The 288358-nt window shown below is 39.9% G+C and overlaps 2 protein-coding genes across 10 annotated transcripts; both read right to left on the reverse strand.

Annotated features, from left to right (window-relative positions):
* Positions 1–2133: 2133 nt before the first annotated feature.
* LIMS1 (LIM zinc finger domain containing 1) lies at positions 2134–160839 on the reverse strand. 8 transcript variants are annotated; one of them, XM_049857106.1, is made up of 11 exons: positions 160635–160839; positions 52832–53004; positions 31791–31950; positions 16262–16328; positions 14939–15059; positions 14013–14162; positions 11718–11868; positions 10684–10776; positions 9297–9345; positions 7436–7511; positions 2134–4799 (listed from the first exon to the last, which is right to left on the reverse strand). In XM_049857106.1, the coding sequence occupies exons 2-11, from the start codon at positions 52900–52902 to the stop codon at positions 4685–4687; spliced, it is 1053 nt and encodes a 350-aa protein (XP_049713063.1). In that variant the 5' UTR covers positions 52903–53004; positions 160635–160839; the 3' UTR covers positions 2134–4684. The 8 variants fall into 8 exon arrangements, with proteins under 8 accessions (XP_049713063.1, XP_049713062.1, XP_049713064.1 ...); XM_049857105.1 differs by lacking the exon at positions 160635–160839 and adding an exon at positions 95555–97648; XM_049857107.1 differs by lacking the exon at positions 52832–53004.
* Positions 160840–197714: 36875 nt separating this feature from the next.
* Positions 197715–265264, reverse strand: GCC2 (GRIP and coiled-coil domain containing 2). 2 transcript variants are annotated; one of them, XM_049856209.1, is made up of 23 exons: positions 265093–265184; positions 264679–264735; positions 262876–262960; positions 261680–261747; positions 251424–251528; positions 248080–250545; positions 247298–247370; positions 239964–240064; positions 239763–239861; positions 229940–230059; positions 229165–229329; positions 228749–228853; positions 227921–228083; positions 224406–224506; positions 224237–224314; positions 223483–223620; positions 221813–221934; positions 220463–220639; positions 217667–217884; positions 215693–215887; positions 214279–214418; positions 212270–212471; positions 197715–199360 (listed from the first exon to the last, which is right to left on the reverse strand). In XM_049856209.1, exons 1-23 carry the CDS (start codon positions 265096–265098, stop codon positions 199290–199292), a joined length of 5055 nt encoding a protein of 1684 aa, XP_049712166.1. In that variant the 5' UTR covers positions 265099–265184; the 3' UTR covers positions 197715–199289. The 2 variants fall into 2 exon arrangements, 1 of the variants encoding a protein (XP_049712166.1); XR_007513548.1 differs by lacking the exons at positions 197715–199360; positions 212270–212471 and having other exon boundaries at positions 214329–214418; positions 217663–217884; positions 265093–265264.
* Between the last annotated feature and the right edge of the window lie 23094 nt (positions 265265–288358).

A 288358-nucleotide genomic window follows, 5' to 3' on the forward strand; every position in this document is an offset into this window, starting at 1 on the left:
GAGTCAATTCTGATTCATAGCGAACCCACAGGATAGAGTAGAACTGCCTCACAGGGTTTCCTAGGAGTGACTGATGCAATCGAATTGTTGGCTTTTTGGTTAGCAGCAGAACTCTTAAACACTGTGCCACTAGGGCTCTGAAGTGTTTATATGTACATGTAAATACAGATATGTGTGTACAGGCACATATATTCACTGAAGACACGACTACAGATACCCCTAAGATTTAACTGAACACCTTCTGAGATTGGTTTTCTAGGTTTTAAAGCTTAGGACCCTAGTCTCACTGGACAACTCAGACAACTTACATAATACAGTTCACAAAGTCCATGTTCTGCATCCTAGTGAAGTAAGCAGCATCTGGGGTCTTAAAAGCTTGTAGGCGGCTATCTAGATACAACTATTGGTCTCTACTTGTCATTAGCAAAAGAGTAAGAACGTAACAAAAATGCCAGAGAAGAAGCAAGTCTACGAGGCTGATAGCCTACACGAGCCATGGCCTCATTTACTCTGAGACCAGAAGAACTAGATTGTGCCTGGCTACCACACAGACCTTCTGACTGGGGTCACAATAGATGGTTCTGGATAGAATGGGAGAAAAATGTAGAACGAAATGCAAATTCTTAAAAAAGTCCAGACTAACTGGACCAGCTGAGACCAGAAGACTCCCTGACACTATTGCCCTGAAACACTCTTTAAGCTTTGAATCGAGACTATACCCTGAGATCACCTTGTAGTAAAATAGCAGAGTGGCACAGAAAATAAAGGATATTACCTGTACAGTGGCGTTCTACTAAAAATCCATCTTTATGAGATCAAAAGGTCGACATTTATTCTAAAGCAAAGATGACACAATAAGGAAGTAGGGAAACTAGGTACTAGAAGTGGAACAACTAGAACACAATTAAAAGGGAATGCTGACACATTGTGAAAAATATAATGAATACCACTGAACAATTTGTGTGGAAACTCTCAAACGGGAACCTAACTTCCTATGTAAACTTTCACCAAAAACACAATATTAAAAAAAGACACACACACACAAAAAAAAACAGGAGACAGCCTACAGAACAGGAGAAAATATTTGGGAGCCATAGATTTGAAAAGGGTTTAATATCCAGAATATATAAGCAACTCCTACAACTCAAAGACAAAAGGACAAACAACCCAATTAAAAAATAAGCAAAGAAGGTGAACAGAAATCTCACCAAAGAAGATATACAAACGGCCAATACGTGCATGAAAAAATGCTCAGGACTGTTAGTCATTAGGAAAATACAAATCAAAACTACAATAAGATACCACTTCACACCCACTAGGATGGCTATTATCAGAAAAAAGAAAAATAACAAATGTCGGTGAGGATGTGGAGAAATTGGAACCCTTGTGCATTTCTCGTGTGACATAAAGTGGTGCAGTTGCTATGGAAATCAGTTTGGCAGCTCCTCGGAAAGTGAAACAAAGGAGTACTCTGTGACCCAGCAATTCTACTCCTCGGTACATACTCAACATACCTGAAAGCAGGGACTCAAGCTGATACATGTACACCAGTGTTCACTGCAGTGTTATTCGCAATAGTCAAAAGGTGGAAATACAAGTATCCACTAACCGATAAATGGATAAACGAAATGTGGCATATAAAAGCAGTCCCCGACTTGTGATACAGTTCCGCTCCGATGACCGTTATAAGTTAGTTCTGATATAAGTCGAATACCTCATTTTTTAAAAAACTTTTCATTATTATTGCCTTCTATTATCTGTTTCTTCATAAATCTGACCTTAATTTGTCTTTGGGGATTGGAAACATTACATATAAACTTACAGGTATATTTTAACATTGTATGCAGTACATATTACTACTGATAAGCTGTTAAAAAAAAAGTCATAAATACTGTTTGTCGTAACTCGAATACATCGGAAGTTGGGAACTACCTGTACATACGATGGAATATCATTCTGCCATAAAGAGAAATGAAATTCTGATACATGCTACAACACAGATGAACTCTGAAAACATGCTAAGTGAAATGTCAGACATGAAAGGACAAATATTTTATGATTCCATTTATATGAAATATCTAGATTAGGAAAACACACAGAGACAAATAAAACACTGCACAAATTATGGTTAATAATTATGAACATTTATTGAGAACCAAGAGTATACTGCATTCATTGCTATATAAAAACATAATTATTGATATAGTATTCCTGCCATTAAGCTTACAATCTAAAATGAAATACCTCAAAAAACATCCTTAACTTACAAATGGCTATTTTGGCAAATGGTTGAGGCAAGATAACATTATTTCAGGCACAGTGTTAATAAGGCTTTGAGCATGATCCAAAGAATGTCTTAATTGTACCAAGACGTTATTCTCAATTATATTAGGCTTGCTAAGAAAATGAGCTCTTGGAAATTAAGTGTAAAAAAAAAAATTATTTCAAATTGCCATGTAGGACTTCAAATAAGGAGATGCTAATCGGCATGAGTTTTTCTGCAGCCAGGGTGAGCCCTACAAAACACATTACGAATTAGACCAAGTTTGTCTTCTATTCCATTTATAGCTTTTCGACTTCTTTCTTTCCCACAGGTAAGGGTTCTAACGATGTCCTGTGTCTACAGAAACTACCCTAATATATTAGGGACTCAACAAGTCGAACTTCTAAGAAATACCCATTCACATTTTAAGAGAGGATTGAGCAAAGACAGCACCAGGATCTCTGGCTACAGAAGATGCCTGGCTATGTAAGATAGTTAAGCAAAAGAGCAGAGTTCAGTCCATGCATCTCCAAAGTGGTTAAGAATATAGGTAAAGGCTTTTCTGCTTTGCGTTTCTATGTGGGGGTGAATTTACCATCAAGACCCTATACTATCCTATTTTGCCTATACCCATAGTATAATACTTAATAAATACTTTCAAGATTTTCATTGCTGGTCATATATTAGCTGACAAAGGCACACTGTAGGGATTTTGATTCTTGGTGTCAAATGCAAAGATTGTTTTAAACTACTGAGCACACAGTCTTAAAATACATATTATTTTCAATCATTTATGATAATTCTCTGAATTCTAAAGAATACTAAAAAATAATCTGTTTGAAAACAGGAACAGAATTTACTCTGTAAAGTGCACGCACAAACTTAAAAAAAAAAAAAGCATGCATATAAATATTTTAATGGCAGAGTGGTGGCATCCTGAGATTTCTTAGGGCAAAACAATATTTCGGCAATTTCTGGAAAAACCAGCAGTTTTCCTTTTACAAGTCCATCTTGGTACTTTCTTTTTAAATGATAACATAGCAGCAGCAACATTTTAAAAAATGTTCCTAAAGCTTGCTTTGCATAGCAAGCGTATCCAGAAATAACAGTCCTAAAACTTCAGAGTAAAATTTTTATGAAGTGGAATAATCCACTACTTTTGACCTCAAATTCACACTTTTAATATCCCTCTTCCAATTTAAAAGTCATTTACAGCTCTTATTTATACTAAATAAAATCCAATTAATTATGAGATTTGAAATAGAAATCCTAAAACCATTACATATCAGCATTATTCTCCCTAATTAGATGACAGAATTAATTTCAGTGGGTTTCTCCAAAATACTGAGGGAAAAATAAATAAATATAATCAGCATGGTGATAAACGAATTTGTGTTTACAAATCCCAATCGATGCACTTCTTTTTAGTTGGCATTGTACCAAATAGCCAGAATTCCTGATTACGATATGTCTTTTTCTAAGGCAAGGCAAATGTGATTATGCGTAAAGCACAGATATTAGCGTGGGTTATAAAGGCAATACGAACAATACACATACATACACTTTTTTAAGTGATATATCCAAGCTGCAAAAATTTAATTTCATGTCCTACTGTAAGTCTACATCTGACATTAAACTCAGAAGCATATTTGCTGTCATACATTAAAAAATACTTCATTTTGTCCAATATTGTAAAGTATACTGTATTTTCAAATACCAGGTATAAAATTTTTCCACAAAATTTAAAAAGGCATACTATTAATTAGCTATAACTACCGTTAAGTATTCATATGAAGAGGTTCACAAGAGCAAAATATAAAACTAAGCATAATAATTATTACATGTAACAAAAATGTAACAAAATCAAGTACTTCTGAATATACTTGTTTCTTGTTTTAGTAACCTGTATGTCCTCTTTACAGCTATTAACTTGATGAACATGCTAAGTTTGTGTAAGGTTTGTTTTTCTTGGTGGGTTATTTCTTTCTTGTATTTTCTCCCAGCAGCAGATTGAAGTGATTTTCTTTTGAAAACCAAGTAAAAAAAAAAGTTTATATTGTTTTTTATCTGAGTCATGTAAAAGCTGACTCCTTACTTTCATTCTACCATTTAATTTTTTGGACCTTAATTAACATTTAATCACGTGATTTCCGCTATTACGTATAGTGTGTATGTCAATAAACTGATAAGGATTAACAAAGGCAAATTCTAATTTTGGCTATGTTTTAAATATATGACACACAAACTTTTTTTTTTTCTTTTTTATGAGGAAAAAAAGAGAGAGAGATGAAGAAAACCATTCATTCAAGTCTCCTTCAGTCTCAACTGTTTTGAGATAGTTTTAAATAAAGATGGATCAAGTCAAGTCATGTTGGTGGTTTCTTATCTTTGCATAGAAAGAAAAAAGTGAAATAAAGGCAATTACTTCCTCCCTAAGGTCTCAGCTAGTTTCTTAAGTCTTTTCTTCAGCTCCAGTGGAAACTTCTCATAGCACTTCTTACAGACTGGCTTCATGTCAAACTCCACAAACTTATTCCTAAGGATAATAATAAAAAATAAGTGGAAATGTATTTAAGATAGACATACAAATAACGTGAAGTCATTTTACTGAATTAAATGAAGCTACTATATGATGGCATCTCTATTCATGTTAGTAAGGAATTACAATTCTAATTGCAATTCTTGTCATTGGGGTAGATGTCATAAATTCACAATATCAATTGAAAAAATTCTGTCCTTGTAAATTAGTCCTACATATCTGTATAATGGAAAATGCATATTTTACTCAATTCTAAGTATATAGGGAATCTAAACTAAGTAAAGGAAATCACATTTTCAAGTACCACGAGAACACCTTAAGGAATATGTTTACTTAAAGCAAAGAATCATCTTTTTGTAATGTGAAGACTCCTCTCTTTACTGGAGGCAAAATGATCTTAAGAGTTTAAATTAGGTAGTTTTGAGGTTTCATCTTTCCTAGTATAAGATGATCTGCTTTCCACCCCCAGCAAAACAATGTTTTTCTTAAATCATAACGAGTTATTTCGGTTGTCAGATGGAAAAGGTTGGTAGGAAAGATATGAGAAAGTTTTTAATCCAAATCATTCATTGTTACTTTGTACATGGTAGATGTACAGAGAACCTACCTCCCCTTTTTAAAAGCTACAACCACGGCCATTATCAATTTCTTTGCACAACGGTCCTGGAGAAGACACCTTTTCAGATGGCCTATACTCTTCCTACACTTCTGGAATCGAGGGTCTTTAATTCTTAATTCAGTAAACACATAACTTTATAACCTGTTCATTTTCTCTGAAGTTATATTAGTAAACATATGTTGAACAAGTCTAAGAGGTACATTATCATTTATGAAAAAATGAAAAAATCTGTTATAATTTCAATGCCTTTTAAAAGTATATTAAATTAGAAGACTATAGATTTCAAAATAATCTTAATAGAACAATGTCAATAACAAAGTTAACTCCTAATGACATATCTACAGTGAAAATTCTTTTATTTTAAGGCAACACAACGGGAATTACTTGTCAGCTGTTTTTTACAGGGGCCCTAATGCTAGCAGTAATTAAAATGATGTTATATTTCAAACGGTTCAGGGGGTAGCTTGATTTAATAGCAGCATTGATTTAAATATTTCTCCCAAAAGCTCAGATCAAAAGCTATTAAAACTGTCATTTGTTTATTAAAGAAATAAATTAATACTGCTTTCAGAGGGACTGCTTAGCAAGCCTTCCATAGTTTTAATTTTATATCTGAATTTTAGTTCCTCTTTATCAAAGGGAACATGAAAACTGTAACAATAAAAAATTTTAGAGCTCAGAACACAATGGTAATCATGAGGGGGAAATTATGCTATTAATTCAACAGAATTTCAAAGACTGAAATACTTCCTCTAAAAACTATGAGACCTGAAGAACTGGATGGTGCCTGGCTACCGTTACTGAAACATTTTGACTGAAGATTCTATAGAATAATAACGATCAAAAGGGGGAAACTGCAGAACAGAATTTCAAATTATCACAGACTCCAGACTTTCTGGAGCAATGGAGGCTAGATGAACCCTTGAAACTACTGCCTTCAGATAATCTTGTATATTTTCAATGAACAGCCAACAACAAAAAATACAATAAATTATAAAAAAAATCAGAATTAAAACAGAGTTTGAAGACATCAAGGAAATGAATTCATAAACAGTACCATATGGGCATTTTATGAAATACACATACACCAAAGACGTAGGTGTCTTATTACAGGCATCAGATGAACTTTGCTTAGATACGAAACATGCTGAAGAGGATTTGGTTTAATACAGAATGTGGAACATGTGCGTTTTAAAAACACTTGCAATTTATCAATGAAATGATTTTAGGCAAAAAAAAAAAAAAAAAAAGACTAGGATTTTAAAAGCTCCAGTTACCAAATAAAAATAATTTAAAACTTTCCCCATCATCTAGTAACAGATTGGAATCCTTACCCTGAATCCCTTAAAAAAAAAAAAAAAAGGAAAGAAAGAAAGGGATATCTATACCATACAGTGATTGAAAAAGAACAGGAGGGGAACTCTACTGATTAAGGAAAATATGTGAAGCACGAGCTGATATAAATGTGAACCTTATTCATTTATGCTTTATAATTTTAATAATTATGCAAAAAGACCAACTCTACACATAACAAATACTTGTATTTCAATCTCCGTGAGCTACAAACACATGCAAAAGGAAAAAAAAAGAAACAGAACAAAAACATTCCAGAGGACTAACCAAAGAAGAAAGCAGTGAAAATGATGATAGAAGGGATAGAAAAGTTTACAAACAGACTGGCTTTTTCTTTTTCTGCTTGTCCTTATCCTTTGCTTCTCTCTCTCGTTTGGCAAGTCGCCTCTTAAATTCTTCTGGCATTTTCTCATAACAGTGTTTGCAGACTGGTTTTAGATCAATTTCAACAAACTTATCCCTTTGAGCAGGACAAAGAAATAGAGGAAAGAACGGAATAATTAAAGGAAGTACCTTATTTTCAGAAGGCACGAACAGAAAGAAGAAATACGGAATCAAATAATTCTCTTTTAAAAAATGCTTGCTACACATATTAAAAAAAAAATATTACCCCAAAGTGTTTAGTCTCAGGATTCACGCCAGACTAAACTGCAGTACTTACTTCAGCGTTAACTTAGTGTTGCAGGTAGAACAGGCAAAGCAGTTCACGCACCAGGCTTTATTAAGAGCAGATACCACTGGAGAAAAAGGGAAGAGATTTGGTCACTGGCATGGGAGACCGAAGAAAGTGAAAGTTTCAGCTCTAAAACAGAACTAAAGCTTTTTCCACAAAACTTGGAAGAAATCTTCAAGAGGTTTCCTAGCAAAAGAACCACATAAGTAAAAAGTTCAGAGCCATCAATTAATGGATATTTATTGATTTAACTCAATTTTATTAATGATGCTAAGGCTATTTTTTCAATTATTAAAAAACATTCAAGCACAACTCTGAATTTGACTCCCATGAGTAGAAACTTCTATTTAGGGAAAGTTATCATTGCCTTTTTCAACTTCTACTTGTCATTCAAGTTTTTTGCCTTTGACTATCCTGCGAGGAATAGAAATGGTGTGCACCATGTCTTTTCACCGAAGAGTGCATCTTCTCAGTCCTGCCGATGAGGCCGATGCATGTGGAGTATGCATCAGGTCATGCGGATTAGCTTTTCTGGCACAGTGCTTGCCTACCAGCTACTCTCTACTGTACTGATGTTCCTACTGCCACTTGCCCGACAGAGAAACATTAACTAGACAGACAATTTTAACAATTCAGACGTTAACTTGTTGGCACATAGGAATCTTTCCTCCAAAGCTGACAATAAGAAATTACCATCCTTCGACATCTTCTTTCACCTGGCAACTGTCTGTTGCAAGTAGGAGGGAGTTTTATTTTTAATGGCACTAAAATACTGCCTTCCTGAACTAGTTCTTTTGCAAATTGCATTAAGGCACTGTTTCAGAAACTATTTCCTGAGTTAGGTGATGTCTGCTGAGAACTATAAAGCCTGCTGAAAACAGGAATGCTTAACATGTTGCCAGGAAGTTTCTGGCAGAATTGTATTAGCCACTATTTGCAAACACAGCTGCTTCCCCTCTGTTCCAGTCAATCGGCCCTGCCTAATTATCACAGGACAAGGGTGATAAACACTAGAAATTCCTACAGATGACTGCCAGGTTTTAGTATCTACAAGGCTAAACATTCTTCCTAACTATCACAGTAGATGAAAACTGTTCCTAATAAACACTGATCTGTTGTAACTTTCACATTATCTAATTCCAGGGACTAGAAACAAAAACAGGTCGCAGGACACAGTTGGTGGTAACCAAAAAAAAAAAACCAAACCAAGTGCTGTTGAGTCGATTCTGACTCATAGCAACCCTACAGGACACAGTAGAAGTGCCCCTTAGAGTTTCCAAGGAGCACCTGGTAGATTCGAACTGCCGACTCTTTGGTTTGCAGCCGTATCACTTAACCACTACACCACCAGGGTTTCAGCTCCCTCAATTCCCAGCGTAAGAGCCCTGTGGTGCTGGGGAGCAGAGGAGAGTCCACAGCAACACGACAGTCTGGGGCTTCCATGGTGGCGATCCTGACTAGAATTCTTACTGCCAGAGCCTAGTTCCTCTCAAACCCCGTGCCTATGGATCCACGGTAATCACCTGAGAGCAATGCGGTATCATATGTGGAACCCGCGTTTTGAGTCACAGTCTTAGACTGCACTTGAAATGCTCAACATGAACTTAAAGTATTATCATAAATGAAGAATAAGCCCAGCTTTTCAGATATTATAATCTCATTGCTACAGATTACTTGGGAAATACACCAAAGAAAGAGAATTGTCTTCTTTGGCATATTTTAAAACAGAATTCAAGTCACTGATAATGCTCCCACTGCAAAAAATAGCAACCGTCAACCTTTTTCAATTTTCACATTACGCAAGTGTTTTTGTGCCAAAATGTCATATGAAATCCACACAGATACTTACCATCACCTTCAATAACACGGTTACAGTGGAAACAAACATCACCAAATAGCTGAAAAAAGAAAAAAAAAAATGTTCAATTTTAGAACACTGAATATTTAATGTAATTTCAGTTCATTCTCTCACTTAAAAACAAATAGCTGGCTGGAGCTGGCTACTGAAAACCAGTTTAGCAATGGTAAATTAGTAAAGTTCATTGAGTAGATTTTACTTCTTACGGTGAAAATCTACTTTTCCTCACTTAAAAAACAGCTATCTAGAGGACATTTGAGCATCTAAGTAAGTACAGGCATGAATTATTGACTGACTGTTCAAAAATACAAGAACTTGCAAGTTCATATGGTGAAGACATAAACACACAGAATGTTGAGGGTCAACTAAGAGTGGATGGAATGCAAGAGTTGGAAAACGATCATTTTCCAACCCGCAGTGTAAAGACGAGATCAGGCAAGACTCATCAATGGGTGCTAAATCTATGGGGGGATTTTGATGAGGAACAGGGTACCTGCTTGGACTTACAACGACTGCCCACATATTGCTTATTAGTTGCAAGGGAAGGGGAAAACAGCAATTATACAGTGGTGATCAGAGAACACCTTGACTGGGTTATGACCACTCAGGGACAGATGGACAGTGTGCCCCCAGGTGTGATACACTGAGAACACAACCTCACCTATGCAGTAGTGCAGCCTTGAATGCATAACCTCAACCTAATCACGAAGAAACATCAGACAAGCCCCCCAAAGAGAAGCATTCTATTAAAAAGGGGGAGAGGGGAAGGAATCTGGGTTCTTCAAAAATGCCCATGCTGTAAAAAACAAAGAAAGCTCTAGAAGTGTTCCCAGCTGAAGGAGGCTAGAGAGACATGACAGCCCCAGACTGGATCCAGTACTGCAGCAGGCAATAAACACTGTAAGGACATTATTGGGTCAAGTGACAAAAGTGGGATATGAACAACAGATTCAAGTGTTGTATCAATACTGACAACTGTTCTGCGGTTCTGTAACAGAGTACCCATATTCTTGGGAAATACACACTGAAGTAGTTAGGGGTAAAGGCCACGAGGTGTGTAATATGTAACTTACCATCAAATGCCTCAGAAAAAAACATTCTGTGTTTGTATACATGTGCATTTATACGTGTGTGTTTATAGAGAGTGAGCCATACAAACGAGGAAGCAAATGGTGAACCTGAGTAAAAGCTATGTAGGTATTCTTTTTATTTTTATTCTGCAACTTCTCCGTGAGTCTGAAATTATTTCCAAATAAAAACTTAGAAGCAAATCCCGAAAGACCAATGTACATTTTCTAAGAGACTTCCTTGTGGCTAAAATATTGAGAAACTCAAACTCATAAAAGTTTATCTAACATCCAATGAGTCCAATTGATACCTGGTTATAGTGGGTCTCACAATATGCCAGGCCCTTCCTCTCATAATGGCGATGTCCAAGAAATGGCTTTTCACACTTGGCACAAACAAAATGCTGGAAAAAAAAAATTGCTATAGGTCATTTTTGATTTGCCGTATTTTTTTTTACTTATTGAAATAAAACTCCAAAATTAAAATATTCTCAGAGAAACCAAAAACCAAAACCAAACCCATTGCCATCGAGTCGATTCCGACTCATCGCGACCCTATAGGACAGAGTAGAACTGCCCCATAGAGTTTCCAAGGAGCACCTGGCGGATTTGAACTGCCGACCCTTTGGTTAGCAGCCATAGCACTTAACCACCACACCAGCAGGGTTTCCATTCTCAGAGAAGATACATGAAAGTTTGAGGTAGTAATTTCATTTGGCCATAGGTAATCCCTCTAACACTTTTACAGTCTTAACTCAGGTATCTGTGAGTCTCTGATAGGCTACTTTGAGACAAAGCCTACTCAAACAACATAGAATAGAGAAGAGATGACCATCTCAGAAGCATCCAAAAGGCAGGGGCTAGCACTGGATATGGACCATGACACTTTTTACATTAATAACAATTTAAGAACTGAAGCATTAATAACAATTTAAGAACTGAAGTGCACATCACATATCATTACTGAGTCCACAAAAACAGTGTGCCTTCTATATTCTTAATTTTCTACAAAATTAGTTCCCTTAAAATGTCCATATTTAACCTTCAGAATACGCTAATCTTGTCAGTACACCTGAACCATGGAGAGCCAAAACTGAGTGGTTACACCTATACCATGTGTATCCCTGGGTGGTGCAAACGGTGAAGCACTTGACCATTAGCTGAAAGGTTGGTAGTTCAAACCCACCCAGTGGCACCCTGGAATACGAGCCTGGCGATCTGCTTCTACAAGGTCACAGCCTTGAAAACCCTATGGAGCAGTTCTACTCTGCACATATCGGGTCATCATAAGTCAGAATTTTTATGATGGCAACTAACAACAACCCTGACACCATTGAGAACTCACCTCGACGTGCCACTGCTTGCCCATGGCATTTACCACGCGCCCTTCAATGGGCCGTCGACAAGCACCACAGATGGGGACCCCCATTTTATCGTGGCACGGCAAGCAGTACAGTTCCCCTTTCAGCTCCCGGGCATCAGCAGTCAGCTCCTTCCTGTCCCACAAGGAAAATATCCATTTGAATAATACTACCAAGACAGTGCCAAAACAGGCAACCAATTTGGCTACCACAGCTTTTTAGGTTTTTAAAGAAATTAGTACAACAATACCTGATACCTCTTTTTCCCCCCAAAAGAGGTAAGCGGAGTAAACAGAATTAACAGACTTGAATAGGTTTCAGATTGCTAACAAAATATAGCTCTTTCGTTACCACTGGATTGCTGGGGTATCAGCCACTTTTTATGCCTCTGAAGCGCAGAGGTAAGGCGTTTTTCCGATTGTAATGCATGTAGGGTTAAGGTGGGTCCCTTTTGAAACGTGTGAAGCTCAGCAGACTGGAGGTGGAGCCTCACTGTTGTGTAGGCTGAGCATTCTATTGGGTGATGCTTCCTAGTTTTGTAAACTTTTGCCTTTTTTCCCTTTATTTCTGTGAGATAAGGCTTGCAAACAATTATGGCTTTCCTGTGCAAAAGTTAGGGAGCCCTGATGGGTTTGATTTTTCTGTGATACTTGGAGAACTAAAGGTTCCCCATGCAACCTAAGAGAAAAAGGCGCCTGCAATAAATTATTTATACAGCTCTTCCTAATACACTGTCACACCATAAATCGGTGGCACCACAGTGTCACTTGCCTCATTAATGGCTTGTTATCACCAGATCATATTTCTCCAAGTCTCTAATACCAACCAAAAATTTAAACACACTCAATTAGTAAGCACTTATTCCAATGCTGAAAACACGTCATCCAAAAGAAAAAAATGAGAAAAACGCAGTAATATTATATAATACGAAATAATAATATTGTATAATAATAAGATTCGAGAATAAGTCAGATACATAAAATCACACTGGTCATATTTATTTTCTTGTCACATTATCACATTACCTTTTTAGCCATTAATTCTCAGTAAAAAGCTAGAGCAGAATAGTTAGAGTGCTGAGGGTCGACTGAGTGATACTGACTTTCCCAACTAACTGAGCAGTTTGGAAACTAGTTCCATTTACTAACGATTATTTAAATTGTTACAAGCTGTTAGGAACAGTTAGGGTAGGAGAAAATAAACAAATGAAATTCCTCCAATTTTCCTTCTCCAAATGTTTAAGTTAGCTATTATTTTTAGTCTCCTGGATCATCAAACATTTAGAAGAGATGGTCTCATTTAGCCAGACAGACCTGTTTGAATTTCATTTGTTTTGAATAATTCTGAAAGAAACGCTAATGAAAAATGGAAAGAGAAAAATCCCACAGGGGTGAGGAAGGGCAAGAAAACTAGATAAGGGACAAACTTTTCATTCCATCAGAAAGGATGACGTGGCTATACTTCTACCACAAGACTATTTTCTTACATCTTGAGCTTATGTTTTCTCCTGCTTCCCCAATACAATTTAGCATATACATACCTCACATTAACTCCACCTTTTCCCATTAAAGGTTTATACTACATAACAAATTCAGAAAATCATACCCTAAGAATTTATCATGGGTTCTTAAAGACCAAAAAAAATTTTATATCTCTTTAGATACAAATCAAGCAAAACTAAATAAAGGAAATTTAAGATATTTTTAAAATATCACCCTAATTATAACTACAGAAGTCACATATGTACAGAGATAAGAACAAGGTTCTTTTTTTTTTTAATTGGACCCTGTGCTGAAAAAATACAGTGATAAAAGACAGTGTCTGCAGTAACTGGGGGAATTTTAATATGGACTGAATATATAATGACATTACAGAATTAATGGTCATTTTTGTAGCTATGAAAGGGTATTGTGATTCTAGAGAAGAATGCCCGTGTTCTTGGGAGATGCATGCTGAAGGTCAGCCATGGTGTCGGCAACTCGCTTTCGAACTGTTCAACATACAATTTTACAGGTATGTGTGTACGTGTACGCAGACAGAGAGAGAGCACACACACTCCAATGTGGCAAAATATTAACTGGTAAAACTAGGTGAAGGTCATACAGGGTGTTCATTATGCTATTCTCTTGACTTTTCCATAGATTTAAAAGTTTCCACATTAAAAGCTGGAGAAAACAGAAATATCTAAGTGTGGTTTGCTGGAGGACCAGAAATAGAGATAAATGTGGTCTTTTATTTCCAGGGCTTGTGCAGTGAAGGAAGGTAAGAAGCCATCATACCCGCAGTTGGCACAGTTGAAATGATCTGGATGGTAAGGGTCATTCTTAAATATCAGCGGTTGTTCATCAATGATGGCATGACATTTCTGGCAAATGTACTTCCCGAGGCCTCTGGCTTTCTCACGATTATGACACGGGCGACACAGATGTCTAAGAAGAACAAAAACTTGTTTAGAAACTTAAATCTAAAATCTAAGGTTTTTCTTCCTCATAACTAAAAAGAAACATCTTTCCACTTCTCTAGAAAGAAACGAAAGAACTCATTTCTTAAAAAGTTACTGCCACGCTTAACAGGGCAGAACCAAGCTACTACTTTTTACAAAAAACAGTATTTAAACGTCCATCTGAGTTAGGCTGCATTAACCCCAGTATAATAATAACAAAATACTAGAGTGATAATTAAAATTCATCTAAACAAGTTATAAAAAGTCTAAGGATATAAACAGTATTTGCAAAAATAACCTTCTAAGCAATTATTCCGACCCTGATAATCTGACCGGTTTTCAAGCAACTCCATCTTATATACCTATCTCCAATTTGGCAGCCAATGAATGCATCTAGACCCAAAAAAACCAAACCTGTTGCTGTTGAGTCGATTCCAACTCACAGTGACCCTACAGGACAGAGTAGAACTGCCCCACAGGGCTCCCAAGGAGCGACTGATGGATTCAAACTGCTGACCTTTTGTTCAGCAGCCGAGTTCTTAACCAGAGCACCACCAGGCCTCCAACAGTCACGCCCTAGTGTACAAAATTCTAGGCCCTTTCTAGTAGACATAACATAAGGCAACATACTGCTGTTTGTGAGTTCCTAAACCCTAAATTCAGTATCTTAGAGCACTGCCTTACAATGCCAGAGGGAAAAGAGGCATGGCCTCACACAGTCACTCTATCCACCCACATTTGACAAGAATGAAAACCTCCTACCTCCCTGCATTCTTGACAAACCCAATATCTGCCAAAATTTCCTCACAAATGTCACAGCGGAAACACTCGGGATGCCAGCTGTTATTCATAGCTTTAATAACTCGGCCAATGATGAATTCACCTGTGCAGAAAGAGCACATAAAAGATGTCGAGTACGGGGAAAAAAACATTAGGAAAAAAAAAATGTTTACATCTTTTTCCACAAATATGGACTTTTTATGTATGCAACTACCAGAGTAAGTGATACATTTGAAAAAAAAAAAAAAAAGCCTTTTAATTTCATCTAAGCTTTATAACCCCCCCACCCCGCAAAGCCATATTTTTGGGCTATCTTGTAAAATTTCTAAGTCTGGCTTTCCTTTGTAAACCTATGTACTGGGGCTTTTTTTTTTTTTTTTTTTGAGCTTCAAGTGAACGTTTACAAATCAAGTCAGTCTGTCACTTATAAGTTTATATACACCTTATACCATACTCCCACTTGCTCTCCCCCCCAATAAGTCAGCCCTTCCAGTCTCTCGTGACAATTTTGCCAGCTTCCAACTCTCTCTACCTTCCCATCCCGCCTCCAGACAGGAGATGCCAACACAGTCTCAAGTGTCCACCTGATACAAATAGCTCACTCTTCATCAGCATCTCTCTCCTACCCACTGTCCAGTCCCTTCCATGTCTGATGAGTTGTCTTCGGGAATGGTTCCTGTCCTGGGCCAACAGAAGGTTTGGGGACCATGACCACCAGGATTCCTCTGTACTGGGGCTTTTTTTAAATGCCTTTTGGTTCTTTCCAGTCATTGTCAACACAGACAATTGAAATCTATAGTACATTTTCTTGTAACCCATATTTAATTTCTTCTTTCATTAAACCTTTAGAATGTTCTAGTTTCTCTAATCTCTGGCAACCTTCTAGTAGAGCTGTTAGCAACCAGTGAAGGGGCTAAAAGGCAAGCAAGTCAGGCACAGATACCACACACTGCAACCCCAAGCATCTTAAGCACCTCATTGACTGTCCTCCCCTCTCTTTCCTTTGCAAACCCAAAAACAAATAGGTAAGGGTTCCATTAACAGGGGAAAGTTCCAGAAGATCAACTGACAGAGGTCCTAGTTAGTTCCTAAATGCCTTTACACTAGATGTCCTTAAAAAATAAATTTTCTCCAGGTTTTGATACTCTTTCAGTTTGTTGTATATTAACAACAGGGAAGGGGACTGATAAAGTACCTCACAATTATTTTTAATGATCACCAAAAATCATTGTTACCACTGACACTTAATAGTGTTAAATCATTTATTTTGGCATTTATGACTTTACATTCAGTAGTAAAACTTACCACACTGATGGCAGCAAGGAGCAAAAAGCATCTGAAAATCATGTTCACAATACTTCCTTCCTTCAAACTGAAATAAAAAGTACCATCAACTTATAATATGAAATAATCACAGAATGAGTATGATTATTTTCTTGAGACATACAGGAAAGATGTTTTGGGATAAGAACTCTGCCCTAAGAATTTATAACTCTGCTGGGCCTTTGAAAAGCAGGTATACCTTTGTACCTTTCTATGTACCTGCATGTTGTTGCAGGGAAGAGACGCTGAACAAGTTGAGACTGGAACTCATATTATGCTTCCAAACTATTGCGACTTCGCCCCTAACGACACTTGATCGTTTTTTGGTTCACAAACACTCTCTTTAAGACTCTGATGCGGGCTATGGGCCTCTCTCCCCAGAAAATATGCACACACACACACACACAATTTTGCACGCAGTTTTGGAGGGTTCATAAATACACCCTGAAATGCCTCTAGGTTGCCATACTAAGAGTTTCTATTATCTGCATTTAAATCGTTAGATGAAAGATACAGTTAATAACATTCAGCAGGACCCTTCTAAGTGTCTCTCTGTGGAGGTGAGGGAGAGGAGTGGTACAACTGGGAGGGGGTGGGGGGCGGCAGTAGATTAATAGAATCTGAGAGACACTAAAAGGCAAAGAAAGAATGGCATGAGTGGGGAAAGCTACAAATGGTCTTGAAGCGGTACGGGGCTGCAGGTGGAAACGCGCTACTGTAAGACTGCTTCAGCAGCCCAGGCAGGGGATAAGCAGTACTTAAGTGATTCAAAATGCTGAGTAACACATTCCATTTATATAGCATTTTATATTTTGCAAAGTGTTTTCATACAGATTGTCTCATGTGATCCTCCCCAAGCCCTGTAAGGTAAGTAGGCGAGGAAGTATGTCTACAGAGGATAAGCAAGTTGCCCAAGGTCAAAGAGACAGCCAACTGCAAAACTGCATTTTTTCTCCTGATAGTCAGCAAACATTTGTTGCTCACGTACTCCCTTAAGGAACTACAAACATCCTCCCACCATTTTTAGGACAGTATCTAAAATTTTGTCTTCAATTTAAATATGTACAAAAGGTAAGTATTCTAGCATGTTTTAATATTACCATTTTAAAACGAAACCATCAAATCTCTCTTTTAAATGTGAACAATGGAATCATAGTATAGTACCACAGTGATTTGATACAGACCATATTATTCTTTAAAGCTGGAAACTGCACAGCTTTCATTTCTCTCACTGAACCATTTCTACTTCACTTTCCCCACAGCGTTTTATTTTTATACTGAAGGCTTTAACTGATCACCTTACCAGACTTCTCTGCAATTAAAATGCATCTGTAACATGAAACCTTAAAATGTGTTTTACCTTTGGAATCCATAAATCTCTAAAAGTTAAAATTCTTTCTTCTGCATTATCATAACATTTATTATTATTGCACAACTATTCAAAACTTAAATATATTATAAACGTTCCTATCTGAAAAGCATATCTTGATGGCATAAGCAGGCTGCCCTTCTCCCCTACAATTATTTCACATATCCATGAATAAAATATGACTCACTGCTGAAACGAGCTAGGGTTCTGCATTAATTCTAGGTGTATTTTCTATCTGGGGGCTTCCTTTAAAAAAAAAAAAAAAAAACATGTATACGCTAAGACACAAATAAGTCATGGGAATTGTTATAGCAATGTCTTCCCTTGATGATGCTTTGAGGTCCTTACAAGTTATATGGCAAAACCCCCAGAGTCTGATTATCAAAATCCATTTTTAATGATCTATCAGTTGTCAATCCAACTTTGTCAAGTATGGCTGCAGATTTAGCCCACTCGATTTATTGAAACTATCTGCCATAGCTTAATTGGCAAAGCCAGTCCTCACCGTTGAGCCAACTAAATCAGCTTTATTTTCTGCCAGAAGTCTTCATTTTTTAATTCAAAGGAATATGGCCATTTTTAAATAAACAAATGTCAATAAATCAATATGCTGTTACTCAATCCTCGGTTTGTTATAATGCATTGTAATTTGTACTCAAAAGTAAAAGTTATTTATGGAGTGAGATATAGTCCTCCGTTGAATGTATGTTATATATACGTATAGAAATCTGATGTTTAGCTTTAGCAATAATTAAAAAAAAAATCAAGTATAAAAACTCAGAAATAATTTCATTAATTCAGTTAGAAATGATCAACTTTTACTCTGTATTTAATGAAAGAAAAAGATGTATACTGCTCAAAAAACAAAACATTAAATTAAATTAAATTAAATTAAATTAAATTAAATTGGATTGACTGTAATTTCAATAAATCTTTCAAGATATGGTTTTAAATAGGTAGCATACTGTAGGGGGTAAGAACACTGACTATGGATCCAGATTGCCCGAGTTCAAATCCTGACTGAGCCACTGACTGGTTGTGACCTTTGCTAAGTTGCTTACCCTCTCACTGCCACATCAGAACCACAAACCCGTATGCTGTCTATTCTAGCTCATAACACATTCTTACTATGCTCATCACTTCTTACCAAGGCTCTCTTTGCTTTGCTCTCTCAGGATTCTCCTTTAAAGAGTATGAGTTCTTTTGAAAAGAGTAAGGGGGTAAAAGAGGCACAATCCTGAAAGGAAGCTGTGGCGACTCCCAGCAGTCTCCAGCTGTAACGTGTATCTGAATACAGAATATCTAACATAGTTTCTAAAGTCAGGCTTCATCCTTAACAAGGAAATACATGAGGCAGGGAAAGACTAGAAACCTTATGGGTTTAAGGACCCTGATTAATTCCTTTTGCTTGGTATCCCGGAGCAATGCATCATACTAAGATTTAAAGTTCCTTTCTTGTAAAGTGGAAAAAGCAAATATATTATCAGGCAAATTAATTTTAGGAAAGGGATCCAGATATTGAATCCCTAGAAACCAGAATACGAAGATTCAAAATCTGATTTCTTTGAAACTACCCACACTGCAAATTCCTTGCCTATCCTAGGGTACGCTTACAGCATGAAGACTAACGCTGAAACTCCAAGCTGGGGGACTTCTTTTGCTATAATGAGTTGCCTCTTTTCTACAATGTGTAGACGTTACCAAACACAGTCATTTATGGCTCAATTTCTGAGTCTGGGAGAAAGGCCAGAAGATGATCAAAAGTAAAATTTTAAAATAAAGAAATCTGAAAGAATCAAGCTTCCATAAATAATGTCTTTCTAGATAATTACACGTAGCATCCCAAAACTGATTTATAACAAGGAATACAGTACCCGTGCCCGTTGCCATCAAGTCAATTCTGACTCACAGCGACCCTACAGGGCAGAGCAAAACTGGCCCACAGAGTTTCCAAGGAGTGGTTGGTGGACGACAACAGCCAGCCCTTTGGTTAGCAGCTGAGCTCTTAACCACAGTGCCACCAGGGCCCCAATAAGCCTATAAAAATATTAATATTCCAAATCAGTAGTATTTAAACACATTGACTAGGGTCCCACCACCTGCAGGTAGCAGGGCTTGTTCAGCGAGGGAGAAGATGAACTCCAAGCAAGAAGGGCTTTGCTGCCGTTTTAACTTCTGGAGTTCTGTGAAGATTGCCTTTAGAGAAAAAAAAGTTCCGCATTGGAAACTTAGTTGAAAGTCTCATTTTAAACCAAGTAAGTACGAACGTTGAAAATCTTCACTTGGTGATTGTGTTAGGTAAGGGGCAAATCCCCCCTTTGTTGCCAATTGTGTGATAAGGATCAGCATAAACCCCCAAAATGTGGGGACTGATCCAGTGCGTACTTTCTCACTTCTCCATCTACACTGCCAGCTGCCCACATGCTGCACTCTCTCCAACCACAGCCTCCTAAAGCTGGGTCAGAGCTCACAAGTTAGAAGGACATCTTCCTTCAGCCCAGCTGCCTATATAGCGCTTCTTTGACCCTAGCCACCTGGAGCTGGGTTAGAGCTCATAAAATTAAAAGAACACTGCCCTTCAGACTGCCAAAGAGGCAGACACCATCTCCAAGCTCGGGGAGACCACATGTTACCCCAACCTTCTGTCCTGCTGGCCAGAGATTTGAGGCCGGTTTCCCACTACCCTTTCAGGATGCTAGCCACAAGCTCAGGAGTCCATAAGACAGCTTGTTGGCTCCTACTGCCCCTTTGGGTTTGATGATTTGTTGAAATGACTCACAGAATTCACGGACAGTATACTGTACTTAAAGCTAAAGATTATGGTCAAAAAGTATACAAACGAGGAGATGCATAGGGTAAGGTCTGAGTGGGTTCTCAATGCGAAGCTTTGATGTGCCTAGGGGATACTCTACCCTCTCGAGAACAAATGTTCTCACCAACCAGGAAGCTGTCACCAACCAGGAAGCTCTCCAAGCCTCTGTGTTCAGGGGTCTTTGTTGCCCTCACCACATGGTCATCATAGATTAAATCATGCCTCCTGAGGCCAGCTGACATCGGGCTACCAGGTGATTCCTCTTGGTCTGGTCGCCCCCCCCCCACAGTTCATTAGCCTCAGGCGTGGTCTGGCTTAAAAGAACTGAGATCAAAGGGCAAACTGTTCTTTTCAAGGAGATTTCACACCTTGCAGTGATTTATACTGGTTTGTCATAAAGCGCTTTGAAATGCCTGGGTCAGCAGATAAACACCTTATCTGATTGTAACATTTTCCCCCAACTAGTCTTCCATTCTCAGGTTTCAGTCTTCCTGAATAATCAGGATACAGTATTAGAGGAAATGAGTGAAGAGTTCTCTTTGTAAATTATAGCTCCACTAAATCACTCATCATAAATGGGTCTTTCCTGTTATGCATTCTGTGATAGGAAAAAAGGATACATTTGGGAAATTTGAACTAAGGAGGAGAAGGAAATAAATCTGAAGCGTCAACAAAGAACCCAACCCCTAAACATGTACCATCTCAGGTTGAAAATGGCAGCACACCAAGTCCTGAGTCCTTGGCTCAGTCCATCCTCTGATTTGTAAAAAATCTGAAATTATATTATCCTGTAACTTGGTTCCATTTCTATCCTAAAGTGCTTTCTTGGTGCAAAAATTAAGGTACATCTTTTACTGGAAATAATCTTGCATGTCACAAAGGTAGATTTAGGAACCATTATAGCTGGTGTTAAGAGGAGTCCTGGTGGCACGGCGGTTAAGTGCTTGGATGCTGTCTTGGCCATCTAGTTCTGCTATAACAGATATACTGCAAGTTGATGGTTTTAACAAAGAGAAATTTATTCTCTCACAGTCTAGTAGGCTAAAAGTCCAAATTCAGGGCATCAATCAGATCCAAGGGAAGGCTTTCTCTTCTCTGTTAGCTCTGGTGGAAGGTCCTTGTCATCAGTCTTCCCTTGGTCTAGGAGCTTTTTTTAGTGCAGGGACCCCAGGTCCGAACGACACATGCTCTTGGCTCTGCTTTCTTGGTGGTATGAGGTCCCCATGCCTCTCTGCTCGCTTCTCTCTTTTATATCTCAAAAGAGACTGATTTAAGACACAATCTAATCTTGTGGATTGAGTCCTGCTCATTAACATAACTGCTGCCAATCCCATCACATCACATCACATCACAGAGACAAAATTTACAACAAATAGGAGGATCACATCAGATGACAAAATGGTGTACAATTCACACAATACTGGGAATCATGGCCCAGCCAAGTTGACATATATTTTTGGGGGACACAATTCAATTCATGGCAGATGTTAACTGAAAGGATGGCGGTTGGAACCCACCAGCTGCTCCTCAGGAGAAAGCTGTCTGCTTCCGTAAAGATTACAGCCTTGGAAACCCTAAGGGGTAGTTCTACTCTGTCCTATAGGGCTGCTATAAGTCAGAATCAACTCAACAGCAAAAGGAATAGTTGGTGTTAGGGTCTTGCTTTGAATCACTATTTCCCCCTGGAAGTGGCATTTCATCTGCTTTTTCCTGCCACTATTGATTTGGTCATTTTACAAATATTTCTTCATTTTCATTAAAGAAAACGACTGGATGATCTGAGATACTGATAACATAAAAACCAGCATCTATGGAAATAGATTTTTCTTTGAGGATAAATACAATACCAAATTTAAATATCAGTATTCATATACAGGAGCCCTGGTAGCACAGCGGTTAAGAGCTATGGCTGCTAACTAAAAGGCCAGCAGTCCAAATCCACTAGTGGCTCCTTGGAAATCCTATGGAGCAGCTCTACTCTGGCCTGTAAGGTCACTGTCAGGTTGGAATTGGCTCGATGGCAATGGGTTTGGTTTTTCTTTGTTTTTTTAAAAATCATATATAATTCATATACTTGTACAATCTTTCTATAATTTTCTTGGTCTGAAAATGATGAAAAGAACTACAGAAGTTATAAAGTGCTACCCAAATCATTGTAGGTTTTCCATAAATATTTACCAAATGAAGCAATATTGATGGTTATACGGAAGACAGCATCATTTGCCAGAATGATAAAAGTATCATTCCTAAGAAACCATGTAAGTTTCAGTTAGGGGCAGGACATTATAATGGAAGAGAACACAGCCTTTGGAGACAAACACACTTGAGATAAAATCCTGATTTTACTACTTGTCTGCCAGTTAAGATCTCTGAGCCTCATATTAGCCAGATGTAAACTGGGAATAACAGTACCTAACTTGAAGGGTTAGTGTAAGAATTAAAGGAAAGAAGAAGAACAACAAAAAGATTGTACAACACTTTTAGGGCAGTGCCTGGCTCATGCAGGGATTTAATGATATTATTTGAGGGATATTAATATTAATGTGATTTACAAATCTTCTAAAATTGGCAATCATATAACATTTATTCACATGTAAAGTACTATTTCAGGCAAGGTAAAAGAACAGGAATCAACACAAGACATGTGAGACCTAGGCTCAAGAGACTTACATAAAACTGGGGAGGAACATCTCAAGTCTTGGTGGTGGTGGTGGAAAGTGATACCACAGTTGTTGTTTTAACATGTTCGCCACTACCTTCTGATATAGTCTTAAAATTAAAATATGAATAGTGGTTATAATCAGAAATACATGAAAGTTATTTAGAAATAAAATGAAAAAGTAAGAGTACTTTATGAAGTTGTAAATATGTGAATAGGAGAAACTGAATTTCAGTTTGGGAAACCAGTTCTAATTATTACTTGTAACTGTACCTTGCTTTCTGATTAATGAGGGTATTATCTTCATTACAAATACTTGAGTGATGAACCATCCAACGATGGTACACTTATCTTCCCTTGTCCTGAAGAAAAAGTATGCTTTCTTTAGGGTGTTTCTTAAATGAATGATTTCTAGAAATCATTTCTGATTAAATTTATGGCACAAGAATTAAGTCTGGCTGCAGTCAAGTTCTTAAGAGACAGAACTATGAAAAGGTTTTTGCTTCATGTAGAATATTAATATTGCCTCTTCACCTGAACAACCCGAGGAACACACCAATTTAAGGTTAACTTGCTATTACCACAGTGAGGTCCGTAACTGTTTGAAGGGATGCTCTCCTTGCTGGGTGCAGTGGTTCTAACCAAGGGCCCTTTTCCCCCCACCTCAGGGGACATTTGGCAATGTCTGGACACATTTCTGGCTGTCACAACTGAGAAGGGAACTGCTATGGACATCTAGTGGATAAAGACCAGGGATGCTGCTAAGCATCTTATAATGTACAGGACAGTCCCCACGACAAGGAATTATTCAGCTCAAAACGTCAACAGTGCCAAGGATGAGAAACCCTGCTTTAGCATGTGTAAGCATTACTTATCCAAAGTAGAGCCCACGGGGGAAAGGAGGAAGGGAGTAAGTTAATTTACCAGCTGCTTTACATGCTACGTTGGTTCAAATTCATAACCCTATGAGATAGGCTTGTTTATCCCTTTTAGAGAAGACTGAAATTCAGAAAGATTCAATAACTGTGCCAAGGTCAGTAAATGGTAGAGCCAGGCTTCAAACCCAAGGCCCTCTGACCCCAAAGCCTGTGCTTTTTCCTTTGTACTGCTCCCTATCTTTCAGGCAGAGGGATAAAGAAAATGACCTAGGATTCTTAAATTATCTTCAACTTTCCAAACTATTGCTTTTGTGGATTTCTATCAGAATTCAAAAATTGTGGTTGAAAGGTAACACGGAACTATGAATCTAACCAGCTTCACTGTCAACACACAATGTGACCTTTGCTTCAGAATTCCTCATCTGAACACAGATGAATGTATTGATGTGGAGAAATTACATCCCAGTCTTGGGCTGTGGGGTTCCTTTTTGACTACTAATAGTAAAGTGAATCCACCTTCCATCCTCTATTCTGCAAATCTGAGAAAAATACAGAGGTCCTGAAAAGTAGTAACTGTGGACACACACCTCTTAAGACATCTTAGGATGCGCAGCTTCACCAAGCTTCATCCAGTCGTTAACTATTAGTGACCTCTAAGGGTAAGGCACCATGCTAGGAGCAGTGGTGGTTGTTGTCAGTTGCCATCGAGCTGATACTGACTCATGGCGAGCCCAGGTGTGCAGAGAAGAGTTACTCCGTACGTTTTTCAAGGTTGTGACCTTTCAGAAGCAGACTGCCAGGCCTGTCTTCCAAAGCATCGCTGGGTGGGTTCGAACTAATAACCTTGAGGCTAGTAGCCAAACACTTAACAATTTGTACTACCCAGTTAACAGTCTCTAAAACCACATAATAATTATTTTTAAAAATTAGAGAGGGTTATTTACTGATTAGATAGTAGATAAGAACTACTTTAGGTGAAGGGAAGGACAATACTCAATACAAGGAAGGTCAGCACAACTGGACTGGACCAAAAGCAAAGAAGTTTCCTGGATAAACTGAATGCTTCAAAGGTCAGTGGAGCAAGGGCAGGGGTTTGGGGACTATGGCTATAGGGGACATCTAAGTCAACTGGCAAAATAAATTCTATTAAGAAAACATTCTGCATCCCACTTTGAAGTATGGCGTCTGGGGTCTCAAATGCTAACAAGCCGCCATCTAAGATGCATCAATTGGTCTCAACCCACCTGGATCAAAGGAGAATGAAGAACACCAAGGTCACACGACAACTAAGAGCCCAAGAGACAGAAAGGGCCACATGAACTAGAGACTTATATCATCCTGAGACCAGAAGAACTAGATGGTGCCCGGCCACAACCAATGACTGCCCTGATAGGGAGCACAACAGAGAACTCCTGAGGGAGCAGGAGATCAGTGGGATGCAGACCCCAAATTCTCATAAAAAGACCAGACTTAATGGTCTGACTGAGACTAGAAGAATCCCGGTGGTCATGGTCCCCAAACCTTCTGTTGGCCCAGGACAGGAACCATTCCCGAAGACAACTCATCAGACATGGAAGGGACTGGACAATGGGTTGGAAAGAGATGCTGATGAGGGGTGAGCTACTTGTATCAGGTCGACACTTGAGACTGTGTTGGCATCTCCTGTCTGGAGGGGAGATGAGAGGGTAGGGGGGTTAGAAACTGGCAAAATGCTCACTAAAGGAGAGACTGGAAGGAGGAAGTGGGCTGACTCATGGAGAGTAAATGGGAGTATGTAGTCAGGTGTATATAAGTTTATACGTGAGAGACTGACTTGATTTCTAAACTTTCACTTAAAGCACAATAAAAATTATTTTTTAAAAAATAGTATCTTCCATTTATTAAGCTCTTACCAAATGCCAGGCACTGTGCTAAAAGATGTTAAACATTATTTACTTCAGCTTTCAGTAGATTCTGGGAGGCAAAAAAAATCTGTCATCAGGTAGATTTAACTTGTCTTCCCCATTATTGACCAATCCATAATACTGTGAGGTTTTTTCACCTAACTTCCAACAACTTGGTCTATCAGTCTAGCCTAATCCACTGTACGCTGAGTTCCTTAAGGACCAAGTCTTATATTGTTCACCATTCTGCTTCTAGAATATAACACATTGCCTGGCATGCTGTCATTGACTAATTAATACTATAAATATTTGTTGAATGGATGGACAGATCAATAAATGAATAGGTAAATGAATGAATGTCATTTACAAAATCTCACAGAAGAAAATCAGAGAAGGATCATAGGAAGAGGAGATTTAATCCCCCGCGGAACATGGCACAGCTCATAAGCAGACAACAGAGTTATAAATACTGCCCTTAATCTGCCAGAGACCAGATCATGGCAACTGTAGGTCCCTCTTTTCTTCTGGCTGTTTATTTTTTAAAAATCACAGGAGTAAGGGTTCTAGAATATAAATCTGTTATACCTACAACTGGTGGCACAATGGTTAAGTGCTCAGCTGCTAACTAAGGTTTGAACCCACCTAGCTGCTCCGTGGGAGAAAAGACCTGGCCATCTGTTCCCATAAAGATGACACCCTAGAAAATCCTATGGGGCAGTTGTACTCTACCATGTAGAGTCACTATGAGTAAAAATCGACTTGACAGACCTAACAACAATACCCGCAACAAGCTAGAAAACAACTACTGGGAAGTTCTACACATCACTAATACTTAAACATATCTGCTGAGCTGAAACATGATGTTAAGAGAAAATCAATGGTAAAGAGAGAGAAGAGAAGACTGAGGATAAAGCATGTAGGTAAAAAGTCCATTTTTGAAGCAAAAGGCTACGGATTAGAGAAATGATTCTGCAAAGTGTCACATAATTAGTTTAGTCCATGGAACAAGTTTTTACTTTTACATTTAATAAGACTGCTCTGATACAGGAAGCACAGGCACTAAAATAAGTCAGGGAAAAAAACCCCATAACACCGAGCCCATTGCCACCAAGTTGATTTTAACTCATAGTGACCCTAAAGGACAGGGGAGAACTGCCCCACAGGACTTCCAAGGCTGCAAATCTTTATGGAGGCGATTGCCACATCTTTCTCCCGTGGAGCACCTGGTGGGTTCAAACTGCCAATCTTTTGGATAGCAGCCAAGCGCTTAACCACCGTGCCACCAGGGCTCCTTAAATAAGTCAGACCATGTGTTATTTCCTCCCACCTCAACCTACTGTTCCTTGGTTTCCTCCAAGATCTTAAATTGTGCCCACGCTGGCAGAAAGTTCCTGACGTGAATAAATACTCATACGCCGTAAGACCTGATCGATAGAGGCAGGCCAAGATATAATCACGTCAAAAGTTCTTCTCTTTTTTAAAATTTTTTATTTTGAAATAATTTTAGATTTACTAAAGAGTTGCAAAAATAAGTTCCCACTTACCCTTTACCAAACGTCCCCTGACGTTGACATCTTACACGTGAGGAAGGGCAAACTTGTGCTGTAATGTGCTAGATCATATTTTATGTGTTGTGGGTCATATGGTCTCTGTGTCAACTCATCAACTTTGCAGGTTTAGCGAGCAAGCAGCCACAGACAATACGCAAACAAATGAACATCGCTGTGTTCCAATAAAACTTTGTTTACTGACACTGAATTTCATGTAATTTTCGTATGTAATAAAATATTATTATTCTTTTGATTTTCCCTCCAACCATTTAAAAATGAAAAGTCATTCTTAGCTCACTGGTTGTACAAAGACAGGTGGCAGGCTGTATTTAGCCAATGGGCTAGTTTCCCAATTTTCTCTCATACATTTACTAAATCTAATAAATTCACATTGGTGTAATACACTTAACTAAACTACAGACTATTCAACATATACCAAAGTAATTAGGACAGTTCTTGCACCTGACAAAACCAGCTGGATGGGAAGACAAGCATATAAACAAACAGCTATAATAAAATGTGATAAATGATCTCCGTACTGGAAGCAAAAACAAAGTGCTGTATGAACTCAGGAAGAGAAATGAAATTAAGCAGATGGGATCAGGCTGAAAACAGCACTAACGGTGTCTTGCAATGAGAAACACCTTGGGTGAACTAGTCCTTACGGATATTGGAAGCTGCAGAGCACAAGAATGAGTTCTACCTTACATTCTTCAGCAGTAACGCATTACAATCTTGAGTCAAGTCTTAAGTTCACTTTTTAAATCACATAATCTACCGGGGTTCAAGTTCACCTTGAGTAAGGCGTCAATGTTGGAGCACTGGTGGCGCAGCGGTTAAGCGCTTGGCTGCTACTTTGAACCCCCCAACCACTCTGCAGGAGAAAGATGTGGCAGTCTACTTCCATAAAGATTTATGGCTTAGGAAACCCTATGGGGCAGCTCTATTCTGCCCTATAGGGTTGCAGTGAGCTGGAATCGACTCGACAACAATGGGTATGGTGTTTTTGGTTTTAAGGCGTCCATAAGGGTACTTGATCCTGGTTGCTGCTATATCACATTTAAGAGGAACTGCAGATGAGACAGAAATACCTGTGCTCGATCAGCTCATCTCCAGACACATATCTAGAGAGCGGGCAGGAAACAACAGTCGAATTCTAGGTTTGCCTTTGTGGCCAAAGGGGAAGAACGCTGTGGATATCTGACCTAAAAGAGCAGGGAGTTTCATAGTAAAAGTAAATCACATTTTCGAGAGGGAAGTGAACACTGAAAATCCACTTTTAAGATTTCATAGCTAGTCTTCTAGGGAAAAGAGAGTAGGGACTGTGAAAACAAGGGTAGGCTGATGCTGTGACCATAAGAGAAAAGCAAGAACAGAGGTAGAGAGTAGAAAAGATACACATGCTATTATCACCAAGACGGGAAGCACATTCGTCCTGCCTCAAATGGAAAACAAACGAGGTATGTTTTCAAGCTTCCTTTTCTACAAAGCAATCTATTGTTGGATATGACTGAGAATATGGATTATTCCTTGGAAGCACTAGATACCTTTTTCTCTAATATTATTCAATCAAACTGTCCCTTGCAGGTTTACAAATCCCTGGCCTGGAAAAGGAGTTTTAATGGTAAACTTTTGTGGCTAAAATAGCAATCTCCCTCAAGGCCCAAGAGAGCTTAGGCTAGAGCAACAGCTCATTAATAAACTAACTCTGGGTATTCATGGCATCTTCTGGAACACTATCAGACAAACCTAGAAAAGTAAAGGGTAGAGTTAAGGGGGTGGGCAGGAGAACAAGTGTGAGTCATGCTTTATTCTATTCTATTCAAGGCTGTAACAGAGCGTTTCCCTCTGACTAAGCATAAATGGCTTTGCAGATTACAGACCCAAATATGGAACTTTGAGTCTATGTGGTGTCCATGCTCATTAATGGAGGCAGCTTAACAATATTATTAACTCCAAAGTGCCAGAAAAAAGGACAAAGTGGGAGAAAGAAAATGATGATGGTTGGCGCTCCAGGGTGCTCTCAGAGGGAATCGCAGGCAGAGAAACAAGAAATATGTTTGGAAAAACAGGACCTGAGTTCTTCTCTCTTGCTCCTTTAGAAGCTCTCCTGAGAATCTATAATCATTCATTTGCTGTAATTACCCACTTCAATAAAAAATATCTTACATCTGAAAAGGTATGTAAGGGAAAGAATATTGTACCAGACATTAGGAGACAAATCTACATTCTAATCCTATTCACGTCACAAAACAGCTGTTTCATCAAGGACATTTCAACCTTTCTGGGTCTAAAAAAAAACAGGAAGGGTAGGTGTAAGGAGGGTGTTTACATACTCTGAATACCAGTGTCCCCCCCGCCATCCAGAGCCAGGTCTCTATGATTCCTTTAAATGTGCTTTGGAAGTATTATTTCATTCCCTGCCACAGTCCTGGCAGGCCTCCGCCTGTGGCTGATTTTTATAGAGTGTTTCATCTCTACTCAACAGAAGCGGGTCCTTAGATTCTCTGACCCGAAATGAGGAACTGCCCACCGCACCACCAATCCTGCAAGAAATTCTGTCTCTTACTGCTGCCTCAGCCCCTAGGGATTTCCTTTTCTTCGTCATGACTCCAGACCATATCCTCTTCATTAACCACAACCCCAGCCAGGACCTCTAGCCCTGATGCCACCATTCACACCCCCTCTGAAACCCCTTTTCCCATTCTCTTCCCTCCTGCTGGTGGACACTGCACCTCTCCTGCCCCTTCCCACCTTATAACCATCACTTCCCATTCCCATCCCCAAAGCCATGACCTTTGACCAAACAAAATTCCATTGCCCAGGGAGTTAAGAAGAACAGAAAGAAAAGAGAGAAAGAATTCCTGCTCTTTCTGCCAAGGCTTTTGTTGTAGGAAATGTGTGTTTCTGGCACACAGAACTCAAGAATGTGTACTAGTGAATAAAACAGCATTCCCTAACCAAAACTCTTAAAGCCATCTTGCACAGTGACACTATTACATACACAGTAGTTCTGTATTTCATGTACCCGTGAGGGGTTAAACAGCATTTCTGTGGGCTGGCCTGAAGACCTCACTGCCAGGGGCGGCAGTGTTTCTATAGGAAAACGCTGCCTGAGTGCCCAACAAATGACTTACTAATGACCTTTAAAAAACTCCCTTTCCTTCCTCAGAATGGCTTGTAACATTGGGAAATTTAAAAATCTGTTAAACAAAAGAAGAATCAAAGAACAGCTATCTATAGTTACAACATAATTCTATATACATATATGATCATACAGAGAAACACATATTAATAACAAGGACTGAGCTGGCAAAGTAAATTATCTAATTGATCTCTCTGTCACACATACATGCATCATTCTTATTCGTCATTTACAATGTGAGGTCAGTCTCCCCAGACCATTCCCCAAAATACACATTTATTGTAAGAAAAGGGTTTCAGCAACGGTGAAAATAAACACAAAGAAAGTGTAGACGACAAGGCAACACCCGAGGATCAAGAAAAACACGTGTCTGGAAAAGGGAGAAGAATACAAGACACACCGAAACCAAACCTGTTGCCATCGAGTTGGTTCTGACTTATAGTGACAAGATACATAGAAGAGCTAAAAATAGACAGTGTATCACCCCAAAATACTAATGTCCAAACAAGATCTTCTTAAGAAAATAAATGTGTGGAAGCTCCTTCTCGTGGTTACAGAAATCCAGCCACCTCTCTGTGACACTTCTTCTCTGCTCAAGGAACAATCCCTGAGCGCCCGCTCTGTAGAGCCCACTGGGAAAATAAGACACACTCATCCAATCTGAGAATAATTCCAAGGCACCATAAAAGCCATAAAATACAGCATTTGGTGAGGGAATACAGGTTGGTAGGAGGAGGAGAATTAGTCAATAAAAATCATGTACTAGGTAACAGACACTCATTTAGAGAGGATGTTCAACACCACTGTAGAAGCAGGAATCAGCAGGATCTGTGCAGGGGGCAGGTCGTGGAGACCCGAGTAGAGAAGCTAGAAAAATGGCGGCTGAAGTTGATGAAAGGATTTTGTGTGCTGAGCTGGAGTTCTTAGGTCTGACAGGTCAAGTCACAAGGGGATGTGGGTTCTGAAATACTGAACTGAACAAGTATAAATGGAGGGGTCTGTTATGGCATTCGGTCTAGGTATTACCCACATATTTCAAATATATGATATCACTAAACTGACAGATACCAGTAGGGCTCTATCTGCTACTTCAATAAAGTAACCTTTGATACTGAAATTTAAACTGAAGAAAGATGCCTTAAAAAAGGGAGGGGAAAAAAAAGGGAGAGGAAGGGAAGGGGAGATAGCTTTATGCTTCTGTGCAGGTTGACTCACCTCATAGAAAAGTCCTTCTGGGAACTGCTGGAAGCACTGTGCACACACAAAGCACTGCTCATGGTACAGCTCTCCATTACTGTTCACGATCTTCTCAGCAGGCGCGAACCCGCCCTTACAGCGCTCACAGGTAGCACTGGCCAGGGCATTGGCCATGTTGCTGTAACACAAAACAACAGGGAGTCACAAACTGTCAGCCTTTTCTTAGGTTCAAGTTCAAACAGCACAAAGAATTGAGGAGCTAACTCTATCTGATCACGAAAATCCTACTTTATATATAAGGGCCTACTTCACGCTTGTATTAAGTTCTCTAACTCAAATTGTGACAGTTTCTCTACCCTAGCATCTAGGTTCTGAAAGGCCCTCCTGTTTTGACTTCATTTTTCTTTTAACACGTCATTTCTCCCACTATCAAATACGCTATGAGTGAGCACCTACCACGTGCTGGGTGTTAGGGATAAAGATGAGAGACAAGAAGAGCCCTCAAGGGGCTCAGGTTTACAGCTTGATAAACAGCTTAATTAAAATACCCATAAATGACCAAATGGGCAACTAATTTGCTCTGTAAACTTTCACCTAATGCGCGCACACACACACACACACACACACCAATCCCCCAAGTGAACATCTCAGTCTGTTTCTTTCTCTCTGAAAACAGAATCTATACTGCATGTCAACTGAATGCCACATCATACCCGTTACATGGGTTACCTTTTGATTAGATCCTGTCAAAAGCAACTGCTTAAGTAACTCCTACATCCACCCAAGATGCTCTAGTGCTATTGATAATTGCAAAGACAATGAACAATAATATTATTGAACGTACCTTAAATCACAGAATATTACCATATCTTTGCACAAATAACGCACACCTTCTACGTTTGTTTGCCAAACACACCCTTCCCCCTCCCTAAGGTATTTTCCTAAGTATGCTATGCTTTCCTTTTTTTTACAGCAACATGTAAAAAAATTTTTTACATAGCGGGGCTTACAAAAATACTTCGAGGGGGAGAGGGCACAGTAGGCAAACGAATGTAGGAGGTGTGCGTTATTTATGTAAAAATACAGCATATTATAAAGATGACTTTACAGGTGATGAAATGGAGACTTAGGAAAAATAACTAGCCAAAGGTCACAATGCTGGTTAGACAACAGAAGAAAATGTGCTAGAATTCAGGTCCCCCAGCTCACAGAATTACAATAACACATAAGATTTCAGTACCAATTTCTAATACATGAAAGGACACGATAGAGAAGGCACCGTGACTGACAAATCACGAATGTGAAACCAGGGTAGTCAAGTAACATACTAAGGAGGCCAGCCACTTGGGTAATTCCTTCATCAGTAATTCCACTATACCTTAAAACACACAGAAGACATCCAATAAATGGTCCCAAATTCTATCTAACCATTATGCAGCTTGGAAGAAGAAAAGCAAAATGGTTTCGACGGTATACAATTAGATAATTATTCATTCTCTAACAGGCTCCCTGGATTTCACATAAAGAACTGTGTTGTTTCCGAAAGGTCTCAAAGTGGAGGAGGTCTCTTAGCACAGCAGTCCATCGTTGGCCTAACTGTCCTTTGTCCTTTAGCAAGTTTTTTGTAGAACTTTTCAGATTCCCACTTGGAGTGCAAGCTGTACCTGTGCGCCTGGTCCCCTGGTACCACTTCTCACTTGCCAGATATTTAATCAATCCACCTTGTAAAGCTATTACCAACGTTTGTCTGAATCTTCACAAAGACTCTGTGAGGTAAATGACATGGGAAGTCTCCATTTTACAGACAGATTAACTGCCTTGCCCCATATTAGTCTTCAAGTTCTGTTGTTTCCTTAGGGAACTGTAACACACCAAAGCAAAAGTGGTCATAACTACCTTGGTTCACCTCCATTCCCTCCCCCACCCCCATGGAAGGCAACGTTGCCGTTTGCATTCTCTCTCAAAAAAGTTTCAAAGAACAGTGTTCCTACTTTGCAGTCTTGCCATAAGTAACTCCATGCAGAAATACTATGTCCATAACCCATATCAATCAAAAGTCAATTTTTGATTATAGGCTTGCATATAAAATTAAAAGATTTTAAAAAAGAGTGGTGGTGAGGGGAGAGGCAGCCTCACTGCTTTGCAAACCTGGCCAAAGCCTCAGGCAACCTACCTGCTCTACTAAGGGAAGGAAAACCATCACCACCACTTGGTCATTTCAAAATTAGTGTGGGTTGGGGACGAAAATCCGTAAAATACCTTCTTCACCTGGCTCTGTCATAAGGTGGATCAACTGTGGCAGTTTTAGCAAAGGTCTGAGGAGCTTTCCTCTGACCAAAATCCACAGGTATCCCCTGATGAAGAAGTATGGTAAGCCTCCCACCTGCCCTCATAAGTCTTCAGTACTGTTATAAGAATGAAATAAGAAAATGTGTATAATGTATAAAACCACTTTGGAACTTAAATATAAGGCATTATTAATATTCTAAACCCTCTCAAAAGATTCAACACATCATCCATGATCTTAGTAGTAGAAGTCCAAAAGAGCTGGAAAAGGAGAACATTCTGAAATGTCCTGATTCATGACCACTTAATTTAGCAGTTCTCAAAGTGTGGGGTCACCATGACCCCTTCAGGGGTCTGCAAGGTCCTCCTTTTCCAACTACACATCTGTGGGAGGCCATATTTTCTTCACATACTTCATTCAAAACAACATATTGCAATAGGTTGAACACAGAAGCAGATATGAGAATCTGCCTTCTATTAAGACAGATATTAACAACAGCTGTAAAAATGTAAAACAATGCCTTCCTTCTCACTCATTTTTTTTTTCTTTTGGAAGATAGTTATTTTTCATAAAAATATTTATGTTCACATGTAATCAGTTTTCTTACTTTGAAATGAACTAATATTCTAATGTTTTCTCAGTTTTAATTTCTAATACACTAAATATTGATAAACAATAGAGTTCTCAATAATTTTTAGGAGTGAAAAGCAGTCCTAATACCAAAAGGTTTGCTATTCACAGACCTGTTTATATTTCATTATTTTATGTTGTTGTTGTTAGCTGTCATTGAGTCAGCTCTGACACATGGTGACCCCTTGTACAGCAGAACAGGAGCCCACACAGGGGGCCAGTCCTATACCATCTTCACAATCACCGGCTTGCTCGAGTCCATGGTTGTAGCCACTGTGCATTTTGCGTGCCATCCAACCTAGGAGCTCATTTTCCAACACTATATTGGACAAAATTCTTGAGATTTACAAGATTTTCACCGCAAATTTTTGAAAGTAGATGACCAGGCCTTTCTTCCTAGTCTGTCCTAGTCTGGAAGCTCTGCTGAAACCTGTCAGTTTTTGGTACTGTGGTAGCTTGCCTGTTGCTATGATGTGGGAAGCTATGCCACCGGTATTTCATTGTATTATATATTACTTATGATCAAGTTCAAATACTCAAATAATTAGAATTAGAAACTAGGTAGACACATTATAAAAGAACATAGTTACTTCCTATACAGCAAAAATAAACTTGTTTTAGAGAAGAAAGAAAGAAAAGGAGTGAAAAGAAAGGGAATAGAAAACAAGACCATTAGAGGAAACTATCCAGAAAGTAAGAACATGATCTCACCATCTTAAGTGAACTGTTTACCGCTTCCCTCTTCCCTTTCATGTCTTTGGCCCTTCAGCATGATGTATTTTTTTTTTTACAGCTAACTTTATACTTAATACTATATATGAAATCCCTTTTTAAAAGTCATGAATGGTATCATAGAATCAAACATGCAGTTATAGCTGTTACTCAGTCATGATGAATTGCTAATTTTTAGAAAAAGATTTTCACTAAAAAGTCTTGATGACAAAGATATGTATGTATAGGTAGCATACACACAAACACACCTTTAGTACAGAATCCTCATAATTGGCCAATCATAGCGGATTTAATGGACCTATTTCCACAAATCGACCTCACACAGAAAATTTGATACCATCGAGCTTTCTGTTATTCACATGCTTCATTTACTAAGAGTATTCAGGACATATTTTCTGGTCTTAAAATGAACAACGTGCAAATCCAAAAATCATCTTGAGAATTCACCAAGTACTTAAACTGTTGGTTACAGTTTAATGACAATTCCCCAATTAGTCTTAAACAGAGCTAGTCAATGAGCTGTGAAGATAAACGACATCTGCTGTAACATGACAGGATGGACTGATGGAAACAGAGTCGGGTCAGTCACCTTTTCCTGACCTCTTCTTTGACAAATTTGGGATCTGTAATAACTGTAGCTTACAACTTTCAGTCAGGTCAACAATCTTCCCTGAGTTGGTCTAAAGGCTACTCCGCACTATATTTTAAAAAAAATATTTTTTTTTTTGCGCTAAAATTCGTTTAACAAAAACATTCAGACTAACCATTTAGAGTTGTTTAACAGCATTATCTTTACACACACACACACACACGTTACACGTCATCCTTATATATTCATTCAATCTTTTGGAAACAGTACTTTGAAATCCAATTAGCCTAACTTACAAAATTGTATTTCTTTATAAACCATCTTTAATTCAATTCTTAACCGATTTCCCCATTACTGTGACATTTTAGAGTATATATTTTTTCCAGTATAAATCTTCTCAATGAAAACTCTAAACCTCCCTTCCTTGGACTACCTAATGAAAATATCCGTACTATTATTGGGGACCTACTGAAGACAAAGACTTTATTACTCTTACTTTAAAGGTGGCATTTTCTGTCACATCCGCATTTCATCTAGTGGAAGTTTTTTTACATGACAAGGCAATCTAGCTGCCTCGCAGAAAGAAAAACTATCACTGAAAGTAAAGTAAATAAAACAGTATCAGCCATGTCAAAATGGCTAGTGAACTGAGAACCTGGAAGAGCAGTTCTCCCCGAGAGGAGACACTTACAATTTCGCATAAAAGTCACAAAACTCCTTGTAGACTTTTACGTCACTGTGCCTGCGCTGCAGTTTGGACACAGCCCTCTCGTCTTCGTTCCCATTAGCCTCGTGGGCGTTGTTAAGCACAGTCTGGGGGATTTCTTCATTCTCTGGGATAGCACAGGGACGTACTCTGCCCGGGAGCGCCATCCTGGAGGGCTTGAGAGCACTGAGCCCAGGGAAAAGAGCGGCAGGGCACAGAAGCAGGAGAAACAATATCTAGGACTCCCCCACTTCCCAGCCAGGGGTCACTCCCACTATTCCCACGTACGTCAGCCCGCCAGGCTTGCCAGGGTCTCTACTAGAGCTTCAAGTTAAGAGCTCCGGCAGCAAGGCCGTCAGCCAGCATGAAGGTCCTGATTTACTGAGACTTTCTGGAAGCTCAGGAAAACATTCCACAAAGCAGTAACACAGCCTCCGCGGCGGACTGTGCCCGTAAACACTACAGCACAGCAATAGAGGCCTGTTCCATAGGACTTCAAGAGAAAGAAATGTCCACATGTCCTGGGTATTTGTTATCAGGCTTAAACAAGACTAACACTGTGCTTCTCAACTTTGGTGGGCATAAGAATCTGCTGGAGAGCTTGTAAACATTCCCCAGAAATCCTGCATTTCTAATAAGCCCCCCGGTGATGCTCATGGCGCTGGTACACTCTGAAGGGCAGGGGAAACCGAGCTTCTCTGACCATAATTTCAGGGCATACTTGCCACAGGTGCCTTTTTATCGGCTTCCCCCCAACTAGGCAGTGAGTCCCTGAAATTAAGGGCTGTTTTCACTTCTATTTATCCCAGTACTCCTGGTGCACAGTGAGAGCTCAGTAATGTGGCGGAATGAATGGACTCAAGTGGAAACAGAAAAGAGGTGGAATTCAGTTATAACATTTTTTTCTACTGATTTCCAGCTAATACTGTAACTCAGGTGAGCCAAAGTTCTGGGTCTTTATCATAACTAAGGATGTCATTAAGTGTACTATTCATTAAAGAATGTTATGGTGTTTTTGCTATAGTCATTCCACACCACAGGGTTGCTGTGAGTCAGAACCGACTGGACAGCAGTGGTTTGGTTTGGGACATCTTACAGAATTATTAGGATTAGCAGTGATGATGATGATGTGTGTCACGGGCAACAAGTGGGTTCAGAATCTTTCTAAAGCCCTAGTCCCCTCAGCACCAAGGCGCCAACCCAGCAAAATCAAGGTACCAAGGGGAGTCTGTAAAAGAAAATCTAGAGCAACAGGCAACAGGAACAACGATCAGCAGAGCAGGTCACTATAGACACAGGAAAGCCATGAAACCAGCAGCAAACGGGAAAATGCAGCTGAGACTCTCTAGAAATAATTATAAATACTTGGGAGTTAATAAGTGCTCACTGTTCAATAAGCACTCATCATTTAATCTTTACCACACATTCCTTTGAAGGAAGTTTTATTTGCAGATGAGGAAACTGAGGCACCAAAACCCAAAACCAAACCCACTGCTTTCGAATCAATTCTGACTCACAGCAACCCTACAGGACAGAGCAAGACTCCCCCATAAGGTTTCCAAAGCTGGAATCTTTCTCTGGTGGAGTGGCTGGTGGGTTTGAGCGGACCACCAGTCGGTTAGCAGCTGAGCACTTTAACCAGTGTGCCACCAGGGCTCATATCTGAGGCCCGAGGTGTTAAACAACCCCCAGAAAGCCAAGATTAAAGCCAAGGTAGTCTGATTCTGAGTCTATGTTTTTAATCCTCTCGTGGGAAAATCATTAAAAATAATTACTAGGGAGCAAACAGGTTGACTAGAAAAGGTTAGGGAGTGGGACAAAATGTGACTAGAAGCAGAAAATAAGACTAAAGCTACCTACTTTGAACCCTAAAGATCTCAGAGGACTGGTCAGGAACTCAAAGGCTGGGTGCTCAGAGCCTGCCCATGACAAGCCTAAGGATGATGGAGTGAGGGAATCACCATTTTTAAACAGGCTTTTATTTTCTCCTTTCACTTACCTACATTTCCCAATTTTTGTTTTTACAATGACCATGTGGATAAGAGAGAGGAGTCAGGGGAGGAAAGAGAGAGACAGACAGAGACAGATACACAGACAGACACAGATACACACATAAACACCTTGACTCTCAGACCAGAAACATAATGCACAGAACTAGGGGTAACATGGTAGAGGGTGGGGTACTACACGGGTTTTGCCAAGATACTTCCCTTCACAGTTAACCTAATCATCTTCTATTTACATTTCTATTTCACCTAAGATGCTCCTCTCTTCAAAACTCAGAATCAATTTTTATTTCCATTATCTTTGATTATCCATTCTAGCGTGTACTGGGGCCAGTTCCAGGAACATGGGGACTTGTCCTCTCCAGGGAGAAGATTCTAGACAATGATTTAATGGTAAAAAAGGTAAGGCGCCCCACCACCACTGTGCTCTCCACAATAATCTTTCCAACTTTTCAGTTTACAATGAACTTTCATACAGAGTTCATTCATCCTGCATAAAAAATAAGACTCCCATTATCTTCTCAGAGAGGCTAAGTAACGTCCTCAAAGTCACCCAGCTAGTAAGCGGAAGGTTCCAAGTCCGATGTTTTGTTTTGTTTTTTACCTCCTTGTGAAACTCATCCTATGCTGATGCTTCCAGCAACTGATATAGAGGACTACACCTCAGTCCTGAAGCTATTAGGCTGTCTGTTTGTCTTCCTTATAATATTCTACACACTTCCTATTCTATACTAGCTCCAGTGATTCCAAACCCTGTTATCCTACTGTCAGATCCAAAACACTCCATCCACACTGAGCTACTGCTACCTGGAGACATCAGCCTAGAGGTGCAACACTGAAGCAGTCACCGGCTGACTTCTCTTTCCCTGTAGTTCAAACAGAACACCAGGGCAGATGGGGACAAACTCTTTGCCTTCTTTCAGCCTCACTTCACATACCAAAAATGTAAGCTCCATAAGGGCAGGACATTTGTCTTGTTCACGTCTGGATCTATAGCCCCTTGAACAGAGTCTAGCACTTAGCAGGCACTCAGTGGTTGCTGAGTGAGGAAAGTGGGGGTTGCTGCTATTGTGTGCTTGGTGTGGTTTCTGACTCCCAGCAACACTGTATGACAGAGTAGAACTGCCACATAGGGTTTTCCTCGGCTGTAACCTTTACGGGAACAGATCTCCAGGTCTTTCTTGTGCAGAGCCTTTCAGTTAGCAGCTGAGGGCTTAATCACTGCATCACCAGGGCTCCTTAAAGTGGGGGGGTGGGGGGGTGGGGGGGAGTAATAATCCATTTATTTAATCTAGCTAGGGGAAATAATAAAAGAGCAAATTAGCTGTACAAGTCTGCCATGCACTTTGAGTCAGCAGTTCAAAAAAAAAATTATCTTACTTCATAACAAGTAGTCTAATTTTTATGAAACAGAAAGTAAAATTATGAAAAAAGTCAATGGTTCATGAACATATAACTCTTCAATGAAATCCCTCATGTGCCAAGGAACTAAAAATAATGCAAAAGGTCTGCAAATATTTTTAACTTTTTGTTTCAAAATAATTATAGTCATAGGAAGTTGCAAAGATAGCACAGAGAGGTCCCATGTGCTCTTCTCTCAATTTCCCCCAAGGACTACATCTTACGTAATCATGGTACAACATCAAAACCAGGAATCTGACATCAGTACAACGTGTGTGTATAGTTCTAGGTCATTTTATCCCATGTGTACAGTCCTGTAATCACGACCACAACCAAGATACAGAACGATTTATACCTTGATAGTCACATCATGCACACTGCTGTTCCCTCATCCCTAACCTCCGGCAACCACTTATCTGTTTTCCATCTATATGATTTCGTCATTTACAGAATGTTATATAAGTGGAATTACACAACGTGACCTTTTAAGATGGGCTTTTTTTGCTTAGCATGAGCTTCCTTGAGGTGCATCTAAGTTGTGTGTATCAACACTTTGCACCCTTTTTTTTTTTTTTTTTTATTGCTCAGTAGTATTCTACAGTATAGATGTACCATAGTTAGTTAACCATTCACCCATAGAAGGACATTTAGGTACCAGCAGTTTCCAGTTTTGGCTACTGGGCATAAAGCTGCTATGAACATCTTTTGTGTACAAGTTTCTGCATGAATGTGTTTTCATTTTTCTGGGATAAATGCCTGGGAGTGTTTAACTGTTGGGTTGTATGCTAAATTTATATTTAGTTTTTTTAAAAAACTGAACTATCTTCCAGAGTGGCTGTATCATTTTACATTCCCATCAGCAATACTGGAGAGATCTAGTTTCTCCACACAGTCATCAACATTTGGTATTGTCATTATTTTTATTTTAGCTGTTCTAATAGATGTGTGATCCCAATTTTTACTAGGTATGTATGTCTTTTGTGTGCATATACACACACACAAATAAGTACAGATAATCCTTATTGACAGGAAGGGGAAGAAAAGTAACACATGTATTAGGAAGAATTTCAAATATTACAGAGGTGTAAAATGAATGTATGTGTGTGTATTCTACTAATCTTAACTGCCCCTTTGATGAAACTAAAGAGGTTACTAAAATTTTTTTTTCTTTGATTCTTGATCACAAGACATTAAGTTAAAAATAAAGCAAAATTATTTTTAGTTTGTATTTTGTTTTTGTGTTCTGAGTCTGCCAAGCACACGGTTCTTACTAGTTGAAAGCCATCAGAAGAGGACCGTGGCTTGAACAGGAATAAAATCCTAACCCCCATCAGCCACTAAACTGCTCCACATCTTCAACCAAGATAGTTCTATAATGTCCTTCCGCTAAATCACATCAGTGCTGGCAATTTAGTAATAATTCTCTTGCCTCTTCAAGTTATGCTACTTAGAGAACACCATGTGCAAGAGGAAGCAAGCAGGAGACCTCCCTTTTTTTCTGGTTTCCTCTACTTGGAGCTGGGATTATGTTAATGAGAATACATGGCACACAGATACTTTAAATAGAACTCTTCAACAGACGTCACCTTAATATGAATGAGCTTTCTGATCAAAGCTATCATATACTACGAAAACATCTTAAAACTGTTTAATCAGTCAGTTTTATCAACGAGAACAGCATTTATGTGGGTGTAAGACAGATGTGTGGCTCTGTTTCTCAGCTTACAATTTTACCAGATCTTATTCTTTCCTCCTTTCGTTTTCATTTATCATCAAGAGACATGTTAACTGGGAAGCAGGAGTGAGAGGAGAGAATGAGGCTCTGCAGGAAGAAAAGACGGGGCAGAAAAAGCCAGATCTTGTATTATACATCTCCTTCCCATTAACCTCTCCCTAAGAGCAAAGGACCCTAACCCATTTACTGTCAAGGTAGATAAAGCAAGCAGAAAGATTCTCTGTGCCTCACACATACTGCTTACCCTGGAACGACAAAGGAACTAAAATGCGGATCAAGGCAAATCACGAGAGCTCTGTCCGTCCACTGCAGTTGTCTGGCTAAGTAAGCTCTGACATTTTAGCTACCTAATGACAGCACAAATAGGCTGCTGCCCTTTCTTTAGCAGCTCTTCTGGGAACGTCTATAGTTTCTTAAAAAGTCTTTGTTTTTTACATTATCACATTGTTTACTTATTTATATTATGTTACATCATCTCTGAACATATGAAACTCACTATGTGCTTACAACGGACCTAAAGAGGTATACCAGAAGTGTCTAGCCCACCACTGGAGGTATTTGTTAAATGAATAAACGAGTGACTAAAAGTCACAGCCTCTGTGACTGTATATAACCTCTGTGGAAACAGTATACATGGTTTCTTCCAATATGCAAGCATATAATGATACAGATTTTTAATTCCATAACCAGTGCTGAATGAACACGATTCTTTTGTACGCCCCCGGTGTCCTGAGTAAGGATCAGTAACACTGCGGTCACTGAAAGGTTCCAAACCAAAAAAACCAAACCCGTTGCCATTGAGTTGATTCTGACTCACAGCAACACTACAGATGGAGTAGAACTGGCCCACAGGGTTTCCGAGGAGCAGCTGGTGGAATCAAACTGCTGACCTTTTGGTTAGGGGCAGAGCTCTTAACCACTGCGACACCAGGTCTGAAAGGTTAGGGGGCATGTTCTCCCAGAAGCATACTGTAGGCTCAGTCGGCCACGTGTTTTATTTAGCCACCACAGAGCAGAGCTAAGAGAAATGTATGTGTACTCTTTTTCCAAGAGGATAGGCAATAATTTAAGGTCAAAAAAATACCAGTGCTCAGGCTTTAGATTCAGGCGTTTTGTTACTTTTAAACCATTTCTGGCACTTAGTAATGTCACTCTAAGAAATGCAAACAATCCCTCTAGCCTGTAACTGTAACCTTGAGAAAATTATTTATCTGAACTCCCTGGACTGAAACTCCTACTGACACCACAGCGGTGCGTCAGAATAGCAATGGCGGCAGAGTGGGAAGCTCCTGTCAAAAAAGCCAGTTTTGTCTCAACAGTGGGGCCTCTCAGAAGGCTTCTGCAAACACCTAAGTACTTTTCTGGCCTGAAGAACTAGGGTTGCCTTAGGCCCCGGTTTCCCTTCAGGTTCCTCCCACGAGGTTCTATAATCTGATTAGCACTCCTTACCACCATGGCTAATTGGGGGTTTTGGAAGATTTCAGAAGATGGGTCTGAACCTCAAACAGCCCCTCTAACCATTCAAAGCAGACAGATTTATATTTCATAAACTCAACATCTTCTGATCATCTACTGTGTGCCAAGCCCTACCACTTACTGAAGGCTCGATCTACCGGGACAGAGTCTGGCCGTACGCGGTGTATCTGACATTACGTTACTGATCTACCGGGACAGAGTCTGGCCGTACGCGGTGTATCTGACGTTACGTTACTGATCTACTGGGACAGAGTCTGGCCGTACGCGGTGTATCTGACGTTACGTTGGCTCACTCTGATGGTCTGCAAGGAATGCTGCAGTGCTTCAGATTCCATCAGTCTAGCTAACGCCATCATTTCTGCCAAAACAAATTCCATCTTTGATAATAAGTCACAAGTCCAAGATAAGTAACCTACTTAGAGATATCATACCAAAAAAATTGCAGCTATTTCCAGGAGCTCAAATACTTAAAGCCTGGATATAATCATGAGCAGAACTGCCAAAACCAAAAGGCAGCTCTTTAAAAAAAATAGTATTTTTTATTTTTTTAAAAAAAGCAACAATTGAATTATGTGCACCATTGCCAAATATTTCATCTATGGGGTTTTAAAAGAGAAGCTGAACATTTTGACCAACTGCCTCTAAACCACGGGACTCTTATAAATCAAAAGGGCCATGCTACTCATGTTTTACCCCATTCCACAAACAGATTTGCATTAACAGATCACTAAACCAGGTACTTGGCAATAACAACTACTAGAATGACTTCAGTCAAAGCCTTCTGTGTCATACTGGGATATTCAAAGTGTTGAGAGACAGTCTGGTTAAATTACCAAATGAAACATGAATTATTTTCATTGTGATTCTCTAACCCACTCAAATGGAAAATTTAATCTCAATTTCCCCAGACTACCAAAAACAAAACAAGCATGACATGCAAGTAAAGATAATGGAGTTGGAAAGTTCCTTCCCATTTTCCAGGTTCCAGGACAAATGCACTGTGTTTTCCTTCAACAGACAGTGGGGAAACGGACAAAGGTGGCCAGCAAAGGATGTGAGGTTGCAGTTAATATGCCATTTTGTCTTGTCTGTTAAAACTGTATCCTACTTCGATTGCACAAGCAAAAAGAAAACACTCATTAACAAGGGGTAAGAGAGTGAGAGAGAGGAGGCACAGATTTTCTCAAACTAGTTTAAAAGGAAGAAAAGCGCACATTTTTTACATGCCTGTGCTGGTATTGCTCATTGGCACTCTCAGCTAAGTAGGGCAGAGGCATTTTGGCTTTTGCTACTGTATGTTAAAAATAAATGAATAGACCAAGTGAAAAAATTCCTCACTTAACAGGTATTTAAAAAGCAAATTAAATTATTCCTCTATACACTGTGGAGCCCCCAGTCCAGGCCCTCCAAACCATCCCAAATACCCTTACCAATGCCCAGCAATTCCAATGAAGCTGTGAGCAGGAGGCTATTTGCATCTGGTTGTTACATTAAGGGGTTTGTGATGTTCTTGAGGAGATAAGGAACATCTTTACAACACAAAACACATTAAATTTTATTAAAATCTTACCCACTCACCAAGTTGGTGAGTGGGTAAGATTTTAGTAAAATTTAATATTAATTTTTGGTGATGGAGAGAGATTCAAAGCACCCTAAACCTTGTGACATTTTATCAAGTGTATTCACTTCCCTCCTCAGGAAAATGAGTGACGCACAACTCATCAGGTTTAAAATTTTCAGGAAAAAAATGAGCAGGCACTCTTGTATTCCTGAAATCAAGAATGAAAATATAGCGCTTCTAATAAAAGACGGCGAGGCAAAAATTCTTCCTCTTGTATCTGAAGAAAAAATGTCCTACTTTTACTGCATAAGCCCACAGGCAGAAAAGAACGCCCTTTTCAAAAAGCCATCGGGCAGAGGTGCACCGAGGGACAGCGTCACAGCAGGCAGTGCCATCTCTGCACGGCTGCCTCAGCGCACACAAGGACTGCGTAACACAAAACAGCGGCTGAAACTGCCCATACCGGGCACAAGTTATATCAATAACTCAGTTAGTTAATCTTAACCATTTTCACAAGTGCTGACAGCCTACTTATAGGTCTAGTTCTGGTGAAGCACTTCTACAGCCTTCGGTATGGATCATACCTCAACATAAAGAAAACAAAAATCCTCACCACTGGACCAATACGCAACATCATGACAAACAGAGAAAAGACTGAAGTTGTCAAGGATTTCATTTTACCTGGATCCACAATCAATGCCCATGGAAGTAGCTGTCAAGAAATCAAACAATGCATTGCTGCAAAAGACCTTTTTAAAGTGTTAAAAAGCAAAGATGTCACTTTGAGGACTAAGGTGTGCCTGACCCAAACCATGATGTTTTTTTAATCACCTCATATGCACGCAAAAACTGGACAAGAAAAAAGGAAGACTGAAGAACTGCTGCCTTTGAATTATGGTGTTGGTGAAGAATCCTGAATGTATCATGGACTGCTAGAAGAACAAAAAAACCTGTCCTGGAAGACATACAGCTAGAATGCTCCTTAGAGGCAAGGATGGCCAGACTACATCTCACGTACTTGGGACATGTTATCAGGAGGGACCAGTCCCTGGAGAAGGATGTCATGCTTGGTAAAGTAGAAGGTCAGTGAAAAAGAGGAAGGCCCTCAACAAGATGGACTGACACAGTGGCTGCAACAATGGGCTCAAGCATAACAATTATGAGGATGGCGCAGGACCGGGCAGTGTTCAGTTCTGTTGTACAGAGGGTTGCTATGAGTTGGAACTGACTCAACAGCACCTAAGGACAACTACCATCTCTCTCTGGATGATTTGTAGGAAAATTTTCCCACATTACCAAACCAGTGAAATATCCACTCACAGAAGACTTCAGCTTGTGAAGAACACTGAGCCCAGGGAAGATGGAGGAGAGACTGAAACAAAGGTCATCACAGCATGCTTCCCTTTCTCCATGGTCCTCTCTGAGATTGACAGCTTTTTTACCAAAAGACATCCTGAATCATGACGCACAGAAAAATCAGCAGAGTTCAAGACATGTAACACCTGCCCCTCTCCACACAAAGGCAACACAGCTGACTCACTACCTGCAACTAAATTAGGCACACTGTCTCTTCCACAATGAACAAAACTGTCTTCACAGAGCCAATCCATCATATGAAGAAATACACCGAAACGGGACTGGGAAAGCAGCAGAATGTGCAGCAAAAAAGAACCGTTTAAAGCAGAAATAAATTATTTGAAAAATGAAGCATCCTCAGTTTCTGTAACCCCTGTGTATGTGAAAAGATAAGTAAACTCTGAGACAGGATCATTGGACTGTATTTTTTTTAAGTTGAACTTCCCCACCGCCATCAGCCCAGAAGTAATCTAGCTCATTACAGAAAATTTAGAAAAGGCAGAGAAGAATCATGGATATCCCTGCCAGAGACAAGCACTTAACCATTCTGCCCTCCATCTTTTTAGATGCATATGCACGCAGGTGATTTTAAATAGAAACAGGATTGCTGGCAAGGTGATTGTTTCATATTTAACACTGATGATCAACATTTCTAGTATTGGGTGATACGTTTAAAAAACATAAAATCTTTGGATGAATACTATTGTCCACCTTTTCTGAAAGTTCTGTCTATCTGAGACCTGCCCAGTCCTCCAATTCCTCCTCCATGTCTTCTCTAAGAAGCCTTCTTTGCATATTTCAGCCCTAACCGATCTTCTCTTTGGCAGCTACAATCCACACTGCACATCCTATTCAGTGAGTGGGTCAGGCCTCAGTAAAGTGTAATGCTGTGTTTTCGTATTGTAAAGGTGTTCCTTATCTCCTGAAAAACATCACAAACCCTTTAATGTAAAAACTTCTTCCAGAGAGTCTTTATACCCTTCATGGTACCAAGCACTGTTGTAGTACGCAATTATTCAAAATGCATCTCTTAAGAAAAGTCTTTAGACAACAAGATTGAGAAGGACAGAGGAAGGGAGGACTGCAGAGTGCTCTTTAACCAGGGCAAGCAGGGACCAATCCTTCACTCCCAAGCACTCACTGGTGAGGGGCTTCCTTCCCCAGAAACTCCAGGGCAGGTGGAACAGACAACTGACTCCACCTCAGGTACTCCAACCCAAACTTCTCTCCTCAGTGAACTACAATCACTGCATTTTAAAATCTACAAGCTCACAAGTTTTCTCTCACCAGATCCCCATAGTCACCCACATAAGTAAGCAGTGTGTCTGATCCATGTAAAACGTTCATAAAATTCTCTCTCACAGATTAGACCATTTTCCTTGAATTTGCAAAAACCTTTAATGGAAAGCATCTCTGTAGTAGTTCCTCTATTTGTTGAATCCCTTTTATTCCTGCTCTGACCTACTAACATATTCTCACCCTTAAGTGTCTTTTTTTTTTTAAAGATATACTGTGTCCTGAACAATACACTCAAGTTTGAGAAAACCTTCTCTTCTAAACATAGAACAACAGAGCTTGTAGCTAAGAATATTAATTCAGGAGAAGGCCCAGGTTATGAGGGAAACCCTCCCAAGTGGTATCCATGAGCTCCTTTTACCATGTGGTGGCCACCAGCACCAGACTTTCTGTCTCTAAGTTATTCTTATTTTAGTTCTGGCTCAGCCAGGGTAGTTCACCAAACGCTGACCTTCAGCTAAGTCAGCAGAGGAAGTCAGTGGGAGTTTTTATTTTGTGACTAAGCTTAACGTGAGATTTGCCTTCCTCAACGGTAAGGTAAAAGACAACAAATTCTCAAGAGAATTTCAGGAGGCAACATTTCATTCAAGTCAAGTGAAAACAATTAACCCTTTCTAATTTAAATCTACATATTCCTAACTGACACTGTCAGTTATTTTCTTTTTTCACATAAAACAAGCTTTGAGTGTATACCTTACTTCATTAAACAGCATTAGAAAATGTTGGCCAGGCTCCAGCAAAGGAACTAAAAATAATTTTTTTTTTTACCTCCTCTCTGCTCTATTTTTATTACTGTACTTTAGATGAAGGTTTTACAGAACAAGCTAGCTTCTCATTAAACAATTAGTACACATTGTTTTGTGTAAAAATAACTTAAAAAAAATTTTTTTAAGTTCCTTCTCTTTAATTTTAAACAGTGTGAGGTGTACACAGAAAGGCAAGGAACTATTTTAGCTACCATGACAGGTTTTCCCATAAGCATGATTTTAAAAAGATGCACAAAGAAATAATATAAGGTCAGAGGAGACCTGGCTACCATCTGCTAGTGGCATTCTACACAGACACAGACATACAGACACTCAGCGGGGGCTTCAGCTTCCGAGTCCCTTTTGGACGCTCCTCCTTTTCTTCTGTCCCCTGTTCTCCCCCTGCCCCTCTCTCCCTCCACACAGCTCACCATCTCCTGTCACAGAAGGAGCTCTGATTTATGAAAGCAGTTCACTGGGTTAAGTAGGAACCTCTTTGTTCAATTCCTTCAGCTCTTCTCAAGAAGGGGTATTCTATAAATCGGGTAATACATAAAAGAGTGGTAATTATGGCCTCTGATAGAACCACTCGTTTCCTTCACAGAGTATTATTGGGTTATTTTTCATGGTGGGGAGGGGCTGTGTCAGTGAACGATTTACTGCCTACTCCGTGACACACAGAGGTAAACAGTTTTCCTTGCTAGCTGGTACGGGAGCTTTGTCAGTAGAGGGAGCTGGAGAGATAGCAGGAGGAAGAGCTTTGCTTCCAGGCTCCCGTGGCTCCTGCACCAAGCTCCGGCCACGAGCCCGCAGGGAGCGCCGGCAGTGCTCACGCAGCAAGCTCCCACAGTGCAGGGCTTTCTCTCCACCAGGCTCCTGCAGCACTCAGTTCCTTCAGTGTCCCTCCACTACAATGCGCAGCAGCCAGAAGCACCCAGGAGCAGGCAGGTTCCCTGGCACCGGCCCCGTTAGTGGTTTAGTAGCAGGGTGCCTCTGGCGCCCGCAGTGCATGGCAGCGGACAGGAGCCCCCAGCAATGCTCCCCTCCTCCAGCCTCACGCTGTTTTGTAGTGCAGCGCCTCTAGTGAGGCAACTCACCAAGGACAGCTTTCCCGGCACCCTAGAGGGTAGATGTCCTGGGAGTTCAGATTTTCAACAAGTTTCACTGGTGCAGCACCTTAGCAACTCCTCTGTATTCAGTGATTCAGGGCAGTGTGTCCTGGGGATGAGGAAGGGACAAGGGGGAGAGGGGAGCTCCTCCTTGGGGGCTCTATCTCAGCCCTAAGGGTAGGCTGCTCCTTGTATCTGCTGCTCCTACAAGCTTTAGCATTCTCTTCTTACTAAGCTGACCCCTTGTCACTCCAACCCTCTCTTAGAGCCAATACTTCTTTGTATCTTTATATTAAACCTTCCCTGTTCAAATTGCTATGTGATTTTTTTTCTCTCCTGATTCAACCCAGACTGATACAGGAGGGCTAAATTGAGGCTCTTAAGTGATGGTTCTTAGACCTTAAAAAAAACCCACTGCCATGGAGTCAACTCTGACTCATAGCCACCCTACAGGACAGAGTAGAACTGCCCCATAGAGTTTCCAATGAGTGCCTGGTGGATACGAACTGCCGGCCTTTTGGTTAGTAGCCATAGCTCTTAATCACTATGCCACCAGGGTTTCCTTCTTAGACCTTAAGGACCCTTTATCCAAGCACATGGGCCCTTATCACTGTAAGAGGCACGCGTGTCACTTAACAAGCTAGAACAGCTGTGTCTGCATCAGAAACTCGAAGGGTTGGGAGGAGGTAGTTATAAAGGTAGACATACTAAAGCGGTCAGTTATGCAGGAGTCCAAGTCAGTCTGCTGCCTTCTAAGTTTCTCCAAGCCAGAAGCCACAAATGGACTCATTGTTCAACCCAGGGCCAGACAACATGGAAGTCCCCGAGTGCTGACCAGGGTACCCTCTTCCTGATAGCATTCTCTGGTACAAGTAGCACATCTGGAGGCCAGTCAGTGTGGGTTCTTAGAGTATTTCACACTGGGTTATGCCCTCATGAAGAGGCTTGGAAGAATGAAAACAGGGATGATGTTGTTGTTGGTTGCCCTCAAGTTGATTTCAACTCATGGTGACCCCATGTGCTTCAGAGTAGAACTGTGTTCCATATGGTTTTCAAGGCTGGAACCTTTCAGAAGTAGATCACCAGGGCTGTCTTCTGAGGAGCCTCTGGGTGGGTTCAAACAGCCAACCTTTCGGCTAGTAAGCGAGCACTTAACCTCTATTTCAGTCCTCAAGAAAGAGGGCAGTAAAGGAGCCTAAACTTTCACTCCTCTTTCTCCTTGCTCACCTTTCTTGAAGATTATAAGGAGGCTGATGATAAGAACTGCAAGCTAGCAGACACGCTTTGTTGTGGGGTATTTGATACTATCTTACTGTGAGTGTTACATACGTGTTTTCTTAGTCATGGCTATTCCTATGTTTCTCTTCCTGCCATATTACAACTGCAGAAAAACTGAGTGACAACCTGCTTTCTAAATAGTCCCTCAATTTCAGAATATTTGTGGTGAAAATGGCCATGTGTGTCCCTGAACACTTACACAGTGGCATCTCTCCAGAGGCACTGTCACAGCCAGGTGCCGGAGTCAGAAAGCTGTGGAGTAGGTACACTTAGGCACAGCTTCGGGAAGGACCTTGCGAGAACATAAAGACTAAGGGCAATGTTCTATATAAGCTTCCAAATGTTCTCAGGGAATCAGGCAAAATCTAGAATGTAATATAATGATATTCTAAGCTAATTTGTTACGAAATGAGCTTTAAAAAATCCCATACTTACTTATCTCTTCTCTTTCCTCATCAATCATCTACTTCTCTCCTAATCCCCATTGATACAAAAACTGAATTGAAGGGTGGGCATACTGAATCAATGTAAGGGTCACTGAAGAACGGGTGTGATGTGGAAGATGGCAGCTGCCACAAGGGAGAGCAGAAGCTAGCCCCATATTCATCCTTTCCCTTCCCTTTCACAGCCTCCTGGTGGGAGGCCCTAACCTCAAACAGGCCAGGTACTGAACTGGCTGAATAGGGGCTGACTTTGTTCAGCTTGTTTCCTCCCTCGTGACATCACCACCCCCCTCCTCTTCCTCCTGGAGCTTTGCCTCTACTCTGCCACAAAGAGGCCAAACCCAGTGCCCATTTCCCACCTCAAACATCAGCCTTCAAGAAATACTATTTCTAGAGAACAATGTGCAAGACAGGCTCTAGAAAAATGCTTGAGGAGAGGAGAACCATGGAGCTCAGGGTGACCATTTCAGTTACATCTGTAGTTGACACACACACATTTTTTTTAAACATTACATAAATGATGTAAAACAAAACTTAAACCTTCCTGACTGTAGGGCAAGAAAACTCCTTGCTCTCATCTCTTTATAAACAAAACTGACACCTGGGTCTTCAGGACATCAAAAGCACACTTGAATAAACTCCGTGTCTATCCTATCCTTTAATTCGAGCTTTTATCCAAGCATCGTAAAGCATTCAACAGAACGATCTCTTCCATGGCAGTTCGTAAGTAAGGAAGCAAAAATGTGATCAAAGCTAACTCGGCACCAGTCCAGATTATTAAGCTGGGAAAACAGAAAAAAAACCAAAATAACTGGGTTTTCAAACAGCTCAGGATCTAATAAGAAAACAAATCAAACAATGAAATGCTGACGATGGTTCAAATAAACTCATGAACTATGGGGACTGAATATAAGTAAGAGAGACGTCTAACCCTCTAACAACGGTTGTATCAAAAGTCAATGAGCTAAGCCCTATTTCACCAACCAAAACCAGCTGCTGTCAGGTCAACTCCCACTCATGGTGGTCCAGGGACCCACGATCCAGAGTAAAACTGCTCCCCGGGGCTTTCGATGGCCGATTCCTCCGAAGTAGATCACTAGACTTGTGTTGCGGTGCCTCTGGGTGGACTCAAACCTCCAACCTATCGCTTAGCAGCCAAGTGCATTAACCGTTTGCCGTAGTCATTTCTGCTCTTCCATAGCAATAATCTATTAAAGACAAATGACCACCGGACTATTTCAAGAGACAGTTTTATCTGATAAAACTTTATCCTTTCAAATAAAACTGCCCTGAAATAAAGGAAATAATTCTGTGTTAAAAAGCAACACCACATCAACTATTTATTTGCCAAACAACGCAAAAATTCTAGGCTAGGTGGAAAAAACTCACCAAACCAATTACTGAGAGTTAAGATGGTAGCAGAAGTGAAGGGAGGGAACAAGCAGTTCAAAAGGACAAAACCAACATTTTATCATGAGCAAGCATTTAAGAGTCATATGGGTGCATTATGCTTCCTGGAATAGGAGGGAGAATGTATCAAGGGGGAAAATTACCTGGTAGAGTTTAATTAATCTGAGCACAAATACAATAATCAGAAAAAAAAATTGTAATGGTTCATAAGGCAACATCAGTATTTTCTTATTCAGAAATCAATCATACATTTGCTAGGCAGGTATAGATCGCCTCTAATTGCTGGAAGTCAATTTACCTTACATTGTGCTTAATATTTTCATCTAGACAGTCTGAGTCAGTATTCCAGCAGAGCTCACAGGCCACCATCCCAGAGGACGACGCAGGGCTCTGTAGAAGCTGCTAAAGTCACACCATTACGTACACTTGGGTTCTTCAATAACACGAGCACTCCATCTCGTACTTCCAAAGCTGAAGCAGCAGAAAGAGAAGTCAGGAGGCTTTTCTCCACTTCATCTCCCACTGATTTGGCCCTAAACATTGATATTACGGCCTGAAGCCTGGCACTGCCTCAAGCTGTCAAGAACCATCAGAATTCTGACTGCACACATGACCTTGGGTTTTTCCTTCACCATCTCATCATACTTGATGAGAATGTTTGTTGCTAGACTCTGAGGCACCTCACTCCTACATCTTACGTGGCTCTAACACTTTTAACATGGTGTCTTCCAAGGGAGAGAAGACAGCTGAATCCAACAAGTGAAATAATAACACAAGGCACTTAGGAAACAAAGCACAGTTGATTTTCTGCTTTCCAAACAGATGTCGCCTCCCAAATAGGAAAAATGGAAAGCATGTAATCATTTGATATTCAAAATGAAACACAATAAATCCTCCTTGAGCAGCTCTAAATCTGTTACTATCAAAAAACTTTCTCCTTTTATAAATCATATTCAGCTGGCAAATGGAGAAACTTAAGATCCTAACAATAATCAACTTGCAAAGGTCAATTAGTAAGCGGTGATATAAGACTTGGGACCCAGTCTCTGAAGACTCCATCCATACTTTTCACAGCCATCTTCAGCAGCCCACACACTGTGAACCAAGTTCATATTTTTAAAATAAACTTAAATTGTCTTAAAAATGAAACAAATCCCATCTCTGCTCCCTGGAGGTAAAGGCAGTAATTTGAGATGTTCGAGTTTCTTAGTCCAGTCTCTTTCCCCCACATTTTGAGATTACAAAACATTTTTTCTCTTTTGGTATAAAATGCGAAAGGCTAAATAATTACCATAGGTAGACATTAGAGTTTAAGGTAAAGGAGCCTACCTCTTTCCATCCCACCCTCTACCCCACCCCACCTCCAAATTACACACATCAGAGACATAAACAGTGAAATACTGGTTTGGCTTACATGCCAACTGACATGCTGGCTGACGGCACAGGGAACCTGGAGCCACTTTACTATAACTTGACTACTGGTACGTAGGTGTCTGCGTGGGGCACAACCACTGATAAGCCCCAAATAAATGAAAAATTATGTGATAGTTCATAAGAAAATTTAAAATTGTGCTAGTCCCCCCGATAAATATTGCAGAAAATGTAAACCTCTGATTCTGAAGGATTTCAAACACGTATTAGACTAGTGAGAACAGTATAATGAATCGCACCAAACTCCAAGAGTTATCAAACCATGGGCAAATGGCTGTATCTACTCTTCAACCATAAACTATTATGAAGCAAACCCAAGACGCTGTATTATTTGATCCATGAATACTTCGGCATGTAACCACGATATGGTTAACCTTTTGTTTCTTACAAGGGTATAATGCAGGATAGGGAATTTTGGAGGAGGTTCAGTACAGGGATGTTTGAATTCCACCGTTTCAAAATCGCAGACTCTCGAGGACACCCCCTGCTGGTTTTCAGATGATGCTCTCCTGAGAGGAGATGCCCTGGCAGCTGCCACAGACAAGAGGAAGGTGATTAGGAGAAGAATCACGGCTGGCCCCCTCCTTTCTCACACCACTTCCACAAAGCACCTCCACTTTTGTTTTTCCTATTCCATAGCCCCCAGCAAAAATCTGTCTGGAAAAAATGTTTCTTTTAAAAGTTTCTGACCTGACCAATCCTTTCTTTCTACAGAAGGAGGAAACTGAGATTCAGAGAGGCCCAAAGATATAGTAACTACCTACTGCTTTTCTGAGATTCTCAAATGGAAACTTTGTTGCAGAGTTGATATCTGCATTCATTTATTTATTCATTCATGCCCTGACAATCAGGAGCTCTAAAAATGTTGACTGTTTTCCTGAAACAGTCTGATATTTAGCCAACTCGATTCTGAGGGCAGTAATGGCTCAACAGTAGAATTCTCCCCTTCCACGCGGGGGACCTGGGTTTGATTCCTGGTCATCGCACCTCATGCGCAGCCACTATCCATAAGAGTTTTGTTTTGTGATTTCAAATCTTCTGTAAACTTTTATTTTTACTGTACTTTAGATGAAGGTTTACAGAACAAACTAGTTTCTCATTAAACAGTCAGTACACATATCGTTTTATGACACTGGTTAACAACCCCACGACGTGTCAACACTCTCCCTTCTGGACCTTGGGTTCCCTATTACCAACTTTCGGGTCCCCTCCTGCCTTCTAGTCCTTGCCCCAGGGCTGGTGTGCCCCTTTAGTCCCTAAGAGTTGAATTTTGCATGTTGCTATGATGCTTAACAGGTTTCAGCAGAGCTTTCAGGCTATGGTGGACTAGGAAGAAAAGCCTGGTGATCTACTTCTAAAAAAATCAACCAATGAAACACCCCCATGGATCGCAAAGGTCCGATCTGCAACCCATCATGGGGATAGGACGGGACCAGGCAGCCTTTCATTCTGCCGTGTACGGGCTTGCAATGAGTTGGGGGCCAACCCAACAGCAGCTATCAACAACACTGTGAGTGAAAGCTAAGTCACTGGTAGCTGAATATCCTTCTCTCTCTTTACATTAAAGGGAGGAGGGACATCCTAGGCTTATTCATAGAAAAGAATCTTGCCTATAAACAATCCTGTAAGTCTCTCCCTCCTACCCCTGTACCCCCACCAAACATGGCTAAAACATTGCAAACTAGAACCCCACATTTAAGCTTCGGGCCATTTCTAGTTCCATGCATACTCATATTTCTTTCCAAAATAGTGCCAATTTTTTCATTCCCATTATCTCCAAGCAATTAGAAAATCTGACAATATACCATTTCATCCCAATACCATTCAACCATACTTTCCTTTAAATAGTTGTAAAATAATAGCAAATGGTTAACACAGAGATGTACAAAGATGATAGAAATACACTTCTAGAATTGGTTATCGTGGCCACAAAACCTACCAATAATGTTTCGAGCACATATGGTCAAAAAGCATTCTGTTTTTAAAAGAAACTTCATAAAACCTATTACTGTCATATTTTTTAACTTCAAAGATAAATGCACTGAAATTTCTCCCCACATTACAAAATATACAATATGTTGTTGTTCTTGTTAGGTGCTGCAGAGTTGGTTCCGACACACAGTGCCCCGAGGTACAACAGAACAAACATTGCCCTGTCCTGGCCCCTCCTCACAGTCGCTGCTATGCTTGAGCCCACTGTTCCAGTCACTGTGTTAACCCATCCTACTGAGTGTCTTCCGGTATACTCCAATATACTTCTCATATACAATGCACTATCTCAATGAGGTAACGAGATCCCTTTACTTTGGGGAGATTAGAAGAAGGTATATTTGGGATCTTGGTTTTAAAATCCCCATTTATGCTAATTCTATTATCGCCTAATGGATTTAAGGCTTAGCTTAGAAAAACAAATCTAAACACCCTATTTGGATTTCTCTGCCTATTCAATAAATGATTCAATAAACTGCTTTCAATGCTTAATTTCATTCATATACTCATGCACAAATATTAGCTGAGCATCTACTAGTTTAAACTGTGCTAGTCTCTAAATGAGAGTTAGAAATGACTCCACCCTGAATTTGACAGTCACCTTCACACAGATGATACCTGAAGTCATGAATACTGAAGAACTCTGGGAAATCTGAAAAGAAGACAAAGGAGAAAATGAAAAGAAGCAATAACTTACAGGTAACCTAAGAAAAGGCAGTGCTGTGGAGATGAAGGGACGAGAAATTTTTTCCAAAACAAAAGAAAACCCATGGCCGTCGAGTCGATTCCAACTCATAGCGACCCTGCAGGACACAGTTGAGCTGTCCCATAGGGTTTCCAAGGAGTGGCTGGTGGATTCCACTGCTGACCTTTTGGTTAGCAGCCAAGCTCTTAACCACTACGCCCCCACTGCCAACACATTTCAAGAAGTAAAGGGGAAGTAACTAGATCCACGTCCTTGGGTGATGCAAACAGTTTACACTTCACTACCAACCTAAAGGTTATAGTGAGACCTTGGGAGTGGGGGGTGGAGCCTCCTTCCCACTACAGAAGCTGAAGTGGGGCACAAACTCCCGCTTCTACCACCAGGCAGTACAGTGCTGGCACTTGACATAGGCTCTCTGCCAATCCTATACTCTCTCCTGGGACCTTGAATCTTGCGCAAGTGACTCTAAGCTGAGACTATTTAGAAATCGGCACCCAGCAGGGTTACACCAATTGTACACTGGCACCTGTGGTGCTACCTTGCCCAGCCTGTTCCAGCACTGTTGTTGTGGCTGTGGTTCCTGCTGTCTGGCCTCCCTGGGTTCCTGCCCATTCTAAGCTTGGTTCTTCAGCCTTCCCATTTTTGTCAATTCTGTGAGCAACTGGGTATCTTTCCAATAAAATGCTTTTCTGCTTAAATTAGCGAGATCTGTTTCTGTTGCTTCCCACCTAGAACCATGACTGATCAAATGACACCCACACACACACCCACACCAAAGCCGGGGCTGTCAAGTCGATTCTAACTCATAGCAACCTTATAGGACAAAGGAGAACTGCCTCACAGGGTTCCCAAGGAGCAGGTGGTAGATCTGAACCGCTGACCTTTTGGTTAGCAGCCAAATGCTTAACAAATGTGCCACGAGGGCTCCACCAAATGACACAGGATATTGTAAAATGGTGGGGTCAGAAGCTAGGCCGCAGAGGAATAAGAACAGTTATGATTAGAGGAGTGAGAACGAGTGGTTAGGTGACATCCGTGGGTGGTACAAGTGGTTTGTGCTCAACTATTAACCTAAAGGTTGGTGGTTCAAACCCACTCAGCAACTCCACAGAAGAAAGTCTTGGCGATTGATCTGCTTCTGTAAAGATTACAGCCAAAAAACCCCTATGGAGCAGTTCCACTCTGAAACACACGGGGTCACTATGAGTCAGAATTGACTCGACAACGGGTTTGGGATGTTTTTGGTTTTGGGTTAGGTGACAGAGACAAAAGTTACAATGTTTTTGGGACAGCTATTACTGAAGGAGGGAAATAGGATGATTCTATATTTTAAGATAGAAGAAGATTAAAAATGCTAAAGGAAGAGTTAAATATCTGAGCAAAGTCCTTGTAGAGTCAGGACAAGATCTAATCTGGTATGTAAGTGGAGGGGTAAACCTTAAATAGAGATGGAGGGAGGACAAACCAAAAAACAAAACCCACTGCCATTGAGTCAATTCTGACTCACAGCGATCCTATGGGAAAGAGTAGAACTACCCCATAGGGTTTACGAGGACTGGCTGGTGGAGTTGTGCTGCTGGCCTTTTGGTTAGCAGCTGAGCTCTTAACCACTGCACCGCCAAGGCTCCGGAGGGAAGACAGTGGGACCAAAATTAGGAAGTCAAACTGAAAGAGGGACAACTGTACTATCTTTATAACTTATGTGTAAATCTAAAATTATCCGAAAACAAAAAGTTTAAGCAAAAAAGAGAGGAAGGGGAGAACAGAATCAGGTAACATTTATGCTAATTACTGGAGGTGTGAGCAGGTGTGTCTATAAAACCAGTACGTATACTGTGGATTATACTCTTAAACACATGAGGGAAAGCACGACTAACTTTTAAAAGCAACACTAACAAACTGATACCTCCCTGTTTGAAACAGAGCAAGTACATCTTACTAATTGTGCCATGTTTTCACTGTTATGAAGACTAAATGAGCTCTCACTGAGCAATTAAATAAAGAAAACAGACTGTAATGGCAAAGCTGCAGTTTTATGCCCCTAATTGTCTAATGGACTTCGTATTTCTAAAATCAAAATATGAGCACTAGTTTTTCAGCCAAAAATGACCAGCAACCTGAAAAACACAGTCATGCGCCACATAAAGTCTATCTGGGCAACGTCCAACCGCATACACATCCATGCTCCCATAAGGTTACAATAGAGTTCAGAACTCCCAGTCAGACAATGGGACATAGTGGATGTAACTGGGTGTATCAAATGCAACAGCTTCTTGCATACATATGTCCCCTGTATAAAAAGCAACTGCACTGTCAGGTGTACAATGATATGGTACATAATCTATAACACATGCGTCAATAGTCATAATAAATGTCTACGTTACTGGCTTATGTATGTTCCGTACTGCACTTTCTGCCGCTACTTTAATGTGAACCTTCCCTACTTACGAATATGAAGTTCACTGTATAACAGTGTATGCTTCGACTCACAAGCAGCAGCAAACAGTCTTGTGTGCTGCGTGTCTCCTGAGTGTTGTAGCTCATCGGTGAAGTGCACTAGGACTCCCGAACATAGCAAAACCAGTGCTAGCGATGGCAACAGCCAAGAGGCACAGAAATGACGATTTGGAAGTGAAAAAGAAGGTATCCCATATGGCTTTGTTAAGTACGTAATAGGGTGTTTGTGCAGTGTCCAAACCACAAACATCCTGTTTTCAAGGAACACATCATGGATGTTAGGCGACGCATGACAGTGCTACCCAAAGAATCTACAGATTCAATGCACTCCTGATCAAAATTCCAAAAGCATTTTTCACAGAGATGGAAAAACTAATCCTCAACTCTATACAGAAGGGAAAGAGGCCCCAAATAGGCACAGCACTTTTGAAGAAGAACAAAGTAGGTAGGAGGCTTCACACTTCCTGATTTCAAAATGTAAGAATTTCAAAACGTAGGACTTCTAGGAATACATTATGATCTATACAGCTACAGTAATCACAATAGCCCGGTACTGGTTTAACGATACACAGAACAAGGGAGTATTATTGGGAGCCCAGAAATAAATCTATACATCTATGGTCACCTGACTGTCGACAAGGGCGCTAAGTCCCTTCAATGGGGAAGGAATAGTCTCGTCAACAAACGGTGGGAAAATCAAATTTCCACATGCAGAAAAACAAAGCAGGACCCATACTCACATCATACACAAAAACTAATTCAAAATGGATCAAGGACTTAACTGTTGAACCTAAAAGCATAAAGTTCTTAGAAGAAAATAAAGGGGTGAAACTACAGGATCTAGGTTTTTTTTTTTAATGACAGATTATCAAATACAACAACAAATACACAAGCAGCAGAAGACAAAATAGGTAACAGGAACCTTATAAAAATTAAATACTTATGTTCTTCAAAAGACATTATCAAAAGAGTAAAAAGACAACCTAGACCGGGAAAAAATCTTCAGGAATCATATACCAATAAGGGTCTAATATCGAAAATATATAAAACTTCTACAGCTTAACAACAAAAAGACAAATAACCCAACCAAAAAATGGGCAAAGGACATGAACAGACACTTCACCAACGGGACTATTCAAGCAGCCACCAAACACGAAAAGATGCTCATTGCCATTAGCCAAAACCTGTTGTCGATGAGTTGATTCTGACTCACAGGGACCCTATAGGACAGAATAAAACTGCCCCACAGGGTTTCCAAGGAGTGGCTGGTGGATAAGAACAGCTGATCTTTTGTTCAACAGCTGAGCTCTTTAACCACTGCACCACCAGGGCTCTCATCAGCCATTAGAGAGATGCAAATTAGAACAACAGTGGTAACACCTCACCCCCACTAGACTGGCAATGATCACAAAAACAGAAAATAACAAATGTTGGGGAGGATGCGAGAAGACTGGAACCCTTATCCATTGCTGGTGGGAATGTAAAACTGTACAACCATTTGGAAAACGGTATGGCGATTCCTAAAAAAAAATTAGAAATAAAACTACCCTAATTTTTTTTTTTTTTTTAAGGACCCAGCAATTTCACTCCTAGGGGTTTAAAAGTAGCAACACACAGACAGACATATGTAAACCTATGTTCATTACAGCACTAGTCACAATAGCAAAAAGGCAGAAACAACCTAAGTGCTCATCAACAGATGAACGGATACACAAAATGTGGTACATACCATATTTTTACACAAATAACATGCACTTTCTATGTCTGTTTGCCAGCCACCCCCCCCCCCACACACACACTATGCTAATTTTTTTTAACAGCAACATGCAAAAAAATTGGCATAGCGGGCGCTTATAAAAATACCTCTCAGGGGGGCGGGAATGATGCTGGCAAACACACATAGAAGGTGCATATTATTTGCTTAAAAATACAGTACATACAATGACATACTACCCAGCCATGAAGGAAATGACATCCTAATACATGATACAAAATGGACGATCCTCAAAGACATTATGTTGAGAGAAATAAGTCAATCATAAAAAAGGACAAATATTAAATATTGTATGATCTCACTTACATGAAATAACAAGAATAGGTAAATATGGAGAGATCAATGGTTATTAGTGGTTACTGGGGCAGGAGTGGGGAGGGGGGGAGAGGGAATCATTCTCTGGGAAGTAGTAAATTTTTGTCTATGGGGATGGGAAAACTGGCATCAACTAAGGGTTATGGTTAACACAACCAGACTCATATCACTGATATCACTAAGCTGCACACCGGAAAAAGAGCGAGGTGGCAAATGTGGTAGTATATATCACAACAACAGCACCCACCGCCAACAAAAAAAAAAAAAGAGAGAGAGAGAGACAGGTTCCAGCTGCTGATGCTATGAGGTACAACTAAACACCCCATGGGATTAATTTCCTTGGTTCAAAGGTTCAGGGTCACAGTTTCATAGGTCTGTCCAGTCAATTGGCCTAATACTGTTTTTAGAGTTCCCATCTGACCTCCCAGTTTGATGCGTAGTGCCTGGGGTCTTAGGAGCTTGTGAGCCTGCCGCCCCAGATGCAACAATTGGTCTCTATTTACCTGGAGCAGCAGAGGAAAAAGGAGACCTAGGAATCAGAGAAGTAAATGGGCTGCAGATCTGACTGTCTCCATGAACTACTACCTCCTTTGCCATGAGACCAGAACTGGATGGTGTCTGAGTGCAATTGCTGAACGCTTGGATCGAGGACTCAATAGCTGGATCCTGACCAAAAGAAGAAAAAATGTGAAACGGAATTTCAAGTTCTTAGGGAAACCAGACATACTGGGCCCACTGAGACTGGTAGAACTGCTGAATCTATTGTCCTCAGGTAATCTTTAAACCCTGAACTGAAATTATCCCCTGAAGCCATCTTAAAGCTAAATAAGAGTTTAGCTCAATTAGTAAAGAATGCCCGCCTTGAGCACTGTGCTCTTTTTAAAGAAATATCTATATGAGATCAAACTGATAACAGTAACTTTAAAGCATAGATGAGATGTTTAGGGGGCAGTGAGTCTAAGTTAATGGTGGTGAAACAATGAGTACAGATAGGGAGAATGGTGACACAATGTGAAGAATGTAACCAATGCAATGTCACTCACCTGTACAAGCAGAAACTGTTGAACGGCTGTATGTTTTATTGTATATATTTTTCACCAAAAATAAATATTACATATATTCATTCCATCCTAAGCTCATGGGCCACACAAAAACAGGCAGCAGGCCGCATTTGACCAGAAGATCACGGTTTGCCAAGCCCTACATCGGACTCTGTTTTGGACCTGGCCAGCAAATACTTGCATTTTGAGGTGTCCCCAGTTATTTACAGGTCCTTATATTTGAGAGAGAGCAAAAATGACTTCAAGAATTTTTTTTTTTTAATAAATCTTCAAGGATTTTAAAGAGGGGATATTGTTAGGTGAGGAGCCCTGGTGGCACAGTGGTTAAATACTCAGCTGCTAACCAAAAGGCTGGCAGTTCAAACCCACCAGCTACCCTGCAGGAAAAAGATGTGTCAAAGATTACAACCTTAGAAACCTATGGGGCAGTTCTACTCTGTCCTACATGACCCGCTGTGAGTCAGAATCAACACGATGGCAGTGGGTTTGGGTTATCGTTAGGTATGTTTTTCATTCAGGTTTCATCAAAAACATTGGGAAAAAAAGGGCTAATGACCTATGAAGGTGTGACGTTCAGAACAGTTTACAAGCCCACCGGAACAAGAGTGTAAGAGTTACTTTAATGAATTCATTGCTTAAATTAAAAGTTCATGCCAGTTTTATCCACGTTATGAGATGGACATCAAGATCACACCCACACCCACACACAGTCTTTATGTATAAAGAGTCCCTGCATATAAATCAATATAAATGCCACATCTAAATCCTTAACCATTAGGCTTCACAAGAGAAAATAATTTGCAATTATTTCTTAGGCATGCTAGACTTCAGCGAAAATTCAGGACCTGTTATCTAACTCAAGATAAAGGCCCACAAGGACAGCCTGCCAGGCACTTCCCACTAACAGGGCAATTACTACTTAAATAAGATAAAGGAGGATAGCATAACCTTCAAATGCAGCGGTCATTGGTCCATTTTACAAAACACACAAAGAGAGTGAGTTTCAGGTCACACTTAATGCTTTAAAACAGAAATCTAGAAAGTCCAGGGTTTACCATGTTGCTTTTTAGATGCTTCTGTTTTAAAGAATTTCAGGTTTGAGGCCGAAACTGTTTTCACGTCTATTACAGTGAACTTTAAACACTTGTATTTAATGTTTCAGAGCAGAGCTTTCTATTTGAACTTAAGAGAGAAAATGTTTTGGCATTGGGCATGCCTCTTTTCTAGTCACTCACAGTTTCGCTTTGCTAGAAGTCCACAAACATGCCAAGAAAATGAACACGTGAGGAAAAAGGAATTAAAGGAGGAATGGGGGCTTGTGCAACACCTGGGACAGCAGGCAAGACGAACCAAGTTTGACGGTACCCATGTTCAGAGTCAAGTAACTGCTCCTGAAGAGAACACCAGTCGGTATGTTACAAAACCTGTGTTCCTTGAGGGTAGGGACTATTTTTCATTCACCACCACATCTTCGTTTTCTAAATCAAGCACACTGTAGGCTCTCAACAAAAGCTGGCTGGATGATGTGGGAAAGGCATTAATCCTACCTCACTTTTTAGAATAATGCCACCTACCTCATTGGGGTGAGGATTTTACTAGATAATAAGTGATTTTTACTCTCATTTTAAGAAAGAACAAACCAAAGGCTCAAAGAGATGACGTAACTCCTCCAGTAAGTGGAGGACGAAACTCGGCTGAGCCTACTTCAAAGTCCACACGCTCCGTGGTTCCCAGTGCTGCTGTTAGGTGCTGTCGACTGCGACTCATAGCAGCCCAATACGACACAGCAGAACTGCCCCACGGGCTCTCCTGGCTGTAATCTTTATTAAAGTAGATTGTCAGGTCCTTCTCTTGCAGAGCCGCTGGGTGGATTCAAACAACCAACCTTTAGGTTAGCAGCCGAGTGCGTAACTGTTGTGCCACCAGGGCTCCTTCCCTGATTCCTGTTGTTGTTGGTAGGTGCTGTCAAGTCAACTTTCGACTCATAACAACCCCATGTGACATAGCAGAACTGCCACCAAAGGGTTTTCTAGGCTGAATTTTTTTTTTTTTAATCTTTATGGCCAGAGCAGATCGCCAGGTCTTTCTCCCAAGGCCCTCTGGGTGGGTTTGAACCACAAACCTTTCAGTTAGCAGCCCAGCACTTAACCGTTGTGCCACCAGGGCTCCTATCTCTGACTCCTATTAGCTAAGAAAACTAATTTAAAACTAAAAATAGATTTAGACTATCTCGGGAAAAAATCCTACCCCTCCAAACTGCTAAACGGTCCACAGGAAAACAGACAACTGTATACTTTTCCTGGCCAAACACTGTAATCCTAAAATGAGGTAAATGCTCACACTATCTACATCAGAGGACCGAAGTGGTAGCAACCTAAGTCCTTTATATCACCAGAAACTACATCATCAGAATGGGGAGAAAAATATTTCTCCTCAACCCGTTAAAACAATGTTTATTAAGAATTACTTTTCCTCCTGTAATTTAAAATCTAACCAAAGAATCTCATGGCTTCAAAGACCACTGTAACTCCATAAACAGTACTTCTCTGAACATACAGGTAATTTTATTCATAGGTACTTTTATCACTGTGTGGAAATTAGTAAAAGATGGTTAGTCTAGAATGTTTGATATATCTATAAATAAAATTTTTTTTCCTTAGGATCCCAAATCTGAAATTAAAACTGTTTTGGTCACTTTTTACTCTTGGATCTATAAATGTTGATTTCAGAGGTCATTTCCAACAGCCTGCCTGCTTAGCAACAGAGAGCTCAAAACATTTTCACTAACATCACGTTTTATAACAATGCCAACTTTTATCATCTGTCTAATCCAACAATTCCAAAGTTAATATATTAAATGCAGCTAAGAAACACCTGACCTAATAGAGAATAAATTCTAGTAACTTTAAGTATCAGTTAACGGTCATTTAACGATACCGTCCTCCTCAAAAGGGTAAATAAAGGTAGTGAAAGAGTAATTTTCAAATAAATGCTTCTCTTCTAGAGTGAAGTTCCTGTAGTATGCCTAGCTATAAGACAAACACAAATTTAAAGAGTCTTAAAAAGCTTCCTTGTCAAGTTTTCCCTGTCAAACTTAAACGCTGAAAATGAGTTGATAGGAAAAAGAGCAACCGCCATCTAATGGGGATATTTAAACACTTAAATCAGGAGTCCAAACACAAATTAAAGTACTATACAGTAAATGTAACAGAGAAAAGGAAGTCTGTCACTGCAGCCTTTGTCAGCACTAAAACAGGAACACTTTTCATCTCAAAAACAGAGAAAATCTATAAACCCTTCACAATTAACATAGTATTTTAACATATGGACTAACGTTGTAGGGACTTTTCAGAACTGAAAAAAATTTTTTTTCAGTAGTTGTAACAAAAACCTAAAATTGTGTTGTTTTAAGGCAAATTAACTTAAAAACCAAAGCAGAAAAAATCCCTAACTTTTTTAGCTTAAAATGGTCTCCAGATTTCTGATGTCCTTCCTTCCTAGGTTACATTCAGTAGCTCCACTACATTCCTTTGTCACTTCGATTTCAATAACAAAGAATCCCCTGTGAACAGCTCCCAGCCTGGCCCTCCACCACCACCAAAAAAAAAAAAAATCCTCACAGAAACATGTTCTAAACAACTACAACAAACTATTTTTAAACTAAGGGAAAAAAATCAATTGTTTCCAGTTTAAAATATCACTCCGGTGACTATATAACCTATAAAGCCGTAACAACCCTACAGGCTTGGGAGGAGCTAAAGCAACTTAGAGGATTTGTGGAGAAATGGGAAAAGGAGTCCTGGTTTCGCACAGTGCCAATCAAGCACAATTCTGAGGCTGTATTCAATCTTTCAGGACAGACTGCCCTCGGTTTCTAGTGGAATCTTTCTTCTCGGTGTGTACTCCCCATTCCTGGATCATCCACTTGGAGACAGATCCCCATTGCAATTATTAGGTAGGTGCCCCGACCTTCAGCCAACCATTACCTTGCACTCACCTTAGCTTTTCCTCCGGTAACCCATTTAGTCTCAAACTATCAGGACGATCCCGTCTTCTCCTGTAGAGACCTGAGTGGGAAAGTTCTTTAAGCTGTAATGCAGTCATCCTTCTCTCTACACGTCAATTACTGACACTTTACTGCGTTTACGCTGAGCGGTGTGGCTGCCAGGGCTCAGGAAGACAGTGGGACCTCAGCACACCTGACCCAGAGTTAGAAACCTCCACGCAGGCCGTTGAAGCATAGCTTCCTGTTTCTCTGCTGGTACACACCCTCCTCTGCAAGGCATGACTTGCCTTATCTCTGGGCCTTGCACCTTGGAGGGGAGGGGGAGTCAGGAATCCAGAAGACTGACTGTTCATATATTTACTAATAAGCAAAACTCAATAGTTATGAATAATCATACCAACTCCTTTTATAAACGTTTCCAGCATCACTCCGAATTAACATTGGGCTAAAAAGCTCCAGTCATTAATGACTAAAAAGGGTCCTGCCCTGTTTTATTTGCCAGGAAATCCATTAACACTTCACAAGCAGCTGTCAGTTTAAAGAAGTGCCTGGTCATCCTGAGCTCTTTGGGGCGTTTTCCTTAAAAAAAAAAAAAAAGGCTGGATTCTAAAGGGAAGTAGTCCAATCTCTCCCTCTCGCCACTCTAAATCCTCTCTGAAAGGGAAGGAAGTATCTTTAACTTTTTTTTTCTTCCATTAAATATTACTCACAAATACATAACTGAAAGGATGGTAGCTTCTCAACCAGCCTCCACTCAACGATGTTCTCAATATGTAACTCCTCATTCTGAATAAGCCCCCTCCTGCCATGTGTGCCGGCCCAGTTTAATCAGTATTGTCTGCTACGAGTGTCACTGGTAGCCGTGCAGCTCCCATAATGTTTATGTTTGACCTTAGACGGTGACAAAATTAGGAGTGAGGTTTTGGCTTCTGGTGTGTGGGGTGGGAGGGATGCCTGCGAGCAAGATGGAGGGTTATAGATACCAGAGGGCAGATAATATGGGGCAAGTCCTTTATCACGCAGCTCCAAATGATGTTAGCACAACACATGCATGATTCGCCCACCAATATGATTCAATCCCACTCAACACATATACGTGTATATGAACAAAACAAGATCCCTGGCAAGTTCTTAGCTGATAAGAGTTTGATTTCATGGTCCTAGTAACTTCTCTTTGTGCAATTTATACCGGCTTCTTTCTCTTCTAGGGTCCCTTCAAGGAGAGCACAGAGAAATGGGACTGACACTTGTTTTACACCAAGGGTTAGAGGGTTGCTATGTTCCTACAGGGTCGCTATGAGTTGGAATCGACTCGATGGCACTGGGTTGGTTTTTAAGTCCCTCTCTCTAAGAGAATCTGTGTTATCAATACAAAAACTAAGGTGCCTCGGAGGGAAATGAAAGTCTAGGTCTAAATCCTTCTCTCAGGACATACAGGCGCCAGTTCCCCTGAGGGCTAACATTTGCTACCAGGTTTCTAAACTCCGACAGCAAACAGATGGCAGAACAAGCTTCCGCATCTTTTCCAATGACTTTTTATGGTTGTCTTCAAAAGAGAATGTTTATTTTTAAAGAGGCAGAAAAATATTTCCTAATTTTGTCAAAATACTAGGTTTAATTTGTTGAGAGACGTGTAAAAAAACATTCAAATGACAGATGTATCTTTCTCTCAGGAGGATATGCAAAAATTTGGTAATGCTGGCTACCTCCGTGGTACTTGGGGAACAGCAGCAGAAGAAAGCTTTTCCATGAGTACTGCTTTATCCCAACTGTAATTCTGCACTTCGAATATACTGACTATTCAAAAATGGAACCAATTTAGAAGATTTACATATGCCTTTTATATATATATAAAAAAAAAAAGCTCTAGGATTCTGCTGAGACCTAAAATACAGAAAAGTTTAAGGTTTATGGTAACAGAAACATAAAATTAGGATTCCTGAAGTGTCCAATTCTCTCATTTTTGTCAAGGTAGGTGAAAAAAAATTCAGAGGAACAACTACAGGTCTCCTTTAATTGTCTACCCGAGGCTTCATAAAAGAAGAGGCCTGATGGATGAAACGCAAATCAAATTTTACTCCCTGCACAGAAACTCCGCCATTAAATATGACTTATTTCTGTAGAAAAAAACATAAACAAGATTCATTTTTTAAAGAGGTTTTTGAAAGTAGATATAGTGAGCTGTGAGAAGGAAAAAGCCTGGTGACTACTAGAGGTTAACAAGACAGGAAATGCATAACTGTGTAGGATGAATACTGCATTTCATGAGTCTAGGGTTAAAGGATGTTAAAAAAAAAAAAGTTCTCAAGCTATGTAACAAACAAGCTGAAACAACTCTTGCTCTCTGACTTTTAAAATGGGTGAACTGACAAATAGGAATTTCATTAAATCAATGCTTACATTTTAATGAAACTGCCACCATTAAGTACAATTAAATACTAGGCCTCTGAGAAAAGCTCTTTAACCACTGTCTTTTCATTGAAAACACAGGCATTTATGGAAAAAACGGTGCTGCTCTTCCTCCTGTACTGCTTCAGATGCGTACTGAGACTTCACTGCACTGTAAGTAGGACTGAGGAAAGCGTACACAGGCAGGCATCGAGAGTGAGATTCACAAATGCCCCTCACCAATGACCAGCTCAGGCTGCAGCCTGTGAACTCTGGCTCCCAGTAACACAGTGTCCTTGCACAGCAGCACCAGGGGAGGAGGTACATACCCACAGCAGAGAAGCTGGGACAGACAGCGGGGCAGTGATAGGGAGAGGAGGTCTCACGTCTGCATTTTCCCCCATTTAAACATGCTTTCCCATTTGGAGTTTCCAACTGTGCCTGAATTCTCACGTCAGTCCTTTTTCAACTGAGTTTTAAATTTCAAACAACTGTCTCACCACACTGCAGACACTACATAGGGTGGCCTGTATAAGCGCAGGTTGCAAGGGTCTTCACACAGGGAAATTCTTCATTTTAGCACCCTGAAAAATCTTTGAAGGTTAGTCCAGACTTCCAGTCAATAAAGAAATTCCCCACCCTCTTTTCCTACATGACCTCATCCCTATATGATATCCCTAACCTGGGATTCTGCCTCCTCTTGAACATTTCCAGTGATGGGGAGCTTAAAGAAAAAATGGGGAGCTTACTACCTCACAAAACTCCTACGTTCCCCCCCCGCGCCACCACCACATGCCTGACGGTTGTTAAGGAACAGTAGTTTATAAAAAACTGTGAAGGCAAGCACCTTCTGTTCTACTCCCACTACAGTGCAGACGTTCTGTGAGCCTAATTACAAACTTCTATTAACTTCTGTCCATTTTTCCAACATGCTGGGTTCTCTCTGAATCTGCACTTTGACTCCCAACATAGTATCTGTTCCAGCTTAATGTCATGAGCACATCTGACAATAATTCTTCTAAAAGTTTAAGCTCTTAATCAAAACGACTAAGTACAAAACTCTACGGATTAGCACAAAAGGTCTCCTTCCTCCCAGGCTAACATCTAACCCCGCTGTTTTCCATCTTTCGTGGGTCATGGACCCTTTGCGAATCTGATGAAAGTTAATGACTCTCTCCCAGAAAATGAATGTGAGCACAAAATTTTACAACAGTTTCAGAGAAGTGACAGACTCCCTCAGAGGCCCACAGATGGACTCTACCTCAGGAATCACTGCATTAACAGCAGTTGTTGTTAGGTGTCATTGAGTCAGCTCCAAATCATGGCAACTTTATGTATAACAGAACAAAATACTGCCAGGTCCTGCGCCATCTTCACGATCATTGGTATTTCTGCATCCACTGTTGCAGCTATCACATCAAGGCATCTCACTGAGGGTTTCCCTCATTTCCACTGGCCTCCTACTTCACGACGTCCTTTTCTAGTGATTGGTCTTTCCTGGTGACATGTCCAAACTAAGCAAGTGAAAAGTCTTGCCATCCTCGCTTCTAAGGAACATTCTGGTTGTGTTTCTCCCAAGAGTAATTTGTTCGCTCTCCAGCAGTAAACCCTCCAACTCATATTGAGCTCTGTCTACTCTAAAAACTTCCAGTACTACACGGCAGGACTGCTTCGTCTCATTTGTTCATTTAATAAACGTTGACTCTGTGCCCTGCACTTGGCTAGGCACTATTTCAGAAGTGTTCCTCTTCTCTCCTATTTCTCTCAGCCTCCTAACTGATCTTTCTGCTACCAGTCTTACTTTCTTTTAATCTATCCTCCAAATTTCAAAGGGACCTTTTAAACTGTGAATTGATCACTTATTGACCTTGCTTAAAAACTCTCAATGGTTCCCACTACCTCCAGGATACAGTCCAAACAAGGTAAGCAAAGTATTCTGATCTGGTGCTAGCTAACCTTGCTCATTTCTCATCACTCCCCCACCCCTACGACCAACACATTGAACTCCATGTGATTTCCAGGATAGGTTGTGTTTCCTCTTACTTCCTGGCCTTTGAATATGCAGCTTCATAAGACTGGAAGAAGCATCTCTGGCAGGACTAATTCCTAGTTATTCCACTACGACTCAGCTCAAGGATCGTATCTTCTAAGAAGCCTTTCTAGACCCTATGCACTCACAGTTCCCCTTCTCTGTGCTCCCAGTGCTTACTTCTTAATGCAGCTGCTTGTTTACCTGCCTCTCCCCTGCAAATAAACTGTTCTTTGAGGAACCCAACCCAGTGCCTTTCTTTGAGGAACCGAACCCAGTGCCGTCGAGTCGATTCCAACTCATAGCGACCCTACAGGACAGAGTAGAACTGCTGAGGAAAGCGATATATATATATATAACTTAACACTATCTACAGGGCCAAGTTCATGGCAGACATTCACATTTGTTAAATAAATACTTTGTTATTAGTTGTTCCACCTATTGATTTTGAGAGTCTAATCATCTTACGATGCTACTTTTGAAATTAAAGCCCCAAAGCTTGGATTTTTTTTTTTTTTTTTTTTTGGCATTTACCTCAACATTGCCTAATGAGATTTTAAAAGACATATTCATTCCATAGTTTTGGAAAAGTTTACTTTCTTGGTGAGATTTTGAAAACTCAAGTTTTTTATATCTGTAGAACTGAACAGTATCTTTCACAAGTATAAACACTTTTCATTTGAAATAAGAATACAACTATTAGCCTAGATCTTTGCCTAAACTTACTACGCAACCCAGTTTTCACCATCGTGTTCCAAGTAATCCCTCCTTTGGGCACACCAAAAAAAACAAAAGAAAACCAAACCTGTTGCTGTCGAGTAGACTGCAATTCATAACGACCCTATAGGACAGAGTAGAACTGCCCCATAGAGTTTCCAAGGAGCGTCTGGTGGATCTGAACCGCTGACCTTTTGTTTAGTAGCTGTAGCACTTAACCACTATGCCACAGGGTTTCCCCTTTGGGCACAGGAAGGTAAAAAACCTAATTAAGTACTGAGCCCCTAATATGGATGTTACTGAATCCTCATTTCTTTCTCCTACACAGGCATTCCTCAGATTACAAACAAGTTGTTTCTAAGTCGTCTTTAAGTAGAATTTGTACGTAGGTCGAACAGTTAGATATTGCTCATATCCAATGTCACTTAGTCAAATATTTGCCTTAGTATATAGTACACAGTGTACCTTTCTGTGCATAAAAAACATTAAAGAAACACTTCTGAATACACTAATACATCTTTAACATAATACAGTAGTAATAATAATGTTTTGATTCGTGTCACAAAATACTGCACATTTGTTATTACGAACCACTGTACGTACCTCAGATTTTTAACGTAATAGGCTTTCCGGGGGTTGGTTCATTACTACGGGTTGCAAATAAGTCAGACATTTGCATTATTACCATCTTTGACACTTGGTACCAAAGGCCTTAAAGTTGTTGAGCAGCTGTACATTGCCAGGCCGTTAATTTCCTTGTGTGACATACACTTAGGGAAGAATTTTATGTTTTGCAACTAACTCTGAACTAAATGGGAACAAATCGTTTTTTAGTTCAAATTTTATTCCATGAACAGTCATTTATAGGGGAAAGCAAAACTTCTCTACTAAACCAAGAATATCTTTCCTCATCATTCTCAACACACATTCATCTCCTAAACATTTATTTGCCAGCCATGCAATTTTCCTAAATGAGGTCTCTCAAGAGTGTTCTGGGCTATCGATATGAAGGAAGGTCCTAGTGCCGTAGAACTGCCGCAACAGTTCAAACAGTGATGTGCCACTATTAAGTAGGTTCAGGTTCAAATTAACCAAAGAGTATAAGAAGGCAGAATCAACTATCCATAAAAACAGCCTAGAGTGAAAAACAAATCATCAAAAATATGGTCCAATTCACAAGGAGATGATATTGTAGACCGTCCAGAGCTCCTCAGAATTTTTTTCTTCATTAGCTTTTCAGAAACTCTGACACAGGCAAGTGGACAGGCTGAGCTGTCATCAAAATCCCATGTGAACTTGGCTGTGTCATTCTGAGTCAGAAACATACAGAAGCCTCTCTTACAACCAGAAACATGGGATCATCTATAATCTTCCGGTAGACAATTAAGGAAAAGCCACTGACACAATATGCTAATCTTCCTGGCATATGCCCAAAGGATTTAGAATAAAATTTAAAGTGACCTATCCCATCCCACGTTTTTAAGGTGCTAAGGGAGAATACAAGGAGCCCTGGTGGTGTAGTGGTTGAGTGCTCAGCTGCTAACCCAGCAGCCACTGCACAGGAGAAGGATGTGACAGTCTGCTTCTCTAAAGATTAGAGCCTTGGAAGCTCTATGCAGCAGTTCTACTATTGATGGGTAAGACTTAAGTCAGAATCGACTCGACAGCAATGGGTTTAAGGGAGAATACAAGGCAGGCTGGCATAAGGGGTACAAGAGGGAAAGCCAGAAAGAAGACATTCAATGAGAGTTCCACGTCTGGTAACTTACTTGCTGTGATTGATAAATTAGTACACAGGAAGTCACTTAACTACCAAAGTCCTTAATTCTTCCACTTTGAAATAGAAGTGGCCAATTAGATGATTTCAATGATCATGTCCCCGGGTAAAAATCACTTGATTTTAAGAAAGGGCCTGTGCAACAGGACCCATCAATGTGACCAGACTCCCTAACCGGGCATGTTTTACTCCTTAATCATTGCCTTAGTCAGAAATCCCATTCCCGAATAAAACAGGAACAAAATGGCAGAATTTATACATTCATCTCTTCAACAAACATTTCCTGAAGGCCTCAGACATGCCAGGCTCTCAGAATACAGAGGCAGAAGAAGAGGAGAAAGACAGGGCCTAGTCTTTGACCCTCTTCCTGATGTTGTTATTCCCCTTCATTTTCTCTTTGGTCAAAATAGCTGCTCCAAGGATCCAGGACAGAAAACACCACAAAAAGGCTTACTGACCATCTCCCTCCTCAACACGTAACTGCTGTAAAGAGAACAGAGAGTCCTCGTCAACAGAGCACTGAACTCACCAGGAAGGAACAAGGAAATAGACGTCTGCAGAAAGACTACTGTTCTTTCATGGGCTAAGTTATAAGGTACCTCATTTGATGTAGTAAACATGTTTCTGGAAACTACGTATGAAACTAACTTTCATAAATAGAATAAATTTTCATTCCCTAAAGGGACTTTGTTTTAAAAATCATTCTAGTATTCATCTTTTCACCAAAGAACGCTTTTCTGCAACTCCAGGTTTTCACATAATTCAACTTACAACAAGACACATACAGACATGCAATGATAGCACTTTTTATGTAACACTGCTATAATAGATCCAGTTTCTACCTATTTTGCTATCTACCACCTATACACTTTATAGCATATCTGTACCTGATAAAAGAGCCCTGGCAGCACAGTGGTTAAGTGCTTGGCTGCTGACCAAAAGGTCAGTGGCTTGAACCACCAGAAAGATATGGCAGCCTGCTTCCATGAAGATTATAAAATTGGAAACCCTATGGGGCAGTTCTACTCTGTCCTATAGGGTCGCTGTGAGTCGGAATCGACTCAATGGCAATGGGTTTGTTGGGTTATATCTGATGAGCACATTTCTAAACTAAATTCTCATTAAAAAAAAAAAAAAAAGCCCGTAGGCAAAGTACTTGTGTGAAAGAGGAGAAAAGATACAGTTACCTCACACTCCAAGACAGGCATAGTCACAAGCCAACATCCCTGCCTTTCTGAAGACAAGGAAGAACAAACATGGTTCTCCTCTCTGCCCTGAAATTCAAGAAATATTCTAAAAAAAAAAAATTAGATTTCATTATTACAATTAATGCTGTCAAGACAACAACTTTCATTCCAAAACTCTTTTCACCTGGTTATCAAAATAGTCACCAGGTTCTATTTAAAGGCAACAACATTAAAAAAATTAAGTGTTTCACTTCTGAAATCAGTACCATCCCCTCACTTACTGTTATTTTTTTCTCTCTAACTCAAAGTTCGATTCGATGATAAAAAGAGGATTTGAAAGTTTAAGAAAGGATTTCTAGCCCTATCTAAGGGCTCAATAATTTCAATACGGACATCGTTATTTCCAATACCCTTTTATTGTTCCAGGATGACTGATGGTAATTGAAAATGATCACGTAAAGGTGAAAGAAAAAGGTGTTCATGATACACTGTTGAGTGAAAAAAAAATTATAGGACAATATACACTACATAATTCCATTTCACATTAAAGGGCCACACATACTTACATGTAGATACCTGGATGAGCACATACCAAAATATCTCTGGTTAATAGGGTTTAAGGAAATTAAGAATTATTTTTTCTTTTGGATTATCTATATTTTCTAATTTTTCTACAATGGACAAGTATACAATAAGGAAATAAATGTTCAAAAATGTTTAAGATAAATGAAGAGAACAAAAATTAAATAAGGATACACTGTTCCATCTCCCAAAGAATTTGTAATTTAATTAGGAAGAAAGGGCTACCTTACAAAACTCAGGGTATGTAATCAAATACAGGACATACTTCAGGAGGGTTAGATTTGTGCTAAAACTAGAAGAATGAGAAGGACTTGGGTAGACAGAGAGGGAAAGTTGAGGGCACTCCAGATAAAGGAAATCTCAGCGTGACGTGACAGACGACAAACATCATGACATGCTTAGGGATGATGAGACTGGAGAGCAGTGATCTCCCATACCAGGACTACAGAGTTTTGATTTGATGTGGAAAAAACAGGGAGTCATGTACATGGAATCCGTCCGAACCCAAGTGTCAGGTGACGATCCAGTTGAGGTCTAGTAAAGGCAAAGGAAAGGGGACAGATACACGTGATATTACAACAGGACTGATGGGTAAGACTTAGCAAAGGAATACTGAAGAATGTACTGTATACTGCCCCGTTCTGATCATTCACTTCACAACTATTTAGTGAGCATCTAACAAGTGTCAGGCTCTGCTCTAAGTATCAGAGACACAATGGAAAACAAAATGCAGTCTCTATCCTCATGGGGCTTTCAGCCTACCAGGGACACCAGTATTAACCATATAATTACATAAACAAACATATATTTTAAAAGCATAACAGGCGATAGAAAGGTGAGGTGCTACGAAGATGCTTACAGTGGGGAGGGGGAAGGGGTACTAGTGAAAAGCTCCGAGACAGAAATAACTGGATCTGATACCCCAGAAACCTGAAGGATGAGCAGGCACTAAAGATGAAAGAGCCTGGGGTGTGAGGGGCGTTGCTGTGAGCAACCAGCTCAGTGTAATGAAATGAACTCTGACATGTGGCTGAGGGGAAAGGGGGGATATGAAAGGAGATTAGGGAGATATGTGGCGTGTTCAAAGGGCCTTGTGTTTTTGACTCTAAGAACAATGAGAGGCTACAGTTGCAGGCAGGGGACTGACAAGGTCAAATCTGTTTTATGAAGATCCCTTTCACTGCAGCATCAAAGGGGGATGGGTCTTAAGGGGCAAGTGGGGCAAGGATCTGGGCAGACCAGTTAAGAGATTTTACGCGGCAGTGCAAGGAAGACATGACAACTTGAACTAGAGCAGTGACAATGAATACAGAGAGGAGAATCAATTTGAGGGGTAATGTCTTAGTCATCTAGCGCTGCTACAACAGAAATACCACAAGTGGATGGCTTTAACAAACAAGTTTATTCTCTCACAGTCTAAGGGGCTAGAAGTCTAAATTTAGGGTGTCAGCTCCGGGTGAAGGCTTTCTCTCACTGTTGGTTCTGGGTGAATGTCCTTGTCATCAATCTTTCCCTGGTCTAGGAGCTTCTCAGCACAGGGACCTCGGGTCCAACGGATGAGCTCCTCCCCTTCTGGTTCTTCATTCTTGGTGGCATGAGGTCCCGCTGTCTCTCTGCTTACTTCTCTCTTTTATATCTCAAAAGAGATTGACTCAAGATACAATCTAATCTTGTAGCTTCAGTCCTGCCTCATTAACGTAACTGCTTCTAATCCTGCCTCACTAACATCACAGAGGCAGGATCTGTAACACATAGGATAACTACATCAGACGACAAAATGGTAGACGATCACGCAATACTGAGAATTATGGCCTTGCCAACCTGACACAACTCAATCCACGACACGTATTCAGGAAGTAAAACAGACAAGATGGAGTGACAGATTAGAAACAGCCAGGTAAGGGTGAGGAGAGGGCGGTAGTAACCGCTTAAATTGTTAACATTTTTCCCCCACATTCTTTTATTGACACAGCAACAAAAGAGAAGGTGAAGTGCAGCACAAGGTATACTACTGCCTTGATTTTGCCCACAGAAAAGAGAGACATTGTAAACCTTCTTTGAATTTAATAAAAACAGCTTTTAAAGAGTGTCTGTTTACAGGAGAGAAAGCTGAGACACAAAAATGTTCACCTCACGCTATCACGATGAGCCGCACTTCTGGACTATGTAGCTAACATTATTATTACTAATGACAACTGGTGTCTGAGTGCCTACCAAGCATGGTACATGTACTATCTCATTCAATCTTTATCTTAACACTATGAGGTGTGTATCATTATTATCCCCATTTTACAGATGAGGAAACTGAGTCTCAAAGCAGTTAAATGACTTGCCTAAGCAACAGAGTTGCTAAGTGAGAGGGTGTGGATCTAAACCCAGGTCTAGCTGTCTTAAAAGTTCCTGTTTTGGCCATTGAGCTACACCTCTCTTTGGGCACCAAAACACCCTCCCCCACAGACGATCAAAAGGTCATCTCTGAATGAGAAGCAGCCTCCGAACACTGACAAATCTAATCCAGGAAGCTTCTGGGAAACTCAAGAGAGCATGACTGGCACAGGAACTCTGAGGGCAACCCCAGAGACTATAAACACAGACTAGAAAGAAACCCATGTTACCTCAAACCAGCCCATACACCTCCCCTCTCCCAAAAAATGAACCAGAGTTAACCTTACAACCCACTGCTGTCAAGTGGATTCCGACTCACAGCGACCCTGCAGGACAGAGTAGAACTGCCCCACAGGGTTCCCAAAGCTGTAATTTTTACAGAAGCAGGCTGCCCCATCGTTCTCCAGCCTTTCTGTAGGAATACTATGAATAGAAAGTTTGACGGTTTTAGCAGAACCATGGTATGCTCCTATACCATTCCCACCAATACAGGTCTTCTTCTTGGGCTGATTTTCCCCTAAAGGTCCGGAAGCAGAAGCCAGCGAAAGAAAGAAGTCAAACTGATGACCTTCAATTAAACTAAACTCCTGGGTTCTTTGGGGGTTTTTGGGTCCAAATTACCCAGGTTGCCTTACTTCCTCTGAGAGCACAATGTGATTACACAACATTTCCACGAGTCCTGAAAAAAAAAGGGCAAAGAACCTAAGGAAAACAAATTTTCTTTAACAGCAGCTCTGCTGAAGCCAAGGGTATTGTTATATAGCAACAACGGAAGCGGCTCACACAACAGAAGAGACATTATGCACTGACAAGGTGACCAAACCAATTTCAGTTCCTTTGAGAACACTTTATACCACAAAGTTGAGAGTTTAAGCCATGCAAACAGCCACTTGCTAATACAAAGCAAGGCTGGTAAAGAAAATGATTCTGAAACATAACAAATGTGTTATTAATAACTATGGACTTTGTTTCCAAAACCTGTTACCGTCAAGTCAGTTCTGACATGCTGACCCTACAGCACAGAATAGAGCTGCCCCATGGGGTTTCCAAGGCTGTAAATCTGTATGGAAGCTGACTGCCACATCTTCCTCCCGTGGAGTGGCTGATAGGTTTGAACTGCCAACCTCTGGGCTAGCAGCCGAACACATAACCACTGCACCCTCAGGACTCCTTGGACTTTGGATCCTGGTTAAAACAAATTAAATGTAAAAAGATATTCTTGGGACAAATGGGGACATCTGGTCATGGGCTGGGTGTTAGATGACATCAAAGAAAGAGTTTTAGTTTTGTTAGATGTGGTAACACGGGGTTATGTAACAAAATGTCCGTATTTTTTAGAGGCTAATTCTGAAGTGTATTGGGATGAAATGACCTGATGCCTGGGATTTGCTTTTAAATACTTAAGAGAGAGAAAAGGAAACAGGCTATAGGAACTGAATATGGCAATACCATCATTAAACCTGGGTGACTGAGTATACAAGGATTCGTTTCTTTATTTTTGTGTTTGAAAATTTTCAGTATTTTTTCTTTTTTTCATTAGAAAAAAAGTTCAATCGAAGGGTGGATGAAAACAAGCACCACTTCTTGAAGTCAGAATATGACACGTTATAAGCCACCGCATGCAATGACAACACTGTACAAGTGTGAGATTCCTGCGTTTACCAAGCGTTTTCTAATGCGGGATCTCAGGATGTTCCACCTGAGGGATGTTAAACACCTTGCCCAAGGTCACACAACGTATATTAAAGGAGATATTGTATTCTGAATGAGGTGAAAGGAGACCTGAATAATCCAGGTGGAGGGAAAAAAACAGCAAAGGCACAGAAAGGTGGAAAAGCTGACGTAGGGAACAGTAAGTGGCCTGGCTTTGTGGAAACGGTAGGGACAGAGGAATACAGGAGGATGTCATGGCAGTTAGGGCCAAATTTTGGGGATGTATCAATGAGAGGCTAAGGAATTTATATAACAGGTGATAAGTGGCCATAAATCTGTATGGAAGCTGAATTCAGCTTGAATTCAAGGTGAAGGGTTACAAGCCTGGAGAAGACATTCCAGGCAGCAACATGTGCCATGGACAGGAGACGAAAGATGGCAGAATAATGGTGGAACTTTCATTATTTGTCAGATAAACAGGTTGCTGAGGAAAAAACAGAAAGCCAGAAAAGCGCACACAGGCTGAGACAGGAAATTCTTTTGCATGTAACTAGCCAGATCACGCTCCAAACAAGCCACTTCAAACCCTCAGTGCTCTCAAATCAGCTACCCCACCCTCTTTTCCTACCACTCAGGGGATGACCCCTCCTACTATCGAGAAAAGGGAGATGGTCGGAAAGAAGATACCTCAACTGTTTATAAGCCCTAGTTTTCACTACTTTCCGCACTTCTTCCAGGCTGACTTTTAGTTCTTTTGAAACTGAATATATTGCACAATAATTAGTCCTATGTGGATTCTACATTATTATCATCTTCTACTAGTAACAGGGCCCGGGTGGTGCAGCGGTTAAGTGTTCAGCTGCAAACCAAAAGGTCAGCAGTTCGAATCCACCAGACACTCCTTAGAAACCCTATCCGGTTGTTCCACACTATCCTATAGGGTTGCTGTGAATCGGAATCAACTCAACAGCAAAGGGTTTGGTTTGGTTTTTGTACTAGTAATAATCATTAAAGACATAATGCTTTACATAATATTTCATTTAATCATCACGCCACCTCGGTGAAATAAATGCTATCCCTACTTTGGAGAAAGTAAAAACTGAGGTGCAAAGAGACTACGTATCTTGCCTAATATTACACAGCTGGTGGTAGGTGACAGCACCGGGATCTGAACTGGAGCTGTGCGTCTCCAGATGCCCAGCCTACAATCGCTCTGCCGTGCTGTCTCTCCAAATGCAAAACGGTAAGTGTGACCTCTTCAATGAAATAATACACAGCTGTGAAAGAAAAATAATTCACTGAAGTGACATAAATCCACACGAATAAATCAAAAAAAATGTTGAGTACAAAAGGCAATGTCCATAGTAGCACAAACAGTACAAATCAAAACAAAAACCAAACCCGTTGCTTCCAACTCACAGCGAGCTTAGAGCATACACTACATGAAATCTAAACAGGAGACACAACAGCACGCACAGTGAAGGGCACAGAAACAGATAATAAAAGCCTAAAGACATGAACAGGAGTCACAGATACCAAATTCAGTGAAGTGGTTTCTTCCAGAGGGAGAAGTAGAAGGAGAGGAAAATAATTCGAATAGCAAAGTGTACCATGAGGCTCGAACTTTATTTGTGGGTGGTCGTCATTTGGATATTCCTTCTAGTAATTTTTACACCTTCATTTTTTTTTTTTTTAAGGAAAGATGAAGATAGAGTCCTTACCAATTCCAGATATTCTTACTGTGTTTCTAAGTCTATGCAGTTTCAAAGCACTGTTACTGCCATCGTGTGGCTCCTAAAGATATTACATGCAGCTTTCAAAATGTGAAAGTTAAAAGGGGGGCATTGTTAACCCTCGGACTCAGTATCACAGGAATGCAAACTATAGTGAAAGTCTGTGTAGCCACAATGTGATATAGAAACAACATTAAAAACATCTGTTATCCATTTCTAAATTTGTTGTTGTTGTTAGGTGCCATCAAGTCAGTTCTGACTCACTGCAATCCTATGCACAACAGAGGAAAACACTGCCCGGTTGTCCTGCGCCACCCTCACTATCGTTGGCATGTTTGAGACCACTGTTATAGACACCGTGTCAACCCATCTCGCTGAGGGTCTTCCTGGTAACTGATCCGTTCTGGTAACATGTCCAAAGTATGTGAGACAAGTCTCGCCATCCTCCCTTCTAAGGAGAATTCTGGCTGTACTTCTTTCAAGACAGATCTGTTCATCCTGCAGGCAATCCATGGTACATTCAACATTCCTTGCTAACACCGTAATTCAAAGCCATCAATTCTCTTTAGCCTTCCTAATTCATTGCCCAGCTTTTGTATGCATAGGTGGTGACTGAAAATACCATGGCTTGGTCAGGGACACCTTAGTTCTCAAAGTGACATCTTTGCTCTTTAACACTTTAAAGAGGTCTTTTGCAACAGATGTGCCCAAAGTAACACGTCCTTTGCTTTCTTGACCTCTGCACCCATGGGCAGTGATTGTGGATCCAAGGAAATGAAATCCTTGACAACTTCAATCTTTTCCCCATTTATCAACATGCTGCTTATTGGTCCAGTTGTCAGGATTTTGATTTTATGTTCAGGTATAATCCACACAGAAAGCTGCGGTCTATGATCTTCATCAGTAAGTGCTTCAAGTCCTCTTCCCTTTCAGCAAGCAAGGTTGTGAAATCTGCATATCGCAATTTGTTAGTAAGTCTTCCTCCAATCCTGATGCCCTGTTCTTCTTCATATAGTCCAGCTTCTCGGATTATTTGTTCAGGGTACAGTCTGAATAAGTATGGTAAAAAGATACAACCCTGATGCACACCTTTCCTGATTTTAAGTCCTGCAATATTCCCCTGGAAACCCTGATGGCGCAGTGGTTAAGTGCTACGGCTGCTAACCAAAGGGTCGGCAGTTCGAATCCGCCAAGTGCTCCCTGGAAACTCTCTGGGGCAGTTCTACTCTGTCCTATAGGGTCGCTATGAGTCAGAATCAACTCGACGGCACTGCGTATAGGGGTATAACATTCCCTTATACTGTTCTAACGACTGCCTCTTGGTTTTGCACGAGCACAATGAAATGTTCTGGAATTCCCTTTCGTCACAATGTTATCCATAACTTGTTATGATTCACACAGTCAAATGCCTTTACACAGTCAATAAAACACAGGTAAACAAACATCTTTCTGGTATTCTCTGCTTTCAGCCACCATCCATCTGACATCAGCAATGACATCCCTTGTTCCACGTCCTCTTCTAAATCTGGCTTGAATTTCTGGCAGTTCCCTGTCAATATACTGCTGCAACCGTTTTTTGAATTATCTTCAGCATAATTTTACTTGCATGTGATAGACGATAGTGCTCGATAACTTCCACATTCGGTTAGGTCACCTTTCTTTGGAATTTGCATGAATATGGGTCTCTTTCTTCCATTTGGTTGGCCAGGTAGTTGTCTTCCAAATTTCTCGGCATAGAAGAGTGAATGCTTTCAGTATTGCATCCATTTGTTGAAACATTTCAATTGGTATTCTGTCAACTCCTGGATCCTTGTTTTTTTTTTTTTTTTTTGCCAAAGCCTTCAGTGCAGCTTGGACTCTTCCTTCAGTACCATCGGTTCTTGCTCATATGCTACCTCCTGAAATGGTTAAACGTCAACCACTTCTTTTTGGTACCATGACTCTGTGTATTCCCTCCAGCTGCTTTTGATGTTTCATGTGTCATTCAATATTTTGCCCATAGACTCCTTCAACACTGCAACTGGAGGCTTGAATTTCTTCTTCAGTTCTTTCAGTTTCAACAATGCCAAGCATGCTCTTCCCTTTTCGTTTTCTAACTCCAGGTCTTTGCACATTTCATTATAATACTTTACTCTGTCTTCTCAAGTTACCCTTTGAAATCTGTTCAGCTCTTTTACGTCATCATTTCTTCTGTTCGCTTTAGCTATTTTATGTTCAAGAGCAAGTGTCAGAGTCTCTCCTGACATCCATTTTCGTCTTTTCTTTCCTGGACATCATTTTGGTCTTTTCTTTCCTTTCTTGTTAATGATCTTTTGCATTCTTCACGTATGATGTCCTGATGTCATCGCACAAGTTATCTGGTCTCTGGTCATTAGTGTTCAATACATCAAATCTATTCTTGAGATGGTCTTTAAATTCAGGTGGGATATACTCACAGTTTGGCGCTCATGGACTTGTTTTAATTTTCTTCAGCTTCAACTTCAACTCGCATATGAGCAATTGTTGGTCTGTTTCTAGCCTTGTTCTGACAGATGATATTGAGCTTCTCCATCATCTCTTTGCACAAATGTAATGGATTTGATTCCAGTGTATTCCATCTGGCAAGGTCCACATGTATATTGCCCGTTATGTTGTTGAAAAAAGGTATTTACAGTGAAGAAGTCATTGGTCTTGCAAAAGTCTATCTTGTGATCTCTAGAGTCTTTCTATCACCAAGGTCATATCTTCCAACTACTGATCTTCTTGTTTCTAACTTTTGCATTCCAATCACCAGTAATTATCAAATGCATCTTCGCTGCCTCTTTGATCCATTTCAGACTGCCAAAGTTGGTAAAAAATCTTCAGTTTCTTCATCTTTGGCATTATAGCTGGTGCATAAATTTGAATGACAGTCGTATTAACTGGTCTTCCTCGTAGGCATGTGGATATCATCCTACCATTGACAGCGTTGTACTTCAGGAGAGATCTTGAAATGTTCTTTTGACAATGAATGAGACGCCATTCCTCTGCAATCTGTTATTCCCGGCATGGTAGACCACATGATTTCCAATTTAAAATGGCCAATACAAGTCTGTCTCAGCTCACTAACACCTAGGATATCGATGTTTCTGTGTTCCATGTCATTTCTGGTGACTTCAATTTTCCTTGATTCATATTTCGTACATTCCATGTTCCCATTACTAATGGACATCTGCACCTGTTTCTTCTCATTTTAAATCGTGCCACATTAGCAAACGAAGGTCCTAAAAGCTTGACTCCATCCACGTCATTAAGGTCAACCCTACTTTGGGGAGGCAGCTCTTCCTAGTCGTATTCTGGGTGCCTTCTAACCTGAGGGGTTATACTTCCAGCACTATATAAGACAATGTTCCACTGCTTTTCATGTTTTCACTGGCCAGTTTTTTCAGAAGTAGATTGTCAGGTCCTTCCTCCTAGTCTGTCTTAGTCTATAAGTTCCACTGTAATCTGTCCACCATGGGTGACCCTGCTGGCATTGCTTCCAGCATTACAGCAACACACAAGCTGCCACAGTATGACAAGCTGACAGATGAGTGGTGACCATTTCTAAATAATGATTAATAAAACAGAACATGTAATACGTTATGCTAAAAAGCCCACTCAAAAGAAGATGATAATGAGAAAGCTACTGGATATAAACCGTAAGAGAAAAGGATCAGTGTAAGACACATTAGAGATAGTAAGATTAGAGAAGTCACAAGACTAACAAAAACAGATGGGAAGAGCTGGCTTTCAGCCACAATTAACTTGATGGGTAAGTGAGAACCCATTTACAGGATTCAGAACTCCAAAGTCAGTAAGTAGAAAGAATATGCTAAAAAAAAAAAAAAAAAAAAAAAACCCTGTCTATAGTATTAACAGGTTCAGTAGTAGAATTGAGTACTCATAGTAGCAAAATTTACTGGAGAAGTAAACACCTCTTTACTGAATATCCAGGTCAGAAAGAAATAAATTTAAATACTGTATCACAGTGAATCTTATTAAATGTATAAAAACATACCCTTGTGTAAAATCATTTGCATACATGATTGCAAATGAGACATATAACCCATCACAATCTCCTTGTTTGACCTCATTGCCAGACATTTTTCCCTTCTAACAACTAATTTTCTTCCCCAAACTGGGCACACTCTTGTGTCTCCATGATTCTGTCAATCTGCTACCATAATGAACTTCCAGTCCCCTCCTCAAAGTGAGCTCTTCCTGCACCATTCCCATTTTGTGGATCCTTCCAGAGCTCTCCCAGGTAGATGGGGGAAGGTGTCCTCTCTTCCAGACCAATCTATCCTTTTGCCACTGCCATACTGTATGCTGTTCGCATGTTAGTCTATCTCCCTCACTGAAATGTGAGCTCCTCAGAGCCTGGCACCTAGTAGGTACACAAGAAACGTTTGGTGAATGACTGAAGTTTAGAAACTTCATAAAAATATCAAAGAGTATTTGTAAAACTTTTAAAAAGGATCTCACAAATTTGCAACACTTTTTCCTTTCAGTACAAGCATACACTGAAGTTCACCCAAAAAAGCGCTGGGTCCACACTGACAGAGTTTGCTGGAAAAACTAGTTGGCTTTCTCCAAAGAGCTCTTGCTCTGGTGAATTTTTAAAAAATTTAAAGCCTGACCTTCAACTTCTAAAGCTCAGTGTACACGCTGGCAGACTGCCAGAAATACCTAATCTGGTCTGTGCTTGAAAACATCACCCCCTAGTGATCTGAATTTGCTACTATTCAATACCAAGAATTCACAATGTTTTATGCGTTCTATTCAATGAAAAAGAAGTCTTGGTGGCACAGTGATTGAGTGCTCAGGTGCTAATTGAAAAGTTGGCTGTTTGAACCCCCCAGCACGCTCGGCAGGAGAAAGATGGCAGTCAGCTTCTGATAGCTTTGGAAATCCTTTGGGGTAGTTCTACTCTGTACTATATGGTTACTGTGAGTCGGAATCGACTTGATGGCGACAGGTTTGGATTTTTGGTGATTCAATCAAAGGCTTTTTAAAAAACCTTCAGAAATGCCATCATCATTACAATAAATCATGTGTTGTGGAGGAGTTGGGGGGTATGAATCCTCTAATGCTGAAATTTTTTTCTATATAGGTGCCTCAAATAAACTAAAAGAATAACTTTTTAGTTGGGACACAACACCATTTAATATCTCCATCAGGTTTAACTGTGGCACAGGCAAGTTGATGTTCATTTTTGTGTGAAGGTCTACTAGCATTCAGAGTCTCAAAGTAATCTGTAGCCAAAAAAAAGCTGAACTAAGACAGTTTTCCAACACAGAAATTAATCATCAAAGTGCTCTAAGTTCCTATTTTCTCAACATTCTCTCTATGCCCACTTCTATGAGGAATATAAAATGTGAGATCTAACTTAAGCCTGCTCATTTGTTACATAAATAATTTGACATTAACTTAACCTTCTTAAAGAGCTTTCCTATTCCCTCCCGCCTCATCTTTATTTTCACAATGTTGTCATCATATGTATCATTATACTACAGGTAATTTTCCCCTTGAATGCAACTACTTAATCCTACAAAATAAAATTCTTCTCTTCTCAATTGTGCAACGGAAAAAACTGTATACCTTTCCAACTTACTGCTGTAACACCTTAAGGCTCAGGGAGGAGGATGATGAGCCGGGGATGGGGAGACTATCTTGCCTTCCATCAACAGGACCCTTGGCCTCTCCAGAAAGATTGAACTGTAAATTTGCATTGTGGAATATAATCTCGTGAGCTGGATAAAAAAGGGCAAATTTAAGGATGATTTTTGGGCTTATAAATTGAGATTCGGTAAGATTAATAGTCCCAAAAACGCAAAATAGAAAACGGCTAAGGTGAGAGGGCTGTGCCCTAACTACTTGGGTTTGTTAACTTTAATTAAAACGAGTTATTTTTGGTCTCCTGGCAAGAGGGTGCTTAATGATACCGTCATAGTCCCCCAAAGGAATGCAAGTTGTATTGAAAATCCTCATTCCTGTCAAGCAGAATTGCTGGTATAAACAATTATTTCTAAAGCTCTATTTTAAGGAATATATTCAAGACTACCATTTAATAATAAATTATTTTTGTTTCCTTTTCCCCCCATCATACAATACCCTCAACAACTCATTTATGGATGGAAAAACATTCTAAATTATCAAAATAAAAGCACAGACAGATTTTGTTTTTTAAAACCAATCCCCTGACCAAAGAAATGCAAAGGAATTGGTTAAGAATTATTTTTTAAGGGAGAACTATATAATAACTCACCTGCTTTTTATATTAAAAAGAACAACATATAAATTTTTGATTGGTAAGTAGGGCAAATAGAAATTTATCTATACTTCATCTCACATGATAACAGCTGAAAAGAGAGAAGCTGGGAAGGGGAGCCATAAGGAAGGGACAGAGAACAGTCAAAGGCAACAGGGGGGCCATCTGCAAGCCCACAGACTCACTAGCTAGTGGGTAAAAATAAGCTGCTTCCATAAAACGTCCACCATTAGCATGAGTGACCACCTACCCACCCCATGCCACCCCTGCCACTGTTTGCTTTGACATATTTCTGCCTCCAAAGGAAGACTAAACCAGGTACCTGAGGCCTTACTCTGGCTCTTCGGCTGTTCTAGCTGTTACTGACCTCTAACAAGCCTTCTGCAATTCCTTATTTTCTCCTTTGTAAATCAAAGATTGTATATGCTTATTTACCTCACAATATTTTTTAAAATGGGGTGATAATTAACAATGAGCTGGGAAAGATAATAAAGTATTATACAAACATTGGTCACTGCACGGAGTGGCCTCAGGATAATGCTACTGGGTCACAGGGGAAATCAATACTGTATCTACTCTTAGAGTGCCTGCAGCAGAAAGCCCAGGCTCCTGACAGAAGTTCCCTCAGCACGTTTCAAGACACCACTGCAAGAACACACTAGGAGGTTATCCCTTGTTCTCAATCTTCACTACAACGGAAAAATATTCAAGCTCAGGCTTCCACCATCTATGTATACCTCGGATTGCTCCCAAGCCTCCAGCTTTTATCTGACATCTTACTATGGGAAGAAACAACTTCTACTTTGAATTAAATCACTGGGCAAAAATATCAGCCTTGCTTTCAGAGTTCAAAAATGAGGCTCCAGGCTACAAAATGAAGGCCCTGTGGGACTATAGAGGATTCTGATCCTTTTTACTTTTCAGAAGGAATATAATTAAAGGCTGACCGATAAGACAGCCAAGAGCAGAACCCCAGTAGACTGATTCCTTACTACAAAAAAAGAAAAAAAGCAATCATCCTGGGAAAGGCCTGAGGAGAGAGGTTAAAAAAGACAAAGAGAACATAAACAGAATCGCAGGAACAAAGACGATAAAGGGGAAATTTCCAGAGCATTTTTTGTTTAAAGCAAAAAAGCATGGAAGAAGTGACTGAAGACCTTATAAATACAGAATGATCTGTTCTGCTGGACCAGAAGTCTGAAGCTATCATTTGTCATGTTCGGGTAGAGCTGAGGCCTATGGAGATCCCCATATAAGGTAGTTTTTGTTCATGGTTACTTCCTCAAACAGACGTCGCAGTTTCCCCATCTGAAAAAGGCATTAGGCATCTGGGAGAAAAAAAAATTTTGGCAACTATATCCATATATACATTAGAGGCTGTGGTTTCCATTTTAATAGTTAGTGTATTTGCCAAGTCACATCATTTCCCCCCTCAAATATGGCTCAGCATGTACCAGTCAACACCACACCGTTTTCCTGCGGTTGTTACTGGAGGTGGTGATAAGGTCAGTACGATCTTACTGCTCTCCACAAACAGGCCTTTGGTCAGTATCGGCCTTACAAGATACGTTAAGGGGCTTTCCTTTAAAGAGCAGGCCTGTCTTTTCTATGCGGTATCTCTTTCTTCCATACAGTCTCCTACTACATCTAAAGTGAAGCTGCGTTCCTGCCCCACCATAACAAAAACCACACCAAACCCACTGCTGTCAGGTCAATTCTGACTCTCAGCAACCCTACAGAACACAGTAGAACTGCCCCGTTGTGTTTCCAAGGAGCACCTGGTGGATTCAAACCGCGGGCCTTTTGGTCAGCAGCCACGGCACACTTAACCACTACCTCTGCTTTTTTAGGATGAGTCTCACTGCCTTTTTCTATATCCAGGCTGCCCAATGCAGCAGCCATTAGTCGTGAGCCACCTGTTGCAGGTGAACACTTGAACTGTGGCTAGTCCGAATTGAGAAGTGCTGGCGCGGTGGTTAAAAGATAGGCTGCGAACCAAAAGTCGGCAGTTCGAGTCTACCAGCCACTGCTTGGAAACCCTATGGGGCAGTTCTGCTCTGTCCTATAGGGCTGCTGTGAGTTGGGATCGAATCGATGTGAACAGGTTTTTGTTTAAGTGTAAAATAAACACTGAATTTCAAAGACTTAAGTTTAAAAAAAAGGTGAAATATTTCCATTTTTTAAATATTAACATGAAATGATAATTTTGGACATACTGGGTTAAACGCACTATATTATTAAAATTAAGCCCACCTGTTTCTTTTTGTTTTGTTTAACACGGCTAATAAAAAATTTTAAACTACACACGTGGCTTGCATTTTATTTCTAATGGAAAGTACCATTCTATGTAAGTCCTGTTTGCTGAATAAACGAAATGAAACCCTGAAAACATTTTGAGGGGACGGCACCAAAAACTCAGGCAGACCTTGTCCAATCTTAGAAGAAAGGGGACCCCTGAACCCTTTCATTTCTAATCACGCAGCAAGGGGGAGCGGCAGCTGGGATCAGAATTCTGGCTCTGTGTTTTATTAGCAGGGCAGGTTTCTTCACCTGTGGGTCAGACTCCCCATCCGTCACAGGAGCACGGCATAGCTCCCTCCTGGGCAGCTCAGGACGGAACACAAGGAGACCACTTAGCAGACAAAGTGCGTTCTCAGCAAATGTGACTTCCCTTTCTTTTGAGGTTTTGGAAATCCTGGGGATATATCCAACAGCTGATTGAGTCATTCTGGGGTTAGAGTCACAGAAACTCTGAATTTCAGTCTTCTTTTTTCCTTCTTCTCCACTCTAGTCACTGCCACAGAACTCACCCCTCTGGGGCAGGGTGTGCGGGGAGAGCTTTCTGGCCAAAACCTATCTCCTTCCTCACAGCTGCATCGTTTATTTCCATCTTTTCTTTGCCATGTTCTTCCAGCCCCTCCCTGCGGGTCCACGCACAAAGAAAGTATTAAAATCAGTTTCAGGATTCTGGCTGCTGCTTATTTTCTTCTTAAGCCTGTTACCTATAGCTCACTGCTAGCTTTGCTCCCCCAACTATGGCCCCCCAGATGCACTGTTAATCCAAAACTAAAATGATTCCCGAAACCCACTCTTCAGACAAAGATTAGACTGGACTATAAAACATAAAATAATACTCGTGACGAGTGTGCTTCTTTGTCCAAACCAATACACGGGACCAAATGGGCGGCTCCTGTCCGGAGGCAGGATGCGAAGGCAGGAAGGGACAGAAACTGGTTGAATGGACACAAGAAACCTGGGGTGGAAAGGGGGAGGGTGCTGTCACATTGTGGAATTGCAACTAAGGTCACATAACAATATGGGTATACACTTTTTGTAAACTCTCACCTAAAGCACAATTAAAAAAAAAAAAGAAAAAAACTTAAGGGCTTAAAACAAAATTTTTTTTTGCTTTGCTATAATTACAGCTATTTCATGTATATACACTTCATTCTTCAGAGATGCATGGATACTTCCTTAATTTCCCACCAGTGTCTAGTCAGATATTTAACAAATGAAGAGCTTTATAATGGTCTTAGGAATAAGTAAAATAAAACTAAATGTTGATTTCTGATTACTGAGTAGGCCAGTCAGGACTACAGGGATGAAAAGTGCCTTCTCTGACTGAGAAAATCACATCTGACTTTCTAACTTGGCAGTTGGTGGTGGATTTCTGGCTGGAGTGTCTGTAGAAAATTCACATTTATAATTTCCTCCCAGCTGTTGCTAGCAGTGTGCTGGACTGGAAGCCCTGATAATTGAATTCCCCTCTTACGTGATGCTCTTTTCTAATTCTCCATCCAACTTTTTCAAAATACTTGGCATTATTTATTACCAGTACTAATCCTGGGGATTTGGCTTAAAGTTTATTACGAGTCAACGTTATCTGGCGTCTGGATCTCATTCTACCTCTAGGGCTCTTTCCACAAAAAGGAAAGCAACTCCAGGTCTGGGCATGGCTGGGGAACGGGGATGCGGTGCCATGATCACTTTTGTGTGGCCTTTCTGGCCATGGTCTCGTAGCTCCCACCCGAGTGACTGGGTGTGGCCTTTCTGGCCATGGTCTCGTAGCTCCCACCCGAGTGATTGGATGAGGCTGTGCAAATAAGGTAATTGTGGTCCACCAAGGGAACTGGTGAGTTTTGCCATCCTGCTAGGCTTAAAAGAGAGCTAGTTTCAGAGCAGAAAGAGGACCTCGCCACCACCAAGGAAGAAGAGCCAAGGGTGGAGCGTGTTTTTTGGGCCCGGAATCCCTGCGCTGAGAAGCTCCTGGAACCAAGAGACCAAGAGAGAGAGCTGTAATGCTGAAGACAGCGAGAAGTGGTCACAGAGCAACAGCCACAGGAACGACTGGCAAGAGACGGCACAGTGGGCTTCCTGGCCCACAGAGCGAGAAAGCTGAGCACCTCTGGGCAGGAGACTTGCTGGTGAAGTAGGATGTCTCCAGGCGCTTGGTGGAGGCTAGGTTTGCTGACCCACATAGCTACAGCTGAGCACCTTCGTGCCAAGGCTTACTGGTGGAGTGGGGTGTATCTGGGCACTTACTGGCAGAGCTAAAAGACCTTTGGAACATTTGCGCCAGCAGAGCAGAGGCTGAGGGGCCAAAACAACTTTGTAACACTTACCCAAGCGGGGCAGAGGCCAAGGGCCAGAGACAGGCGTGCCTATGGACATAGCTGAGAAGAGGCTGTCGTGATGGAATTATCAGACTCACGGGAGAAGTAGAAAGCACCGTGGAAGAAGCAACTTGTGTCAGAACTGGTAAAGATGGCAGAGAGAGGAGGCTTGTCTGACCTCCGCCTCAGAGGAATCGGCCTCGGGCTGTTGATCTTAATTCTCCTTCCCCCTATTGTAAAGTTAGACAAGGAGGTCAGATGCCTCCCCACGACATTTTTGCAGGGAAGAAGGGCTAACTCCTCTAAAACTTCCTCTGTGACATCCCTTTATAGACGATGGGGGATGATGACGGGAGTAGAGGGCAAAAGAAGCAAGGCCCAGAATTAGTGAGGGGATGAAAAGGTTAAGAGAAGGAGAGAAGATTTAAAAAAGTTAAAAACAAAGGGAAGAGAAGGGCATTCTTTGCAATAGTAGGTAGGAGCTAGGAGACTTGGAAAAGGTTCACATCTGTTTGAAAGTGGAGAAAAACCATGAGATTACCAAATACTGAATACAACTTAGACTCTTCCAACCTTGAGTCCTAGTAATTCTGGATCTTAAAGGAGGCACTCACGAATGGCGCAGAGTAAAATAAAAAAAGCGAATGGAGGGAAAGGGACATTTGTCAACCACCTTGATCCCACCACATATCAAAAAAGGATCCTTTTACATGCAATTAAATTAACCCTGACTACTTACAAACGGGATGGTACTGGCATTTACAGACAAGGAATCTACAACTTTGGGATATTAGATAATTTTTTCAGGACCATACAAATGGCAGAAGCAAGATCTGAACTCAAATCTGGTGGCTCTAAAACTGATGGACTTTCAACTATAGCACAGGCTCACTGAATAAACAAACAAGTGAAAAAAGCAGATTCTTTTTATAGGTCTTAAACTGTCAAACAAGTGACAAGAAAGACTCTGAACGGATGAACCAAACTTCTTTCCAGGACAGTTTTTAAGCCCTATAAATACACTGCTCCTTCTTTCCTGCCCCTCCAAATTTGGCAAAGTGTACTTTTCAGATTTTCATATTCTGCACATCCTACCCTCACTATAATCAGGGACATTAAAAAGTGCCTGTTTTCCTCCCCAAAATATCACTGTACATTTGTAGCAACTGTCAGTGTATAAAATATTTCCCTATACATCGCCTTATTTAATTCAATCCATCTTTCTATATCAGTATGTCCACTCTACAGACTGATGAACTATACACCAGAAGGGAGACACTAACTCAGTGCTGAAAACTATCCTAGAATTGATACCAAACAGAGGCAACGATGGGAGCACTGCTCATATGTACAGGTACTTCTTTTTTTCTGAGAATCAATATATTGCTAAGAACGGGATCTAACTGAAAATCACGGTAAAGCTTCTTCATTAAAAAAATAAAACTTTTAAGAGTTCCCTTAAAGGCTTCCTCTTTTCTCTGGAGACTCTCGCAGGTGTTGCTATCAAGAAACTGCACGTGAAACAAACGTCGCGCCCCTCTGACGATGCTCTGGTCCAGGCCCCCCACACTCTCAGCACTTTGTTCAGACCTCCACCGCAGAATGTTCACACATCTCGGAATCATTTCTCAATCTTCTTTGTATTCCCAGAACCTAGCACAACGCATAGCAAGGATTAAACACTCAAGTATCAACTGAATGAAGGAACCACTGGAACAATCACTCATACGGCCTTCCTATCTCCATTCTTTGGTCCCTCTACGCCATCAGCCACACTGCAATATCATCACTTCTTCGCTGTAGAATCTCAGATGCTGTCCTAAAGTCGTAAAGCTTCATATTGCATTCAATATAATGTCCAGCCTCATTCCTTGTCATTTATAACCCTCCAATACATCTTACATTCAAATTCAAGCACACTGGACCACTTTCAAATCTCTTTCATTCACTCAACACTTATTTAATGAGAACTTATTGCTCTAGGCACTGGGAACACAGGGGTGAACAAAGGACACAAAGCCCCTGCTCTCATGGATTTTGCAATCTAGTGGGAAAGGGTAGTCAAGAGATGAGGTAAAAAAAGGTAGAGACCTGGGGGCAGGGCACAAGTCCTTGCAGACTATAATAAGGAGTCTGGATTTTATTCTAGGTGAGATGGAAAGACAACGGGGGATCCTGAACAGAGAAGTAACGCCGACTTAAGCTGTCGCCAACTCAGCCTACAACACCACCCTTTCCCATCATTTTTCAAATAATGCTGACATCTACTTCAAAGCCCAACACAAAAATCGCCACGTCAGTGATGCCACTCTGGACTGAGAATTAAGGTTACTCCTCCTTTTGCTTATCCCCAAAACTGAAAACACTTACAATAGTCTAATTAAGTTTGGTTTTTCGTGTGCATTTTTTAATCCCACCAAGTGTGTGTGCTCATCCAGAATATCTTGTTCATTTCTTATTCTACCAGCTGTGCACAGTACAGTGTCGTTTGTAAATTAAAGCACCAGTACGTGTTTTTTCTAAATAAGTTGGAAGATGAAATCGAAGTGACCGTCCTCTTTTTAGCTTTTCCTTTACTATCCCTGAAAAAAAAGTTCTGTTCTGATCACTATAAAACCCACTGCTGCAGAGCCAATTCTGACTCATAGTGACCTTAAGAGGACAGAGGAGAACTGCTCCATAGGGTCTTCCAAGGCGGTAAATCTTCACGGAAGCAGACTGCCACACCCTTCTCCCAAAGAGCGAACCACCAGCCTTTCGGTTAGCAGGCAAGTGCTTTAATCACCACACCACCAGGGCTCCTGATCACTGTATTACCTATTTTCTGTATGCATGTGTATATATACACATCTCTGAGTATTTATGTTATACATATATAACATAAATGTAAATCTCTAAGGAAATTCACTGAGTAAGGCAAATCATGTAATAAAGCACACGGTCCTTTTGGGGTGAATAAATGCCTCTTAATAAATGTTTCACGAATGTAGACTTTGCACTAAGTTTCCTTTAAGCCTGGAGGTATTTTTAAACAGACTTACACAGGACATTGGAAACGCTGGTGGCGTAGTGGTTAAGAGCTATGACTGCTAACCAAAAGGTCCACAGTTCGTATCCACCAGGCACTCACTTCTTGGCAGCTCTATGGGGCCGTTCTACTCTGTCCTATAAGGTCACTACGAGTTGGAATCGACTCGATGGCAATGGGTTTTTTGGGATACAGGTTGATGAATAACTTTTCAACTAGTTATAGCTGCTTTTTCCCAACCATTTCAGGATAATCATTCATTAGCCACAGTATTAAAATAGTACAATTTTCTTTCTGTTTTCAATAGACCCTAGGCAGAATTTGGTTAGATAAAAAAAGCTAATGAAATAGGATGCCAAAATAAATAAAATAGGATGCAAAAATTCCAAACAGAAAGTATCAGCAAGGTCTTTTGAAGTATAAGACTCTACAGGACCATAACCTGTATGGCATTAAACCTTATCAAGGTTGTTAATTTGTTCTTTGCAAACGTTAAGAGTATAGCACTACTCCCTTCCCAGCCTACCTGTAACTTTGAAACCAATAAAACAAAGCTGCTTTTACATGTATTTGGTAACTGAATATATACTCACAGAAATTAAGAACTGCAATCATTGCCCTTTACAACATGGAGGAGAAAGGTTTTCATTAGCGTGGCTACAGGTTACTGCAGCTTACGGAAGACTCCTTCTGTTTCTATATATGCGAGTTTAGAAAATTTCATTTAGATTTATTTTTAAATAACGAACATAGGTCATAAGGAAAACAAAAAAATTTCAAAATACCAACATTACCCTCTGTTGGATGGTCTAGCTCATCACGTTCATTTCTTCTGTCAAACCTCCACCCCTCTGTCCTAGCCACCTTAAACATACACTCCCACCTTTGCAAAAGCCAACCCACATCCGAAGGATTTTACCTGACGTGCGTCCACGGTCCCTTTCTCCTAATTCAAGAATAAAGAATCTTCTCTGGTACTTCTACTCATTTACCAGGATTGAACAAGCCAGTTTCACACTACAGTGAATTATCTTTAAAAGCTTCTATTTCCTATACTCCACAGTACTTCCTCATCTTCACTTCGTATCTGTTGTCCTGAACTATATTTAAGCCAACGAAACCAAGCTGAGTTTTTTTCCTGCACTGTCAAATCATGTGACATGGTGTGTTACAAGATGACCCCACAGTTCTGAAGAAAGAGGACAACACCCCCTAAATGTCATAACTCATATCCTGTTGTTACATAAATATGAGCTACTTTATCAAGTTAAGAAATGCATCCACAAACTTACTGAAAATATTTGTAATACACAGAAAAATACTTAGAAAAATAAACAGTAACTGATTAGTATACAAAGAGGTGCACTTTCAAAAAGACAGCCTCCATCCCCTTGGATCTTAATAATACCTACGTCTTTTAAGCCTGCTCTGAATGCTTCAACATTTTGGTGTCAAGCAGCTAGTCTTTATTATATTTTCCCAGTGAAATGGCCCAAGTTAGTTCAGAGACACAGGGCTTCGGCAGTTCAGTGACAGAATTCTCACCTTGCATGTGGAAGACCCCGGTTCAATTCCTGGCCAGTGCATCTCATGTGCACCTACCGCCTGTTTGTCAGTGGAGGCTTGCTTGTTGCTATGATGCTGAACAGGTTTCGGTGGAGCTTCTAGACTAAGACAGACTGGGAAGAAAGGCCTGATGATCTACTTCCAAAAATCAGCCACTGAAAACCCTATGGGTCACAATGGTCTGATTCGCAACAGATCACGGGGGCAGTGCAGGACCAGACAGTGTTTACATCTCATTGTGCATGGGGTCGGCATGAGGCAGGGGCCCATTCCACGGCAGCTAACAACAGCTTAGAGACCGGCATACCCCACTCCAGCTGGCTGACTAATGGGAACAGTGTTCCTTCTGTCCCAGATTTCCCTGACACAGTGCAAAGGAGAAGCAAGGCCATCGCTGCTAAAGCCCTCACACAGCCAGTTTCGTGAGCCTCCTGGGACAAGTCTGTGCCAAGTTTCCATTAAAGAATAAAGGGATATTTGGGTGAGGCTGAGGAAGAACTAGGAGCATTTAATGCAGCCTTCATCTTCATGAATGAAGGCTTCCTTGCCCTGATTCACTGAGAATACTATTTAAAAAAAAAAAAGCTTTCTCACTCAATTTCTTTATTATAGAGTTTCTTTATTATTATTTTCAGAATGATCGATCACAGCATTCCTAGGTGCTAGGACCTGAAGTTAAGGAGCCCTCGTGGTGCAGTGGTTAAACACTCGACTTGCTAATAACTGAAAGGACAGCCTAGGAAACCCTATGGGGCACTTCTACTCTGTCCTGTAGGGTCCTTATGAGTCAGAATGGGCTTGATGGCACAGAACAAGAACAGGGCCTGAAGTTATCTTTAAAAACAAGAAAGCAATTTGCCACCTTTGTTTGCTATACCAATACCAACACTGGGTATTGATAATTTACAGCTAGTGGCAGAGTGAAAGGTACTTTGAAAGCCATCTGTTGTATTCACAGGGAAGGAATTTACTGCCTGAACAAGTGAAAAAGCTTATTCAAGACAAGTTAAAGGCGGAGTGAGTTCTAAAACCCAGCGCTCTTTCCAGCACTCCCGGGGGGCATGCCTCACCTGCTGTAATATAAACCTTCAAGTTGTCATCTTAAATCCAACCAATCAGAGCTGGTTTTAGATTTCTCACACAATAGTCAATCCGGTAAAATTCCAGAATATTTTTCTGGCTTTCATTTACTTTCTTTTGGAAGGTGGGAGTGGAAGGCAGAAGGAAGATGGAAGTGAAAAGGACATTCGTGGTTGAGAAGCAGTTCTCTGACCCCATTCCCCCCGCCCCACCTCCTGTTCCCACCAGGGTCAGTCCTATACCACAGAGATAAAGCGTGGAAAGCAGCCAAGCTATCTCTCTTGGGATAAGGAAAATACAACAGGAAGTCTTTTGAGCTGGAGTCCCAGGATACAGAATTCTAAGAAAGATGTTTTACTGTTGGATATGTAATCCAACAGATGAAAAAAAATTCATACATACATATATATACATACACATACACACACACACACACATAGACAAGCACACATATTTTGTCTCCCAGTTCTTTACTGGTCATCATGCACTGTGAAGGAAATAAACAGGGTGTTGTAATAGACAAAATGGGGGAGCACCTGCTCAGGCAGGGTGATCAGAAGTCTAAGGAGTGAACATGTAAGCGAGACTTGAAAAATAAAAAGCCAGAACACCAAAGGGTAAGAACTGAGGGAAGAAAGTTCTAGGCAGAGGAAACAGAAGCTTATTCTTTTTTAAAGTTCAAGCCATCTGAGTATACCACTCTAGCTATCACCTCCCCTCATTCCCTAGACATGTTGTCACCTGGGTCATCACCTTCCTCTCCACCACACCCATACGGGCAACCCAGCCAACAGCTGCAGCTTTAAAAAGTCTTCCCCTCCACATCTCTACTCCACTCTACCTAACTCAAATCTTTTCATCCGCGCTGTCACCTCAGAAATCTTCCACTTCCATACTTGATTGACACCAACTTCCTATTCTTCCTGCTGTACTTCTTACCTCACTTCCACTATACCTGCTCTTCCCATGTGAACAGTTTCAGTCCCTGGGTCACACTCATTTTCTTTCTCGCTTCAGGCCTACACCTTTCTTTCCTCCTCAGCCTAGACTCCACTACTAAGCATCTAAACTGCAAGTATCTAATACTATACACCAAGTGCAATAATCTATTGCCTTGGAGCCATGTCTCTTAGTCATCTAGTGCTGCTATAACAGAGATACCACAAGTGGATGGATGTAACAAAGAGAAATTTATTTTCTCAAGGTTTAGGAGGTTAGAAGTTCAAATTCAGGGCATCAGCTCCAGGGAAAGGCTTTCTCTCTCTGTCAGCTCTGCAGGAAGGTCTTTTCATCAATCCCCCAGACTAGGAGCTTCACCACACAGGAACCCCGAGTCCAAAGGACACACTTTGCTCTCAGCGCTGCTTTCTTGGTGGTATGAGGTCCCCAGTCAGCTTGCTTACCTTTCCTTTTTAAGATAAAAGGTTGTGCAGGCCACACCCCAGGTAAGCTCCCTTGTTGGGTCAAGGGTGTGACCTTAGTAAGGGTGTTACAATCCCATCCTAATTCTCTCTAACATAAAATTACAATCACAAAATGGAGGACAACCACACAATTCTGGGAATCATGGCCTAACCAAGTTGACACGTATTTTGGGGGGACACGATTCAATCCATGACATCGCGCTACTTCCAAGTTCTCAATTTCTTACCTGGCTAGTGCTAAGCAGTTGACCAGACTAGACAGACTGGCATTGCTATTAACTTCTCTATCCTTAGTTAGGTCCTTGGTGTTACCTGTCAATCCTCGTCTTAAACCCATGCCCCATTCCCCTTAAGGACTATTTCACCATTATTTTGAGGATCTTCCCTGTAATCACCTCCTCCATTCCTTCTCCTCATTGATATCTGTTCATGAAGAAAACAGATCTTCCAGAGGAGGTTCTCTTGCAGCTACCTCCTCCCACCACATCCTGTACCCCTAACAACTTACTCTTATACCCTATCTTTCAGTCGCAGAAAAGGCCTGTTCAATGTCAATCCACACACCTGCATGCATTCACCTTCCTTCTCTGCTAGCTCTTTCCCACCACAAGTTTGTAAACATGCTCAAGTTTCTGCTACCTTAAAAAGAGCCAATTTTAAATTCCACTCTAGCTACTAACCTACTTCCCTCTTGCTCTTTTCAAACAAACCTTTTAAAGAGTAGTCTAACTACCCTTTTACTCCTCAACCCACTGCAGTCTGGAAACACCTCTTAGGAAGATCACATTCAGTTCTTAAAAGCCAAATCCAGAAGACATTTTTCAGGCTTCATCTTAAATTTGACATTTTAAAATGATGCTCTCCTTGAATTTTTCTGTTCCCCTGGCTTCCAGACCATCATACTTGTATCTCTCTAGCCATCTCATCACTGCCCCTCTGCAGGAGCCTCTTCCTCTGCCTGTTTTTTTAGGTATGGCTACTCCCCGAATCCTCACCTTGGCCCCCTGGTCTTCTTATTGTGCACATTCTCCTTGGTGACTCCATCATTTCTCATGGCTCCACTACTTCCTACATATTAAAAACTAGTGAAAAAATTTTTATTAGCAGCTCCCAAATCTCTTTATCTAGCAGGACTGTTCTCTTGAATCTCATAGTCACTTACCATTATCTGCTGGATGCCTCCACCAAGAAGTCCCAACAGACAACTCAAACCTAAGATGCTAAAAAAAGCCCCTCACCCCCTTTGCCCCATGCCTAAAATCTAAGCCATTTCATATGCCCTCTCTGTTATAGAAATATGATCCACCCAGTTACCCAAGCTAGAAATCTCTCAGTCACCCTTGACTTCTCCCTCACTTCTTATCTTCAAGTCACCTACTTTTGCTAAATTTAACTCCCAAATAGCTCTTCAGTGTGTTCCTCTGCCCAACCTCATTCCCACATTTTACTCCTGCCACAATTCCAGTCCTCATCATTACTCACTTGGTCTGCTTCCGCAGCCACCAAACTGAAAAAAGATTCCCTGTCTCCAGCCTTGTCCCCTTCAATCAAATCCAACAGACTCAGCCAGCAAGTGATCTAAGGAACCTGATATCACTCTCCTGGTTACTGTCCAATGGCTCTCCGCTGCACTGAGAACAGTCAAAACCCTGTAAGGTAGGATACAAACCCCTACATTACCTAGTCCCACCTATTTCCTCATGTCTGGACAATCCTTGCAATTCCTGGCCGCTCCTCACTTTATGTAGCACGCTCCTCACTTTATGTAGCACAGCAGCAATGCACACGTCACACAGCCCCTCACTTTGATGCTGTTGCTTATACTGACCTCTGTGCCTAAAAGGCCCTTCCCCCACCTTCCCCTTGGTAACTTTTTTTTTTAATTGTGCTTTAAGTGAAAGTTTACAGTTCAAGTTAGTTTCTCATATAAAAATTTATACACACATTGTTATGTGACCCTCGTTGCTCTCTCTATAATGTGACAACACACTCCTTCTTTCCACTCTGGATTTCCTGTGTCCATTCAACCAGCTCCTGTCCCTTTCTGCCTTCTCACCTTGCCTCTGGACAGGAGCTGCCCATTTGGTCTTACATATCTACTTAAACTAAGAAACACACTCTTCACAAGTATCATTTTATGTCTTGCAGTTCAGTCTGACTTTGAAGAGGTGACTTCAGGAATGGTTTTAGTTCTGAGTTAACAGAGGGTCCGGGGGCCATGTCTTCCAGGGTTCCTCTAGTCTCATTCATTAAGTCTGGTCTTTTTACTAGAATTTGAGTTCTGCACTCCACTTTACTCCTGCTCCATCAGGGACTCTCTGTTGTGTTCCCTGTCAGGGCGGTCATTGGTGGTAGCCGGGCACCATCTAGTTCTTCTCGTCTCAGGCTGATGGGAGTCTCCGGTTTATGTGGCCCTTTCTGTCTCTTGGGCTAGTATTTTCCTTGACTCTTTGGTGTTCTTCATTCTCCTTTGCTTCACATGGGTTGAGACCAATCAATACAACTGAGGTGGCCACTCACTGGCTTTTAAGATCACTTTCTTAATAAACTTTGTTCTGCCAATTGACCTGGATGTCCCCTAAAACCGTGGTCCCCAGACAACCACCCCTGCTACTCTGTCCCTCGAAGTGTTTGGTTGTATTCAGAAAACTTCTTAGCTTTTGGTTTAGTCCAGTTGTGCTGACTTCCCTTGTGTTGTGTGTTGAACTTCCTTTCACCTAAGGTAATTCTTGTCTACTGCCTAGTGAACGAATACCCCTCTCCCTCCTCACCCTCGTAACCACCAAAGAAATTTTTCTTCTGTGTTTAAATCTTTTCTTGAGTTCTTATAATAGTGTTCTTAATACGATTTGTCCTTTCGTGACTCACTAATTTCACTCAGCATAATGCCTTCCAGATTCATTCATGCTATGAGATGTTTCGTGGATTCATCGTTGTTCTTTATCATTGCGTAGTATTCCATGGTGTGAATATACCATAATTTGTTGATCCATCTGTCCATAGATGGACACTTAGGTTGTTTCCATCTTTTTCTGCTATTGTGAACAGTGCTGCAATGAACATGGATGTGCATATATCTAATTCGTGTGGCGGCTCTTATTTCTCTAGGATATATTCCAAGCAGTGGGAATGCTGGATCATATCATACTTCTATTTCTAGCTTTTTAGGGAAGCACCAAATCGATTTCCAAAGTGGTTGTACCATTTTACATTCCCACCCCTTGGTAACTCTTAACATCTTATATAAGTGAGACGAGGCAAGAGGTTTTCAGAAAACCTACCCTAACCCTTCTTCCAGCTCCACTCTCCAGTCTGCGCTTTCTCAGTGCTTTTGCATTGCCTTGTCACTTATATTTCAAGGGTCCTTTTATCAGCTTCTTTTTCTAAACTCGAGCACAGGAACCAGATTCTCATTCCTCTTTACGCCCCTGTGCCTATGCCTAGCATACACATTAGGCTTCTAATAAAGTTCAACTGAACTGAGCCTTTGGGGAACACTCATTCTTACATTACGGATGAGGAAAATGAAGCTCAGGGAGAGGGTATATGACTCTTTAAGTCATCCAAAGAAAGGTCTAGGTAGGGAAATTAAAATGCAGAAGGACACTAGCAAGATTAAAGGTTTCTTTTCTTTTTTTTTAAATTATGATTTAGGTGAAAGTTTACAGAGCAAATTAGTTTCTCATTAAACAATTAATATGCAAATTGTTTTGTGACATTGGCTGCCAACCAAAAGTTTTGTTTTTGTTTTTTTTTCTTGAAAGCAGAAAGTCTCTCAGAGCTAAGCGCTGTGAGTAGGGATATGGGATGTGTCTAAGTTTTTATTATGCTACCCTAGAGACTAACAAAGTGCTACCCAGCACATACCAGTAACAGCAGTTGCCATCAAATTACCCAAATCATGGTGACCCCACATATGTCACAGTACAACTGTGCTCCACAGGGTTCTCAAGGGCTGATTTTTCTTAAGTAGATCACCAGGCCTTTCTTTCAAGGTGCCTCTAGGTGGTCTGAAACTGCCAACTTTTCAGTTAATAGTCAAATGTGTAAAACATTTGCACTACTTAGCACATGGTAAGTACTTAATAAATGTTGACTGACTTCTTACAATTAGAGAGAAGGTTCCTTTCATTAATAGACTGTAGGTACAAGGGTGGGTTTGATTCTGTCCAGCAGATGGAGCTAGAGTTCTGTATCATCTCCAGCAATGGGCTGGGTGCCCTGGTCGAAGAACCAATCTTTTGCACCCATCCGCTGCCATGCTTGTCTTTCCTTTAATAGCCCCACAGTGATACAAATAAAATCAGGATAAGTGTTTTCCACAGGCTATGCCCATAGTCTGAATGGATAAAAAAAAAAAAAAAGATAACTTGTTCAATGTCCAATATACTTGCCTATCTTTTCTTGTCTGACCTTTAAAAAAAAATCTGGAGTGATTTTACACAACTTGAAATGACTATCAAGTAATGGGCACCAATGGTTAACGGGCCTGGCTACACACCGGGGCCACGCAGATGCTCCTTTCGAAAAATCAGCCACCGGAACCCCTCTGGAGCCCCGTCCTCCTCTGACACACGTGGGGTGGCCACAAGTCAGAATGGACTTGACAGCAACTGTTCGCTGATTTACCCAGCCTATCAAGCGCTACTCAGTTTCTGAACCCTTCTTCTTGGGTCCTTATTATGAAACACATTCATGTGCCAAGTTCATCATTCATACCTGTACAAAGGCTTTGCCTGGGGTTTCTGTCCTATTTCACTTAATAAAACATTTAAAAAACAAAGCAAACAAAAAAAATTTCAGATATTCTAACCATTGTTTTAAGCATTTGAGATTCTAAATAGGACTTTAAAGAAAAAAGAACAATTAAGGTTAAAATAAAAAACAAATTTAAAAAAACAAAACAAAACAAATTAATTACCACCTAAGAGGGTTAAGCTTGAAGTACTATACTTCATTCTTCACTGAATTTACAAACTCCCGTGGCATTCTCAGAAAACTCTGTGTGTATTAAAACTGTACAAAAGTCCTTCATGTTTACATCTACAACAGAGTCAGGCTCTACGCTCAGATAATTATACAGAGGCTCCGCCCCTCCTCTTTTCTTTACCTACACAGAAGTCCTGTGGATCGCAGCACATGACACCCAGCACAGCATCTCTGGCCCTAGTCTACTTACGGCCTATGGTGCCCCTTGCCTGAAACAACCAAAATACCTAAAATTGCCCTCACAAATTCCCAACTGCTCCTTAGGGACCTGTGCCAGCCCCAGTGAGAACTAATGACCTAGAGGGTTTCTCAGGCCAGTTCCAGCTTTAAACTTGATACCAAAAACACTGATTAAAGTATCTGAAGGAACCACTTGTCAGAGTTTGACCTGACCAATTTAATAATATACAGCACTGCACACAATATTGAAATTAAAACACTGAAAAAATACCCAACTATAACTTTGACTTTTTAATCAAGGAACTCCTCAATTTACAAATATTTTTGAACTCAGGCTAAATTATATCGTGAACACAGTGTCATGAAACAGCAAGTCTCTTTTAACCATAACAACACATAAAACCCGTGGCTGCTGAGTAGCTTCTGACTCATAGCTACCCTGCAGGACAGAGCAGAACTGCCCCACAGGGTTTCCAAAGCTGTTACATAATCTTTATGGAAGCAGACTACCACATCTTCCTGCCACAAAGCACAGATCTTTCACTTAACCACTGTGCCACCAGGGCTCCCTGTAACAGCACACAAAAGCCCTAAATAGCAGCACTTGGGCCTAAATGTTCTTAGCTCTGGAGGTTTTCAGAACCTGAGCAAGCTATAATTCCAAATACCACTCAAACCGGAACCCGTCCAAAGTCTAGGAGGAGATGGGGAAGCAGCTTGCCAATTCCCATGGCAATATTGTTGGAACACACTGGAAGACCAGAGACATAAGAAGAATAACGCCAGCATATGCCACTAGGCCTGAGTGAGAGGGCTCTGAGGGCAGAGTCTGAAATCCAGAAGGTATTCTCTGGTTAACAGCTGTTCACAACCAAGTATTCTTCAATTAAATGTAGTCCGTTTAGGCAGCCAATTCAGCTCTCCAAAACTGAATGAAAACCTCCTTTTCCCCTGAACCAGCTCTTTTCCACAAAGGGACCATCATTCACCCAGTGTCCTAACCAAGCCAGACACACGAGAATCATCCTCAACTCCTTCATCTTCCTCACAGGCCTCCCAATATACAACTGGGAGGTCCTATCTTTTCTTCCTCTTTATGTATTCACTTCTTTTCATCCCTATGAACAGCGCTTACTTCTTGCACCCTCATCTCACTTAGATTAATACAACAGCCTTCCAGGTGGCCTCTGAGCTTCCACTCTTTTCTGACCCCTGCCCCCAACCCAGCCCTTCTCCAGGCCATCCCAACATTGCCTTCAGTTTCCAGTAACAGATCTCTCTCTCCTGACCACAAAACTGGCACCTACTCGGACTAGATGGGTGCTTGTTACTATCCCCGGACCACAATGGTCAGTCCTGGTTTGGGCACCGTACCCAAACGAAGCTTAATCAGATTCTATTGTCTCGAAAACTAGAAATCTGAGTGGAGACTTGCACTCTGCTGCTGGGGCTAATCAGCTAATGGCATTACCCTATAGAGAAATTCCATAAGCTGTCTGGCTGAAATGCCAGGAGTTACCTAGTTCTTTGACCTCAGAGACTTGGATGTTCTGCCTTCGATTCTGTGAGCTACCCCGCTATCTTCCCAGTAAAATCCTTTTTAGTTTGTCTGTCAGAGCAGATTCCTGTTGTCTGCAACCAAAGAAACTTAAGCAACAGTAAAACTGTTCTAGCCTGACAAAGACCCTTTGTGATCTGGGTACCCGTGGTCCCAAAGAGAAACTCCCTGCTCCACTCCCTGCTTCACACTCTGCAAGCCAACCACGCCGGTTAATCTGCGGCATCATAACGTCTCGCTTTCTCTTCCTTGGCCTGTACACCTACTGCTTCTCCTCCCTAGAACGCCCTCTATCCATCACACAGGACTCAGTTTAGATGTCACTTCTTCTAGGAAGTTTTCCCTGACCTCCGCAGTTCAAACATTCATGCTCCCCTAATAAACCAGTTGCTGTCAAGTCGATTTTGACTCATGGCAATGTCACGTGTTTGGAAGTAGAACTGTGCTCCATGGGGTTTTAAATGGCTGATTTTTCACATGTAAATCACCAGGCCTTTCTTCTGAGGTGCCTCTGGGTAAGCCTGAACCACCAGCCTTCTGGTTAGCAGCCAAGAACGTTAACTGCGTGCACCACTGAGGTAATGCTTGTATCAAAAACAAAAAAACCCACTGCCACTGAGTCAATTCCAACTAACAGCAACCCTATAGGACAGAGGTGAACTGCCCTATAGGGTTTCCAAGGATGTAAATCTTTGTGGAAGCAGACTATCACATCTTTCTCCTGTAGAGTGGTGGTGGGTTTGAACTGCCAACTTTGTGGTTAGCAGTCAAGCACCTAAACCACTGCACCACCAGGGCGCCTTGCCTCTATTTAAAAATAAATAAATAAATAAAGCTTGGCACCCCGAGTTGTACTTGCCTTATCCCTCATTAGTCTAACCCCACATGGAAGTTTACTGAAAGTGGTGATCCCTAGTTACCTTTGTATCCCCCAGGCCTAAGCACATGCCTGGCACAGACTAGGCTCTCTATAAATAAATCTCAAACAAATGAGCAAAGGAGGAAATCAGAAACCCACTTAAACAATTCAAATCAGTATGCAGGAAACTGTAACAAGTTTAAAAATAAATGTATTTCCTTAGAATCAAGAGGCTCTGGACATTCATTGCTAAATTCATTTTAATATTGATTCATATTCTAAAGCATTTAACCGTGTGTTCAATTTGTGAAAATTCATCAAGCTGTACACTTAAGATCTGTGCACTCTTCTATACGTATTAAATACATCAATAAAAATTTTAATACATGTTTAACATAGCTTAAAGCCACAGTTACAACAACTGTGTGCTGGTATTTCAACACGCATGGAAATACCACACGACAGAAGAAGGTTCACTGACTACGAGTAAAATTCCCTAGGTTATATTCTTAATACCCCTTATTAGCAGTGTCACCTTGCTTTAGTCAAAATCATTAATATTCAGCTTTAACATCTATAAAATGGGTAATAACCATTCTGTCTGTATCTCGGGGCTATGGGAAAAATGAAATAACAATGGTGGAAATTCAAACATAAGGCATCACTGCTACAAAATTGAGTCACCCCAAAATGAGTGCTAGGTGAATTATATAAATGAGATTTTAGAAAATACAACACTTCTGCATGAAACCGATTGCCTACAAAATCCCATGAATGTATACCGAAGAGTGATATAGGATAATGAATCCAGGGTGCTAAGGTAAAATTTATATATATACTTGAGGGAAAAAGAAAAGATATTCCTACATTATTATTTTTCTTGTGAATTAGATTAGAAGGACCATGTTGGGTAAAACAGAGCGTCAGCGAAAAAGAGGAAGACCTTCAACGAGGGAGACTGACACAGTGGCTGCAACAAGGGGCTCAAACACAGAAACAATTGTGAGGATGGCACAGGACTGGGCAGTGTTTCACTCTGTCATACATAGGGTTGCTACGAGTCGGAACCAACTTGACAGCACCTAAAAAGAAGATTGAAAAATCATTTACCTTTTACAAACTAAAACAAAAATTTCTCATACTTAGGATAGCCAAAATGCTTTTTAGAGCTTTGCTAAGGCAATAACCTTTTGGTTAAACGAATCTCTAAAGATGGGGGTGGAAGAAAACATAGAAAGCATACTCCATAGGGCCAAGATCTTGTGGCACTACAAATTATATCGTTAAGTTTAACGTTTGAAAACCATTTCAGAACCAAAGTATTGCCTTTAAAAAGTACCACAAAATAGGACTAGATATATGAATTACAAGCAAATGAAATAAGTTTTTACATATTCAAAATCAAACAATGAGTTCTTTAAAAATAATTTAATTGAAGAAGGATGAAATGAATCATAATTATAAATCACTGAAGACTAACTGGTGATTATATACGTCACTACAGTATCAAAACGTAAAACTTCCTAAGAGTATTCAACAGTCACTTGGTAAGGCGGAAGAAAAGATGGGCAAGAATTTTACTTCCTAGAAAAAAAAACAGATTTCCAGTTTTTAATTGCTGAGCCAAAATACTTTATAAACTCCTAGAGATGCTAAACAGTATTTTAAAAATAGCTGAAGCACCTTTTTTTTTCCTCCCTTACTTAAAACAAAGTACTACAACATACAGAAATTAGTATTTACTAAGAATACAAATGGATAGAAACACTTAGTAATAATTAACTTTGAGCCAATGCAATTGTTAACCTATGGCCTCTTTAAAATCTTGAAAAGCAAAGATGTCACTTTGATGACTAAGGTGTGCCAGACCCAAGCTATGGTGTTTTCAATCGCCTGATATGCATGCGAAAGCAGGACAATGAATAAGGAAGACTGAAGAAGAACTGACACTTTTAAATTATGGTGTTCGCGAGGAATAATGAATATACCATGGACTGCCAGAAGAATGGACAAATTAGTCTCAGAAGAAGTACAGCCAGAATGCTCCTTAGAAGCGACGATGGTGAGATGTTCTGCTTACTTTGGACATGTCATCAGGAAAGACCAATCCCTAAAGAAAGGACATCATGTTTGGTAGAAAGGGTCAGCGAAAAAGAGAGAAACCCCTCATCAATGAGGTGGGCTGACACAGTAGCTGCAACAAAGGGCTCGAACACACCCGAGATTGTGAGGATGGCACAGGACCAGGGAGTGTTTTGTTCTGTTATACGTAAGGTCATAAGGTCACTATGATCGGGCCCCTACTTGATGGCAATTATCACCACCACCACTGAAACAGAGGAATGAACGGGAAACAAATACATGTAAATTGAAAAATTCCTGTCATTTTCGTCTCAGCAAATATTCATCCAATGACTACCAGGTAACTGAAACTGTTCTAGATACAGGGCATACAGAAGGAGAAAGGGACGGCTCCTGCCCTTGAGAACTCGCCGAACTTTGATACACACAGAACATGCTGCAAAATTCTGGGAAGTAACAGAGGCAGTATTTGCCAACTGCCATAGAATAGAGAAGAAGCAGGAAACGTTTAAAGAGTGACTGACCTGAGTCTGCACCAGCTATGGTTCACAATGTGGAAATTCTCAGGGAAGACTAACTTGAAAGAGCACCAGATTGCTATTACATCTCAGGCACTGTGCTAGAACTCAGGGTACAGTGATAAGACATAGTTTAACTGCTTTCAATGAGCTTAGAGCTCAGTGGCGGATAAGCAAAGGTCACCGACCATACAACATGTTGAGGGCACTGACAGCTCTGAGAGGCCATCTTGCGTGCAGGGAGTTTCAAGCCCAAATTCAAGGAATCTGAGCATATGGGTAAAAACCCAACAACTGTGTCAGGAAATGTGAAGCTGTAACAGAAATGAATATGAGTGTTGGGAATGGACCCCTTTTAAAGAGGGAACTTTTTCTCCTACCTGAGGAGAGCTCTCTTGTCCTTTGTCCCTTATCTTTTTAACCACTGTACTACAGGGTACAAAGATTCAACTATAAAAGTTAGTTTAAAAAGACTTGTCAAGCTGATCTAATAACTAGTACTGACTCATTATTAAAAGTTCTATTCCACACCCCCTTGCAAGAATGAATAAAACCTGGTACCTAATTAATAGAGCCCTGATGGCACAGTGGTTAAGAACTTGGCTGCTAACCAAAAGGTCCGCAGTTCAAATCCACCAGCCACTCCTTAGAAACCCTATGGGGCAGTTCTACTCTGTCCTATAGGGTCACTATGAGTTGGAATAGACAGCAATGGGTCTGGTTTCTTGCTTTTGGTACCTAGTTAATAGCTGTTGTTTAGTCAAGACGATGCTCTTTATGGTTAAAAAAATTTTTTTCACATACATGAATCCATAAACCTTACCAGTAACAGAACTAAAATGATCAGAGAAAACAAATGATTCATAATAAGGCTCTGTCATTGCTGTAAGACTGACATTAACGTCAAGACCAGGCATTCCTTCCACTCCAGAACACTCTGCTCATAGTATGCCTCATCACCAAGTGTAGAAAAACTTCAAATCCTGGCCTCAGTTGTCTTTGTTTTCTGATCCAGCTATACAGCACATGTACCTATTAGTATTATCTTGCTATTTTTTCTGTCCTTTTGGCAACCTATTTGGGGTTGGTTTTGGCTACAGAATCAAGACTGTTGTATTAAATGCTATCCAGATATCCAAAATTAATAGTACCAAACAGAAACACATAAAAATATGAACACACACACATACACACAAACACGAAAAAGGAGAAAGACTAAACAATCCTGATGACTCATAACTTCTGGACAGTCATCAAAATTCCAAACATAAAATTCTTTAAAGAATAAAATTAAACACTGCCTAAGCTTTTTTTTTTTAAGAAGATGGAGAGAAGAGGAAGGTTGTACCTCTAAGAGTCAGCATTTAATTCAGACCTACTCAGTCCAACAGCCTGGTTACAACAAAATGGTGACAAATGTAGCAATTTGAAGTAAGAAAAAAGATGAACTACACCTTCCTCTCACATATCAATATGGTTAGGTTCCAAAACCAGGTTATTATGCAAAATTGGTGTTAAGTGAAAATGGAAGATGACCACATCACATCACAAAGTGGAGGATGACTACATCATTATATAACTGCCAGATGACATCAATACATAACTGCCAAACCACTGAACATCATGGCCCAGTCAAGCTGACACATAATCGTCAGAGCCAGCGACACTCTATCCTGGCACCTCGGCGTTAGTTACTGCCAGGTATATGTCATTAATGCACGAATTAGTCAGATAACAGATTTTTTACTATTGTTGTAAACGTGAAACATCGGATAAAAGAGACAGATGATAAGTGAGGAGAAGCTGTACAGAAGTGCATCAGAGCAAAAGAGCCCCCAGACAAATTTCAAAGAGAACCTTTAGAAAGAGAAAGAAAAAAACACAAAAGCATCTGGATGGCTAACACAACTTTAAGCAAAGAAGTAACTGTCAGTGCCTGCTAGGTTAGGGCTGTTTGTGAGCCCTAAGGGCAACGAATCTATTTACTGTTTTTAATTAACTATGGGATGATTCAGGTTTTACCACACAGTCAATGAATGAATGCCAAGCTCACTGATTTCTGTTTTTCACTGCTTTAAGAGTGGTTAGTTCACATTCTAAAAACCATTTCCTGTGTTTTGCAAAAGTATCAAAAAATACACTACCCCATGTTAAAAAAAACCCATCCCCATGACAAATGATAAAATAGTGGGAGAAAAAAAAAGTGTGAGAAGTTATTTACAGGATTGATTACCCCAAGGCTGTGAAGGCTTGTTACCAAAAGAATGTTACCTACAGCAAGAGCTGGCAGGTAATACATATTCCAAAAGTAATAAGGGTTTCTTACCAATTTCAAAGCATATTATTAAATTTTAACATGAAAAATAGCAAGGCACTATAAAAAGAGACATTCAACTAGTCCCCAACTCAACCATCAAACACTCGAAGCTGAATCTATATAAAGTTTACAACTCTGGGACACATTTCCATAGGAGTGCTATAATAAAATCATGATGAACCCACAAAAGCTTGCTGAAAAAGCGGATGAGGCAGTAACAATCAGGGGACATAGAAACCAAGAGCTTTGGTTCAAGTCTCTACAATGGCTTACCGGGGGATGATAACCTTGGGTAAATTATTTACTATCTCTAAGCTCCAAAGAAACCCTGGTGGCGTAGTGGTTAAGTGCTACAGCTGTTAACCAAAGGGTAGGCAGTTTGAATCTGCCAGGCGCTCCTTGGAAACTCTATAGGGCAGTTCTACTCTGTCCTATAGGGTCGCTATAAGTCGGAATCGACTCAACAGCACTGGGTTTTTTGGTTTTAAGCTCCAAATTTCTATTTTGTAAAATAGGTATTAAAAATATTTACCTTGCCAGTTTCGTGTGACTGTACAAGCTCAGATAAGGCTAAAACCTCCCTCAAAACCAAACCTGTTGATGTTAAAAAAAAAAACCTGTTGCCGTCAAGTCGATTCCAACTCACGGCAACCCTATAGGACAGAGCAGAACTGCGCCATAGGGTTTCCCAGCCAGGTGGATCTGAACAGCCAACCTTTTGGTTAACAGCTGTAGCTCTTAACCACTACACCATCAGGGTTGATTCCAAATCATAGTGACCACGCCGGACAGAGTAGAACTACCCCACAGGCTTTCCAAGGCTATAAATCTTTACGGATGCAGACTGCCACACCTTTCCCCTGCGGAGTGGCTAGTGGGTTCAAACTGCCAACCCTTCAGGTAGCAGCCAAGCGCTTAACCACTGTGGCACCAAATGCAAATGAGACTAGTATACCTAATAATGATAAATAGCAACATCACCACTTCTTCTCTCAACTGGATGTAGGGGTGGGAGGTGACGGGGTGGAGAGGCAGGCCAAGGTTCAGCAGCTATGACCACAGGCAAAGGGCTTGGTTTAGAGATACTGGCATTTGCAGAAGGGAAATCTTGGGCAGTGGAGAGCAGCCAGAGGGGAAGAGAGTCCTAGCAAAGCCTCCCTTCCTAAGTAGGGAATGGCTTACATAGTCCTTAGCTTCAAAGTACTTAACAAAAGCAATGCCTTCCTTCCAAAGCTTTAATCATCTGTTCTTTGAAAATTCTTTCCTTGATTTTGTCTAGCTTCCTATTTTCCCTAGAGAAATTTCATCTACTTAAAATTGGAAACTCCAACTATCAAACTCATATATTCTGTATCCTTAGAAAAAAGATACTTGAAGCCTTGGAAAATATCCAGACCTAATCAAAACCAAAACTCACATAAAGGGTAGACTTTCAATCTGACTCAACATACTTAAATTGTACCTTCCCAACCCCAAAGCAATCTCTCCTAAATTTAGATTCAGGCATCTTTTAAACCAGGGGCAAGGACAGTTAATGAAGACTACAAAGAGTAAGAGAAAAAAGCCAAATATGATTTTTAACCCAGATCAGTCACTTACTAGCTGGGTGACATAATTGTGACACATGACAGTGAGTTCCTTAAGAAACTCCAGGACCTTCACAACTGCCGTTTGCTTAGTGTGTTGCTCTCCCCTCACACCTCCATTTAGATCTCTGTTCAAATGTCACCTTAGTGAGAACTTCTCTGACCACCTATTTTTATTTGCAATTCGCACCTCCTATACCCTACGTCGTTGTTGTTGGCTGCATGGTCCCCATGCACAAGAGGATCTGTTGTGGCCCACTGATTTTTGGAAGTAGGTTGCCAGGCCTTTCTTCCTAGACCCTCTTAGTTTGGAAGCTCCACCGAAGCCTATTTAGCATCATAGCAACACACAAGCCTCCTGACAGACAAGTGGTGGCTGCACTTGAGGTGCGCTGTCTCTATTTTTCTCCACATCATTTATCACTATCTAATATACTGTATGTTTTTTATTTATTATGTGTCCATCCAACAAAAATGTAAGTTCCACAAGGACATGGTTTTTTTTTTTTTGTTTTGGTAAAGTACATATAACAAAACATTTGCCATTTTAACCATTTTTACATTTAAAATTCAGTGACATTACATTCACCATGTTGTACAACCATCACCACTAGCCATTTTCAAATGTTTTTCATTCCCCAAAAAGAAACTCAGCACCCTCAGTAATTCCCACCTGTCCCCATACCCCAAGGCCCTGGTAACCACTGATAAACCTTTTCTCTATGCATCTGTCTATTCTCAGTATTTTATGTAAGTGAGGTCATACAGTATTTGGAAGACAAGGATTTTTATCTGCTATGTTTCCTGCTGCATCCCCAGAGCCCAGAATATACCGGGTCCATAGCAGGCGCTCACAAAATTTGTTGGATGAATACCTAAATATGAGTGAGGCAGTTTATCCTTATAGTGGGGCTAAGCCAATACCGTCTACTTTGCAGGGCTGTTTTGAGAATTACTGAAAAACAAAAACTAAAAATGTTTTGCACACTGGATGCATATAGTAGGTGCTCAATAACTGCTACAAAAAAAAAAAAAAAAACTTGCTGCCATCAAAAGTAAAAAAAACCCTGAGCTCTTAACTAGTGCACCATTGGTGCTACCTACAACTGTAACCAAACCTACTGCTCTCGAGTAGATTCTGACTCATAGTGTGCCCCATAGGGTTTCCAAGGCTGCTGACTGCCACATCTTTTTCCTGTGGAGCAGCTGGTGGGTTCAAATCACTGACCTTTTGGTTAGCAGCTGAGTGCTTAACCACTGCACCACCAAGGTTCATTTTCAACTACTGTTAGTTTCCTTTTATATCTTGATTCAAAATAGTTGGCCAAAATTCGCAGAACACTCCAAGGGGGAAACTATAAAAGCCCGGCCAGAAGATCACTGTACCCAGTGAAGGAAAAAAGAAAAAAAAGACACAAAAAAGGGAATAAGCAGGACTGCCTAGCCTGGTGCTGCTCAAATTGTGGCCATGAGTGGAAGTGGGGCCAAGATAGAGGAGCAGTCAGACACTTTCTGTGGTCCCTCTTACAAAAAAGACCTGAAAAAACAGGTGAATTGATTATACATGACAATCTAGAAGCCCTGAACATCAAAGACAAAGTTGAGGAGTTGGACTGAGCAGCAGAGAGAGGGAGAAACAGTTCAGAAGCAGGAAGGACTTGCCAGACCTGAGATGGCCAGCACCCTACAGGCTGGATCGGCAGGCATGCAGCTGAGGCAAGCACTATGTGGGCCCATTTCAACAGCATAGGCCCTCATTGGCATAGTACAACGGAGTGTATACCTGAAGCCTATTTTCAACTGCAACAGCCGGGGGGAGTCACAGATCTGTGACATTTGACATCACCTTACCCATTAAGCAGGGTCCATACCTACCCACATCAGGGGCCTGAGGACTGCTGGCTCCACCCACTCCACCTTGCCACCCATGACAGGGGTCTGAGAATAAGTGGTGCCTCCCAGTCCTTACAGTCAACAGCACTGGGTGCCCAAAGTCTGGCTGCAAAATCCACCCACCTATGCTCTCTAGGGTACAGGGACACGCCTTCCACCCAGGCACTCAGGGGCAGCCATCAGGCCCCCACCTTGCTCAACACACAGCCCCCTACTATAGTCAGATACCTGTGCCTGTTCCAATCACCTCTACGTAGCCCCGTCTGTCTAGGACTATAGGTGACAGCCTGCACCACACACTTAGTGACCGACGACCAGGACACCTGAGCTGAATTCATATAAGAAAAGTAAATGGACTCCTGGGCTCACATACCTTAAAGCAGCTCTAATTACCTGGTGACAGGACGTGAAAGCTTCAAAGATGCCAATAATCAAACTGGCTCACACGACCAGCCTATTAGGGCATATTAAAACAAAACAAAACATAAAGCTAGAACAGAGTAATATAAAATAAATAAATATAATAACTTATTGATGGCCCAGAGACAACAGTCAATATCCAATCACACAGAGGCAGACCATGATGGCTTCAGCAAGCAACCAAAACAAAGAACCAGGAAACCTCCTAGAGAAAGAGGAGGTCTTAGAATTACCAGAGGTATAATTCAAAAGATTAATATGCAGAGTTCTTCAAAAGATCAGGAAGGAGATCAGGCAAAACTCGGACCAAGCCAAGGAACACCAAGACAAACCAACAGGGGAATTTAGGACAAATTTAACATGCTGCAGGAATCCATACAGAGACACCAAATAGAAATCCAAAAGATTAACAATAAAATTTCAGAATTAGAGAACTCAATAGAAAGTCATAGGAGGAGAACTGAGGCAATGGAAGTCAGAATTAAAGATAAAGCACTTGACACCTATTTATGTAAGGAAAAACCAGATGAAAGCATCAAACTGTGGTCCATGAATCATGAACTTTCTGTGGCCAATCCGCAATCAGTAAGTATAAAAACTGAGAGTGTGTATTTAGAAACTGAGCAATTAGATATGTAAATTTTATATCTGTTGACTTTCAAGATAAAAAATTGAAGCTTCTGCTTGTATGGCTTTCCCCCCCTCCCCATTTTATTTTTCTAGTTACTCATTTTTATTGTCTTCTACAGAAATACCAGACCACAATGGATTGGAAATTATTAAACAGAACAAAAGAAGACAAAAACCTTCATTCTTCAACAGATATAATTTGGGAGGCACTGGCAGGCATACACTCAGTCAGATGTGGCCTTAGGGAGCTGCAGACCACCACCAAAGCTAACGTGCACAAGGTCAGAACTGCAATTCATGCTGTGTTCTAGGCCAAATGAAGTATGGACGAGAGGTGGGTGGGGAGGCATTTCAAAGGCCAGGAGTTACCTCAGGGATCTAAGCCAGTTCTAACATTTAAGAGAACTCTCTAGACAGCGGTTCTCAGAATTTTTCTCCTACACACTCTGAAAGAGTTCCAAAGCCCCGGGGAGAGAGGGATTACCAAGGGGTACAAAGAAACTTAGAGATGATAGATACGTTCATCATCTTGATTGTAGTATAAAATTCAAATATGAGCAACTTATTGTTTATCAAGTCTACCTCAATAAATTTGTGGAGCGTAAAGGAGAATAGTAACACACAAAGGGTGTGGATACAAACTCAGTGTTAGGATTATAAGCCCCATGAAGTAAAAAAGCTACCCGCCTGTTGCCACTGAGTGGATTCCGACTCATAGCGACCCTACAGGATAGACTAGAGCTGCCCCAAAGAGTTTCCAAGGAGCGCGTCGTGGATTCGAACTGCCGACTTTTTGGTTAGCAGCTGTAACACTTAACCACTATGCTATCAGGGTTCCCCCCCGCCCAAAAAAAGGCAACACGACCTCAAATTCTCCTTCAAAATAACTTTTTAGTGGCTTTGTAACAGGCCGTTCATAATACAGTGAATATTCAGAAAAAAGCTCCCTATGTATTTACTGTGATTTTTTCTTATACTTTTGCAATTGCTGTACTAAATCCAGACGCTCCAACAGAACGTCACCCTTTACCCACCCTTTTTAAAACTCAGAGTCAATGGTTCTTGGCTTGGAGACAAGCTATTAGTCCACTGTGGCAGAGCTTCAGAAGAACAGATGATGCTGAATGACACATTCGCCCTTGGCAAATTTCCAGGCAGTCCTTCAGCTGTGCCCCCCAATATATTCAACAGCTTTCTTAAATAATACCTTAGAGCCCATGTCCCTCTGTCTGTATCTTCTTGTCACACTGGGTTATGGGCTAAACAGTGAGAAGCTAAAAAGTAAATCTTCAAAGAAAGAAAACGTTAAATGTTTAAGATTCACTGTCTAAAAAATTATTCCTACTTCGTTCGTTGCATTAATAAGCGTTTACACTATTCAAATAATTTTATGTGAAACTACTTTGTTCACTATGAAATATTATCCAAAGTAAGATACTACAGTAAAACCTTTGAAAGCTGCAACCTGTTTAAGGTTTGTCAGAGAAGCAAAAATCAAATATTTTACACTAATAAAGAGCAATAGAAAAGCGGTAAGACTGCATCCTGTCAAAAGCAGAAAACTTCCGAGACTCGGAAAAACAAGGCAGTCCCATCAAGTTCCGGCTCTCACAGCTTTTACTGTACAACATTCTTGTAAGACTATTGTCCAGTTAACTTGAATAACGTGGATAATGGGCAACTGTGTATTCCATGTTTATCTTTAAAAAGGTATAGTCCTTATTTGCAAACAGCTAAAGGAAAATGTCTAGCACAGAACACTAGCAGCATGTGGGCTCAAAACATTCCACAACTACTATCTACACTAACACAACCTGAAGAATCACTTCTATGGAGCCTCGGGACATTTCCATATAAGATGCAATGTGCTCTAGAATCCAGACCACTAAGTTTATATAACTCAGTTTCCTCATTCTTAAAAATCTTTTTCTCCCCTCTGAATTTCCAGAGCATTTTATCTGTTTCTGATAAAAACTTTTGTCTTGTCATTACCTGTATTTATAAACGTTTTGCCTTCTCTACTGTACTAGAGTTTCCTGTGGGAAGGATGAATATCATTTGTATTCTGCACAGTAAACAATATACATAGATACTTAACAGTATTTGCTGCAGAAACAAGAGGAACAAGAGAGACAAATGAGAGCACTATTTGTAGCCTGGAGGTTTTTAACAACAAATGAGACATTTGAAACGTTTTGAGTAAAGTTATCACATTACTCAAAAAACTGCATGATTATATATATAAATAAATTTAACTATTCAGAGCTCCTATGGAATGAGTTTCTCTGGAGAGTCAATTTTTCTAGCTCATTAAGGGTTAACATCTCTGGTGAAGGAAGAGCCCTTGGCTCTTGGTCTCCTCTCACCACCTCTGCCCCTCTATGCCCACAGAGCTGTGGTACCTTCAGCCCTGGGTGGCTCTTCCTCAAGGTCCACTGCTCACGCCCTCAGGTCTGGATCCCTCTGCCACAGCACAGCTGACCTCCGCTGCCCTCTCAGGCTCTCCAATTTCTTTCTTGCTAACTTTTCCTGATCTTCTCCACCGCCTCCTGGGAATGGCTGCAGTTCCCTCTGGAACGCTGCTGCTCCCACCGTGAATCAAACCATCAGAGTATACAGAATATAACCTCTCTGAGTCATTGGCTTGTCTCTTCTGTCGGTTTGCTGCCGAGACTTCAGGGCTGATTAGTTTCCCATTAAAAAGGTTCCCTCCCCCATCCTCAACCTGCCAGCAACTTCTGGATTCCAGAAACCCAGCTGGTTTCCTCATAGCCAAAAAGAATATTGTATTACTGTAATGCCTTGATTTGGTTTTCCCCACACAAACAAATATAAATAATAGCTCAACCTCCCCTAGAGTCTAGAAAACAAGTTCTTCGTAATTTTCGTAAACATACTGTTCCACAAAGATTCGTGTACACCTTTCTCCATTTATGCATCAGCAAAAATGCTACACAATACTTTAGCATCCTTTTGTTCTCAAAAGAAAATCTGTTCCATCTCTTATCACTCTCTTTCTACTCTTAAAAAATAAAAGTATGGGATTGAGTCTTACAGTCCCAAGTTTGAAACCTGGTCAGCTCTGCCACTTAGTATACGGCCTTGAGCAAGGTACCCTTTGAGAATCAGTTTCTCCATCTATATAAATGATTGCAATGAACAACATATATCTTAAAAAGCTGGTGGCGCAGTGGTGAAGAGCTCAGCTACTAACCAAAAGGTCAGCAGTTTGAATCCACCAGCAGCTCCTTGGAAACCCTATGAGGCCGTTCTACTCTGACCTATAGGGTGGCTATGGGTCGGAATCGACTCAACGGCAATGGGTGTGGTTTTTTGGGTTTTTTTTTTTTTTTGGTATCTTAAAAGACTGATTTGAAGATTACATAGATTCCTTAATTCTTTCCCCAAGGCTGCTTCAAGACATCACCATCATCAAAGTGCTGTTGTTGTGTGCCATCGGGTCCAACTCACAGCAGCTCTACATGACAGAGTAAAACTGCCATATGGGGTTTCCTAGGCTGTAAATTCTTACAGGAGCAGATCGCCATGTCTGTTCTCCCACGGAGCTGCCCGCGGAGCTGCTGGTGGGTTCGAACCACCAACCTTTCAGTTAGCAGCTGAGGGTTTAACCAATGAGCCAGCAGGCTCCTAATCAGCAAAATCTGTCTGCTGCGTGCCGTTAAGTCAATTCTGACTCATTGTGACCCCATGTGACAGGGTAGAACTGTCCCATAGAGTTTTCTAGGCTGTAATTTTTACAGCACCAAATCAAAAGATTTTTTTTCCCCACAGAGTATCTGGTGGGTTCGAACGGCCAACTTTTCAGTTAGCAACCAAGCACTTAACCACTGCGCCACCAGGGCTCCTTATCATCAAAGTACCCATTGCCGTCAAGCTGCTGACTCACAGCGACCCTACAGGACAGAGCAGAACTGTCCCATAGGATTTCCAAGGAGCAACTAGTGGATTCAAACTGCCAACCTTTTGGTTAGCAGTTGAGCTCTTAACCACTGTACCACCAGGGCTCCATTACCATCAAAGTAGTTAACATCAGTTAAAGGTTTACTAAGTTTTGTGCTGTTCCAGGTGATTTTCCAGGAATCCTCTTTTAAACCTCTCAACAACCCTACGGATGTAAACAGTATTGTAACCCCCACTTTTTTTTTTACTGATGAGGAAAGGAAACCAGAGAAGTACCTTAATTTGCCCAGGCCCCAGAACAAGTGATGGAGCCCAAATTCAAGCCTAAACACAAGCCCCAAGCCAAGAATATAGTAGAAAAACAACATTCAAGAGGGGACATAGCATACAAAACAGACATTAGAGATACTGCCCCGAAAGTCAACTAAATTAAGAGAGAATTAAGAAAAACAGCTTTACAATTTACATTTCCAAAGGTCATTTAAAAGGCCGTCTAATCCTCCTGTCTACCTATTAAACAATTCATTCCCGCCCTAAACATTCATTTTAATATTCAGCTATCTTTCAGGACAGAATTTTAACTCTAATTCATGATACAGATTAACTCAATTTCCTTCTTATTTCTTCCAATTAAGACAGAAAAGAGCTGGTTAACACCCTCTATAATTACTAAATGACTAAATTACGTGCCAACCATATTTTATCAGAGGCCTTTGTTTCTACCAAATTTTAAAGTATCCACTTTACTAATCTTCCTAGATATAATATCACCTTGGCGTTAGCACTGACAATGACAACGTACCTGTAGCTAACTTCTGCATATTCTACTTTATCCACCCTTGTGGGATGTAGACATGGTACCCAAGCCAGAAAATGTGTTATCTTCTGGATTTTAACGGTACCCACAATGAACGTGGCTGAGCTGAAAGAACAACATATTCCAGAGGCCAAGTCACTTATGGGGCAGTTTTGGGTCTAGTCAGAAATGGAGTTAGATAAAGCTCAGAGATCTCATCCAGCAAACATACTTCCTGAAGCTATAAAATTCTCTTAAAGGGCAGGAGCAGAGCTTCTGGGCCTTTCCCTTCCCATATCCCTGGGGTAGAGTGATTGCAAAAGTTCTCATTTTAGATATTGCAACAAACAGACGGGTTCCTTCAGGGTACATTGTGTTATCCACACCCTTATTTCTTTTATGGTATAGTCATCCCTCCCAGCTTTTCGGCAACCCCAATTTCAGTTCTGCCCTAACATGACCACAGAGCTGTAGCAACCTTAAATACATTCCACTTCAACCACCCTTGTGTTAAATCTTAGTATGTGCAAAACTCTGAGCTAACAGGCTTATATAAGAGGCGTAACACAGTAGACAAAGCAGCTGTGAAGTAAGACTGCATTTGAATCCCCGCACTTTAATTTACTGTGTGACCTTCATCATGCTCCTTAGCTTCTCTAAACTTCAGTTTCCTCATCTGTAAAACAGACTAATTCAGAGTACTTATTTTATAAGGCACTTATGAAGACAAAATGTGTTAAACTGGAAATTCAAAAAGGTTAAAGTCTGTGAAAAGTCTAATCAACTCCCAAATTCATACCCCCAATCCTGCATCAAATAACAAATATTCCACACACCTAAACCAGTAAATTGACAATAAATCTTCCATCTAACCTTCACATTCTCTCTCAATTGGTAAGCGCCCTAGAGAATAAAATACATGAAGCCTTTCCTCAGGGAGAACCCAACTGAAAAGGGGGTGTGGGGTCAGGATGTTTGAAGCAAGTGACATAAAGATGAGAGGGAACAGCTGAGGTGCCTTTGAGATCTGATACTGCACGCATCTTTAGAGCAAACATTCAAACCTTTACCCTGTCGCCACACTTCGCTCTGGATCTGACCCTCACCATTCAAACTGCATGAGTTATAAACAATCCCAACAGTGACAGATTCATGCAGAAGGTAAGTGACAAACAGCAGCACACCTGAGAGTGAGATGTGTACTTGTATTTGTACTTTGCAGCCAAATGACATACGCAGCTGATTGAACTATGAGGTTTATCATGAAGGCAAAGTAACAGTCTTTCTGTTGTCCAAATGGAACCAGAATTAGTCTTGAGCTGAAGTGCTGGCGAAGCCAATGGTCATTTATCAAAGTACACGGAGGCCTACAAAAGGCATCACTCTGGCTGTACTAAAGGTCTATTTCAGGCAGAAACACTGGCTGAGGGGTCTTTTACTAATTTGACAAACACTGACTGAGTGCAACAATAGACACTCTTCTAGGTGTTGTAGATACATCAATGAACAAAACAAAACAAAAAATCCTTACCTTCATGGTGCTTAGAGTATGGAGAGACCGGCAATGATAGAACTAAACCCCATCCATCCACCTATCCATCCATTAAAGAGGTGTGTGTTTGTGTGTGTTAGAAGGTAAGTGCCAGGAGAAAAGTAAGCAAGGAAAGGTGACAGAACATTTCAGGGAAAGGAGGGTTGCAATTTTTGATATGCCAGATACGTTTGTGTGGATAGGGAAGGTGTGGCTAAGAGTGACACATCTGTGAAAAGACCCAAAGGAGGTGCAATGAGGGGTAAGCCATGTAGCCACTTGTGTCATCTTGGGCAGAAGAACAGCTAATACAAATGCTCTGAGATGGGAGCCTGGCTGGTGAGCTTGAGAAACAACAGACAGACTGGTACGACTGAAGAGGAATGAATGAAGGGAAGACTAGTAGGACATGAGGTCAGAGAGCTGTAGCAAGCCAGGTACTCTGGAGTCTTGTAGGCTACTGTAAAGATTACGGCTTTTCCTCCGGGTAAAATGGAGATCCACTGGCAGGCTGTGAGCAAGAGTGCCACCAAGTGAGTTAGGTTTTCACAAGATCACTTTGGCTGCTGTGTTATGATGAGACCATGCAGGAAGCAAAGAAGAAAGCAGGGAGACTAATTAGGGGCTAATGCAATAATCCAGATGAGAGGCAATAGCAACCCTGTTATTCATTCACTTATTTATTGATTCAAAAAAAAAATGTGTGAAACCCCTCCCTGGGCCAGGTCCTCTGCTGGACCTGAGAATACAGAAGGGGCAGCTATTCCCCACAACACGGACAGCATTCACCACTACCTCTTCTTCTGGGCACTGTCTTGGTCATCTAGGGCTGCTACAACAGGAACACCACAGGTGGACGGCTCTAACAAAGAGAAGGCTATTCCCTCACAGTCTAGTAGGCTAGAAGGCCAAGCTCAGGGTGCCAGCTTCAGGGGAAGGCTTTCTCTCTGTCAGTTCTGGAGAAAGCTCCTGTCGTCCGTCTTCTCTTGGTCTGGGAGCATCTCAGGGCAGGAATCTCATGTCCAAAGGACGTGCTCTGCTCTGGGCACTGCTTTCTTGGCGCTATGAGGTCCTCCTGTTTCTCTGCTCGCTTATCTCTTTTGTATCTCAAAACAGACTGGCTTGAGACACTACCTAATCTTGTAGATCTCATCAATATAACTGCCACTAATCCATCTCATTACATTATAGTGACAGGATTTACAACACAGGGAAATCACATCAGATGACAAAATGGCAGACAGTCATACAATACTGGGGATCATGACCTAGCCAAGTTGACAGATATTTTGGGGGGACACAATGCAATTCATGACAGGCAGGAAATGAAGCGATCAAAGGATTTCCCCACACTGTAAATTCCATAGTGGTGACGGGGGGGGGGGGGGGGAGGGTTATTTGCTCAGTACTAAATCCCTAGCACACAGACTCACTTCTGATACAAATATTTGTATAAGAAATGACTCTCAAATAATGGCTTTCAAGGCTGATTGTCAAATCACTTGGTAATTGCTTTGCTTGTTTGTTTAAATGTTGATCAACTCACTGGAAATATGATAAGAGCACACACACACACATTCCCCATAAGCACATATGAAGAAAAAGGCTCTCCACATTCCATAGCTAGCACATGAGAAGACAGAGTATGTTTAATTTCAGAGGTTTTATATAAGGGTGGAAGATAATAGGATGTTTTAAAATGTCAAGAAAAAAAACCTTTAAATGTGAAGAACATGATCCTCATAAAGAGATGAGATGTGTACTGTGCCTTTTCATAACTGATAAAATAGTTTCTAATATAATACAAAACTAACAGTGCTGCAAAATAAAAGTAATAGTTCTGGAAGTTATTCAGACAGTCAACTAAAGACCACAATTAGAAAGTTTTTATTTTCTTACTCATTATGGAGCATAAGCAATTGTACATCCCGGGCAATTAAAAGCAACTCAAATTTATAGACTAAAGGGGAGAAAAAAAAAGAAACTTTTTCAATTACATATAATGTGAACTATACTGTATGAGTTATTTTCATGCTGCTGAAGACATTTTAAAATTCTAAGGAAACAACCCCCACATTCTCTAGACTAGAACTCCTAACAACCATAGCTGTCAAGGGTTGTATGATTATCCATCTTCGCAGCTTTCTAAAGAGGACTATATGCGCAAGGCAAATCCGGAATTAAAGCCAGTCTCTAAAAAAAAGTCTCTAAAGGTGTGTAAATTATCCCATCCAGAACCATCTCTAAGAAGAGATGCTCGGCTACCTGCCCAATCAATCCTAACAGTGGAAGTCAAGTGCCTGCATCAGTCACCTTGGCAGAGTTTCTGCAGTGCTACTTTCCAAACTTTAAATGTGTTGTTCAATGTTTTATCACGGTTGACCGTAAAAGGATATTTGTCTCCAATACACTTTGCAGACTAAGTTGACTTAATCACATTAAAAAAGATGTGGAATGTCAGAATTGCAAAGGCATTTTGAGTGCTATAAAAATGCGCATATCCCCTGGTGGGCTGATAAGACTGAAGGAAAGAAACGGTGATCAATTTTAAATCTGTGATTAAAATTAAAATATACCGCTAGTATGCTTCAGAAATAATGTAACAAGAATTCCAACAATGATATTCTTACTACTCCTGTACCTATAATTTTGTAAGCATCTAATAGTCCAAGATTATTTCTATATGCTACACAGTGTTCATAGAACCATAGATCTTGTGCTTTACAGCCATGTAACACAAACATTTTCTTCATTGAAAATTTAACGTTTTGTTTTTCACAGGTCATAAAGATATCATCATGCTTATTAGTAGAAACAAACCAATTTGTTCTCAAACAATAGCGAATGAATACACACACACACACACACACACACAAAACTAGGTGCCTTGACATCAACTACACCTCATGAATCCTTTTACATTTAACCTTTGAAACACACAGCAGTTGCCTTGTCTCCTATTCTAATTAAGCGGAATAATGTAAGAACTCGATAGTACGTTCAATGTGTTAAAAAGGGTAATTCAGAAGTCCCATATTAAATCTACCAAGTCCTCTCAACTAATGAATAACTTACCGTCTCAAGAAGAAACAAAAGATAGATCCATCTTCCAAATCTCCTTCTGAATATGTAAATAACAACTCATTTTTAAAGAATCAAGTTTTCAAAGAATTTTCACTTCCATTATTTCGTCAGTCTCTTCATTTTACAGGTGAGCGAATCAGGTCGGAACACTAAATTAGGGGCAGAGCAAGCCAATGGGCTCTACAGTATAGCATACAGTACTTCTGAATACAAGTATGTCCTCTCTCAGTATAGCTTCTCAATGCTTCCTACTTTTCTAGAGCTTTCCTTTCCGTACACCAACTTTCATTTAAACATTTTAATGACTGACACAGGTAATTATATTGGGTACATGTAATATGCACAAGACTAAGGGAAAAACCTAGGACCTTCTTATAAATAACGTACAGGAGGATCAGCATATTCAACACCTTGTATATCTGGCATCCATTTCCATATCTGAGTGTATTAGGATGCTTTTACCTGCAAGGAACAGAAAAACCCAAAGCCAAACCGGCATAAACCATGACAAAATTTATTAGCACACATAATTGGAAGATCAGAGGCAGGGACAGATCCAGGCATAGTATATATCAGCCGCTCGATGCCAGAATCAAGAATCCAGATTCCTTTAGCCTCTCTGTTCTGCCAACTTCACTATCAGATTCATTTCAAAACAGATCTCTTCATGATGACAAGATGGCTGCCAGTGGAAATCAGGGCTACTCCATGCTTCATTATGTTATCACCTGCTGGGTGAGAGAGAAAACGCTCCCTCAAAACAAACAGTTATTTCCTTCTGACTAAGCCAACTTAGGTCATGTGACCACCCCTGGTCAACCACCCTGGCCCATCCATGATCACTGAGGGAAAATCACACTCTAACCAGCTTAGACTAATCAAAGGATAGATCTGCAGGGTGTACAGAGGAGGGATGAACAACTAAAAAGAAAAAAAATCTGCATTTTGTTACTAAAGAAGACAAGGGACATAAGGATTGGCAGGCAGCCAGCAATGTCCACTACACCAGTGCTTCTCAAACTTTAAAATGAGTCTCGAGGAACATCTACCTCAAATGGCATAACATAGTTTACGGAGAAAATGTTCTACATTCTCTTTGGTGAGTAGTGTCTGGAGTCTTAAAAGCTTGTGAGCAGCCATCTAAGCTATGTCTACTGGTCCCACCCCATCTAGCGCAAGGGAGGATGAAGAAAACAAAAGACACAAGGGAAAGATTAGTTCAAAGGACTAATAGACCACAACTACCACATCCTCCACCAGACTGAGTCCTGCACAACTAGATGGTGCCCGGCTACCACCACCAACTGCTCTGACAGGGATCACAATAGAGGGTCCTGGACAGAGCTGGAGAAAAATGTAGAAAATTTTCAAACTCATAAAAAAAAAAAAAAAAAAAACAGACCAGATTTACTGGTCTGGAAGAGACTAGAGAAACCCCAAGACTATGGTCCCAGACAGCCTTTTAACTCAGTACTGAAAGCACTCCTGAGGTTTACCCTTCAGCCAAAGATTAAAAAAATAAAAAAAAAATTTTTTTTTTTTTTAGACAGGCCTATAAAACAATAACACATGTAGCTCAACCATATATATAAGACTAAATGGGCACACCAGCACAGGGGCAAGGACAAGGCAGGAGGGGACAGGAAAGCTGGACGAAAGGAAATGGGGAATCCAAGGTCCAGAAGGGAAGAGTGTTGACATGTTATCGGGTTAGCAACCAATGTCACAAAACAATATATGTATTAATTGTTTAATGAGAAACTAATTTGCTCTGTAAATTTTCACCTACAGCACAACTGAAAAAAAAGAAAAACGAATCCGCCTGGGGATCTCACTAAAAGTAGATATGGATTCAGTAGGTCTGGAGCGGAGTCTAAGATTCCGCATTTCAAACAAGCTGCCAGGTAATGATGGTGATGCTGCTGGTCCCCCTCTACACACTGGAGCTACTCAATGATAGTGTGTTTCTTAGCTAAAGGACTCCCCTCCTCTACTTGCCAGAGTATCTGGCAGCCTCCTGGGGTCATCCTATCATGTGTTTAGTCAGACAGGACAGCCCATTATGATCTGGGTACTATAATCCAGCAAACTCCTCTCAACTGCAATGGTAGCCTGTAGGTGACAAATTGTCCTGAGGCATTCACAGAAACTAAGAAGCTCTTTACCTAAAATGCTTGGCAAAATAATCAATGGTAATAAATAAACAATGTGCTGTAGCTCTAATGGCAAGCCATTATAAATCACTGGCATTTTATCACCCATCTGTATAACAGTTTCTATCTCTAGAACAAAGGAGGATGTACTGTTTCAGAGAAAAGGTGTCCTCCAGCAACACTAATCCAAGGACTGCATGTTAAAAGACGGAAGGAAGGGCTGACAGGTCCTTGGGAATCAGGGTGTAAATGGCAGAGGCACAGAGCAGAGCCATGGGTGGGTCTCTGACTCACTCCAAAGAAGGGCGGTGAGCAGCAAGTGAACAGGCCGGAAACAAACAGCAGTGGCTCTTATATTTTCCACAGGATCCTAATACTGTCTGACCCCACTGGGAGCTGTCATTCCCCCACCACCTTTCTTCTTGTAGCTGGACACATGAAACTGTAATACACCAATTTCCTTGGTTTCAGAATAAACAAGTCAAAGTGTATGTTCCCTGCTACTGAACATGTTCCCGCAGGTATAAACATGTCATAGAAAGTGCATGGGATCTGAAATTCCAGGAACCAGGTAGCAATCACAGCTCCCCTACTTGACTAATTACATGACTAGACAAGAATCTAAATTTTCTGGGTCTCAGTTTGCTCATCTGAAAAATGAGTATGATGATATGCACACCTATCTCCAAAAGGTGTGAGGAATAAATGAAATATCATAGGAGAAAGGCGCTTTGTAAATCACAAAACATTACACGTTTGTTAATATTATTCAAATCTGTCCATACGGAGGATGAGCAATCTCAGGTTTTCCCATATTCTAGAGGTCCATTGTCATGGACTGAATTGTGTCCCCCAAAAATATGTGTACCAATTTGGCTAGGCCGTGATTCCCAGTACTGCGTGATTGTCCACCATTTTGTCATCTGATGTGATTTTCCTATGTGTTGTAAATTCTACCTCTATGATGTTGATGAGATAGGATTACCAGCAGTTATGTACTGTATGTTAATAAGGCAGGACTCAATCTACAACATGAGATTTTGTGTTAAGCCAATCTCTTTTGAGATATGAAGGAGAGAAGCAAACAGAGAGACATGGGGACCTCATACCACCAAGAAACAAGAGCTGAGAGTGAGCATGTTCTTTGGACCCGGAGTTCCTGCACTGAGAAGCTCCTAGTCCAGAGCCGACGAGAGAGGAAAAGCCTTTCCCTGGAGTTGGCACTCTGAATTCAGACTTCTAGCCTACTAAGCCACGAGAGAACAAACTTGTTTGTTAAAGCCATCCACTTGTGGTATTTCTGCTATAGCAGCACTAGATAAGATGCCCATGTAATTCTGAGAAATTCCATACATTCAGAATAAAACTGATTTCACCCAGGACTCCTCCAGACAAGATGATGTCCCCTGGAGTCAGGAGCAGTAGTGCTGGTGGTATATGGCCTGAAGCCAGGTCTCCCAGAGACACTGAGAAGACTGGGTTGGGTCTGTACTAGCCTGTACTTTGGAACTTCCTGTTCTTTAGCAATTTATGGCACCGATCAGGGTGGTTTACAAAGTAAGGGGCTCTTCTTTCTCAGCAAGAAAATACCACAAAGTTGTAATTTCAATGCAAATTGTCCTTATTTCTAATGAGAGGACTCTGTATAGTTCTCCGAAGTTTCTTCCACTCTTAACATTTTGGGATTTTGTGATCCTCAGCCTTGCCTCAGAGAAATTTCAGCCCAGATTCCATTGCTACAAAGCATCTATTATCGTGATCCCCACTTAATCCTGCCACGTGTCAACCACTATCTTCAACTAACTCTGTTTATATAATAGTTAACATCAGCTATGTGCTTCAACCATGGAGCAATAATGGTTTTTAAAAGAACAAAAAGTTGCAAGTGCTACTTCTTCAAACAGCAGTGAGCTCCAAAGGGACAATAATTCTCTTCTCTACAAAGAATTTACTCGTGGGCCCCCAATAGTAAAATAATCTTAAAAAAGAACAAAGTAGAAGGGACTCACACTTCCTGATTTCAAAATGTACTGTAAAGCCACACTAATCAAAATAGTGTGGTACCGGTATCCAAAACCAAAAAACCAAACCCAATGCCATCGAGTCAATTCCGACTCATAGCGACCCTATAGGACAGAGTAGAACTGCCCCATAGAGCTTCCAAGGAGCACCTGGCGGATTTGAACTGCCGACCTCTTGGTTAGCAGCCATAGCACTTAACCACTACACCACCAGGATACCGGTATAAGGCCAGACAAATAAACCAAGGGAATAAAACTGAGAGTCCAGAAATAAACCCATACATCTACGGCCAACTGATTTTTGACAAAGATGTGAAGTCCACTCAACGAGGGAAAAATAGTCTCTTCAATAAATGGTGCTGGGACAACTGGATTTCCACATGCAAAAGAATAAAGTTGGATCCATACCTCATACCATATGTAGGTTGACTCAAAATACATGAATGACCTGAATGTAAGAACTAAAACCATAAAACTCTCAGAGGGAACATTGGGTAAAGCTTCAAAATCTCATTTTTTACAATAAATTCTTGGTATGACACCAAAAACACAAGCAACAACAAAAAAAATTGATAAACTGAACTTCATTGAAATAAAAAATTTTTGTGCTTCAAAGGACTTCATCAAGCAAGTGAAGAGACAACCTACAGAATGGGAGAAAATATTAGGCAACCATTTATCTGATAAAGGTTTAATATCCAAAATGTATAAAGAACTCCTATATACTTACAACAACAACAACAAAACAAACCCAATGTCGAGTCAATTCCAACTCCTAGCAACCCTATAGGACAGAACAGAACTGCCCCACAGGATCCAATGAGTGGTTGGTAGATTCAAATTACTGACTTTTTGCAGCCGAGCTCTTAACCACTGTGGCACCACTTACAACATGGACAAAGAAAAATGAGAGAGCTCCTATTTCATTGTGCAGTGCCTAGGGTCTTAAAAGCTTACAAGGAGCCATCCAAAGTACAATGACTGATCTCTATCTGCCTGGAGCAATAGAGGAAGAAAGTAAGTCAGGAATAGGAGGAGGATATGGAATTTGTGGCTAATTGCCTCCATGAAAAACTGCCTTCTTTGCCATAAGATCAGAAGAACTAGATGGTGCCCAGCTAACACTACCGAACATTTTGATCAAAGGTTCTACAGAAGTATCCTGATCCAAAGGAAGAAAATGCAGAACAGATTTTCAAATTCTCATGGAATTCCAACTTTCTGGAGCCACGGAGGTTGGATGAACAGTTGAAACCAAAGGGGTTATCTTATTATCTTATTGCCCTGAGATAATCTTTAAATATCAAGCCAAAAATATCCCCTGAAGTCTTATCAAAACCAGACAATAGTTTAGCTTAGCTAGCAAAGAATGTTTGCCCTTAGCACTGTGCTTTTTCAAGATCTATCAACATGGGGAAAACCCTGATGGCACAGTGGTTAAGAGATACAGCTGCTAACCAAAAGGTCGGCAGTTTGAATCCACCAGGTGCTCCTTGGAAACCCTATGGGGCAGTTCTACTCTGTCCTATAGGGTCACTGTGAGTCGGAATTGACTCGGTGGCAATGGGTTTTTGTTTTGTTTTGTTTTTTAAATCAATATGGGATCAAACTGAAAACTTACAACATGGAATTACCATTTGACCCAGCAATTTCACTCCTAGGTACATACCCAAAAAACATGAAAGCAGGGGCTCAAGCAAACACTTGCACACCAATGTTCATTGCAGCACTTATCCACAATAGCCAAAGGGTGGAAACAACCCAAGTGTTAATCAACAGATGAATGGATAAACAAAACGTGGTACATACATACAATGGGGTATTACTCAACCATAAAGAGAAATGAAATTCTGATACATGCTATGACATGGATGAACCTTGAAAATATTATGCTGTGTGAAGTCATTCAGTCACAAAAGGGCAAATATTATATGAACCCACTTTTTTGTAGTAACTAGAATAGGCAAATGCATAGAAACAAAAGTTTATTCATGGGGCTGGAGGAAGGGGAAATGGGGAGTTACTGCTTGAGGGGCGTTCGGTTTCTGTTTGGGGTAATGTGGGATACTTTTGGAGATGGACAGTGGTGATGGCTGCACAACGGTGTGAATGTAATTAATGTCACTGAATTGTACACTTAAAAGAGGTTAAATTTTTTCCTATATATATTTTACCACAATGAAATAAAAAAAAAAATCTTTGCTAACAATTTCTCACATATTATCTCTACAAATGAAAGTCTACTTGTTTGGTGTTTTGGGAGGGAGGAAGAATTTGCTTGCGTTGCGCGAAGCCTGGCTCAATCTTGGCATGGGCACTCAGGAAACCCTGGATCCTTGATACCTTCCTCGGACCTTATAAATTGGCTACACGGTACAGAGTACATTCTCTCCTGTAAGGAGGAGGCTCACATGAATTGTGACTATTTACGGTTTTACTATTAACAGACTATCACCGCCAGCAGTGATTTCTGATGCTCTGGTATATATACACTTGGTTACATTTGTTTTGTTGCTGCAGCCATGACATAGCGTCTCAGATGAATAATCTGCATTTTTCCTTAATCCCTCTCTATGCCTCACAATCAGGAATTCATTTCTAAGGTAGTACATAGTGAATAAGCGTTTCTGAGATTAAAAAAAAAAAAAAAAGAGATAAATACTGAAGAAAATTTCTGGCATTTAGAGTCAACTGAAGGAGCCCTAGTGGCACCGTAGTTAAAGTGTTTGGCTGCTAATCAAAGGTCGGCAGTTCAAGCCCAACCAGCCGCTCCACGGGAGAACAATGTGGCAGTCTGCTTCCGAAGTGGCAGTCTGCTTCCGAAAGGATTACAGCCTTGGAAACCCTATGCGGTAGTTCTACCATCCTACAGGGTCGCTGAATTGGAATCAACCTGAGAACAATGGGTATAGTTAACTGCAGAATTAGAAAGCAGTGAATTACACCAACACCATGTCAGCCCAACACCTCCTAGAGTCAGAGGCTCAGAAACAATTTTTGATGTGAGGATCTGCTTCTTAAAACACTATTTATTACACGAATTACAACAGCCTTAATTCACCCCTCCACTTTTCATCCTAATAAAGTGTTCTCTACCTCACACTGATCTCCAGAGCTCTACAACATCTCTATTCGGTTCAAGATTGATGCTTAATTATTCCCAAACTGTTGGAAGATTTTTCTTTCTTTTTGTTTAATGCCCTTAAAAACCTATATACTGGAAGTTCTTTGGGAGAGGAATTGATCTTAGCTACCTTTGTATACATACCCTACTACTGGGCAATGGTTGCTCAGATTGATAGAACTTGAATTATTTTTCTGTCTTAAAAGGGATGAATCACAAATTAAATAAAACCAAGCCCTCAAAGTTCCTGACTGAGCAGGAGAAAAGTGGGGTGCAAAAATCAAATTCTCATAAAAAGACCAGACTTAATGGTCTGAAACTGGAAGGACCGTGGAAGACATGACCCCCGGACTCTCTCTTAGCCCAAAACTAAAACCATTCCCAAAGTCAACTCTTCAGGCAAAGATTAGACTGGACTGTAGATGGCACTGGGTTTACTGCATTATAAGACATAAAATGATCCTTGTGAAGAGAGTGCTTCTTAGCTTAAGTAGATACATGAGACTAAATGGGCAGCTTCTGTCCGGAGGCGAGATGAGAAGGCAGAAAGGGACAGGAGCTGGCTCAATGGACACAGGAAATCCGGGGTGGAAAGGAAGAACGTGCTGTCACATCATAGGGAAAGCAACTAGTATACCTAACAACATGTGTAAAAATTTTTACATGAGAAACTAACTTGAACTGTAAACGCTAACTTAAAGCACAATTGGAAAAAAAAAAAACTAAGCCCTCAAAACTTGACCCAGGTAGAGGGAAAACCCTGATGGCCAAAGGTCCCCTTGGGCAAAGGTCATCGTTGAGGGTATTACAAAGCTGTAGCCATCTTCTGACTGAAGAGGACATGAAAGGTCATCCGGTTCGACAGCTTTCAATTTTTTGATTTACTATTGGATTATGACAATACATTTCATCATTTCATAAGTTTGCACATATTTATTTTACACCTAATATACTCCTATAATCAAAACATCCTATAACCCAAACTCTTCTCTTTCTTCTAGGAGGAAAAAAATCTCTTCCTGTCTGTGAACTCCCACATTACTCTACTTTTGCTATTACTTTCTAATCTGTATTATGTAAATGTACCTGCCTCATCTCCCTCACTAGGCAGAAAGGTAACAGAACTCTGTATCCCATCCCAGCATCTAATACAATACCTGGCACATAAGATAATGAACCCATATGTGTTAACTGGATTAATATCTTGGGAAAGTAAAACAATTCCACTCTGGGAGCCAGGAGATCTGGGTTCTAGTTCAGGCTGTGCTACAACTGTGCTGCACTGGGTAAGCGGACTCCCTTCTGAGTCTGTTTCCTTATCTATTAAATGAAATGGCTGAGTTTTAGTTCTCCGATTTTCTAGTACTCGAGGCATTTTCAATTCAACAAACATCTGATAACCCACATATTGGCTCTCCATCTGTCTGTGTACCGTATGTAAATATACACCTCTGTGCTCCCCTTTCCTGAGCAACACATCCATCTACACAGCCAAAACAGGCAGGGGCTGCAAGTCTCCAACGTTATTACTTCAAAGAAGGAATCAATGAAAATATCTAGAATCACCTAAAGTTAACTCTTATTTCAAGTATTCTGAGAACTTTACGTAGCCTCCGAATAGGTTTATGGTTTTTTCCTTGGATCATGCCGATAAGGTAAAAATTTTTGGTTCAATCAGTCGTATACAGTATAATATGCTTAAACATTTATTTTTAATTAGATGAGTTGCAAGGTGTCCTAGGAACACAGCCAAGGATCCTCTCTAGCAACACTAAATAAAAAAAAAAATTTGAAGGAGAAAGAAGACCTGCAAGAATTGGTTTAGAAATCTCAATAAAAACTTTCCCCAACTTTTCAGGGTTGTGGTTAAAAAAAAGCTATTTTGCAAGTCAATTGTTTGAAACTCAACTCATCAACCCACAGTAACACAGTTTCTCACGCCTCCCTGAAAAAGCCCATTCATGAAAACTGGAAAAAATGCTTAAGACAAAACATTAAAAAGCAAGACAAAAAAATTATTTATCCTATATTAATATATAAAAGCAGGGAAATATAAAACTAAAACCCGAGGCCCAAACATATCAGATGAGATTTTAGCTACCCAAAAAACCCACTGCTGTTGAGTCGATTCCAACTCATAGCGACCCTACAGAACAGTGTAGAACTGCCTCACAGTGTTTCCAAGGCTGTAATCTTTACAAAGGAATCCCTGGTGGCGTAGTGGTTAAGTGCTATAGCTGCTAACCAAAGGGTAAGCAGTTCGAATCCACCAGGCACTCCTTGGAAACTATGGAGTAGTTCTACTCTGTCCTATAGAGTCGCTATGAGTCAGAATCAACTCGACAACACTGGGCTTGGGCTTTGGAATCTTTACAAAAGCAGACTCCCACATCTTTCTTCCACAGAGTGGCTGGTCGGTTCGAACTGCTGACCTTCCGGTTAGCAGCTGAGCACTTTAACCACTGCACCACCAGTGCTCCTTTAGGCAACCTTAGGAGTGACTCTATTTTATTTTATTTTTTATAATCCTCTCCTCCACCACTCTATCTCCTATCTACCCCCAAGAAATGATAAACACAGTAGGTATTCAGTGCCACCACACTCAAACTGAAAAGTGAACTGAAAGCACCAGACCAGGGGCTGGCAAACACTTTCTATAAAGCACCAGGCAGCAAATATTTGGCTTTGCCAGCCAAGTAGTCTCTGTCACAACTTCTCAACTCTGCCTCTGTGTGAAAGAAGACATAGACGATACACAACTGAATGAGCACGGCTGTGTTCCAATAAAAGTTAATGGAAAATGGAAACTTTAATTGGAGATAATTTTCAAGTGTCACAAAATATTGTCCTTCTTTTGATTTTTTTCCCCCAATCATTCAAAAGTGTAAATACCATCCTTTGCTTGCAAGTGTTCAAGATAGGCAGCAGGTTGGATTTGGCCACAGACCTTAGGGTGCTGTCTTCTGCGTTAGACCTGAATTCTATTTCTACCTTTATTTAAAAACAGCTGTGTGACTACAGGGTCGCTATGAGTCGAAATCGACTCAACGGCACGGGGTTTGGTTTTGGTTTTTTGGTGTGACTTGGAAACCCTAAAGGAGCAGTTCTACTTTGTCCTGTAGGGCCGCTATGAGTCAGTGGGTTTTTAAAGACCTGGGCAACTGGCAGGATGTGTAGTACAGCATTTAGGAGCTTGCAACTAATTAATAACGACTTTTTTTTTTTTTTTGTAAACGAGTTTCTCCAAAGAACATCAATGTAACTGCTCTCTCTTTCAACCTCAAAAATTAAATGTTACATAGTATAACTAGGAAAAAAAAAAAAAACAGCTGTGTGACCTTCAGAAACTGTGACCTAGATGGTCTAATTCCAGTAAGGTCAGCTGTACCTCATTCAACTGGTTTGTATGACAATTGATAACCTCTCCTAATCTGCATTTCCGGGGGGGGACTTCCTATTCCTAACAACCAAACAATCCAGGGACATTTTAGGAGTAACCTTTAACCCTCAATATACTTGGTTCTCATGGCAGACATACATTGTTTTTCCCTAACCCTCTGCACTCTTTTCTAGTAATAACATCTCAGGTCTCCTTTGTTGACGCTGTGAAAAGGAAGCCTAGACTTCCACTGGTCTTGAGTGGGCGCATGCACAAATAGGCCAGGCAGACTCTCCTCCAGGTAACAGGAATCTTGAGCCAAATGACACCAACATGAAAAACTGGTGGAACTGACTTAGCCCAAGAAAGACAACCCAAAGAAACTGTGACTAAGATCCCTGATTCTTTCCAAGACCTAGGTAATCAGTGTTTCCTCTGATCCTGAGTTACTTCAAGTTAGCTAGAGTTTGCAACCAAAAAAGTCCTAACGGATAAAGTGACTAAAGAGAACTGAATGACTCATTACCTCAAACAATGTAATATGTAATTAGTTAAAAAAAATAACAATAGAGGCCTTTCAGCCTAAATTGCCACCTTCCAATGCTTCACCTCAATGACTAACACCAGGGGAAAGAGTCACTGCAGTACATATTCCCTCGGCTCTCTTGAAAACGTGGAATCATCTCTTTTAGTCACAAGAGGGTTGGTCTCGTAGACATCAACGGAATGGGAGTGGTCAAAAAGAAACGCTCCACAAACTTTACCATGACACAACTGGAAGGGGCTCTTATGTTACACAGCACACTGCCCACTGCTGATGCTGTTGTAATTAAACAAAGCAAGATTCTCCCCAGAGTTAACATGTATTTTGAGCGTATCAAACACACCATAAGCAGAATTATCTTCTTCAAGTGTGCAAAAGAAAATGGTAAGAAAAAGAAGAACGCAGAAAAAGGCACCTGGGTTCAAATGAACCTCCAGCTTGCTCCATCGAGAGGTGCACGCTTCTAAAGAACCAACAGGAATGAGCTACTGGAAACTACATCTCAGTAACTCATAGCATAATGTATATAAAAGGAAGCCCTAAACATTTCCCAATTCATTCTATGAGGCTAGTATTACCCTGATACCAAAAACCAGACAAACACATCACAAGAAGAGAAAACCACAGACTACAACCAGTTGCTGACTCATGGTGACCCTATGTGTCAGAGAAAACCTCCACAGGGTTTTCAAATTATTGATTTTTCACAAGTAGGCCTTTGTTCCCAAGCACCTCTGGGTGGACTCAAACCACCAACCTTTCAGTTAGTAGCTGAGCATCTTAACCATTTGCACCACCCAAGGACTCCTATAGTATAATAACAATGCCAAAATCTTTCCACGCTGAGTTTTCTTCATTTAGAATTTACTTTAACGGTTGATTTGGAGCCCTGGTGGGGCAGTAGTTTAGAGCTTAGCTGCTAACCAAAAGGTCAGTGGTTTGAATCTACCAGCTGCTCCTTGGAAATCCTATGGGGCAGTTCCACTCTGTTCCACAGGGTCACTATGAGTCAGAATTGACTTGATGGCAGCAGGTTTGGTTTTGGTATGTTTGATTTACAGAAGTAGTAAAGAAAGATTTATTTACATAAATAATTTCAGACTTGACTGATGTTGCCATTAGATGCCTTCGAGTTGGTTCTGACTCATAGCAACCCTGTGTACAATAGAATGAAACACTGCCCGGTCCTGCACCATGCTCATGATCTTTGCTATGCGTGAGCCCACTGCTGCAACCACTGTGTCAATTCATCTCACTGAGGATCTTCCTCTTTTTTGCTGACCCTCTACTTTACACGTACGATGTCCTTCTCCAGGAACTGATCCCTTCTGATAACATGTCCAAAGTACATGAGATGAAGTCTCACCATCCTCACTTCTGAAGAGCATTCTGGCTGTGCTTCTTCCAAGACAGATTTGTTTATTCTTTTGGTACTCCGTGGTATAGTCAATATTCTTCACCAACACCATAACTCAAAGGCATCAATTCTTCTTCGGTCTTCCTTATTCACTGTCCGAGTATTTATCAGACTTCATGTATTCAGCCAAATTCTTTTACTAACAGGTTTTATCAGTTTACCTTCATGCCAGCAATATACGATAACTATGTTTTTTTAATCTCTGCTAATATTGTAGGAAACCCCAGTGGCGTAGCAGTTAAGAGCTATGGCTGCTAACCAAAAGGTCAGCAGTTCAAATCCACCAGGCGCTCCTTGGAAGCCTTATGGGGCAGTTCTATTCTGTCCTATAGGGTCGCTATGAGTCGGAATTGACTCGACAGGAATGGGTTTGGTTTTGGTTTTTGGTTTAATATTGTAGGCAGCTAATAATATCTACTTTAGTTTACATTTCTTTGGGGAATCACTAATGACGTTGAATATTTTTTATATTTCTGTACGTTGTTTCCTCTTTTGTGAGCTGTCTACTAATGTTCTTTCCCCCACACATGTACTGAGTTTCTATATTCTGATCAACTCATGCTTTCTCTATCATTTTTGCTGAGAATGTTTTCCCCAATGTTTTTATTTTTAATTTACAGAAGTTTAATTTATTTTTAATCAAATATTTCTTTCGTATTGTAATTTGTTCCTCAAACTCTTAAATTTAAAAAGTACGCCTCAATTCTAGAAGTTTGATAAATATTTGTTTCCATTTTACTGTAGTGTTTAACTGGCTTGATTTTATAAGTAACTATTAATTTTTTTTTATTAAGTGTTATCCATCTGGAATATCTACTGATTTATACGATATAAAGCCATAAAGTACTCGGTGTTTTTTCTTTTTTCTTTTTGCCCTTAACTGCTATGGATTTTAGTTACTAATAACGTATCAATTTGGTCCATCACTTGTAACCAGTGTACCACATTAATGCAAAAACAAACCAAATGCACTGCCTTGTGTCCATTCCAACTCACAGCAACACTGTGAGTAGTCGTATGGATAGAGCCATGGGTAGAACTGCCCCATAGATTTCCAAGGCTGGAAATCTCTACGGAAGCTGACAACATCTCCTCTCCTCGGGGGGCGGCAGGTTCCAACTGCCGCCCTTTCCATTAGCAGTCAAGCACTTTAACAGCTGCACCATAGGGGAAATTGGTGGAGGGGGGGAAGAGGGGATATACGGGAACTCTATACTTCCTGCACCAATTTTTCTGTAAACCTCAACTGCTCTAGAAAACAGAGTCCATTAAAAAAAAAGAAAAAGCTTCCAAGTCCTGTATCCCTGAGGTTCCCATCACTTTCTTCATCACACTTGTTTGCTACAGACTTCCCAGTCAGGAACCTATCACCCCACAACTTCCTTCACAGAGAGCATTCCCAATGACTAAGCCCATAAGAAAGAGGTGTGGCCCCCTCCCCCGTTTAAAAATCAAAAAAGCTCAAGCTTGGAAAACTTTTTTCAGACTGGTCTCACGATCCCAAAATGACCCTTGTGGGAAAAAAATAATAGGCCTCTGAAATTTTGAGGAATCACTAGAAACTTCTTGTCTTTCATTAAATTCAATAGTGAACCACATACTAAAATTAAACTTCACTTGCTATACTTTACCAATGCTCTCTATCATCGTCAATAACACTCCCAAAGGGGAAGCACCTTACAAGTACTGGAAAACCCAAGGTCTAAAGTAACTGTCACATACTATAGCCACACTTTATTCTACTACAAAGCACAAAGAAAATGCCTTAAACAGACATCTGCAGATGCTTCATGCTTTGTACAAAAAAAAAAAAAAAAAAGCTTTGTACAGATCTGGCAAATGTCCAGAAGACAAAATATGCTCTCACTTCCTGCAGTGGGTTCACCACCAAAAAAAAAAAAAAAAAAAAGGCATATTAAATCCATAAACACTACTAAGTTGTTTCAGAAATTAGTCTTGTACCCACCTCAAAGTCACTGTCATTCTGGCCCAGGTTATAAACTAGATAACCAAGTATCCCACACATACATCTTTCAATTTTTTTAAAACATCTTTTCATCATTATCCTCAGTCATGCAAATATACTCAATCGCCTGAAATGGGCTAAACCTAACACAACATTCCAGAGGCCCTGGGGCCAGAGTCACAAAGATCTTACTGTCCTGAACTCATTTTTTCTTTAATTTTTATTGTGCTTTAAGTGAAAGTCTACAAATCAAGTCAATCTCTCATACAAAAATCTATACACACCTTGCTATACACTCCCAATCGCTCTCCCCCAATGAGAAAGCACACTCCCCCCCCCGCCCACTCTCTCTCCTCGAGCTTCTGGCCCCCTCTGCCCTCCCATCTCCCCTCCAGACAGGAGATGCCAACACACGTCTACTTGATCCAAGAAGCCCACTGAACTCATTTTTAAAACAGAGAAACTAGCTTCTAGCCATGTTTATAAAGATTTCATGGTTACTGCAAAAAGTATCACAAGCCACAATTCTAAAACCAAAGGCTGTGAATTGAGAAATTATTACATCTTAAAATTCTAATGAAGACTACTGTATATTCCCTAAAACATACTTCAGTGTGACAAAGTCTACATTGTACTCCAAAGAAAGAACTATTCTGGCAATAATCCATTAAAACTCAAGGGAACCAATATATTCTAATGCGGGCAATGACCTTAGACTGTGATATTTTGGACATCACTTCCCTCACACACTCTCTGAATAAGAAAATTTGAGAGTAGTGAAAGATTTGCTGTGTACTAAAATTTCCTGTCGGAATAAGTGACAGGGCATTCAACCCCAGCCCGAAGAACCAGGCTAAATTTTAACCTATATGGATGTGTCTTAGCTCCTACGGCATTTGAAGAATAAATCTAGGTTAGAAAAAAGACATAAATCAATATGCCCAAGGTTCTTTCTAGGTAATTATGGTCTTGTTTAGATGCTGTCGCATCGATTTTTGACTCATAGCAACCTCATGTGACTGAGTAGAACTGCCCCGAAGGCTTTTCTAGGCTGTAACCTTTATAGAAGCAGGTGAGGTCTTTCTCCTGCAGAGTTGCAGAGTTGCTGAGTGGGACTGAACCGCCAACCTTTCTGTTAGCAGCCAAGCACTTAACCGTTTCATCACTAGGCTCCTTAATTATGGTCTTAGCACATAGAAATTTTTATCTGTTTTTGCATTCACTGCAGCGAGGCCAGGCCCCAGAAAAACAACTACTTGATACAGTGTTCAGCCCTTCAGGTCAGAAGCTGGCAAGCTAATTTGCACCCAGGATTCTCTCCCCATTAGGTTCCAAGGGTTTAAAGAAGAAAGAAATGCTCAACACCTCACCAAATTCCACCTCTACCCTGAACTGCCCTTTGAGGGTGAAATGTAGAATACTGGCCATCCTGCCTGACAGTCTAACATCGTGGAATATGACTTGGCCTACTTCCTAGAAACTTAAAGTTCAACTATACGATCAGTAAATGTGGAAGTCCACCAGTCGTGGGTGAAGACAGAAAGTCTAACTGCTACTCTGTAATCCAAATACTGAAGGAGAGACTTTGCTCAAAAATTATATTAAATTTAACTTCGAAACAGGATTCTACCTAATGAAATCCATCAACCTTTCTTCTTATCCTGTAATTAAGTCAGAACTCTCCGTCGGTCACATGCTTGCCTCAGTCACAGGCTAAAGTAACAGGGATGCAATTACAAACAGGGAGTCAACGACTGAGAAAGGGAAAGTTATCGTGCAAACAAAAAGACTTAAGAAAAGCTTTATTTTCCATTTTTAAAAAATCTGGGCTCCATTAACAGCCAAAGATTATAAGCGTTCTATAAGCAGCTCCCTTTGTCCTTTAGAGGTTGTGTTCCTTTCCTATTTGTCAATGAACAGCATTTCCAACTCCATGTAACATTTAACATGGAACTATTTATGCTGCTGACTTAAAATAAACAATAAAAGGGGTCACCCAAATCAGAGACAAGTTTGCTACGAAATGGATAGCTGGGTCCTGCTGGTTTAGCTGTAAGGGACACAAGCACTAACTACATTCTCTGATGGCATGGCAACCGGCCAATGAACAGGGAGCATTCAATGTGAGTAGGAAGTTATTCATTACTCCGCTGGGCTTTGACCAAGAAGTAGCAGATGCCACCCTCCCCAAAGCGGTTCATAAAACAAGAGTTACATCCACTTTACAGAAATGGAAGGCAGACTAAGAGCAAGAGAAAATCCACTGGTCAAGTCAGAAAATCTGAGACCTTCACCCTAAATGAAGTACTTTCCAAACTTTAAAGCAGACAAAAGTGAAGTATTATCTAGGCACGAACAGGCCAGGCACATTTTTGAGCAGAGATTCTATGTTCAGCATTATATAAAAGTAAAACATGGCAACATACACATCATTGAGTAGGGGAAAGAGACTGGAATAGGATTAAATGGTAACAAACGTAAACGTGATTTGTAACCTATAAAGTTGTATCACCATGTTAAGTCAATGAGGAGGGAGCTTCTCTTAGACGTATTCTGGATAAGGAATGACAGAGTATTGCCATTTTGCAATTCTTAATGAATTAATACTGCCTGTTTCTGTACAGCCCGTGAGCTAACATTTTCACATTTACTCCAAGGAATTCCCCCTTTCCTCATTTTTACTAACAACAACACAAAAAACATACATAACAATAGCAAACACAGCATTTAATGTGCTGGGCACTATTATAAACATTTTACATGTTGTAACTTGTTTAATCCTTGTGACAACCACACTACATGCAAGGCAGACACCTGGTAGCAGATACCACCAGCTGCCATTGAGTTGATTCCAGCTCATGGCAACCTCATGTATGTCAGAGTACAACTATGCTCCATAGGGTTTCCAATGGCTGGTTTTTCAGAAGCACATTGCCAGGCCTCTTCCAAGGCCTCCCTGGATGGACTTGAGCCTCCGATCTTTTGGTTAGTAGGTTAAGTACCTATCTGTTTACACTACGCAGGGACTCTGGCAGCAGATAAGGAGGTAAGATCTGAGCACATACAGTTTAACTACGGCCAGTGCTCTTAAAACTCTGTATGTGCTGTTAACAATTTTTAACATTTGACCAGCATTTAAAAACAAAAACAAAAACCATTGCCTTCGAGTCAATTCCAACTCACAGTGACCCCACGTGTTAGAGTAAATCTGCCCCATAGGACTTTTTGGCTGTCATCTTTTTTTTCTGGCTTTAACAAAGAGTTTATTTCCTCACAGTAAAGTAGGCTAAAATCCAGATCAGGACATCAGCTCCAGGGGAAGGCATTCGTTCTCTGTTGGCCTTGTCATCAATCTTCCCCTAGACTAGCTGCTTCTCTGTGCAGGGACCCCGGGTCCAAAGCACATTCTCTGTTGCTGGTGCTGTTTTCTCGGTGGTATGAGGTCCCCTCCCCCTCTGGTCACTTCTCTCTTTTATATCTCAAGAGATTGTCTCAAAACACAATTCAGCCTTGCACATTGAGTCCTACCTCACTAACACCACTGCCACCCGAGTCCCTCATTAACATCATAGAAGCAGGATTTACAACATATAGGAAAATCACACAATACCGGGAATCGTGGTCCAGTCAAATGGATACATATTTTGGGAGGACACAATTCAGTCTATGACAAGGATCATTAATCTGCCTACCACAGGCACCAAAGTTGGTACCACAGCTCCATATCTGAGCAGCAAAGAAAGCACCCTGACCAGCCACAGAGAGAATTCCCATGGTGCAGATAGGTGTATCTGCCTTTATATAGCTTGATGGAAAAAAAAAAAAAAAAAATTCACTGCGGTAGGGTCCACTCTGACTCATAACAACCTTGTAGAACAGAGTACAACTGTCACATAGTGTTTTCAAGGCTGTAACTCTTTACAGAGCAGATTGTCACATCTTTGTCCCCTGGAGCAACTAGTGGGTTTGAACCGCTGACCTTTCAGTTAGCAGCTGAGCTCTTAACCACTGCACCTCCAGGGTTCCTTTAGCTTGATGACAGTAGATATTAAAACCATGTACTTTTGCTTGTTGTAATTCCATGTTCACCAAACTGCCTTCTTATTTTACCCATGTAGACATTTTTTCAAGGTATAGAATACTTTGACTAGGTAATATTATTGGCTACTTCATTTTGCAGTTATATTTCTTTTTTTTTTTAATAACTTTTATTAAGCTTCAAGTGAACATTTACAAATCAAGTCAGACTGTCACATATAAGTTTATATACACCTTACTCCATACTCCCACTTGCTCTCCCCCTAATGAGTCAGCCCTTCCAGTCTCTCCTTTCGTGACAATTTTGCCAGCTTCCAACTCTCTCTATCCTCCCATCTCCCCTCCAGACAGGAGATGCCAACACAGTCTCAAGTGTCCACCTGATACAAATAGCTCACTCTTCATCAGCATCTCTCTCCTACCCACTGTCCAGTCCCTTCCATGTCTGATGAGTTGTCTTCGGGAATGGTTCCTGTCCTGGGCCAACATAAGGTTTGGGGACCATGATCGCCAGGATTCCTCTAGTCTGAGTCAGACCATTCAGTATGGTCTTTTTGTGAGAATTTGGGGTCTGCATCCCACTGATCTCCTGTTCCCTCAGGGGTTCTCTGTTGTGCTCCCTGTCAGGGCAGTCATCGGTTGTGGCCGGGCACCATCTAGTTCTTCTGGTCTCAGGATGATGTAGGTCTCTGGTTCATGTGGCCCTTTCTGTCTCTTGGGCTCTTAGTTGTCGTGTGACCTTGGTGTTCTTCATTCTCCTTTGATCCAGGTGGGTTGAGACCAGTTGATGCATCTTAGATGGCCGCTTGTTAGCATTTAAGACCCCAGATTGGGCTGTCATCTTTATGGAAGCAGACTGGCAGGCCTTTCTTCCATGGCACCCTGAGTTAGTTGTCGAGCACAAACTGTTTGTGCCACCTAAGGACCTCCAATCAGCAGAGGTTAGTGAAAGCACGTTGCTCTTTTAACTTCAGTAAGGTGGAACTGGTAAAGGTATGGCTCAGTCTAATGGGCCGGGCACACCAGGTAGAAAAAACATTCTCTTTACAGTCAAGTTACTAAAATCCAAACTCTAGCTCCTCCTGTCAGATTTTTACCCTGGGTACATTTTTTAAAACCCAAGCCTCCAATTCTTAATGTGAAAATAAGGATACTGAAATTTATCCTCATTCATTTATTTACTGAACACCAAATATGGGCTAGACATTTTTGCTAGATTTTAAAACACAAAGGCGAATAGGGCAAAATAATTTCCCTGAAAAAATCCAGACTCTGAAGTGGAAATATAGGAAAATAATCACATTTTCATACAACGTGACAAGAATTATACCATAAGTTATTAAATACTAGTGGAGTGGAGAGGAAGAAACATACACACTTCTCCGGGGTGAGCAGGAGAGGAAGGCATCACAGAAAAGAGGATTCCTGAGATGAGTCTATAAAGATCAGGAGGAACTAACAGCACATAATGTTAGGAAAACAGAGTATGTAAAAAGATGAAGATACAAAAGAAAAAGATACGTTCTAATATCTAACAGTTCTCAAAGTGTAAAACATACCTCCTGGCAGCTGGGGGGTAGCGGTGCCTGAATCACAAATAGGATGGGAAGGACAGAGAGTGGGTGACAAGACAAGCATTTTATAAATTCCAAAACATTATATAGCTAGACAATGGAACCGAGGCCGCTCATCACTAAGGCCTACGTCATTACCGCTGGCCCAACGTCTCCTCAGTTGATGCAAGCCCAGCATAGCACAGCTCTGCACAATACCAGAATGCGAGAGCCCTTTAAACACAACAGATGCTCTGAAAAGTTATTCCTGAGTGCTGCTCCAGAAACACCAGAGAGGGAATCATGACTTCCTTACCCCTTTGCATCTAAAATTTCAAATGAAACGCTGTAGTTCTTGATGAGATGTTTTGCATCTGGAGAAGCCAAAACTGTGTTCCTGACAAGCTTAGAGAACTCTGAAAGATTTTGGAAAGATGGAATGTTTCAAAATAGAAAGTCTGACTCATTCAGTTAATTGCTTCAATTTTCTATTTCATGTTGCTTTTGGTAAATGAGACAAGAATAAACAGAATAATTTAATTCAGGTGTTCTAAAAACACATTTATTCTCCTTACCTTCATTCACTCCATTTTACCTTTGAAGAATTCCCATGAAAATGAAGACTATACATTGTCTGGGAAAATTACACTGGCATAATAAAGCCATGAAACTGTCAATGGGCCACAGACAGGAAGAAGACAGCTGTTGCCCTTTTAAGCAAACTTGCATATTTTTTCATTAACTTTTTATTTTGAGACAATTATAGATTCACATGTAGTTCTAGAGATAATAGAGAAACTTGTATACACGTTACCCAGTTCCCCCAGCGATGACATCTTGCAAACCCATAGTACAGTATTACAACCAGGGCTTGACACTGATACAGCCAAGAACATTTCCATCACCAAAGGGATCCCTCATGTTGCTCTGTATATCCACACCCATGGTTCTCCTGCCTCTGTCCACACTCCCTTCTTAAAAAAAAAAAAAAAAAACACATAGCAACCACTAATCTGTTTCCCATTTCTATGATTTCGTCACTTAGAGAACGCTATATAAGCAGAATCATACAGTATGTGACTTTTTTGAGATGGCTTTTTTTTTTTTCCATTCGGCATAATGCCCTTGAGATCCATCCAAGCTGTTGCATATATTCATACTTCATTCCTTTTTATTGCTGAATAACACTGCCTGGAATGGATGCACTACAGCTTATCCATTGAAGGCTATTTTCTTCTTTTCTGATACATGCATTTAGGGCTCTAAATTTACCTCCCAGCACTGTGTCCTACAAATTTTAATAAGTTGTATTTTCATTTTCATTCAGTTCAATGTATCTTTTTTACTTCCTGTGAGGCACCTTCTGTAACCCATGGGTTACTTAGAAGTGTGCTGTGTAATTTCCAATTGTTCGGAGACTTTCCAGTTTTCTGTTATTGACTTCTAGTTTGATTCAATTATGATCTGAAAACACACTCTGTATGATTTCAATTCTTTTAAATTTGTTGAGGTTTATGTTAAAACCCAGGATATGGCCTAACTTGGTATATGTTCCATGGCGACTTAAAAAGAATGTGTATTCTGCTGTTACTGAGTGAAGTGTTTTATAAATGTCAATTATACCCTGTTGATTAATGGTGTTGAGTTCTTCTACATCCTTGCTGATTTCTGTTTAGGTTTTCTATCAGTTGGTGAGAGAGGGTGCTGAAGTATCCAACTCTAACAGTTGTTCTCTTTATTTCTCTTTTCAGTTCTATCAGTTTTGCCTCATATGTTTTGTAGCTCTGTTGTTTGATGCATGTACATTTAGGATTGTAATGTCTTCTTGACAGGTTGAGACTCCATCATTACATAATGTCCGTCTCTGACTCTGGAAATTTTCTTTGCATCTACTTTATCTGATATTAAAATATTAATATAGCCCTTGATTAGTATCATTATTAATAATCCTCTAATTAATGTTTACATAATTATCTTTTCCCATCCTTTTAATTTCGATATGCCTTTATCACTATATTCGAAGTAAACTTCTTTTAGACAGCATATAGACGGGTTACATTATTTTAGCTACTCTGTGCCAAGCTCTTTTATTTGGTATATTTAAGTCCATTTACATTTAATGCAATTATTAATATGTTAGGGCTTAAGTCTGCCATTTTATTTTTTGTTTTCTGTTGTTATGTTTTATTTTTCCTGCTTGCCTGGGGGTTACTTAAACATTTTTTGGAATTCCATTATGATTTATCTATAATGTTTCGAGTAAATCTCTATATCACTTTTTAGCAGTTGCTCCAGCTCTTACATTATATATACGTAACTTATCACAGTCTACTGGTGCCATCATTTTACCAGTTCAAGCGAAGTATAGAAACCTTACCTCTTTTTGTGTCTCTTTACCTTCCCTATTTATAACTGTCTTAAATATTTTGTCCGCATACATTTAGAACCACATCAGACAGTTATAATTCTTGCTTCAACCATCAAACATAATCTGGGAAACTCAAAAAGGGAAGGCTATTATATATACCCATATTTTTGCTTACCATGTTCTTTTTTCTTTCCTGATGTCCCAAAGTTCCTTCTTTTATCACTTCTGTCTGTTTAGTAAACTTCCTTTAGTAGTTCTTTTAGGTAGGTCTGCTAGTCACAAATCTCTTAGTTTTCTTTCACCTGAAAATGTCTTAATGTCCCCTTTATTCCTGAAGGACATTTTTGCCAGGTACAGAATTTAGGTTCTTTTCTTTCCGTACTTGAAAGCACAGAAGCCACTGTACTGTGTGCTGTGCCTCTTTTCTTTTGGCCTCCACAGCTTCTGATGAGAAATTTGTTTCTTAATCCACTCCCCTCTACCATAGGTGTCATTTTTCAAGATTTTTCTGTTTTTCAGGTTTCAGAAGCTTAATTACGATGTTATCTTACCATAGATTTCTTTGCATTTATCTTGCTTGGGTTTCACTCAGCTTTTTAATCTGTATGTTCATGTTTCTTAATAATTCTGGGAAATTTTCAGTCATTATTTCTTCAAGCACTTTTTTAGCCACAGCCTACCATCTCCTGTCCTTCTGGGACTCCAGTGGCATGAATGTTAGATATTCTGTTAAAGCTCCACAGACCCCTGAGGCTTTCTTCATTTTTTTTTTTTTTTTTTCCTCCAGTCTATCCTCTTTCTGTTGTTCAGATTGGGTAATTTCTATTTTTCAGTTCACTGATTCTTTCCTGTATCCACCCCCTGAGCTTTTTATTTTGGTTATAGTATTTTTCAGTTGTAAAATTTTCCTTTGGTTCTTCTTTATATTTTCTATTTCTTTGCGGAAACTTTCTGTTTTTTTTACTGAGGCATTCCGTTTCTTCGTTTGTTTCCAGTATTTTATAATTGGCTCGTGGAAACATTCTTCTCATAAATGCTTTAAAATTTTTTGTCAGATAATTCTAAGATCTCTGTCATCTTGGTGTTGTTACCTATTTATTGGTTGTGTTTGTTTTCATCCAGTTTCCTGGTTCTTGGTATGAGTGATTTTCTAATGAAACCTGGACCTTTTTGTATCATGAGACTCTGGGTCTTATTTGAACCTTCTGTTTTAACTGGCTTTCACACTTCTCTAGGATGGGCCACAGATGGAAGTTCTGGCTCCCCATGTCATGCCTCCCCTGACACTGTGGTAAATCACCGCCACCTGCTGCCATCAAGTCAATTCCAACTCATAGCGACCCTACAGGACAGAGTAGAACTGCTCCATAGGGTTTCCAAGGAGCACCTAGTAGATTCAAACATTGTGGTAGGGAGGGTATTAACCACCACTCAATGGGGATGAAAGTCTTAGCTCCCTACTTGGCCTTCTCTGATAGTACTGTGACAGAGATGTTGGGCAACTTATTACAGCCTGGCAAGAGTGGAAGTCTCTGTTCCCCACTTGGATTTTGCTAGTTTTTCCTGTGGCATGTGACTGGCCTAGGTTAGTTACTGTCTAAATGTTTTCTGTCATGCTACTTCCCCTTTCCTGGTCCTTTGCTTAGAGACAGTGGGCTTTTGTTAGGGCTTTGTTTGTCTGCACCTGTTGCCAGATTCTTCTGCTCCAATTCTGGGATACACAGACAATCCCACATTTACGACTGGGTTCTGCTTCGACAACTCCGTCCTAAGTCGGTTCTGACGTAAATCAAATACCTCTTTATTTTCTGTTTCATTAATACTGCCTTTTATTAATAGCATCTTTATAAACCCGATATTTGTTTTTGGGGGTTGGAAACATTATATATAAACTTACAGCTTCAACAGCTGCACTTCCTGCTTCTCCAGGTATACGCACATTGTGTAAGCCAAAAAAAAAAAAAAAGGACAGCCCTAAGTGCAGTTCGTGGTAACTCAAATACGTTGTAAGTCAAAGACTACCTGTATAAAGTGAAAAGAAAATTCAGGGAACTCATTAGGGGTCCTGAGGCCAAGAAGTTTAAAAACTGCTACTTTCAATTAGCCAAAGCATATCATCTATAGAGAACATCTTCAAGACAGAAGAGTTTAAATGAGGGCTTAAACAAAGTATGAAGATTTACACCAAAAAAATAAGTAAGTAAAAAGGAAGGATATTATTCCTGGTAGAAGAGTAACAAAAATCAAGTTCAGAAAGGACTGCAATGTTTGGCAGTAAGATGATGTAAGCAAAAGAGTAGTGGGGAATACAACTGAATAGGTTTAGAGCCTGCTAAGCCTTGAAACCTAGGAAAAGAAGTAGGACCTGTGATCTCTTCTTGACCAGTGAAGCGAACTAAGGAGACACACTGCACTCCAGTGTTTAAAAGGAAAGGTTCTACAGTCAAAAATAAAAGTAAAAAAAACAAACCCATTGCCATGGAGTTGATTCCGACTCATAGCAACCTTATAGTCGGACAGACTTAAGTTTGAATCCCAGCTAACTGCATGACCTTGTTGAGTTCTTAACCACTTGAGCTCAGTTTCCCTATCTGCAAAATGGGCATAAAAGTCCTGCTTCACAGTGTGGCTGTGAGGATAGGATTTATTAAATAAAATAATATCTTTAAAGTACTTGTATAAAGTAGGTAATTAATAAAAGGTGGTTATTACTAAGAAAGCTTTAAAAAGAGTAGCCTGGCAGTGAAACGAACTAAACAGGGATGATGAAACATCATTTGAATATCTTCACAACGTTCCACGGATGTTGGGTCTCTGCCACTGGTATATAATACGCCGCAGGGTTAAGTTAAGCCAAATGTGAAAGCTACCTCGTCTTACTCAGAGTTCTGCAAGTTTATTCAAACAATGTCACGGACACTAAAACAGAGCCAGCCCTGAACTTTTCAATTCCCTAACAAATGAGGGCATAAAAGCAGAAGTAAAGCACATTTAAATCCAGTTTGTTTTTCTTTGGACATTTAACAAAGTTCATTAAGACATTCCTTTAGCTTCCAGAGGTTACAATTTGTCAGGAAAGATTAGACGTATGTGTAAATAACTATAATAAAAACAGAAATTGATAACTACCCACCCTCCCCCCCCCAAAAAAGCTTTGAGAGAATAGATAAAGTTCTGAATTCCTAACTACCAAACACAGTGGAGGTTCAATAAATGTTCCAGGAATTCATTATTTCATGGGAGGAGAAGTCAATTTGGCCCCAGATGCTGCATAGACTCAGAAGAAGATGGCTTTCCAGGCTGAGAAAACACACTAATAAAGGCACTGAGGCGGTAAAGTCCAGTTGTTTTCAGAAAACAGCAAGTGAGTTAGTTTAGAGAAACACAGCCTGGGGAATAGTGTGTGACAAGGCTATAAAGATGGCTTGGGACTGGATCACAAATAACCAATTCCAGGATCTGGAGTTTGGATCTTATTTAACAGTCAATAATAAACCTCTTAATTTTCTGAAAAGAGGGGCAATAGGAAAAGAGTGGTAGTTTATGAAAATCTGCAACCAACAGGAATGATCCAAAAACCAAAAACCCAACCTGTTGCCATCAAGTCGATTTTGACTCACAGCAACGCTACAGCAGTTAAACTGAAAGGTTCTCAAGGACAGGGACAACATCAGTCGCACTTGCACTGCACCTTGCCTATTTTAAAAGGTCTGTTGAAATCTACTGCACTGAGAAGAAAGAAACTAGCTGTGACAGAGGCTGCTAATTGCCTATCCAAGGCCCATTCTCCCTTTCTTCCTCGTCATGTCAGTAAGAAACATTTTATATGGGATAGCAATTTGACCAGCTTAAAAAAAAAGGCCACAGAACAAAACAACAACGTAACTACATTTCTCAATGAAAAATAAATTTATAGTCTGTTTAAGTGGACTGAACCATTTGTCACTTAACTAATGCATCAGTAAAGAAGCGTGCCAGGAGGAAGGAATCTCTCAGGCACTGCCTGGTAGGGACAGTGGACGTGGGTGGCTGAGAAGATCTAGGTCTCTGGTGGAAGAATTACAGGCACCAGCACGTGTACCTAGGAATCCTCAAGAACACCTTTCACAAAAGGTATCCACTTCAAAGACAGTAACTTTCCAGACCCCTGTAACAGATTAAGTCTGGGGCAATATTTAATGATTCATTTAGATATTTCCAGTTACTATGCTAAAGAGAAGCAGGTATACCAGAAAAGGTCTAGGCCCTCAAGGCATTTACAATATAGATAGAAAGATAAAAGCATAACAATGCAACGTGAATGAAGTCATAGAGCAAGCTGGTGTATAACAGCGGAAGGAACGCCATACTACCACACTATCTGAAGTCGGGGTTCTAGTCCTAACCCTGCTAGCTCACTCTGTGGTCTTGAATAAACTTACCTCTCTAGGAAGTCCCCCTCCATAAGATAAAGGACCAGTTTAGTGGACCAGCGTAGTAGATCCACTCAAATGTTTAGTTCAAGTGGATTCTGCTTTTTTCACATATAAAGCCATTTTTATGTTAAATTTCTAAATTACCATAATTGTTCTACATGTTGACAGATAAAACATAACGCTGAAAAAAAAACAGTGCCACAAATTCCATAATCCCTTTAAAAGAATATGTACTTCATCAATATTAAATGAAAAGTAGAAATATTTATACACATATACATAATAGATAAGGCATTAGTTGTTTCACCTCAAACATCTCATATGCACACGGATTTTCCATCCACTTGGGGGAAAAAAAGCTATGGCCCCCAGGGCACTCGATTTGCACTCTCTGAAGTCTTTCCCAACATTAGCATTCTGTAACCTTACATTCATTTGAACGAATCAGGACCAGAATGAAAATGAAACTGTAATAATGGAGTAAGAAAGAAAAGGATGGATTCAAGAGAAAATTCTAAGGCAGGAAACTCAGCAAGAAAGTGGCTATAAGGAATGAAGCAATCAGAAGTGACTATGTTAGTGCCCTTAACAGACACAATGAATTCAGGAGAAGGTGCAAGCCGGGGAAAGAACAAGGGTGGTAGGAAAAATTAGCATCAATAAGCACAGTTACCATCAATTGAGCATCTATTATGTTCCCGGCATGATGTAAATGCTTTAAAATTTAATACATGCGCATGGTTAAAAAAGAAAAAAAAAAAACAACAGTACAAAAAGATACACACTGAAAAATTTTCTAGTCCTAGATTCCTAAATTCCTAGACGCCCTCTCCACAAACACTGTTATGGATTGAATTGTGTCCCCCAAAAATGTATGTCAACTTCGCTAGGCCATGATTCCCAATATTGTGTAATTGTCCGCATTACACAATCATCTGACGTGATTTTCCTGTGTTGTAAATCCTACCTCTATAATGTTAATGAGGCAGGATTAAAAGCAGTTATGTTAATGAGGCAGGACTCAATCTAGAAGATTGGGCTGTATCCTGAGTCAATTTCTTTGCAGACATAAAAACAGAGAAGCAAGCACAGAAACAGATGGACCTCACTACCACCACCAAGCAAGAAGAGGCTTTGGACCAGGGGTCGCTGCACTGAGAAGCTCCTAGACCAGGGCAAGACTGATGACAAGGACCTTTCCCCAAAGCTGACAGAAAGAAAGAGCCTCCCCCTGGAGCAGGCACCCTGAATTTGGACTTCTAGCCTCCTAGACTGTGAAAGAATAGATTTCTCTTTGTTAAAGCCATCCACCCATGGTATTTCTGTTGTAGCAGCACTAGATAGCTAAGACAGGTAGCAATTAGACAATTTCATTTGTAACCTTTCAGAAATGTTTGTTTGCCTTCATATTTCTGGCAACTCTCTGAGATAGGTGGTATTACCTTGTAAATTAAGAAGCTGAGGATTAAAAACGTTGACTGGGCCGAGGTCATCGAGCCAGGAAGGAAGAGAGTTGGGATTAGAACATAAACCAAACCTTCCAAATGTAAAACACATATACCCACTCTCAGGAATCTTCTACAGAAGTGCTGGCACAGATGTTCAAAGACGTGCTTGCAGTAACAGAAAACTGGAGCTCAAATGTCCACCTGGCAAGGACTAGTTACATAGAACAGATCACATTTGTACACTGAAATACTAAGCAGTCATGAAAACTAAGGTCAAAAAAAAGAAGAAAGATGCAGAAATGCTAACTTGGAAAATACCTCGGATATCTGAAGTTATAAAAACAATTGCAGGACAGCGTGATCCCTTTTTTGTACAAACAGAACGTGTGTGCATATGAACTGTATTTTGTCATGTGTTGTTTTATCCTTTATCCTACTTGATCCTCAGACAAACTGGTAAAGAAACACGGGCAAAGGGAAAATGAAAGACTCACTCGGAAGTGAGCTTCAGATTCCTGGGTGTGCTAATGCCAAGTCCTGCACCTCCCACCACCAAACACATGCTGTCGGCATGCAAACTCAATTCCTAGTACAGTTTTTCCTACCTCACACAGGACCCACTATTCAGAACCTGCTTCACCTACAGCTTCCCCGTCCCTATTTTAAATGTCACTGTGGGCTCATCAAGCTCTAAAATCTGTTCCAGCATGAAAAAAGATACAAGGAAATGCCTTGCAGTGTGTGGAAGTGTCAGCTGCTGAAGAATCCACGCCCTATGGCAATAGCTATTGCAGCTCCTGTTTCTCAAGTATGCCAAGACTAAAGTTTTTGGAAGACAACGTGGCAACAGTCCAGCATGTAATACAGATGATACCATGGGCGGGAAACCACAGCTTAAAAGGGTACTTAAAGGAACGGTAAAGCTGACAAATGGTTTGAGATCTTTTCCTCCTGTTGAAGTGCAAAACTAGTTAAGAAACATGACCTATACCGAGGTTTACTTAAACGATTATCTGAAGAACAGATACAACATTACAGAGAACAGAAGTCCTGAGAGTAAAGCTCTCTTCTACCGTTGTTGATCTGCAGTGGTTGTCGAGGTTTCTCTAACCCAGTAGAGGGGTTGTAAGGCCCTCTAGGAGCAAAGGGGGAGCCTCTGGGTGATACAGTTAATGCTCTGGGCTGCTAACCGAAAGGTCAGTGGTTCTAGTCCACCCAAAGGAGCCGCGAAAGAAAAGGCCTGATGATCTACCTCAGCAGTTGAAAGCCCTCAGGAGCACAGTTCGACTCTGACACACATGGGTTGCCATGAATCGAAATCAACTTGACAGCAACTGGTTTAGAAGAAAAGAAAGCTCACTCAGTGCACCCACGTTTAGTAAAAGAGCGCCCAGGAGATGGGTCAAGAGGTTATCACAAATGAGAGGTTTGGGGATGATTTAAAAAAAAAAATCAAGCCAGCACAATCCTGATGCATCATTTCCTGTAAGTCTGCAGGGCACAGAACAACCCGAAGTGAAGATATATTTTCTACAACCAAATTTTTATCAGCTTTCTCAAAAAATCAAGAGCTCAATTTCCTCACCCACAAACAGGTACAGAGCACTGGAGTTTTCTAAAGACATTCACAGCTATGACATTTTCCCACCTCTTCCTACAGATGAGGACTAGCCATTACGTACGGGGAAAATCCTTAAGAGCAGAAAGTCACTTTTTTCCATGGTGTTTCTTCAAGTCTAGGTTATTAAGTCCCACTAAAACTCCCCAAAATTATAACGCATAAACAAAAAAAAAACCCCAAACTCATTGCCATCGAGTCGATGCCAACTCATAGCAACCCTAAAGGACAGAACAGAACTGCCCCATAGGCTTTCTAAGGAGCACCTGGTGAATTCGAACTGCTGACCTCTTGGTTAGCAGCTGTATGCTCTTAACCACTATGACACCAGGGTTTCCGCACATACTATTGCGAGCATTTAATAAACGCATTTAAGAGAAATAGTTGTAAATATCCCTTTTTAGATATCCCCAATACCTGCACATTCCTCATAATTTCTGAGTATGTCTATAACAGAGGTTCTCAGAAGTGTGGTCTTAAACCCATAGCGATCTCCAAGACCCTTTCATAAGGTCTTCAAGATCACAACTATTTTCATAATACTAAGAAGTTGCTATAGCCTTTTGCACTGTGTTGATACACTAATAGTTCAAAAGCAATACTGGGTAAAACAGCTGGACCCTCAGCACTGTTCAAGGCAGCGGCAGTGTCATGTTATTCTTCGTCTCCGTGAACTAGCAGTAAAAGAACGCCAAGTTCACTTTTAAGCGCCCTTGATAAAAATGGTACAGCCACTCTGGAAAAATCTGTCAGTTTCTTAAAAAACTAACATGCAATTATTATGCCACCCAACTATTGCGCACTCTTGGGCATTTATTCCGGAGAAATGAAAACTTACGTTCACATAAAAATCTGTACACGAATATTCACAGAAGCTTTATTCATAACAGCTCAAAACTGGAAATAGCCCCAATGTCCTTCAGCAGACGCACAGTTAAACAAACCATGTGGTACATCTCTTAAAGTCTTTCCCAGTGTTAACATTCTGTTACCTTACATTCATTTGAAAGACAATTGGGACCAGAATGAAAACAAAGTTGTAAGAAAGAAAAGGATGGAGTCAAGAGAAAATTCCAAGGTAGGAAACTCAGCAAGGAAGTGGCTATTGGGAGTGAAAGAAAGGAAGAAATCAGAAGTGACTATGTTAGCGCCACTAACAGACACAGTGAGTTCAGGAGAAGGTGCAGGTTAGGGGTAAAGAACAAGGGTGGCAGGAAAAACCAGCATCAACAACACAGTTACCATGAACTGAGCATCTATTATGCTCCTGGCATGACAGTAAATGCTTTAAAATTTAATACATGCACATGGTTAAAAAAAATCAAAATAGTATAAAAAGACAAACAACGAAAAATTTCTTATCCTAGATTCCATGAATATACCATGGAATACTCAACAATAAAAAAGAACAAACTATGATACATGCAACAATCTGGGTGAAAGTGATGCTGAATGAAAAAGGCAACACCAAAAGGTCATTTCTTAAGACGACATTTCTTAAGACGACATTTCTTAAGACGACAAAAGTTTAGAAATGGAAAACAGATTAGTGGTTGCCAGCCGTTAAAGAAGAGATGGGGGGCAAAGGGATGGGTGTGGTTATAAAAGGAAACCACGAGAAATCCTGTAGTAATAGACCCGTTCTGTATATTCAATGTGGTGACAGATACAACAACACATGTGATAAAATTAGATACAGATAGCTGCCATCAAGTCGACTTCAACTCATGGTGACTTTATGTACCACAGAACAAAACACTGCCCCATCCTGCATCACCCCCACCATCATTGGCATCGTGTCGCTATTGTGCCAATCCATCACACCAAGGGTCTTGCACGCCCTCACTGGCGGTCTACTTCAACTAACATGATGTCCTCTAGCAACTCATTCCTCCTGATGATGAGTTCAAAGTAAGCAAGTCAGATGACGTTTTGTTCTGACCCATAAGGTTTTCATTGGCTAATTTCCAGAAGTAGATCACCAGGCGTTACCTACTGGTCTTAGTCTAGAAGCTCTGATGAAATCTATCCACCATGAGTGACCCTGCTGGTATTTGAAATGCTGGCGACATAGCTTTCAGCATCGCAGCTACACACAAGCCACCACAGTAGGACAAACTGTCAAGACAGGTGGTGGTAATCTGGTAAAGGCTAACACAGAACACAATACTAGGGAAGTTAGCACAACTTGACCAAGGCACGGTCATGGAAGCTTCATAGACACATTCAAACTCCACGAAGGACCGAATTACCGGACTAAGAGCTGTGGGCACCGTGGTCTTGGGGAACATCGAGCTCAACTGGCATAATATAGTTTACAAAGAAAACGTTGTACATTCTACTTCGGTGAGTAGTGTCTGAGGTCTTAAAGGCTTGTGAGTGGCGATCTAAGATACTCCACTGGTCTCACCCCCGTCTGCAGCAAGGGAGAATGAAAAAAACCAAAGACACAAGGGAAAGATTACTCCAAAGCACTAACAGACCACAACTACCATGGCCTCCACCAGACTGATGGTGCCCAGGTACCACCACCAACTGGTTTGACAGGGATCACAATGAAGAGTCCCAGTTGGAGAAAAATGTGGAACAAAATTCTAACTCACAGAATAAGATCAGACTTACTGGTCTGACAAAGACTGGAAAAACCCCAAGAGTATGGCCCCTGGACACCCTTTTAACTCAGTACTGAAGTCACTCCTGAAGTTCCCCCTTCAGCAAGAGATTAGACAAGCCCCTAAAACAAAACAAGGGACAAGGACAAGAAGGGAAGAGGGGACAGCAAAGCTGGTAATAGGGAACCCAAGGTCCCGAAGGGGAGTGTACCGACATGCCATAGGGTTGGCCACCAATGTCACAAAACAGTGTGTGTATTGTTTAACGAGAAAGTAATCTGCTCTATGAAGTCTTCTAAAGCACACACACACAAAAAACTACACGCAACTAAATATATACATACACACAGCTATAAGCAAAACTGGAAAAATCTTAACAGGAACGGTGGACTGACAATACTAGTGCCAATATCATGGCTGTCATATTATACTACAACTTTGCAAGATGTTACCACTGGGGGGAAACGGGTAAATTATTATTTCTCAGAACTGCATGTCAATCTACAATTACTTCAATAAAAATGTCAACTGAAAAATATCCTTGATGAACAGTACATATTATTGACTTTATTAAATCTTAACCCTTGACCCTCTTTTTCGGCTCTTGTGATGAAAGGGTAGGTACGCATACCTCCTGCTCCTGCGTACCGAGGTAAGACGGCTGTCTCAAGGAAAAGCACAGGTGTGACAGCGGCGAGCTGAATTAGATGCTTTTTTCATAGAACACCATTTTTATGGAAAAGAACAACTGACAAACTATGGTTATTTAGCCTTGCATTTGGCAGACATTTTCTTGAAAATGGACAAAGTGAAACAGTCACTTGGAAGAACAATATTGATGATATTTTGTTGCCAGTGATAAAAATCAAGCTTTAAACTGAAAATTAGAGCTTTGGAAAACTTGTAGCTGCCACTTTGAGCCTGACAATGGAATGTGTCAACATTTGGAAGTTCTGCTTAATCCAGCGAACCAATATTTTCCAGATGATAACCATATGCTGTTACAATATTATTCTTGGGTAAAAGAGCCATTCAAAATTTCAGACAGACCAATGGAGTTTAACATAAACAGGGTGCAGAAAGTTCATTGAGACAGCTTCAGATTCCACACTGAAACTAATCTTTATGAAACTACCACATAACCAGTTTGGTGTTGTATCAAAGAATACCCACAATTATCTGAAAAATTAGTTAAAACACTCCTGCCTCTTCCAACTGTATAAGACCAGATTTTCTTCATATAGTTCAGTGAAAACGTATCACAATGGACTAAGCGCAAAACAGATACGAGAACTCAGCTGTTTTCTACCAAGCCAGACTTTTAAGAGATTTGCAAAATATAAAACAATGCCACTTGTCTCACTAAATTTTTTTATTTAGAAAATACTATTCTTCATAAAAATGTGTTACGTATGTTAACATATCAGGAGTTTATTCTTATTTTAACAAGTTAATATTTCTAATGCTTGTTTTAATTTCTAATACAGTAAATATCTATTGACAGAAGTGTCATAAGCAAAAAGTCTTCGGGAGGGGTCCTTGATAATTTCTAAGAGTGTAAAAGGGTTCTGAAACCAAAATATTTAACAACGTCCGGTCTATTTCAGATTCCAACTGCTAGAATATAAGTTATTAACTGAACAAATACGTACCTGTCGTTAGGTACCTTGCTAAGCATAAGCGCCGAGGAAGAATCTGTCCTCAAGGCACCCGTAATGCATTAATACACCTCAACAATGAAAATCTGAAAGGCTGGTTTAAACTGGGTTTTGCCTGGAAAGCTTGTTACCCTGACATGTAACTTACAAATACTGTAGTTCACCTTGAAACTACTATCCTAGTCATACACCAACTGTAAAACACAAACCAATGTGGTTTACGTTTCTTACCAGTAAGAACACCGTAAGAAAAATGCTTTAGCCCATCCGCCAACAACAGCAATTTTTTTTAAACTTGTTTTAGGCTTCCTTCCCCTGCTCAAGACAGAATTAGAGGAGATAACTGCATGTCACTTTTTGGAAAAACCGATCTTAATAAATATGTAAACACACTCTACCCACAAAACACTCAACAAAAGAGAAGGCACAACTGTATCTGTTTTCAACCCGCAAGGACCCTCTCAGGCTGCAAAACGTGCGTCGAGATTAACAGCTACAAGGTTGACGCGCAGACACTGGCCTGCAGCCGAGCAGGTCTGTCCCCCTAACTGCCCGCCCGGGGGCAGCGCACGTAGTAAGGAGGATTCTCTCCACCTGGCAGGTCCCCGAGCGCAGCCCCCCAAAACCGCAGGCAGCCGCAGGGCCCGGATGAGAACTTCGTCAGGAGTGCTGGAATTCCACGCTCTGCTCGGGAAGTAAGAGGGATCCACGGGGAGCCGCTCTCTCCGCCCGCCTCCCGGGGACCCCGAGGCCCGGGGCTTCCGCCCTTCCCACGCCCACCCCGGTCGCGCCCCCCGCCCGCGCCCCCCCGGCCACGCCCCCCCGCCCGCGTCCCCCTGCCCGCGCCCCCCCCGGCCGCGCCCCCCTGCCCGCGCCCGCACCGCAGCCACCAGGTGGGGAAGGCCAGGCAGGGCCGCCGACGGGGAGGAAAGGCCACCGGCCGCGGCGCGGGCGCCCCAGCCTCTCCCCGACACCCCCTCCAGGAAAGGAACCAGAAGGCGTCGGAGGAGGACCGGAGCCCCAGCCGCCGCCCCCAGACACCGCGCCGCGCGGCAGCCGCCCGAGGAAGGGCAACCGCAGCCCCGGCCGGCCCCGCCTCGGCCCCGGCGGCGCCACTGCTGCAGCCCGCGGCGACGTGGCGGCAGCCCGGTCCCCGACCCCGGGGGCGGGCCGCGGAGGGCGGGCAGAGGCGCCCGCACGGCCGCGATGAATGGAGAGGGCGCCGAGGGGCGGGAGGCCCCGGCTCCTTACCTGTTGGTCATTCCCGCCGCGACGCCCAGCATCTCTGCGCAGCACCGGGGCCGTCCCGGGCGCCGCCGTCTCCCCAGCACCTCCGCTCGCCGAGGCTGCTCCGACTCTGTCCCCCTTCCGTTCCCTGCGGACGGGCGCGTGTGAAGCGGGGGCGGCTAGACTGGGCCGGCCCCGGAGCGAGGCCAGTTCCTCGGAGCAGGAAGAGGAGGCGGGGAAGGGGCGGGGAGGCCGCCACCGCCTCCTGCCCGGAGCGAGCCAATGGCGGGGCGGGCGCCGGTGCGCTCGGCGACTTGGCGGGGCCGGCCGCGCGGGGGCGCGCTCCGCCCAAGGCGCGAGCCCACAGGCCGGCACGAGCGGGGCGGGGCCGGCAGCGAGGGAGACTCCGCCCTGGCCCCGCCCCCGGCTCGGCCCCCCAGCCCAGCCGCGCGAGGGGAGGGTCGGCCGGCGCCCGGAGCCCACCGTGAGCGTAGTGGAACCCCGGCCGTGGTGCCCTCACAGAGGCCTGATGGGTAGCCTGGGGAGTCCCCGGGACTCCCTGCGCGCGCCAGGGCTCCAGGCCTTTTTCCCTGCATCAAATATGTCAAAACTGGCCTCTGCCCCCCCGAAAGTGGGTGGGGGTGTCGCATTCCACGGCCTCCTTCCCAGAAGGTAGCTCTCCATTGGACTTGGCTGATGGATCACGTGATTCTGGCAGCAGGACTCGAGGCCAAGGTATTGGGTTCGAAGGAGACAAGATTAGAAAGTGGTGTCAAGAAAGCCACAGGAAGACAGATTCCTAAACTTCTAGGAGGGTAGGGACCTTGTTTGGAGTCCCTGATGGTGCAAACTGTTAATTTAAGGTGCTAGGCTGCTAACCCAAAGGTTGGAAATTTGAGTTCACCCAAAGGCACCTGAGAAGAATGGCCTGTCGATCTGTTTTCCAAAAATCCACTGTTGAAAACCCTATGGAGCACAGTTTTACTCTGACACACATGGGGTTACAATGAGTAGGGTTGACTCCAGGTCATCTGGTGATGGTGATGGTGGTGATCGTTGTTGTGTGCCCTCAAGGCGATTCTGACTCACAGTGACCCTACGTAACAAAGTCCAACTGCCCTATAGGGTTTCCTAGCTTGGAATATTTATGGGATTAGGTCATCAGGCCTTTTCTCCCGCAGAGCAGCTGGTAAGTTCCAACTGCAGACCTTTCAGTTAGCAGCTGAGTGCTTGACCATTTTGCTCTGTAGAAATTTTGGTTTTGCCAAACATTGAATCCCTGTGCCCGAGAAGAAGCCTGGTACGTCTTAGGTGTGCTCACTAAGAGTTTTCACTTATCAATTGTGAATTAGAAATAGTTGACCTTTAAGAAGCTTCATTCTTGGCCTCTGTGCCTTTATTCCTTGCCTTTATTCTCTTCCCCCAGGCTGTCTACCAAAACTGAAAAGGGTCTAATATGGGTAATATGGTTGTTACTCTAGGTAAAATGATCTCTTCTAGAGTATCTGATTTTGTAACTATACCTACTTTCTAATTATAAGATGAAAAGGTCTGTCTCCCACCCATCTAGACATGTGGGGGGGAGGAAATGGATCCCTTTGACATCCTTGTATCAAAATAAATTCTATTCATTGAGTAGTGTCTGGGCTTTTAAAGGCCTGCAAGTGGCCATCCAAAGCTCAACAATTGGTCTCTATTCACCTGGAGCGACAAAGAAGGAGAGTCAGTAATAAGAGGAGGAAATAGAGTGTGTAGCTAGTTGCCTGCTTGAACAATTGCCTCCTTTGCCATGAGACCAGAAGAACTGGATGGTGCCTGGCTACGGTTACTGAACATTTTAAGATTCTATAGAAGAATCCTGATCAAAGGGGAAAATCTAGAACAGGATTTCTGCAGTTCTCCTGGAATCCTGACTTTCTGGACTCGTGGAGGCTGAATGAACCCCAAAAATTATTCACCTCAGATAATCTTTAAGCCTTAAACCAAAAATATCCCCTGCAGTCTTCTTAAAACCCAAATAACAGTTTAGTTTAACCAATAAAGAATGTCTGTCTTGCGCATTACACTTTAAGATCTGTATGTGATCAAATTGAAAACAGCAACTTAAAAGATTAGAGAGGAACGTTAGGGGACAGTGAGTTTATGTGAATGTGGGAGGAAGAACTCAGAAAAGGAGGGTGAGAATTGTTGCCCAACTCGAAGAATGTCATCAGTGTCACTGAACTGTACATATAGAAACTGTTGAATTAGTTTATGTTTTGCGTGTGTATTCTCAAGAAAAATAAAATTTCGACGGAGCAAATATTTGATTTTTAAAAAGTGAAACCTTAAAAATACTACAAGACAGAGCAGGAGAAAAATGTAGGATAAAATTCAAATTCACAAAAAAAGACCAGACCTACTGGTCTGACAGAGACTGGAGGAACCCCCGAGACTATGACTTTGGATACCCCGCTAACTAAGAACTGAAGCCGCTTCCAAAGTCCACCTTTCGCCCAAAGATTAGACAGGCCTGTAAAACAATAACAGACCTGAGGAACATAGTTCTTAGTTCAATCAAGTGTACGAGACCAAATGGGCAACACCTGCCCAAAAGCAGAGATGAGAAGGCAGGAAGGGACAGGGAAACTAGATGAAGGACACACAGAACCCAGGGTGGAAAGGGAAAGGGGGAGAGTGCTGACACAGTGTGGGGAGTGCAACAAATGTTACAAAACAATTTGTGTAAGAATTTTTGAGTGAGAAACTAATTTCTGCTCTAAACTTTCACCTAAAACACTGTAAAATTTTTTTAAAATACTAGAAGAAAATATTAAAGTCAGAGTGGGGGAGAGCATTCCCAAACAGGATATAAACCTCAGAAGCCATAAAATTAAAGATTGACAAATGTGACCAAAAGGAATACTAAAATTTCTACGTAGCAAACAAATATGACAAAAAACAGGCTGAAAAAATATTTGTAATATGTGTGGCAAAAAGATCTAATTTTCTACCACAAAACAGGTCAGTAGGAGAAAGTCCAACAATTCAGAAAAATATAGATAAGGTACAAAAACATGTTTCCACAGGAAAAAAGAAATACAAATGACATTTAAAAGCACAAAAAGGTATCTAATGTCATAAAATACTATTTTTCACATAACTGGCAAAGATTAAAAAATTAATAATATGCTGTTTTCATGAAGACACAAGGACGCAGTTACTTTGATTTACTATTGATGGGTGCATACATCGATATAATGGGGAGGGCAAGCTAGCAATATATTTCATGTGAAATTCAGATCCCCTGTGAGCTAGGAAAACCACCTTTTGGAATTTATCTTACATCTTGGTATTTGTATTCTCACATGTATGCAAAGGTGTATATACACATTTTAAAGATACTTAGGGGAATATTTATAAATAAAATGATTTGCTTTATGATAAAATGTGGGCTCGGGGACGTGGGTAAAGAATAACATGGAACAAGACTGGCTGTAAGTTGATAGCTGTTGAAGCTGGTTGATGGGTACGTGGAATTCTTTGTATTATTCTATTTTAGTATATATTTGAATTTTCCACAATAAAGTTTTTAAAATGAAAAAAATGTACAAGGAAAGCCATTGTAGTTTTGTTTCTAAAACAACCAAGGAAATTTATTTAGCCAGGACACTAAATAAATAAGTTATGTTTTTGTCGTTATTGAATTGATTCCAACTCATGATAACCCCATGTATATACAAATAGAACATCTCTATAGGGTTTTCAAGGCGGTAAACTTTCAGAAGCAAATAGCCATGCCCATCTTCCTAGGCACCTCTGGGTGGGTTCAAACCATCTAGTAGTCAAGCACTTAACCATTTGCATCACCCTGGGATTCCCAAATAAGTTAGACTTTCTCTATATAATACCTGTTGTTGTTAGCGACCATCGAGTGGGCCCCCAACTCAAGGTGACCCATGCACAAAGGAATGAAAACTGTCCTGTCCTTCGCCACCCCCGTGATCAGCTGCAGTTCAGATCACTGTGATCCATAGGGTTTTCATTAGCTGATTTTTCAAAGTCGATCACCAGGCCTTTTTTCCTAGTTTGTCTTAGGCTGGAAGCTCTGCTGAAACCTGTTCAGCACATAGCAATATGCAGACTCCACTGATAGACAGTAGTGGCTATGCACGAAGTGCATGGGCCAGGAATTGAACTGGGTTTCCTACATGAAAGATGAAAATTCTACCACTGAATCACTGCTGCCCCATATATAATACTATACAACTGTGAAAAATAAATAAGACAGATACATAAGTAGCAATAAAGAATGGTCTCCAAGATATTTTTTAAATGAGGGGTAATAAACTAAGGGGCAGGAGTTTGTTTAATATGCTACCATTTGAAGAAGAGGTAGGGGACACCTCTCCCTCTCTCACCTGACTGTACATGCAGAGATATCTGGAAGGATAGAAAACACAAGACACTGGTAACAGAATATGTGGAGGGAACTAAGGACCAGGAATGAGGATTGAACATGCACATAATCTATACTTCCTGGATGGAGTATTTTAATGTCCTTAAAAATTCCAGCTATAAGAATATGTCCTAATGTGTTGTTGTTGTAGTAGTGCTTGATGTCTTCAAACTTCAGGAAGATGAGAGAAAAAGCTGATTCCTATAAGGTGGAGGTCAGCTATACCCCACTCTCCAACCTTTTTACTATTTCTGACACCAGCCACCCTCCCCATGGCACTATCTACTTCTCTGCTGTGTTCCGTAATTTGTTGCAACGGCCCCACAGGACTCACAGACCATACTTAGAGTTAAGTGGTTTATTAAGGAAGTAACAGGGTACAACTCAGGATCAGGATCAGGAAGCATGCAGGCAAAGTCTGGAAGGCTCCTCCCAAGTGGTAAGCACATCCCTCCCTTCTTAGGTGCAGGACAGCTCTCTCAGCTCCTCTCAGTCCTACAAGCAAGCAGGCCCTTATCTCTGCCATGTGTGCCCCCTTCTAGCCGTGCAGGCCTCCTCTCGGCCTCCTTAGGACAGGCTTTCTCTGGGCCGTGCGTGCCCCCTCTCTGCAAACGTCTCTGCCTTATGCCTCCCTGCGTCTCCACTTCTCCACTTCTGCTCCTGCTTCTCCACTGCTAACTGACCAGCTCATAGCCAGTTTAGCAGCTTTTTTCAGCTCTCTGAGCAACATTCCTAGCGACAGGTTTCTGCTGTCAACAAAGACTCTGATGCAGGGCCCTAGGTTAGCCACAGGGTCCCTTCTGGGCTTCTCACTGTCTTCAGTGTTACAGCCCTTGACCCGTGTTACAGCTCTTTTGGGAGCTCTTCCTCACCTCTTTCTGCTGCTTCTCTCTTCTTGCCTCTCTTGCCTTCTCTCCTTTTTGCTTTTTTCTTCCTTCTGAAACCTGTGGGGCTGGTTGCATATATAAGCAAACTGCTTGTCAGTTTCAAGACATGACCCTCCCAGCAGGGCCACAAACTGACCAGTCCCCTCAGTGGACCATCATCACTTTATTTGCATAGCCTATTTTATAGTTGCTTCATTGGTATAGTCTATAGTCTAGTGACCAATTCCTACCAGGTGCATAAAATAGACTAATCACAGGGCAGTCTGCAGCCCAGGGCCAGGCAAAAAGTATCAAACTACCAAGCAGTTTACAGCTTACCCAGGAAATGTCAATCAACCTGGACAAATATAACAAACCCTCTGGGATAGAAAACTAGGACAAAGGGTTTAGGGGGAAAATCTCTCAAGCTGTGTTTCCAAAGAACCAAGGCAAAAGACCAAATATAGGAACTCATTTCACCACAAGTAACGTGAGAAAATATTTATGAAATATAGTTAATTGTATAGAAGAAATGAAAATTTTTTATAATTTTATAAGCCAACCCATTGCCTTCAAGTTGCTTCTGATTCATAGTGACCCTATAGGTCAGAGTAGAACTGCCCAATTGGGTTTCCAAGGCTGTAATCTTTACAGAAGCAGACTGCCACATCTTTCTCCCTCGAGCAGCTGGTGAGTTCCAACCACCAACCTCTTGGTTAGCAGCCAAGCACTTTAACCACTGTTCTGCCGGGGCTCCTTTTATAATCGTATGAAACCAAAAAACCAAACCTGTTGCTGTTGAGTCGGTTCTGACTCACAGCGACCCCACAGGACAGAATAGAACTGCCACACAGGGTTTCCAAGGAGCAGCTGGTAGATTTGAACTGCTGACCTTTTAGTTAGCAGTGAAGTTCTTATCCACTGCACCAACAGGGCTCCTTACAATTGTATAAGATAAGTTAAAAAATTTTATATGTAGTTTGTGACTTACAACTTGTTAGCTGCCATTGAGTCAGCCCTCTACTCATGGCGACCCATGAGTAGAAATGCTCCATAGGGTTTTCTTGGCTGATCCTGGGTTTAATCTCTAGTTTAGAAAAACACTAAAATGTTAACAGTAGTCGCATTTCATTTACCAGTGTATTCAATATGGCCTACATTTTTCTACTTTCCAGAAAATATGTATTAATTTGTAGAGAAAAATAAACACAAAAAACCTTAGACACGTAATTGTCTTGATCTTTCATCTAACAATTTTCATCTCCCAGATGCTTTTTGAATATGCAGTTATTTTTTTGTATATATACACCAAATGTTTCTATTTTTTAAGGTGAAATAAAAGATTAATTGTTTGATGAATTGCCTTGCTTGGTCTATTTGTATCTTATAAAGCAGATTTCTTTTCAGGGTGGCTTGCTTCCAACATGCTGTGTAGATTGTGATCAGTTAATCTTGCTGTCATTTCAGGACACTTGGCTGAAAATTGTTGATACATCTTGTTTTCGGATTGGTGGTTTTAAAGTAACAGCACACGGTAGTCATAGCCATTCTGCCTATGGAATGTGCTGCCTGGCTAGGTCTGCTTCAGTGGTTGACCAATGTCTATCACAAAGACTTGGAAAATAAGGTCTTTCAGTCTTGAATGCCAAATTGAATTTCTTATTGCTCAAGTTTCTACAGAGCTTCTCTGTATGAAAGTATAGATGCCTTCCCGACTGTTTCATTCCATTTTATTCTGACTCATTACCCAGCTGTTAAAAACAAAACTTGCATTTTGTGAGCTCGTATGTTATATGTATGCATAGATGACGAAGATGGTGCAGGACTGGGCAATGTTTCGCTCTGTTATTCGTAAGGTCGCCATGCATCAGAGCTGACCCCAGAGCAGCAACAACGATACAAACACATGTGCGCATACACACAAGGAGCAAATTATTAGAAATATTTTGAAGGTTGTATTCACAGTAGTGTTCGGCTGCTATTCACAAGGTTTTCACTGGCCAATTTTTTAGTAGTAGACCACTAGGCCCTTCTTCCTAGTCTGTCTTCATCTGGAAATTCCACTGAAATTTGTCTACCATGGGTGACCCTGCTGATATTTGAAATACTAGTGGCATGGCTGCCAGCATCACAGCAACACAATATAATCAGGAAAGAGATTAAAAAAAAACAATTATCAAAGAATGTTGAATATACCATGAACTGTCGGAAGAATGAACAAATCTGTCTTAGAAGAAGTACAGTGAGAATGCTCCTTAGAAGCAAGGATGGCAAAAATTTGTCTCTTGTACTTTGAACATGTTATCAGGAGGGACCAGTCCCTGGAGAAGGACATCATGCTTGGTAAAATAGAGGGTCAACAAAAAAGAGGAAGACTCTTAATGAGATGGATTGACACAGTGGCTCCAACAATGGGCTCAAACATAGCAATGATTGTGAGGATGGCAAAGGACCAGGCAGCGTTTCGTTCTGTTGTAGGCAGGGTCGCTATGAGTCAGAACAGACTTGACGGCACCTAAAACAACATTCGCAATAAACACATATTTGATATTGTTTCTCTTCTTTTCCACGTACATTAATTCCCAACAGACAAGTACAGATTAAAAAAAAAAAAAAAAACCTCTTTGCCATCAAGTCAATTCCGACACATAGCAACACTATAGGACATAGTAGAACTGCCCCATAGGGTTTCCAAGGAGCACCTAGTGGATTCAAACTGCCAACCTTTTGGTTAGCAAACAAACTCTTAACCACTAAGCCACCATAGTTTCAATACAGTATTAGAGAGTGAGAAAAGAGCATATTCATGCTTCAAAATAGTGGACTAGTTAGATAATTTTCTCCTGCATCTTCAGTACTAATTGCTTTTTAATATATGTTTACCTCTTTCTTGATTACATAACAGAAAAGTGCTTACTGTAAAGTGAAGCAGTATTGCATAGTGGCCAAGCATGCAGTCTCTGTGTTAGGCAAACCTGGATTCAAATCCTCCCAACAACCCAATAAGTTGTTTGATTTCTGTGTACCTCAGTTTTCTCATCTGCAAAAATGGAGGTAATAATACTATCTACCTTGAAAGTTTGTTAAAAGATTAAATAGGATTTGTCTGTGGACAGTATTTGAGAGCCTCCTTTCTCTGAGGCTCTGCTCCATAGTTAACAAAACAGACAAAATTAAGGCACTGAGCTCAGGGCCAGTTACATAAGAAGCACATGGCAAATGTTAACAATGTTTACCATTCGGGAATTCAACTGCTGGAGAAATATATAACTGAGAAAGGGACAGTCTATCTTAATACCACACTGCAGAGAAATCACTGAAAACAATTTGATGTACATCTTTCCAGATGTTTTCTACACATTTACCTTGTGTGTATGTGTGTTTAAATGGCACTATACATTCTGTTCTGCATCTTCTTTTCTGTTTTTGTTTCAGCGTATAACATGGATATTATTCCATGTCAAAACAGATACTGTTTCATTCTTTTTAACAACTGGTTAGTATTCCATTCATTTATAGACCAGTGGTTCTCACTCCTGGCTTTTTAGAATTACCTGAGAAACTTTTTTTTTTTAAATGCCGATGTTCAGGCCCCAAAAGTATGAGAACCACTAGTACATTCTTCACGATTTATATAAGCAGCCCTCATTTTCTGGATGTTTAGACTATTTTCCTTTAGAATTTTAAACTTGCTTATGTCACTTCCGTAGACCCTGGTGGCATAGTGGTTAAGTGCTGCTGCTTCTAACCAAAAAAATGTCAGCAGTTTGAATCCACCAGGCGCTCCTTGGAAACCCTACGGGGCAGTTCTACTCTGTCCTATAGGGTCGCTATGAGTCAGAATTGACTCGACGGCAATGGGTTTGGTATGTCATTTCTATATTAAGAAAAAAAAGAAAAAATGGTCTTCTTCCATCCCATGTAATTTTTTGTCTTTCTTCCCCCGCCAAATAAACTTGAAGAGCAAACTTGTTTTTCCTCACTGTCAGGTTGGTGTTATATCCCAATCACTGTTCTACCTTCTGTAATCCGACCTTGGCTCTTTCTAGGTTCTCCAGTGGATCCGTGTTGCTAAATCCCATAAACCAGTGATGCTCAGGTGTGAATATATGCATATATCTGCAAATGTAACGGCAGCACCAGAGGCCATGCCCAAGAGGGGAGGAGGGCATAGTGCAATCAATTGTGCATATTCATTAATCTGATCAACACACATATGCAATGAAGCCCTAATCATTGACTATGGATAAGCCTGGGATGCGGAAATACCTTGGAGCTTCCAGATTGATGATGCATAAGCAAGAATCGTGTGTCTCTGGGGACATGGCATCCCTGGGGACAGGTAGTTCCATGCGGAGACCCCTCCAGACCTCATCTGTGTACCTCTTCCTGTATATCCATTTTGTGTTTGTATCCTTTCTCTGCTGAACTAGAGATGGGCCTTCCCTAGGAGCTGGTGAGTCATTGCAACAAATTATCAGACCTAGGAGGTAATGGAGCAACTGGTTTAAAGTGGAGAGAGTTGTGTAAACTCCCTAACTTGCAACTGGTCTGGAGTGGGGGGAGTCATGTAAGCTCCCTAACTTGGGACTGGTCTGAAGTAGGAGGATTTGTGTAACTTTTGTCTGGCATTTGCTGACCTAACTCCAGGTGAGAGAAAGGGCTGTAGGGAGCACCTGCAGGCTAGACTGACCAGGGAAGAGAAGCTAAGACTTTCCTGGACTGATTTGAAACCACAAATTGGTGTCAATAAAAGTGGGATCCAATGCAATGACTCCTGGCTCAGGGAAGCATGGGGTTTTGGAGGGAAAAGGATAAACGGGCGGGATATTCTGGGTGGTTACTTTGATCTTTGATTGTGGATGGTTACTTTCGGTTGATGTTATCTGTATATAAATAAAAGTCTGTAAATAATAAACAGCTTTCGCTTTACCAACATTGTGTAAGTGTCTAGTGTGTATGGCTCAGTCATACTGGATGGACATAGCGTTCATGGAGTGGTTGAGGCACTGGGTGGAATCTTCTTCCTGGCAGCCATATTGCTGCTTGGAATTTTGAGGCAACCTACGTGCGTGCCTAGATTTCTATACCCAGTGAAAATATCCTTCAAAAACGCAAGTTGAATGAGAACTATTTCAGGCAAACCGAAGCTGAGCAAGTTTATCACCAGCAGATCTGTATTACAAGAAATGTTAAAGGAAGTTCTTAAAATTAAAAAGACTGGCAATACCAACTGTGGGGGACAATGTGGATTGCTGTATTCTGAATTATTTCCCTTTTCAGTTAGGCTTCATATGATCACACAAGATTCCTAATGCAGTCTCCTTGGAATGTAACATGTAGAAACCCTATAAACTTTCGTATATTGCAAATGGGAATCCAAAATGGTAGAACTACTTCGGATAAATTTTCACAATTTCTTACCAAGTTAACCATGCAGTTACCATAAAATAAGACCCAGCAATTCCACTTTTATGTATTTACTCAACAAATGAAAATGTATCCACACAAAAACTTGTACATAAACGTTCATAGTAGCTTCATCCATAAAGCTAAAAGCTGCCAACAGCCCAAGTGTCTATCAAAAAGTAAAGGGATAAACAAATTAGTATATCATAATATCAAATATTTTATTTTATTTATTTTTTTAATATCAAATATTGGATCCTACTCAATAATAAGGAGCCCTGGTGCTGTAGCGGTTAAAAGTTCAGTTGCTAACCAAAAGGTTGGCAGTTTGAATCTACCAGACACCCCTTGGAAATATTACGGGGCAGTTCTACTCTGTCCTATAGGGTCACTAGGAACTGATTTCATGGAATGCGTTTGGTTTTTGGTTTTACTCAGCAATAAAAAGAAAGAAACTACTGATATAAGCAACATGTAGGAATCTTTAAAACATTTTTTTATTGTGCTTTAAGTAAAAATTTACAGTTCAAGTTAGTTTCTCATACAAAAATTTATATACACATTGTTATGTGACCCTAGTTGCTATCCTTATAATGTGAGGCCACATTCCTCCTTTCCACCCCGGATTTCCCGTGTCCATTGAATCAGCTCCTATCCCTTTCTGCCTTCTCACCTTACCCCCGGACAGGAGCTGCCCATTTAGTCTCATGTATCTACTTGAGCTAAGAAGCACACTTTTCACAAGAATCATTTTATGTCTTATAGTCCAGCCTAATCTTTGTCTGATGAGTTGGCCTCGGAATGGTTTTAGTTTGGGGTTAACAGAGAGCCTGGAGGCTGTGTCTTCTGGGGTCCTTCCAGTCTCATTTAGACCATTAAGTCTGGTCTTTTTACTAGAATTTGAGTTCTGCATCCCACCTTTATCCTGCTCCATCAAGGACTCTCTGTTGCGTTCCCTGTCAGGGTGGTAATTGATGGTAGCCGAGTACCACCTACTTCTTTTGGTCTCAGTCTGATGGGGTCTCTGGTTTATGTGGCCCTTTCTGTCTCTTGGGCTAATATTTTCCTCGTGTCTTTCGTGTTCTTCAAGGGATCTTTAGAACATTTTACTGAGCAAAATAATCAACACACAAAAAAGTACAGACAGTGTAAGTCCATTTATACGAAATTCTAGGAAAGACAAATCTAACCCATAGTCATGAAAAACAGATTATTGGTTCCTTGGAATGGTAGTTTAGTAATTGTTTGAGAGTGCTTCCCATGAACTTCCAGAAACATTAAAACATTGTAGCTAGATAGCAACTGTATTTAATAGTATCACTAGTATACATATGACAGAATTTATTGGAGAAGCATAATACCACAGATAAACCAAAATAATTCTTTTGTTAAAATCAAAGCCAAGTAATCTTCCTTACAACAGCGCTACAAACATTTTCATAATCATTAGTGTTTCATATAATACAAAGCATATTGGTTTGACCAAATTTTTTTTAACTTTTTATTTTGAAATAATTTCAAATTTATAGAAATGTTGCAGATTTATTCAGAAACACGAATTGTTACCATTTTGCCTACTTGCCTTCTCCTTCTGTATCTCTTTGTAATTTTTTCCCTGAATGACATGAGAGTGTGTGTGTGTGTATATACACATATATATTTGTTGTGTGAATATATGTATATGTGAATATACATATATAGATATAAACATACATATAATTTTTTTTTTCTGGACCAACTTTCTGATTATTTCAGTAGGATATTCTAGCTGAGTCAATAGACAGGAATATGTTTAAAACACATATGCCTAAATTTCGTTCCAGAAATTTAACTTCTAGCAGAAGTGTTGGAAAGTCTATATTTCTACAGTTTCACCGACAATGGAACTTATTATTAAAAAAAAAACCTGATAATATGATCATTAAACATGATACGTTAATGATTTTTAATTTCATTTTATCAGTTATTACTGAAGCAGAACCTTTTTTTTTACATTTTCATAGACCACTTGTCTCCTGTGAATTTTCTGTTGATATCTTCGCTATTGATTTCATTACCGTTTTGGACCTTTTTTAAATCAATTTATATGAGTTTTATTTATTAATGATATTATTTGTCATAATTACTGCAAGAAGTTTTTTTTTTCTCCTTTTCCTGGCCTTTAATTTTGTTTATACCATATTGTATTTTTAAGTTGAGACATTGCCGTTTCGTAATGTTCACGTATTAAATCCATCTTTTCCTTTGTAATTTCTTTAATGACTTTAACGTCTCAAAGTCTATTCTCACCTACACTTTTTTCACAGATTCTCCTTTAAATATACAACTCCTAAGTGTACCCAGAATTTAATTTGATGACTGATTTTTAGATTTAAATATTTTAGGCAATGAGGCTGTTTTGTTAAAATGACTCTTAGATTACAACAAAATCGCCTGCCAGGAAGGGTTACATTTTTCTTCTTGAATCTCAACAATTTGTTGCAAACCTATCAAAATAATTAACTTTCGCATAGTATTGTAAAAACATTTCCCCGGTATTACAATATACAGTATACTTTAAATAACAATAATTTTATAAATATATACTTATTTGAAGTAATCCAAACAAAATGACAGTTCTCTGCTCTGCTCACTTAATCTGAGGCTGACAACCTCATTAGCGTACTCTGGGTTATTTCCCTTTTCAGCTAGGTTTTATGTAACCGCCACATGGGGTTCCTGATGTAGTCTTCTTGGAATGTGACACCTAAAAACTATCCCAGCAGCTTTTCCTTTTCTGGTGAAGCCAATAGACAGCTGCAAATAGCATCATTATGTGAAACTGACAGAGATCCAAATACTGAAATTTGTTTTCCAATCAGCCACCGGTGTCTCTCTTTTCTCACTCAAACGCAATGCCTCTGGTTGAATTTTGCCCTTCTGAAATGAATATTTAAAAGGTCTTCCACTTTTGGGACACCTCATTTTACTGCTCCTTGCCGTTTCCTCCAAGGCACGTCATATCCAACCAAGGAGCACATGAAATACCCCCGTGAAAAATTTTTATTTGTTCCGAAGGGAATTTCGAGTGCCCTTTCTACCCCTTCTTATTTTCTGTGCCTCAGAAGCCGAGTGATCTCCTGGCATCTGACCTCCTGACCCTGTCAAAGCCAGCAAAAAATCCCAAGTCCATTGAATAAAAATCATTCTCTTTCTGATGATAAAATACCTGTTGACTGTGTATATTTAGCTGAGACAGAGTGTGACTACCCCAGTGGTTTTCCCACTTTAGTTCTATTTCTAATTACAGCACGAAGACCCGTCAAATGAATTTCCATCATTAATACATAGCTTAGGGAGATCATTTTTAGGAAGGGCTTCCGTTTGCCCCTGAGCCTCAATTACACTGAAAATAGTCCTAGGGTGGGGTAGCGATGGTGTGGTGTGGAGTTAGGACAAGGGACGATGGTCAGTCTCCGCTGTCAGGTCTTCTGAACCTCTTTCTTGAAGCTGACAGGTGAGGGAGGAGAGGAGAAGGAGCCTGATCAATTGTTCCAAGCCTTCACAGCTGTTGCTCAGCCAGATGAGGATTGGATCCCCCTTCCCCAATTACCAACATCAGTACCCGTTTCCTCCAGTCCATTCCTACCCATGGTGTCCCCATGCGTGTAAGAATAAAACCTTGTGGAATAGAGTTTCCAACGGCTGGTTTTTCAAAAGTATTGCAAAAGCCTTTGAAGTAGAAATCACCAAGTAGATGGCCAGGCCTTTCTTCTGAGGCACCGCTGGGTAGACTGTAATCACCAACTTTCCTTTCGCATCTGGAGCTTGTTAACCCACTAGCCAGGACTCTTGCCTCCAGAGTCCCACCTCTAATTGTGCCTAGCTAATTCCTTCCGTTTCTACCTTCCCTTCCTTGTACCTAAAGTCCCAGGATGTTACAGTATTTTAGGCTAGACAGGCAATACACATTAAATGAACATTGAATAAATTCTCACTGCCTTTAAACACCCTCCAAAGAAATCAAACCTCACCAAGCCAACCAGACAGAACACGATGAGACAAGGATGATGATGCTGGCGATGAAGGTTAAAAAAAAAACCAAGCGGGCAGGCGTTTCCATAGTCTTGCATCTGGAAAGTTCTGCTGCCTTAAGTCTCTGCACATCTAGTGTCCTCTAATGTGGGGAACAGGCCCACCTGAAAGTGATGTTCGAGGACTTAAACGTATGGGCAGAGGCCTGGTGGGGCAAGAGGCTCTGGACGCCCCGGCCCTGGGCGTGAGGCCCCACTGAGCAGCTTATTTTAATCCAGGATGGCCTTTCCTCAAGCACCGTCATGTGTTAATTAAAAGGCTGACGAGCTTAATTTGTATTTTCGAGCTGATATTATGGTAGGGTTATCTAAGACAGGGCTGTCAGATGTTTGGACAAGGACGTAAGATCCGTGCTTGTCATAGGCGCCGTTTTCTGTAGGTACGTTGCTGGCGGTGACTAACAAACTGCTTAGTGGTGCAGGCACCCAGGCCGGTGCAATACCTGCCATGCCCTAGGTACGCCTCTGATCTGGGGAATCCTTAGACTTGTGGCACGGCATAAAAAACTAGAGATCCCGCCATCGAGACCTTTTACCTTAAAATGCCACTTGCTCCGCACACACAGAGACAAAGAAATAATGATTACAAAGTAAACGAAATTAGGGAAAGGCGAAGTGGTTAAGCATTTGGCTGCTAACTAAAAAGGTCAAAAGTCCGAATTCACTCCTTGGAAAGCCTGTGGGGCAGTTCTACTCTGTTCTATAGGGTTACTATGAGTCCGAATCGACTGGATGGCGGCGGGTTTGGTTTTGGTTTTATGGAGCAGTGGCACGCTGGTCAGTGCATCAGCTGCTCCGAGGGAGAAAGATGTGGCGGTCTGCTTCCATAAAGATTACAGCCTTGGAAACCCTATGGGGCAGTTCTACTCTGTTCTGTAGGGTCGCTGTGAGTTAGAATCAACTTGATGGCACACAATAACAACTTGTAGAAACTTGTGAATTAGAAGTTAGAAGATGAAAATATTTAATTAGATTTGGTAAAAAAAAAAAAGTCATGTTTAGTAAACATTAACATTTAAGGCTAGTTACCTTGCTGTAGAATAAAGATCATTAATCGTGTATAAAATAAACAACATTGTAAGTTTTATTGTATGCCAACAGTGTCATGTATGAGTCTATAAAAAGTAACCACTATCTACAAAGGATTCAGTTATCTCCTCAAGCAGCTAAATTTATGTAAACCTGAAATTTGGCACCTAATCCTCTCTTGTCTTTAGCAATTGTCCCTAATTTTTTGTGGAAGGCATCCACGCAGAGTATTCGCACCCCCCACCCACATCCCCAGTATGTGTTTGTAGTTCTCCTCTGCCACATATTATGCAGTCATCTTTCCTATATTTGGAGTTCCTGGATGGTGCAAAAGATCGAGAGCTCAGCTGCTAACCGAAAGATTTGGGGTTTGAATCTACCCAGAGGCACCTCAGAAGAAAGGCTTGGTGATCTGCTCCTGAAAAATCAGCTATTGAAAATCCTGTGGAGCACAGTTCTACTCTGACACACGTGGGGTCGCCATGAATCAGTATCGACCCCACAGCAGCTGGTTTTTACTGGTTGCCATGTACTGTGGATGTTTCTGTTGTTTTCTCATGATTAAGTACAGGCTGTGAACTCTGAAGGAGGATACTACGGAGGTGAAGTGTCCCTTTCTGTGGCTCATATCAAGGAGTACAGAGCACTGATAGGTCCCATTACCTTCGATGTTAAACTTGGATCCTCTGATTAAGGTGGTATCTGCTACCTATTACTCCTTCGCAGTCAACAAATATTTGTGGGGAGACATTTTAACTATGCAAATATTCTGTTTCTCAAACTGATGTCCACTAATTTTAGCATTCATTGTTTGATCTTGCTGTAGCAATTATTTGGTATTCTAATGGTGATTTTTTTTCTTGAATTTCTTGCACATTTATTTATTGGAATTCATTTGTATGGAAGAGTTTTCCCTTCTCTCCCATTTATTTATCTATGCATGGGACTCGTGGGAATTCATTTTATTCTTTGGGGTTGTGTCTTAGTTATCCAGTGCTGCTAGAACAAAAATACCACAAGTGGATGGCTTTAACAAACAAAAATTTCTTTTCTCACAGTTTAGGAGGTTAGAAGTCTGAATTCAAGGTGCGCTAGCTCTGGGGGGAAGGCTTTCTCTCTGCCAGGTCTGGAGGAAGGTCCTTGTCTCTTCAGCTTGTTTCCTGGTTCCTTGGAGATCTCCACGTGGCTTGGCATCTGTCTTTCTTTTTTTTTTTATTAACTTTTATTGAGCTTCAAGTGAACGTTTACAAATCCAATCAGTCTGTCACGTATAAGTTTACATACATCTTACTCCGTACTCCCACTTGCTCTCCCCCTAATGAGTCAGCCCTTTCAGTCTCTCCTTTTGTGACAATTTTGCCAGCTTCCCTCTCTCTCTATTCTCCCATCCCCTCTCCAGACAAGAGATGCCAACACAATTTCAAGTGTCCACCTGATATAATTACCTCACTCTTCATCAGCATCTCTCTCCCACCCACTGACCAGTCCCTTTCATGTCTGATGAGTTGTCTTCGGGGATGGTTCCTGTCCTGTGCCAACAGAAGGTCTGGGGACCATGGCCGCCGGGATTCCTCTAGTCTCAGTCAGACCTTTAAGTATGGTCTTTTTATGAGAATTTGGCGTCTGCATCCCACTGATCCCCTGCTCCCTCAGGGGTTCTCTGTTGTGCTCCCTCTCAGGGCAGTCATCGATTGTGGCCGGGCACCAACTAGTTCTTCTGGTCTCAGGATGATGTAGGTCTCTGGTTCATGTGGCCCTTTCTGTCTCTTGGGCTCTTAGTTGTTGTGTGACCTTGGCGTTCTTCATTTTCCTTTGCTCCAGGTGGGTTGAGACCAATTGATGCATCTTAGATGGTCGCTTGTTAGCATTTAAGACCCCAGACGCCACATTTCAAAGTGGGATGCAGAATGTTTTCATAATAGAGTTATTTTGCCAACTGACTTAGAAGTCCCCTCAAACCATGGTCCCCAGACCTCCGCCCTTGCTCTGCGGACCTTTGAAGCATTCATTTTATCCCGGAAACTTCTTTGCTTTTGGTCCAGTCCAATTGAGCTGACCTTCCATGTATTGAGTGTTGTCCTTCTCTTCACCTAAAGCAGTTCTTATCTACTAATTAATCAATAAGAAACCCTCTCCCTCCCTCCCTCCCTCCCCTCCTCGTAACCACAAAAGTATGTGTTCTTCTCAGTTTATGCTATTTCTCAAGATCTTATAATAGTGGTCTTATACAATATTTGTCCTTTTGCCTCTGACTGATTTTGCTCGGCATAATGCCTTCCAGGTTCCTCCATGTTATGAAATGTTTCACAGATTTGTCACTGTTCTTTATCGATGCGTAGTATTCCATTGTGTGAATATACCACAACTTATTTACCCATTCATCTGTTGATGAACACCTTGGTTGCTTCCAGCTTTTTGCTATTGTAAACAGAGCTGCAATAAACATGGGTGTGCATATATCTGTTTGTGTGAAGGCTCTTGTTTCTCTAGGGTATATTCCGAGGAGTGGGATTTCTGAGTTGTATGGTAGTTCTATTTCTAACTGTTTAAGATAACGCCAGATAGATTTCCAAAGTGGTTGTACCATTTTACATTCCCACCGGCAGTGTATAAGAGTTCCAATCTCTCCGCAGCCTCTCCAACATTTATTATTTTGTGTTTTTTGGATTAATGCCAGCCTTGTTGGTGTGAGATGGAATCTCATTGTAGTTTTAATTTGCATTTCTCTAATGGCTAATGATCGAGAGCATTCTCTCATGTATCTGTTAGCTGCCTGGATATCTTCTTTAGTGAACTGTGTGTTCATATCCTTTGCCCACTTCTTGATTGGGTTGTTTGTCTTTTTGTGGTTGAGTTTTGAAAAATCATATAGATTTTAGAGATCAGGCGCTGGTCAGAGATGTCATAGCTGAAAATTTTTTCCCAGTCTGTAGGTGGTCTTTTTACTCTTTTGATGAAGTCTTTAGATGAGCATAGGTGTTTGATTTTTAGGAGCTCCCAGTTATCTGGTTTCTCTTCGTCATTTTTGGTAATGTTTTGTATTCTGTTTATACCTTGTATTAGGGCTCCTAGGGTTGTCCCTATTTTTTCTTCCATGATCTTTATTGTTTTAGTCTTTATGTTTAGGTCTTTGATCCACTTGGAGTTAGTTTTTGTGCATGGTGTGAGGTATGGGTCATGTTTCATTTTTTTGCTAATGGATATCCAGTTATGCCAGCACCATTTGTTTAAAAGACTATCTTTTCCCCAATTAACTGACACTAGTCCTTTGTCGAATATCAGCTGCTCATATGTGGATGGATTTATATCTGGGTTCTCAATTCTGTTCCATTGGTCTATGTGCCTGTTGGTGTACCAGTACCAGGCTGTTTTGACTACTGTGGCTGTACAATAGGTTCTGAAATCAGGTAGAGTGAGACCTCCCACTTTCTTCTTCTTTTTCAGTAGTGCTTTGCTTATCCGGGGCTTCTTTCCCTTCCATATGAAATTGGTGATCTGTTTCTCTATCACCTTAAAATATGACATTGGAATTTGGATCGGAAGTGCGTTATATGTATAGATGGCTTTTGGTAGAATAGACATTTTTACTATGTTAAGTCTTCCTATCCATGAGCAAGGTATGTTTTTCCACTTAAGTATGTCCTTTTGAATTTCTTGTAGTAGAGCTTTGTAGTTTTCTTTGTATAGGTCTTTTACATCCTTGGTAAGATTTATTCCTAAGTATTTTATCTTCTTGGGGGCTACTGTGAATGGTATTGATTTGGTGATTTCCTCTTCGATGTTCTTTTTGTTGATGTAGAGGAATCCAAGTGATTTTTGCATGCTTATTTTATAACCTGAGACTCTGCCAAACTCTTCTATTAGTTTCAGTAGTTTTCTGGAGGATTCCTTAAGGTTTTCTGTGTATAAGATCATGTCATCTGCAAATAGTAATAACTTTACTTCCTCCTTGCCAATCCGGATACCCTTTATTTCTTTGTCTAGCCTAATTGCCCTGGCTAGGACTTCTAGCAGTATGTTGAATAAGAGCGGTGATAAAGGGCATCCTTGTCTGGTTCCCGTTCTCAAGGGAAATGCTTTCAGGTTCTCTCCATTTAGAGTGATATTGGCTGTTGGCTTTGCATAGATGCCCTTTATTATGTTGAGGAATTTTCCTTCAATTCCTATTTTGGTAAGAGTTTTTATCATAAATGGGTGTTGGACTTTGTCAAATGCCTTTTCTGCATCAATTGATAAGATCATGTGGTTTTTGTCTTTTGTTTTATTTATGTGATGGATTACATTAATGGTTTTTCTTATATTAAACCAGCCTTGCATACCTGGTATAAATCCCACTTGATCATGGTGAATTATTTTTTTGATGTGTTGTTGGATTCTATTGGCTAGAATTTTGTTGAGGATTTTTGCATCTATGTTCATGAGGGATATAGGTCTATAATTTTCTTTTTTTGTAATGTCTTTACCTGGTTTTGGTATCAGGGAGATGGTGGCTTCATAGAATGAGTTGGGTAGTATTCTGTCATTTTCTATGCTTTGAAATACCTTCAGTAGTAGCGGTGTTAACTCTTCTCTGAAGGTTTGGTAGAACTCTGCAGTGAAGCCATCCGGGCCAGGGCTTTTTTTTTGTTGGGAGTTTTTTGATTACCGTTTCAATCTCTTTTTTTGTTATGGGTCTATTTAGTTGTTCTACTTCTGAATGTGCTAGTTTAGGTAGGTAGTGTTTTTCCAGGAATTCATCCATTTCTTCTAGGTTTGCAAATTTGTTAGAGTACAATTTTTCGTAATAATCTGAAATGATTCTTTTAATTTCATTTGGTTCTGTTGTGATGTGGTCCTTCTCGTTTCTTATTCAGGTTATTTGTTTCCTTTCCTGTATTTCTTTAGTCAGTCTAGCCAATGGTTTATCAATTTTGTTAATTTTTTCAAAGAACCAGCTTTTGGCTTTGTTAATTCTTTCAATTGTTTTTCTGTTCTCTAATTCATTTAGTTCAGCTCTAATTTTTATTATTTGTTTTCTTCTGGTGCCTGATGGATTCTTTTGTTGCTCACTTTCTATTTGTTCAAGTTGTAGGGACAGTTCTCTGCTTTTGGCTCTTTCTTCTTTTTGTATGTGTGCATTTATCGATATAAATTGGCCTCTGAGCACTGCTTTTGCTGTGTCCCAGAGGTTTTGATAGGAAGTATTTTCATTCTCATTGCATTCTATGAATTTCCTTATTCCCTCCTTGATGTCTTCTATAACCCAGTCTTTTTTCAGGAGGGTATTGTTCAGTTTCCAAGTATTTGATTTCTTTTCCCTAGTTTTTCTGTTATTGATTTCTAGTTTGATTGCCTTGTGGTCTGAGAAGATGCTTTGTAATATTTCGATGTTTTGGACTCTGCAAAGGTTTGTTTTATGACCTAATATGTGGTCTATTCTAGAGAATGTTCCATGTGCGCTAGAAAAAAAAGTATACTTTGCAGCAGTTGGGTGGAGAGTTCTGTATAAGTCAATGAGGTCAAGTTGGTTGATTGTTGTAATTAGGTCTTCCGTGTCTCTATTGAGCATCTTACTGGATGTCCTGTCCTTCTCCGAAAGTGGTGTGTTGAAGTCTCCTATAATTGTGGAGGTGTCTATCTCACTTTTCAATTCTGTTAAAATTTGATTTATGTATCTTGCAGCCCTGTCACTGGGTGCATAAATATTTGATATGGTTATGTCTTCCTGATCAATTGTCCCTTTTATCATTATATAGTGTCCTTCTTTATCCTTTGTGGTGGATTTAAGTCTAAAGTCTATTTTGTCAGAAATTAATATTGCTACTCCTCTTCTTTTTTGCTTATTGTTTGCTTGATATATATTTTTCCATCCTTAGAGTTTTAGTTTGTTTGTGTCTCTAAGTCTAAGGTGTGTCTCTTGTAGGCAGCATATAGACGGATCGTGTTTCTTTATCCAGTCCGAGACTCTCTGTCTCTTTATTGGTGCATTTAGTCCATTTACATTCAGCGTAATTATAGATAAATAAGTGTTCAGTGCTGTGATTTTGATGCCTTTTTATGTGTGTTGTTGACAATTTCATTTTTCCACATACTTCTTTGTGCTGAGACGTTTTTCTTAGTAAATTGTGAGATCCTCATTTTCGTAGTATTTGACTTTATGTTTGTTGAGTTGTTATGTTTTTCTTGGCTTTTATCCTGAGTTATGGAGTTGTTATACCTTTTTGTGGTTACCTTATTATTTACCCCTATTTTTCTAAGTAAAAACCTAACTTGTATTGTTCTATATCGCCTTGTATCACTCTCCGTATGGCAGTTCAATGCCTCCTGTATTTAGTCCCTCCTTTTGATTATTGTGATCTTTTACCTATTGACTTCCATGATTCCCTGTTATGTGTATTTTTTTTTTAATTAATCTTAATTTGTTTTTGTGATTTCCCTATTTGAGTTGATATCAGGATGTTCTGTTCTGTGACCTTGTGTTGTGCTGATATCTGATATTATTGGTTTTCTGACCAAACAATACCCTTTAGTATTTCTTGTAGCTTTGGTTTGGTTTTTCCAAATTCTCTAAACTTGTGTTTATCTGTAAATATCTTAATTTCGCCTTCATATTTCAGAGAGAGTTTTGCTGGATATATGATCCTTGGCTGGCAGTTCTTCTCCTTCAGTGCTCTGTATATGTCGTCCCATTCCCTTCTTGCCTGCTTGGTTTCTGCTGAGTAGTCTGAACTTATTCTTATTGATTCTCCCTTGAAGGAAACCTTTCTTTTCTCCCTGGCTGCTTTTAAAATTTTCTGTTTATCTTTGGTTTTGGCGAGTTTGATGATAATATGTCTTGGTGTTTTTCTTTTTGGATCAATCTTAAATGGGGTTCGATGAGCATCTTGGATAGATATCCTTTCGTCTTTCATGATGTCAGGGAAGTTTTGTGTCAGGAGTTCTTCAACTATTTTCTCTGTGTTTTCTGTCCCCCCTCCCTGTTCTGGGACTCCAATCACTCGCAAGTCATCCTTCTTGATAGAGTCCCACATGATTCTTAGGGTTTCTTCATTTTTTTTAATTCTTTTATCTGATTTTTTTCCAGCTATGTTGGTGTTGATTCCCTGGTCCTCCAGATGTCCCCGTCTGCATTCTAATTGCTCGAGTCTGCTCCTCTGACTTCCTATTGCATTGTCTAATTCTGTAATTTTATTGTTAGTCTTTTGGATTTCTACATGCTGTCTCTCTATGGATTCTTGCAACTTATTAATTTTTCCACTATGTTCTTGAATAATCTTTTTGAGTTCTTCAACAGTTTTATCAGTGTGTTCCTTGGCTTTTTCTGCAGTTTGCCTTATTTCGTTTCTGATGTCTTGAAGCATTCTGTAAATTAGTTTTTTATATTCTGTATCTGATAATTCGAGGATTATATTTTCATTTGGGAAAGATTTTAGTTCTTTTGTTTGGGGGGTTGGAGAAGCTGTCATGGTCTGCTTCTTTATGTGGTTTGATATGGACTGCTGTCTCCGAGCCATCACTGAGAAACTAGTTTTTCCAGAAAATCCGCTAAAAAAAATGCAGCCAGATCCCTATCAGAATTGCCTTTGGAGTATAACTGCCACTTTGTTCTCTGTAAGGATGAAAGTCTGAGGTTTGGATCGTATATGGTTGGCTGTAGCTGGTTCTGTGTTTTTAGTCCAATTAGGGGTGGATTTTTGGTCCCTGGGTTTTTTTTTTTTTGTTCCTTCTCTCAGGCCAAAAGAGTGGGTTAGGAAAAGACCAAAAGAAGAAAAAAAAAGGGGGGAGGGGAAGCAAAGCTGCCGCGGAGCCGGAAGAGCTGTTCTCCCTCTGGCTCAGGCAATTCCGATGTTAATGAAGCCACCTGGGGAGGGTGGGGGAGGGATCAGGGAGATAGGAGAGTAGCACCTCAGAATATAGCCAGAGTTGCTTGTCTTGCTTGGAATGAATATTATATCTGAGATTCCTGTGGGGCGTGTCGCCTATGTGTGCTGGCTGTGTGGAGATTGCCCCCGGGGGGTCTGGCCCGCTGAAGTCACCGTCAGATCCTCCGCTGCCAGCCCCACGCCCAACGACAAGGTTCCCCTGCTGGGACAGTGCACTCTTGACTCCAAAATCAGTCGCTGCCTCCCGGGGACTTCTCGTCCCCCCGGCCGCATTGCCGTGCCGCCTCCGAGAACCGGCTGGGCCCCCTCTCCAGGTTAGTTGAGGTGAGTGGAGCAGCTCCCTGTGCTTGTGCCGTGACCGCTTGTCGTAGCTGGGACGCTGCTCTCCCCGCTCCAAGACCAGTGACTGCCTCCTGGGGACTTCTCCCACCGGCTGCGTCGCCATGCCACCCGCGCGAACCGGCTGGGCCCCCTCCCGGGGTTAGTTCTGGGGAGTGGAGCAGCTCTCCGTGCTTGTGCCGTGCCTGCGCCCAGTCAAAATCCCGGCGGGACGGTTCCCCGGCTGGAACGCTGCTCTCCCCACTCCAAGACCAGTCACTGCCTCCCGGGGACTTCTCCCACCAGCTGCGTCACCACACCACCTGCACGAACCGGCTGGGCCCCCTCCCGGGGTCAGTTCGGGGGTAGGGCTGGGCCCCTTGTTTGTGCCGTCTGCTCCCCTGGGCTCTGCCCTAAATCGGGCGCCAAAGGTTACCTGACTGGTACGCTGGCTCCAGGCTCTGAAAACAATCACTGCTTCCCCGCATTTGTTCGTTTTCCGTCTCTAAATCTGTGTTTGTTGTTCAGGGTTCGTAGATTGTTATGTACGTGAGCGATTCACTTGATTTTCTGATTCTTTGTTGCTAGAGGAATCCGAGGTAGCGTCTACCTAGTTCGCCATCTTCCCCAGTCTCCGCATCTGTCTTTTATATCTCAAAAGAGATTGTCTCAAGATACACCCTACACTAATCCTGCCTCATTAACATAACAAAGACAACCCATTCCCAAATGAGGTTGTAACCACAGACATAGAGTTTAGGATTTACAACATATTTTGCAGGGACATAATTCAATCCATAACAGGGTATAACCCAATAATATTGTTATTTATTTTGTTGTTCAGTGTTTCAGCTTTGGCTGCTGGGAGCTCTCTCAGATTGGCTCCTGTGTCTCTTTGACACGCGCCCATCCTTTTGTTTTGGGAGCACTTCTTTCTGGTACCAGAAGCTGCCCCAGCCTTAGAATCAACTGCTTCTCCGAGGAGCCGGGGTTCCTTTTATTAGAAGATAATACTTAGAAACCAAGAGCTGGGCACTAGATGTCATTGAGACCCTTTGTGGACAGAGCTAAGAAATATACGTGTGCATACTAACCCATGTGCACACACATCTGCATTTTATCTATCTCTAAGTATGTATAGGAAACCCTGGTGGCATAGCGGTTAAGAGCTATGGCTGCTAGCCAAAAGATCAGCAGTTCAAATCCACCAGCCGCTCCTTAGAAACCCTATGAGGCAGTTCTACTCTGTCCTATAGTGTCACTATGAGTCGGAATCCACTTGATGGCAATGGGTTTGGTTTTGGTTTTAAGTGTGTGTGTGTGTGTGTGTGTGTGTGTATATATATAAAAGAAAAAAAAACCCAAACCAGTAGTCATGGAGTTGACTCCACTCATAGTGACCCTATAGGACAGAGTAGATATATATAAAAAAGCCACTGTGTATATATATATATATATATATATATATATGCATGTATATATAAAGCCATTGCCAGCGAGTCAAATTTTGACTCATAGTGACCCTATAGGACAGAGTAGAACTGCCCCATAGGGTTTCCTAGGCTGTAAATTTTTATGGAAGCAGACTGCCATATCTTTCTCCCTCGGAGCAGCTGGTGGGTTTGAACCGCTGGCCTTTCTGTTAGCAGCTGAGCACTTAAACACTGTGCACGCCCATATATCTCTCTCTATAGGATCACTATGAGTTGGAATTGACTCAACGGCAGTGGGTTTGGTTTTTTTCTTTTTTTTTGGTTTATCTATCTACGTTTTTTTTTTTTCCCCTTTTATCGAAGCATGGGTTTCTACTGGTACCTCTGACCCCAGTCCAGCACCACAGCATTCCACCTTGGCTTATTAATAATTTCTCTCTGATGGTGAGAAACCCATCTTTCATTATCTTAGACAGAATTCTCAAAGCTGATTTTAAATGATGTTTTGCAGAATACAATGATTTTACACCCTTATTTAATTCAAGGCTCAAGAATTTGTCATTACTCTAGGGGTAACATAGAGTTTTACATATTTTTGACTCTTCAGGAAAAAGCAAGAGTTAAACTTAGTCTGTAATTCATGAAGCACATCCATATTAAGTCATTACAAAAGGGGTCTCGTGGTTCTCTGAGAGCCAGTTTGCCTCGGCTAGGTTTTAGGGAAAGCAATCTGATTATCTGATTATATAATTGGTACTACAATGGGAATGGCCCTAGTACAATCTTCTTAGCTCAATTTACGTTTTAAAAGAGGAGTTTAACAGTCTCAAATACTATGAAATTTGTCAATTAGAGGTGGGGAGTGAATATTTTTGAAGGGAGAGAAGATGTGTTTCTCATCCTTGCTGGCTTTTAGAAGTTGAAGTTCAAGGAAGATCCTAATTTGGGACTGTATTCCTGGAAGGTGTTTGAGGTTACCTGCGGGACTTAATAGAGTGGCTCTTTACACTAGCACCATCTAACATAAATGTGACACAAGCCACACATATGAGCCCTGTAAGTTTAAATTTTTCTCGTAACCACATTAAAAACCAAACCCGTTGCCATCGAGTTGATTCCAACTTATAGTGACCCTATAGGACAGACTAGAACTGCCCCCACAGAGTTTCCAAGGAGCACCTGGTGGATTCAAACTGCCACCTTTCAGTTAGCAGCCATAGCACTTAACCACTTTGCCACCAGGGTTTCCGTAACCACATTATAAAACATAAATAGAAACAGATGAAATTCATTTTGACACTATATTTTATTTAACTCAGTTAATTGCAATATTAAAATTTCAATGTGTAATCACTATACAATGATTCATAACATATTTTACTATTTTCATATTAAAGCTTTTAAATCTGGTATGTATTTTACATTTACCCAAACCAAACCAAACCCACCGCCATTGAGTCAATTCTGACTTATAGTGACCATATAGGACAGAGCAGAACTGCCCCATAGGGTTTCTAAGACTGTAAATCTTTACCGAAGCACACTGCCACATTTTTCTCCTGTGTAGTGGCTGGTGGGTTCAAACTCCTGAGCTTTCCGTTAGCAACCAATCGCTTTAACCACTATGCCACCAAAAACCAAAAAAAAACAAACCGTTGCCGTCAATTCCGACTCATAGCAACCCTATAGGACAGAGCAGAACTGCCCCATAGAGTTTCCAAGGGGCGCGTGGGTTCCTTTTATGTTTACAGTACATCTCAGTTTGAATAGCCACATTTCAAGCTTTCTGTAGCCACATGTGGCTCGTGGCCATCGCACTGGACAGCTATTCTCAAACAAAGGAGTTCCTTTTCAAAAATACTTTGTAGTTGTAGTCTATAAACTGCACTACATATAAATAATATAAACCAAAAACATAAAAAAAAGCCTGTTGCCATCAAGTCAATTCCAACTCATGACTGCCCCATGTATTGCAGAGTAGAACTGTTCTATAGGGTTTTCATGGCTATAATCTTTACAGAAGCAGATTGCTAGGTCTTTCTCCTGTGGCACCACCAGAAGGGTTCAAACTGCCAGCCTTTAGGTTGGTAGATGAGTGCAAGCTGTTTGCACCACTCACCCATTGCCATTGAGTCAATTCCAACTCATGGTGACCCTATTAGGACAGAGTAGAACTGCCCTATAGGGTTTCCAAGGCTGAATTTTTTTTTTTGGTGGGGTGGCTTAAAACAACAGAAACTTATTCTCTTACTGTTTTGGAGTCTAGAAGTCTGGCATCAAGGTGCTGGCAGGGCTGTGCTCTCTCGGAAGCATTACGGGAGAATCTGTTCCATGCCTTTCTCGTAGCTTCTACTGTTGCTGGCAATCCTTGGCATTCCTTAGCTTGTAGGTGTATCACTTCAGCCTCTGTCTCTGTCATCAATGACATGGCCTTCTCCCTGTGTGCCTGCTCCAAATCTCTCTCTCTTTTTAAATTTTATTATGTTTCACATGGCAGTTTATAACTCAAGTTGATTTCTCATTCAAAAATTTATACACATATTGTTTTGTGACATTGGACACAATCCCCACGATGTGACAGCATGCTCCCCTTTCCACCCTGGGTTCCCTGTGTCCATTCGTCCCATTCCTGTCCTTTTCTGCCTTCTCGTTTTGCTTTTGGACAGGATTGCCCATTTGGTCTCATATACTTGATTGAACTAAGAAGCACGTTCCTCATGTGTGTTGTCTAATCCTTGGCTGAAAGGTGGACTTTAGGAGCGGCTTCAGTCTGAGTTAGCAGAGTGTCCAGGGGCCATAGTCTCAGGGGTTCCTCCAGTCTCTGTCAGACCAGTAAGTTGGGTCTTTTTTTGTGAATGTGAATTCTGTTCCACATTTTTCTCCAGCTCTGTCTGGAGCCTTCTGTTGTGATCCCTGTCAGGGTAGTCGGTAGTGGTAGTGACAGCTGGGTATACCATCTAGTTCTTCTGGGCTCAGGCTAGTGGAGGTTGTGGTTCATGTGGTCCTTTAGTCTTTTGGGCTAATATTTTCCTTGTGTCTTTGATTTTCTTCTTTAAGGCTGAAATCTTTACGGAAGCAGGCTGCTATATCCTTATCCTGAGGAGCTCCTGGTGGGTTTCAACTGCCACTGTTTTGGTTAGCAGCTGAGTGTTTAGCCACTGCGCCACTAGGGCTCTTTTTGTGCCATTCAGAGATCTTAAATAATATAATGTTGTTAGGTCTTGTGGAGTTGATTTTTGACTCATAGTTACACAATGTGACAGAGTAAAACTGCCCTATAGTGACCCAATGTGACAGAAAAAAGGTTTTCTAGGCTGTAATCTTTATAGGAGCAGACCCCAGGTCTTTTCTCCTGTGGAATCACTAGGCGGTTTTAAACTGCTATCCTTTCAGTCAGCAGCTGAGTACTTAACCTTTGCACTGCCAGGGTTCCTTTAAATAATATAAAACCTGATGTCATCGAGCCAATTCCGACTCATAGCCACCCTGTAGAACAGAGTAGAACTGCCCCATAGGGTTTCCAAGGATTTCAGCTGCCTACCTTTTGGTTAGCAGTCAAACTCTTTTCCACCATGCCTCCAGGGCTCCTAAATAATAATGTAAACTGCCTGTTAAATTCCTCAGAGTAGGCCTGAATCCCAGCCTATAGTTAGACTGTAAAGAAAGAAATAAAAGCCATACTTTTAAATTAGACATCTAAAGCAGTCAACTGCACAAGTGTCAAGATTAACAAACAGTGCTCTTATAAAAGGGCAACTATTTCTAGAACTTGGCACAATTGTTCTATATCAGTATGGTCCTAAGTTTAGTTTATTAATTGTGTATAAGTTTTCTTAGTATTCTAACCAGTGAATAAGAACCCCTTTCACTAAAAGACAATCTGTGGTGAGGCTTCTAGGTCTTTAAGATCTTTTTTATATTTCTACCATAAACTATGCACTAGGGAGCATTTACACCTATCCTCAGACTCCAATATTTCACTTTTTTTTTTTTTTTGTGGAACACATACACACGCATACACACACCAGTCAGAAAAACAGGTCACTAAATGATGTGGACATTCTGAAGACAGGCAGGCTATCCTTCATTAAACCTATCTACTTCCTTGGGAAACTTAAGACTGAAGTTGAAACAAAAGGCCTTCTCAAGGACTCGTGACCTTGTGGTAACCTACTGGGGCAAGAAAAAGGGCAAGAAATAACGGCCAGTTCTCAAAAGAGGAAAGCCCCAACATTTATCAAGCTAGCAACATGTTAGAAAAAGTGAGTACAGCAACTTTGAGAAGAGTCAATAAAAGGCAAACAAATTCTTTTATATATACATGTTGTTGGAAGCCCTGGTGGTGTAGTGGTTAAGAGCTACAGCTGCTAACCAAAAGGTCAGCAGTTCGAAGCCACCAGGCACTCCTTGGAAACCGTATGGGGCAGTTTTCCTCTGTCCTATAGGTCGCTATGAGTTGGAATTGACTCGATGGCAATGTTGTTTTTTTTTTTTTTTTATATATATTGTTGTTGTTAGGTGCTGTCAATTCCAACTCATAGCAACCTTGCAGGACAGAGAACTGCCCCATAGGGCTTCCAAGGAGCAGCTGGTGGATTTGAACTGCTGTTCTTTTAGTTAGCAGCTGAGCTCTTAACCACTGCACCACCAGGCCTCGTTTTCTCCTAAGGTACCAGTAAATTTATTTATTCCTATGAGGTTATTATTCTTATTTGAAAGTTAGGGATGTTTTTTAGCAGCACACAACAGAAAATCCTTTTAATGGTAGATTAAACAACTAAGGGCTTTATATTTATCAGTAACAAGAAGTCTGAGATGGGCCAGAGAGGGTTCCTTAAGAAGAATTAACACAATTCTTTCTGCTTTCAAATCCAACATTCTTAGCATATCTGTTGTCTGTGGTCACAGGATGGTTGCCACAGCTCCAGGCAGCACATCTACTCTGAAGGCAGGAAGAAGAAGGAAATGTGGTGCCAGGAAGCTCTTTCTTACTTTTTTCTTTTAAATCATAAACTTCCTAGGTGCCCTCCAGTAGATTTCCTTATACTCTTCGTTGGCCATACCTAGGTTACCTGGCCACTCCGCTGTAAAAGAGGTTGGTAGAGTATCTGTCTCACATCTAGAATGATAGGAGTAACAGAGGAGCTGGGAATGGTTGGTGTGTTAGGCAAATTGCAGTGTTACTATGCCATTTAATAGATGTGGAAACTAAGGCAAATAAGGTTAAGTAAATTGCCCAAAGGCATATAACTAGTATATGTGTGTGTGTATATATATATATATATATATATAAACAAACCTATTGCCATGAAGTCAATTCCAACTCACAGCAACCCTCTATGACGGAGTAGAACTGCCCCATAGAGTTCCAAGGAGTGCCTGGTGGATTTGAACTGCTGATCTCTTGGTTAGCAGCAGAGCTCTTAAGAACTACACCACCAGGGTTTCCAGCTAGTATACAGTGTACTCAAAAAGAAGCCCTGGTGGCACAATGGTAAAGTGCTCAGCTGTTAACTCAAAGGATGACGGTTCGAACTCATCCAGCAGTTCCATGGGAGAAAAGACCTGGCGCTCTGCTCCTGTAGATTACAGCCTAGAAAATCCTATGGGGCAGTTCTACTTCTGTCACATGGGGTCACTATGAGTGGGAAACGACTCCACAGCACACAACAAGTGTACTCACACTTGAAGTCTGGCACTTTGCCTCCAACCTCTACATGCCTATCCAACCTCTGCATGCCTATCCAACCTCTACATGCCTATGCAACCTCTACATGCCTATCCAACACATATATTGTTTCCTCAGACAGAATGAAGTTAAGGAATAGTTCAGGAGTAGGAAGATTTTTTGCATATAATAATGCCTTGCTTGCAGAATTTACTACCTTAAACTATAGCCAGAGTTAGTAGTATATCATTTCCCCAAAATAGGTTTATATTAATGGGGTTATATCCAATATACCAATGAAATAAAGTTTAACATTAGTCAGAAAAATGTCAATTAAGTGGGCAGGTTAATTTATTTCTAATGTGGAATGCTGTGAAAGAATCATATCACATGGTATGAACAGTAAGCAAGGCTGGGAAAGAAAATCCAAGCTACAGAGATGTTAAATGGGCTTGCCTCTTCAGCTAGAATTGCCCATGAAATGCAGGGTTTGAAATTACTTGCGTTTCTTGACTAAAGCTGTGAGTTCAGAAGACTATTTTTACCTATCGAACTGTATACTGAAATAGAAAGAAAAAATGTTTACAAAACCCCACCAGTTTACTATAATGAGAAATAATGAGTTCTAATAATCCACTGGAAACCCTGATGGCATAGTGGTTAAGTGCTACGGTAGTTTGCTTAAGATCGGCAGTTTGAAACCCCCAGGTGCTCCTTGGAAACTATGGGACAGTTCTACTCTGTCCTATAGGGTCGCTATAAGTCTAAAACGACTCAACGGCAGTGTTAGTTAGTTTTTTTAATAACCCATTAATATTTTCTATTGATATTTTATGTCAATATCTGTTATCCTAGATGAGTAGATTTAGTAAACACAACAGCAAAAACAGAGACTGGCTGTAACTCCACAAAGTATGACTATCACACGTGTACTGTATTAACACGTGTTAGGTACCACAGGGAAACCCTGGTGGTGTAGTGGTTAAGTGCTACAGCTGCTAACCAAAGGGTCAGCAGTTCAAATCTGCCAGGCGCTCCTTGGAAACTCTATGGGGCAGTTCTACTCTGTCCTATAGGGTTGCTAGAAGTTGGAATTGACTCGAGGGCACTGGTTTAGGTACCATAGTAGGTATCTTTGAATTCCCGTTTGTCATATAAACGTATTATTTATTTTATCCTAAAGGGTTATTATGAAAAAGCATTAATTCCTTGCTGCACTTTTTGACCCTATGCCTTCTCTCCAGAGGCAACTACTTTCAACTCTTTTCATTTTTTCTTCTATTTACCTTCAGATATCTAAATAGTAATGCTCATAGATTTGTTTTAATCCATCTTAGGTATCACAGATTCCTTTCTTGCTAGATTAGCTGAGAATTTCGCTCCCTTACGTCTTCCCATTTCCCTTATCCCCATTCTCCCAATTCGATATCCTCATTCCTTGTTAAATACTGTTCCATTGACTTGACTTTATATTGTTACCCAGTTACAGGGTTCTGGGAGTAAAGCAGGAGTAGGGATGGTTGAGGGGAAAGGTGGCCGGGGTTGGGTGGTCAGCTCCCATGCAGGGTGTAGACATTCACTAATCCCTTTGTTTTAAATACAGAATTTTATCTCCCCTTTCTGATGTATCTGAAATTCTTAAGTCCAAAGCTTCTCTGGTTCTTTTTCTTTAAAATCTGTCTCCTTCAGGGAGCAAGATTAAACTTCCTTGCCTTCAGCTCCCCTCCACCAATTCCCCCCTTCCAACTCCCACAATGCTCCATGCCTCTATTTCCTTAGCCTTCCTATACGGTCGCTATGAGTTGGAATCGACTTGACGGCACTGGGTTTTTTTTTTTTTTTAATTGAGTTTATACATCAAAGTGTTTTCTCTTTGCTATTCCTGCTTCCATCCCTCCATCCAAAAACGATGGATACTTTTATTCTGAAGCTGTCTTCTCTTATTCTTTTTTCTTTCTCTTTCCTTGTGGGTTTATGTCTTTTTAATCTTCATTTTAGTGGGCTCATCGGGAGGAAGTGAATTCAATCCACTATGTCAAACCCTGTTAACATGGATTATTTTAACCATATTAAATAAAGTTAGTTTCAAATTCACTGATTCAATTACTTTAATTCCGGACTGACCCAGAACTAGTGAATTTAAATAATGTTACTAATTAAGAGGCAATAATTATTACTTAATGCCTTTCACAGTAGTCGTAGTCAACAATAAAAATATTGTTTGAAACATGAATGCTAATTAAGAACTTCTGCTCATCACAAAACTTAAAAAGAGAGTGAAAAGGCAAGTTATAAATGAGCAAAAATCTTTGCGTCACGTACACCTGACAACAGATCACTATGTCATAAAACATAAATTTGTTCTAATTAATTCATTAAAAAAGATAGACAACCAATATAAAGGTAGGCAATAGAATACATGAACAGGCATTTCGCAGAATAGGAAACAAATGGCTAATAAACATTTAAGAGGTGCTCAGCCTTGTTAACATTAGGAATGATTATAATTGAAAGCCACAGAAAAATTTAAAAAGTCTGATAATATTGTTGATACGAAATGTGGAGCAACAGCAACTCTCAAATGCTGATCAGAAAACAACACTGATACAACCAGCCACTGTGCGAAACCATGTGGGATTATCCGGTAGAGTTCAGCATGTATATATGCCATTATCCGGCCTTTCTGCTCCCACATACACTAAACTCATACACATGCATTGTAAATCATGTAGAACGATGTTCACAGTGACATCATTTGTAAGAACAAAAAGGGGAAAACCACCCAAATAGCTATTGATAGGTTGGATAAACTGCTGTATTCATAAAATGGGATTCTACCTAGGAATAAAAATAAATTACAGCTATATGCATCACCGTAAATAACAAAATATTGAGTTAGAAAGCAAGTCAGAAAATGACTCAGGAGTATAATTCAAATTTCATAAGCCTCAAAATCAAAGTTTAATAGATACAAAGGCGTAGGAATGATTAAGTACTAAATTCAGGATAGTGGCCACATGAGAGGGTAAAACCCGTTGCTGTCGATTCTTTCTCATAGTGACCCTACAGGACAGAGTAGAACTGCCCCGTAGGTTTTCCAAGGAGTGGCTGGGGGATTTGAACTACCAGCCTTTTGGTTAGCAGCCAAGCTCTTAACCACTGTACCACCAGGGTTTTCATGAGAGGGTAAAGAGGGATATAATCTGGAACAGGCACGCAGGGAGCTTCAAAGGTATTGGTATTACTTAATTTTCTAAGCTGGGTGGTGGGTCCATGGGAGTGCCTTTTATTATTCTTTATAATGTATAAATGTTACATTCACTATTTTGTATCTATATCTCACAATGAAAGGTAAACAAAAGAAAAAAAAATCACACCATCTCGTCTTTGCCAACAGAGAAATCTGTAGATTAATCCAATGACTGGTATAATTTTATTTCCTGATAGGTTGTTCTTAAAAAGATGAAGGTTGGGGAATAGGGTAGAGGGAATACACTCAAGATGATCTTATTTGTCACTTCATATTTTTCTACCATCTTTGTAGGGTGGTGTTAGTGTTTATCTTCCAAGCTCGAATGCTTGAGAGTAAAAGCAGGTGTCATTAATTATACGGGAGAAAAGCTGGTGTAAAACCACTGCTGTACCAGGCAAAACAGGGTCTTGATCCCTTAAAAGTTTCTTTAGAAAAAAATGTATTTTGGTCATATAAATTTATCTTGGTTAAGTTTTTGGGCCTAAAGATGTTTACAAAAACATTTCAATGAGAGCTGCGGAACAATTTCTGCATTAGTCAGGTCAGGAATCCTAGACTCTAGTCCAAGCTCTGAGCAGGTATAAAGTTTATGCTCTCTGGCGTAAGGCTGGGAAACACTGAGCTCATTTCCTGATGATTTAAATCACTTACTCATTAAGTACATTTGCATATACCATACATTGAGTTAAGGACGCACAAAAATGTGGCAGGAAAACCGGTAAACCATCTTTTGCAGGCTCCAAAAACCACCTGGGAAAAAAGGGAATTAAAATTAGAGTGTCTACTCTGTACTAATGCACAAACAGCGAGTCCAGAAACTGAAATATGTAGAAACATGTCTAGATCTGTCTGAACGCGGAGTTCACACTCTCACAGTGTACAGTGGTACGTAACACCCCATACTTTCATTCTTCCCAATACTAGTGAGGCTGGTAGGATTCTTTGAACTGAAGTAACAAACTCAAGCTAAACTAAGGAAGGAGAGAGGGTGGCAGGTACGGGGTAGGAAATTTACTGAGCACGCAGGCATACTGAATAGAATCCAGTGTGCCTGAATCTCAGGGATTAGAAACAACTGAAGGCCACCTGGACGCTCATCCCGTTTTTTTGTTTATCTATGTATGTCAGCCCAACCTTCTTTGTGTTCGTTGACTGGCTCCCTATGCCATTCTGGCCATTCCAGAGCTCCTGTGTTTATATATCACAGTCACAGTATGATTTGACTCGTTCCAAATCTAAATTCCTGAGAACCTAATTGACTCAGCATGGGTCAGGTGTCCATGTCTGGTTCAGTTGATCATGGCCTTGGCTTACCTGCCCCTTTGTATGGTGGCGGAGTGTAAGTTCCCAGAGACGGGCAGGGGTGGAGGACATTGCTGTCATCTTAAATGCCGGGCAGACCTCTGAAGAGCTAACCACTAGTGAGTTGACAGTGAGCCCATTCTCAAAGGGAAACACGGTGGTCACCTCCATTTACAGAAAGCAGTTATTCAAATTGAAATCCTGTTCCCTTCTTAGAATACATTGTTTCTACTTACACAAACCTATGTTAAATTTGAAGGTCAGTCTGACTTGTTTCATGTAATCAACTTTTGAATGCACATGAAAAGTATTTTCCTTTTAAATATAACTTCTATATGAATAACCAAATGTTCATTAATACCCGTGGATAAGAATTAGCTCACAGATGCCTGCCAAGTTTTATTAGGTTCTGTTTTCTCGGTGTGTATTAATTTTGATGCAACAGCTGATTTTCTGATACCAAGTCAAAACGAACCAAGATGAAACCACTACATTACAATTTAATCATATGACCCAACCACTTTTTGTGCGTCTAGCCATTCACCAGATACTAAAATGTGTCTTTATATGAACCTTCACATTCAATGTATCTCCAGCTACATCATTAGCTAAAATGAAGTTTAAAATGAACGCAAAGTACTGTATGTCTCTAGCAAGCCTTAGCCTTGCTGGTTGTTACAATTCTACCAATTTGTTTAAAAGAATGTAATTCTCAATAAATCTTACAGTACTTGGAGCACAAGCAAAGCTCACTGTGTACAAAGATGCTTGAAATCAGAGGAAGCCAAGAACTTGAGATCAGACATCAGTGCCCCAACATCAGGGTCTGTATGAATTCAGCTCTTAAGGCTCCAGGGAGTTTATGTAAGCACCCCAAGGTCATGGACCCAGGGTTGGAGAGCTGTTTTGGACCAAAACACACTCTAGGCTTGTTGCCCTTTCCATTCCGTTCTCAGTGTGCTTGGTTTCTCTTTCTCATGGCATCTCTGCTTCTCCCAGTGCTTTGCCTCTCCCCATTTTCCAGTCTAACTTCCCTAAAAAAGGTAATAACCTTTGCCTCTAACTGAAGAGAGTCCTTTACCTAATGGCACCATGAAGCTGGTCATCTTAGCCAGGCACCTATCTCTGGTTGAATCTATGTCTATCTTGGTCCAAAGAAAGGTCTAGCATTGCTCTGGTTTCATCGGGAAGGAGGATGTCAGAAACGGTAGGTGTCATGGTTTACATATGACCTACCAAAGCGGCCATCTATGTTGTCTCAAGCATCTAATATTCTAGATCCCAAATGTATAAGGACAGTAATAAAGGAATTTGCAATTCCAATCCACAAATGATTAAAAACTCCAGAGACAGTATCTAACAAAAAAAGTCATAAAAACATAGTTTACAGTGAAACATATTTAATAGTAATATTAAAATAATCAGTACATTTCCTCTCATTGCTGAAACCATGAAAGAATATGCTTTTTGTAATTAATTTTTTATCATGCAAAAGGTATTTTTATTACATTTTAAGTAGAGACTATATTTCAAAACAAGTTTATATAGACTTCAGAAAGTCTAGACTCAGAAAGTGAAATTTATTTAAATACTACTAAAGTTACATTGTATGCTGCTGGCATACTCATATTCACAGTTTATAAAGTAAGAAAAACTAAACTTTAATGTCAGCTTTGAAATAGATACATTTTCAGTAAAACATTCACTTGTTGGGTTTGTTCTAAAATGGGAGGAACGACATTTTGCTGGAGCTGTTTTTTAAAGAACAAACTCAACATGTCAGCAGCAAACTTTAGTTAAAACTAAACTGGAAGCCAATGTTCTGAGTAACCAAAGTGCAAAGTTAGTTCTCCAGCAGAGAATGAAAAATTAAAATATAAATCGGAAGGCTTTCAGGGAACTTCATATAGCATACTGTGTGGTGCTTTAGTATGAAATAAATATTAAAATAGAATTCTCAAATTTATGATTTAAGAGCACAATTTTGGTCTAGTCACTAAAATATACTCAGAGGCGTCAAAGGCAAGTAATACCACTATTTATGGTGATTCACAAAAACTGAGAACGCAGCACTGGCTTAAGGTACCTTTCTGAAATCCGATGATGGAAAGCTTACGGAACAACACTATCTGTTAAACACAGGAAGCGCCAGTTTCACATGTAGATACAATGCTGAATTACAGTCACTGTCCTGATAGATTTTCATTTGGGGGATGAAAGAAATTCCCAAAACAGACTCATGGCTTGGCAGTAGTGTAACCAGAGCAAGAGCTGAGAAAGACACCATGAAATCACCCCCAAGGAAATGCAGCGGTCCCATCCGATCAGTATTAGACCAGCCAATACTAGGGCTCCTGATGAGTCCCTGACTTTAGAGAAAAAGAGAACAGTTCATATTTTCTAAAGTACATTTTAAAGCTAACAACTAAATAAAATTTTACTTTCACTTTGCCTCATAATTAACTGTAGCATATTTACTTTATAGTCCCTTAAACAAAATGATCAATTTACCAATAAAGCATCTGCCGTCATACTCTTAATCACCAAATTTTATCTAACAATTTATAACTGGTAACAATCTGATTTTGCAATAGTCTTGTAATGTTATTTTAAAAGTCTAGATTTCAGGTGTTACGCTATTGAAACTGAGCTTATCTCCAAAATTCACAGTATTGCCAAGAAATAGGCGGGTCCTGAGGTTGCAGAGAAGAGGGGTAGTAAATTCATTCTTCGTGTTTTAGTTCTGGCAACGTGAAGGAAGATCACAGAAGTGGTGGTCTCTCGGGTGCTGAATCAAAGGACTGTGGACTGGTATCGATGCTCCAAACGGTACTTCAAGCTGAGACTTTTTAATACAGCTGTCATATATATGTACAAATATATGCAGATGTAAATATATACACACACTTTTTGACAAAAGGATGACAGCAATATACGTGACTCATTTTCTGCCAAGCGGATTCTGTTGGCAGAAAACGAGTCAATATACTCATTGCCAATATACTTGACTCATCTTCCTTCCATCAATCTAGCGAAGTCCAGACCAACTATGCAGATACGATGCCCATCCTGAGGAACGGGAAGCGTTTTCTTCCTCACCTTTGGAAAGTTAGAAAGAAAAAAGTATTAAGATTTCTCAATGCAAAATCTATATTCTAGGACCATTCTAGAGAATAAGCAAATAAGAATTTTTCTTCTAAGTGATTATACGCTATCCTTTTAAACTTTAACTTCAAAGCAGTGATACGCAACATGGAACAATCTAAAACCGAACCTTCAGATGGCTTAGTAAAAAATTAGCTATAAAAATTGTGCAGAAATGACTCTTGACAAATCAACAGTGTTAACAGTACAGACCGTAAGAGATAGCTCCACTATTCTGAAATTCGATCCTCTCACACCACACTTCAAGGTTATGTCACTGCTTCAACATCTGTATCTTTGCTTTTACTAGACAATTCCAAACTGGAGAGTCCAGCGCAACTCAGTTTTATGACAAGGGGATTTTTTTTAAGCATTCTTTTAAAATGGAAACCTTTACATAACTTTTAATGTAGAGTCTAAAAACATCAGATTCAGGGTAAACCTCAAAACAAAACCAAATCAAACCAAAAAACGTGTGTTTTTATATCATTCTACAAAAACAGCCAGGTTTAATTTACTTACAGAAAAGCCTACCCCATTTAGTACATGGTTTCATGAGTTTGACAAGTGCATACAGTCGCATACCACCACCCCAAGCAAGGCACAGAGCATTTCCATCATCTCAAAAAGTTCTGCCATGCCATTTGGCAGTCAACCCCTCCTCTGGCTCCTTGGCAACTATCTGTTTTCTGTTCTTATTATTTTGCCTTTTCCAAAATGCCATATAAATAAAATCAAATAGTATGTGTCCTTTTGAGTCTGGTTCCTTTTACTCAGCATGATGCTTTTAAGATTCACTGGTGTTGTGTCTGCCTCAGTGGTTGTCCCTTTTTATTGCTGACTGGTATTCCACTGTGTGCTCTACCACAGTTCTTTCATTTATAAGCTGGAGGACATCTGGGTTGTTTCTAGTTTTGGCAATTGTGAATGCTGCTCTAAGCATTGTGCACAGGTTTCTAAGTAAAAAACTTTTTTTGAGACATAATTCACATACCACAAAATTCACATTTTAAAAGTATCTTTCTGTGGTTTTTAGTATATTTACAAGATTTGTGCAAGGCTTTTGGGTGAATATAGGTTTTCATTTCTCTTGGCTGTATTCCTAGGAGTGGGGTTATTACTGGATGACGAGTGTACGGTTTAACTTTATAAGAAACGGCCAAACTTCTTCAAGGTGGTTGTATTGTTTTGTATTTTATGAGTGTTCCAATTGCTCTTTTGATCTTTTTTTTTTTTATATGATCAACACAAATCCTTAGAGCAGTTGAAAGTTCAGAGAAATTTTGGGCTTCCAAGAAGTTTCGGAAAGGGTCTCCCTTACTTTTTTCTTGTTAATATAATTTGCATATTAATACATAATTTGAAATTTTTGCAACTCTTGGAAAAAAAAGAACAAAGGAGCATCTCTTTTCGTTGCATGTCCTTTCTTCCACCCCTCCCCACTGAAGTAACCATTATGACCTTGGTACGTATGCTTCCAGACATTTTTCTGCATTTTCATATATATGGGCCACAGTAGGATCTCATCAGAGAAGGATTTTAAAAATTCAAAATGGAGAGCCTCTTTCTGTAGCTTACAAGCCACTTTCACTTCTTTTTCTGCTGGCTGTTGGTTTTATCAGTGTATTATCAGTTATGTATTGCTGCATAACAAGTTACTACAAACTTAGCTTAAAACAACACACATTTATCATCTTGCAGCTTCTGTGGGTCAGGAGTTTGGGAATGACTTAGCAGGGGCGTCTGTTTCTGGGTATCTCATGAGGCTGTAATCAAGGCGTTGGCCAAGGCTGGGGTCTCATTTGAAGGCTGGAATAGAGCTGTCCAAGCTCGCACGGTAGTTGGCAGAATCCAGTTCCTTGAGGGCTGAACTGATGATGACCTCAGTTGCTCACTTGCTACTGACTGAGGCTGGCCTCAGTTCCTTGCCACGTGAGCTCTCCAACATGGCAGTTAGCTTCATCGAAGGGTGCGAGCTGAGAAGGCTCTCTCCAGAGTTTGCTAGCAAGACAGAAGTCATTATCTCTTATAATCTAATCACGGTAGTGACATCCCATCTATCACCTTTGCTGTATCCGACTGGTTAGAAGTAAGTCACTTGACCGGTCTAACTTGGGGAGGGTGGGAGGAGCAGATTATACTAAGGTATGAATGCTAGGAGGTAAGGATCATGGGGGGAAGGTGCTCTTGTATCCCAAGTAGAACAGAACACAATCTTTGAACTGTGTTTAGAAGTCTGTCTTCCACAATCTCGATGCTTCTAGAAGGCTGGAGGAAAAGATACTATTTAGGGATAGATACCTGGGCACTGACTGCTTTCTCTCATCAGAGAAGGAGGTGGCCCTGCTCCCAATAATGAGAGTCTGATGCTGGTAAACATTTCCCAAAACTGAAATGCATAGGCTGTTGCATATTCATATGGAATGGGTGGTATGCTCTCAAGTATAAGACTTGCGACAGTAAGAATTCAGCTGTGTTCTCAGATCTGGCAGGACTCTACTCTGTGAAGACATTGTTACTGGCAGCTATGATCCCCTTAGGCAAACAAAGACCAGAGAAAAGCCGTGCAGGGACAGGCTGCATTCGCTCCTGCCCTGAGTGGCTGCTCTTTTCCGATAAGGTTCTATATCCTCTGCAAATTCAATTAGGCACTTACAGGGGTATGTGAGTGTGCACTCTCTTCCTGCTCGCCTGGAGATGATGATAATAACAATAATAAAAAGCCTACGATAGTCTTTTCCCAATTTCGTACTGGGTTATTGCTGTTTTCCTCTTTATTTGCTTCTAAAGAGTATTAGGCCTTGGTATATGTGTTTTGTAATAAGTAGCACAAGTAGAGAAGGAGCTTTTAGCTCTTGCATGAGTGGCAAAGCTCAGATTTCAATTTTGCACGAAGAAGTACTATATGGCTCTAACTTAATTGGGGGAGCAAAGCTGATTTACTATAAGCTGTATCTCAAGTAGAAAAGAAACACGAACTTTGAACTATGCTATTTTCTAATATGCTAGGTTTCAGTTAACATTTTCATTGCAAACAGAGGAGTAATCTACTCTTCTTGGCAATATCAGCTTTCTGTTTTGGGGCTAATGCCATACTGCGTCATAGTTGAAAAACACTGTTATAAACTTTACACAAAACCATAGACTGTAAACACTGCTTCCAAGGAGATGAAGCAGTCAAGAGGTACTGGTGTTCTCTGCTCTAATGGTTCCATTTTCTTCAGTGCTGAGTAAGACAAGTGGCTCTCAGACCCTCTCGCTGGCACTCCACGTCTGTGCAGTGTTGGTTATTATCTTCAGGGTCTTGGTAATAAAACGTCCCTGATATGACCAGTGAGGCCTAGGCCCTTATCTGTAACATGACGGCAAGCTTGCTTTTGCATGTCATTCCCACCTGCATCTCCAACATTCACTTCGTAAATTTACCTTAGGCTTCAAGTACGTCATTTAGAATTTCCGATGAAGGCGAATTATTAAAGTTTCTGTTTGTTAGAAAAGATCCTGAAAAATATCTTTACAAGGTTGGCAGTTTCCTTTGAGCATGCTGACCATAACACTCTATCACTGCTTTTAAGTCCATTTTTAATCTATTACTCCTTTAAAGGGAATGAGGCAATGTGTCTTTTTTCCTCTGCCTTTGAAATATTTTTTTTAGTTTCACTTTTATGTGATTAGATGTGAACTTTACTTATTCTGCTTGAATTTCTTAAATTGTTTTAAAAATATATATAACAATATTTGTTAATTTGACATGGTGCCTGAAATTTTATTGGGCTTTTTGAACCTGTGGATTGATATAACCAAAAACCAAACCTACTGCCGTGTAGTTGATTCCAACTCATAGCAGCTCTATAGGACAGAGAAAAACTGCCCTGCAGGGTTTCCAAGAAGTGGCTGGTGGATTCAAATTGCTGACATTTTGGTTAGCAGCTGAGCTCCTAAACACATTCTTTTCAAATATTGTCTCTGTTCCAATCTCCTCCTTTTCCTTCCAGAACTTCAATTATTAAATACATGTTAGATGTCTTCATTCTATCCTGTTTTTTTTTTATCCACTCTTTTTTTTTTTAATGTTTCTCCATGCTGACTTTGGGATAATGGCTTCTGACCAATCTTCCAGTTAACTAGCTCATTTAAAAAAACATGTAAATCTGCTCTAAACCATCACTGTTTTTAATTTGTGTATGCTCTCTTTCATCTGCTTATATAGGTAACAGCCAAGAAGTAAATAGTCTTCAAAGGAAGGGCAAAATAATTTAAATTTTGTAAGTGGGATTTTCCTGTGCATTTACAGGATTTAGCAAAAGTATATCTCAGAATTTCAGGTTTCTAATGAACCTAAAGGAGCCCTGGTAGTGTAAGGTTAAGCACTTGGCTGCTAACTGAAAGGCTGGAGGTTAGATCCTACCCAGCAGCTACACAGGAGAAAAGACCTGGCAATCTGCTCCTGTAAATTTTACAGACTAGAAAACCCTATGGGGCAGTTCTATTCTGTCACTCTGGGTCATGAGTAGTAGAAAATCGACTCAGCACAAAACACCACCGTAACAATGAACCTCTGGATATATGTTTTGTGGAATTATAAAACAAATCTGTTATCGGGACCCCTTAGTTTCTTTGAGGTCTTTCAGTCAATGGACCCTGGCCTTCCGGGAGCCAGTTGGGCACTAGCTACATCTACACCTACATTACAAACAAGCTGATCTTTCATAAGAGGGCTATTAAATATGTTAACTATTTTGAGTTATTGAAGACTATGTTTAAACGTAAAAATACGTATACCCTTTCTAACTCCTGGATCATTTTACAATAACAAAATAGGCTTAGCCATTCAAGATCTGGAATAAATAAAAACTGCATACAAAAGCACATTCCAAATTTAGAATAACTACATTATTAAAAACGTACAGGATGGATTCTTATCTGGGATCTTAGGACAAAATGGCTATGTGGCTAACATAACCCATCCTATCGTTAGTAGAACTGAGATTACTGTCAACGTTGAGTACGTTCTTCTCTCATCAACAGAAACACGTACTATAAGAAAACAGATTTAAAGAAACCATGAACCTAGGCTTCTTCAGCACTGCTTACGAAGTATTCTGCAACAAACAAACAACAACAAATTACATCTGAATCTTATCAGCCCCAGGGTCAGGTGTTCTCAAAGTGCTGTGTCTGGGTCAGGTGCATCAGCATTCCCGGAGCTCGCTAAACATGCAAATTCTCGGGTCTTACCCTAGAACAACTGACTCAGAAATTGGGGTGGGGACTAACAATCTGTTTTAGTAAGTGCTCTAGGTGATTCATGCCTGCTCACTTTTGAGGACCACTCGCAGGACCCTCAGTTTAGTTAGCATTTACAGTTAAAGTCACCAATAGAATGGGGCCATCAGGCAAATCCAGAACATGGAAAACAAATTTTACAGGACAAAGAATTGGTTTCTCCAACAAATAAATGGGATTTGAAAACAGAAAAGACAGGGAACTGTTCTGCCTCTTAAATCTTCTTTAACCTAAAACAAACAGATTTAATATGTAAATTTGATCTGAACCACAATTTGAAAAATCAATTGAAAAAGACATTATTGAGACAAATATGGACACTTAAAAATGGGCTAGGTATTAGATATTAAGGAGACAGTAATTTTTCTATAGTGGATATGGTTTAAAAAAATTCCCATTTCTAAGAGATTCATACCAACTTTTTTTTTCACGATAAAATGACACGATATCTGAGATAAGCTTTAAAATATTTCAGAAAAAGAAAAAGCTTTGGTGGGAATAAATTAACAAGATTCACAACGTGTTGGTAATTGTTGAATCTGGGTATGGGCACAAGGGTATTCTTTATACTTTCTTCTCGGCTTCTGTGCATTTGTGATACTTTCCTTTAAGAGTTTACAAAATAAGAGATATATCAGACTGACAAGTGATCACGCTAACTGAACATCACTCAAAGTTGGACAACTAAACGTTTTCTGACCATTGATGTGATGTCTTGGAGAGTACACAACCACTAACTATAAAGTATTTTTGTCCCCTCTTCCTAATTTTACCTGGATCAGAGATCTAAGTTCCAATTTGCAGGCAGTATTGGAACAAGTTAAATGATTTCTTGAAGTACCAAATCCAGAATACAGGGCAAACAACCAGTTTCTTCAACAAATAAATCGCATATTAAAAAAGGGACATGGATTACTGATTAAAAAAAAGAAAAGAAAAAAAAAAAACTTAAGAAACATCAACCAAATGCAATGTGTGAAATCTATACGGCATCTTATAAGAAAACATTTTGGTGATAATCAAGAAGAACTGAACACGGACTGGGTCCAGACAACATACGAATTCAATACACATTGACATTTTACTGGTGAAATTATATATAAGGTGTGGGATTTACTTTTAATGTCTCTAGCTCTCCCCTACTCCTACCAAGTGAGTGCAAGATGAACCAAAATTGCCCATGAATTGATAATAGTTAAAGACAGGTGACAGGTACAAGGGTTCATTACAATATTTTTTTCTGTATGCCTGGCAATGACACTAATAAAAACACTTAAAAACAAAAAAGGAACCATGATCCTTGAGATGAAGTTTCATATCAGGAAACTATAGCAGCTGAATGTAAAGCATTTCAGAGGAGTTTATGAAATCACAGTATTATTTCTAGTTGATATAAAATAAAGCAGACATATGGAGAGGGATACAAGGCAATACAGGACAATACAAGTTAGGTTATTACTTAGAAAAATAGGGGTAAATATTAAGGTAACCACAAAGAGGTACAACAACTCCATAACTCAAAATAAAAACCAAGAAAAATGTAACGACTCAGCAAACAAAGTCAAATACTATGAAAATGAGGAACACACAATTTACAAAGAAAAACGTCTCAGCACAAAAAAGTGGAAAAATGAAACTGTCAACAACACACATAAAAAGGCATCAAAATCACAGCACTGAACACATACTTATCTATAATTACGCTGAATGTAAATGGACTAAACGCACCAATAAAGAGACAGAGAGTCTCAGACTGGATAAAGAAACACGCTCCGTCTATATGCTGCCTACAAGAGACACACCATAGACTTAGAGACACAAACAAACTAAAACTCAAAGGATGGAAAAAAATATATCAAGCAAACAATAAGCAAAAAAGAGCAGAAGTAGCAATATTAATTTCTGACAAAATAGACTTTAAAGTTAAATCCACCACAAAGGATAAAGAAGGACACTACATAATGATAAAAGGGACAATTGACCAGGAAGATATAACCATATTAAATATTTATGCACTCAATGACAGGGCTGCAAGATACATAAAACAAATTTTAACAGAACTGAAAAGTGAGATAGACATCTCCACAATTATACTAGGAGACTTCAACACACCACTTTTGGAGAATGACAGGACATCCAGTCAGCTCAATAGAGACACGGAAGACCTATTTACTACAGTCAACCAACTTGACCTCATTGACTTATACAGAACTCTCCACCCAACTGCTGCAAAGTATACTTTTTTTTCTAGCGCACATGGAACATTCTCTAGAATAGACCACATATTAGGTCATAAAACAAACCTTTGCAGAGTCCAAAACATCGAAATATTACAAAGCATCTTCTCAGACCACAAGGCAATCAAACTAGAAATCAATAACAGAAAAACTAGGGAAAAGAAATCAAATACTTGGAAACTGAACAATACCCTCCTGAAAAAAGACTGGGTTATAGAAGACATTAAGGAGGGAATAAAGAAATTCATAGAATGCAACGAGAATGAAAATACTTCCTATCAAAACCTCTGGGACACAGCAAAAGCAGTGCTCAGAGGCCAATTTATATCGATAAATGCACACATACAAAAAGAAGAAAGAGCCAAAAGCAGAGAACTGTCCCTACAACTTGAACAAATAGAAAGTGAGCAACAAAAGAATCCATCAGGCACCAGAAGAAAACAAATAATAAAAATTAGAGCTGAACTAAATGAATTAGAGAACAGAAAAACAATTGAAAGAATTAACAAAGCCAAAAGCTGGTTCTTTGAAAAAATTAACAAAATTGATAAACCATTGGCTAGACTGACTAAAGAAATACAGGAAAGGAAACAAATAACCCGAATAAGAAACGAGATGGGCCACATCACAACAGACCCAACTGAAATTAAAAGAATCATATCAGATTATTACGAAAAATTGTACTCTAACAAATTTGCAAACCTAGAAGAAATGGATGAATTCCTGGAAAAACACTACCTACCTAAACTAACACACATTCAAAAGTAGAACAACTAAATAGACCCATAAAGAAAAAAGAGATTGAAACGGTAATTCAAAAACTCCCAACAAAAAAAAGCCCTGGCCCGGATGGCTTCACTGCAGAGTTCTACCAAACTTTCAGAGAAGAGTTAACACCACTACTACTAAGGGTATTTCAAAGCATAGAAAATGACGGAATACTACCCAACTCATTCTATGAAGCCACCATCTCCCTGATACCAAAACCAGGTAAAGACATCACAAAAAAAGAAAATTACAGACCTATATCCCTCATGAACATAGATGCAAAAATCCTCAACAAAATTCTAGCCAATAGAATCCAACAACATATCAAAAAAATAATCCACCATGACCAAGTGGGATTTGTACCAGGTATTTTTTTTTTTTTTATGCAAGGCTGGTTTAATATTAGAAAAACCATTAATGTAATCCACCATAGGAATAAAACAAAAGACAAAAATCACATGATCTTATCAATTGATGCAGAAAAGGCATTTGACAAAGTCCAACACCCATTTATGATAAAAACTCTCACCAAAATAGGAATTGAAGGAAAATTCCTCAACATAATAAAGGGCATCTATGCAAAGCCAACAGCCAACATCACCCTAAATGGAGAGAACCTGAAAGCATTTCCCTTGAGAACGGGAACCAGACAAGGATGCCCCTTATCACTGCTCTTATTCAACATTGTGCTAGAGGTCCTAGCCAGAGCAATTAGGCTAGACAAAGAAATAAAGGACATCCGGATTGGCAAGGAGGAAGTAAAATTATCTCTATTTGCAGATGACATGATCTTATACACAGAAAACCCTAAGGAATCCTCCACAAAACTACTGAAACTAATAGAAGAGTTTGGCAGAGTCACAGGTTATAAGATAAACATACAAAAATCACTTGGATTCCTCTACATCAACAAAAAGAACATCGAAGAGGAAATCACCAAATCAATACCATTCACAGTAGCCCCCAAGAAGATAAAATACTTAGGAATAAATCTTACCAAAGATGTAAAAGACCTATACAAAGAAAACTACGAAATACTACTGTAAGAAACTAAAAAGGACCTACTTAAGTGGAAAAACATACCTTGCTCATGGATAGGAAGACTTAACATAGTAAAAATGTCTATTCTACCAAAAGCCATCTATACATACAATGCACTTCCGATCCAAATTCCAATGTCATTTTTTAATGTGATGGATAAACAAATCACCAACTTCATACGGAAGGGAAAGAAGCCTCGGATAAGTAAAGCATTACTGAAAAAGAAGAAGAAAGTGGGAGGCCTCACTCTACCTGATTTCAGAACCTATTATACAGCCACAGTAGTCAAAACAGCCTGGTACTGGTACACCAACAGGCACATAGACCAATGGAACAGAATTGAGAACCCAGATATAAATCCATCCATATATGAGCAGCTGATATTTGACAAAGGACCAGTGTCAGTTAATTGGGGAAAAGATAGTCTTTTAAACAAGTGGTGCTGGCATAACTGGATATCCATTAGCAAAAAAATGAAACAGGACCCATACCTCACACCATGCACAAAAACTAACTCCAAGTGGATCAAAGACCTAAACATAAAGACTGAAACGATAAAGATCATGGAAGGAAAAATAGGAATAACGTTAGGAGCCCTAATACAAGGCATAAACAGAATACAGAACATTACCAAAAATGACGAAGAGAAACCAGATAACTGGGAGCTCCTAAAAATCAAACACCCATGCTCATCTAAAGACTTCACCAAAAGAGTAAAAAGACCACCTACAGACTGGGAAAGAATTTTCAGCTATGACATCTCTGACCAGCGCCTGATCTCTAAAATCTATGTGATTCTGTCAAAACTCAACCACAAAAAGACAAACAACCCAATCAAGAAGCGGGCAAAGGATATGAACACGCACTTCACTAAAGAAGATATTCAGGCAGCTAACAGATACATGAGAAAATGCTCTTGATCATTAGCCATTAGAGAAATGCAAATTAAAACTACGATGAGATTCCATCTCACTTCAACAAGGCTGGCATTAATCCAAAAAACACAAAATAATAAATGTTGGAGAGGCTGCGGAGAGATTGGACCTCTTATACACTGCTGGTGGGAATGTAAAATGGTACAACCACTTTGGAAATCTATCTGGCGTTATCTTAAACAGTTAGAAATAGAACTACCATACAACCCAGAAATCCCACTCCTCGGAACATACCCTAGAGAAACAAGAGCCTTCACACAACAGATATATGCACACCCATGTTTACTGCAGCTCTGTTTACAACAGCAAAAAGCTGGAAGCAACCAAGGTGTCCATCAACGGATGAATGGTTAAATAAATTGTGGTATATTCACACAACGGAATACTATGCATCGATAAAGAATGGTGACGAATCTGTGAAACATTTCATAACATGGAGGAACCTGGAAGGCATTATGCTGAGCGAAATGAGTCAGAGGCAAAAGGACAAATATTGTATAAGACCACTATTATAAGATCTTGAGAAATAGTATAAACTGTGAAGAACACATACTTTTGTGGTTACGGGGTGGGGGGAGGGAGGGTGAGAGAGGGTTTTTTACTGATTAGTTAGTAGATAAGAACTACTTTAGGTGAAGGGAAGGACAATACTCAATACATGGAAGGTCAGCTCAATTGGACTGGACCAAAAGCAAAGAAATTTCCGGGATAAAATGAACGCTTCAAAGGTCAGCGGAGCAAGGGCGGGGGTTTGGGGACTATGGTTTAAGGGGACTTCTAAGTCAATTGGCAAAATAATTCTATTATGAAAACATTCTGCATCCCACTTTGAAATGTGGCATCTGGGGTCTTAAATGCTAACAAGCGGCCATCTAAGATGCATCAATTGGTCTCAACCCACCTGGATCAAAGGAGAATGAAGAACACCAAGGTCACACGATAACTAAGAGCCCAAGAGACAGAAAGGACCACATGAAGCAGAGACTTACATCATCCTGAGACCAGAAGAACTAGTTGGTGCCTGGCCACAACCAATGACTGCCCTGACAGGGAGCACAACAGAGAACCCCTGAGGGAGCAGGAGATCAGTGGGATGCAGACCCCAAATTCTCACAAAAAGACCATACTTAATGGTCTGACTGAGACTAGAGGAATCCTGGCAGTCATGGTCCCCAAACCTTCTGTTGGCCCAGGACTGGAACCATTCCCGAAGACAACTCATCAGACATGGAAGGGACTGGACAGTGGGTAGGAGAGAGATGCTGATGAAGAGTGAGCTATTTGTACAAGGTGGACACTTGAGACTGTGTTGGCATCTCCTGTCTGGAGGGGGGATGGGAGGGTAGAGAGGGTTGGAAGCTGGCAAAATTGTCACGAAAGGAGAGACTGGAAGGGCTGACTAATTAGGGGGAGAGCAAGTGGGAATATGGAGTAAGGTGTATATAAACTTATGTGTGACAGACTGACTTGACTTGTAAACGTTCACTTGAAGCTCAATAAAAATTAAAAAAAAAAAAAAAATCATAGGTCCGAGAATCAGACACTCAATACTAATAATTTCACACCAATGTGTGGATTAAACTATGCTTGCAATTAATGTATGAAAAGAATAATAAACAAAACAAGAAAAAATTAACCCCCCCCCAAAAAAATAATAAAGCAGAAAACTAAACCCAATGCCATCAAGTCAATACTATAAATTCTAAATAGAGCTGTGTTCACCTGGGAAAATGGACTGCTAGATATGGACCAGTATTGTCCAAGTGCCCTCTGTTGCCCCTAGACTATTTGGAAGTGGGAGGTAGGAAGAGGGGTGAAATGGGAGAGGAACAAGCCAACACACATTAAAAAGTATGATATAAAGCAAAACCATATTCTTTGATAGAACCAAAGGCCAGTATCAACAATCCAATTTTCAAAGATGTAGTAGATCAGACTAAGCACCATATTGTATTTTGCTGAATGTTAAAATTATATACATATACTATAAAACCTGTTGCCATTGCGTTGATTCTGACTCATTGCAATCCTGTAGGAGAGGGTAGAACTTCCCCATAGGATTTCCAAGGCTGTAACCTTTATGGAAGCAGACTGCCACATCTTTTTCCAGTTGCTGGGCTCGAACTGCCGACTTTTCAGTTAGCGGCCAAGTGCTAAAGCACTGCACCACCAGGGCTCCTTCACATATACTACAGTTACCCTATAATGTACTATAAACCAAAAAAAAAACAAAAAACAAAAAAACAACACATCGCTGCTGTGGAGTTGATTCCAACTCATAGTGACCCTACAGGACAGAGTAGAACTGCCCATAAGGTTTCCAAGGAACAGCTGGTGGATTCGGACTGCCGACCTTTTGGTTAGCAGCTGAGCACTTAACCAGTGCACCACTAGGGCTCCATAATGTAATATAGTTGCTCTATAATGTTAAAAAGTCAGCTTTTCAACAGTTTGCAGGTTACACATGACAGAAGAAAATGCAAATGAACAAATATTATAGTTGTGTCATGAAAAAGACTAAACACACAATTTCAACCACAAGTCCCCAGGCAGTGTAAAAGTTACAAAATAAAAATGGTAAGACTCCGTTCACTCACCTTGAGCAATTACAGCCAGTTTTCCCTTTTCTTCAGGGCTGAGCTGCAACATCGTATCTATAACAGGAAGAAGTCTCTCTCTCTCACTACCTGGTTTAAGGAAGATGAACTGTAGCAAGACATTCTTCAAGTATTCCAGGTTAGCGACAGACTTCTCTCGTTCTTGATTTCTTTCCAATCTTCTTATTTCACTTTTGAGAAGCTGGCGTTAAGAGAAATGAGTTGAAAGGTGTTAGAAACTCCTGGTGAAATATGACAGACTACAGCCCTGAAAAAACAACAATAATGGAAAGGCAAAAAGAGTGGATGAGCGATACCAGGAAATTCCTGGCAGATGGGAAGCAGATGCAGAAGAGGGAGGTGACACAGTCCAGCAGTTTACCAAGTACTACAGATAAGGGGGAAGGATGCATCTCTCAGAACCAAAGAGAAGCTCCTGTCTAGAGGGACATGGTAGCATGGAAATTGGGCCTGAAAACAGGGGACTGATGGAAAGTTTACATAAGGAGCAATGAGAGCCACAAGATGGGGCCATGAGGCTCCCTCCCCGTTCTATTCTCCAGAGACTCAACCAGCGGGGCTCAGGACTCTGGGGAAGACACTGTGGGGCAGGTAAGCCAGGGTCTGAAAACGGGGGCTGACGTGAACACCTGCATGCTCCACTAACTCCCTTCCCTGCCTGCTTCTCAGAACACCAGTAAGTGAAAATGTCACAGTAAAATCATGTTTACCTGATGAACAACACATTAGGTCAGAGTCCAGGAGAGGCTGAGAACTCAGGAATGGAAGACAAGATAAAATCCCACCAGAAAATGGGTCAAAGTACCAAGGAATGATACGAAGAAGAGAGATGTTAAAGTGAAGTCTTTGAGGAAGATTTCGTATTACTTTATTTCTACATTTGTACACAGTGTTATATGTTGTTATAGTTCATCATTTAGGTTGGTTTAGGGAAGTTGGCCAACTCTGACCTAAAACCTATGGTAATTTTAAAGAGGAACAATAAGGCCAAAGACATCAGGAGTGTGAGTGCCAATCTGTGGAAATACAACACTGAAACAGCCACAGGTTCACTGGGCCAGTCAGGGATTTGTTCGGCATGATAATGCTACCGTGACTCTGTGTGAAAATGTTATTTTGTGAGATGCATACTAAAGTATTCATCAGTGGGATGTCACGGTACCTCTAAGTTACTTTAGTAATACTTCAGCATTAAAAAGAAAGGAATTCAGCGTTAAAAAGATTAATTTGACGAGGACAGTTGGTGGCCCTGCAGAGGCAGGACATATCTATCTGGGGCAGCCTGGCATGGGGGAGGGGGAGGATGAGCTTTTCAGACGTTGAGTTTGAATCCTGCTCCACTGTTTATCAGCTTCAACTCTTCTCCTGTACAGTGACCGTGACAATTAAATCAGATGACGTGCGTACAGGCCAGGGCCTGGCACATGAAAATGGTTCAATAAATAGTATGACTGTATTCTGAGATGTGATTTGTCAAAGACGTGGAGGGCTGAAAACTTCTTGAATAATCCTCAACTGACCTTGCTCCTGGATGCTTCTGGTATCTACTTTAAATAGGAAAACTGTCCTGTGCTACTCTGCCACCTCTACCCCCAATCTGTGTGAAGTAGTTGAGTACCATCAACATCAGGTGAGTGATTTGAATTATAAGTGCTCCATAGTTTATCTTAAGAATGTACGGATCCACACCTATTTATAAGTTTTATTTAAGTGTCTGTGGAACAATGACTTTTGAACATCTATCTAATTTCTAAAACCTATAGTTTCTTAGAAAAAGTTGAGATTAAAAGTCTTTATATATTAGATACAAAAGCAATCAATATTTCTCAACTAATAGGAATCTAGTATCACTAAGAATCAAGATATTACGGGTGCATCTGAAATGTGAATTTTTAAGCCGGGGGTGGGGTGGGGGTGGGGAGATGGAGGGTCAAGAAAACCCAATCAGCTCAGAGTAGTTTCTGGGTGGCTAAGTTTTTTGAACAGACCTTAATTTGCTCCATGAGGATCGCATTGGTTGCTTCTGTTTCCCGAAGCAGGCCACTTAAGTGATCGGCACTTTTTGTGGTGGAATGGAGTTTCTGAACCAACTCTTCTTTGGTAAATTCAGCATGCCATAAAGGAGGCTCTGTAATGTATTTTTTCAAATATTAAAAAAATTAGCTATTATATATGAAGAGTCTAAATACGAAAAATGTCTAAATAATTTTACTTCTGCAGTATTATATAGGTTCACTCTTTGCCAATTATCTATTCAACATACCTCGATTATGCGATTACATGTTGAATATATCATAAAACAGTCTGTTTTAAAGCATATGATCTAATTGAATACAAGCCTTATGAGCCCCAATTTGGAAATTTGCTAGGCTTGTGTTTATAGGATGTTTTATTACTCATTTTCTACCCATCTATTAATGCCTCAAGAGCTTATGTCATTTCACCTACAAGTGAGGGAAGAATCAACGCTACTGATGACTTATACCATTGAATCCTTGTATATGAAGTAGGGGAGGTATTGTTATTCCAATTTTACAGATGAGGCAATAGGCGCAGAGTAGCTAAGCAATTCCGGCAAAAATCACAAAGGCAAGTGTGATTCAAGAGTCTGATCCTACCATCTAACCACTATCACCTTCACCTAAAGTAACTTTGACTTGCGATTTCAACGCTCCCACCACAGTAAACGACCTTGGATGCAAACTGGTCTTACACCAGATCATCCTGAAACTTCAGAAGGATGACAAATAGATTCTTTCTGAATTATGGACATTAATATTCATTATAAAAATTTTTTTGGGTTTTATACCAAAATGTTAATATATTTAAGAAAGCAAAATTTAGCACAGCTACTTCACAAAAAGGAATAAACAGAAATTGTCAGTTCCTTGGAAAGGTGAGAGATGGTTCATCCTATGTTTTATCACCATTACAGAATTTTCAAAGGAGCCCGGGTGGGACAACGGTTAAGTGTTTGGCTGCTACCCAAAAGGTTGGCAGTTCAAACCCACCCAGTGGCTACACGGGAGAAAGACCTGGCAATCTGCTTCCATAAAGATGACAGCCTAAAAAACCTTGGGGCAGTTCTACTCTCTCGCATGCGGTTCCTATGAGTCAGTATCGACTTGAAGGCACCCAACAACAATAACAACAACACAGAACTTCCAACCATCTATTTCTTGCTCAAGCCTAGGACAGAGGTAGCATTTTCTTTGGAAAAAAAAAAAAAAAAAATTTTTTTTTAAACCTTTAGGAAAGCTTAGTATTTTAATAGGGGGTGGAATACCAAAAGAAATTTAACTGGAGTGACTCAACAAAGCATTTCTAACTTTGATTATAACATTTATTAAGAAAAATGGCAAAATTAAACGAGAAAAACATATTAAAAAAAAAGTAACATACCAAGTTTAGTTTCAGGAGAATTAAGAAGCTGCTCTAAAGACAGCGTGTGAGTGCTGGTAGAAGATACAGACTCAATATCGGTTGTCTCCATCCCTTCTCCTTCCTCCCTGGTTATGGCATGCATGTCCAGAAGGGGAAGGTCTGTGTTTCTCCTTTCTCGAAGGTTCTTCAAAGGTTGGTGGGAAGAGGCTGGACCTATTAGATTTATTTTTTAAAGGTATGTGTGAGATTGTTCAAAACTGATGGATTCAACCATAACAGAGATACACAATAAAATTAAAATGATTCTGGGGATGTCAAATTATAAGCTAGGGAAATAGAATAACTGGAAGACAAATATATAGTGTCGAAAGACAAGCCTAAAACTTTAGTTATTGAACTTTTAATTGTGTAAGTCATTTTAGCAGAGAGTATAAACTGATCGCTACTAGCTACATAAGAAGGAGCCCCGATGGCACAACGGGTAAGTGTTTGGCTGCTAACCGAAAGGTTGGTGGTTCCAACTTGCCAGCCACTCTGTGGGAGAAAAGACCTGGTGATCTGCTCTGATAAACACTATAGCCTAGGAAACCCTAGGGGGCAGCTGTCCTCTGTCGCATGGGGTCACCATGAGTCGGAATCAACTCCATCACACACAACAGCAGCAGTAGCAGCTACATAAGATAAATTAAGTAACACAAAGTTCACAATATGGTACTACTCATTTTTATTAATTTAGGGTAGAGGGCTATACTGTTGCTAGATATTGGTAGAAATTCTAAAACTAGAGTCTAGCTATTTTTGAGGAGTAGGTACTATAGATAGTTGTGTGTTTTCTGACGTAACACACGTTTGTTGAAATTTGCTTACCAGAAGTTCCTGCTCACCTTCTGTACTTACACCATCTCTGCTGGGTTCCTACAGCCTGCTCATTGCTAACCTACCTATAGCGTTCAAACAAGAGCCCAGAATCCAGGGCAGGTAACCAATTGATTGTATTTCCTGGGCAATGCTTTACTGCTTGTTGATAATGAACACTTGCATTGAACTTCAAGGCTTATGAGATAACTTCAAATACATTACTTAATTAATCCCAAGAAACCTGAAGTTCAGAGAAATTAGATGACTCATAGCTAGGTTAAGGACCAGAATTCAAACCCAGATCTTTTAACTTCAAATTCCCTTTATTTTCTATTCCATGAAGTTGCCACCCTTGATCTTTTAAACCATAGCCCTCTGGCTGCCCTGCTGAAGCATCTTCCTCGACTGCTGTTGTTTTGCTAACTGCTTGCCCTACATTCTGCTGCTGACTCCTAGATTACATCTCTTGTGCAATCTGTGTCTGCCTGGCTGCTGACTCTCTCTGTTGACTCTTGGCATATGATAAATTATCTTGAAGCTGGTTTCTGACCCCAAGTGACTTGTAGCTGTCAATGCCCCAGTGACAATTACAACGGGAAACAAAACATCAACTTTCTATTAAAATATAGCCTCGTTTTGGCCGATACTTGCCCATTTTTCCCTGGAAGTAGAATGGATGATATTGGATGTGGGTGAACTAACACTCCAACTAATTATGAATTTAAAAGGGAAGTAGCTATATTAGTCAAGAAGCCCTATAAGTTCAGTGCTGTTTGAGTGTTTCTAAGTCATTGCTCTCTCACTAATGTTTCTAATTAGAACACAGGAATTAGGACACACATCATGAGACTGATACAAGTCTGTTCAAGGTAGATAAAAGGAAATACTAGTATACCTGGAGGGTAATAAATACATGAAAATCAGAATTCTGGGAGGTTATATAGGCTACTGTTAGTATCATCAAGAAGGGTTCAAATACATTCCCAATAAGCAAGCCCAAAATTCATTAATTACAGAATTGAAACTGGTTGCCACCTAGTAAAATTCATACTTTATGAATCATGAAGAATGTATTTAAGTGTCATAAACACACAAGAACATAAACAACTAATACTTGCGTGAGTACATACATACTTCTTGTGGTAGGTTCACTCTTGAGCTGGAAGAGCTGAGCTTCCACCTTGGAAAGCTGCTGCTGTAAAGTCTCCATTGTCTTTCTGTGCTCTTCCTGCAAATGTCGAACTTGATCGCGGAAACTGTTTCGAAGGACCTCGTTCTGGGATGTTAGCTGACTCACAGTCTGCGCATGTTCAGACTTCATTGTCAGGTTCTCCGATTGTATGGAACACAACCTAAAGATGAGAGAAACTTACTTTGTAGGATCTTTTAACTTTTTATACTGACTTGGCCTTTCTCAACTGGGTTCTATGAGAGATTTAAGCCCTAATGTCTCAAGGCATCCACTGCATGTATGAACTACCTTTTCTTCTACGCATTTATATGAGTGCTAGTTGTAAACAACCTTGGGAGAATTGACACTGGTGTCATCCAGTTCAAACGATTTTTGTGGGTCATACATCAGACAAGGAACCTTGGTTGAAATCTGTGTTCCGTGGTTCAGATGAGGCACTCCTTTCAGTTTATCAGAAAACAAGACCATACTTACAGCATAAAATGAATATACTTTTAATTAGTCCATTTCTTCAGGTCACCTTATGTGGTAGCTCACATAAATGTATGATTAAATGATCTTTCTCTATTACCCTGAAAATAGGAAACTCTTATGATTTATAAAGGGTGCCTTAAAGGAAACTATGCATTTTTAAGTCAATTAAAATGAAACTCTGAAGTTGTCTGCAAAGCTTGCTACACATTCGATCACTGGGGCACCTCGTTAAAAATACAGACATTGAGTGCTCATCCCTAGAGCCACTGAGTCAGAATTTCTGTGAAGTGGTCCCAGGAGTCTCTACTTCTGGCAGCTTCCCAGGTGACTTTCATGCAGTCAGCCTGACACTAGCCAGTGGACCTACAATTTGGGAGCCACTATTTTCAATGGAAACCCTGGTGGCGTAGCGGTTAAGTGCCACGGCTGCTAACCAAGAGGTCGGAAGTTCAAATCCGCCAGGTGCTACTTGGAAACTCTATGGGGCAGTTCTACTCTGTCCTGTAGGGTCGCTATGAGTCGGAATTGACTTGACGGCAGTAGGTTTGGGTTTTGGTTATTTTCAACAGGTTACTTGTAGTGCTGATGTTTTACGTTTGGCTTGGTAAATACACTTCTTTTTTTCCTTTTTACAGAAGGGATCAACAAATACATTCTCATAAAAGATGCAAATAACGCAGAAGTAATTAGAGAAAAAAGTGAAAGTCCCCCTTTGTTCACCTCCCATACCCCTCCCCCCTACACATGTAAAATACCAATCCCAGGGGTAAACACTGTTAACAGTTTGGTCTGTCTCTTTCCAAGATTTTCCTATGCATTATGCGCATGAATTACCACATAAGGTTTTAAGAAAGATTTTGTGGCCAAAAGGAGAAATGCAATGAAAATACTATATGTGTTAGAAAAGTTATCTTAATTGCCAAGTTCGTAATAATGAATGGATTTAGACAATATCAGTGTACACACTATTCTTTGAACCTGCATTTTTCTGTGAATATTCTGTTCATACAATAGCTACCTAGAAATCTCATAAAGGAAGCAACATCAGCAGTCACAACAATTTTGTAAGGAGAAAAAAGTTGGATTTAATGCAAGGGCAAGGCTTTCAGTTTTCAGGAGGGATTGGTGTCACTCCTAAATTTACCTACTTGAAAGCTAGATTCTTAAATCCCACATCTGCAATTGGACCAACTGAGCTAATGGCAGTTCCCGGTTCTCTTTCAGTTCTTGCAGGGTGTTTATATTAGCTGGACCCCTCTGATCAATGCAAACATTAGCTGACCAGCCTAATTACCAAATTTCCTGTGGAGCCATTTCATAATCTCATGCTAGCGTTCTTACACAGAGAAGGCATGAATACTAAAATGGTTAAAAAGTAGAAATCATATATATGTTAGCAGTATTACCTGCAGATTACAAAACCAAGAAAATCCAAGTGTTTTCACTTTTAAGGCTAGCATAAGATTAGGTGTGTATTGCAAGCATACCTGAGATACACAACTTATCCTAACATACTTGATGGAAGATGCTTAATGAAGAAATCTTTTACTCAGTCTAAGATACAACAAATATTGCCACCAATTTCCTTATTAAACCAAAAAATCCCGCTGCCTTGATTCCAACTCATAGCGACCCTATAGGACAGAGTAAAACTGCCTCATAGGGTTTTCAAGGAGAAGGTGGTGGAATTGAACCATTGACCTTTTTGGATTAGCAGCCAAGCTCTTAATCACTGTGCCACCAGGGCTCCGTAACTTCTTTATTACAGGGATTCAAATTTCTACATCTACAATAACCTGTTTATTCTGCCAATCACTACCTCTATGATATATTTAAAATATTATAATGATTAACAGAAGTGTAACAAGATGACAAGTTGAAGACAGAGTTGCAAAGATAAGCTGCAGATGCTTTTTCAGTCAGCAGCTATTTGAATGGTTTCCTCTAGAAAGAGGGAAAAATGCTTTTGACACTTGGGCTGGACAATAGTGTCTTTTTTGGGAACACCCTGGCCATGAAGGCCATAGGAGCTACAGAATACTGGATGAACCGCTGAACATTCACTGTTCTTAAGAACACTAAAAACAAAAAAAATTTGAAAAGGGGAGCTTCAAAGTAGAATAAACAAAGTTACCAAGAATTCAGAAATATCTACTTCTTATTTTCAAATTTGTACTTCTTCCATGCAACAGTGCATTCGGAGTTCCAACAAGAAACACTTCACTGGCTGGTACAACCAGTGTTGGAGCTACTAACACCCTTACTTTTCCCGGAGTTCGGCCTCTTTCGACACAGTCTCCTGCAGCATCTTGTTGTGCCTTTCTAGCAGTGTATCGTGTTCAGACTGTAGTGTCTGAAGTTCAGATACAGTCATCTGTAAACTATTCTGAGTGTCTTGTAACTTGATTTTTAGTTGGTCAACCAGCATTTCCAGGTGTTCCCTAAAACAGAAACAAACCATTAAAATTTTTTTTGAAAGAGGTGAACCTGCAATTTTTCAGTGTCATACTTTTGTTATGATCATGGATACTCTAAAGGAAATATAACAAGCAGAGGAATTCAGAGATTAGTATTAAATATAATGTGAAAACAGCCAGATTTCAGATCTTAGGCATCATAGAGTTACAAAAATGTCTCTGAATTTCCTATGTAAGTAGAGTAGACCATAACATGGCAATAAAATAGCTTATTTTACATTACAGGATTATGTAATTAGTTAAAAAAAAAGTCACATAGACATTACATTATGAGAATACTACATTAGATCAAGTTATAGTAAAATAAAATTCCTAAAGCAAGTGTCCTTTTTAGTCTTAGAGTAAAAACCAGTTGGAAATCAAACAGTTAAAATATATTTCTGCCACAATTAGTGCAATACATGGTTACATGGTTTGATTCCTTAAAAAATCAAAATGAAAAGCACTTAACATATAAGAAGTAGAAGGAAGTTAAACCATTTACGTTCAAATAACTTGAACCCAAAATTCAGGTGTAATGACTGTAAGATGACTCTTACAAACAGTGCCAGTTTTATATTTCTTCATTAAGTGTGTCAATAATCAACTTTAGCTTTAAAATGAGCTCACTATTTGTACAGAAAATATCTCACCGTTTTCCAGCCCACTGTCCCCATATTTAATGCTTCTAAACAAAAAGTTACAGCAGCATAAACATACAAACACGCAGGACACTTAGTCCTGTCTAGAACAGTGAGAGCCAGATGTAAAGCTGCTTGGAACACAGCAGCTGAACGCTAACCACTGCGGAACCAGGGCTCTTGAACACACACTGTAGAATTCCCTCGATACAGCCTGTCCCAGCATATTTTTCAGTAATTAACAAGCTGCATGCTAGCTTTAAAGAAGCCTTAAACAATATAGTATTCAAATAGTAACTGAGATGGTCATAAATTTGTTTTAAGTAAATTTCATTCTAAACCAAAATTTGGTTAAGACTTTTTGAAATAAGTAAAATGTTTTTCAGTAACTTCTGTTTAGCCAAATTAATGCCTGTATCCTTACCAGATCCTATTAGGAGTATTTAGCTTACCTCTCCTAGACTATTTCCTGGTTTCACTGTTCACTTAAACACATTTCTTTTAGTTTAGACTTTACCTTTCTTGTTTAGCTCCCTCAGTTTCAGCCTGAGACACCGACTTATTTTTCTGTTGTTTTAGAACGTTATGAACTCGGACTTTGTAGCTTTCAAATTCAGAAGTTATAGCCGCTTGCTCTGCCTATAAACATTTAAGAGAGAGACAAGTTTCTACTGCATCTTCTATTGTGATGTTATCCTACTATTTTCTTTCAGAGATTAATGAATTGAGATGAAAATCCATTTCTATGAAAATGAGAAAATGGCTGATACTCTTTTTAGCCCACAAATTAATTTCACTAAAAAGTACACTTTTATTGGCCTTAAACTTTTAAAAAACTAAATCTGTGAGTGATATAATTTTCTCATACAAGAAGTCTCTACCATGTTTTCTTTAGAATGGTGGTAGATTAATTTATAACCCATGAATTTTATAATGCCACTATTCGTCTTAGAAACTTCAAAAGATCTTCACTTATGATACTTTCTCTTTTATAAATATAAGAAAAATGAAAAGAAACTGAGTTACAAGCTAAAAATAGCACCATGATATGACTTTGCAATTCCACTCCTAGGTATACACCCAAAAGACTCGAAAGCAAAGACTTAAAGAGATACTTGCATACCAATGTCCACTGCAGCACTATTCACAATAGCCAAAGGGTAGCAATAACCTAAATGCCCCTCAGCAGATGAATGGATAAACAAAATGTGGTACATACATACAGTGGAATACTACTCAGCCAGTAGAAGAAATAAAGTCTTGATACACACGAGAACATGGATGGAGCCTTAAGACATGCTGAGTGAAACAGGCCAATCAAAAAAGGACAAATAGTTTTTGACCTCGCTTACATAAAAAGAAAGGGCAAAAACATACAAACAAAAAACCCACACCTTAGCTTCACTAATAAAGAATGTCTGCCTTGAGCATTATGTTAAGATCTACCTATATGGGATCAAACTAAAAACGGCAACTTGAAAGATAAGCTAGGAAACTTAGGGGCCGGTGAGCTCATGTTAATGGGGGAGGAACAAGTAAGAACTGGGTGAGATTGCTTGCACAACTCTAATGATGTAATAAATGTCACTGGATTGTACTTGCAGAAACTATGGAATTGGTGTATGTTCTGCTATGCATATTCTCAAAAACAATAAAACCAAATTAAAAAAAAAAGAAATTAAGTTACTTGAACTTCAGTTTCCAAAATAGAGCAGTATAAGTTAAACATAAGGTTTTCCACTTTCCTGTGAAGATCGATTAGGTAAGAGTTGAACCTTTAACAAAAACGACCGTGCTGTGTCTAATTTTTTCATATGCTGAAGAAAACAGGCTCCCCCAAGCACTGTATTAGAATATTATAATTATTACATAACAATTACCTAATAAAAAAGTGTAACAATTTTCTAATAGGAAAATTAAAAAAAAACAAACAAAAATAAATTTCTGACACAAGAGATTGCAAAACAAGGCTGAAATGGAAAACAGTATGTGCTCACGTTTTTCAAAAAAAACAAAAGTTACCAGTGATGGTTATGGCTTGAGGTGGGGTTGGGGTTAGGGTCTTATGATCTGAAGGTGGTATCCATTTAGTTAAGCGCTCTTACATGAGTGTAAAACACTAAAAATTGAGAACACAGTCCTAGAGGAAACTGCTTACTGGCTGCTCATTATTACGACAGGCAGTACCTTAGCGGTGTGGCACTCTTCTTGCAAGGCTGTGATTTTTTGCTGGTAGGCACCCAGTGTGCGCTGGTGCTGTTCGGCAGAGGTCTTCAGGTGTTCGTGAATCTTGTGTTTCTCAGATGTTATTTCAGCCAGCTGAATCTAGGGCAAAAGTCTTTGAATTAAGCTCTAATAAGTCAGGACTGCCCTGGTTAAATAGCTTTTTCTTAAAACACAAACCTGAGGCTTGAGACTTAAGTATGTGTAAGGCACATAATTAAATATTTGTATCTATTATTTTTAAAGAATAAAGTCAATAAGAGCAAGGGGACATTTTTGCAATAAAATAAGAAATTTAGTTTTCCTTAGACAAAAATCAATTTTCCGTTAATAAAAAAAATCATTTAAAAAACCACAGACTACATGTTACATTTCTGTGCTTAATTAAATATTTCAAGTCATTATATTAATGTGCTTTTAAAACTATTTTACAAACTGGTTCTTGTGACTGTAGTATCATCCAGAAAGTTCAAATGCAGGTTTGGGGCCATGTTTATTTTACTTTGCAATATTCTTCACGTATTATGGACTTTCAAATACATGAAAATAATCTAGCTAGACAGCATTCCAGTTATATGCCACACTTGATTCACTGCTTCTACTTCCTAAAAACGTTGAGGAACCTTGCTTGATAGAATATGTAGAAAGAGCCCTAAATGATAGCTTACTTCTCCAAGAAAAGTTTTTAGAATCTTCCTAAAAAGTAAAAAGACCTTACTTTATAGACTTCAACTTGCTGCTGGCTTGCCTCCAACTCGCCCTTTAAGGATGCTTGAAGTATTAAATGATCAGTTTCCTACAGAATGAGAATCTTGGTTAAAAAAAAAAAAAGTTATTCACAAATATACTATGAATACATTTTAAATTGAAAACAGAAATGAACATACTGCTTGCTTTGAATCTGCCAGTTCTTTTTTGGTTTTCACAAGCAATTGCTTGATTTTGGTGTTTTTCTCTTCATATTGTTGCACTGAAGACTGTAGTGAAGCTGGTGTAAAAAATAATTTCAAAAGAAACAGCTGAAACAAGTTTTATGAGTAATTTTAAATACACAAATAACGAGTCTTTTCTTTGTATTCATCTTTAAAAGAAACTTGTTTTAACATTTTGTTATGGACTCTTTTAAACACGTATAACAGTAATGACAATAGTATACTAACACCCAGGTACCCATCACCCAGCTTTAACAATTACCACTACCTGACCACTCTTATTTCACTCATACCAAAACCAAAAAAACCCCACTGCTATGGCCCACAGGCCAAATCTGACCCTATTTTGGAAATAATGATTTACTTGCACACAGCCACACTTTTTCATTTATATATCATCTATGGCTGCTTTATTAATACAATTGTAGAGTTGAGTAGTTATAAAAGAGACTATACGGCCTGCAAGCCTAAAATATTTACACTCTGGCCTTTTACAGAAAAAGTCTGCTAACTCCTAACCTATACCCTCAACTAGTCCCTGAAGCCCCAGTGGATTACATTAAAACAAATCTCACTCATCTGTTAATATTTTAGTATATATCTCTCAAGTAAAGGCAGGACTATATTTACTATACCTCCAAAAGATAAGGACTCTACTTTTTAAAAATACCTCAAAAGAGGTGCTATATTTCTAGTTGCATCATATCAAAGGCACATTTCTGGTTGTCTGTTTTTGTGACAGTAATTCAGGTGTAATAATTTTTTTCTATGACTGGACTGTCAGTAAAAGTTTATTAAGGAATGAATTGAAACCTTGTAAAAGCAAAAACATTTTTATACTAATAGAAGTAAAGGAGAAACATATCAAATAAAGACAGGAACACATATCAAATAAAGACAGGTGGATTCATTGTCTAGACCAGAGGTTGTTACAAGAAGCAGGCCAATCTGGCGCAGCCTTTTGTGAAACAAACAACGAACATACAACAGAGACCCCCAAAAAAAGCCTAAAATATTTTCTATGTGGCCCTTTAACAGAAAGTTTGCTCAATTACCTAGTCTAGACCAGTTACATGGCCCTGTGCTGCTAAAAGGCCTCAGAAGGAATGATTAACTTTATGAAGTTAAATGCACACATACGCTGTTATTTGGTAACTATGAACAGGCGTACTGTAAGAATATATCTATACTATGCTTTTCATGATAAATCTAATCATTTATTTCCTGGTAGTTATTTATCCAGTTCTAAAAAGCATTTTATAAAGCACAAATTACAAAGTCTTTGCTAAGTGATCCAGAAGTTATGATGAGCATGACAAATGTCCCTAAGTTCAAAGAATGTAGTATGTAATTGATAATACTGATTGATGTGTGTGCTATCAAGTCGATTCCAACTAATAGTGACCCTACAGAACAAAGCAGAACAGTTCTGTAGGGTTTTCTAGGCTGTAGTCATCATGGGAGCAGATCGTCAGGTCTTTTCTCCTGTGGAGCGGCTGGTGGGTTCCAACTGCTGACCTCTTGGTCAGCAGCCAAGCGCTTTAACCACTATGTACAGGGCTCCTTAAAGATAATATAAAATACATGTAAGTGTTAAAAAAGAAATACAAAAAGGCTATGGGTTTCCACAAGGGCTACAGGTTACACAGTTTGCATAGGACAACAAGATAGGTTTGCTAACAGGAAGCATTTAAGATAAGAAAGCTGGTGGATTTGAACTGCTGACCTTTTGGTTAGCAGCTGAGCTCTTAAGATACAAATATTTTAGGCTCACAGGCCATATGGTCTCTGTTGCAGCTACCCAACTGTGCTGTTGAAGCATCAAAGTAGCTACAGACAATAAGAAGTGTGATACAAATTAAAAGTTTTAACATTAATTCTTCATTTGTCATACAATTACAAACAGAAATGAAATAGAAAGCCAAAATCCAAAAAAAAAAAAGAAAGCCAAAAATCTAATAATTTCCAAGGCTAGATTCTTCTGGAAAGATAGGTACTTAAGAAATGTTACATTTTCAATTTTTGAGGCTACCAATTTATAAATGATTATTGTAGTGCCACAAATAACTTCTTTTTTGAAATGCTGCTTCTCAGTGTGTGTTTTGACTCTGGTATTTCATTTGTAAAAAATGGGCATGGTTGTGTTTCAATAAAACTTTATTTACAAAAACAGGCAGCTGTTCTGGGGGCCACAGTTCGCTGACCTCTGCTTTAAAATATCACTGTTTTCAAACAAAAATAAGAATTATCAAAGTTTACAATACATAGAAGTAAAATACATGAAAAATACATAGGACAAAAGGGGACAGAAATAAAGTGTATGATTGAAAAATTCTTCTACTATGCATGAAGCACTATAACGGTATTTGAAGGTAATCTGTGGTAAGTTCAGGATGTACACCATAAAGCATTAAGCAACCACTAAAAATAACAAGGAGGCATAGCTAATAAAAGAGATAAAATGAAATCATAAAAAAATAACTCAAAAGAAGGCAAAAAAAAAAAGTAAACAGAAGACATGATAAATAGCAAACAATTAGCAAGGTGGTAATTATATAATTACATTAAATATAAATGGTTCGAGAACTCCAATTAAGCAGGAGAGACTGTCATCTTGGAGAGAAAAGCAAGACTCAACTACATGCTATCTAAAAAAAAACCCATTATAAACTCAGTCTTTAGAAAAAGGAATGTTATGAGGGATAAAAAAAAAAAGGACATTTCATAATAATGGCAGGATCAAATCACTGAGAACAAATACAATCATAAATGTGCACGCAGCTGAAACATGAGTTTCTAAATATGTGAAGCAAAACTGACAAAACCGATGAGAAACGATCCATAATTATGGTTGGAGATTTCAACACACTTCTTTCAGTAACTGATAGAACAAGTATATAGAAAATCATTAAGAATATGGAAAATGTAAACACTATCAACTGACTTGATATAGCTGATACCAGAACACACTGTTCAAGACTAATTCATTCTAACACATTCTTTTGAAAATCAACCAAAAGAAATCATATGCTGGTCAAAAAAACTAGCCTCAACAAGTTTAAAAGGACTGAAATCATACAATGTGTTCTCTAAATGCAAGGGAATGAAATTAGAAATCATTAACAGAAAGACAGCTGAAAAACCTTTAATTATTTAGAAATTAAACAACACACTTTGAAATAACCAATGGGTCAAAGAAGAAATCACACTGGAAATTTCTGAGCTGAATTAAAATTAAAAATATGATATGTCAAAATTTGTGAGATGCAGGTAAAGGGGTACTTAAAGGGAAATTTGCAGCTTAAAATGCTTATATAGAAATTATGGAGAAAATGGAACAGAAGCAGCTTAAAAAGAGCTGGTTGGTGGTCAAAAGCAGGTGAAATGAACAATTAATACATACCACCCCTTCTAGTTTGTTATGATAAAATAATTCATTACAAGTTAAAATGAATTTTGTCTTTACTCACTCATTTCTTCTTGTAGGGTTTCTTGTTTCTGTTTCTGAATTTTTATTTCTTGCTCCAAATCTTCAATCTTACTGTTTTTATTAGTTAACTTTTGATTTAGTTCTTTCATCAAACGTTCGTAATCAGCTATTTCCATATTCATCAATGTGGTCTGTTGGGCATCCTACACGTTCCATGAATAAAAAATCCACAAATACTAGATCAGTTCATTTCATTTGGAAAAATGCTCAAATAATGCCATAAGAATGAACAGATTCAACGAGCCTTTTCTGTAATACAGAAATAGTTATACATTAATAAGTAGAAGTTGCCTACTTTCTAGTTTATAATTTCACAAAATAAAGCATTTTCTAATAGTTAATCCAATCTTCTTAGTTTCAGTCTACTCCATTATAACTTTCATTAACCATAATTAGCAGTTCTAGTCTGTGGGGCTTTATTTATAAAATATTAATATTTTAAGTGACTCTTACAGTACCTTTCTTTTTAGCCTTACCTTTGAAAAAGTAGAGAAAACTCAGCCAGAGTTTTGTGTAATACAAATTAAAATTCTGACATTAATTAAATCTTCATCTGTCAAGACAGTCATGTACAGAAATGAAATAGTAAACCAAAACCAATAATTTCTAATGCTAGATTCTTCTGGAAAGACAGGTAATTACGGAAATAAGTTGAAATTTCAACTTTTTGAGGTTACGAATTTATACATGATCACCACAAATAACTTCCTTTTTGAAATGCTGCTTTTCAACGTGTTTAGAATACTTTAGCAACGTGAATGCTGGACGTGTGAGTTTTGACTCTGGGGTTTTATTTTATTTATTTTACCTTTCTAACCAGCTCCAATTCTTGCATGGTTTTCTGAAGCTGTTTCTTTTCCTTTTGAAGTTGTAGCTGAAGATCCTCAAGTTCACTTAGAGTGCTGGCATGTTCCTAAAATTGAAAATAAAAACCACGTCCCAAACTCAGCCAACATTAAAAGAGGTATTATAAAATAAATCTGACACACTAAAAAATAAAAAAGCTTGAAATTTTTTCAAAAACACAACCCAGAACCACACCATCAGTTCTCAAATTTATAATTGGTGTATATTAAAGAATTAACAAACTCTGTTGTACTCACAGATGCTACTCTTCCGTAAATCTTTTCTTCATGTAAGTATTTATAAAAAAAAAAAAAAAAAAGACTTGATGGGAATGAATTTATATAGATAAATGAGTCACTCACACAGGACTGTTTTTACCTTCATTTTCTGCTCTTTCTGAAGTTTTTCAGATTCCAACTCTTTGTCTACTATTGCTTTGGCTCTTTGGACTTCTAAAATCTGTACTTCCAATAACTTGACATTAGACTGTAGTGTCTCAATACGAGCCAGGAGATCTTCATTATCAGAATTTAATTTTTCACACTAGAATGACAGATAATTCATTAGTGTAAATAAGCAGAATACATACACAGGAGCAGAAGAATGAAATAGTACGTTAATGAGAATAATGGCAGAGTGTAAAAGGTGAATACTTCAAAATCAATGCCACACAATGACAATGTAAAATCAAGAACGAGTTTAAAAAACTGTAATTGTCAATATTAATATGGGAAAGCTTATGAGAGACCAGGAATACTGACAGAGGAAAAGGCAAAAATGAAAACAGGGGAACTGAGTTTGGAGTAATAAGCAAGATGAGATGTTTGCTAGCTGTTTTGTCATATTTCTCTTAAGAGCGGAAAAGAAAAGAAATTTTGTTTCTGATTATATATTAACTTTTTAAGCAAAAATATTTGGGATTAAAATATACTTATTATTTATCATGCTTAAAATAAAAAAACCAAACCCAGTGCCATCGAGTCAATTCCGACTCATAGCGACCCTACAGGGCAGAGTAGAACTGCCCCATACAGTTTCCAAGGAGCGCCTTGTGGATTCAAACTGCCGACCCTTTGGTTAGCAGCCGTAGCATTTAACCACTATACCATCAGGGTTTCTTTATCATTTTTACATTCACTTAATTTAAAGTTACCTCAGCAGTTGAATTCCTTAATTGTTTTGTAAGGTCTTCTACATGACGCTCAAAATTATTGGCACGTTCTTTTTCCACATCCAATTGCTCTGACTGTTTATCGTATTCTAATGAAAGATTCTTCAACAAAAGACAAAAGGATTTAACTTTAGGATATTATTATGCATTCAACTGGTCAGACTGCAACACCAAGCCATCTTGATTTAAGATTTGAGTCCATCCTAGATGTTTACAATATTTGCTCAAGTTCAACATTTGATAGTAGAATACCTAATTGGCATTAAATAATAAAATCAACATGATATAGATGAGTTTTAGTATGGAGAAAATTTATTAAAGAGAAAGGGAATTTTAAATATCACAATATAGTATCTCCAACAAAAACGATAAACTTCTGAAACTTAAACAAAACCAAAGGAATGAGGATGAAAAGTTTAACCTGGACATCTACTAGCTCCATCTAAAGAATTCTGATGAGAGAAATGTTCTAGACCTGGCCTAAACAATAAGGAAGGTAGAGGTGCTAACGGAAGAACACTGGAAGACATACATAAATATCGTTGTCGCTGTTGTTAGGTGCCACCAAGTCGGTTCCAACTCATAGCGACTCTACGTACAACACTGCCTGGTCCTGTGCCATCCTCACAATCGTTATGTTGAGCCCATTGTTAGGGCCACTGTGTCAAGTCACCTCGTCGAGGGTCTTCCTCTTTTTTGCTGACCCTTTACTAAGCAAGATGTCCTTCTCCATGGACCAATCCCTTCTGATAACATACCCAAAGTACCTGAGGCAAAGCTCACTATCCTTGCTTCCAAGGAGCACTCCGGCTGCATTTCTTCCAAGAAATACATAAATATAGTCTCTCACATTTTGAAGCTAAGCTTTCAATATTATCCGGAGAATGCAAAAACAACTGAAACTTTTTTCACTGGTATTCCTAATTGGCTTATGCAAGAACAAAATGCCCAGACTGACATTTTTGCTATAGACCCAAATTAGTTTATGCCCAAAAATGTGTAACTGAGATTCGTTGTCTCCAGACTGCCTGTAGTTGTTTTTTCTCTCTTCTCTCCCTTACTAATCTTGTTTTTGCTTTTGTTTCTGGACAACCACTGTTTTATATAAATGCATGTGAGATAACAAACCGAATGTTCTCGAGCTTTCTTTGGAAGTTATTTCTGGAAGTGCCACTGACTCCTCGCATGGTTCCTATCATCAGAATCGAGAGCACTGTTTAACCTGAAAGTGAACCTCATCTGGACCTGGACCCCCTGAGTCCTTGGCTCACCTTCCTTGGGATCCTCTGCTAGGTAAGTGACATGTCTAGCAATTCAGCTGTTTTTGGTTCTTGTTCACCATGTCCAATTCTTGGCCTAGTCTAATTTTGTTTCTAATTCTGATTTATGCATGATCAATTATTTGCCCATATTAGTGGCTGAGTGTTACAATCTGAATTTTGATTTTATGGCCTGTCCATTTGTGATTACTTTTGAGTGGCAGAAGACAGGAATGGGGAATCTAGAATTTGGTTTATTTATGGTCGTAATAGTTGTCAACAGCTGCAAAAACTGAATTGCTACACCAAGGAGAACCCTAATAAATAATGGATACTTGCAGGGAGTTCTGACTTTAATCAAGTGTTATTTCTAAGAGGAGCCTTGGAACCAAAAAGAATGGCAAGCATTCAATGGTCAGCATTCCTTGGTGGGTATGCTGAGGTTTCTAAGAAGCAAATGAATAATTACAAATTATTGTCCTTTCAGGACTTTTGAGTTCAAATGTTTAAAAAAAAAAAAAAAAAGGATAACATAATTATTATACATGATATGGATACTGAAAAAAGTAACTGTCTAGCCAAATTCAGAAGTGAGCTACAAAATTACTCAGCATCTTAAAAATGATGCTGAGAACATAGTTATGTTTGTTTTTACAAAAAGCAATCAACATTCTTACACCTATTATTGCCTCTGATTCTACCCTGGTGCCCTGGTGGTGCGGTGGTTAAGTACTACCAAAAGGCCAGCAGTTTCAATCCACCAGCTGCCCCTTGGAAATCCTATGGGGCAGCTCTACTCTGTCCTATAGGGTCGCTATGAGATGGAACTGACTTGATGGTGATGGGGTTTTTTTTTTTTTTTTTTTTCTACCTTAAATTCTGTTGCCTTATCACAAATAGTCTTTAATTTGCCCAAAGGTTCAGAAAAGTTTATAACTATGAACTACATTTTTTAAATAAATTAATTGGTATACCTGGCTTATCTCTGAAGGAAATTAAATTATAGGGTCTCTTAAAACATAAAGAAGCCAGATCCTGTTTTAACTGGCTCATAGACAACTAATAAGTCTACAGAAATTTTAAATAATTGTTTTTAAAAAATAAATTTATAAGATCTCTTTATATACTAAGGATGCAGATCTTGACATTTGCAAATACACATTTAACATTTTATATAGTTCAACCTATGAGTTTTTTCCTTTGTAATTTCTTAAATTGCTTTTAAATTTACAAAGGTCCTTCATATCCAGAAGTCAGTTAAATAATGAAGTATTTTCTTCCAGGTTTTTAAAAAAATCTAACTAGATTTTTTTCCAGATAGCTTTCTAATTCCTTCTTCATTGGTATCTGTGTTTTAAATTCTTACTGGTGCAGTGTGGCTTCTGCCTGAATTCAAATCCCGACTGTTACTTTAATGGCTCTGTGATCTTGAAGGAGTCCATTAACCTCTCTGTGGGGCAGATTCCTCACTTGTAAATTGGGGATGCTAAAAAACACTTAGCTCTTTGGGTTGTTTTCAGATTTTCAATGTGTTAAAGACACCGGTTGTTTTCAGATTTTCACATGCTTAGAGGCGGAGAGTCTGGCATGTAAGTGTTGTGATACCAAAGTCTCTCTTCTTTTGCCTTTATCTGTCTGCTGATTCTTGCATCAGAAATATACCATATTTTAGCTTTATAAAAATTTCTAGTTTGAGAGAGCAAGATGTCATTTTTCTCCTTTATTTTCAAAAAATTCAGCTATTTTGTTAGCTTATCTTCCATTTGAAATGTAGCATAATTATCAACATCTCGCCACCAAAAAAGCCTACAATTTTTAATGAAATTACTTTAGAACTTGTAAATCAACCTGAGAACTAATATTCCAAATAATGTTCAGTCATCCTATATACGTTTTACAGTTTTCTTCATTAAGTGCCAAGATTTCTCATTAAAGTCCTTTCTAAAACTTTATTTTTGGCTCCTATGGGATTTTCTTCTCCCCATCAAATCCCACTTGATTATTGCTCGCTCTCTTTATTTTTCTATATAGTGTGAATATGTACTATATCTTTCTATACAGTATGTATATGTACACAGCACTATATTGTATATTTATTTGCCTGTTATTGCCACTGGAACTCAAGTTTAAGAGGACAAAAACTTAGTGTGTTTCGTTGACCACCATGTCTCCCTAGTATTTGTACAAATATGTGCTGACTGAATAAATGAATATAATATTTATCTTGCATTCAGTGATTTTGTTACACTGACTTATTTTTTTACATGTTATCTAGATATACAAGCATATTACTTCCAAATAATAATGCTCTTACCTTCCTACTAGACCTCTTGCTTAGGCTTTAGGCTTATTCAGTTGGTCAGAACAATGTTCACTAATAACAGTGACAATGGCTATTCTTTTTACTACCGATTTTATTAAGAAACCCCACAATTAATACCCAAACCAGATAAAGACACCACAAAAACAGAAAATTACAGACCAATATCACTCATGAATACAGACACAAAAATCCTCAACAAAATTATAGCCAATAGAATTCAACAATGTAACAAAAAAAAAAAAAAAAAATTAACCATGGCCAAGTGGAATTCATACCAGGTATGCGGGGATGGTTCAACATTAGAAAAACAATCAATGTAATCCATCACATAAATAAAACAAAAGATAAGAACTGCATGATCTTATCGACTGGAGAAAAGGTATTTGACAAAGTCCAACAACATTCATGATACAAACTCTCAGCAAAATAGGAATAGACGGAAAATTACTCGACATAATAAATGACATTTATATGAAGCCAATGGCCACCATCATCATCCTAAATGGAGACAGTCTAAAAGCATTTCCTCTGAAAACAGGAACCAGGCAAGGATGTCCTTTCTCATCACTCTTATTCACCACTGTACTGGAGTCCTAGCCAGAGCAATAAGGCAAGAAAAAGAAATACAGGGCATCCAAATTGGTAAGGAAAAAATGAAAGTATCCCTGTTTGCAGATGATATGATCTTATACACAGAAAACCTAAAAGAATCCACAAGAAAACTACTGGAACTAATAGAAGATTTCAGCAAAGCCTCAAGATATAAGATAAACATACAAAAATCAGTCAGATTCCTCTACACCAACAGAGATAACTTCAAAGAGGAAATCACCAAATCAATACCATTTATGGTAGCCCCCAAGAAGATAAAATACTCAAGAATAAATCTAATCAGAGATGTAAAAGACCTGTACAGAGAAAACTGTAAGACATTACTGCAAGAAGCCAAAAGAAACCTACATAACTGGAAAAAGATACCTTGCTCATGGACGGGAAGATTCAACATTGTGAAAATGTCTATTCTACCCAAAGCAATCTATAGATACAATGCAAATCTGATCCAAATTCCAGGGACTTTTTTTTTTTTAAATAATTTTTATTGTGCTTTAAGTGAAAGTTTACAAATCAAGTCAGTCTCTCACACATAAACTTATATACACCTTACTACATACTCCCATTTACTCTCCCCCTAATGAGTCAGCCCGCTCCCTCCTTCCAGTCTCTCCTTTCGTGACCGTTTTGCCAGTTTCTAACCCTCTCTACCCTCCCATCTTCCCTCTAGACTGGAGATGCCAACACAGTCTCAAGTGTCCATCTGATACAAGTAGCTCACTTCTCATCAGAATCTTTCTCCAACCCACTGTCCAGTCCAATCCATGTCTGATGAATTATCTTTGGGAATGGTTCCTGTCCTGGGCCAACAGAAGGTCTGGGGACTATGACCGCCGGGATTCTTCTAGTCTGAGTCAGACCATTAAGTCTGGTCTTTATATAAGAATTTGGGATCTGCATCCCACTGTTCTCCTGCTCCCTCAGGGGTTCTCTGTTGTGCTCCCTGTCAGGGCAGTCATCGGTTGTGGCTGGGCACCATCTAGTTCTTCTGGTCTCAGGATGATGTAAGTCTCTAGTTCATGTGGCCCTTTCTGTCTCTTGGGCTCATAGTTATCGTGTGACCTTGGTGTTCTTCATTCTCCTTTGATCCAGGTTGGTTGAGGCCAACTGATGCATCTTGGATGGCTGCTTGTTAGCATTTAAGACCCCAGATGCCACACTTCAAAGTGGGATGCAGAATGTTTTCTTAATAGAATTTATTTTTGCCAACTGACTTAGATGTCCCCTGAAGCCATAGTCCCCAAATCCCCACCCTCACTCTGCTGACCTTCGAAGAATTCAGTTTATTCAGGAAACTTCTTTGCTTTTGGTCCAGTCCAGTTGAGCTGACCTTCCCTGTACTGAGTGTTATCCTTCCCTTCACCTAAAGTAGTTCTTAACTATTTTTTTTGTTTTTTATCTAATCAGTAAATAACCCTCTCCCATCTTCCCTCTCTCCCCCGTCTCGTAACCACAAAAGAATGTGTTCTTCTCAGTTTAAACTATTTCTCAAGATCTTATAATAGTGGTCTTATACAATATTCGTCCTTTTGCATCTGACTAATTTCACTCAGCATAATGCCTTCCAGGTTCCTTCATGTTATGAAATGTTTCACAGATTCATCACTGTTCTTTATTGACGTGTAGTATTTCATTGTGTGAATATACCATAATTTATTTATCCATTCATCCGTTGATGGACACCTTGGTTGCTTCCAGCTTTTTGCTATTGTAAACAATGCTGCAGTAAACGTGGGTGTGCGTGTATCTGTTCGTGTAAAGGCTCTTATTTCTCTAGAATATATTCTAAGGAGTGGAATTGCTGGATCGTATGGTAGTTCTACTTCTAAATTTTTTAGGAAATGCCGGATAGATTTCCAAAGTAGTTGTACCATTTTACATTCCCACCAGCAGTGTATAAGTGTTCCAATCTCCCCACAGCCTCTCCAACATTTATTGTGTTTTTTGGATTAATGCCAGCCTTGCCGGAGTGAGATAGAATCTCATCATAGTTTTAATTTGCGTTTCTCTAATGGCTAATGATCGAGAGCATTTTCTCATGTATCTGTTAGCTGCCTGAATACCTTCTTTAGTGAAGTGCGTATTCATATCCTTTGTCCAATTTTGAATTGGATTGTCTGTCTTTCTGTGGTTGAGTTTTAACAGAATCATATAGATTTTAGAGATCAGACACTGGTCGGAGATGTCATGGCTGAAAATTTTTTCCCGATCTGTAGGTGGTCTTTTTACTCTTTTGGTGAAGTCTTTAGATGATTATAGGTGTTTGATTTTTAGGAGCTCCCAGTTATCTGGTTTTTCTTTGTCATTTTTAGTAATGTTTTGTATTCTCTTTATGCCTTGTATTAGGGCTCCTAACATTGTCCCTATTTTTACTTCCATGATCTTTATCGTTTTAGTCTTTATGTTTAGGTCTTTGATCCACTTGGAGGTAGTTTTTGTTCATGGTGTGAGGTATGGGTCCTGTTTCATCTTTTTGCTAATGGATATCCAGTTATGCCAGCACCACTTGTTAAAAAGACTATCTTTTCCCCAATTAACTGACGCTGGGCCTTTGTCAAATATCAGCTGCTCATATGTGGATGGATTTATGTCTGGGTTCTCAATTCAGTTCCATTGGTCTATGTGCCTGTTGTTGTACCAGTACCAGGCTGTTTTGACTACTGTGGCTGTATAATATGTTCTAAAATCAGGTAGAGTGAGGCCTCCCACCTTCTTTTTCAGTAATGCTTTACTTATCCAGGGTTTCTTTCCCTTCCACATGAAGTTCGTGATTTGTTTCTCCGTCACCTTAAAAAATGTTGTTGGAATTCGGATCAGAAGTGTATCGTATGTATAGATGGCTTTTGGTAGAATAGACATTTTTACTATGTTAAGTCTTCCCATCCATGAGCAAGGTATGTTTTTCCACTTATGTAGGTCCCTTCTAGTTTCTTGCACTAGTACTTCGTAGTTTTCTTTGTATAGGTCTTTTACATCTTTGGTAAGATTTATTCGTAAGTATTTTATCTTCTTGGGGGCTACTGTGAATGGTATTGATTTGGTGATTTCCTCTTCGATGTTCTTTTTGTTGATGTAGAGTCTAGGGACATTTTTTAATGAGATGGAGAAACAAATCACCAACTTCATATGGAAAGGGAAGAGGCCCCAGATAAGTAAAACATTACTGAAGAGGAAGAACAAAGTGGAAGGCCTCACACTACCTGACTTTAGAACTTATTATACCATCACGGTAGTCAAAACAGCTTGGTACAGGTGCAACAACAGATACACAGATCAATGCAACAGAATTGAGAATCCTGATGTAAATTTCATTGACCCACGAGCAGCTAATAACTTGATAAAGGCCCAAGTCCGTTAAATGTGGAAAAGGCAGTCTCTGTATCAAACGGTGCTGGCATAAATGGATATCCATATGCAAAAAAAAATGAAACAAGACCCATAACTCACACTACATATAAAAACTAACTCAAAGTGGAACAAAGACCTAAATACAAAATCTAAGACAATAAAGATCATGGAAGAGAAAATAAGGACAATAGTAGGAGCCCTAATACATGGCATGAATAGAATATGAACATCAGAAGAGAAACTAGATAACTGGGAGCTCCTAAAAATCAAACACTTATACTCATCAAAAGACCTTACCAAAAGAGTAAAAAGACAACCTACAGACTGGGAAAAAATTTTTGTCTCCGAGATATCTGATCAGGGTCTAATCTCTAAAATCAACAAGATGCTGCAAAACTTCAACAACAAAAAGACAAGTAACCCAATTAAAAAATGGGCAAAGGATGTAAACAGATACTTCAGCCAGAAGACATTCAGGCGGCTAACAGAAACATGAGGAAATGCTCATGATCACTAGCCATTAAAAAAATTATTTTATTTTATTTTATGAGATACAGTCTCACCCCAAGAAGGCTAGCACTAATCCAAAAAACACAAAATAATAAACACTGGAGAGTTGTGCAGAGAGACTGAAACAAACATTTACACACTGCTGGTGGGAATGTAAAATGGTACAATAACTTCCGAAATCGATTTGGCGCTTCCTTAAAAAGCTAGAAATAGAGGCACCATACGATCCAGCAATCCCACTTCTTGGAATGTATGCTAGAGAAATAAGAACCATCACCATGCACACCCATGTTCACTCCAACACTGTTCACAACAGCAAAAAGATGGCAATAAGCTAGGTGCTCAAATACAGATGAATGGATAAACAAATTATGGTACATACACACAATGGAATATGCAATAAAGAACAACGAGCAATCCGTGAAACATCTCACAATATGGATGAATCTGGAAGGCATTATGCTGAGTGAACTTAGTTGCAAAAGGACAAATATTGTATGAGACCACTATTGTAAGAACTCAAGAAAATGTTTAAACACAGAAGAAAACTTTCTTTGATGGTTAAGAGGGTGGGGAGAGAGGGAGAGGGGATTCACTAACAAGAATTATGTTAGGTGAAGGGAAATACAACACAGGATAACAAAATTTATTAAAAAAATGTTTTGCATCCCACTTTGGCCAGTTGTGTCTGGGGTCTTAAAAGCTTACACGTGGCCATCTAAAATGCATCAATTGGTCCAAACCCACTTAGAGCAGAGGAGAATGAAGAACACCAAAGGCACAAGGAAAGTTATTAGCCCAAGAGGCAAAAGGGCCACATAAACCAGAGGCTTCATCAGCCTGAGACCAGAAGAGCTAGACGGTGCCCAGCTACCACCAATGACTGCCCTGACAGGGAACACAACAGAGAGTCCCTGATGGAGCACGAGAAATGTGTGGTGCGGAACTCAAATTCACGTAAAAAGATCAGACTTAATGGTCTGACTGAGGCTGGAGGGACCCTTGAAGTTAGCCCCTGGAAACTCTGTCAACCCAGAACTAAAACCACTCCTGAAGCCCATTCTTCAAAGTTTAGACCGGACTATAAAATATAAAATAGTACTTGTGAAGAGTGTACTTCTTAGTTCAAGCAGATACACGAGACCAAATGTGTGGCTCCTGTCTGGGAAGCAGGATGAGAAGGCAGGAAGGGGCAGGAGCTGGTTGGATGGACACAGGAAACCCAGGGTGGAAAGAGGGAGTGTGCTGTCACATTGTGGGGATTGCAACTTGTGTAACATTAACAATGTGTATAAATTTTTGTATGAGAATTAACTTGAGCTGTAAATTTTCACCTAAAGCACAATTAAAACACTACTACTACTACAATGGGTTAAAAAAAATTGAATTTGCCTATAGGTTTGCACTTCATCAGTTGTTAAACTTTGTAATAGGAAGTATATTGAATGTGCCATACGCTCTTACTATAAAGTCTACAGACATGGGAAAAAAAAAAAAAAAACCCCAAATTAAACTTTAAAGAAACAAATAGCTTAAAGGAACTATTTATAGCTTGGCAACTTAAAATTTTGGTAAAGTATATGCCTTGTTCCACACGTGTATGCATGCAGGTGCACACACATGCACACACAAACACACAGAATCACTAAAAATACAAGGTGGCTGTTTTATGGACAGTTTTACATTTACAGTAATTTTCTTAATTTAGAAGTTATGACTATAACTTGTTAATAATTAAAACATCTATTTTTACCTTATAGCTTTCTGCTCCTTGAATGAGCTCTCTCATGGAAGCAGACAACTGATCCTTTTCTGATATAACGGATTCAAGCTCTTCCCTCAGCGTCTGGGCCTATTTTAAAATATACAGTAAAGTTACGAGTTTTTTCAGACAGAAAAACTTTGATTTTCTAAAACGTGAGATCCAGAATCTGTCACTGCTAGGTCATCTTACCTCTTTTCTGCTAGCGTCAAGTTCTTTCTTTGCCTTCACAGCAACTAGCTTTATCTTACTTATTTTCTCCTCTTTTTCTTTGGATTCTTTTTCCAGATTTTCTAAAAATGAGAAAATGAAAGGAAAATATATGAACTCAAAAGGAAACAAGGGAAAATGCTAAACTTATTTCCTTATTTTAGTCCTGAAAATTGATATTTTTCTGGAACACAAATTGAAATTAAAAGTAATAAAACAAGCAGCAAAACATTAATATCAATTTTTTTTAAAGTGAGAGCTTATTCATTATCTAAGTGAGGCAAACACGGTGTCAACATTTTTCATTTTTTTCCATCCGGCACAACAGCCTACTTTTTTATAAGCCATTTCACAAGTGCCTAGGAATCAGAGAGGACGTTAGGGCTCCTTTCATGGTAGATTTCCTGGCAATGATGGTATTAGGATTTTTGGTGGTTAATGTGGAAATCAGCATGAAGCAGGGGATACACCATCAGACAGAGTTAAATATTTAAGCTCCCTAGGCACACTCCTCTCGGCTGCTGGGTTTGATTTTTATGACTAAGCCTGTAATATGGCATTTCACCTATCCAATGTAATCCTCCCCTTAACCTCTTTAGTTACCTCCCTATTTGAACTCCAGTGTTCCTGACCTTACTTTCTTGATGAAGTCTTTGCTTAACTTCAGATTACGATCTGAATTTCTGTCTCTCTTGATCTACTTGCACCTATGCCCAGATACTGTAAGCGAACTGTGTGTGCAGCAAAGGTCAATTACTCTGTTTCACTTTTGCATTTCATCCTGTATTTTCTCACCTACAGAGGCATCAACGTACCAATTCTCTCCCTCTCTTCTCTACCAAGGTATTCCTACCTAACAGATTTTTTTTCTAACAGCCTATAAACATCCAAGAAAACAAAAACGTCACCAAAAAGTAAGACTAGAATAAAGTAGTGGTGGCAGCGAGAAAGTAAGGGAGAGATCAAGATACCAAACCAAAAGCCAGTGCTGTCGAGTCGATTCCGACTCATAGCGACCCTATAGGACAGAGTAGAACTCCCCCATAGAGTTTCCAAGGAGCGGTTGGCAGATTCAAACTGCCGACCCTTTGGTTAGCAGCCGTAGCAATTAACCACTACGCCACCAGGGTTTCCAAAAAAGTTACAATATGGTGTTTTATTTCTCATAAAAAAATAAACCACAGTTCTCCTTTAGATATTGCCCATCTGTTCTTTCTTTTATAGTAAAACTCCATGAGAGAGTTGTCTGCATACGCTCTTACATTTCTCTCCATTTCTTCTTGATCCATTTCAACGGGGCTTCTGGCTCCAGCAACTCAGTGAAACTGGTAATCAGGGTTTCCAATGACCTCTGCGCTGCTTAATCCAATGGCTAATTTTCAGTACTCAATTTACTTGACTCACTGGCAGCACCTGCCATGGTGAAACATTGTTTCCTTCCAGAAATACTTCCAAGACATTTTCTGCTCATGATTTTCTCACCTCACCAGTTGCTCCTTCTCAGTCTCCTTTGTTGTTCCTATCTTCCTGGTCTTTACAAGACAAAGAACAGTCTCTGGTCCTCATCTTTTTTTCTATACTCACTCCTTTGGTGATCTCAATTTCATGGCTTTAAATGCCAACAATTAAGTTAACTACATTTTAAAAAATTTTTAGCCTCTTTCCCTTTAACTCCAGATTTGCATATTCAACAGGTTACTTGATATCTCCACTTGGACTGATATTTAAATTTAAAACTGAGCTCCTGATCTCTCCCTGTTTCAACTTGCCCCTTTAATCATTTTATCATCTTAGCAAGCAGATGGCACCTCTATTCTTTCAGTTGCTTACACTAAAAACTAGACTGTTATTCTTGTCTCTTCTGTTCCCAGTACAGGCCACATCAAAACCCTCAGCACACTGTTGCCATTGCCTTGAAGATACATCTAGAATCTGACAACTTTTCAATTGCCTCTACTGGCCCTACCTGGTCTAAGCCATGATCAGCTCTCATGTAGATTACAATGGCCTCCTAGCTTGGTCTCCTTCTCTTATTCCTTCCAATGAAGTATATTTAACAAAACAGTCAGGACGATTCCTTTAAAACCTAAGTCATAGCATGTCTCCCCTCTGCATAAAGTTCGCTGATTGCTTCCCAACTCACCTAGAGGAAAAGTCAAAGACCTTGCAATGGCATGCAAGGCCCTACAGGATCTGGGCTCCTATTACCTCTGACCTCATCTCTTATCCTTAATTCTTTCACTCTATTCCAGCCCTGCTGGCCTCGCTGCTTTTCTTAAGAGGCATGCTCCCGAATCAGGCTTGCTGTTCTTTCTGCCTGAAAACTCTTAACCCAGATGATTGCATTATTGCTCCCTCACTTCTTTCAAGTCTTAACTCAAATGGCTCCTTCTCAGTGGTAACCCTAAAGTTAATGTTCCTTATCTCCCTCCTGATTTATTTTTCTTCTTAGCATTTACCTCTAACTTACTATATTTTATTTCTTACCTTGCTTATTGCTATCTTCTCCCTCTTGCACCTAGAATGAAAGCTCCATGAAGGCAGGTAATTTTGTTTGTCTTGTCTACTAATGATCCCCATATGTAGATTTGAGTCTGGCCCATAGTAACAATAATATGTACTGAATGAATGAATTAGTGAATAAAACTAAACCAAAATGTGATTACTACTTTATTTGATGTCTGGCTTTTGCACTTCTGATCTAGATTGTATGCCCCAATTAAAGTTTTAACTCAAATATATTTACTGATAATAAGGCTCTAAATATTCACACTAGACTTGTTTAAAAAAAAAAGTGATCGGACCACTTATTCTTTTTATCATTCATCGAGGTGTCCAAAGAGTAAAACATAAAATTGGTAACCGCCAAGAAATAAAAATTAAAAAGAGCATTCCTCCTAACAAGAAACTATATGACTGTTTTACAAAGCAATATGAGGAACAAGTATCAATAAATCATCATCTCCCAAAAAGAAAGATCAGACTTTTTCTCCTAAAATGCTTTGTCTTGTTACCTTTGTGATTTCATGCCCCCCACCCCACTGCTAAACCATAATGTTTGTTTTCTAAATAGGGGTCAGCAAATAAGGCCAATGGACCAAATCTGGCCCATGCTTGTTTCTGTATGGCCTATGAGCTAAGAGTGATTTTTAACATTTTTAAACGACTGAAAAAAAAAAAAAATCAAAAGAATACTATTTCATGACATGTGGAAATAAAAAAAAAATTCATAATTTTGGTATCTATAAATATTTATTGGAACACAATCAGACTCATTTGCATACTGCCTATGGCCACTTTTGCGCTACAACGACAGAGCGAAATGGTTGTGGCAGAGTAGATGGCCCACACAACCTAAAACACTTTACTACCTGGCCTTTTACAGAAAATGTCTGCTGACCCCTGTTGTAAATGATTAAGGTAAACCCACAAGATAGTAAATTTAGCTAATAGCTAAATTATTTACTACTAGCAATAAATCATCTAATATGATTTTATTAAGTACTGTATAATCATTTCATTGAAATTACTCTACCCAGACATTCTGGATGGTTCTACTGATCTTGTCAAAGACTGATGCTGTTTATTATTTCTAGCAAAAACAAAAAAGCAAGATTACTCAAATTATGAAATAAAATTTAATACATTTAAAAATGTTAAAATATTTTTTGTCCATATATTTTCTAATAAAGATGATGTATGGATTAGGAATCTTGCCTTCCTATTCCAGACAAATCCTATAGTCATTCTTTTTCATTAACATAATGAAGGGCATGTTCACTACTAACACTCTCCAACTGTGTATTTGACAGGAGACAATAAACAAATGTGGATGTATAAAAGTGATTTGAACAGAAAAAAAAAATTTATTTTTAGGATATTATAATATGTAGAGAGATAAGAAACTAAAAAAACAAAAAAAAAAACACAGAGGCTATCTTTTCGCTATTAAGCAGTCTATAATGACCCACTATGTTTCCCATCAACTTTATCAGGGTTCTGTCACCTGAACATAAAAATATTATCTCTAAATCAAGTCAAGAAATGAAATTAACACTCTTTGTTGACTGGAGTCATAATGTATTCAGCAGGTTATACAGTGGAATAGGCAAATTCACCACTGTCACCCCAAATCTAGGTAAACTAACTCTTAATATGCTTTTGGGTTTTTCACATCACCTGACATGAACTCATCTTTGCTTTCCTCCAGGTGCCGAAGTCGGGAATTAGAAGATGTAATATATTTTGATCCTATTGTTTTGTAACCAAAAAATGTTTGCTAAAATGGATTTAGAAAGGATTTTTAGATTGGTTTTCTTCTTAGGGAGTATGATAAACTTTATGCCACCGCTAACACATGTTCTTCTCTTGTCCTTATTTGCACTCATTCAACAAACATTTGTTAAACGCCTACTATGCACTGGGTGTGCCGGTGTGAATTACAGATTTCATGATATCTATGCAGGCCAACATAGACGCCTATGCCTTCTGATCTCGTTGCTAGTAATTTACTTCCTTCTTAAATCTGAGCAAGTGTCTTCAAGATTATGTCTAGAACTGTCTAGAATATAAAAGATCCAAATAAAAGTCAAGTAAATATAAACTTCTTTCCTATCTGCAGTGATACAGCTCGTACTGTCATTCATTTAATTTTAAACACCAATTCCAATGGAACAGAATTCTCATTTAAAACAGAACTTACCCAAACCCATCTTGTTGTTAGACTCACACTTCTCATTTTCAACACAGTATCTTCTAGTTGTGATAATTAAAAAAATTATGCTAGGGTCACTGAATTACAAAACACAATATCAAGACTGTTTTTCATCATAATCTTATCTGCATTCCTTAAGGCCAGTTATTGAGGGTTTATCATGTTGGGGCAGTTAAGAGAAGACTGTACTTTTTTAATGCAAATAATGTGTGCTTTCTGAGCTTGTCTGCTGGTTGCGCCCTTTCTCTGCAAGGCACGCTAACAAGCACCACCACGCCAATCCTTTTCCACATGTTGCTGTTAAAAAAAATTATCATAGCACACTTATAAAAATTCCTTGTGGGAGAAGGGCACAGCAGCAAACAAACACATAGGTTTGAGTTATTTGCATAAAATATGGTAAACCTGGAGAAAATTGCATTGTCTGATGGCAAACTTTTATAACACTTAGAAATGGCTTCATAAGTTCATCTTTGGTAGAATTTATAAGTATTTTTACGATGCAACACTATTACCTAAAATCTATGCTCTTTTATTATTCAGAAACTACTACTAAGAGCAATACTACTGGATAAAAATAGACAACATCAAAAAAGAAAAAAGGAACTTTTATGAGATTGAAAGACATATGGCAAGCTTTCCGTTCCAGACAGTTGTGTATAATTAAGAGCAAAGCTATCTATTCAGTTCTTAAAGTCTTGAAAGAAAAAAAAAATCTTCTCTGGGAATGAATTAATCCAAATTGACAGGTATATCAACCATGCTTTAAGTACCACACGGCTGTTGGGTGCCGTTGAAGTAAATTCTGACTCACAGCGACCTTACAGGACAGAGCAGAACTGCCGAGTGCTTAACCACTGTCCCACCAGGCTCGTTAAGCACTATGCTAAGAGGTTTAAAAAAAAAAAACACACAGGAGGGGAGACATATAAAGATGAATAACACTTTTACATCTTCTTACAACAGACATGAGTTTAAGTTTTGGTTTCCAAAATCAATTTCTTTAAGGTTCAGTTACATAATGGGGATACCTATCTATCTTGCGGGGCTATTCTAAGCCCCAGGTGATACAGGTAAATATAAAGTACAAGGCAAAGCACCTGGCACATTGGAGCCCTTTAAACAGTGCCAATTTTTATAAACCAACCCAAACCAAACCCACTGCCGTTGAGTCGATTCCGGCTCATAGCGACTCTACAGAGGAGAACTGCCCCATAGAGTTTCCAAAGAGCGCCTGGAGGATTTTAACTGCTGATCTCTTGGTTAGCAGCCGTAGCACTTAACCACTATGCCACCAGGGTTTCCAATATTTTTATAATCTACGATTTATTTAATAAGGAGCGCTGGCGGCACAGTGGTTAAATGCTCGGCTGCTAATATTCAGGTTGGTGGTTTGAACCCATGAGCTGTTTCCTGGAAGAAAGATGTGGCAGTCTGCTTTCATAAAGATTACAGCCTCAGAAGCCCGATGGGGCAGTTCTACTCTGTCCTGTAGGGTCGCCATGAATTGGAATTAACTTGACGGCAACAGGTTATTTACTGAATGTGTACTAAGTGTCAGGCATCAGCTAAGTACTTACCATTTGCTTTGTTTAATCTTCATAAAAGCCCTATGATGCAGGGAGTTGATCAAATTGAGGCGTATGTGTGTGTACCAGGATTAAAACTCAGGTCTGTCAGACTTCAAAAAGTTGTCCCTTTATTCTTTTATGTTATGTATTTTTCTCTTATTTGGGTGACAGAAGTAAATTCCAACCACTCATTCCAGAAACCTGAGATTCATTCTAAACTCCCTTCCTTCACTCCCTTTTCCCCAGTCTAACTGGTCATGAGTTGAGGAATCATGGACACATTACATAACACTTCAGTCTTTGTTTCCTCATCATTAAGTGGGAATAAATGTGCTACCTCATAATGTTACTATAAAAAATAAATGATGGATAAAGTCCAAACCCCTTTGCATGCAATGCTAGTACTTTTATGACTGGACTTCCACCTCTCAAGGAAGTTTCTAATATGCCCCTAGATGTTACATATGTTAACACACACACACACGTTAAACAACACCTGTTGTTCCCTCTTGCTACAATACCTTTCTTCTGTGTCAGATTTCTTGTTCTTCAATACCCAGTCTAACCTATTCCGTGATGTGTTCCCTAAGTCAAAAAAGGCAGTGCACCATGCCTTCCTGCATTGCCAGCATTCTACTTTGTCCATAACACAAACTACTGCAATTACGGCCCTCTTAGGCAGTGAGCTCTTTGAGGACATGCTCTATACCTTTCTATTAGCAGTGCCTAGAATAGTTGGGCATTCAAAAAATAAAGTTTGCTGAATAAATGAAAAATCCAAAAACAACAATGGAACTATTTATAAATGGAATAATACTATCCCTTTGTCTGGATTAAACAACAGGGAGTTCTGAAAGGGAAGGCAAATGACTGGCCAAAATGGAAGGGTAGTGGTATCAGGAAAAGACATCTACTTACTGTGTTTTTAACAACTCATTAATTGGCCACTGTATTTCCCAAGCTATTTTAATGTTAACAAGAATCTGTTAAATTAGTTATAATTGAGACAACATATGCAAAGCCATAGTTACCTATTTTTTCTTCCAGCTCTTTTACTGAGGAGGTTTGGTCATTTTTTACAGATGAAGATTTCTCTAAGGAATCCTAGATTTTACAGGGAAAACAAACAAAAACAGAACTTACTTCATTACCCATGATGAACTGGAAATCATGAGAAAAATCAGTATCAAAAAGAATTTTATATGAAAAGCAATATTGAGTTTATGCATATACCACTTACTATAAAAAAAACAGTGCTATTCAAGGCCAAGATGAACAACTTCAAACATTTCAAACATATGATGTAATAAAAAAAAGATTAAATGATTATAATTTACCACCCTTTTACAACACAAATTTTGGAGGCAATCTAAAATTTTGGCCAAAGGGAAATATCTCTACAGCCCACATTTTGACTCAGTAGCATTCCATATGTAATGGTAATATGTATAGCAAGTGTGACTGAAATTCAAGTTTTTTCATGTTTAGTTGTACTTTTGCTAGTAACTAAGTGGTACAAAGTATTTAAATATCTCATAATTTAACCTTAGGTAAGTTCAAGATTTTAAAAACATCTAAATCCCCCAAAATGGCCAATGTAATCAACAGGATACACAAAATGGAGAATGTTGAATGTACTTTTTAAAAATCTGCCATTTCAGCTTGAAGGCTAAAAATTCACTCCGACTTCAAAGTGTAAGAATATTAATATATAGATAACATAGTATCAGTATATGAAAAAAAAAAGTACTAAAGAACTAAGAATTTATTCAAATCAATGCTAGAAAGACAACAATTAAGAGGTAAATAGTACCTTTAGTAAGGCCAACTCTCCTCTTACATCTTGCAATTCAGATTCTCTTTGTTCTAGTAATGGTCTTAGGTTTTCATATTCCTTTATGAGTAATTTTTCTTTCTCAATCTGAATTTCATTTTTGTTATCTAACAATTTTTGAGATGCTTCTTCAATCTGAATTAAAAGATCCTGGTTTTCAAGCCTTGTTTTTTCATTAGCATTCTTCATTTCTAGAAGGTCAAACTGCAGGGCCTCTTTTTCTGACAGGGTTTCTTCTAACTCTTTCTTTAGGAGTACTTTCTCTTGCTCATAGTCTTCTAGTAAAGACCTAAGTTCCTCACACTGAACTATGTGCTCTTCTTGAGCGCACTTGATCTCTTTTTCTAACTCTAATACCCTTTCATCATATTGAGAAACTAAGTTGTGCTCTTCCTCATTCATTTTTGCTAAGGATTCACCTATAGCTTGTAGGGCATTTACAACATCTTGCTCTTCATTTTCTTCTGAAACTTTTAATCCCACCTGTTCAAGAAAACCATATAACTGAGTTTTGACAATTAACTTCTGAAGTTGCTCATTTTCAAGCAATTTACTTAAACTATCTCGCTCTTTAGCTGTTAACTGAAATTTCTTCTCTAACTTAGTAATCCATTCTTTAAGGCTAACACCCCCCTCTTTTTGAGACAGAAGAGCTTCCAAATTGTTATTCAGTTGGCTCTTTTCTGAACTCAGTCTATTATTTTTCTCATAAAGTGACTTCACTTCAGATGACAATGCTTCCTGGTCTTGACAGAGAGTTTTCACTTGAACTCTAAGATTTTCCAGTTCTTGGTCATTTTGGTCCTTTTCTTTTAAAGTCTTTTCTAGTTCTTCTGTTAATTCATTTAAATTTCGTTTTAGTTCACTGTTGTCCTGGGTAGTTTGCTCCACTTTCTCCCTAAGTTCTGTAATCAATCCTTCACCCCTTTCACATTTTTTATGGAGATTCTCCATCTCTTCACAAGAATATTTCATTTTATTTATGAAACCATCTTTTTCTTCAGTCAGAGAACTGATCTTTGCTTCTAATTCTTGTAATATGGTATCTCTCTGACTGAGACTAATTAAATACTCTTCATTCTTTTCTTGAAGGCTCTTTATGGTATTTTCAAGTTCCGGTACTAATTCTTGTTGAGATAATAATTTTGCCTTTTCCCTCTGGAGACAATTCACAGTTTCGAGAAGAGCATCTTTTTCATTAAAAGCAGTTCTGAGCTTCTGCTGCAATTCATGAACATCAGCAGCTTGCTGTTGCTTCAGTGATTCAAACTCTTGACTTATTTTGCCAGCAGACTCTCCTAGTTCTGTTTGTAAAATTTCCATCATTTCTCGCAAACTCTCGTAATTTAAGACTGCGTCTTGCTTTTCTTGCTGTAGGTTTTCACATTGTGCCTTAAGACCCTGTATTTCAAACATTAATGTTAGCTTCTCTTTTTCTAAACCTGACAAGAATGTCTCATTCAGTTCTGACATTTCTTTCTGATGTTGTTTCTTTAGATTCTGTACTTCTTTATTATGTTCGTCTACAGCGCTACACAATTGTTTATTTGAATCTTCTAGCTCAGATTTTAGTTTTTCAATTACCCAACCCTGTTCTTCTTTAGCTAGTAACAGTTCGTTAATTTTAAATTCTAAGTCTTCCCGCTCGTGGAAAAACTCATCCTTTACATGCTGGGCATCCATTTCAAGTTTTAGTTTAAGGTTATTCATGTAAGTTACCTCATCTTTCAAGATGCTGTGTTGAGATTCTAGTTCTTTTAAGGTGTCTTCTAAGTGTTTGACTTTTTCATTCACCACTTGTCCTGTAATAATATCCTCCCGTAAAGGCAAAAGACACACCTGTTTTTCTTGGCTTGCGCCTGAGGCTTTCCTTAAGTTTTCTAATTCACGCTGATATTTCTCCTGGATGTTCTTCTCATTTGCCTCATACTGTTCTATTAAGTTCTCCTTTAGCTGATTTAACATATTCACTTGCGCTTCGTGCTCTTTAGCAGAAGCTTCAATTTGGCACTTCAAGTCCTTCACCTCTTCTTGGTGCCTAGCTTTCAAATGCAAAAGTTCTTCTTGTAAACTATTAACTTCTCTTTGGCGATCCTGAGAATTGGCCTCAATGACTTTGAGGAGATTATTCTTTTCATTAGTGGTAGCTTCTAACTGCTTTTGTAGACACAAAATTTGTTCCTCAAAGGCCAGCCTAATTTTCTGAATCTCATCTTGCAGTTTTTTAACATTGTTCTCAGAGTCACTCTGAAATTTAAGTTGTTCTGAAAGCTCTAATTGTTTTTTCATTGCTTCTTCCAGTTTCTTCTGGAGGCTCTCTTTATCTTCACTGTGTTTAGAATGTACTGTTATTAATTCATTTTTCAAATTTTCAACTTCTTTCACGTAGTTTCTATGTGATTGTTCAAACTCCTTCTGCAGATCATCCACTTTAGTTACAAAATCCTTTAAAAATAAAATAAGCATATGTACTTAAGTAAGATAAAAGAAACCTCTGCCATCAGACAAATATTAGTCACAGACTAACTAGAGAGAAAAGAAACGAGCAGAATTGGACATACAGAAATATGACAGTGAGATTCCAAGAATTCTACTCAACCCTTTCCTATCATAAATATGACAACAGACACCAGCAGTACTAAACCTATTACTCAAAGTAATAACTAAAAGCTAGGAAATCTTTGAAGTTACATAAGTCACAAGGCTTTAACTAATAGCTCTTGAATTGATTCAAAAAGATTTTTGGAAGAAAATGTCCTCTGTACCTAATAGGCAAGAACATACTGAGAAAATGCAAAAATGATAAAGAATATGCTGGAACTGAATATATGATGGTATTTAGAATATGTGTGAAATTAATTCATTTAAATATGTCCTTTTTCATAAAATCAGTTTTTCATTTTTTATTAAAGAGTGATGTTACAGCTTTAAGGAAAATTGAACAATTCAACAAGTAAATGTTAGTTCTGTCTACGTAGTTAAATGATTTCAGTTATTTTTCTTTTAAAATCTCAGTCTCTGAGTTCCTCATTTATGAAATGTTAAAATTGGAGTAGATGCTTTTTAAAGCCTTATCTCTACAATTTATGACTATACTATTTACATACCAAATAAAAAAACATGTTGCCATCAAGTCGCTTCTGACTCACAGTGACCCTACAGGACAGAGTAGAACTGCCCCATAGGGTTTCCAAGGAGCAGCTGGTGGATTCGATCTGCCGACCTTCTGGTTAGCAGCCAAGCTCTTAACTGCTGCATCACCAGGGCTTCACTATTTATATAAGTTAGGAAAAAGAAATAAATGTATTAAAATGTTTCCTTACCTCAACCTCTTGCTTCATTTTAACATTTTCTTTCTTCAGAGCAAGACACTGTTGCTCAGCCTCTGCCTTTTCCAGGAGAACAGCATCCAGACGCTCAGTCAATGCCTGTTTCGGAACAGGATGATTTGTTTGCCTGAGGTTAAAACGGTAAATTATCTCCTCACCTTTTTCAAATCCACTCTAAAATGAGAATCAAAGGTTTAAAAAGAAACAAGTAAGAACAAAGAGAAAAGGAGAAAAGACATCAGAAGGCAAGAGATTTCAACACATTTTGGAAAACTGAGAGCAGATGGGGAGAAGAAACCGAATTAGAGGAGGAAAGCTAAAGCTAAGGGCCTGCACAGAGACACACCTGCGGGAAGCTGGCAAAGACTCCTCAGAAACCTACAGGCTTAGGAATTGGAGGCACCAACTGTCGTTGAGGGAGGTGTAATGTGTGGGTCTCAAAAAGTGGGGACTGGCTGACAATCTGTGTAGGGAGTGGCTAGAAAAACCGGCAAAAAGTAACCAAAGTCCCTTCTCCCTCAGACACAGGTTTCTTTTCTGCAGAAACTGAATGGAAGAGGAAGTTAGTGAAATAACAGATAGTTTAACAAGCCGAAAGTTGGTTCTTTGAAAAGCTAAGAGGCGATCTCTACCAACGCTATCAAGAGAAGACAGAAGTCATAAAAAGTACTATGAATAAAGAGGGGACACAACTACATATAAATCAAAGATTAAAAAGTTAATATATTATGAACAACTATTTGCCAATAATATTGAAAACAAATGGATAAAAATCCCTAGCGAAATATAGCTTTATTGACTCAAGAAAAAAAAATTAAAAGCATAATGCTATAAATATCTAAGAAATCACAGCAGTGGTTAAACATTGTCCAGCAAAGAAAACAGGAAGGCCTACATGGTTTTACAGGTGAGTTTTATCAAATTTTTAATGAACAGATCATCCCAGTTTCATACACATTGGTCTAGACAAAATAAAAAACTAAAAAAATTTCTAAGTTATTGTACAAAATTGGCAAAACTTTATAGCAAAATCCAAAGACTTTACAAGAAAGGATATTACACTCACTTCATTCATGAATCTAGATGCAGAAGTCCTAAAGAAAACATATGATTACCACTTCTAATCAACATTCTATTGGAGACACTACTGAGTGAAAGTATAAAAAAGATATGAGGCATAAAAATTGGAAAATAAAACTTATTGTTTGCAAATGATATTACTGTTTACATAAAAATAAATCTAGAAGAAGCTATAATTAGAAACAAGAATTTGGTAAAATTGTTGGATGTAAGATTAACATACAGTTTCATTTTTAGACACCAGTAACAACTAAAAAATACAAAAAGATACTCTATAATAGCATCAGAGAATATCAAGTACCTAGGAATAACTCAACCAAAAATGTGTGAAGAACTTCTACAGAGAAATCATAAAACTTTATAGATTCCACGTAATTCCAACAGGGTTTTCATGAAATCTGATAACATGATTTTAGAATGTATATGGGAAAGCAAAAGACCAAGAATAGCCAGGATACTTCTAAAGAGAAAAGAGGATTTACCCTACCACGTGTCAGGATTTACTGTATAGTAATATCGAAAAATAATGAAGACAACATAATAGTGGCAAGTGTATATGCAAAAAAAAAAAAAAAATCAGTGGAATAGAAAAAAACAGTCCAGAAACAGAGAAAGAGCTGAAGCATTACACCAGTTTAGAAAGACTATTTAACCAATAGGGTTACACAGCAATAGTTATTCATATTGAGAAAGATGAAACTGGAGCTCTACTTCACACTGTATTAATTGAAGCCAGCTCCCGATAAAGACTTAAAATGTCAAAAACACAATTTGGAATTTTTAGAAAATATGTTTGAAATCTTAGGATAGAAAAATTTCTTAAATAATACATACATATGGAAGTTTGCTGTATCTGACCATATTAAAATTAAGAACTTCTGTGTGTCATAAAACATAAAAAGTGGTTGTATATGTATGGACGGTACCACACATATACAACCACCGAGGGAAAAATATAAGGGATCTATAAATAAAATTCTACTAATCAATGAAAGCATCAGTGGTTTATTAAAAAAATTGGTGTTGGACAAAACACATATAACCAATACAAATAAACAGTCAACATAATCAGTGGATAAGGAAAGGGGAATCGAGACCACAGTGAGCTATTACTTTATACCTATTTGATCGGCAAACATTAAAATGTCTGGTAATACCAAGTGCTGGAGAGGATCTGGATGGACATACACAGTTGGTACAAGTACAGGTTATTTCAACCACTTTATAAAGCAATTTGGGATTATCTGCAAAAGTTGAACCTTTTGTAGATGTGCAGTGGCATCTTATGGTGCAGCAGTTCCTGCAAGATGAGATCCCTTGCACTTGTACAAAGGAGATGCACACAAGAATGCTCTTAGCACTGGACTCGGGTGTAAAAACCTGGGCATAACCGCAATGACAAGGGAAAGTGCAGTGGATGAATGAACTGTGCTATGTTCATACAATAGAATATCTTGTAGCATTCACGGAGACCTGCAATAATACAGATGAACCTTAGTTAAATAATATTAAGTGAAAGAAGTCCTAAGGTATCACAAACATGCCACCCTTTTAAAGTTGAGAACTAAAACAAACAAAAAAATTTAAGGGATACTTGTACAATCAATGTCTTAGTTACCTGATGCTGCTGTAACAGAAAGAGTACAGGTGGGTGGCTTTACAGAAATTTATTTTCCCACAGTCCTGGAGACTAAAAATCCAAATCAGGGCGTCAACCATGCTGATTCCTTTTACAGGCCTCTTGTCTAGTTTCTGGTGACTGCATTCAATCCTTGGCCTTCCTTAGCAACTGTCTTCCCCATGTCTCTGTCTATCCTGCTCTTTTTATAAGTCAGAAGTGATTAGGTTTAGGACCAACCCTATTTGTGAACCAGTTAACAACAATTCATTCTATAATACAATAACATCTCATAAAAAGAAAGCAAAGAAGCGATGGACATGGGATTTAGGATGATGGTTACCTTGGGTATTGTCAGGGAGTGAGCTGAGCTGGAGAGAGCTGAACTGAGCTACCAAGTGTTGGAACAGCCAATTAAAACAAACCAAAATGAAAGTAACAGTTAAGCTTTTTAACAACTTACTTTGAAAGTATAAACAAGAGAAACCCGGGGACAGTGCCGACTCCCCCATTCCATTTTTCTCCAGGAAAGATACCTGGAAGAGGATCAGGTGGATCACCACAGACATGGGGACCCGTCTCACTGCCGAGGGAGCCCTGAACAGAAGGCTTTTGCAGGTTTTGGAACCCAGGGGCTACAGAGAAGGTGAGGGCTAGGAATGGAAAAGTACTGATTACTCAGTGTGGGGTAAAGTGTCTTTCACGTTCCTCTTCCCATAGGCTAAGGCGGCTTCAGGCTTCAGCCGAGGTGCCTGAGGTATGCCTGAAGACCCCGATAAAGAGGCCTCTGAATGGATGTGCCTGGGCTAGAAATGCAGGTATGTGAAGGAGCATGGCTGGTTGGGGAGAGAAGGGCTCAGTCCTTGATTGATATTCCCTTGAGAAACTACAATCCATTGGCTGTGCACAAAGTCTGGGGGGGAGGGCAGCCTTCCCCCTCAGGCCTACCAGGAAAAACCTTTGTAATTGCTATGGTCGGGCCTGAAAAAAAATCACAGGTAAGTTTTTAGCCAGGAACCAGACTTCTCAACTATGGGCAACTAGGAGTGTGGGATAGGGAGTAGGTGGGGACTATACAGAAAGATGTATATCGTTTTCAAGATTCTAGCTTTTCTTTAAGTACTGGGTTCACAGGTGATTACATTATTAAAAACAGTGAAATAAAAGCAGTCCTTGCACTAATGATTACTGTGTAATGACAAACCAAGGACTGTGATTGATACCATTCTGCCCACTTATGGTCCAATGCAAAAAAAAGGGCGCTCTGGTGACCCAGGAGTTAAGAGCTTAGCTGCTAACCAAGAGGCTGGCAGTTCGAATCCACCAGCCGCTGCTCAGAAACCCCATGGGACAGCTCTACTCTGTCTTACAGGGTCGTTTTAAGTGGAATTGACTTGACGGTAACGGGTTTTATGGTCCAATGGAAGAAAATAAAAAAAGAAACTGAACAGGAAAGGCAACACCAAACTCAGGGTGGCCAGGGACTGGATGCAAGGCTGCAAATCAGTGATTACATGAAAGCTCTGCACACTAAATGATTGGCCTCCTTACTACCTTCAATCCCTGGCTCTGATTCCAGCACCTAGGCTACGGATTGTCAGGTGTACCCTCCATACAAAGGAGCGTGGAGGACTCTCTTCTTTGAGAAACTGAACAACCAAGAGAAGATCTAACATTTGGCGAGGCAGGGCCCGAAAGAGGCTTGCCTGTACTGGTTATTCTACAGAAAAGCCACATTCTTTGCACATGGAGCACCCGCGTAGTTTTTTAGAGACTCGCTCAGATGCAAAAGGATCACTGCACATTTGGGGGGAAATCTTCAACATTGAAAAGCGTTGAAAACAAACAGAAAAACAAAATTTGAAAAAAACAAAACCAAAACAGATAAGCGAAATAAACTTCGAGATGGCATGAATTTATCTCCTTAAAAACAAAGCATGTTCGTCTGTAAATAGTCAGATATCCTGCAAAAGGAATACTCTGCCACCAGGACTGAGCTCTTTAAAATGAAACGTTGAAAACCAAAGTAGAAATTTCGACAGAACGGTTGGGGGGAAAAAAAGTCCATGAGACTTCTAAGATAAACTGGAAAGAAAACATGCCATCTAGAGGAGTGCTCCAGAAATTCTGTGGCACACTCTGTAGACTAGACTGTCTCATTTCGCCTCTATGATCAACCCCCTTTCCCTTCCCTGCCTCTTCTACAGATTATAAAAGCTAAAACCTAAAACCTCTGTTTTCCCAGGCTCAGTAGCAGTGAAAGGTGCTTACGTGACACTCCCACTGGGAAGGAGGCCCTTTCACATTTTGTTCTTCCCCTTATTGATCTCTTCTTCTGAAAAGAACTCAGATCTCTGGCTAGAGGTAAGGTAGATCAGCCATCTTGTGATCATTAACCTTAAGCTAAGGACGGTGGAATGGAAAGATGAAAATAGCTTAGGTCCCTGTTAGTATGCTGATCTTTTGGTTAGCAGCCAAACACTTAACCACTGTGCCACCAGGGCCCCATCTAACTAACAGGAGATCCCAAAAACAAGAATAAAGAGAATGAATGGAATCGAACTATCAGAGAAATTTACAAAAACTAAAGGATAGGTCCACAGATTGCCTAGGGCACAAGAACAATAAAATAAACAACTCACCCAGTCAAAGGCCTATCACGGTAAAACTGTAAAACAAAAAGAATCTGCATGGTTCAAAAGTGAAAAAGCAAGTCACATCACACACAAAAGAACAGAAATAACAGTGGTATTAGATTATTCAACAAAAACATGGGAAATTAAGACAACAGAGCAACGTCTTTAAAATTCAGTGGTAGTCTCCAATCCCAGAAAAACCCAGTGCCGTCAAGTCGATTCCGATAAAGTCATAAAAAAAGAGGGAAAGCCCTTTGTCTTGGGCTGGATGTTTTCTTGTTCATATACGATGCGTGGAATTGCAACAATCATCCTCAGCTCCCTCCATGTGCAGACAACTCAACTCAAACGGGCACATGAAGAGCCTGAAGACGGAAGAGCAAAAGATGGAAAGAGTCTGGGTCCTGATGACATCACTGACAGACTGAACCAGCCCTAAAACAGCCTACCCCTGAACTATGTGCAACAAAAACAAAAACAAAACAAGCTTGTTGTTTCAAGAAAAAAAAAAAGCAAAACAAAGGTAGGAAAACTTAGAGTTCTACATCAAGTTATAAAGGAGCCCTGGTGGTGCAGTGGTTAAAGTACTCAGCTGCTAACAGAAAGGTTGGCAGTTCAAACCCATCAGCCCCTCCATGGGAGAAAGATGCAGGAGTCTGCTTCTGCACAGATTTACAGCATTGGAAACCCTAAGGGGGCAGTTCTACTCTGTCTTCTAGGGCTGCTATGAGTTGAAATTGATTCCAAGGCAATGAGTTTGGTTTTTTGGTTTTATATGAAGTTATAAAAAGGAGCCCTGGTAGTACAGTGGTTAAGTGCTTAGTGCTAACCGAAAGGTCCGTGGTTTAAACCCACCAGCCTCTCTGTGGGAGAAAGATGTGGCAGTCTGCTTCGGTCAAGATTACAGTCTTGGAAACCCTATGAGGCAGTTCTACTCTGTCCTACAGAGTCGCTATGAGCCGGGATTGACTCAGCGGCAACAGGTTTGGTTTTATGCCAAGCTGTGGAGTCCCTGGATGGGGCAAATGGTTAAGCTCTTGGCTACTAACTGAAAGGTTGGCGGTTCAAACCATTTCTTCTAGAAGTGCCTTAGAAGAAAATGCCTGACAATCTGTTTCCGAGAGTTCACAACCATGAAGGCTCTGGGGGGTGCAGTTCTACTCTGACACACGTGGTTACCACGAGTCAGCATTGACTTGAAGGCAATTTTCTTTTTTGTTGTATCAAGTTATAGCTATTGATTAAGCATGAGACTAAAATAAAGGTGTTTTTAAACATAAGATGACAAAAATTTACCTTCTGTGCTGGAAGCTACAGAGTATACTCTACCAAAATGAGATGGCTAAGTAAGAAAGTGAATGGTACATGACCTAGCAAATAGGGAGGCCGTCAGAGTAAAACAGTGTAGAAATTCACAAGATGATGGCAAAAGGTAGCCCCAGGAGAACTTGCAGCAGACCTGGAGAACAACCTGACCAAGTCAGTGCAGGACAGAAGGTTTCAGAAGGCAGGTGTTCAGGAAAAATTTGTAAAAAATGGGTTATTTTATATATTTAACTATTTGGAAAGTAGGAGTAATGACGTAAGATAGCTAAATTTTCATCTGCTATAATATGGCGCTAATAGATATAAATGTCTAAAGTTAATAAATGGGTGAGTATAAGCATGTTATTTAGAAATACAGATAATTTTTAGAAGTTATTTACTATTTTAACTAGTTATTTAGAATTTAGTATTATTTTAAAATCATGTGCATAGATTACTTTGGTTAAGACAATTTGGGTTTTAAAATTAGTTTTGTTGCATTACATATAGTATTGCAATCCTGACTGATAAATACTAGGGGAAGCCTAAATAAATTAATTTTAGGAGATACACAAGAGATGCAAACGGTTAGGCACTAGGCTACTACCCAAAAGGTTGGTGGTTCGAATCCACCCAGATGCACATTACAAGACAGTCCTGGCAACGTGCTTCTGAAAGGTCACAGTCTTGAAAACCTCATGGTGCAGTTCTACTCTGCACACATGGGGTTGTCATGAGTCGCAATAGACTCAATGGCAACTAACAACAACAGGAGATATTAGCCATTAACTGAAACGGGCTTTAGAGTGGACAATATTTCTTAGGAAATATAAATTTGATTTCATCTTAAAAGAGAAAGCAGTAAGAGTGACTCACGTATGGTTCCTGATACCAAAAAACCCAGGGCCGTCAAGTTGATTCCGACTCCTAGCGACCCTATAGGACAGAGTAGAACTGCCCCATAGAGTTTCCAAGGAGCACCTGGCGGATTTGAACTGCCGACCTTTTGGTTAGCAGCCGTAGCACTTAACCACTATGCCACCAGGGTTTCCCGGGTCCTGATATGTACAAGAAATTCCAATATTTTAACGTGCAATTTTTCCCTCCCTGCCGTGTGGAAGCAGCACACAAATTTACTGTAACACCATGTACCTTAAATTTTGATACGGGAAACATAGTTTTATTTCTTGATTTAAAAGTTAAATATGTCAAGTTTGCATATTTGCATACAAGTTTAGACTGTATTCCAATGCGCCGTAAAATGGCTACTAAAAATTTCAATTGTAATTAAAACCTGTAAAGCTATACATTTTTAAAGTTATATGAAGGATATAAAAATTTGTATTCAAGTCTACAGTGGGTTTTTTCCCCAATGAAGAGATATGACTTAGCAAGACAGTCTCTTCAGTTTATAAGAGATGTAGAGAACATTATATGGCAATATATGATTTTTCTAAAATAGGCAACGTATTTGTAGCAGCTGAGTAACTGACAAACACCTCTTTCAATCACTCCCCAAAGTAATTTTCTCATTAGGATTGGAAATCAAAGATTTCATTCTTGTTTAACTTACCAAACCTTTACTTTCTGAGAACTGAGTGGTCAGGATAACATACTTTAGTATTTCAGTAACCTGAACGGTAAAGCTGATTAACTTGGAGCCATTTTCTCCCTTCAGGAGTTTTAACAGAGTGGGAGAAAACATTGACTGATGATAAGGAGGAAGCAGGGCATTCAAATGTCCTTACTCTGAAAAGCAGTGGTTAAAAAGTTTTTTTTTTTTTTTTTAATTATTTATTAAGAGCTTAGAGTTAAGGGATACAAAATTAGAAAAAACTCCCTCGGGCTCCCAACCTTTTCAATTAAGACAACCTCCTTTTAATGTGTGTATGAGTTTGCATGTATTTATCTCCTTACAAATAATAATCATGATGACAGCTAACAGTTACTGGGCACTTAAGTGACAGGCCCAATTCTAAGTGTTGTGTATTTATTAACTCATTTAATCCTCAAAACAACTGTATGAGAAGTGTTATTATTATCTCCATTTTAATGATGAGGGAACTGAGGCAGAGAAAGACATTAAGAAACTTAGCCAAGGTCACAAGTGTCAGAGCAAACTCCCACAGAGCTTTACCTTGGCTATCACTGATTAGAAAACACATAATGGCCAAGTTAGCAAATGAAACTATTACGCATTCGGTAAGACTTAAATGAATCAGTGCATTATGAATCCAGATGGCATTTGTGTGTGTATCGTTCAAGCTTCATATACTGATGGAGCTGAATAAAGACCAAAATGATAATGCTTCACAAACGCATGGATTTAAAGACTCCTTGTAGTAATTCCACAGCCCTGGTGGCATAGTAGTTAAGCATTGGGATGCTAACCAAAAGGTAAGCAGTTCAAATCCACCAGCCGCTCCTTAGAAATCCTATGGGGCAGTTCTATTGTCCTATAGGGTCGCTATGAGTTGGAATTGGCCGGATGGCAACAGGTTTGGTTTCTGGCTGTAGCAATTGCCTAGGAGTTTCTCAAGGGTCCATTGCTCAAAAGTTGGGAGTCATCTAACCAGGAAATAAGATAATATGTAATCGAAGAATAGACAGCAAGACTCAAACTATAAATATTATGAAAAAGCAGGAAAAAAGTTATCATAGGGCTTTGAGATGCAAAAAGAACTTTAAGGAAGCCAAAGAAGAAAATGAAAAAAAAAAAAAATAATAATAATTTTTTTTTAGCATAAAAAAACACGGAAATAAGAATAAGAACTCCGGGTACTTGAGCATGGAATAACCAGATCAAAACAGTATTTAGTGAACTGTCAGGAGTATATAATAATAAAAAGAGAGAGAGCCCAGAGAGGAGGTTATTAAATCAAGTGTGATGTGATACGTTTAACGTGGAGCCCCGGAAGCGGAGAATAATAGGATAAACTGGTGCACCATCTTGAAGAAACAGTACGTCTCTGGTGGCTGACACTAGTACAGGGTTAAGGAAACAGGAAAGTTAGAGTCTCTCAAGTGAGAAGGCACAAAATCTGGGATGCCACTGACACAGCTAGGGCAGGGGAGGGAGACAATGAGATGGTGAGTGGAGGGAATTCGGTCCTGTTGAGTTTCAGGGGATGATAAGAGAAATGTGAAGATTTTCCCCCCAAGGCAGCTAGAAATACAACTGTGAAATGTGAGTGAATGGTCATGCCAAGAGATATAGATCTACAGATTATCGGCCCACAAGAGTAATCATTCCCACAAGAGTAATCATTAAAGTCGTAAGAATGGCTGGGTTTTCTGAGGGAGACGGAGAAAAAACAGGACCTAGACTTAGGAAACAGCTATAGTTACAGAGTGTGTGGGAAGAAGAAAGAGGGAAGGATAATACTCCTTTGAGAACAGAAAGAGACTTTGAGGTCATTTAACACTCTCTTTTTACAGTGAACCAGATGTAAAAAATGCTGCCAAGGCCACAGTAGGTGGTAGCGCAGGGACTGAAAGCCACGTAGCACTCTAGCAGGCTGACAATCCTCAGGGAAGTTTGCTTTACCATCAGACTTTTCGTTTAAGTACACAAATAAAAACTAAACCCACATTCACAATGGTTTTATTACCTGAATAATATCATCGGTTCCTTCAGCAGCAGGTTTTGATTTGAGTTCTTCAATTTCTTTCTCCAATTCTAAAGAATTATTAAAAAAAATTTTTTTTTCAGTTCAGAAATGAAGAATCAATGGCTAAAGTGATTTAAGTACATTCTGAAAATCACTAAAAATGAGAAAACATATTTTGAGAAAGTATTAACTTTATCCACATAACATCACCTTGTCTTTTTCCTTTATATCATGGAAAACTTCAAACATACAGAAAAGCAGAGAGAACAGCGTGATGAATCTCTAAGCACCTATCACCCCGCTTTAGCAGGTCTTACATGAATCTTGTTCCATCCAGACCTGCACTCACTTCCTTCTCCTCCTTTCCTTACTTGTCCTGATCATTTTAAAGCAAATCCCAGACATCGTATCATTTCATCTGTAAATACCTTTACTGTATAATCTAAAAGTAACAACTAACCCCATATTAAGCACAAATGTCAATCTGAATATTTTATCAACTCATGTCTAGGTCTGGAGTCTAATACATCTTTCCACATAAATTACCATCTTCATCGCAAGCTGATCCCACCTCCCAAAACATAACCTGACCTTTCTTAGTAGAAAATAAGTCTTGGATTTTAGGTAGGACAGTTATAAGTCACTGGAAATTCAAGAGCTTATCCACTTAAACACATCTATTTTGGAAGAATACTAAACTTTTTTTCTTTTGGAATAAAAAGAAAAGAAATTGAAGAGGGAACCAATCAACTTCAGCAAGTAACTATACTTCGCAAACTCAGGAATGGAAAACTTCGTTATTTGATGCCTCTTTTTACTTCTCTGGGCTCATGATTCCGTGCTGCTAATATTTCAACTAACTAGAGAAAACAAACAAACAAACAAACAAAACACCTTATTCTGAAGAATCTATAATTCCTATTAAAAAAAAAAAAACTTCAATAAACTTTTTAATCCTCCTCCTCCCTCATTTTATTTTAATAACTCAAAGGTAACTATAAAGTTGTGACATAGTAAAAACATCAAATGTAAACGGTTAGAATTTTTAAATAATACTAGCTTCTACCGCCCCACCTAAGGCTGCATTTGGAATCACTGGAAAACATGACTAGCCAATGTACTACTAAAAAAAACTACTGTTTTTAACTGTGAGTAAATGAGGTTGGTGGTCAAGATAAGCACTTTCAGCCCAATACCTGTACACCTGGATTTAGCTTTCTGTATTAGCAACATCTGCTTCTTGGCAAACTTGATGAGATCTTCTTTGGGCAATGTTTCCAGCTGAAAAATGTTGTCATGTTACCAGTTTGTTATAACTCACGTTTCTACTGTATCACAAAGAGGAAACAAAATGTCTGCCTAAAAACAAAAATATTCTATTGAATAAATTTTTATGCCAACTAAACACACTTTATTCCACGTTTTTTTAAATTAGCAAATCAATTTCAACTTAATTATGAATTAAGCAACTAATACCAAAAGCCAAACCAGTTGCTGTTGATTCCGACTCATGACAACCCACAGGACAGAGGGCTTCCAAAGCTGTAAATCTTCATGGAAGCAGACTGTCACATTGTTCTCCCGAGGAGCCGCCAGTGGGCTTGAACCTCTGACCTTCTGATTAGCAGCTGAGTGCTTAACCACCGTGCTACCAATGCTCCTTAACTAAGCAACTAAAAAAAGCAACTACTATGTATTAATCAATTACTACACAATGTCAAAAAAAAAAAAAAAACTTTAATTATCTTTTTAAAAAAAGATACTGTGGTCATAGCCTAAGAAATGTCCTGAGTTTTGACTCCTTTAATTGTAGGCGGTTGGGACTAAGGCTACCTAAAAGTTCCTTCAAACTATAAAATAATTTCATTCTATTCAAGGCTGAAAATTTCTTTGGCGGAATGAAAATGCATGCATATCTACAGCAACAAGATAAATGAAGTTTCATTTAGGTTTTAACTAAAAATTAGACCTTACTGCTACTACCAATTGCTACTGAGTTGTTTCAGTATGTCAGAGTAGAACTGTGCTCCGTAGGGTTTTCAGTGGCTGATTATTTTAGAAGTAGATCGCCAGGCTTTTCTTCTGAGGTGCCCGGGGGGACTTGAACCTCCAACCTCTTGGTTAGTAGCTGGGTGCATTAACTGTTTGCACCACTAAGGGAAGCCAAAAATTAGGCCTTAATACTTGGGAAAGTTATTTAACTCCTATGGGCTCAGTTTTCTCATCTGTAAAATGTGGATAACCATAGTAGCTATTTCTTGGTTACCATGAAGCTTAAGTGAAGTGACTCGGTGGTTAGGCAAGTGTCTGAAACGCAGTATGCACGCAGTAAACCTTAGCTACTAAGATGCTCACATTTCTTTTAGAGTCACTGAATATTTAACATTAGTATGGGACCAGAGCAATTACCTAATTCAATATTCTCTTTTCACAGCTTAGGAACAGAGGCCCAGAAAGACTGACTTGCTCAAAGCCTCTGCCAGTACAGAGAGCAACAAGAGTGGAGTCCCTTGATGCCCACTCTCCTTACTGCTCTTTCCCCCACCACCAGTTGGCAGTATACTCTGACGCAGCGCAACCCCTTGTGGGTCAGAACAGAACTGTGCTCCACAGGGATTTCAGGGGCTGATTTTCCCAAAGTAGATGCTAGGTCTTTCTTCCCAGGCATCTCTCGGTGGACTATCAGTGTCTTAGCCGTTCACATCACCCAGGGACACCACTATATAAAACCTCATAAATTAGACTGCTTTGTGTAATGTATGAAAAACTGCAAGATGTCTTAGTGTTGACCCAGCGGCAGGAAGTAAACAAACAGCCAACTCTTTCCATATGCGGGGCGGGGGGGGGGGCGGGAGTGGGTGGGTATGCAAGTTAAAAGAGATTCCCTTAGAAAAAGGCTATTTCATTTAAGTAAGCTATCGCCACTCCCCATGCCAAAGTTTTCCAATTCATCACCCTTCCACTCTTCAGGGAGTCTCCTAGTCAAGTATTCTCTTCACCTTAGATTTCCCAGTTCCAGGGGTGGCTGGGGAAGCCACCCCATCCTGAACAGGTTCCTGCAAAACAAAAGCAAACCCAGGTTGTCAGAATAACTTTTACTAGTCTGAGAGGAAATGCGTGGAAGCCTTTCAGGCAAACCCCTTCTCGTGGGATTAAGCGCAGGAAAATCCTCTCCGTGAGAAAGAGAACTAGGGAAGGCTGCAGCTGCGGAAACAGTATATAATAGGGACTGTACGGGGACAAGTACTCAAGAGTGACAATGTTTTGGGGGCTCCGGGACGAGGAGGGAGTTTGCTGTGCCCCTGATACCGGGGGGCCGATCCCCACGATCGAAATCGCAGCGGCAGCAAAGGCACAACTCTGCGCGGGACCAGAGTTCGTCAGTCCCAGCCCCGCGCCCCGCGCCCCATTACCTCCATAGCTGCCGCCGCGCCACCCGCCGCCACCGCCGGCGCCGCCGCCGTCTCACTTCCGTCTGCAGTCCAGGCTTCGGCCGCAGTCTCTGACGTAGCCTCAACTGCAGGTCAAAGGTCGCGCTTCCCCCGTGGCCGGCCCTGCCTCCCGTGTTTCCATGGTTACGGGCCGCGGTCTCCGCGGCGGCGTATGGGCCCCGCCTCTCGGCCCAGGCGGCCAACTCAGCTTCCGCTTCCTGGATCCGGGAGGCGGTTCCCCGCGCGCCACGCTAGTGGGAGGCAGTGTCGGGGAGAGGGCTAGGTGGGGACGGCCTCGCCCAGGTAATGCCCACCTGCCCTCCCTTCTGTTACTCTTTCCGTGTAGTGTATTGCAAGAGGCCTTAGGAACTTGAGTTTCTAACAAGTTCCCCAGAAGTTATACCTCAGAATCACGTGGGTATTCAGTATATCTGGGATGGAATTGTATATTCTCAGCAGGGGTTGGAACCTGAAAGAACTGGTTCAAAGCCCTGGTTCCTATTACCCCCTCCCATTGGTACAGTACTTTAAAATGTGCCAGGTTCTGATTAACCTAGGGTGGTGGAAGGTATACGTATGTTCACACTGAGGTAATTCACGTCTCAAGGAGTTTAACATGACTTAGGTGCCAAAGGAGCCCTGGCGGTGTAGTGGTTAAGTGCTTGGCTCCTAAGCGAAGGGTGGGCGGTTTGAACCCACCAGCCCCTGCTTGTGAGAGAGACGTGGTAATCTGCTTCCGTAAAGATTTATAGCCTTTGGAAACCCATGGGGCAGTTCTGCTCCGCCCTATAGGGTTGCTATGAGTCGGCATTAAGTCCTCCGCAGGGCTTTGGGTTTTTTTGGAAGGTTCCATAACCAATTTAAATCCAAATTTTTCTTAGACTGTAGCTGCTTCTATGTATAATTTGGAATTTGATGTCAAGCCCTGGTAGGTTTGACTCCTGCCACTGCCATTTGTTGGCTATGTGAATTTGGGTAAATTAGCCCTCAGGGGCTCATTTTCCATAGCTTTAAAATGTAAGGTTGGTGAAAATATTAAGTGAAATAACAAATGTGTATTGGAAAGAAAAAACCCCATTGCCATCGAGTCGATTCCGACTCATAGGAACTGTATAGGACAGGGTAGAACTGCCCCATAGAGTTTCCAAGGAGCGCCTGGTGGATTTGAACTGCTGACCTTTTGGTTAGCAGCTGTAACACTTTACTACGCTACCAGGGTTTCCTGTGTATTGGAGGCAAACCAAAAAAAGCCAACCCCCTTGCCGTCTAGTCAATTCCAGCTCACAGCAATCCTATAAGACAGAGTAGAACTGCCCCATAGAGTTTCTGAGGAGCTCGGGTGGATTTGAATTCCTGACCTTTTGGTTAGCAGTGGTAGCACTTAACAGCTGCACCACCAGGGTTTCCTCTAAAAAGGTTTTTGCCAGCCTTGCTCTTTAGGGAAAGTTGCAGAGTGCCTGAGAGACTGACAGCTGCTCCTAAGGAGTGTTGTAGGCTATGTTGTTGTCTTTTACTGTTTCCTTAACAGAAATGGAGCCCTGGTGGTATAGTGGTTAAGCACTCGGCTGCTAACCAAAAGGTCAGTAGTTCAAATCTGCCAGCTGATCCTCAGAAACCCTATGGGGCAGCTCTACTTTTGTCCTATAGGGTTGCTATGAACCGGAATCAACCTAACAGCAATGGGTTTGGTTTTTTTGGTTTTAACGGAAACATCATACGTGGATGGCGTTAATAAACGGAAACTTATTTTCTCACAGCTTAGGAGGCCAGAATTCCAAGTTCAGCGTGCTGGCTCTTGGAGAAGGTTATCTGTCTGCTCTGGGGGAAAATCCTTTACTCAGCTTCTCTAGCATTCTTCTCATCATTCCTTGGAGATCTCCATGTGTTACCTGTCTTCCGCATCTCTGCTTGCTTACTTCTCTACCCAATCTGCTCTTTTTGAGACAGATCTGCTCTTTCTGAGACAGAAACCTCACAGTGCTGTATTCTTTACCTGGCTTCCTCTCCTGCAGTGTTCTATTGCAAAATTGTTTCCTTTGCTGGGCTGCCCCTCTCAGCTTTGCAGTTGAATCCTGCTTTTGCTTGGAGGTTGTGTATAAATCCCATTGCCCCTGGGTAATATGATTAAGAACGTTACTGATGTAACTTGTGTGAACTCCCTACTTGAAAACCCCTTGAAAAGTAACCTGCCTGCCCGCTCTTGGGGAGCAGTCTTGGCAGCAGCAGCTCTGACTGACTCCATTTTCCTTGCCCAACGAAATAAAGGGGTCTTTCTTGTTCTCCCACCTCGGTCTCTCATTTATTGGCTAGTACAGGTCATGCCAAGTAAGAGGCCTGGGTTTCCACCTGGTAACATTTCCATATCTCAAAAAAAACCAAACCCATTGCTGTCAATTCGATTATGACTCACAGCAACACTTTAGGACAGAGTAGAACTGCCCCATAGAGTTTCCAAAGGAGCACCTGGTAGATTCGAACTGCCAAGCTTTTGGTTAGGAGCTGTAGCACTTAACCACTACTCCCCGGGGTTTCCATGTCTCAAAAGTGATTGGTTTAAGACACATCCTACACTAATGTGGCCTCGTTAACATGACAAAGAAACCACTGCTCCCAGATGTGATTACATCCACAGGTGTGTTATTGTTGTGTGCCATCGAGTCGATTTTGACTCATAGTGGCCCTATACAGCATAGAGCAAAACTGCTCCATAGGGTTTTCTAGATTGTAATCTTTATGGAAACAGATCGCCAGGTCTTTTCTCTTGTGAAGCGATTGGTAGGTTTGAACCTCTGACCTTCCAGTTAGCAGCCCAGAGCTTGACTATTGCACCACCAGTACTCCTTCCACAGATATTAAAAAAATCCAAACCCGTTGCCATCAAGTTGATTCTGATTTATAGTGATCCTATAGGGCAGAGGAGAACCGCCCCATAGGATTTCGAAGGAGCAGCCTGTGGATTTGAACTGCCAACCTTTTGGCTAGCAGCCAAGCTCTTAACCACTGCGCTATCAGGGCCCCCTTTCCACAGGTATAGGGGTTAGGATTTACAACATATATTTTGCAGGGACACAATTCAATCTCTAACAGTTGCCAAACATGGTGCCCTGTGAGTTCACCTTGGAACTGGTAAGATCAGGGATGGGTGGCCTTTCTCCAAAGCAGGCATACCTTGGCTCTCTCTGGGCCAAGAGTGGGTCTGCCAAGAGAGTTCTGTCCAAGAGGGGCCCCGCACTAATGACTGTTGGGTAGGAGGTAAGATAGTCCATCAGGGAGTTGGTACACAGATGGGCAGAGACACTATACAAGAGTAAAGAGCAAAAAATCCTCACTTCTGAGGGTTCCACCTTTAGATTTTTCTGTGAGTCACCAAAACTGCTGCTGTGTACTGATTGGCATTTCATTTCTCTGAGAAACCTTCCTATTTAACTGCTGAAGTGGTTTATCATCTCCTTTATCTTCCCATTAATGTTTACCACAAACCCCCATTAACTGAGGTAATGTGAATATATAACTCAGCTCCTTACGGTGTGAAATGGCCATAAGGGTATAAAGAGGCAATATGCGGTATTTATAAAATAAATGGTAGCTAATTATTGCTGGTTTTTTAGGGAAGGTGTTATATAACCTATGGAGAGAGAACAGTTATGGCAGACGTGATGGTGGCCTCCCTAATATCTTCCCCTTTGACACTGGGTAGCACCCATGGTGTTTAGCTAGGATTGGTTCAGGGATGGATACGTGACCTAAGAGTACAATCAGTAAAGTTTGGAACTTCTGCTTACTAATTCGGCTTAGTAACAATTTTTTTTTTCTTTCTCTGGATAGGATTAAAGAAATATACAGCCCTGTTGGTGTTGGCAGACATTTGCCACTGTGATGGAAGGCAGTCTGAGGACAAAATTGAAATCAAGAAAAAGGCAGAGCCAGGTCTCAGAGGAATGGAGCTGGAGCCCTAATTAATTTATGATCAGCGAGTCAATAACTTTCCTTTATTGAGTCAGTTAGCACTGGGTTTTTTTGTTACTTGTAACAGGGTACAAAAATCTTGGGTGAAACTGAAACCAGACCAATGGGTCCATGCCCAGCGTGCAAGAAGCCAAACTCTCAGATGCTGGTTTTGAGAGGAAAAAAGAGTTTATTTTGCAGGCTAGCAAGCGGGAACTCAGAGGTATCAACCTCAGACTGAGTTCCCCGATCTGTGGGAACAATGTACAATTTATACATGTGTAATTATATGTATGTATAATGTACGTATTCATTTAGGGGTGGAGGGAAACAGTAGGCAGGATCAGAGGTTTTACCTGTTCATAGTTTCTACTGATTATTACGAGGCGGGGCTAAAACTTGGCACGGAAGTGGCCAATGGACCAAACGCTTTTGAAATGGGCTTGACTATTGTTGATAAATTTCTGGTGATTTTGGTTCCTTGGCATTAATCTTTTGGTTCCTTGACATAAGTTCTTTTGCGTTATTGAGCACACATGGCAGCCCGGGGTCATTTGTTGGTCATGTGGTTTGCTCTGCGCATGTCAGGCTACTCTGAGCCTGTTAGATCTGGACTCTTCTAGGGCTCTCTGGAGGGCCTGAAGAACAACTTAGAGGAAGTGAGTGATGTGGTGTGCAGGTGACAGGGAGTGGCCTGATGCCTGGTGGAGTACTAATTAATTAGGCGTCTTCAGTGACTTCAGCCTGCAGAATCCCATAACAGAAAAGTTTTCCAATTCAAGAAAAACAAATTATCTCCCTATAACGAGATGGCTTGAGAAAATGTTCATAAATCTGAACATTGCACAATGTTGTAAAATGAATGAATTTCCCACAGGACTAGAAAAACAATCTCAGATAACTTCTTAAAAAACTTGCAACTCTTAAAAGCCACCGCAAATCTTAAAGTTTCTGTGGCAGCGCAGCAAGTGCAATTAAAGAAGAGTGGGTAAATGGTTTGGCAGATAGTATTGGAAAAAGTAAAGACTTTGAGCAGCCTTCGGAAGAGGATTTTCTGCTGTCATATCTCCATCCAGCACATTGCCTTTTATGTAGCAGGGACTCAGTAAATACTTCATTGACTCTAGTAAATGTGGGAAAGGATCAAAGAAACAGAATTTAAGATCACTACTTGATTTTTTTCCCCAGGTTTTGAATAAGCTTAGAACTAAAACCACAGGAATATTTGTCCTATCAATTGAAATGTTACTGGGTGGTAAACCTAGGTTCTTATTTGGCATGACTTGTATTGGCCAATAAACTAGAGACTGAGGTGGGAGAACAAGAAAGGCACCTTTATTTCATTATACAAGGAAATGGAGCAGTTGGAGCTGTTGCTGCCAAGACTGCTCACCAAGGGCGAGCAGATAAGTTACTTTAAGGAGTTTACAAGTAGGGAGTTTATACAAGTTAAGTTCTACTATGTCCTATAGGGTCGCTATGAGTCGGAATCAACTTGCCGGCACTGGGTTTACTGGGTATACCAGCAACATTCTTAATAAAACTATGTAGGCTCAATGGGGTTTACCTATAACCGCCAACCAAAAGCAGGATTCATATGCAAAGCTGAGGGGGTAGGTGGAGGGAGCCCAGCAAAGAAAACAATTTTGCAATACAATACTGTAGGGGAGGAAGCAAGGTAAAGAGTACAGCACTGTGGGGGTTCTGTCTCAATTGTAAAGGACTTCATAGCATTTTTTCCCTGTATAGATACAGGATCCAGTATAAGATCAGGTATTGCATTTAATTGTCATGTCTCTTTAAAACCCAATGCCGTCGAGTCGCTTCCGACTCCCAGCGACCCTATAGGATAGAGTAGAACTGCCCCATAGAGTTTCCAAGGAGCGCCTGGCGGATTTGAACTGCTCACCCTTTGGTTAGCAGCCGTAGCACTTAACCACTACGCTACCAGGGTTTTTTTTTAAAAAAAAAAATAGACATCCTTTAATCTGGAATATTTCCGTAGACTTTTTTTTTTGTCTTTTGTGACACTGAGAGTTTTGAAGACCATAGTCTTTGCCACCTTTTTAAAAATTTTAATTTTTTCGATTAACATAATAAAATTTACTTTTGGTGCACAATTCTATACATTTAAATACATGTATGATTCATATAACCACCAGGACAATCAGGTCACAAAACAGTTCCATCCTCCCCCCCAAAATTGTCTCATACTATTCCATTGTAGTTACATCTTCCTTCCATCTGCGCTGCCTGGCAGCCACTGGTCTGTTTTCCATCAGTATATATTTGTCATCTAAAAGGAAACATACAGTATTTAACCTGTTGAGACTGGCTTCTTTCACCCAACATAACGCCTTTGAGATTTATCCAAATTGTTAAGTTTATCAGTAATTTTTCCCTTTTATTGCTCAGTAGTACTCATTGTCTGGATGTACCACGTTTATCCATTCACAAGTTTCAGGACACTTGAACATTTGTGTGAACATAAGTTTTCATTTCTTTATGGTAAATACATGAGAATGGAATTCCTGAGTAATTATTGGAAACCCTGGTGGTGTAGTGATTAAGTGCTACGGCTGCTAATCAAAAAGATCGGCAGTTCAAACCCACCAGCCACTCCTTGGAAACTCTATGAGGCAGTTCTACTCTGTCCTATAGGGTCACTATGAGTCGGAATCAACCTGACAGCAGTGGGTTTGGTTTTTGGTTTTTATGGTAATTATATGTTTAATTTTTTAAGCAACTGCCAAACTTTGTTAGTCTCTAGTGCTGCTGTAACAGAAATACCACATGTGGATGGCTTTAACAAACAAAGGTTTATTCTCTCATAGTCTAGTAGGCTAGAAATCCAAATACAGGGCGTCAGCTCCAGGGGGAGGCTTTCTCTGCCAGCTCTGGAGGAAGGTCCTTGTCATCAATCTTCCTCTGGACTAGGAGCTTCACACAGGAACCCCCGGTCCAAAGGAAGTGCTCTGCTCCCGGCACTGTTTTCTTGGTGATATGAGGTCCCCACGTCCCTCTGCTTGCTTCTCTCTTTTATAACTCAGAAGAGATTGGCTTAAGATACTATCTAACCTTGTAGATCTCATAAATATAACTGCTGCTAATCCATCTGATTAACATCATAGTGACAGGAATTAGAACACATAGGGAAATCACATCAAATGACAGAATGGTAGACGATTATACAATACTGGAAATCATGACCTAGCCAAGTTGACAGATATTTTGGGGGGACATAATTCAATCCATGACACCCAGGAAGTGACTGAGAGGAGATAACCTCTTTTGGGGACAGCCACACTGAGTGACCAAACTCTCTTGGTAAGGTGTGTAGATCAGGAGGGGGCGGAGGAGGCAGTCAGAAATCTTTTTTGAATTGATTTTTATGGGCTTATTTCAGTGCTTAATAATACCAAATGCCTGCAGACAGTAGGGAGTATGGAAGGTCCATTAAATACCTTGACTATCAGCCCTTGTTGAGTAGCTTTTGTGATAAAAGGAATACAATTGTTAGGTTGCAAATTGTACAGAAACCAAACATATGGCACATATTAGTTTCAAGAGTCACAATAGTGTAACTGCAGTTGGCTGATTGGACTGAAACAACAACATTAACCTGAAAAAGTATCAAAAGTGCTGAGGCAACACCAATAGCCTGGGGGAGGGGGGTGTCAAAGGTCCAGTGTAGTCAGTTTGCCAGAGAGGACCAGATCAATTTTTGGCAAAAATCATAAATCTTACATAGTATGACAACCTCTATAGACACATAGAATTCTTCACTTTGTCCCCAGACATGTGGATGTGTTGACATGTCCAGTATGATGATGGATCCAGATGGCATATACCAGCAACCTGGGAAGTACAGGCTAAATCAGCTGCTTGATTCCAGTTGATCTCATAAGAGAGCACATCTTTAGTATAGGCGTCTACATAAGGGCAGCGGTGTCACTAGGGGAGTAGGTCAGGTGCAGACCACACTGGGTGACACTGTTGGAAAGGATGACACCACAATGACTGTCTATAAAATTTTTTGCAGTGTATCAATGGAAATTTATTATTTTTTATAAAAAATCCCTGTAATTAGTTATTACAACAAGAATATTTTTCATAAGCCCAACTTAAAAGTAATAATATACCTACAAGGCTAAAATTCTGTGCCAGTTTACTTTCTGAACCTCCTAATATGCTCCTGTCAGAGCTGTCATTATTGCTCTGTTACGATGGTGCTTTGAATCACGTGGTTTCTTCTGCACATGCTATAAGCACGTGCTGTTGTTTCGTTGGTGCTGGTGTTTTTATAGCTGCTGATTTTGTCAAAATTTCTAGTGTTTTAGCACAATATTGTGGTAATTACTATTTGTGAACATATATCAATAAGCTTTTTGAAAATGAAGTAGTAATTAAAGGCAAAGAAGGAGAAAAATCAAAAAAGGCTTCTACTTGGTTAGTAATGATGCAATTCAATGTAGAAAGATTTTATGTAGCAATTTTGTTGTTAGTATTCAAATAATATAAAAATTTAAGCAATTTCCTACTATATTTACTACCTATTAGTCTGATTAAATTGATGATAAACTTACATGTGTAACAGTTATTGATTATATAACTGATAACTAAATAGAAAAATTGACAGTTTAAGACATAAAGTGGGAGAAATGTTATTTCTTGATACATGTTTAGAAATATAACTTAAATCTTAAATTCAGTGTTTAAAAAATTTTAGTCTTTTTAAAATTTTATTTAAAAAATCACTGTCTTACAAATATGTATCTGACCTCAATGAAATTTTCAGGGTTCAAGCTTGAATTATGGTTTAAAAAAACAGTGACACATTAAAAAGTGAGTTGGTGAAAGGCATTGATTTCGATGATGTCATTCACAAGTTTACAGCCTTGAAGGCCAGGAAAGTTCTGATTTAGTTGAGATGTTCACTAAGTGCTGAAATGCTTGTGTGTTTGTTCCTGTTTACTTATCTTTTCATCATTGAGATTTTTATTGAGAATACATCACATTTATAAATTAAGTTACAGAGAATTGATATCTTTTTAACATTGAGTTTTCTTATCCAAGGACTTGATAAATCTTTCATTTCAGCAACATTTCTTCATATGTTTTTGCACATTTCTTCTGGCAAAGTTGTTTTTATATAATCTCGCATATTTCTTTTTATTCCTAGGTATTTTTTTTTAACTCATGAAAAAATGAATCTTCATTATAGCTTCATTCTGTTTAATTGTTAAGGTGCATGGAATCTATATTTTCAGTATTAATTTTATACCATGTCACCTGATAGAATTATCTTGTTTATATTAATTTTCCATCAAGTCTCTTGACCTTTATAGGAATATGAATATAGTATCTGCAAAAACTGATTTTTACTTTTTACTTTCCAAGTTGTATATCTCTAAATGCTTCTTCTTGTCTAATCGTGGTGACGGTGGGCATTTTCCTTTGCCTTCATTTCTGTGGGAATGTCTCTTATTTTTCACTACTAAGCATGACGTTGGCATATGGGCGGATAGATAGCCATAGTGAGCTGAGGAAGTTTCCATCTATTTCTAGTTTATTAAGTGTTTTTTCTTAATAAGAATTTTCAATTCTGTATTCAACTGTTTATTGTATATTCAGCATCTGTGATTACCTGATTTTTCTTCAATCTACTACTATGATAACTAATATCCAGAATTCCCAATAGTGGATTGCCCTTGCAGTCCTAGAACTAACCCCACTTGAATATGGCATATTTCTCTACTAATGAGCTGTTATGTTCTATTCCTAGTACTTTATATAGGGCTTTTACATTTATATTTCTTGTCTTTTTTTCCATTTTTTAAAATTTTACTTTAGATGAAGGTTTACAGAGCAAACTAGTTTCTCATTAAACAATACACATACTGTTTTGTGACATTGGTTGTCAACCCCACAATATGTCAGTACTCTCCCCCCTCAACCTTGGGTTCCCCGTCACCAGCTTTCCTGTCCCCTCCGGCCTTCCCGTCCTTGCCCCTGGGCTGCCCATTTAGTCTCGTTTTGTTTTATGGGCCTGTCTAATCTTTGGCTTAAGGGCGATCCTCAGAAGTGACCTCATTACTGAACTGTGAGGATGCCCAGGGGCCACACTCTTGGAGTTTCTCCAGTCTTTTCAGACCAGTAAGCCTGGTCTTTTTTTTTGTGAGTTAGAATTTTGTTCTACTTTTTTCTCCAGCTCTGTCTGGACCCTCTATTGCGATCCCTGTCAGAGCAGTTGGAGGTGGTAGCCAGGCACCATCTAGGTGTGCCGGACTCTGTCTGGTGGAACCTGTGATAGTTGTGGTCTGTTAGTCCTTTGGACTAATCTTTTCCTCATGTCTTTGGTTTTCTTCATTCTTCCTTGCTCAAGACGGGGTGAGACCAGTAGAGTATCTTAGATGGCCGCTTACAATGTTTTAAGACCCCAGATGCCACTTACCAAAGTGGAACGTAGAACATTTTCTTTACAAACTGTGTTATGCCAATTGAGCTAGATGTTCCCTGAGACCATGGTCCCCACAGCCCTTATCCCAGTAATTTGTGTTCCTGTTTATTTTTATGGTATTATTTCATTTTTGAATGTATTTCCGTATGCCTTTGTCTACAACTTCTGCATTATTTGGGCCATTATTGATTATGCAAACCTAATCCATTAATGTATCTAACATAATGGTAAAGTTTAATGTTAAAATGAACATAATTTTGATGTAGTTCTTAAATGTTTTTACTTCAAATTCTATTGTTTTCTTACTGAATTTTCACTTTAACCTCATCAAACTATGTAAATGTAAATAAATTTAGGCTCTACATACGATACAGTCATTGAAAGGTATAATTTTAATATTGCTAGTTGTTTAAAAAAAAAATTTTTTTTTCCACGTCACTACTATTGCCATTATATTTAGTCATATATGGGAATTACAGTTTACGAGTAACATTAGTACAAAAAACATTACCAAGGATTCTGTATTGTCAGGTGCAGAAGGATGTCTTTAATCTGCCAGTCTGTAGTTTTCCAGTTGGCAAACGAAAAAGCTAGGCTATTGGCAACAGCCCACAAGTCAGTAAATGTAACAAAGTTAATCAAGGATAGTATTGGTCAGGGCTATGAGAATAACCTTGAGTTCTATCTCTTGGTTGGGATGACCGCATCCATTTTTGGTTCTGCATAGCTGACACCGAAATTTAACAGTTACTATGAGAGAGCAAGAGAGACCATTGCCGTCAAGTCGATTTCGACTCCTAGCGACCCTGTAGGACAGAGTAGACCTGCCCCATAGGGTTTCCAAGAAGCAGCTGGTAGATTCAAACTGCCAACCTTTTGGTAAGCAGCTGTAGCTCTTAACCAGTACGCCACCAGGGTTTCCAGTGAAATCAAGTTTTAGTCTAGCCAAATAATCAGTGAACCAGATTCAGGATTTGGGGGAATCTTACTGAATGAAGGACTCCATTGAGGCAGTGGCTTTGCTTCACATGGCTGAATGGGAGTGAGGTAGAGTTTTGCACAGAGAGATCTGCCACTTTTTTGTGTGAAGCCAAGATGCCTGTGGGGCCAGACCAGCTGGATAGATGAATATGTCATTTTAATTTGACATGCAAGGGTTTTTGGGGGGGAAGGGGAGAGAAGGGACCCTTCTCACATTGTCAGTCACGGAGCCTAAGTTGAGCCACCCCCAAAATGGGACTATTGGGCCAGAGATTCACAAGGCCTATATGTGTCAGGCATTCAGTTTAGACAAGAGCTCTGTAACAGGCTAGTAGCTGCTTTTCAAAAGGGGTGACCTAGGAGCCCTGTCAGGGAGGCAATGAACCCGAAACTCCAAGGGGGGGCACTTCCAGATGAAGGCTGCCTCTATTCACCAGAAGCTCTAATCAGTAAAATAATCAGTCACAGAGACTTTTACCTCAAAGTGGTTATTAGGGATGTGGAGTTCCAAAAGTTGTGAGAATGCCACAGCTTGCCGGAGAGCTTCCAGTGAATCCTTTTGGTTTGCATCCCACTTGTCATGGATTGAATTGTGTCCCCCCAAAGAATATGTGTCAGCTTGGTTAGGCCTTGATTCCCAGTGTTGTATGGTTGTCCTCCATTTTGTGATTATAATTTTACATTAAGAGGATTAAGGTGGGATTGTAACACCACCCTTCCTCAGATCACATCCCTGATCCAATATAAAAGGATTTTCACTGGGGTGAGGCCCGCACTGCCTTTTATCTCTCAAGAGATAAAAGGAAACGGAACCAAGCAGAAAGTTGGGAACTTCATACCACCAAGAAAGCAGCACCAGGAGCAGAACACGTCCTTTGGACCTAGGATCCCTGTGCTTGAAAAGCTCCTTGACCAGGGGAAGATTGAGGACAATGATCTTCCTCCAGAGCCAACACAGAGAGAAAGCCTTCCCCTGGAGCTGACACCCTGAATTTGGACGTGTAACCTACTAGACTGTGAGAAAATACATTTCTCTTTGTTAAAGCCATCCACTTGTGGTATTTCTGTTATGGCAGCACTAGATGACTAAGACACCACTCAAAAGATAACCAATTTGGGGAGATCCATGGATAATGCCCCAATAAAACAGCCATCCCTAGTAGACTTTAGAATACTTTTATACTGTTTTACTTTGACCTGACAATTGAAATGTTGCAGTAAATACTGATTGGGCTGAACTGGAAAGTTATTTAGCATGCCATCGCATTCTTTTTTTTCAATGCCTTTCAGTTCCCAGTACAAAATCCCCGGATGGTACAAGCAGTTTATGATCAGCGGCTAACCTGAAAGGTTGGTGGTTCGAACCCATCCGGTGGCATCATGGGAGAAAGGCCTGGCAATCTGCTTCTATAAAGCTTGCAGTGAAGAAAACCCTATGGAGCAGTTCTGCTGTGTAACACGTGGGGTCACCAAGAGTGGGAATTGATTTGGTGGCAGCAGGTAGGCTCCCACTCCATGCAGATTTTGTTCTCGTAACTGAAGAAAACTATCATCATCTGTCATGCTAAGTAAAAATAAAAGTTACTATCCTTCTCTCTCCCACCCCCCACCCCAGCTTCTCTGACTCATTACTCCTGGGGTGAGAGTAAAGAAATGAAGAATTTCATTTTATGAGTCCCTCTGTGGTGGGCTGAGGGGCATAAACAGTGAAGTTAAACAATTACCTGATAGTAAACTAAGGACCTAATTACGTAGGAGAGTTAAAACACTTGAAAGCAAGAACTTGAAAGCCAAATTATTTTCTCTCAGACTTCGTACAAAAAAATGAAATCCTCAGGTATACACTGCTTTTAATGGTCCAAATGCCGTCACCCTAATGCCGTGGCAAAACAGTTTTCAGATTTAAGAGATTTATGTAGATTCCTATTTGCGTTAGTAACATAATAACTTCAGGGAAAATCACTTGCAGTAAGATAACAGGTTAAATAGATAACTATGCTCACTCTAATGTTGTAAAGCTTCTTAGAGAAATGTAGCAAGAAACAGTTACATTCCAGGGATGCAGCTACGCGGCTAGCTATAGAACAGTTGATGTTCTCACGGTAGAAGGCAGTTTTTCTCACACTTGAAGTCAAATGGAACCCTCCCTTTCCTCCTTTTGATCTTCCCAACCTTGTGCCGTCATCCGTTGCATTGAGTTTAGTAATGTTCTCCGTGCTTGCCTTGGAGGAGGGGAGCGTGCTGTGGTAGGTAGAACAGTATGGGGATTCCCCAGAGAGACGAGGGTCAGTGCACCCTCGACAGCTTCTCCAGGCTGCCGAACAACCGCCTTGTACACTTCCAGTTCAACACCGTCTGCCCTTCTGGTTGTCATTTGCAGGAATTTTATTCTCTGAGGCAATGATGGCAGGCATCGTGCCCTTTACATCTGATAGCCTCTGCTGTTGTTTTTCTTAAGACATTTCTTAATTTCACTAGTTACAGTGAATGCTGAAATCTCCTAAACATATTCAATGTCTTCGTATTTTCTTTTAACTGAAGAGTATTTATGAATTGATTGTGAGCACTTTAAGGTCTCCTGATAGTTTTATGGTGGATTTTGTTTTAAAGTCTATTCTATCTGATAATAGTATTGCCACTCCTGCTCTTTTTTGGTAGCTATTTGCTTGATATATTTTTTTCATCCTTTGATTTTTAATAAATTTATGTCTTTGTTTCTAAATTGTGTCTCTTGTAGACAGCATATTGATGGGTCCTTTAGAGGCTGTAATGTCCCAAGTTCATAGGTCAGGATAGAGGCTTCTTCTGATTCACGTAGCCGTAGGAGCTCGCAAACCTGAGATAGGCAGGTTGGGGAACAGGGTTCTTGCTCACAGGCTGTGAAGATTGACAGATCCCAAGATTGGCAGGCAAGACTGCAGGTAGGCTGTTAGCTCAAGTACCAGGAACTGGAGGTCAAGTGAACAGGAGCCACCTCCAGGATCCAGAAGGAGCAAAAGCCCCCAAGCCTTGCCAGGACGTCTGCCCATACTTTATGCAGGCCACATGCCCAAGGAAACTCCCCTTCAGCCAATTTGCTGCTCACAGTAGATCCCATCATAGGGGTGATCACATATCTCAATAGGGAAGTGACTGCAGCATGACAGGACTGCCAAAACACTGAGAATCACGGCCCAGCCAAGTTGACACGCAATCTTAACCATCGCAGTTCTCTAACCGAAGGACTCCCTTTCATGATTCCTTTAAGTTTGGTTTGGTTTTTGCATATTCCCTTAATTTCTGCTTATCTGGTGAGAATGTCCTAATTTTGCCATCATATTTGAGTGAGAGTTTTGCAGGATATGTTATTCTTGGTTGGCAGTTTTTTTCTTTCAAGATTTTATATGCGCCATCCCATTGCCTTCTTGCCTGCATGGTTTCTGCTGAGTGTTCAGAGCTTAATCTTATTGTTTCCCCTTTGTATGTGACTTTTTGTTTTTCTCCAGCTGCTCTCAGGATTGTCTTTGGTTTTAGCTAGTGTGATTATGATATGTCTTGGTGTTTTGGAGGTCTATCCTGTGTGGGATTTGTTGACTTCTTGGGTTTTCATCTTTCATGATATTAGGGAAGTTTTCTGTCAGCAATTCTTCAGTGAGGCTCTCTGTGTTTTCCTTTTTCTCCCCATGTTCTAGAACCCTGTTCAGATGCAGATTTTTACTTTTAATTGTATCCCACATTGTTCTCAGGGTTCAGTTTTCTTTATTCTTTTCTCTGGTTTTTCCTCAAAGTCATTTCCAAGGATTTGTCTTCAATTTCACTAATCCTGTCTTCCATTGTTTCAGATTTACTCCTAAAACCTTCTATTGCACTGTCCATTTCTGAAATTTTGTTTATATTTTGGGTTTCTAATTGCTGTTTTTGAATGATTTCTAGTCGTTTATTTTAAAATTTTGTTTCTGTATTATTTTCTTGATTTCTTCCATTGTTTTGTCTGTTTTTTCCATGATTTTGTCTATTTTTTCCTTATTTTTGTCTGCATTTTCCTTCATCTGTTGGAGAACCTTGAATATTTGAGTTATATTTTAGTTATGAATTCCCCATCAGGCAGTTCCAGTGCCTTTTCTTCTACCAGAGGGTCACCTGGTTTTTTATTTTGGTTGCTTTCTGAAGCCATCCTTTCCTGTTTTTTTTTTTTTTTTTCCCTGTATGTTTTACCACATATAGTGAAGAAAGATAGGTGGTGGGAAAGTATGTATCCCTGGTTACTGGGTGCTCTGTCTCCTGCTGGTAGCTCCATGGAGTTGCTTTCTCATACTCCCTGTCCATAGTCCTTGGTGGCTGAGGTCCAAAATGGTGAATCCAGGTGACAGTAAGCTGGTATCTCTCTGGCTGAGCGACTGTGGCCTGTTGGCAAGTGGCAGAGGTCTCATACAGGGAAGAAGGGTGTGGGGGGTGGGAGGAGTGTGTATCTCTGGTTACTGGATGCTCGGTCTCCTGTTGGGAGCTCCATGAAATTGCCTTCCTATGCTCCCTGTCTGAGTTCTTTGGGAGCTGTAGCCCAAGATGGCGAATTTGGCCATGTTAGCTGGCATGGACCTCGACTCTGTAGCTCTCCTTGTTCTCTGTCAGTTTCTTATTCCATTTGGTGCTTGATTGTGTTCTTTAGTCCTTTGTTTGGTACTTAGGGGTCCAGGATTGATGTTTGTATCTGTTTTACTTAGTTTTTCAAGCCTTTGCTGCAGAGGCACGGCATGGTGTTTCTATCCATAGCACAATGGTGGCTCCACCTCCTGATGGCCTGATATTTTTAAACCCATAGCAAAAGCCTTAATTAGATTTTAGAAAATTTCTTGTTTATTTTTCACCTTGCCTGGACCACAGATTAATTCATTTTTAAGCCTTATGTTAGCCTAATGAGCCTAATTATGATCTGTTCAATGAATAATTTCTTTCCAATTATAAAAGTAACCAGATTCATTGTAGAACATCTGGAAAATACAGGAAAATATCAGGAAGGAAATAAGAATCACCCTGAGCATGTTATGGAAGTAGAAAATAGGGATAGATGTTAATGTGTTTGTTAATAACGAGTGCTGTGTTACAGGTCGCATTGTGAGCTAGGTGGAGACTGCTTTATGCTAATCAGCTTCTATCCACATAATATCATGTCAACATATTGCAAGGCCCTGCCTAAGTAAAAATATCTTCTTTACTGGCCTGACTTGGTGTCATCATTTTCTTATTATTTGGTTTAGATAACAAAAATGGGAGCATTATCTCCTGAAGATGCCCATTAAAATTCTGTTACTTAAGGCAAGACCAGAGAGACAACTGATCTTTTTGTTAGCACATGAGCAAGTCTTAGTTCAGGAAACTCAATCCTTGGCTTCTTAGATCTTCAGTTATAGCTCTTAAAGTAAGCCTGGAAAAAGTACATTATGGTTTTATTGGCATAGCTCAAAGCAATGTTATGTCTTTTAATATACTCAGTACTGTGAATAGAAGGGATTACAGTTCATATAGTTCATCTTTCTAACCTCTTGCCTCCTTGTTATACAGTTTAAGAAACTAAGGCCAGCATTTTTTTTTTTTTATAATTTTTGTTGTGCTTTAAGTGAAAGTTTACAAGTCAGTCTTTCACATAAAAACTTATATACACCTTGCTACATACTCCCAGTTACTCTCCCCCTGATGAGCCAGCCCGCTCTCTCCCTCCACTCTCTCTTTTCGTGTCCATTTTGCCAGCTTCTAACCCCCTCTACCTCTCATCTCCCCTCCAGGCAGGAGATGCCAACATAGTCTCAAGTGTCCACCTGATCCAAGAAGTTCAGTCCTCACCAGCATCCCTCTCCAACCCATTGTCCAGTCCAATCCATGTCTGAAGAGTTGGCTTCGGGAATGGTTCCTGTCCTGGGCCAACAGAAGGTCTGGGAGAGGCCAGCGTTTTTAAGGTACGTGTTAAAGTCCATAAAATGATTAGCGTCAGAGCCAGAACTGAGGAATCCTGACTCTCAGTACAACGTTTTCTCCCCCATGACACAAAGATATTACCTAAATGGTGTTAAAGAGTCACATGAGCTTACTCTAATCAGCCAGCATTGTATTTTAATTTATTAAATATATTCTGTACAACAATTTTGAAAGTAAATTACCGCTCTTCTGAGATGCTCATACTGGTGCATTTTGGTTTCTACCTTAAGTCGGGATGAGCTTGTGTGAATTTAGTTTATCAGGTTATATAATTATCACCCTAAAAAGTGCCTAGAACCTGACCCCAAGCCTATGAGATTCCGGAAGACTCTGTCTTTACGGAAATGAGGCAGGAAACAGAGGTGATTAAGCCAAAGGACAGCAACAGTAATGCCTGAATGGTTGGAAGGCAGAGTAAGGCAGAGATTTGTTCAGGTCTAGGGGCAATACTGCTAGTTAATACTTGCAAGTGGAGTGCCTTTCGTCCTATTCCATAATCCACACTTTTACTTAGTCCTGGGTTGGTTTTTAAAATTAGTTACTGCTTTACCAAGAACATTATTAGTTTCATAAGGCAATGAGAAAAGTTTTGAAAAACATTCACAGCATACCCACCAGATAGAAGACAATGATTGTTACCCTGGACTTTCTCTTTCACTTATGAACTAAAGTTCAATTCATTATTTCATTTTTAAAGAATTTCAGATTTATGAGAAAAGTTGCAAAAATAGTACAAAGAATTTCCAAATACTTTTCACCCACGGTAGCAATTTACCACATGTACTATTTTTTTTACTATGTATGTGTATATTTATTTTCTTCTAAACCAGTTGAAAGTATGTTGTACATCACACCCCTTTACAGCCCTAAATACTTCAATGCATTACCTCAAAACAAGGACATTGTCTTACATAATCCGCTACAGTAATCAAAATCAGGAGATCAGCATTGATACTGTTATTATTTAATCTGTAGGTCTTATTCGGATTTCACCAGTTGCCCTACCAAGATCTTTTATAGTAAAAGAAAAAGAAAAACTTTTCTTTGCTCTAAAGCCCCATGTATTTAGTTATTGTACTCTTTAATATTTTAAGATCTGTTCTTGTCTTTCATAACCTTGATATTTTTGAAGATTATAACCCAGTTATTTTGTAGAATGTCCCTCAGTTTGGGTTTGTCTAATGTTTCCCCTTGATTAGATTCAGGTTAAACTTTTTTTTCCAGGAATGCCACTGAAGTGATGTTGTCATGTTATGAGGCATATGATGTTCATGTGTTCATTCCTGGTGGTGTTAACTTTGACCATTGGGTTAAAGTAGTGTCTGCCAGGTCTTTTCACTGTAAAGTTTCTATTTTTTAAAGTCACTAATAAACATCTTGTAGGAGATACTTTGAAACTATGTAAGTATCCTGTGTCTCATCAAAATTTAACCCACTGATTTCAGCACACATTGAAAATTATTGTCTGAAACAGTTATTACTCTGGTGGTTGCCAGATGATGAGTTTTTAACTCCATCATTCTTCCTTATTTATTAGTCATTCCACTGTGAGAAAGAGCATTTCCTTTGCTCTTATTCATTCATTTATAAGACTGTGAATTCATGGATTCTTATTTTATTCTATGAGTTATAATACATTATTACTGTTAAGCTGATTTTTCTTTTTTTTTTTTAATTCTTTTTCTTATTGTGCTTTAGGTGAGAGTTTACAGCTTAAGTTAATTTCTCATTCAGAAATTTATACACATTGTTTTGTGACATTGGTTGCAATCCCCACAATCGACAGCACACTCTCTCTTTCCACCCTGGATTCCCTTTGTCCATTCATCCAGTTCTTGTCCCCTCCTGCCTTCTTGTCTTGCTTTTGGGCAGGGGTTGGCCATTTGGCCTGGTATATTGGTTGAACTAAGAAGCACGTTCCTGTTGTGTGTTATTTTTTGTTTTGTACGCCTGTCTAATCTTTCTCAGAAAAGTAGGCTTCAGGAATGGTTTCAGTTCTGGGTTAGCAGGGTGTCTGAGGGCCATAGTTTCTGGCCGTTACTTATTTTGATATTGAATTGTACCAGACTTGGCCAATAGGAGACCTTCCAAGTTGGCTCTTCTGTCCTTTTGACATGTCCCTATCATTTGTAGAGCCTTTTCTCATTTTTGGCACAAAAAGATATTCTGAGCTCACCATATACTTTCTCTGCCCCAGCTCAGGAACCAGCTGTTTCTCCAAGGACCCCTGCTTCCTTTTAATGGAGTATGGTATTTAGGAACCAGGATCTAGGGAATTAATGTGCTAACTGCTACTGGGCATTATTGATTTTAGGTCCTGTGAGTAGCGAGAGCTAGGAAATACATGTACGTGAATATAAAGAAACATATATGTATACATACATTTGTGTCTATTTTTTTATCTATCTCTGTGTCTAGCTAGTAAAAACCATGAGTTCGTACTGATACCCTGAGTTCCAATTCAACACCGTAGGGATCATTCTAACCTTTCTCCTTTCTGTGTTTTGTGACTCCCCTCTGATAGTGAAATGCCTGGAGTCCAGTATCTCAATATATTTAGTTGTTTACCCACTTTTAGATTGAGATAAAGTTGTTTAAAATTGCTAACCCATACCACTGTGAAAAAATAAACCTACTAATTAGAGTTCAATATTTTGTCTTTAATTTGAGAGTATACGGTCAACATATTAAGTTCAAAAGTTACTTAGGTTGCTTCTTTTTTCCCCTTATCCGTCAATGTCTTAGGCTTGGTTTTCTAGAGAAGCCAAATCAGTAAATTGTATAAATATATATATTAAAAAAAAAAACAAAAAACAAACCCGTTGCTGTCAAGTTGATTCAGACTCATAGCGACCCTATAGAACGGAGTGGAACTGCCCCATAGGGTTTCCAAGGAGTGTCTCGTGGATTCAAACTGCCAGCCCTTTGGTTAGCAGCCGAACTTTTAACCACTATACCACCAGGGTTTCCAAATAAATATATACATATTTATTTATTTATATCGAGGAAATGACTCATGTGGTTGTAGAGACTGGAACATCCCAAGTCCGTGGGTCAGGCTGGAGGCTTCTCTTGATTCATGTAGCCACAGGGGCTGGCAAACCGAAGATTTGCTGGTCTGAGAGCAGGGCTGTTGTTCACAGGCTGCGAAGATCGACTAATCCCAAGATTGGTAGGCAAGACTTGCAGGTAACCTGCTCGCTCAAGTCCCAAGAACTGGAGCTCAGATGGACAGGAACCAAATGCAGGATCCATAGCTAGCAAAAGCCATGAGCCTTGCCAGAATGTCCACTTATATTCAATGCAGGCCACACACCCAAGGGAACTCCCTTTCATCTGACTGGCTACTCACAGCAGATGGGAGTGATCATAATGTCATATGAGTGCCAAACCACTGAGAATCATCGCCCAGCCAAGTTGACACACAGTCTTAACCATCACAGTCAGTGTGATTCATTTGAAATACAGCTACTCAATTTGTTTCTGGTTATATTACATTTTATTTTTTCCATACTCGTTGCTTTTTATCATCTATCCGTCTACCTAAAACATTAACATAGTTCTAAACCCATTGCCATTGAGTTGATTCCGACTCATAGGTACCCTATAAGTTCCTATAAAAAGGTACACTCAGAGAGGTGTTACTTTCCCCATTCTTTCTACCCTGTTCCTACCCTCCCTTCCTTTCCTCTCTGTTTCTTCCTACCTTGTAAGTAACTGATCTATTTAGTTTCTGGTTTATCCTTCTTGTATTTTTTTCTTTTACATTTAAAATAAACTTTTATTGAGATAAAACATACATACATAAAAGTAAACACATCAAAAGCATACAGTTTCACTTTTTGTATTTCTTTTTACAACACTATGAGCAGGTGAAAGGAGCGCTGGTTAAATGCTCAGCAAAAGGTCGGTGGTTTGAACCCACCAGCGGCTCCGCAGGAGAAAAGCCCTGATGATCTGCTTCTGTAAGGATTAACCAAACCCCTTCCCCGCCAAAACCAAAAAAACCTGTTGCCATTGAGTCGATTCCAACTGTAGAATTTCCCCATAGGATTTTCAAGGAGCCGCTGGTGGATTCGAGCTGCAGGGCTTTTAGTTAGCAGCCGTAGCCTTAACCACTGCACAACCAGGGCTCCTCTGGAAAGAGTACAAAAAACAAACAGAAAAATCCATTGCGTTAAGTTGATTTCCAACTCATAGAGACCCTGTCGGACAGAGTAGAACTGCTCCCTAGGGTTTCCAAGGAGCAGCTGGTGGATTTGAATCACTGACCATTTGATTAGCAGTCATGGCGCTCAACCACTGCACCACCAGGGCTCCCCTGTGGAGAGTACAGCCTAGGATGTCCTATGGGGCATTCTACTCTGTCGTGTAGGGTTGTCATGAGTTGGAATTGACTCGGTGGCAGACAACAAGAGCAACAATGAACAGATCCGTGTTTTATTTCCTTTTCCTTCTTATGCTGAAGATAATTCTTTTTCTATGTGTTGCACTTTCTTTGCTCTTTTTAGTTTAATAATTATTTTCCTTTTTCGTACTTAGGAATTTTATTTTTTCTATTCTAATGGTTATTTTCATACTTACACATTTTAGACATTCCCTTAGTTCCCTGCTTTCTTATTTAACAATTTTCTAACAGGTTCATCGTTTTTAATGGTATCCTTTAACATCCACCTACTACCTGTACAGAAGACCTGGTTGTGCAGTGGTTAGGAGCTTGGTTGCTAATGAAAAGGTCAGCAGTTCAAATCTACCAGCTGCTCCTTGGAAACCCTGTGGGGCAGTTCTGCTCTGTCCTGTAGGGTAACTATGAGTTAGAATTGACTTGATGGCAACAAGTTTGGTTTTGGTCTGTTACCTGTACAAGATTTAATGTGTTATTTTGTTTTTAGGATTATAGCCTTATCGTAGAAAAGTACTTTAAGTGTCGTTTAGTCTAATTTACTCATGACTCTTTAGATGCATTTGTTAGTCAACTAGTAAGTAGCTTAAGTGAAAAGGGAGATTTTAGTGGGTCACATAATCAGACTGCAAGAAGCGTGTGGAATGGAGTAGGCCTTGGTAATCTCTACAACTAATGACTGGAATGCCATCAAGTGTCTGTCTGTCTGCCACCCTGTCTCTGCTTCACTCTGCATTGAATTCATTCTTTCCTTCTTAGTGTTAAAATATAGAGCTTTAGGAAGGTTCAGAACTTAATCCTGGAAGCCTTGCAACCAGAGGAGAGCTCTCACATTCCACCTCCAGCTAGGAATTCTCTTCTGAGGGATGGAGGACCATCTTTGATGGGTCATCACGCAGGCTCTGTGTGAACACTTGGGAGGTAGAAAGCTTTCTGCTTTGGTGTAGCTCTAATTGTTTAAAACGGCTTTGTTCAACACATCTCTCACTTTCATGTCCTAGATTTGGCTCTGGAACTTAGCAAAATAAGTCTGATTCTTTCAATTTAGCTCTTCAGAAATTTGAAAACAGCTCTCATCTTACTTCTAAGACATCTCCTTCTAAAGCTAAACCCTTTTCAGTGAAATAATCTCACTACTTCTCTCCTAAGCTATATGTTATAATATACCTTGATTTCTAATAGAATAGGTAACTCTTGAAATGGGCCAAAGATGAGTTGTGTCTATTCATTGGGTACTTTTATATACATGATCTCAGTCAAGCCTCACAACAAGCCTAAACTTGTGTGGATGGGGAAATGAGACTGTGTGTAAGGTTTTGTAGCATATAACTGGAGATGGTCAGACGACTCCAAACATCTCACTATACAATACCCAGTTGCCTCACTTGAGGGAGGAAGTTAAACACTATGACCTTATGAATTGTGCAAGGAAACAGGTAAATTCTTCTAGCCATAGGCAACCTCACCTACAACATTTTATTACCACAGTTGTTGCTTTGCTTTGTCAGTTC

The sequence above is a fragment of the Elephas maximus genome, chromosome 17 (assembly GCF_024166365.1).
Source record: "Elephas maximus indicus isolate mEleMax1 chromosome 17, mEleMax1 primary haplotype, whole genome shotgun sequence".
NCBI classification, from domain to species: domain Eukaryota; kingdom Metazoa; phylum Chordata; class Mammalia; order Proboscidea; family Elephantidae; genus Elephas; species Elephas maximus.

What these genes read in the sequence shown, in the direction of transcription:
- LIMS1 (XM_049857110.1), bottom strand. Translation starts at nt 36,883, where the DNA reads ATGGCGCTCCCGGGCAGAGTACGTCCCTGTGCTATCCCAGAGAATGAA. An exon ending in TGTGACTTTTATGCGAAATT is followed by an intron (nt 31,951 to 36,701) that starts GTAAGTGTCTCC and finishes TTTGTGTTACAG; the next exon opens with CAACATGGCCAATGCCCTGG. An exon ending in TTTGTCAAGAATGCAGGGAG is followed by an intron (nt 14,163 to 14,938) that starts GTAGGAGGTTTT and finishes TGTTCTTCTTAG; the next exon opens with ACATCTGTGTCGCCCGTGTC.
- GCC2 (XM_049856209.1), bottom strand. An exon ending in AATTGGAGCTGGTTAGAAAG is followed by an intron (nt 228,084 to 228,748) that starts GTAAAATAAATA and finishes TGGAACGTGTAG; the next exon opens with GATGCCCAACAGACCACATT. An exon ending in AAGAGTGCCACACCGCTAAG is followed by an intron (nt 221,935 to 223,482) that starts GTACTGCCTGTC and finishes AAATGTTTATAG; the next exon opens with GCAGAGCAAGCGGCTATAAC.